Raw genomic sequence first — 286,008 nt, forward strand, 5'->3', positions numbered from 1 at the left:
AACTGCACTGGGACCCCTTTTTATACCGGGAGTGGCCTGTTATTCACTATGTGTTTTTCCCTGTACACATGGTCAGGGTTGCCTTTTAAAGCTGCCCAGGCTGAGTGCTACTCTTGCTAATACTCTCCACTATACGTTCTTCCTTATCCGCGAGGGTTTCAAGACTTGTCACACGAAGCCGGTTTATAAAAGGGCGGATCTAGGAACCCTGGCTAATACTCAAGGTTGAGCATACACGACTTGGTCTTCGGGACTAGAACGAACTACATGGAGTTTTGCCCACGAAGGCCTAATATCTAAAACAAACACCGTGAGAATCGCACGTGTAACTGACAATTTTTTAAAAATTTTACTTATATAAAAAGCGATATTCTTGTGATTTTCTCTTAAAAAAGAAAGACATGCCTTTATGGCCCCGACTCCATGTAGTTCGTCACCAGTCCCTGAGGGATGCCGTCATGTTTTGTGTTTTCAGATTTTCTTAGTATTTCTAAAGGAAAATATACGAGCATAGAGGCTACTTACATCCGTCTACTCAAACTTTAACATTTTTTGGTCCCATGATACGACAATCCTCGAAACAAACAATTTGTGTAGCATGCATTTATTCCATAACTTGCTGATTCTCTGGTCTATAAATATATTTACACAATATATAACATTGATACATCAAACTTAGTTAGATCATCTCCATGTTATTACAAATATAAAACTACCATAAACTACCAAATACCAAATAAATACTAGATTTCAATTGGCATGATAGGGCACCAATCATAATTCCCGAGTGGGAATACATAATAAAACAACTTTCGCGCCATGTGCCTATGGTACGTTTTGATGTACAAAGACGAAGGTTTCTACGCACTGGCATTTTATGGCATCTTAAATGATGTGTAAAATATAAAAGATTGTTTTCTAGCAAAAGTGATTCTACTAACATAGATGTTTTATTTGATAAATAAATGTTTTTTTTATGATATTGCTATTGATATTACTTGAAAGAAGAGCTTTAAAAGAAACGTTTAAGTTTAAATCTAAGGTGTAATAAAGTGTATTATACTAAAGTCTGTTTGATGGGTTTATGAAAACCACTCTATCAAATTAAATTTAGTAGCGTGATACCCTAATTCAATTTATTATGCGACCTTGCTATATGCTTACTACCCCCATCCTCATGTTAGTTCACCCACGATGATAATAGCACATACATATGTCCAATACACCAACAAAACCAGTGATTTTGAAGAATTCTCCAGTGGTACAAGTGGTGGAACAATGGCTCACCACTTGTACCAGTGGTGTTGTGGAGTTGGACACACTTTGGGTACCCTGTGTTAAGATGGGTTGGCTGCTTTGGGCATCCTGTGATAGAGGAAGAGAAACACTCTACCAGAGATACAAGCAGGCGTATACGTATAACCCGTGTAATGAAAGCTTCAATAATTTCCTTTGCGAAATAGAAATAAGTGACAGATCAATGCTAACTTGTCATCAGGGAACACCGCATTAAATGGAACACTTCCATGGGTGTGCATTCCATTATTCGCTCTACACAAATAGATACCGTCTACAAATAAGTATCCAAAAATTCCTTAGAGTCACATGACCGCGCGGTGTCAGGAGCATCATGGGATAGCGCGACATTATCTAAGGATCCCGGCGAATCTTGGGATATCTGTTCGAGCTTACGCCACGTTCGCGGTGTATCTCGGGATAGGTCGTCTACGGTGCAAAGACTACTAGCCTCGATTGCAGCCAGATCGCGGGGGTCTGGTGCTGAGAATGTGCGGTTTCTCTTGTGTTGTATCGCAGCAAGTTCGCGTTCGATATGGAGTCCAAGGGCTTCGAGTGCATCGAGCTCCTTCAAACAGTCCGGGCTGACTGGAGTAATCACTTCCTCACAGGGCTGAATGAATAAGCACAGTCAGTCGAGCAACAGTTAAATACCTCAGAAAATGCCACTTACACAGATTTACGATCTAACGATTGATTTTGAAATTCAGTGACCATATTTTATGGTTGTGCTTTACCTGGTAGATTTGGTCCGTTTTTCAGTATAAGGTTCAGGGACCATATCCTTATGGTAGATTGGATTTTCAAAGGTCCATTCCTCTGGATAAGGTTCAGGAACCATATTCTCATGGATGTTTTATTACCTGATAGATTTGGTTCTCAAAGGTCCGTTCTTCTGGATAAGGTCCAGGAACCATATCCTTATGGTGTTATTTACCTGGTAGATTGGGTTCTCAAAGGTCCGTTCGTCCGGATAAGGTTCAGGGACCATATCCTCGTGGTTCTCTGTCAACTTCATGCGGTTGTTGGTCAGATGGAAGAGGTCGCATTTGAGAGCCAAGATGATAACTAGACCCAGAACCACAAGACAGCTCAGAGTAATGGAAACAGGGATCCAGTAGCTTTTAGAGTCCGCTAGAAGCAAAAGAAAAACGAAGTGATCACCCGCAACACAAGGAACGTCAAAGGGATGGAGAATGAAGGGGTAAGAAAGAGCAGGGGAGGATGAAAAAGGGGGAGGGATGTATAAGGTGTACAAGGAAAGGTAATGCAAAGGAATGAAGGGGTATGGGAGGGTGAGAAGGGAGGAAAATGAGAAGAAGTAGGGTGTAGAGAAGAGGTGATGTGGAAGATAAGGAGAGCGAATGTAAAGGCTAAAGAAAGAGGAAGAGAGCATAGAGGAGGGGAAGGATAGAGAGAAGGGAAGGGGGAGGGATAGAGAGGGTGTGGGAGGTTGAGGGCAAGGAGGTAGGGTCGTTATGGATAAGGGGAAGATAAAGAGAAGGCAAGAGGAGGGGGGAATGGATTAGTAGGGTGTGAGAGAAAAGGGCAGGGGGAGGAGAGGGGGAGGAAGATAGAAGCATTGCGAACCAAACGTTGTTTGGCTGTAACGAGGTCTGTAAACTTACCATCTCTTTGGCGTTTGGCTGAGGTGGTGGATTTAGATGATTGGCATGTAAAAGTGTCAATGCCGTCGACGCACGTGACGTTTATCCCAACACATGGATCAGAGCTACAATCGTCAATGTCTGCAAAATAACGCATACACCTAGCTTAATTTATGAGCATTATACTGTTGTAATATAATTTCGTATAATTGAAACTTACGAGCCGGATTTGCATTAAAAGAAAACAGAAATAATTCAAATAAAAAACTATTTAATTCCAGAAAATAAGAAGGATATGTTTGTCCCACCATTTTTTTTTGTTTGATACTCCCTAACAGCCTAAATAAAAGGGGAGATGTTATTGTTTTGATTTGCCGAGGTGGTCCAACCGGTGAATTAAACATTAGTTTATCATGACCACAACAGAAATAAGCCTTAGCCTATTTGATATGTCTACCTGTTTGACACAGCAAACCAGTAAATCCCGGCTGACAAACACACAGGAAGCCCGTGGGCTTGCTGACGCATGTGCCATGGTCGCCACAGATGCGTGATGGGAAGGTAAGGTTTGTGTCTGCGACCCGCACTATGCAGTGGTTGAACTCTACAACAACAAGAAATAAATCAAGAAGAATTCCAATGGGGAGGAGAGAAAGTTCATAGTTTCTGGATAAGAGTAACTATCCATGGAGGCTGCTGGTGCTGGTTTCTAACTTTGATTTTTTTTTTACTTTTAATCCTCGGCAAAATGATGCTGTCGTGCATGTTACGGATGGAAAAGAGCGGTCATCTTGCTACTGAAGTGTATTTGTTATTTCCCTTGAGTTCTTTGGAGAAACTAGAAAAAAACGCGTGAATCAGACTGACCTTTTTCACAATGGGTTCCAGTAAAGCCCATTGCGCATTTACAGAACACGACGCCATCATCATCCACGCACGTGGCGCCATTCTGACACGGCTGTGAGTGACATCTGTCAATCAATTCACAGTGCTTTCCATAGTATCCCTCAAGGCAGCTACACTTGTAGGCGTTGTCCGAGTCTACACATGTTGCGCCGTTGAGACAATGCGCATGCTCACAGTCGTCGATACTCCGCTGACACTGAGGGCTTGTAAAACTGCTAGCGCATAAACACTGGTAGCCTGATTGAGTCAAAACACACGATCCGTTGTTTCTAGAGAAAACAATGAGTGTAAACAAAACGTTACACGCGTGTGACAACCGTGATGATTCACGGTGAAGATGTAAACATGAAAGACGTCAACAAACTGGAAGACAACTTTTAAAAACAGACGCAACAATAAGGCCTCTAAAGACAGCGAATGAATTACATTTATTTCATGGGTAGCATGTAAGCTTCATTTGTAATAAAACAACCAAGGTATATGTTCCTCCTCACCTACAGGGCTTGGAATCACAAATACTGACGTCACAATGCCTTCCAGTGACTCCTGTCGGGCAGGAACAGCTGTAGCCTTTCAAGGGGTCCATGCGACACGTGGCGTTGTTTTGGCAGGGATGTGCCTCGCATAGGTCGATGGGCGTGGCACATGTCTCGCCTGTGAAGCCGGGGTAGCAGTGACATGTGAAATCTGCAACAAGGTCTTGACACGTGCCGTAGTTTTGACAGGGGGCGGGGTCACAGTCGTCAATATTCACCTCGCAAAACTGACCTTGGGAGGTAGGGGAGGTAGAAAAATATTTATACATGTAGTCAATCCGTCAAAAAAAGTAAGGCATGTTCAAACGCTGAATTCCACGTGAATAGAAATAGAAAGAAGTGTTAATGGGATTTTAAAGTTCTAACCTGTGTTAAGCTCCTATTGCATAAGTGGAGCATGCTGGGAATCGACAGAATATGAGAACGCCATACTGTATCGCATACTGTATGTAATTGTATTATCATCATCATCATCATCATCATCATCATCAACAAACATCGTCATCATTTTATTATTATTACTATCACTTTATCAAGAGGGCTTAAGGAAAAAAAAATTTGCTTCGACAGTCAATTTCCAAATAAACATCCATGCATTCTATAGTCATATGTATGCTTATATTGCATTGTAGATAATATACTATTTTGTTAAACTTGCTTGTAAAAAAGGTTTGGTCTATTTGCTGTTATTAATTTACCTGTGAATCCAACTGCGCATGTGCACGTGACACGGTTGCGCCCATCCACGCATGTGCCATTATTCAAGCACGGGTAACTACCACACTCATCCATTTCAATGGAGCAGTTTATTCCCGTAAAGCCAGGCATGCACAGACAGGTATAACCGCTGACAGCATCAACACACGTACCACCCTGCTTACAAGGCTGCGGGGTGCAATCGTCGACGTTTATTGCGCATGTCTGTCCCTGATAGCCCGCTGGACATGCACAGTGGAAGTCATTTATAAGGTCAGTACAGATAGCGTTGTTGAGACAGGGCGATGTTGCGCAGTCGTCAATGTTGGCTTCGCATCTTGTTCCAGTAAAACCTACCAAAACGAGAAAATATATGTATATATATAAACCCTATAAGCTAATCTAGGTTAATCTGCACCAAACATGGTACTCCGTAAGATTTGAAACGGCCCACTGGTTGGCTCTTTTAAGAGCTAATCAGAACTATCAAAATAATTCCTTGTGCAACATGGTCTTAGCCGAATCCTGCTACCTAGGGCGATAGGAATTAACTTTATGTTGGCAAACGAATATTAATTAAATTAATGGCAATCGTGGGAAGGAATAATAGTGTGGCTTTTATTTTCTTATAATAAGGGAAATGCGGTAACCTCTGTTATACGTACCTGGTTTACAGACGCAATCGTAACTCGCCACACGGTCCACACACGTCCCGTTGTTATCACATGGGTTAGTTGCACACTCATCAATATCTGTTTCACATTTACTTCCTTTGAATCCTGCAGGGCAGTGACACAGGTAGCCATTAACTAGATCTTGGCAACTTCCCCCGTGTCTACAGGGGGACGGGGAGCAATCATCAATGTTTACCTAGAGTCATAATGAAATAAAAGATTATGCCTTTTTGTAAAGTAAATGAAGTGAAATGTATTATACGGTAAAAACCCGCGACTATTTGTTGTACGATTTCGGTTTCAGTTTAGGTGTTTTGATTAATCCTGGGAGGGCAAATAACAAGAGAAAACAAATTATACTTACTTCGCAAGTGCGTCCAGTATACCCTACAGCGCAAGCACACGTGAAGTAATTCACATAATCAGTGCAGTTTCCATTGTGTAGACACGGCTTGTTGGCGCAGTCATCGATATTAATCTCGCAGCGATCACCGCCATATCCAGGGTGGCAAAGGCACTCAAAGTAATTTGTGTAATCCACGCACAATCCTCCGTTCACACACGGTGAAGAACTGCACTCATCAATGTCGCGTTCACATCTCGTGCCTGTGTAGCCCGAACGGCAAGTGCATCGGTAACCACTGACAACGTCCGTGCACTTGGCTTCGTTTAGACAAGGCGACGTAGCACACTCGTTTATGTCTACGGCGCATGTGCGGCCTTGGAAGCCCGCTGGGCAGTGGCAGCGGAAATCGTTGATAAGGTCCTCACAAGAAGCACCATTCGCACAAGGTGAATCCTCACATTCGTCCACGTTTACATCACACAGGGTACCCGTAAACCCTCTAGGGCAAATACATGTGTAGTTATTGGCACCATCCAGGCAGGTTGCATTGCCATAGCAACTGCTTGATTTACAGTAGTTAATTTTGCTCTCGCAGTCGTGTCCTGTGTAGCCCTTAGGGCATTCGCACGTGTAATATGTACTATTGTTAGAGAAACATGACCCGCCATTTCGACACAAATATGTGTCGCACACGGAACTATTACCTGCACAAGTTCTTTCTTGGCGATTATCTGGACAAACACATTTATAGTTATTTACTAAGTCCTCACACGTACCATTGTGGCATGGGTTAAAAAGACAATCGTCAATGTCTTTCTCACAGTTTAGGCCGGTGTATCCATCTATGCATAGACATGCATACCCATTTAAAAGGTTAAGACAAGTTCCACCGTACTGACATGGGTTGCTGGAACATTCATTAATATCAATATGACAATCTTTTCCCGTGTACCCCTGGAGACAGGAGCACTTGTAGTCATTAACCAAGTCTATACACGTTGACCCATGCTGGCACGGAGCATCAGCACAGTCATCAATATTTACGCTACAGTCTTTGCCAGAAAATCCTGTAGGGCAAGTGCAGTGAAAATCACTCACCAGATCAAGACACATTCCATTATTCAAGCATGGCCTTGAAAGACACTCATCAATATCAATATGACAATATTGACCGGTATACCCGGGTTGACAGATGCACTGGTATGAACTAACACCGTCCATGCATGCTGAACCATGCTGGCATGGGTTTGATTGGCACTCGTCAATGTCAACATCGCAGTGCCTCCCAGTAAACCCTGGCAGGCATGTGCATTGGTATGCATTGACCAGATCAATGCAAGTGCTGCCGTTTGCACAAGCTGCACCAATGCACTCATTTATATTTGTTTCACAGTTTTGGCCTTTAAAACCAGGTTGGCACTGACAACGGAATTCGTCCACCAAGTCTTCACAGGTTGCTTTGAAAAAAAGAGAGTAAGATTGATATAAAAAGTCTATTGCCTTAGATCATCGACATCAATACACTTTCTTTTTGTTTGAAGTGATTGCCCATAAAATACCATATTGTAAATTATATTTCATCCCATATATTGTAAAGCGCATTCCTATAATCTTGTCATGCTAGAAGGAGCTATAGAAATCTATAAATTACAGTGCCGTAGCAGGCCTCGAAATATTGAGAGGGCACAATACAGAAACATTAAGAAAATGTTTGGGAGCACAGTCATTTCCTTAAAATTTTTGAAAATATTGAGGGGGGAGGCACGTGCTCTCAGTGCTCCAACCACTGCTTTGGCCCTGAATTATTATTATTATTATTATTATTATTATTATTATTATTATTATTATTATTATTATTATTATTATTATTATTATTATTATTATTATTATTATTATTATCATCATCATTATTATTATAACATAACAGCATTACCTTTATGAAAAACAACTCCGTTTTCATACATACCTCCATTTTTGCAAGGGCTGGACGCACATTCATCAATGTTGACTTGGCAATTCTCTCCAGAGAACCCAGATGGGCAGATACATTTGTATTCTCCCAGGCCATCAGCACACACTCCGCCATTAACACACGGGCTGCTGCTGCACTCATTGACATCAACCTCACATGTAATCCCCGAGTAACCATGGCGACACAGACAGTTGAACCCACCCAAATAGTTTTGACAAGTGCCTTGATGCTTGCAGGGGGATGATTGACATTCATCAATGTCAGTATTACATGTTTGCCCAGTAATGCCTTGCGGGCATTGGCAACTGAAGTCATTAATAAGGTCTTGACAGGTTGCATTGTTTTGACATGGGTTGCTATGGCAATCATTGTAGTTTGTTTCACAAAGGATCCCATGAAAGCCTACCGGGCAAATGCACTTGAAGGAGTTTACCTAAAAGACAAGATATTATAATAGGTTTATATTTGTAAAAAAAATCACTTTATTTCAACAACATAATATAATGAAAATTATGAAAAGCAAAATCAGGTTAACAAAATTAATATTCTGATAAGTTTTAATTGGGTATTTTCTTTTATAAGAAGAAAAGGCAGGTAGGGGTCTCAAGATTTTGGACTCCTCCTTCTCTCCTGCAGATCTCCCGTTTTTAGAGATTTTTATCGCCAAAAATTCGGATCAGTTCACCGTCCTGAGCCATCGTAAACGATTTCTGCTATTAATCCCGTTTAGACATCGGCGATCTCTTCTCGCCCTCCCACACACAGAATGAAAAATAAATAGAAGTTTGAGTAAAAAGGGGGGACCATAAAAACATGTGTAAGAACAAAACACTATAAGTTCTTGAACAGATGCCTCAGTCTTAAATTTTGTAAAAACGTAATCAGTATAATAGATTATTAATAATGTTGTGCGCGGGTTCGTTTATCAATACTTCTACACAAAAGTACTTCACAATTGATTGAAAAAAGGAGAGATGGTGCTTTTCGTAGTATTACACTAAGACTGTGAACATAAGGTGGGAATCCGAAACAATTACGTGCGAGCTCCATTTTTATTTCCATAACATCGCAAGAAGAAGAACTAATCTAAAAACACCGTAAATCACATTAGCAGCGTACAGTATCCAATAAGCTACACGCACCCTATAGAATAGAAGAAGGCCCAAAGAAAAAGGCTGTCACACTAACACTGTTTTATTATCAAATAAGTATACATAATGAAATAATCTTTAATAATCAGATCCTTATCATGGCGTAATGTCTCGTGATTGAGGTCTGCCGTCCGAGGCAATCGAGTGAGTCGACGAGGTCCTCTTCGGCTCTCTCTTCGAGCTTCCGCTTTCGCACTATTTCCTCTAATTATATATTTTCAGATAATAATTGTGGATTAAGAAAAAAGAAAAATAATTTTTGAAGTTTTAGAGTCATCAAATTATACTGCCTGGATATGATAAAAAATATTTTAAGATTTTCAGATACATTTCAAATGCCATATCATAGCAGTACTTTGGCCAAGAGTGCAATAAGTGCGAACTTTCCAGGTCAGGGGAGGGGAAGGGTACTCTCCATGAAGGTGGTCAGGGGTGGTTGTCCTACAGTTAAGACCTGTGTGTAAGAACCTATAATTTTCCGAGTCTAGCAAAGCAGGTTCTTATCAGGTTTCTCTTGCATAATCAACGATCCATTATTACAATGGTGAGACTAAACACACAACCACTTTGCTACAGAGATATACTACTTCTACTGTATGTATGAATAATTGTGGAGCTATTATTAAAAAAGAGCAAAAATAAAGCTGAATATAAGGGTTCCCATCCAAGATGAGAATCAATGAAAATGTCGAGGTATTTAATATTATTTTTCTTCTATTTTACTGTTGGTTATGTTTACTTTGACTTTTTTCCTTGGGGATGAAACGATAATACAATTTTTTTCTTAAAATTAATAAATAGTTTGTTTACATTACTTTAATAAGTTCAGCCTTAACAGTTGATTCTAAGTCATTTTGGTCTTTGTTGATGATATCGTTTATATAAAGGAGGGAGTGTAAAACAGCCAGTGTTGAGCTTTGGGTTCAGTATGTAAGACTTAGTGCTGCCTATTTTAACAAACTACTTTCTTCTATCTAAATAACTTGTGAAACCATTCGAGTGGGCGCACTCGCCGCATTCCACCGTGCACTGGTGGCTAAGCGAACGGGAACGCCGTCAGGTACTTTCTCCGGATCCCTTTCTCCTTTCTCTTAGCTAAATCCGCTATAACAATTTCACACAAATTCGAAAGTCGTGAAGCCGGATTAATACAAAATCGTGAACGATTTCGAAATCGTGAAGGATTTTAAAAATCGTGAAGGATTTTAGAAATCGTGAACGATTTTTGAAATCGTTCACGATGTCCCAGGACGGTGAACTGATCCAAAAATTCTTCTTTAGAAAATCAAAATTTTGCCTTATTTCTATTAAAATAATTAAACAATTATTCCCTCGCATAGTGCAATTTGTGCATGACGGCTTTTTGTAAGACAAACTCCTGCGAGGGTATACCCACCCTTTTGGAAAAAATGAGTATTATGTTAATTATTGAATTCCCACTTGTTATACTGGTGCTGAAGGCATAAAATAGCTAGGCTCCAAATCAAGTACCCCCTTGAGTGTATTGTCAGTAAGCATTGTAAGCACTGTCACTGGGGGTGGTCACTGCCAGAGGGTTTACTTCGTCCCCAGTGGTTCTTTTACGTCCCTTCGGTTCAGGATAGTGCAGGCTTGGAGAGACAGGACCTCTGGTTTAGTGTCCTTATCCGAGAAGACTGGGAACACCGGAGAATAACTTGTGACATAAATTTTAATCAAGTCAGGAACCCTGTAAAATCCCCAGTTTGAGTCAGAAACCTGGGTCACAACCTGAGAGGCAGACGCGCTTACATACTAGGCCACCTGTGCTACCCACTGCTCCCCCCCAAAAACAAATTCTCAAACATTAAGATTTCCTGGGGTTGACAGGTTTGTAACCTGGTCAATATATACATGACTTGTGCATACCTGGTCAATACAGGTGGCTCCATTATGGCACTGCACAAGTTTACATTCATCTACATCGGTCTCACATGACTGACCAGTAAATCCAGGCAGACAGGAACACAGGAGGGAATTTGATCCCTCACTACATGTGCCACCTGAAGGAAAAAATGATCAAACATAAAGAGAAGGCTTAGGCAGGTAGTGGTTCATACCTCTATTAAGCTGCCACCCTTTAGATCAAGACAAATGGCCACTTTATGGAGGTTTGTTGCTTATAGCCTTTAAAATATGAATCAATACAAAAGGCCAAAATAGTCTCTGCCCTGAAGAAGTTTTATTAAAGATGAAAATTTGGCCAAGTTTTTGGTGTATTGCCAATATAGCCTTTAAGTATTCTTTTTGTATATTTGTATATGTAGTGGCAGCTTAACAAATGTTCCCTGTACTGTTTAATTAGCTAAAGAAATGTTCATCATCATTCAAATTTGCATAGACAGCGTAGCCCCACACCACCCTAGACCTCTCTTTGTCCCTTCTCCATCCCTCTTCTAGATCGACGGATCGCAAACGTCAACAGTCTGCATGTACTCCCGCTGTACAAGTTACGTTTAAAACAACAACTCACAATTTAGAAGTGAGGAAACTATAACAAAAACAAGTCGGGTCTCGGGTGGTGTGGGGCTAAGCTGTCTATGCAAATTACATTCCAAGGATGCCATTTGACCAGTTTCTAAGTCCCAATCATCGATGGAAAGCTAAAATTGACATTCAAAGAATTATTTCTCACAGGTTTTTATGATTGCTTAAAAACTCGATTCAGGGATAGTTACATCCCTCTCCCATCCTGTACGGGTGTCAGTGATTTCGTACTGCTTAAAATCTGGCAGAAAATCCTGCTGAAGCTGAGGTAGTCAGAATTAAGTTGCAAACCTTGTCTCATTAACATACTTAGTATCGACTCAAAATCTTAGACAAACTTATATCAATCTAAACTCGAAAAATTGAGCTTCTTGGGAAGAAAAAAACACCACAAACAGATACATTCACATCCCAACTAAGTTTATTTTATGAATAAGAGCATGAAGAAATGATTCATAGATGTTTATTTGCGTGAATTCGTATGTCCTTAGAAATGCTTTACTGTCGCAGATAGGAAGCCTGTGTTCAAATGGTCTAAGAAATATGCAATATAATAAGACCTCCTTTTTGCTTATAAGTGAAAGTACTCATCTCAATAAATTAAAAAAAAACATTATATGTGGCAGAATAAAATATATAATCACATCTTATTTCGTATCTGAGTAATAAGAAGCATAACAAAACTAGATAAAAAAAGTGTTACAAAAATTAAGGTACCTAAGACACTTACCATTCAGGCAAGAGTCATGTTGACAAAACCTTCCACTAGCCTGAAAAGCAACAACAAAGACATGAATATTATTAATGATTGCTTCTTTAAGACACTAATAAAAACCTTCAAGTTATTAAAGTATGCATTCAATCCTTGAAGATGACTGAAGATGGAGTACTCCTTAAAAGATAAAAAAAGTCAGCATATGGGGCTCACCTATGCTAAAATGGGTCAGATTCTCGTTCAAGACATGGATAGTCGGTTTCTCGACCCTGAATTTGACTTGTTGAATGTATGTGTACATACAAGAAGCTTGGGTTCTTCAGTGCCAAGATGATGGGACATACTTTAATACTACGTAACAGTATATTAAATTTGAAGCGCTTAGAAAATGGTTTTAACTGCATAAGTGCTATATAATGCTATCTTTTTTTGTAACTATAAGATTAAGACACATTCTCACACACAATAGAGACCAAACCCGGGGGGGGGGGGGTTTACTCTCTTATATGGGCTATACGGGGACATGCCGCTGGACAGGGTATGGTTTTTTGCCTCTCTGTTCTAAACAGGGTATCACTTCAGGCCTCTCTGTCCTGAACATGGTATATATTTCAGGCCTCTCTGTCCTGAACAGGGTACATAATTTTAAGTAAGGCTGTCCTAAACAGGGTATCTATTTGGGATTTGGTTGCCTTGCTAAAACTCGTAACAGCTGATCCTGCTGCCGATCTGATTGCCTTGCTTGCTCTCACATGCTAACCAGGTGCTTGGTTCTGCGATCAATTTTGTGAGTTTTGGAGTTTAATGCTTGGTGAAACGTGTCTTATGGATGTGTTTTTACCCAATAAAAATGTTATAAATCAATGAAGTGTGTCATTTTTATTTGTCCTAAACAGCGTCCATAAATTGAGGGTGTTGTCCTAAACAGGGTCCTAAAATCAAGATGTTGTCCTAAACAGTGTATGGTTTTTCAGAATTTTTGTCCTAAACAGGGTAAGGTTTCAAAACCCGCAGCAGCACCCCTATACCCAAACATAGGTTGAGTACCCCCCCTGGGACCAAACATATTGATTTAGATGTCACTATTGATGGATTAATTCCCTTTTGAGACTTGAGCAGAATTTTCAGGTCACCATTAACTCAAATACATGATCAAATTTAAAATACAAAGTAAAATATCAAGTTGCTACCCCTTCCAATTGAATTGTCCTGGTTAAACCAGGTTCTTTCAAGTACCCCAATATTCATTACAGGGAGGTTGTTATTTTTCATGTTGTATATAACAAAAATATGCAATGTCATTGTGAAATTTCTACATTATTATTTTAATACTTTTTTTAAAAAAAGGCAGGTATTCTTGTATAGAACTCAGGATCAAGTATCTTTGCGGTGCTTAGTTTGTATTCTTGGTATTTTAATGGTAACTATAACAATTTGGGAAGTGTCAGACCCTTGGCTATCCTTTTGGCAAAGTACTTACAGAACAGTACCCTGCAGAACCTCTCAAATTATCAAGAATCATACTGTCAGATTCGCAAAAAAGCAAGGGAGGATAGAGGCTCTGGTATCCAGGGTACCTGAATTAGTGTCTCCTGGCTCTATACATACATACATATTTATTTATTTATTTATTATTATTATTATTATTATTATTATTATTATTATTATTATTATTATTATTATTATTATTATTACTATTATTATTACTATTATTATTATTATTATTATTATTATTATTATTATTATTATTATTATTATTATTATTATTATTATTATTATTTTATTTTTACTAGGGGGGTGATTATAAGCTTAGTGTGATTCAGTTTCAAAAATGATGGCTGTTATGTGTAATTATCCTGTAGCCCCCCATCCTACTTTTTCAAAGGGTTAGGATTTTTCCAGTTGTCCAGATAAAGAATCCTATTCTTGAAAAGCAGTGTGGAACAGCACCATACAAAATAACGTGGGTTTGTTAAGCGATAAGCGTGTGCATTCTACCATAGATGTCAAGGCACACCAAATCAGAATGCTGTGGAAAGGAATTAGCTTTTTCGTCCGATCCATCACAATTTATCATCTGCCAGCCATCGGACCATCTTCTACTTCGATTCGGGACGTTTCGCTAAATTATGACAAAAACAATAATCTATTAAAAGAAACCAGGGTAATAAATTTACCTTTCGATATTTAAAAAGTTTGGAACGTGTCAAAATTTCAAATAAACCGCCAAGAATAAGTAACTTAACTTTTGTACACCGTGATTGCTTGCTTTATTCGTTGTTTTGAAAAATCTCGTACTACATAGTTAACATCAAGAAATACAAAAAAGCCAATAACTTATCCGTACTGTTTATCTCGAGAGTAAATATAAGTAAGTAAGTATAAGTTAGTTATAAACTATAAGTGATGTTCAAAGTAAACACGTTCGTTCGAAATCACGGAATTTGTTCCAATAAATCACTTATTCAATGCGTGATTACTAGTAAATTCAAGCACAACCCACCTTGAAAGTGGCCACAATTAGTAATCTCAAATATTATATCGTTCAGACGAAGGAATTCAAGAACTAGCAAAAAAACTGATACGATGTTAGAAAACTTTCCCAATTTTGACAACTGAGGGACGCGGTGCTCTTAACAACGAACGGACGGGGGTCTAAGTTCTAGGGGGAGAGGACATAGCAAAAAATGGCAAGTTTTCCCAAAATAAGGTCTGGTTAACTTCGGTAAGCTTGAATTTTTGCATAGAGGTTCCTAATGTTATGTTAACCAACCTATCAAAAAGTGTTTTTTTTACAAATGGATTTGTCTTCGAGATATGAGGCTTAAAGTGCAATTTTCAAATGTTCAAATTATGAATTCTCCTCGTTTTTAGGGAGAAGTCGGGCTCTGATCAGAAATTAAGCCACCTTTGCTCGCTAATATGTAAATTTCATATCTTCTAAATTTCGTTAAAATTTGGAATTAAGCTTTTGGCCAGAGGAACTCCTTGTATGAGGAATCTTAAGCTTATATATTGAAAATTCAGCAATTAATTAAAACAGCAATGTAAAATGCTTTGCAGCTCAACGCTATTTTTCGTAGGTTTCGTCACGGTGTAGTTCGTGACAGAATTCAGACGTTGCGTGACGGTTCATGTGACACAAAAGCTAGTTCCTGCACAGAACGTATTTCAATAACGATTGCTACATCCTTTTATTGCTACCAAGTAAATCATGGAGCGGAAACCTTTACTAGAAGAGGACAGGCATAGCAACACTAGCCGAGGTTAGTAGAGCGGAAGATTCTATTTTAGCGAGCATTATTGCGTGAAATGCCTTGTTTTTATTACGAAATGCCATGTTGCAAAATCGCCACAGATATACGAAATAAGTATTTATTGCACGATGAAAGCTGAATAATGCGAGCAACTTTGATTCCCCATCGTTGCCTTCGAGATACTAGTTCAAGAAGATAAAAATAGTGTATTACGTCCTGTAGTTGGGCTTAAAAAGGACGTGATTCGAAGCCCACAAAGTTCTTTCAGTCACACACTCTCATCATCACGAATCACCGATTAACACACTTCCTACTCTAAACTCTAGAACTTATTTTTCACGTTTCATACGAATAACGGCATACAACTCTTAATTAGCATTTTCAGCTGATTTTCTTAATTTGCATTATAAAGCGCTAGGTAGATGAATTCCAGAGATGAGTTTGAAATCATGACCTTGAGACTCTTGACCATAGCACCCCAGTCGTACCTCTATCTTAAGTTTGTCACGTATCGCCAAAACCGCACGGTTATAAAACGCACGTATCAAGCATTTTCACTTTAATTACAAGCACCTTCGTGACTGGGGGATTAACGACAGCGGTAGTTTTTTGTTTAGGAATAAATTATGTCCTTCCTGAGGACCTTAACAGAGAGTCTACGACGGCGCACACGCAAGATTTCAGCGCCCACTACCACATTTTTAAGTGCGTGGAGAAATACGGGTGCGCCGCGTCGACTCTCGCCGTATGAATTTTAAGTCCGCTTTTAAATGTGTTTTAAACGGTGCAGATAACGCTTGGTAGCCGTGTCCGTTTTCTTTAAAGACATGTTGATTTTGGGACATATGCAAAATAATTAATTAAATAATAAAATGTGAAGACTCATTGGCAGAGGTAAAATTTATTGAGACCTCATTTGTATTTAGCCTCGTACGCGCCGCTCTTAAGGACCGCGCTTCCCTGGGCCCCACGAGCGCCTGCTTCACAGAGCGGCAAAACGAATTAGCTATTGTCTTTACATGGCCAATCACGATCGAGCGATTGTTTGCGAACAACCAATCAAAACCCATGTTAGAATGCCGCACCCTGGGTTCCCGCTTTACCCTTAGTGAACTCCTCAATAGCCTCCTTTTCATGGCTATTCGAGGCCGCAATTCTGAATATTTATTGAGCACAAGACGAAACACAGAGCTGTAATCGTCCGCCATCTTGAATTTTTTCCCTCAAACAGCCAAGGTCAACTTTCCAGGATTTGGAAAGCATTGTTAACTATGTTGGAAAGTGAACGCTGATTGGCTAATTCGTTTTGCCGCTCTGTGGAGCAGGCACTCGTGGGGTCTATTTGTATTTTTCTATGTCTGTTTCTGGCTTGTCGTCTCGTCTTGTCTTGTTCTTCCGCTGTCCTGCCTGCCTATCTACCCGACCGCCTCTTGTTTGTCCACACAAGTACGCCACCCGACCAAGGGAGGGGGGAGGAAGGGCGTAACTGTGCCCCCCTTCCCTGTATATGCGCCTGCCAGTCTGTGTTACCATCTGTCTTTCTGTGTGTCGTTCTGTGTGTCTGTCCATCTGTCTGCCCGCCTTCTGTTTGTCTGTCCATCTACTTCTTATCCCTCAATTGCCCTCAAGACGTCTAAAGGATATCTACCTGTTTGATGGAATTTATTCAGCCACACAAATTTCATTTCTATTTCAGGATCCAACCGCCCAGGATTCTCCCACAAGCAAAGCTATGACCAGCTACCATGCCCGACCAGTTACTATGGTGACAATTACCAGTCAATAATTGCAAACCAACGCAGATCTAGCTCTGACGGCTCTCAAAGCTGCTCCACCTCAGAAGAGACCATAGAAATTCCTTCGGACATCGCACACCCAAAGAAACACAAGCCTTACTTTATTTATTCCGTTACTATAGTAAACATTGCTCTTTTGATATGGACCATTGTCCTTGGAGGAATTGAAAGCATTGGGGCCAGTAAAGAAATTCACAAGGGAACTTTTCCAAAGTTCGGGTACACATTCAATTCTTCAAAGTTTGCAGAGAACGAAACACGTTCATTTTACTCCGGCATAAATTTCTTTATTGGACCAAATGCCAGCTATTTTGTTAAGTTTGGCGCTATGTACTCACCGGTAAGTAAACCTATGTGGGCAATCGTGTGTTGCAATATAGTGACCAATAATGTGCAGCCATTTAGTTATCATTCATGTGCAACACAATGTCATTGACCAATCACGTGCAGCCATAATATCATTTTACTAACCCTGGGCAGCCATATAGTAACCAATCATGTGCGACCAAAATATCATGTGCCCAATCATGCTCAGCCATCTTCTGACCAATCCCGTTCTGCCATATAATCACCTAAACAATCATGTGCTTATCACATGTGATAGGCTCGAAGCAATGATCAGTACATAGGCTCGAAGCAATGATCAGTACATAGGCTCGAAGCAATGATCAGTACATAGGCTCGAAGCAATGATCAGTACATAGGCTCGGAGCAATGATCAGTACTACCGGCAACATCATAAATTGACATATGACAATCATTCTTCCGCCATCAGGGCCATTGAAGGATTAGAAAAACTTGGAAAGAGGACAGGGGGATATAGTGATTATGTATACGATGTGACTTTTTGGGCCACACTCCTACTTATTTGATAAGTTTTTGGCGTGGTATGGAATCTGTAGTTGTTATCATATTAGAACTGCCTTTTATTCCTTTGTAGAGCGCTATTACTCTTAAGTATTGCTATGTGGGCGCGTTATACTTTTAAGCGTAAATGTACCACAAGAAAATGTTATGTCTCATTTTCCCTAATACCACCAATCCATTGCTATTATGCCCTCATTAGTGCATACGACCGGACACCGCAATGAGAAAGAGAGATGCAAAACAAGCAGAAGAAGAGGAGAGTTATACGTGCTGCTCGTTGAATGGAGAGTGTGGGATGATGAAGAGGTAATGGTTTTATACTACCCAGAATATCAAGCTTAGTTGGGGGGGGGGGGGGGGGGGTAGGGCGTACCCAGTGTTGCCTGAGGGAGGGGGGTTACGCAGTCATAATTATCATATGGGAAAACGATAGTATTTGACGACCCTTCAATATAGTAATGGCCCACTTTTTTGGTGGTAAGGGAGAGGGTGCATCTCCATGTTGTTGTGATTAATTCATGATTTCTGAGGAACTTATAATGCATAAATGTAATTAGCGCACGCACGCACACTTGTAAAAACTCTCTCAGTAATGCACGGTGAAAATAGTAAGTCGAAATAATATATCCTGCGTACATCGTTTTGGTATTACGACAATGGTCCTTCAAGCTACACAAAGAACAGCATAAAAATGGAAAAAGCTAAGCAGTGTGCGAGCACATAGGTCACAATACTCGTGACATTAAGAAAGCCGAAGACATAATGGCTTCGAAAGAAGATCCAAATGTCGAAGAATTAAAAGCCATCAATGACAGACTCACTCGGCGACTACAGGAGTTAAAGACATTGGACGAAAAAATACGGAATACGGAGCACACTAGCATACACATATTAGCACCAGTCGCGCTAAGCTTAGCTTTAGATCCCACATGGATAAGCTGTGGTTTAAAGCACTTTGTCCGAGTCGAATTCGCCCTGCAGTTTATTGCCGATAAAGTTTATCTAAGGCAAACCGCTATGCCATGTTGATGAGTCCCAATAATAACAAAACAGCTGTCCATGGTCGCCGAACTGCAAGGGTAATAATCCTTTACTATCGTCCCGTCTTGGCCGGCTGGTGCCAATGTGTGTATGCTAGTGTGCTTTTAAAGTTCACCTTTTATAAGAAAACGTTTTTAGCGTCCACGCCTGCTCTTTATTGACATAATGAATTGTGCCCTTATAGCTGCATTGGCAGATCAATTGGACGGAGTACTAATTGTTCAGGGTCGCGGCCCCAGTGCCCGCGTGGGATAACTGTGCGCCCGTGTTGTATGGGTATGCATGGGAAGTGTGTTATCTTGCCGAGACGACAATGCGACTTCTTGCGTGGTTACTGGAATGAGGATAAGGTCAGTCCACAGTAGCTAATACAGTGGAACCTGGATTTTACGATATGGCTCGGGAGAAAAAAAAACTGAATAGTAAAATCGGGGTATCGTTAAAAAGAGGTCCTCGATTTTACGATATAAAGGAAAATCCTTTGTAAATATTGTTGTAGCGAGGTAGGGTTAATTGTAGCTGTACTCTGTGTAAGACTGTACAGTTACTCTCTGTAAACTGTAATCTGCATTTCACAAGATCTGTCATGTCAAAAAAATCGATAAACTGTACTCTACGTGTGTAGTGTTTTGAGTTTTTCCTCTGTTTGTTAATAGAAATAATCAGTAACATCGTTGTATCGAGGTCCAAATTACGCTTGGGAGAACAAATTTGTATCGTAAAATCGAGAATATCGTTGTATCCAATATCGTAAGATCGAGGTAATTTCTCATACATTTCACTGTATTTACGCCGGAGAAAAGAATGCCATCGTAAAATCGAGGTTATCGTAAAATCCAGGTTCCACTGTACATCTTTTATCCGCGGGATTGGTACTACCCTATTTTTATATATTCATGTCTGGGATGGGCACTTTCCTATATTCACTATTCAATTTTTAAGATTTAGTTGCTGTATTTTATTATCGACAAAGGAAATCAAAGAATGATGTTCTCAGAATCGCGAAACTATCAGAGGCGGATCCAGAAGCTCCAGTGGGTCGGTGCCCTAATCTCTCCCCTTTTTTTAAGAGAATTGTATGGGAGATAAAATTCAAACTTTTTCTTTCCACCATACGCCCCCTTCCCTCCCCCACTTTTTCAGGAAATCCTGGATCCTCCCCTCTCAGACCGTAATGTGCCCGATTTCCACATCAAATCGTATGCTCTGATTGGCTCGCCCACGTGTCTGTATCCTGTATCCCGTCCATGTTTCCTACCACCCTGGCCAATCTTGACCTCTATACAGGAACACACAAGCACACCACCTACGAAACATTTTCTTGCTTAGTCCTTTTTTACCTGTGTAGGGAAGGGTGGGGAGCGTAGTTTTTGCAGGCTAAGCGTCTTGTTCTGCTTGGCTCATTGAATGTGTAGTTCCAAAAAATATCCATACCCCCCTATTGAGTGGGTCGGAGGTATGCCTCCCCCCCCCCCCCCCCCCCCCCCTCTGGAATTTCCAACCCACTGGAAAAAATAAATACAGTAACTGTGAAGGAAAAAGGGGATTTTACACCCCCTCCCCTCTGGAAATTCCTCCCCCCCCCCAACCCCCGGAATTTCCAATCCCCTCAATGGGGGGGGGAGGGGGGTTATGGATATTTTCTGGAACTACACAATTACCTATTGTTAGATATCCCAGTCTCATTTTTCCATTACCTTATTTTCTTGTTTTCATTTTCAATATTTGTTTATCTGCAGCTGCTGTGTAGTGAGGTCAAATGTATTAACAGCGTATGCGGTGGTGACGACACCTCGGGGCCGGGGCAGGGGTACCGCTTGATGTCAGCAGTTTTCTTACATCTAGGTAACTATGGGAACTGTCTCCATGGTAATGATAATGGTTATAGAGTGAAGTGACTTGTCGCTCCACTTGTGTCTTCCAGGTATTATACACTTGCTTCTTAACCTTATCTTTCAAGTCATCATTGGCCGAATGATCGAGATCGAAATCGGGTGAGTTCTTAAAGCTGCAATCGCACCACTTTTCTTCCGGAGGGCCGACTGAAACCTCAACGATAAAAGACTAAAGAATCTATTAGAATCCGCGCTATCCAACAAGCCATCCGCTCTAAATTATCAGTCACATCCTCAAAGAAACTTCCAATAGACACACTGCTTGATTTTGCAACTTTGAAATATGTTTAGCGTTTTCCGTTGAAAATCACTAGAGATTGATGGGTATTCGAGCGGGACTAACATGTTGACATTGCCACTTTAAACGTGATAACACAAGCCTGATCTCTATGTAATGGCTTGATTTATTTACCCCATTTTACGCGTTTCAACCCTTTTATCATATCGAAATCCCAGTGTTAAGTTTGCTATTAAATTGCAACATACTTTATTCTGCTTAATAAGCGCATGTTTTTAAATTCGCGATTTAAAAAAAAATTGTTGACAGAGATTGAAAGTTCTTTAGAGATCTTCCAGTATAAGGACATGTAACCAAATAGCTCTATGAAATATTCTATTCCTTATTTACCGTAATTTATTATACATTTATGTGCATGTTTATGAACTTTTGTTGTTTTCATTATATTTTAACTCACTTCTTTCTCCACAAGCGTGTACACCTTACCCCTTATCAGCCTTTTTGTTTTCCGGTCTATACCTCCCTACCCACTACCTCCTCCTTAATCTTCCCATTCACCCTATACGCCATGATAACAACAATTGCATCACTATCCCGTACACTCCTTATAGTCCAACTCCACTCAACGTAGCATTATCCCCACAATTACCCTCCCGCCCTCACCCCTGCCACCTACCTCTACCCGTATCACAACCATTATTCCCATTTTATTTCCCCCTTCTCCCCAGGTGCCATGGTACGAATACCCGCTTATAACAAAAAAGTTAGTAGAGTCGAGTCTCCTCTAGTAACTATGATGTAGCGAAGCTTTTCGATAATGGCTCAGGATCAAGAACACTTTTCCATTACTATAAGATGACTTCTAAAAGGGACAACGTGTTGGTTTTGTTTTAATTATATTGGTCCGGTTTCAATTGTTGCGTCACATTTTTGGAAAAACGAGAAAATAATGTCACTTGAACTTCAAATTCGCGAAATAAAATCCCCTGCAAGAACAATTTTTCTCCGCGATCGCGAAATTCAAGATGCGCGAAAATAAAGCAGAATACGGTACCTACATCATCCCGATATTTTTGTACTGAAGACCGCACAAAGATTGACATTTTGATGGCGATTGTTTTCTTCGGTTACTAAAATACTTAAAAAAACTCTTCTGGGCGATGGATGGCACCTCAAATTTGCTGCCTGCCAGCAAGAAAACACCTATCTGTTCCATCGTGAGTTCTGGCATGATGAAGCTGAAAGCGTTACGGTAGCATAAAAAAATCACCTACTTTGGTTGCCATCCTTCTACCAAAATTGAATATGGGCGGTGCTTAAGTTCCCTAATCTCTTTGGTTAAATTCCCCATTGACCTTGAAACTAAACCCCCACATTTTTCAGGACTATCCGAACGGCGTGTATCTATCTGGTGAGTGGACTTGGCGGGAGTCTGGTCAGTGGGGTATTCACTCCCTTGACGCCACAGGTTAGTACACTGGTGCCTGTACTTCAAAGTCTGAAAATGTCACTCTGTATCTTTCAATTTTATTAAGCAGCTACCTCCACTAAGGTTGGTATATGTGTTATTCTTCTTTAAAAAGCAGCCAAAAAATCATAGTTATTGGATATTTGTTAACTAAAAAAGTGAATTGCGCGCACACCCCTGTGCCCCACACTAGCTATGCGCCTTTCGTAGGTGAGACATATCAGTTTTATTAGAGAGCGAAGTTAAAAAATCTTTTAGACGATGGTAACAAATAACAGCACATTAACAGTATGATGACGACGACGCTGAGATGACGATGACGGTGATGACGACATTGATGATGATGATGACGACGACGACGATGATGATGATGACGACCGACGACGATATGACGATGATGATGATTGATTATAATGATAACTATGACGACTCTAATTAAATGATGATGATGATATTCAGGTTGGTTCGTCCGGAGCCCTGTTTGGTTTAATCGCCTTGATGCTCGCCCATTATTGCTACTATTATCCAAGTCTCCGAAGGCCTTACTGGAACCTTCCTATTCTGCTTTCAATTATTATTCTCTGTTTTGGTGAGTAGTTTTATAATGTGTGTGTACTTGTACTTGTGTACTTGAAAGCTCCCTACACGGCGTCGATATCTAAATTACACAAAGATGCTTTATATACTGCATATACATCAGTGTATGATGGATTAGGATGATGGTTGGGTTCCTGTCAGCAGTCAAATCTCAAACACCAGAAATATTATGCCAAGAAAGTTTCCACTGCAAGGTATTGAAAGTTTGAGCTGTTTAGCCAAGACCCGCGACCTTTGGAATGGCCAATGTAGTCCCGTTGACAGATTAATGAATGTGGTATGTGTGTGTGTATGTGTGTGGAGGGGGAACCCAGGAGACGAAAGCTTCGAGAAAGATGAATAGCATATGATAATAATAATGGTTTTTACCAGCGTATCCACTTATACAAGCCTTTCAAAAGAAACTCACAAGTTTTATTCTTGTTAATTTACCATTTCTTCTCATTTAATTTCTTTTTATTCATTCCCATTTTTCAGCATTAGGTACCCTTCCCTACGTAGGTAACTTCGTCCATATTGGCGGCTTTGTCTTCGGGCTGCTGACCACAGTAGTGCTGACTCGGCGCGGGACTGTAGGCTGGGCTCGGCGCACGTCGTGTCGGTATTGGAGCATCAAGCTAATATCCCTAGCTCTACTAATCACGCTTACCATCGTGTGCTTTTTGCTGCTTTATACCGTTGAAAATACAGAATTCTGTAAGAACTGCCACCTGATAGACTGCATTCCTTGGACTTCTAACTTTTGCCCGAATATCACCAACGATGGAGTCCTTGGTTAGATTTTATTAATGAAGGCATACAAATAGCCACCGAGTGCAAGTTAGTAGACAGGAGACGGGATGCGTCACCATGTTGACTGTATTCCTCCTCAGACTTCAAGCTTTACATATAGATGTACGAAAGCTGCGCTTCGCATGTAGTATCAACGGACTTTTTCCTCGGCTATGACGCTATGCGGTTACAATAGGGACCTTATGCAACGACGACGGCAACTCGGACGCCGACGGCAGGAACAATGGGATTTGATTCAGAATTCAATAGCAGCACGTGGAAATGCGTTCTGTTTGATTCATTTCAGCCGTTTTCCGTAAAACCACGACGTGAAAACTACAAGTTTAAAGGTGAATTGAGGTCGCGGACGTTTTCACTGTAAACTCCACTAATCTACGTTCGCTGCTTAAGAAATAATATCCTTAGTTTATTTTTATCTATCTCTGACTATAATGTTTTGCTTATTCCATTGCAATTAAAGTATTATTGATCGCCACGTGCGAAAACATATTTTCGATCGCGTTGTCCTAGCCGTCGTCGTCGTCCTTGCGTGAGAAAGCACTGTTTGGCTAAAGATCCCATTGTTATTGTTTCCATTCAATGTGGAAGACAATTTATGTGAAAAAAATCTCAAAATAATCATGATTTGATTACTAAAATTATTTAAGACTATCGATTTATTATGGCTGTTTTCTCAAACTTGGTGTTTGCTAACTTTGACAGAGACCCCTCTTAAGCATAAATAAATGAAGTGGCGAACCACCGCCTTGAAATGTTATCGCTTACATTTCTTCTTGTAAAACATTGTTGTTGTTACTGGGAGAGAGGAATTCCCCGTTAAAACTAGACTTCCCGGATGTTAGGTAAGGCGAAGCATGATAGAGAGTGAGGCTAGCCTACCTGTATCAAGGGCACCCAACGACCATTTTCGGTCAAATATCTGTTCGGAAGCAAGGTCACCTACCGATTTCCGGGTCGGCCTAGAAATGTCTACTTTTTTCGGAATTTGTATTTCTAGATCACCTATGTTTCTCGGGAAAAGAGCTGGATCACCTAGATTTTGAGTTGCTTTTGTTACCACCATCACCCTTTTCGGGAGATTTTTACGTCCGACATGCTTAAAAAAAGGAACCCTAGTATTTTCGGGAGCGAGTATACAAGGGACATTACCTAAAAATTTCGCTTAAGGATCTTAGAATCGCTAGGAATTTCGGATGCCTCGGGATGAGTAACAAGATTTTTCGGATGGCTGTAATTTTGCCTAGCAAATCCGAACGGATAAAAAATATCTAGGAAAGCTCTATATTGTATAAAAATGACTGCAAAAGAATAAAATCGGTATCTTAACTCATTTTAGGCCGGTTATGAAATTTTCGTCGTTGGGTGCCCTTGCTGTAGGCTTTGATAGTTTTTTCGACACGAAAACCCCGAAAACACGGAGTTCGCACCCCCTGCGGACCTCCCCTTGCGGAGCGCATTATCCAAGATGGCGGCCGTGGTATGCGAACTCCGTGTTTTCGGGGTTTTCGTGCCGGAAAAACTATCAAAGCCTACAGGTAGGCTGAGTGAGGCATTTTTGTTGTACACTCTTATTTTAATATAGCCCCCCCCCACACACACACACACATGGCAAATACCTTCTCAAATGTGTAATTGAACAACCTTTACTTTTGCTTTCTACTAGATAAAGGCTGGTTTCCATATAATAGAACTAGATCGCAGGCTATAAAATACGATTATATGGAAACTCCCCCTGCCATCGTGTGCGATCAACGGAAAACAACAACGGAAACGACTTTGCGATCGGTTGCGATCGTACGGTCAAATTTGCGGCGATCGTGTGCGATCATATGGAAACCACTCTGCGATCGGTTGCGGTCGCACGGTAAAATTTGCGGCGATCGTGAGGGATCATATGTAACCACGCTGCGATCGGATTCGATCGTAAGTTAAAATTTGCGGCGATTGTGTGCGATCACACGGAAACGACTTTGCGATCGCACGGTCAAATGTGCGGCGATCGTGTGCGATCATATGAAAACCTCTCTGCGATCGGTTGCGATCGTACGGTCAAATTTGCGACGAGCGTGTGCGAGATAATATGGAAAACAGCCTTAAGCATATGTCTTTGGAAATTTAAAATTAAAAGACAAAATATCAAATATTTAGAAGTCTACCCAGAATTAGTAGCAATGAGTAAATTTTTCATCTAAACCAATGCAATAATAATATAATTGCTGACTGAGCAACTAAATCCAGTTTGTGATTGATTAAATCTTTATTTTTGCAAAAGTCTTTGCTTTTTATTAACCCGATAGTAGCTTGCCCCCCTAGTTCCATAACATCCGCTCTCTCAGTGCCGTAGCAGGCCTCAAAATATTGGGGGGGGGCACAAACATTAAGAACATATTGAGGAGCACAGCCACGTCCCTACGCCCACGCCCCTGGTCATTTCCTTATAATTTTTTAATAGATTTATTATTATTATTATTATTATTATTATTATTATTATTATTATTATTATTATTATTATTATTTTTTTTTTTTGGGGGGGGGGGGGGGGGGCATCCAAAAAAGATAAATCCAGTTTGACCCACTAGAAAGCTGGCTACATATCAAGAAATTGTCGTTTTATCCAAACGCGGTCACTTCCACATGAAACTAATAAATTCCTTATTTGGAAAAACTGCATAGTTCTTGTAATTTTTAAGGTTGTCGTACCGCAGGTGCTCCGTAAACTTTATGATTTGTAATCAGAAAAGAAAAACAGTGACTGTGACCATTTTAGTCTGTTGAGAAAGTCTTTAAAAAGAAACTAGGTTCCTCGGTAGATTTAGGCACTGCCTAAAAGCGGAGCCAGCATGCAATCAATTTAAAGCCATATTATAATACCTATATATGTATGTATATATGTTATGTGTGAAGCCGTTCATAGAAAAGTGCTCGATGCACAGGTGTAGAGTGGAATATGTTTGTATGTATATTTTTATTGTTTTTTAACCTGGAAAAACTTGTTGGGTGTATATGGAGGTATCATCCAATAGGGAACATTGAAGAATTGATAATGAATTTTAGTTTTTTACAGTAAAATGGGTGCTTTTTTTTATTCTCTTTAACATTTAAAACCACATCAACACACAACGCGTTTCTATACATTAGCATATCGTTTTTTCCAGTAAATGTGCTCCATACTTGCCCACACTGTCCAAATTCCCTTCCTTTCACATTGCACTACTACTAGATTTTCTTGATTTTTATAATTTTCTCTCAGTTGAAGGGTAATAAAAATTATTTGGTAGAAATTACAAATATTGGATAAACAGTTTTATCAACCTTCTTTACTGTTTTTTTTTGCCTAATACTCTTTGAATTAACACTTTGTCTTGGGTGGATCGTACAAAACACTGACACTAGACCCCCATATTGAAGCATCATGGTTTCAAGGGTATGTACACCTGGTATTTTTGTGTTAAAACATAAAATAGGGCTTGGTGTGGCATTACAAAAAGATGCAGTTTGTTAAAAAAAAGGTAGCTATATTTTCATTTCACATCACTTCCATGTACAGTGCTAAATTATCTTTGAAATAATTTCATGAAAGGTCTAATGGTACATTGCTGTTGATTTTTGCAAATATCATCTCAGATTCCTAAGAATTGAGCTGTATTCATATCAGCTATTTGAAAAGTAGATTGCTCACAAAACCCTGTGCAGTTAATTAGTTCAAATTGAAACTATATTTTTTTTACTAGAAAACCCATTTAGTCCATTTGCAATAAGGGCCAATGTTGGTCAGTGTTTTGTACCAGCCACTTTGTCAAAGGGTGAATGAAATAAACCACTCTAACTTGTTTTCAAAGTTTCTGACTACTTTTAGTTTATTTTATCAGCCTGGTTCATTTTTTTTTATAACAAGTTTTCATTTGTAACTTCATTTTGTTACTTAGCTGTGTTAATGAATACATCCTGCCCTAGCATCATGCCTTTAAAGCTGTCAGCTTGCTTGAGTTGGGATTCGCCTGAAAAAAATTGGAGAACAGTGACAAAACGCTACGGAAGAATACTAAAGATATAAATGTTATGCTGCACAAAACCTAATTGATAAACCTAAAATTAAAAATAATTCCAAGTAACCTTTAAAATAGAACGTTGAACAAAAAAATTAATATGTTAAGTCTGTTTTTTAGGGGCTAATGAGCCAGAGGTTGAATTGCCTTTTGACCTTTTTCTTAGGAAAAGCTGCAGAGAAAAACTATAGGTATCGAACTAAATGCTCCCAACAAAAAGCTGTCTTTAGTTTTCTATGAAAATTGAAGAGATGGGAGTTTTGAGATGTTGTATGAAAACGTTGAGCTGGGGTATTCAAGATATCTTTTTGTGAAAAAGAATCATGCATAAAGGGAACTGTGTAGGTAAATCATATCTTTTTAGAACCTATTACCCCTCATCAACCTTTTTTTTCTAAAATTTAAACCAAAAATCATTTTCAATTTTAATGTTCTTCGAACTCACAAAATATAAACTAAAACCGTTCCTCGCTCGATATCTTTCATAAAAGAGCTGACAGAACTTAAATGTGATGAAAAATCTCCAGATAAGAAATTTCCAGTTAAAAAGTTATCCCATAAAAAGCTTAAGATTAGTTCACTTTTTGAATGAATTAAAAGCAAAGAAATAACAACATTTTCTAAAACAAACGCGACGTTTGTTTACGAACAATCAATCGCACAATTTCTAGCCTTTTAATGGGATAATGTATGAAAAAACTAGCTGAATTACTAATTAGGAACTAGGAATAATAAAACATCAACATCCCATCATGGCTTTAACTGTTTGAGTGCTAGAAATATATCAACACAAGAGTTTTTCATAGCTCCGACGAAGTTTATAAAATTACTTACCTTTTTTTTTCCAAACCTATCCTTTGTCCTTCCATCCATCATTTGTACGTCTTTTTATTATAAAAGTGTTAATATGTGTCGAATTTCTTTCTTATTGGCTTTAGCCACAACGAAAATAATGCAAAAACTTTATAAATTCACGGTGTCGGCCGCGAGTTAGAAGAGCAAAACGCGGGAAATAGTAGACGCAGGGTTCCCGTGAGTGTAAATACAAAAACACTAAAAAACTAAGTAATTGTAAGTTTTGATGCAACTTTCGGGGTTTTATTAAGTATGTAGCATTATCGGATAGTGCTAAAATATATCCTTGTATAATTATTTCACTGAGGTGGCGTTTAGCTAAGTTATTGCAAATTGTGCTGGCTCCACGGGCAGGCGGGCGGGCGACACCACAGGGTACCCGCGCAATGACTAAAAAACTGAGTCGCATAGTTATATACCATATCTCTATACCTATGGAGCTTCGCGCGTGGCCTGCTGCCGCGCTAGCTCCGCTATCACGACCCTTGGTGTCAGAGTAGGCGCGTACACAGGATTGGCTAAAGGGGGGAGGGGCGCAGGTATCATGACCGCTTTTGGCCACCAAGGGGGAGGGGGGTGCGCGCCTGTTAGAGAGAGATGTTCGAGGCCCTGGGACCAAGATTTGTATACTTAATCCTGTCTAACCTTTCAGAAATCCCCTTTTGCAAGGAACCTCTGACAGTAAATCTCAAAATTCTCTGCAAAAAATATACAAAGGCGGCGGAGTGGCCCAAAAAGTACCGGGGGGGGGGGGGGGGGAGGATGTAGGGTAGAAATAGTACGTGCCCCTCGCCATAAGCCGCCTTTGGCGTCTTTTTCCATTCGATTTTATATCCTTACGTTATTCTTTCGGGCTGCCTGTGGTGATGTGCGATGACGTCACTCTCTGAGCGGGATTTTCGAGTCAAAACATGGCGGACGCGACCAGCATTGCACAGCGCATATTGTACTTTCTGCCGACGTTCTCCGAAGATTTTAGCACAAGAAATGTAGGTTTGATTTTATGTAATCCTCAATGTTTCTTGCGACATCAGCCCTCTTGGCATCGATTGATTCCCTTGAGTTCGCAAGTCCCTGAGAGTACTTACAACAGAGTAATTGGTGCTCTTCTAATCAAAGCTGCAAATGAAATCGACGATGGATGGCTTTGTGTACATCATGGCAAGCGGACACAGAGGAGCAGAGATATTTATCGTAAGATCTTATGTCGGGACCGGGACTCAGAATTGGCACCGGGTGCTCAATCGATAAAAATCGGAGATCAATCGATAAATCGATATATGTGTCAATTTATCGATATAGGTGGGTAAATATCTTCAATCGCAAGCAAAAACTAATCAACGAACGAATCAATAATTGATAAATTACGCCAATCTATCACAATAAACAATTGATCAAAGCTCACAGATTTTTGTGGCATTAATAAACTATTTATTAAGTGATATCGATTGTCAAAAGGCCATCCCAGCTATAAGCTTGCATGCACATTACAATAGAAACCTACCTCAACAACCAGAATGCATCATGTACCTTTGAAAGGTTGCACCAAATGAAGGGCACACTGCACAATGGTAGTCGAGGAAGGTCTCCAAGTGAGCATGCATGCTTATAGCTGGAATGGCCTATCAATCTTCATCTACTATTTTATTTTTCGATCCAGCACACAAATGCCTATACAATGGCTATGATATAGAAATTGTCTCCCTCCACCCATTCCCCTCCCCGCTTCATTTGTTTTATATGACCAGCCCCACTAACTTGAACGAAATTTTAGAGTCCACAGATTAATAGGTAAAATTTTCCATGTAAAAATTCTTGCGGGCAATATAACGGTATGTGAGAGCCTCAATGCCCAGGGTAAGACATCATTTCTTTGTCAAAAGGACAATAATCAACAGGCACGTAGCTAGGAATATATGCACACCCCTCTCCAGTCTTTGGCTACTAGGAGAGAATAGCCAAATAGAATAGCCCCCCCCCCCCACACACACACACACCCCTTTACTAGTACTACCATGTTTAGGCACAATAAGGTTAATCTTGCTAGTACACCTAGTTCATAATCACTGGTACTAAGCGATGAATGACAAGTGTTATGTATATAACCAAATACAATGGAAATACCTCAACAATCTAGGTTTTTATGGGCTTTTAAACTTTTTCCAGCTTAGCTTGAGTCACTTGCCTTTGTCCTAATCAAACAATTTGCATGGAAGCAAATCCCCCACCAAAGCAGGCATGTTGTAAAGGGTTAATACTGGGTTTTGATATTATGTGGATGATTTTCAACAGCTAAACCTCATTCTGCCTTCCAACATTCAAAATCCTTGAAGCATTTTCAATTGCTAGCACTGAATTGGCCAACTCTGCACAAGGTGCTGAGGTATAAAAAATACCAAATGTAATTCTGATAGTTCTGAAAATGGTTAAGCAATTTGAAATTTTTGGCAATAATTTTGCAGTAAGATTCCTTTTCACCTGCTTTTTGGCACCAGTTCATTGGGACACCAAAATGATAAGGCTGTTCTGCTATGGAGTTTCCATATATTTTCTTAACTTCCTTAATTCCATTTTTAGCCATCTTGGGTCAATTGGACACCTCCTCGTGTATCAGAATGGCAACCTCAGAGAAGAGAGAAAAAGTACCATCATACTATTCTTCTGAGCAAGAGAGAAGCAAAAAAATGAAAAAACTCCATAACCTTGAAACAGGTAAGTTTAAAAAGGCATTAATTAATAAGGTTAATAGGTTAATAGTTCACTACAACATACACCGAAACTAAACAACCCATGATGCACTGCTACACGGTGTTAATTTTCTTTACAAAATGTAAAAGCCAAATAACCACGTGTTTTTGTCCATACGCCTATTTCAAATAAGGTTGCACTCGAGAATCTATGTATCGTAACCCGCACTGACTCATGGGCGACGTATGAATGGACGAAACTTGGGCCGGGTTCCTAGAAAGCTAACCCAGAGTTAAATAAGGTTGTTATCCAATCAAATGTCTCGATAACCATTTATTCGTGGATAAGCGCTAACCGACAGTGCTGAATAACGTATGCGCATGCGCGTGTTCTGGCGAAAACAAACAAAATCTCAGTGTTGAATCGTTCGAGTAAAGGTACGAAAGGCTGACTTCGGTCGCTGTTTTGACTTACTGTACAGCATTAAAACCATACTGTACAAAAGATGACAGATTTGTTTGATAATGAGGGAGTCATAAAGAAAATTTTAGCCTTAGGTTTGATCTAGGTTTCTTAGCATTCGCCAAAATGTGACAGTTCGCCGGTAAAAAGCCGCCATTTCAAAACAAATAGTCTGGTTCAACCACGCGGTACTGGAACTAGTCTTGTGCGTTTTTCAGCACTGTCGCGCTAACCTGCTTTCTACGAACCGGGCCAACCTTGTCTCTAAAAGCCATGTCAACTTTAAGAGGAACATAAAAAAGGATTGTAGAGCTTTTCAAACCTGAATAAGTTTTTATTTACGCTCGTGTGTTTATTTATTTGATATCCATAAAGCACGCCAGGTTACGACACATGAATTCTCAGAGTGCAACCTTTGAAAAAGGTTAATACACATGACTGTATGCGAAAAGTGGAACACTTTCTATCGTTGTGATTATGTATTAGAACAAAAACAAAAGAACATTTTTTCTTGAAGATCACAATGGATAATTCAAAAAGGAGAAATCCATCTTTCAAAAAGCTCGCTTGAACTTTTTTTTGGAGTTTTAGTATTCTGCGGACTATGAAGACGCAAAATCTATGCGTGAAAAATGGGTATTTGCTTTCTGTCAGCTGGTCAGTCAAAATCAACAGGTCGGATTGTCTTTGCAAGGGGATAAAAACACGATTTGACCGTCCGTCGCAAAACACTAAAAAATTGTACAAAAATGTGTGTTATTTTTTCTTCACACGAATGGCTTCTTATAAATTATAAGTAATTATTTCGGAACGCCAATGACGTATTCGCGAATCATGCCACATGTAATTCATTTGATTCTCGCCTTACCTAAGTTCCTTTGTAGTGAACAATTCAGCCATTTACGGGTAATCACAGTGTAGCCGGCAAACTGAATTCTGTGGTTTTAAGTTCGAGTGCTCAATACCCCCTGCACTAAGTGGCACGCTTCGTTGCTACAAAAATTAAGCGAAGAAACCTGATCTATAAAAATTGTGATTACTAAATTGACACTGATTAAAACAAAGTTATTGAGCATGATTAAAAGAAGAAAACATTTGTCGTGCTCCTTATTTCAAATGACAATAAGCCATTATGAAAACCCTTTTGGGTGTTTCCTTTAAGCTTTTAAATGGACACATGGCTAATTTGCACAAAGCAATTCCATGAAGACACCTACAATTTCGGGATATTATTCTTCTCTTTTAATCGGATGTACAGCTTTGAGTGAGACTCCAGAAATACAGATATCCGATTTCCAGAAAATAAATGTGACGACACATTGATGCCTTATGATGGCTTCACAAAGTTGTCGCTTTTTTCGTAAACAAAAAGAAAAGAAAAAAAGAACGAATAGATTCAATGATAGCGGTCCGAAAGTGATTGATATTTGTTCGCTTTCGGTTATCTGTGAGTCCTGCTTTATGTAGTCATTGTAGGGATTAGTTTATTAATCTATGTGAAAGTGATATCATTGCGCAAGATTGAAAAAGGTATTTAATTGAAGTAATAGTGCCATTTTGGAGTTTTTCGTAACATGCCATGAAAAGTAAAAAAAATCCTTTATACTTCTTCTATTAGTTGTATTATTAATTCATTCGATAGATTGTTTACTACGTCCTTAAACGAACTAAAACAAAGTGATATGTTCCCCCATAATTTTCATTTCCTTTAAAAATGTGAGGTTACTAAATTGAAGAACATAAAGGTTTTCACCAAACCACCCGTAAAAAAGGCAAACAAAACTAGGCACACGTGCATAACAAAAAGAGGACAATCGTTGAATGGGCTGGCAAAAGCGCGAACAATATGCCATTCGTGTGTCAGGAGTGTGACTTGTGACGTATTGTTTGGTCAGTGAAAAAGATTTCCACCAGTCGAAATAGCTCGGCGCTGCAAGGCTGCGATAATTCAAAGCAATCAATTAACCAAGGTTGATAAAGTCAATTGAAACAAGTGATCATACTGAGTTGGACTCGCGCCAAACAAGCTCGTATTTCACTCTGATTATGAACTTTTGGAGTTTTTTTTTCCAAATTCAAGAGGAGTTTTTGGTAGCCTAGCTGTGAATATACTTCAGGTGAGTTAAAAATATGTTTTTATTTTATTTTATATTTTTTTAAAGAAAAAAAAACGTCCAACATGTCTATGCTCTCGAACATAAAAGTTGAAAAAGGAGGCTTGATTCCTCGAATTTAAAACTCGTTTTATCAATCTTAACAAACTTAAACATGAAGAAAATATCATAGGAAAACTTCATTCACTTGATATCATTATTTCAAGCGTTTGTAGTTTAATGAAACGTCCCACTATTCAACTCAAAAGACAATTTTATTTAATTCTATCTTTAGCTATCTGTAGTAAAATAGAATACAATATAATTGTCAAACAAAGAGACATTTATTTGTAGGAGCATTTTTATCGAAGCAATTATAAATTACATAAAATGAATACATAAAATGGAAATAAAAAATAGAGAATACACAAAAAAGGAGTGATATAAAATTGGCAATTAGTTACATCTTTCACATTTCTGGTTTAATAGGGTTCCGTAACTGAGCACCTAATATTTAATCGACATTTTTCGAAATGATTGATCTTCGGCATTACTTTGTAGGGTATTTCTCCGTTGCACTTAATAGGTATGACGTCCAAAAACGGTTAGACATTTGAGTCAATAAACAACAGACATCACAAGAGACGAACAACACAACTATGCTCGCAATTATTAATTTATAAGCAGTACAATAGAAAGGAAGTAAGTAAGAGAGGTTGACTAGGCTGGATTGTGTTTTTGTCTGGAGATTGTTAACACAGAGTTTGAAATAAAAGCTAATAAAAACAATCCTTATAGGAGCTTTGATTAACTTCCAGCTTTATACTATAAACACAAAATTCTTACGTTTTTTCTTGATTGTAGACCTAACCAATTTTTAAGCGTTATCATAATATGTCGTGTAGAAGGCCGATTTTTGAAATGGTTTAATATATCAAAAGTGACCCTTAAAAACACACCCTCAAAACGGTGTTATTTAGGGTTTTGACAATTGAAACAGAAACCTAGAAACTTCTCTAAAATGTATATTAGAAACAAACAAATAACTAAATATGTACAGCAATTATTTCTGTAAAAAATGAGTAACATGTTTTTAGAATGTTTTATACATATCCAACTGGTTGGGGTCATTATAAGGAACCTTTTTACGTTTTGTTTAGCAAAAAAATAATAATGGAAAAATTGCTATTTTAAATCGCCTGTTTTCACTGTTTCGGTTAAAGATTGTAACACCATAAAAACACACAAATATAAGATACTTGTGGATTTACTATACGCCTAAAGCAATACAACTGCAATATTCGCTAGCCATTCATTATACAAGAACAGAAATGCGACAAAGACCAAACAAAAATTTGAAAGTCCACTTTTCTTTGACTGAAATTCAATTAATAAGGATCTCGCTAATATCTTTTGTGAATTTAGTTTCTTCAGGATATCACGCCCGGAATTAAATCTTGCAGCCCGGAATATTTTCGGGGGATAAGTATTACAAGAATATATATACATAGTCTAGAAAATCTAATATTGTTACAATAAGAAAATATAACTATTACATCTTTTTATATGTAGAGCACAACTTTTTGCCTCTTTTTATTTTCAACTATTTTCCATAAAAACTGGAATTATTAAAGCCCCTTTGGCATTGTAATTACAAAATTAATGTTCTGTTAGGAAATTCCCTGGTTCTATATATTAAATTTTCTTTGAATATTAGACTTAACAAGCAAATTCCCCCAGATTAACTACAGAACGAATACAAGGCACAGAATCTGTGACAAGCAGACTTGTAAGAAGTTAGCAAATATGTGTGATGATCTTATGCAACTAGTCTTTCCTCGCAGACATGTGTGCCCATTGTGTTAATATACCGAATTTTCAAACAATTCTCCTATCTTTTTGTCGGTCTTTTGCTTTCATTCTTATCTGATCTTGATGAAAAACAACAGAAAATAATGGCGTTTTTTTCTTTACTACCAGTACAGATAAAATTTAATAGGTGCGAATCACACTTCTAACTGTTTTTAGGAGATAATTTTCACTCAGTTGAACTTTAAAAACATGTAGACAAAAAAAAACTTCTGGTAGTACATTAGGAACACATCTTTCTGTTTAATTGAATACAAAAATGTAATAATAACAAATAAGAAAAGAAATCATAATGTTCGCAATTTCGTTCTCTGGTCACATGGTCATATAATATCAACACTATTAATTTAGACATTTTTACTATTTATCGTTTATACGAAAGACCAGAAAAATGTCCATTTTCATATATCTGAACCGGACGCATTAGGGAACTCTTATTATAATTTAGTTGCGATAAGCGTTTTCAATGAGCTAGACCTGAGGTACGCAGCTAACGCGAAAGTTTGTTATCGATATCAGAATCTTTCTCTTGATGCAAAAGTGGGCATTTCTGTAAGAAAAGTCATGCGCGCGCATTTTTCGGCACTGTATATTACATACGTTTAGCGGATGTTCGACCGCAAATCTATCTTTTCTCGGACCTAATAGTGAACCTTGGACGATATGCGGGCACGCGTCTCTATTGTGGCCGGCTTATCTGTCGCGGGTCACTGTTAATGATACTTTGCAACAATAAGAACTGTGTTATAGGTAATGCTGCCATAACGCAAGAAGAAGAAAAAATCACACAAATTCAAAGCCAACAGAGGTTTGCATCAATGAAGGAGTGAAAATTAAAGTATAGTATATATTGCTTTGAACGTTGATTTCTGCCTGTTTTTTCCATACAACTATTTGTAATGATGAAATAAAGGATTTGAATGAAATTCTGCCTACAAAACCACCTGTGTATAAACGGAATTGTTTTTTTTTTCAGTCCCTCCTTTTCTTTCACTTTATTAACAAAACTTCCAGTCTTATCCGCTAGATAAATTGGCTTCTTTTTTATTGCCCGTGCTATTTAAGAAAACCCTTGTTAAGTACGACGACTCGCTCGTAGTTTTTACTTGAAAGCCGCACGTTAAAAAGCCTCTAAAAGTAAACAGTGTACTTGAATGTTAATGGCAGTTATTGGCCAAATCAGTTTGATACACATGAACCAAGGCTAACAAAAAATTTTCTCATCCGTGTTCAATTCACACTATGTTCTGTCGAGGCGTCTAGGGAAAAACGAATTAGACTAATTTTCCGAATCAAAGAAAAGCTGTGATCTATTCTTGACAGTGGCTTGCGAACACGATTGTGTTGGCGATCTTAGCTAATAAACACTCTCATTTAGTTGATTGAAATGATTATAAGTGTCATTTATCTGCACAGAAAAGCCATTGCTGCTTACAATCCCTTCGTTACACCTGCGAGCACAAGTTGATTTGCAAGTGAAATCGCGCGTAACAATAGCGCCCTTGAATGAAATCTCCACTGGATTGCCCTATCACAGACCACTTGCCCCGCTAGTGCTGGATCAGTAGGGACTGCTTTAGCTTTGGATGTGATGTAAACGGGTCCCGGGTCTCCGCAGTGAAGTGCAATTCCGTGTTTTTTTTGCGTGGGGACATCTTTGGATAAGGACGAAGGCTTTGGAGTTTTGTTGTCTCGATTGTTGTAGAAACGTAGAAGGTAAGCCTTTTTCGTGGAGAAAGAGATGGTTGTGTGAGGTGCTTTGATAAGTCCTGATAGTACCTTTAAGAGTTTGAGGCATTTTAGGGCTCTAAACATGATGGCTTATTGTAAACTTAACGAGGGTCTTTAAGTCTATGTCGCCATGGGTTATAGTGTGAGATTCTCAAATTTTTTGGAGACAATCTGTAAACAAACCTAGATTTTATTATTTTTCTCTAGAAGTTGAGTCTAAGCTCGGTCCAATTCGTTCAGAATGCGTAATTCTTGAAACTAAATTAGCTATGTGTACTTATGCGATGATATTTTGTGATTTGGTAAAAGAAGGAACTACCTTAAAGAAACATTGTCATGAGTACGGCCATCCATATAAAAATTCTTTCCAAATAACGTTCTTACTGGGTACGCTTAAACCCATCCATATCGCCTTTTTAAGAGGTTATACGAGAACCAAGATCTTAAAAATTAGAGGTTTAAGTGTTAGGAGATTGTAATAGATTCAGCTGTCATCTTCACCGGAGATTATCCGATGCCAGCCACATTCACCAACCTCAAACCATTGCGGTCCTCTAACATTTTAGAGCCCCAACAGACTGCGGCTTGTGCGTTTTAACTGTACAAAATATTGTGGATAAATAAAGGAATTAGAAACAGCTGATACAGTTGGGAATTACCTCTGAAACTTTAGTTTACTTAGTAAAAAAATCGTCAAATTTCCGCTTGTTTGACAACCAAGGGCTGAGAGGTTTGTATGAATTTCTGATCTCCTTTCTTAAACAGCCGAGGCTTGTTGAACGTTTTGGACATTGAACATTTTGCGTCTGTGAGCAATAGTTAATCAACTTTAATTTGCCCCCTCTAGAGAAATAGTTACACAATAGAAAAATATGAAAGTGTGTGATATATCTGAGTTAACTAAATATTAAAATTACAGAATTGTAAAGCTGCGATAAAAAAACTTTCAAAAAGTTTTGCGGAATTTGTGAGCGTTGTATTTTCAGTTTTTATTTTTTTCTGATTTCCCTCTGAGCATGCGGTCATGTATCAATCTGTGTTTATCTCAAACATAAAAATTTCATTTTTTCCACTGATTTAGAGACGTCTCAAATAATTATCAACAAAATTAGAAAATGCTTGGATAATAAGCTCTCCCCTATTTCAATCGCAAAATTTGAGACAATACCTCGATTGAAGTTTTTGTTATTTTGCATGTGAATTGATAACTTATAATGGTACCTAGAACCTTTTCAATTACTACAAGAAGTACAAGAAAAGTCTCGTTTTTATGCTTTTGTTCATGGCTTGGACGTATAAAGAAATACCTGCCCTTTCGCACATTATCCACAAGAGATATACCTCTGAATAACGTATACCTCTGAATAACTGAAGAATTTTACCATTCACTTGAGCTAAGACCAGCACAAAAATAGACTAACTGCAGTGTTGATCACTATTTATTTTGACTATTGTTTCGTTTTGTTTTTGTCATTTCCAATTTTAAAGATTTTTTTCTGTCACTAACTTTACACTAATTTAGCAGATGTTTTGCCAATCGACCGTTGACCATTTCTATTTGCTAATCCATTGGATTCGTTTTAAGGCATTTGCCATTTATATGCTGTGGAAAATAGATTACCAATGACGATAGCTTTTTACTTGAGGAAATTGTGTGAATTTTAAGTTTAGTTCTTTGAAATTCATGTCTTTCTTGTGGATACAATTAAGTTGTTTAAACATAGAAAAAACGGTTTTTGGACAGAAGGAATTTCGAAAAAAATAGGAATTGTCCGCTTTTTCCCCTTTTGTCCGAGTACTATTTTGTAGACTATTTAATATTTTTTATGTTATATCTTGAAAGTTAAAGAATTATTTCTACCTATCGTAACGTATAAATATATTTTATGAGCTACTATTTAGTTTATTTGTCTGAGGCCAAATTTGATTAACCATCCAAAAAAAAGAGTTCGCCTATTCATTTATTTTTTTTGTTAAAAAGTAAAAACAATCGACGCATTTTGCGTACACAAAAGCCTTCAGTGTATCAAAAATAGAATTATTCAAAATATAAATACAACAGTCTGACTTTCTTATCATGTTTTTTCTTAAAAAAAGGTCCAGTTTGTTAACCAATGTTCTAGAATGCTCCATGCAAACAGAAATTAGTTTTCTGGCTTAGTGTGAATGTAAATTTTAATCGAGTGGGGTTTGACTACTCTCCTCCATGCAACCCATTGTAAATTACTGCTGTTTAAGGTTTAGTATACATGACGCTTTTAGATTGTTTTGCGCAATTCTCCGGAGATAATTTTCTGAAGTTTTACGACAACTATGTATTTATGACAAAAAGTATGTATTTGAATCTGTTGTAGCTCCTTTACTATTGTATTGACCCATTCTCTTGGTAACAAAAAATAACTGTTCTTCGTTTTCTAAGGGAGATAGAATAGTCAATCCAAAGTGGTTTTCACATGTAAAAGGAAAATATTCTGTTGCAGGGTTTTGTTTATAAACAAGCCATTAAGTAACATTCAATATTAGTAGACCACTACACAAAACATGCTAGTCCTAGCCATACAATCTTTTTTTATAAGAACGCCCAGCCTGAGATTTCACTAAATTGGAAGAACATGCTAAAAACATGCCGAGGTTCAAATAGCAGAAATTTTTGCCCTTTCTTGTCCTGATGCGTTCTAAACTGCAGAATCAAATTGTGCTCATAGTAACAACCTTGTTATTGCTATTGATCATAAGTGTAATTCTCTTCCTAATAATTCATTGGGTATTGAATTCGTATATACACTAAAATTTACGAACATCGTTAAGAACATATTCAGCCTTAAAATGTCCAAAAATAAGGTCCCAGCCTCAACTGAAAACTAGACGTTCTTATATAAAAAAAGAGTGTACTCGGCTATGTAGCTTGGCTATTTTATAGCGTAAGCTTCATGTAAGCCATGCAAACAAGCTGTACCTAGGGACCACCTACACAGCGAGCCATGTACCAAAACACTGTACCACACAAGCTGTACCTAGGGACCATCTCCACAGTGAGCCATGTACCAACACACTGCATCACACAAGCTGTACCTAGGGATTACCTGCACAGCGAGCCATGCACCAACACACTGTACCACACAAGTGGTACCTAGGGACACATGCATAGTGAGCCATGCACCAACACACTGCACCACACAAGCTGTATCTAGGGACCACCTACACAGTGAACCATGCCCCAACACACTGCACCACACAAGTGGTACCTAGGGACACATGCATAGTGAGCCATGCACCAACACACTGCACCACACAAGCTGTATCTAGGGACCACCTACACAGTGAACCATGCCCCAACACACTGCACCACACAAGCTGTATCTAGGGACCACCTACACAGTGAGCCATTCACTAACACACTGCACCACACAAGCTGTACCTATGGACCCCTGTACAGTGAGCCGTGCACCAACACACTGCACCACACAAGCTGTTACTAGGGACCAGCTAGGAGGCAGTTGTTTTGACGCGTTGCCCTACCATGATGACTTTAAGGAGAGCGCCCTTCCCCTTTCTGCCGTCACCATTGCGAAAAAATTTAATGAGCTTGAAGAACGATTTTTATGAAATTAGTAAAGGGTAATTTGCTAGTTTTGGACCACGAGAAATGCACTTGTTACCAGCATGTTGAGACTACAACACGACACAAAAACAATAGCTAGAAACCCGGCAACATGACGGTGGCATGTCTAGACCGGGAATTGGAGATGGCCACCGGACTTTCCTGTGTGTAGACTTTACACAAACACGCTTAGGGATTTCCTTGTCAAGGCCAGGGTGTACGTAGTATTCGAAGTACTTCAGGCCGGCCCTAGTCCCGCCTTGTCTAGAATTAATCACTCCTCATGTCGTAGTACAGGTGCCTTTTGATTGGGGCATCATCAAATATTCACGAGTCTAGTGCCAAATACCACGGAGCATTAACTAGACTGGAGGCGTAAGCTCCTCGCAGATACCATATTAGTGGCTCACTTATCGGATAGTCTCCTTAGCAAGAGTGAGAGTCGTTGGTAGAGCGCGGGGAAGGGCCGATCAGGTGTGTGGGTGCTTTCGTATCCCCTGCGTAAGGACAGCGAGGTGTGTAATGATCACGGAAACAGTTTATGCCAAAATATCCTACGAGTTACATGTGCTAGTAGCTATAAGCAATTATGAGAATTTGGATCAAGCTTGCCTGAAATCGACTAGACGTTCGAATGGTTAGGTGTTCCCCCTGAACCAGTAATTCTAAATGACACAACTTGAGCCTTTTGGGCTCTACGTAACCAATTTTAAGACTGTCCAATTTGAACGCACACGTTTATTTATGTTATCTAAATACATGTTATGTTATCTACATACATTTCCATTATATCATTTCTGACATGCATTATAAGGAAAGTTTTTTTTACTGTTGATTATGCAATGAGTCTAGTCTTTTGTATTTTTTAATATTTTTTTTCTGGAAAATTCTGACTCTGTGAATTTCTTTCAGGTTCTGGAAGCGCGCCAAACAGCAATGGTCCCTTCTCCTTTATTACCTCCCATAAACACAGCTATTCTACTTCTTTTTATTACAGGTTTGTTTAATTGTCACATAAAAATAACTATGTTGTGAAAGCAGTATTAACTTCATTGAATTTGGCTGCTATGATTTCATGTTTTTTCTCTCGCAGTGCACTTCATGTTGAAGTGCCGCGTTTGAAGTATTTCGTTACGCTTGTTTACATGTTTCCTTTAAAGCTGTTGCAGTTTTAATGGACTTGGTAGGACAATCCATGTTTATTTTACATCAAAGGAAAGTCTAAGAAAAGCGATCTATCCTTTATTATGAGAAATTATTCGCTGTTTGTTTACGTTGCATTATCGTATGATAAAACGCGAGCAAAACCTCATGCAAAAGTCAAATTGCAGATATTTTCTTCTTTACCATGCTAGAACAGATATTGATCCTACAATTTCCCAAACTTGCTTCCACAAAGGATTATGGCTTTATACTGAGCAGGGCCTTTCTATGGCTTTATACTAAGCAGGGCCTTTCTTTAAGTGATACTAAAACAGATAAAGTTAAACTTTAACAATATTTTGTAGGACTTTAAGTGAAACACGCCTTGTTATTGTTCTTTAAACCGTTATTTTAAACTACCTCTTACTTCTATTCTTTATTTTTGAAATCACGTGTAACTAGCTGAAAAAGCCTTTAATAGTGTGATATCTTTGTCGTCAATTTAACCGGTAAGCATAAAAAAAACGCTTCACTAACATTCGTCAATGTTTTGTTCGTTATTTTTATTAATGAATTTATTTTCTATATTTTATTTTGTGCTAGACATAACATGAAGATGTTGTTTTAAGTATCGATGATCGATGAAATTTTTGTTTTGTTTTGATGTTTCGTGCAATGGACTTTTTAGTGGCTCTTCAGCCACCCGTTTTTCAGATAAACATACCTCGTTTGCATCCGAGTTCGTAGTCTTGCGACCGCCGTGAATAAAGAATCTTTGCTCGCCTGTAAATGACTTCTCGACGCAAAGTTTGATTTACTACTCTTTTTTTTTCCGAGACGAGTAAAAAATGGAATTCTTTGCGGTCTCGAAACTGCGAATTCGGCTGTGAACTAGTTTTACGGCTGCGACAACAATCATATGCCTGGTGGTAGCATTCATATTTTTCAAAACAACTCCGTTGCTTAGCCTTGGAAGCTTTTGAATTCCGTAGCATACCCGCAACTTGCACAATACCTCAGGAAACATAATGGCATTTTCTTTAAAGCACGTGTGCCTAAACAAACTTTAACATTCATTTGCCAGAGGGCTTGCAACTCTAACCAACAAAAGGTGTGCGCCAATCTCTCCTCGCTATTGGTTTTCTTTGTTGTTTATTAACTGCGAAAAGGGCAATAAAACCTCTTTGTTTAGAATATGAGTGTTTAACTTTAATGCTGATTAAGACAGCACGATTAAGTCGTACACGACCCGCCTACAACAATATGTCTTAGCACACTTCGACGTTCGTAGTCGGGCATCGTAGCCGAGTCGTAGGCCGATTTACACTCTACGACTCGAGTCTTAGATGTGTTGCGGGCAACTCGCATACGACTAAATCACGGCTAAAACAGCCTTTGCGAGCCTTGGCATAGGAAGGGAATCTAAGCTCGTAAATATTTTTAGGTAAAGTAATTTCTAGATTTTCTTTGATAGTTTAAGTAGTTTCTATGTCTTAACTAATTAACTTGTACCAAATTAACTTAAACTGCCTAGCATTCATGACAACTATATTTCAACTGACATCGAATTCTTGTTTTATTGTATTAACCTGCGGAGACACCAATGAGAAAATTTATATTTTCAAATAAGACTGACCAAGTTTTTTAATTAGCAATTTGTCGGTTGATTTTACAAAGATAAATCAAATGTGGGGTTACGAATTTTACTTTCGGTGATGGTTTGATACATGTTTTGATTCCCCTCGTGTAATGAGTAACACGCGACTGCGAAGAAAAAAACATTCGCCAAAAACAATATTTTCCTATCTGAATCCCTACCTTCGTCAATTTCTTCTTTACTACCCGTTTCCATTTTTGTTCGTCCGTTCATCTCTGTCTGTCTGTCTCTGTCTCTCTGTCTTTGTATCTCTCTCTCTCTCTGTCTCTATCTGTCTCTCTGCCTCTCTCTCTCAAGCAATTTTATGTTATTTTCCTTCCTTTTTAATAATGCGTTCCTGTCAAAACACCACCATAAATACCATGCTCGCTTTGAAAGAATTTACTCACCTAAAATACCAAACTCCCCCCCCCCTTCCCCCTTCGATTATTTCTCTGCCTAGCCTTTATTTAAATAATTTTCTTCTCAAGCTCTTTAGTAACTCGCCTCCGTGACGTTCTCTTCTCTTTACATCATTTGATTCTACATATTAATTCAGTTCCTATCTAAACTGACCTTGGTTTCCAAGTTCGTTTCCAATGGGACAATAAAAAATACAAATATATATTTTAATTATATAACCTTATCGTAAACAAGGTCTGTTATTTTATTCAGACTTTCCTATACTAACAGTTGTAGATCATTCAGTTGTAGAAATACTTTCATTTATTTTTAGTTTTCTATGATATTCCGAAATATTGCACTTGCTTTTCTTGTTAACAGTTTTGAAATTAAAAATTTGAGTTCAAATAGAAGGATTGGTTGTGTGCGTTTGTCTTGTTTAATCTATCCGCCTTCAATAAGTGGTAATATGCCAAACACCTAGCAAAATGTCAAGGCCATTCATGTCTTGCGAAGTAAGCTATTTTTAAAACAGTTTTAAACGTTTTACTAAATGGATCATTGAAAAAGATAAATGACTCGTTCAAAGTCTGAAAGGAGGGGAAACATTAAAAACTTATATTAAATGACTGCATTAAAAACTTTACACTGCTAAATAGGACCACCACATCCCTCTACCTCTATAAAACGGCCACTTTACGCAGTGGCCATCATTTTATAACGACCACCTCCAGATAATCGCCTTTTCTACACAACAGCTACCTCAATATAACGGCCACTTAACGCAGTGACCATCATTATATAACGACAATCTGTAGACAATGGCCTTTTCTACACAACAGCTACCTCAACAAAACGACCACAACGCAGTGAACATCATTAATCTCTTCATAACAGCCATTTTTAGATAAATAACGGCCACCTTAACATAACGACCACATCTACGTCGATCGCCTCTAAATAACAGCCACTCTAGATAAAGGCCACTACTTCACAACGGCCACTTCTAAATAATGATCACCCCTACATAACGACCACCTCTACATAACGAGCACCTTTTATAAAATAGTCATCTTGAAAAATTGTCACTTCTGATGTGGTGACCAACACAGATCTTTATGAAATATTCGATAGTATTTTTACAAAATGATGTTGCAAAGTTATGTGGTTATGTTTTTTTTTTACTAAAATGCCTCAAACTGACCCCTTTACTTGTTTACAGCTGGTTTGTGCGCCGATCCAGAACATAAAGGAGCAATCAAGGTGAGTCTCCAACACCATTAGTGAAATCACGATAGAAGAAGTGGACGGGAGATGGCAAAGGTACAAAAACTCCACGGTGAGGTGGGCGATGGAGGGTTTCTAAAACTAGTACAAATAGCTGCATTTATGGCTCCGATATGTCCCCGCTTATCTTATCTCCCCAAGTTGGGGAAGAGGGGAGGGGTCGACAGCGAGCATTCGAGTAGCGAATTCTAACACCCAGAAGAAACATAAATGTTTAATCAGCTGGCCCTCTTTTTCCGTATTCGGAGCATTTTGTGAGCTTTTTTGTGTTGCTTTGTTCGGTTGCACGAATTTTTCTAAAACAAAATCGACCAAAAAACCAAAGCCAACAACAACAAAAAAAAAACAAGAAACAAACAGGTCTTAAAGTTGATAATGGGAGAGGACGAGCACTCTTATTATCCTGAAGATATCGAAGAGGAAAATTTTGACAAAAAGAAAACAATAAGATCACGAGCCGCCACCGATAGCCAAGAAATACAAAGCTTAAATTATTTATATCGGATAAACAAACAAATGAATAAATAACAAGGGGTGTAAAGACCCAGAAAAGTCTCTTTAAGATAAATACTACCTGTTATTTGTAAATGCAATATTTCCATCAAATCAAAAAAAGCACAAAGCGATTGGCCTTTTCATTTTACTCGAAAACTCCACATACCGTGGAGTTTTCGAACTAAACATTCCATCCATGCCGTGAAGACTGACAACTCACCTTTCTTTGTTATTGTTTGGATCAACTTCATGTATGATAAAACCTGTAGCTTCCAAAAGTCGTCCAATTACTTGTTGTTGAATCTTTTCACTCATTTACATTTTTGATTTGGCAGCGCGCGAGTGTTTCTTGTTTTCCCGCCTTTTTGAAATCGATCGATAAACTAGTCGATATTCGCGCGAAAGCGAAAGTTGATTTGTTTTCTTGTCATTTATATTTTAAAAAGCCATATAATATCACCTCGACCTCGAGTAATATCAAACCTCGGAAATATCAAACTGAGGCTTTGGCGTATCGACATTGCAAGTAGTTAATATTTCCGCGTGATCTAAAAGTCCCTGGGAAAGAGCCTCTGCTGCTTAAACGCGTTTAATGTTTTTTTTATGGACCATTTATTAATTTTTTTATACTTATCTTGCGTTTCTCAATTTCCGGTACTGAAATGGCTCATATGACCATTTTTTTAATGAACGAATTTTCGATGTGCCGTGTCACAATCTCAGCCTTAACAACCATTTCACTCTTAAAATACTTAAAAAAGCAATTTATCCAGTTTCATGAATACAGAACCTCCCAAATACGTACGGATATAAGTTTTGAGATCCATTTAAAAAATATCGTTTTATTTATCTTTATTTATATATATCGGTTTTATTACCAGATCTTTTTATTTTCCATTTATACACTGTAAAGAAATTCCAGGATGACAACATTTGAGAGGGTATACACCGCAGCTAACGACTAATAACTTTCTGTTGCTTGCTAGAGTGCTATTCTAAATGCCACTTTCTTTAATCACTTTGTGAGCATTTAAAAGCTTATAAGATAGAAGCGTTTTAGACGTCCGAGGGATATAAAGGGGGGACAAAATGTTTCGTTTAAGTGCTGTTAAGGACGCTTTGCGTTTATTGGCTTTTACATCAGGAATAGCATAAGCTCTGTTCACACTAGGGAAAACGTAAGCTCTGTTCACACGTGACACACACTAGGCAGCAAATACTCCATTCACAGTACATCTAAAAAAATTCAGCGAACTCTTCGTTGGAGACTCTAGAACCTTCGGTTAGTGCATTTATTTGGTTACCTTTGTTGTTGGTGTAGGGTTACCTGTGTTATTGGTGCTGGGTTACCTGTTATTGGTGTTGGGTTACCTGTATTTCAAGAGTGGGAGTCTTTTTTGGCCCCTGCATTAAACGCTAAATTGGGCACCCAGGGGCTGTCCACTTTATACAAGCTTTACTAAATAATGTTCTTTATAAGGTTTTTAGTGTGCCCGATGTATACAGGGTTGTGTGTCTCTAGGTCACTAACACCTCTCCTTTGTAGGGTCGTCCACGCATGACCTAACAAAAGTTCATATTTTCCAGGGCCTAAAAACAAATAAGAACACAACGAAAGACGAATTTAACGCGGTAAGTCTCACGGGATTGCAAGACATCTTATTAACCTTCTCCCCCCCCCTTCCCCCTTCCAACAATATTAATCCAATTGGGAATATGACGTTTGCGTGACACTGAACGTATTGAATTACACGTTCATTGTGTGAGGCACTCTATACACGCGTGACACTGTTCTGTTGCGTGACACTGTTTAGGGTCACTTTATTAGAATATAGTCCCCTTACACTTAGGGGCCACACTACCACACTAACACGGATTCGTTTGAGTATACTTTTTGATACGTTTAGGCCTTCCGTCCACACTAACACGGATTCGTTTGAGTATACTTTTTGATACGTTTAGGCCTTCCGTCCACACTAACACGGATTCGTTTGAGTATACTTTTTGATACGTTTAGGCCTTCCGTCCACACTAACACGGATTCGTTTGAGTATACTTTTTGATCCGTTTAGGCCTTCCATCCACACTAACACGCGCGCTGGATCCCGCGAATCCGGATACTTTTGAAAACGCCGTCGAAAGTGAAACAAAATGAATCCGTATACTTTAGCCCGTAGTGCCGTATACTTTAGCCCGTAGTGTAGACGGTCGAATCAGTATCAAAATGAAAACGATGGCGTCATATCGCAGGCGCGCGCTGCTTTGAGCATGCGCATTTCATAACAATGACGTCACCCTGTACTTTTCAGCGTTTTCAAACGTTTGAATCCGTGTTAGTGTGGACGTCTGGATCCTGGCGAACACGATGCGAAAACGATAGTGTGGACGCGGATCAAGTGATGCGTTTCGGCGAAACGAATCCGGATACTTTTGAATCCGTGTTAGAGGGACGACCCCTGAGTTGTGTGACGTCACGCTTAAACTGTGTGACACTGACTATGTGATTGCGAAGGTCTCTCTTTGATATCGTTAGCTGAGAAGAAATTGTCAACGCTGCTTAGGGAATTTATCTTTGCAAGAGCACGTGGCGACCAATGGTCGCTAGTTGAGATGTTATCGGACGCGTGAAAGAACACTTTGTTATTTTGGACTAAGTCAAGCTCGAAATATCTGGCTTCGACTAGCCTAATTATCTGCAAACTTTAATTGTTCCCAAATATCACATGAACCACATGTTATCTGTACAATTCTTTCATTCTGAGTCTAAGCACATCACGACCGCCTTCAAGGCTCTATTCCTCTTTATATCATGTTATAGATTTGCTAACGGGACATATCGATAAAAATGTTTCGTTATTTTGCTTATGCATTTGCCCTTATAGCAAATTGTACTTTCTATTATTTTTATTAGCGTATCTTTCATTTTTTACATTCGCTTTTACGTTCGCTGTCATATCTATCACCTGCAATTAAAGTGTATGTAAACTCACTCTCAAAAAAGGCTTATTGTTATTTAAAGGTACTTTTATAACATTTTAAGGCCCTGCAAATAACCAGCCGGAGGGAACACTTTCACTGTTCAAAACACAGTTACAGTTCGAAGTATGTTTTCGTTCGTATCAAGAGAAACCTTATTGGCTAGAGCAATTGTTGACCCGGCTTCTATAATATTATTTAGCATTAGTAAAAAAATCGTTTGAGAAAGTAATTTCCTGTTTTGTATAGAATAAAGTGTATTGATTTAAGCACGTGTTTTAACAGAAACGTAGGAAGAAACCACCGGACAGCCTCTATCTGCTGGTGTGCGTCGGACCTTGTGGTCTGCGTCGACAGTTGATTAATTAATAAAACCTTTAAAAGAAAAAGTCGACAACAACGCAGATTTATGTTTTTTAGAACGATATTTCGGCAGGCCAATACCTGCCTTCTTCAGGTTATAAATGAGTTACAATGGCATGTTATAGCTAGTATATGTACAAAGTTCATTGATGATTAACTAACAAAAGGTAAAAATAGTAATTGAGTGACAAAGTACAAAGTTCATTGATGATTAACTAACAAAAGGTAAAAATAGTAATTTAGTGACTTATGGAAGATGGTAAATAGGGTGGTGTGGATTACTAAGTAGCTAAACGGTTTCTTCACGCCGGTTGAGGCCACCGGGTTCAAGAGTGCCAGCGCGAGCTATCAATGTGGCTTCTCTTGCTTTGCGGATGGAGTCGCGGTTATTTCTTATTTTTTCAATAGGTATTAGCTCTATGTCAGAAGCTGAGTGGTTGGGTTTTAGGAAGTGTTCAGCGGCGTGGGTTGGTATGGATCGAGATTGAGAGTCTACAGTTCTGCGGTGGTCATTAAAGCGTTCTTTTAATTTGCGTTTAGTTTCCCCAATATATTGAAGGTTACAGCGGTTACATTGAATCATATAAATCACGTTTTTAGTATTGCAGGTTATGTGGGAGGTTATAGGTCGTGTTTCACCTGTTGAGAAAAATGTGTAGCTTGTAAGGCCATCGGTTCTAATATAGGGGCAGGTTAGGCAGTTTTTTTCGCAACGGAAAGCACCGGGAGGTTGGTTGGTGGGAGAGCGGTCGGAAGGTAGCTTGGCTTTAACGAGGATGTCGCGGAGGTTAGGTGAGCGGCGAAAGGCGACAAGAGGGGGCTCAGTGAAAACCTTATGGCATCGCTTAGACGAGAGTAGAAGGTTGTAGTTTCTACGGATTATGTTGTTGATGTTAGGTAGTGTAGGGTTATAGGTAGTGACAAAGGGGATGCGACGGGAGTTTTTGTGGTTGTTATTATTAGGGCGTAGGGCGTCAATGCGGGAAATGTTAGCAACGCGTAGGATTTGTCTCTTGAGAAAAGCGGGTTTATAGCCACGCTTGAGGAGGTAGTTGGTGAGTTCATTGCAGCGGTTATTAAAGCTTTCTTCTGTAGAACAAATGCGGCGAATACGGAGGGCGAGGCTATAGGGGATGGCCTTTTTGGTGTGATGAGGATGGCAAGATGAAAAAAGAAGGTGTTGGTGTTTGTCAGTAGGTTTGGAGTAGAGGTCAGTTTCGATTTTACTATTAACAAGGGAGACATTAACGTCAAGAAAAGGTACATTGTTATAGGAGTGGGAGCTTGTAAATTTAATGGTGGGGTGTAGATTGTTAAGATAATCTACAAAAGCGTTCAATTTGTCTAGGCCCTCAGTCCATACAACAAAAATATCGTCGATGTATCTTAACCACGTATGGGGTTTGTAGGGGGCGTCACGCAAAGCGTTGGTTTCAAATAGACCAAGAAAGAGACAGGCGAAAGAGGGTGCCATGCGTGTGCCCATTGCGGTGCCATGCTTCTGGAGGTAGTGTTTGTCATTAAAGGAGAAGTTGTTCATTTGGAGGATCATGCGGATTAAATCACAAATAGTGCCAGCAGGGATGGGGTTAGTGTTACATGTGCGAAGGAAGTGGTGACAAGCGTTGATGCCATCATTATGTGGAATATTAGTATAGAGGCTAGAGACGTCGAGTGTGACCAGGAGAGAGTCTGTTGGTAGGTTGCTGAGTGTTAATAAAATGTTTAAGAAGTGGTTAGTGTCTTTAACGTATGATGGAAGTTTACTTACTAATGGCTGGAGGTAGTAGTCTACAAATTCTGAGATGCGTTCGGTGGGGTGGGAGTTAGAGGAAATAATGGGGCGTCCAGGATTACCATGTTTATGTATTTTAGGGAGTATGTAAAACCGTCCAGGTTTAGAGTCTTTGGGTGTGAGGTAGGATTTAGTGTCCTGATTAATTATTCCGTCCGTGTGCATTCGGTTGATGTAAGTTGTGACTCGTTTTTGTATGTCATTAGTAATGTCGGCATCTAATTGTGTGTAGAATTTAGTGTCATTAAGTTGTCTATTACATTCATTAATATACCAGTCTTTGTCCATTACGACTGTGCCGGATCCTTTGTCTGCGGGTTTGATTATGATGTCTTGTCTTTGGTTGAGTTGTGTTAAAGCGTTACGTTCACCAGGTGTGATGTTAGAGCGAGTCTTGTTAAGTGTAGAGTTTTGTATCTGTAGTTTGACAGAATTAAGGAAGGTGTCGAGTGAGTTATCCCTGCCTGAGGAGGGAGTCCAAGTGCTTTTGTTACGGAAAGGGTTAAATGAACTGTCAAAAGAGAGAGTATCATTATCATTGGGTTTGTCTTCATTAAAGAAATATTCAGCTAGTCGCATCCTACGATTGAAATCATATATATCAGCGTTGACTTGAGACCAGTCGATTTTGCGTGGTGTAGGGCAAAAGGTAAGGCCGCGAGCAAGAACAGAAGTTTCGTCGGGCGATAGAGAAGTGCTGGAGATGTTTATTACCGATGTGCTGTCAAGAGTAACAACGGAGTTGTTTTTACGTCGTCTTCGTCTACGGCGGCGTCGGCGCTGAGGGGCTGGTGTCGCAACCGGTGGTGGGTTAGTATTAGGAGCGGCTTGGGGAGTAATAGTAGACGTATTATCGTTGTCGGGATTAGGGAGATTACGGCGAGAATATTTGTTATTGCGGCGGTTTTCTAAGAGCGATTTGAGCGAGAGAGCCATGGAATCTAGTTTGCGACAGTAAAATATGTAAGCGTTGTTAGTACATGACCTTTCTAATAATGTTCTGTGATGGAGGAGTTCCTGAGATGATGCGGCGATCTTTCTATTGCACTCTCTTGTTAACAATTTTAGGTGCTTGGTAGCGGCGTTGCGTGAGATGAAGTACCATTGTCTGTTGAAGTTCCTATCGTGAGATCTTATTGGTGGTCGGGGCAGAATGGGTTGAGGTAGAAGGTTGTGCACTCTATAGAAGGTGAAGTTGATGAGGTGGTGCTGGAAGCGGACAAGTTTCAGCTGGATTTTTTTGGTCTTGTTGAATAGCGGAGTTAATGGGTAAATCAAGTTATCAGTTAAAGGTTGAGGGTCACTTGAGTCCATGAACATGTTTGTGACAGGTCCAGGGTTGGTTTCTATATCCATCGATTTTGCGATAAGGATTGGTAACACGAACAGCATGAAAATGGCGGGACGATTGTCCCGCCAATTTCAATCGTCCCGCCATTTTCATGCTGTTCGTGTTACCAATCCTTATCGCAAAATCGATGGATATAGAAACCAACCCTGGACCTGTCACAAACATGTTCATGGACTCAAGTGACCCTCAACCTTTAACTGATAACTTGATTTACCCATTAACTCCGCTATTCAACAAGACCAAAAAAATCCAGCTGAAACTTGTCCGCTTCCAGCACCACCTCATCAACTTCACCTTCTATAGAGTGCACAACCTTCTACCTCAACCCATTCTGCCCCGACCACCAATAAGATCTCACGATAGGAACTTCAACAGACAATGGTACTTCATCTCACGCAACGCCGCTACCAAGCACCTAAAATTGTTAACAAGAGAGTGCAATAGAAAGATCGCCGCATCATCTCAGGAACTCCTCCATCACAGAACATTATTAGAAAGGTCATGTACTAACAACGCTTACATATTTTACTGTCGCAAACTAGATTCCATGGCTCTCTCGCTCAAATCGCTCTTAGAAAACCGCCGCAATAACAAATATTCTCGCCGTAATCTCCCTAATCCCGACAACGATAATACGTCTACTATTACTCCCCAAGCCGCTCCTAATACTAACCCACCACCGGTTGCGACACCAGCCCCTCAGCGCCGACGCCGCCGTAGACGAAGACGACGTAAAAACAACTCCGTTGTTACTCTTGACAGCACATCGGTAATAAACATCTCCAGCACTTCTCTATCGCCCGACGAAACTTCTGTTCTTGCTCGCGGCCTTACCTTTTGCCCTACACCACGCAAAATCGACTGGTCTCAAGTCAACGCTGATATATATGATTTCAATCGTAGGATGCGACTAGCTGAATATTTCTTTAATGAAGACAAACCCAATGATAATGATACTCTCTCTTTTGACAGTTCATTTAACCCTTTCCGTAACAAAAGCACTTGGACTCCCTCCTCAGGCAGGGATAACTCACTCGACACCTTCCTTAATTCTGTCAAACTACAGATACAAAACTCTACACTTAACAAGACTCGCTCTAACATCACACCTGGTGAACGTAACGCTTTAACACAACTCAACCAAAGACAAGACATCATAATCAAACCCGCAGACAAAGGATCCGGCACAGTCGTAATGGACAAAGACTGGTATATTAATGAATGTAATAGACAACTTAATGACACTAAATTCTACACACAATTAGATGCCGACATTACTAATGACATACAAAAACGAGTCACAACTTACATCAACCGAATGCACACGGACGGAATAATTAATCAGGACACTAAATCCTACCTCACACCCAAAGACTCTAAACCTGGACGGTTTTACATACTCCCTAAAATACATAAACATGGTAATCCTGGACGCCCCATTATTTCCTCTAACTCCCACCCCACCGAACGCATCTCAGAATTTGTAGACTACTACCTCCAGCCATTAGTAAGTAAACTTCCATCATACGTTAAAGACACTAACCACTTCTTAAACATTTTATTAACACTCAGCAACCTACCAACAGACTCTCTCCTGGTCACACTCGACGTCTCTAGCCTCTATACTAATATTCCACATAATGATGGCATCAACGCTTGTCACCACTTCCTTCGCACATGTAACACTAACCCCATCCCTGCTGGCACTATTTGTGATTTAATCCGCATGATCCTCCAAATGAACAACTTCTCCTTTAATGACAAACACTACCTCCAGAAGCATGGCACCGCAATGGGCACACGCATGGCACCCTCTTTCGCCTGTCTCTTTCTTGGTCTATTTGAAACCAACGCTTTGCGTGACGCCCCCTACAAACCCCATACGTGGTTAAGATACATCGACGATATTTTTGTTGTATGGACTGAGGGCCTAGACAAATTGAACGCTTTTGTAGATTATCTTAACAATCTACACCCCACCATTAAATTTACAAGCTCCCACTCCTATAACAATGTACCTTTTCTTGACGTTAATGTCTCCCTTGTTAATAGTAAAATCGAAACTGACCTCTACTCCAAACCTACTGACAAACACCAACACCTTCTTTTTTCATCTTGCCATCCTCATCACACCAAAAAGGCCATCCCCTATAGCCTCGCCCTCCGTATTCGCCGCATTTGTTCTACAGAAGAAAGCTTTAATAACCGCTGCAATGAACTCACCAACTACCTCCTCAAGCGTGGCTATAAACCCGCTTTTCTCAAGAGACAAATCCTACGCGTTGCTAACATTTCCCGCATTGACGCCCTACGCCCTAATAATAACAACCACAAAAACTCCCGTCGCATCCCCTTTGTCACTACCTATAACCCTACACTACCTAACATCAACAACATAATCCGTAGAAACTACAACCTTCTACTCTCGTCTAAGCGATGCCATAAGGTTTTCACTGAGCCCCCTCTTGTCGCCTTTCGCCGCTCACCTAACCTCCGCGACATCCTCGTTAAAGCCAAGCTACCTTCCGACCGCTCTCCCACCAACCAACCTCCCGGTGCTTTCCGTTGCGAAAAAAACTGCCTAACCTGCCCCTATATTAGAACCGATGGCCTTACAAGCTACACATTTTTCTCAACAGGTGAAACACGACCTATAACCTCCCACATAACCTGCAATACTAAAAACGTGATTTATATGATTCAATGTAACCGCTGTAACCTTCAATATATTGGGGAAACTAAACGCAAATTAAAAGAACGCTTTAATGACCACCGCAGAACTGTAGACTCTCAATCTCGATCCATACCAACCCACGCCGCTGAACACTTCCTAAAACCCAACCACTCAGCTTCTGACATAGAGCTAATACCTATTGAAAAAATAAGAAATAACCGCGACTCCATCCGCAAAGCAAGAGAAGCCACATTGATAGCTCGCGCTGGCACTCTTGAACCCGGTGGCCTCAACCGGCGTGAAGAAACCGTTTAGCTACTTAGTAATCCACACCACCCTATTTACCATCTTCCATAAGTCACTAAATTACTATTTTTACCTTTTGTTAGTTAATCATCAATGAACTTTGTACTTTGTCACTCAATTACTATTTTTACCTTTTGTTAGTTAATCATCAATGAACTTTGTACATATACTAGCTATAACATGCCATTGTAACTCATTTATAACCTGAAGAAGGCAGGTATTGGCCTGCCGAAATATCGTTCTAAAAAACATAAATCTGCGTTGTTGTCGACTTTTTCTTTTAAAGGTTTTAACAGAGACAGTCAGGAAATCAAAGATGCCTGGAAATTTAAAAAAAAAACGTCAAATGTTCAACGAGCATCACGTATCACGCCTGAGGGCTTTGTGAACCACGTGAATGAAGGACGGCTTGTGTCCACCTCCTAAAGCATTCCAAATCCCCCCGGGATAACCTCATTGTCTCTAAATCAGTGAGCTTAAACACGACAAGCTGTACCATCGCGTTGTTTAGACTTTGTTCTAGTATACCAAGAGTCCGAGTCTTTTTTAAGAAGTTCGTTTATGTTTTTGAGTGTGTTACGGAATTTCACTTATTGTTAGTTAACACAGGTGGTGATTCATAGCTAGTGTTTTCGGCTCGAGCCTTAGTTTATTCGTTTTTGTTCGGCTAAGACCCGAATACACAGAACTTTACACACCAGGTAATTAGAGCGACAATTCAAAACCAGCAAGAGATTTCATTCAAATTAAAAAGATTCCAATATTCTCATTTCTATCGGCTAATTTATCATTTCATGATTCTTTAAACCAATGTCATAAGTGTTTTGATTGTAGAATATAATAATCATCAGTTGACTTCGTGATACGACCCCAAAATACGCCTTTTTTACAGGTGTGCTTTAATTTGAATACCAATTGTTAAGGCACGCGACCTTACTTGGTTCGATAACTTAAACACACGTGGTGCTATTGAATGCTTTTTTCTCCTCTAATGCGTCGCTTTGTTTTAAATGTAAACTACTCTTCGTGTGAATTAACTTCTAGACAGACTACTTGTCTTTGGCCTGAAGTCAACCACAACCCTCAAATTTATTCCGAGTTTGCATTTTGGAGACCATATTTTCAGCCACCAAATCTCTAATTTTTTGACCCCCAAGTTCGGCGGCGCGCTTTCCACTTGTAAACTTAATGTATATTCACTCGAGTGGAACTTTGTAATAAGTGAAATTCGCATAAAATTTGCGCGTCTGAAACACACGGTAATCAAAGTGTTTTAGTTTTCAATAACTATTCTGTATTTATATTTTAGATTTTTTGGCGCTGAATTCATTGGTGATATAATTCTGTTTCGTGTTTCAACTGTCCTGGAGCCATGTGGTCGCTTTTGTTGTTTTGAAGAGATAGCTCGTTATCAAATCGTTTCATGGCAACCGACCGAAAAAAGTTATATGAACTTTCGTATGCAAATTACAATGTCGTTAAACCGTTATTTATCTGCGCTTAAAACATTAACTATTAAAGCTTATCACTTTTACTGCGAACTTTATTCATTAATACTATGCGTCTTCGATCTTTCTTTCGGACTTTTAAATGTGTTTACATAATTATAAGGCTATGAACTTTACCTACATCAAATTAAAACTCGATATATCTGCTATTGAGAAAACTGCCTTTTTCTCTGACAAGAAATAAATCCAACGAACACTTTAAATAGTTCTAAATGTTGGACTGGCGCCGTATAATCCCCTCTCTCCCTTGACTATGGTTAACTAGATGTCTGAGGCACAAGCTTCAAACCATTGTTATCGTCTATTGTAATTTTGAATTGTAACGAGCTCTTATCAATTACAAGGGGTTTCTTTGGGTGTCGTGTCAGCTCAAATTAGAGCAACGGGGTCCTTTGGCCTACACATTAGGCGAGCGAGCTGCTAAAGGCAAGCATCACTATGCAAGCACCTCTTCACTAGCTCTACACACTTGCTAACATACCCTGCATTGCACTGCGGAGTGGTACAGAAAGATTAGATTCACAAGTTGGAGAAATTGGGAAGATTTGTCAGAGAGACCGCATATTGCGAGCGAATGATTCAAGCATGAATGTCGATCTTTGGCTTTCAATAACATTTTTCCTGGTTTTGAACCTCTTCCATAAGGTAGGTAAATACAGCTATCCCGCGCTATTTCGTTTCAAATTCACGTGAATAAGAATCAGTCAATTAATGCCAGCGCCTACCAGAACTAATAAAACCCAATACATCTGGGCGGATTTTTGGTAGTTCTCGTATTAATTCTTCTTACTTTTCTGGATCGTGTTAATTTGTATTTATCAATTGAGGCTTCTTATAACTGGTGGCTGAATTGTTGTACCACGCCATGAGACTCATATACATATCGACCTTCACCTTCTACGAGAAAACCCTGATAAAGTCGATCTCTTAACAGCAACTTTAAATTACTTCTACTAATGGACTACGGAGCTTTGACAACTTTTTGTTTCAACGCCAGACAGTATTTTCCCGCCTTTTTATCGAATTTCCAATCAAACCAATAGATAATCCAAGCTTTTACTAGCTTATAATACACCATGTATAATAAAAATGTCACTTAGCATGAGTATGTAACTCTGTTATGCTCTAACGTTGCGCAATTTTACAATCTCGCTAGTTTTATCAAAACTTCCCTTAATTAGAAGCCATATTTTGCAGCTTCTTCTATTTGTTTTCTTCCTTGTTTAGTCTTCGTCTTGTATATAAGTTATTTCCCAAGTGAAGGAAGCATCATTTAGAGGTGACAGATATTGATCTAGTTGCCCTACGGTGTTGTCAATAATCAAAAATAACCCGAGACGAAAAAGCCTATCTTTACTTTACTTATTTCTTTCAGACCTCAATCACGCAATATACAAACATGTAAGCCGACGCCCCCTTTATTTTATCTCTAGTTTTTCGATCCCCATAAGGTGAATACGCGAAAAAGAAGACGCTTTTCTGAATTATAAACCACGTAAACAAGCTAAAACACATATTTTCGCGCCCCTTTCACTTAAAGTCGTCAAATCATCGAAACAAGAAGTCTCGTTAGCTGTATTCTGACTTGTAAAAAACTATTTTTAAGTTGCAATGTGTCGTATAAAAGCTAGCTTCAATCGGCAGGGGGGCTTATCTAGAGACAGGTGTTCGTAACTGGTTTTTCCCGCCTAATTTCCCGAATCAATACTGGACCAGTTAAAGCTATAACGACCTTTTCACTTCTGCTTGTATATTTTTAACGCCGTACGCTTAACACCAGTGTTTGAGTTTATAAATCATTACACTTTTTATTTGGAATAAAGTTTGATTGTAGCACGGATTTCGCAGGGTCTTTTTCATGCATGCTTTTCATTTATAAACCTTTATATCAAAGATAGCCGCTACCGATCTCATGATCTTTGAAAGAAAAGCGCTAAACATTTAGTCTTTCAGTCTTAAAAGACGGCAACGAAAGACGTCTCACTATTTATAATCTGTTATAACGTGCACTTCCTTCTTTGTGGCAAGCCAATTAGAATGATATTCCAAATGTATTAAAATTTTCAGTCGCTTGTAAAGCGAACACGATGCAAATTTTTGGGCAGTTTTCTGCATAAAATCTTATTTAATGTATCCCAGTAAAGTCCTCGTGAAAAGCGCTTTAGTTTTAAGTAGTCCTAGAAGTCTAATAGAAGTCTAAGGAGCCAATCAGTGAGAAGCTATAACGTTAGTATGCCGAATAATGTTGCGTCATTAATGAGAAGCGCCATTGCGCATGTTCAATGCTCAATTTTACCGCACCCCCCTCAAATCTGAACTTCCATCTGGCGCGATCTCTCATTATTCAATCCAAATCGTCAACAGAGCGAGAACTGAGAATTATTTAGGAGCACTTGCAAAGCGATAATACATGTTGCATCTAGCGAAATTTGCGCTGGTCCTCCTGCGAAGGTCTATCACGTAGTGCGTTGTTGCACTGGATATGGGTTTAGGTTGGCTACTGAAAGAAGTTTTTTTCGGAGCGCTTTTGCAGTTTTGTATTCTGCAGGTCGGTTGGAAATTTTTCCTACTGTCAGGTGCATGATTTTACTCTAAATTCACAAACTTTTCTAATTTCCTTTTCAGACTGCTCTAGGGGCTGGGAACTTTGAGGTCCAGTTTGTTTCCATTCAAAATGTCGCCGGTGAACTGAGAAATGGTAAATGCTGCGATGGAAGTCGTACAATATACGGAAGTCGTAGCCATTGCCTCGACGCCTGTGAAACCTTCTTTACGATTTGTCTCAAACCTTCGGACGGACAGGCGGGCTCCAATTCTGGAACTTGTACTTTTGGACAATACACCACCAAAGTTCTTGGAGGAAATTCATTCACCGTAACCGATTCATCCGAGCAAATAGTATCTCTGCGCTTCACGTTTTCTTGGTTGGTAAGTGAAGGAGATTTTCTTTTTGTGTCTATGTTGTTCTAGTACTGATGAGTATTATTTCGTCCCTCATGCGTAATTGTAATAACATTAAATCCCCTAGAAAGCCAAGTGGCTTTCTTTTTTTGAACCGCCGTTACTATATCTTGCTACAATGACTCTAAAACCTCAAATAATCAATCCGAAATACATGCGGTCAGATCGGTCCTTAGCGGTCAGATTAGAAAAATTAAACGCATTCGTATCGTGCCGCCGGAAAGACAGTCAAACATTTATCCCAGATAAAAGCAGGTCGAATTATTTCCACTAAAGTCTTAACAATTTCGCCCAAAAGTCTTCAAAGACCTTTCGTATTTTTTATGCAAAACAAGACTTATGACTGTTGCGTATTTTGCAGTCGAGACTTAGCACGTTCGCTTCTAGTTTTTCGCGACGATAAGATATACATTCAAACCCCTGTATTTTACAATAAATACAGCTGCAGATATTTAGACAGGGTCGATTTTCGGGAAAGTTTTTTTCCTCAAGGGTTTATTTTTCCATTCGATTGGATGAACGTTTTGAAAGTTGTTTACCGTGGCCTAATCACCAGGCCACGTGTCTTTTCTGACAAGTCTTTTGTTCTGTTTCATGTAAATCAATTGAAATTGACGGGATTTGTAATACAATGTGAAATCATTCCGTAGTGCCTTCAAACAATCCAGCGTCCAAAATATACAAATTTAAAGAATCCATACCAGTCTTCTACCTTTTATAGCTAATAAAAACTGAGCCTCCATAGAAACCCGGAATCGTGTTCAAACAATACTTCCGAGCGAAATCTAAGCTGGAAAAATTCAAAGTATCTACACAAACAGTACAGTAGTTACTGACTTTCTATTCAGAAAAATATATTAGCTTGGACATGCCGGGCTGCAATTCCCCGTTGCCGTGGAACTTGTTGACTTTATTTGCTAGCGTTTTTCTATTAATAGTCGGGTCCATACCAAAAGACTGGATTTGCAATTTTATTGTACACTTTATTGGCTTTTCTAGCTCTAGGGCCGATATAGTCAAATGGCGCGAAAAAATCTGCCGGTGGTACGATCAAAAAGTCGTTTAGCATCATAATAAGAAAATAATGTTTTCCCGCTGTTTAGCTAAAAAAACACCCACCGGGTACAAATAATCAACTTTGTCATTTCAAGATTTGTACAATTTTTGTATCTATCCCATTTTGGGCGCGCGCTCTATTTTTCTTTCCGTAGTTTTCTTTTCACGTAATGCATTTTCGCACTGAAGTTATCAGCATTTGTAAGTGAAGTTTAGAGTTTTTACAAACAATAGAATGTCAGAGTCTAAATACCTTTAAAAATGTTTTGGCTACAAAGTTCTGAAAAAAGGCTTTCAAACATTTATTCAAGTTTTATCAAGTCTTTGCATCAAATTTGTTCTCTTAGATTAGCCCAAGTTCACTTAATGACATATGTTTTAAGATGTAGTGAGATTGATTACTATTTAATTTTTTCATGCATAATGATCATATATATAGCATGATATTGTTTTCATATCCAACATCTGTTTTCAAAAGTTATATTTGAAGGCTTGCTAAAAGGCTTGTGTCATTCATTACAATTTCTTCCAAATAGAACCATTATCTTTCCCATTTCTGTCCTATATACAAGAATCAATGACACACACACATACTTCCATCAAAAGGTGTCTATTACTTCAATAATGGTAGTCCATTTACACTGCTCTCCGCAATTCACATATCAAGTTACAAAATACACTATATTGGTCCAAATTGTCACAAATGTACTGCCCTTAATTCAATATCTAACACGTAGAGCATAATTTCAAGAGGATTTTCTTTTTTTCAACTTCCATTTTGCATTTTCTTTAGCTTCCTTTGTTTGACTACTAACAACCCAAGAATTATTTCTTACATTGTTTATTCAGATTAGTTTTCACACAAAGGAATGGTCACAGCATACACTTTATAACTACAACCAAGATAGAATGATTCACCCCCTAGTGTGCTTATTAACAGAAGCAATTCTCAACACCACTTGAGCCACAAACCACAATAATTGCATGTATTAAGTTTCTGATTTTGTCTTGTACTGGTTAAAAGGAATATTGTTTATGACAATATTATAATAAAGTGGTCTGATCTTTCCAACACATGGCTTGAAACCGCAGTACCATCTTTTCTATGAAATGCCTTGAATGAGCATTGATAATAGATGAAAACTGGAGTAATTCCATCATACTGCTTCTACTTGCAGTTAAAAAATATTTCAAAATTATATATCTACATAAAGTGATTGCATTTTACTACAAAAAGAGATTTTGTCAAATGTTTGATTTTTTGGATAACTATTTCCTATTTTCAAAATTAACATTAGTTTGAAATTTACACTTCACAAACTTGCAACTTTTTTCTGTGATGAGTTTTACTTTTTTGAAACTACTTCTGTCTTACCAATACAAATATTATTAAACCTTACTTGTCACATACTAAAAGACAGGTACCTGTTTTCCCTTTGTTTGGATGCTCAGCTTTAGTTAATTGTTTTTCCATTATTAGTTTCTCATTATGTAAATGTTTGGTGGTTCTTTAGAATTTGTCCCTTAACCAAATTTTTTTATAGTCCTAGTGGCAAGGGTGTACCCAGTAGGTGAGCAAGATACCAGCTGCTCTCCAAGTAGAGTCCAAATTTTACAAAGTACATTATGAAAAAAATGGCCTGCCGCCCTTAAAAAAGATCACTGTAGGTTGCCCCCCTCTCCAATTGTCTAGCTATGAACTTGTTAATACTCTGGTTATAGAGTGGATGTAACAATTGAACAAGTTCCAAAGCTGCAAACTTGCAGATCATAAAGTTGGTGTCTTTTATAACAGGTTCAGGTTAGAGTTATTTGAGTTATGCAAAAATGCCTGATTTTCATTGTTTTTCAATGTAGACAACATATCTCCTGGTGCTAGAGGCAAGAGACAGTGATAACACAAGTGAGTAAAGGGGACAGTATTTTTTATTTCATGGCTCTCACATGGAAACATTTCTGCCATTATTTGTCATAATCCTGAATACTTGTTGTGATGATGGTTTGCATGTGTAACAATTACTGGTGATTGTAGAGAAACTCTTTCCTGGGATTTACATTTGATAGTTTAATTTACACATAAATTTGCCTTGCAATTATATTTGTCCCTCTCTTCTGCAGCAAGCCAACTAATTGATGAAACATCCCTACGGGGCATCCTCTTTCCCAACAAGACATGGGAAAGTCACTCATACAATGGCCCAACAGCATCCATCAAGTACAATGTTAGGGTTGTGTGTGATGAACACTACTATGGACGAACTTGCACTATTCTATGCAAGCCAAGAGATGATATATTTGGGCACTACACGTGTGACGAGCAGGGCCACAAGATATGTCTGCCTGGATGGAGAGGAGATCATTGTGATATTGGTAAGGTGTCTGCAGAATGTTTAAAGGTGGGATGGGCATGACAAGGGGGGCCTTAGATGCATGAGAACTCATAAGGATTATAACATGAACAATGAACACAAGTGAGTAAAGGACATAGTATACTTGAATACTTCTCTGTTATAATATGCATTTATATGGGTAGTGACTAGATGTACAAGCCATGATATTATTGCATGATTGGACCCTCTCTCTTGCTTACCCATGCTCTAAAGTGTCACTGATTATTTTTTCTTCCTTCAGCCATCTGTAAGACTGGATGTGATCCCGAACATGGAAGGTGCACAACACCAGGACAATGTCTGTAAGTACAGTATCAGGTCAAGGTTTTTATTGCACAAAAAAATTTATCGAGATGCCATGCTGTGTTGATGCATGAAACTGTAAGGTTTATGCAGGCCTATGCCCATGATTGTTCTTTGGGGTGTGCAAAGTTTGAAAAAAGGGACCTAATTTTTTCGGAAGTTCTCTGATAAAAATCTGAACACCCCCGAAAAAAAACAAAAAAAAGAATTTTTTTTATGCCTTTGCAGTATTGCCAAGGGATGTTTATTGTCGGATTTGGCTACATAACAGACTGATCTAACTTATGCTTTATAGTTTTGTCTACAAATACTCCACATATGTCCAATAGAACCGAAAGTGGACCTTTGGCCGTTGTGTGTGTGTGTGTGTGGGGGGGTGCGTTCGCAACCCCTGCATCCCCCCCCCCTGGGTACAGGCCTGTTATGGTCATAAGTATTGGAAAGTGTCCTTAGCCCTCACTTTGGCTTTCAGGTGTGACCCCGGCTGGACAGGAGAGCTTTGTAACAAGTGCAAGCGGTATCCGGGGTGTGTGCACGGTACGTGCTCCACACCGTGGAAGTGTGATTGCATGCTCAACTGGGGAGGGCTGCTGTGTGACAGAGGTAACTGTGAGCTGTACACACACATTTGTTGCTGTTTTCTGGTGTCTCTGTGGGTTTCTAACTTGGAATCTCGTGCCGATCATAGATTTGAACTACTGTCGTCATCTTCCTTGCCAAAACGGAGGCACTTGTTTCAATGTTGGGCCGGACCAGCACCGCTGCCAGTGCCACCCTGGCTATACTGGAATCAATTGTGAAACACGTAAGTCAATTTTCCTTGAAGTGCAAGAAAAAAGAGTGGGCTTAACCATGCAATCTTTTCTCTGTGATAGGTGTTGATAGCTGTGCATCGAACCCCTGTCTCCATAATGGAAGCTGCACCAATACCATTGAAGGTTTTCAATGTCAGTGTACGTCAGATTGGGAGGGAAAGACGTGCCAACTCAGTAAGTCAGCTTTCTTTACCAGTTTCTGAAAATTGAAATTGCAAAATGGAATTGTGTAATTGCAATTGCACATGGGTGTTAAACCACGCTAGAAGCAGAAAAAAAACGAAACTTGAAACAATAAAGCAGGCAAGACCAATACTCGAACTCTTTACAGACCTCTTAGCTACGACTCTACCTCTTCAAGTACTTTATTTTTAACTTTCTGAGCTGCACTTATGACCCCAATTACTACAAATCCCTTGGTATGTGGTATCTCCTGGCGTCTGTCTGACAGATCCTTCTCTTTGTAGGTAAGGATTGCCACAGCCAACCCTGCCAGAATGCCGGGACGTGCATTAACACTGAGACTGGGTTCCAGTGCCGATGTGCTCACGGATGGGAGGGGCCAACATGCGACCAAAGTACGGCATTGTTACCCTATCATACTAATTACTTTGACGGCCATCTTTTATTCTGAAAAATTTTAAGTTTCATCTGAAGCCCCACCTGTTTGTCTAAATTTACATTGTGATGTGAACATAGAGGAAGGATTCAATAACAATGCAATGTGCTATTTCTGGGTGACGGGACGCTTTGAAGCGCTCTCAATAAGTTAACGGAAGCTTTTTAGTTTGAAAATACTGTTTATTATCGAGTGCCTCCTGTTTTTTCGTTCCCCAAGTGCATCTTGTCGTCTTAAAGTAGTCCCTAAGTGGTTATTATGCCTCCACTTATTCTCTGACGTTACTATCTCCACCTAGATACAAACGAATGTGCCGCTAGGCCCTGTATCAACGGTCGCAAATGCATCGACCTGATTGGCGACTATGCATGTGAGTGTTTGGAAGGATGGCAAGGCAAAAACTGCGACCAGAGTAAGTAGACGTGAGATGACATTTCTCCTGTTTGCTTCAATGATAATACTGGTATTCGACGTCTTGGAATAGGCCAAGCGGAGAAGTCTCTTAGTTGTTTATACTACACGCTGAGCTAACAAACCGGCTCATGACGCGCGCAATATTCCGTTCAAAAGAGTCAGCTGTTCCTAGCAGCAAGGGATGGTGTGTTTTCGTGGACGTACATACAGCCATAAAGGACTTATCGCATTCGAATTTTAATTGTTCTTTTGAAATGTTAATTCTTCCCCTTAGGGCAAATTGGCCAACAGTCTCGAAGGATAAACAATTCTTCGTTGTTCGTCTATAATGCGCACTTGTCATCGTTTTTGTGTAAGGAGTGGATATTAACAAAGCGATGGTTCATCCTATTGCATTACTAACATAAGAAGAATTTTTAACAATTTCCATATTCTTCTGTCAATTCTCTGCTTGTTTTGAAAACATCGTGAATAAACTGTCAAAACACAAACATATTATAAGAACCTATCCAAGGCGCTTGCGGTTGATTTATTTTGCCTTCTGCTTATTTCATTATTCTACATAGCAGGGACGCTGTTACTGTATTGCACCAATTACTGCGGGATCTTAGCTACTTACATCGCGCCGGTTCAAACACAAAATTAATTTTCTTCCGTTTTTTTACTTCTGTTTCTATTTATGTTTTAATGTGAACCGGCCCTTACAAAAGCTTGAAGTCGCGAACACAACTTTCGCAAGTGAAATAAAACGCTGTAAACAAGCCTCTTAAGTAGCACATGGCGATGCTAGGTGCCCTTGTAAATTGAAAAGCCACCGGTGCCGCTGTGTCTCCAGTCGATACGGTGACTGACGCACCGCCTAACGAGCAATGAGATGTGTAAATAGTTGTAATGGTCGAGGAAGCGATTTGGTCATGGATGTATTTCGGCGGTTAAAAGTTTATTTTTTAAACTAACATGTTCGTTAAAAATTTATCTTTTAATTTAATAGGCTGCTCTTTTCAACCTTTTTTTTTCTGGGGTTGTGGGAATTTGTTATATTAGGACCAATTTGTGTGTGTTTTTTTTTTAACTTACGTTTGTCTTTTTGATCAGTAGGAATTGACCATTAGCAAATTTTCTCGAGGATGATTTAAGAAAATTGTTCAAATTGTTCACACTATGCAAATTGTGTGTGGACGCTCTTTCAAGCTGACAGCTCTTTTCATGGACAAATTTCCAAAGCCTGCTCTGCGCTTTCAAGCATAGTGCTCATTGAACATAGAGTTTAACTGTTGGTACCTCAAATTTAATTTTGAGAGTTTGCCCTCTTACGTAAGAGGAATATAAGACGTATAAGACGTATGATTTATCTGCAATTTGCCGATTTCAGACATTAACGACTGTGCCGGTCAGTGTAAGCATAACGGAACATGCATAGACCAACTCAACGACTACACCTGTCATTGCCCGCTTGGGTACACCGGAAAGAACTGTGGCCTCTTGGTCGACCACTGCCTTAGCAACCCATGCCTGAACAAAGGAATCTGCACCGCCGTCGTCAATGGTTACCAGTGCGTGTGCCCTATCGGTTTCCATGGTAACAACTGCCAGTATAAGGACAACGAGTGCTACCCTAACCCTTGCGTGCACGGCTCGTGCCGGGACCTGATCGGTGATTACAAGTGCGTCTGTAGTGATGGGTACTCGGGCCGGAACTGCTCCGTCCCGTCTGTGGATGGCAACAACGCGTGCAACCCGGACCCGTGTCTCCACGGTGCCGCATGCAACTTTTTGTCCGATGGAGGCAGCCAGTGCCAGTGCTTGCCTGGGTACACCGGTGCCTTCTGCGAGACCAACATCAACGAGTGCCTCTCCTCGCCTTGCAAGAACGGCGCCACGTGTGTTGATCGGGTGGATGGCTTCAAGTGCGTCTGTGACGCAGGATATCAGGGCTCCCTGTGCCAAGTTGATAGGGATGACTGCGCTTCCTCGCCGTGTGAAAACTCTGCCACTTGTATTGACAGAGTGGATGATTACGAGTGCAGGTGCGCACCGGGGTACACGGGCGTGAACTGTGACCATAATATAAACGACTGTGGACGGTTGAACCCTTGCCAAAACGGAGGGAGTTGCATTGACAAGTTGAATGGATACGTTTGTAGCTGTAGGTGAGTAAAAAAAAACCTTTTTCCTTCACCCCCTCCTTTTCATCTTTCTTTCCTCTTCCTTCTCATCATTTTCTTGTGCTTATTGTCTAGATTTATTCCATTTTAGGCTTTTCTATTTTCATTCCCTTCTCCTTCTACCCTATTATTCTCACCTGTTCACATTCCTTTTTCCCACAGACCCGAGTTCACAGGAGTAGAATGCGAGTCTCCTGTTAACAAATGCTCTTCCAACCCTTGCACCAACAACGGCACGTGCATCCAAGGCCTTGGTATCTTCATGTGCAGCTGTCCCGCGGGTTTCACGGGACCACGATGCGAGGCAGACATCAATGAGTGCGAATCGGACCCGTGTCTGAACTCTGGGACGTGCGTGGATGGCGTCGCAAGCTTTCAATGCAAATGTCCAGTCGGATTCACAGGAAAACGCTGCGAGACGAAGCTAAATCACTGCATCGGGCACGTCTGCGCGAACGGCGCCACCTGCATGAACGGCAAGGACAAGGCCGTGTGCATCTGCGAGTCAGGCTTCGTCGGTACCCACTGCGATGTTAACGTGAACGAGTGCAACTCTATGCCTTGTCAGCACGGGGGCACGTGCATTGATGAGGTCAACAACTTTCGCTGTCTGTGTCCGACTGGAACCAGGGGGCATTTCTGTGAACAAGGTATTCAGCTACGGCTCTTTTTTGAGTAACCACAAACTACCGGTTTTTCGGTCGAGTATAGTAGGAGAATCTTAGTTGGGATTTTTGGCTATGTAGAGTTTCCCGTCTAGATCCTTTTGTTGTTCTCTTTCGAGAGGAAATAGGTAGTGTATGCCAAACTTTGCCTTTGCCTTTCACTTATATCCTCTCCGCATTGTAACTGAGCTTAATGTCCTGTTACCTCCCCAGTGATTGACTCGTGTAAGATTGCCGTGTCGTTCAATGGGACATCCGCCACTAAGATCGTGGACACGGGCGTCTGTGGTGCACATGGCACGTGCATCAACATCCAGGGCGGGGACTTCAGGTGTGCCTGTGATGAGGGCTATACCGGAAACCACTGCCATATTGGTAAGGCAAAACTTAAGAGTCAATTAATAATCCTATCTTCTGTTCGGTCAGCGAAGCCGTCTGTTTTGGCTTTGAATGTCTCCACATGCGAGGTATCCATTTTTCTTCGCTTTCTTTTATTGCCAGTTATTATATTTCTCTACTTGACAAGCGAGCAATACATTGCAACAACATGCCGTAACAACAATGATACAGATTCGTTTAAACACGAGGTTCCGCTATAAAAGGGATAGCTCCTCCCATCCCCGGGCTCAAGAACAATCAGTTATCAATCAGCCGTCAATGAGTCACCATGTCAGGACAATTCCTCTGAGGGCTAAATTTAAATTTCATATTCTAAACCAAAATAAATATCATTCCTTGATTTTTCTATATAAAAAAGTGTCTATCTATTGTAAAAAAAAATGCTATACCAAGCTGTGTGCGCTCTAAAATACAAGCATTTTATCACAGCGCGAGGATAATTTATGCAGATGCGTTAGATTATGGATAGCGCGAAATTTGAAATTGGACCTGTGCAAAAATAGTTTTATTCCAGCCGACTTAGGCTCAGAGATAAGCAATTTTACAGGAGACTTATGATTTTCGACCGCTAGCGTGGCAGTGTTCTGATTATAATTGCATATTTGAGCCCGGGTGTGGAAGGAGCTTTCCCTTTATAGCGGAACCCCGGGTTTAAGTCATGTCGACCTCGAAAACCGGAAACCACACCTTAATCGAAGCCCGTATTTAATGTTTAGTTTTTGAAAGGCCAGTGATTAGTGGCACTGGGAATAGACGTTATTGAAATGAGTTCTCCTTGTGCTTTAGATATCGATGACTGCATTGGGCACGAGTGTGGTAACGGGGCTACCTGTGTAGACGGAATTAGCTCGTACCAGTGCATCTGCCGAGACGGCTGGGAAGGACCTTTCTGCAAAACCAGTAAGTTTTAAATAGAAATTTTCCATTCTTCTATATCGCACTCCTCTTCATTATGGTAGAGAGAATTTGGTATAAGGATCAGTCCATTTGTACAAAGTCTAGTCGACATAAAGGTCGTCAGCAGTTTGCAATATATTATAAGTCGTTTTGTTTTTGTATTATTTTTTTTGTTGCCCAGTCGCATTTTTTTAATTAAAGTCGGCTTGTTTTGCGGTAATGTTTCTAAAGCTACTTCGATTGTATGATAATATTTTGGCTATTTTCAGTTTGAATTTGAGTTATGTAACATTTATGTTTACTAACGTTGCCGTTGCCAGCCAACCTTTATGAAAATTGAATGTTAAGTAAGAGTAACATGCTTGCGCCTTTTAGCCTCTTAAGCTTCTGCTCCTTTTTTTCCCCCTCGCCCCATATAATATCTTGACTGTTAGTTATTCAAACGCAATATGCCTTGATATCAGATCATTTATTGTTTTCTTTAGTCTTTATCGTTTTGCGTTATTCGTGTCAAAAATTAGCCCATAAACTCTTGACAAGGTTTATTATCCCGCTCTAGACATCAACGAATGCAAGAGTAGTCCATGTAATAATGGCGGGAACTGCACCGACCTTGTGAATGACTTCGTATGCACCTGTGTACCGCCATGGAAGGGAAAGGCCTGCACCTCTGGTAAATGGAGCCAACGATAAACGAATCCAAGACTAAATACTTATTTTATCCAGTCACAACACTATTGCAAAGTTTACAAATTAATTTTAATTCTTACAAGAAAAGAGTGTTTACCTTGTTACACAATACGTTGCTTATAACAAGTTTGAATAATTTAGTTTGTTCTATGAGTTTTGATATGAAGTTTACGCTGAATTCAAGTTTCTTTTCCAAGTGCTTTTCCTTCTAGAAAGGCTGTATCTATTAATTTTAATATCAAGCTGAGTTTTCAAGCAGGTTTAGAGATATTTCTAGCAACTCCACACGAGTGTTTGAATTCATTCAAAGCCAACTGAGCTGACCTTGCTCGATGCATGTTGGTCAGTTGGAGTGCCTTGCTGTGATCCTAACAGTGCGCTATAATTAAAACCTTTGTTCAATTTTACAACTGGAAACATTGTTATCTTATCACTTTAATAGGTCCATTATAAATCGCCCCATTTTCTAAAACCAAGCCGATGAATTTTTTATTTCGTTTGACCAACTCGATGGCTTCTATTTATCACTTTTCGCTTTATTTTTAGTCGGAGGGCGGGAAGTTCACGTAGACCAACTCAGAGCTGTTGTATTCATCGTTGTCAATACCTATTTGTATTGTTCCCATTTCAGTGGCATCTCAATGTGAGAGGAATCCCTGCCAAAATGGCGGCACCTGTCAGGACCTTGACGACACTTTTGAATGTGTGTGTCCTAAAGGCTACAGTGGGAGAACCTGCCAACTCGGTAAGGTTCAAAAACAATCAAATAAATATTCATTATCCTTAGAATGTTAAAAGATAGATTTAAATATATATATTTTTTGCCTCTTTAAAAATCAGGATGTCACATTTTATTTGACATGTAATATTTTTAGCGTCGTGAAACCTCAATAAATACGACTCGTTTTCAACTCTCTCAATGCACACTTTTGAATGTGTGTGTCCTGAAGGCTACAGTGGGAGAACCTGCCAACTCGGTTAGGTTCAAAAACAATAAAATAAACATTCATTATCCTTAGAATGTTAAAAGATAGATTAAATAAATATTTTTTTTGCCTCTTTCAAAGTCAGGATGTCACATTTTATGTGACATGTAATATTTTTAGCGTCGTGAAACCTCAATAAATACGACTTTTTCAACTCTCTCAATGCAAACGTTACGACGTTATCCTCGACATAAAGTTTCAATGGTACTTAATTATGACATGGGTGCATGGATGATTATTTTTGTATATCTCTATTTATACAGTATTTTTATTTATTTTTGGAACTTATAAGCTATAGGCCGTGATCCTGAATATTTAGGTATTAAATTTCATCTAATATTGTGACATTAAGGCCTTTTTCACAACTACTTGATGACATTAAGGTTTTTTCATTCGATCATGGATTAAATCTAAAACTTGTTGACAAAGAACAATGCCTCTTAGTAAGAAGTAATGTTACTAACGATTTGTAACTACTTTTTCCCTTAAATAAGTGTAAATTTTGATGTACATTCACAAAAAAAAACATTAGTGAACCCTGGAACAAAACAACAGCAGTTCTCAAAAAATCTTTACCAACACTATTATTACGTTATGTCATTCAGTTTATTAGATATATTCTTAGGCGCTGTTCTTGGTTATGCCTATTGTGAGTCCGGGCTCTTTTCAAAGTTTCTTGAGTCTTTTTGTCCTTAATTTACCTGTATTTGATTATCATACTTTGAAAAGTATAATTGGGAAAAATTAAATAATAGCTCTTAAGGTACCGCGCCCCATGTTAAGAAATAACTGACAGAATGGAAAAGGAAAAGGAAAAGGAAAAGAAAAAAAACATTTTGTTCTGTTTACAATAAAAATGCGTGGTGTTCTACATAAATTAAAAAAACTTTTGCGTAAAGAAGTATGCATGGATAACGAAACAAAGAAAGATGATTTCATACTAGACTCGTTTCTGCGAGAAAATTAGGCAAAGAGAATTTAAATCAAGTCAATTGCACTGTTTTACTGAATGAAGGCACTCAGTTAAGATAATGATGAAAATAAGTTAAGCAGCGGATTTTGGACTAGAAAACATTTTGTTTATTTTACGTCATCAAAACACGCCAACGTTGTGATAATGGACAAGCGGTTGTTTACATTATCCCAAGGCCAACTAAGCTTATACATTTGAGAAGGGAACAAACTTCACAGCGCCCAATTTAATTTGGAGATTTGAATGATATTTGCTTAGAGAACGACAAGATGCTTAGACTTTTGTCCCTTCTGGTCGCGACAACGTGCAAATGAATATTTAAGTTTTGAGAGCGTCACTTTTGGTATCCAAAAACACAGTGTGAAATGCGCCATCTGTGATGCTGTAAACAGTTTATCCCAATTGATATGTCACGAAATTGCAGTTACATTGAATATGTGATTGAATATGTTATTATCGCTCAAACGTGAACTCAACTTTAGGCGAACCTCGGTTTTCTATTTCCTGCTCGTGGATGTCTCCTCTCTAAACACGGAATGTTTTCTCCGCCATACTGTCTGTATAAGGGGATGTTAGTCATTTCATTGTTTGCCTTGGCAATAAGCCCATGCCATTATCGGTGTGATATATACTTAACCTGGGAAACATGTCAAAATGAGTAAACTCTGCACGAAAAATTTGATAAGACGGGTTTTCCTTTATTCTTCTTGCGTCTGTAGATTTTAGGGTAAACTGGCGTTGAATAGAATTGATTGTGAAATTCATGTCTGATTTTGTATGAACACGTCCAATCTTTGCCGAACGTAAAAACAGAAATGTACAGGTTTATGTGTGTGTACATTTTTAATCATATTTTGTACCTCAGATCAAAGAACAGGATAATATTTAATAATTTTTGATATTTCTATATACAAAAGTCTCAAATTAAACCTTGTACCTAAAATTGTTTGTTCTTTTATACGAGTTTTTAATAGCTGCTACTTTAAAAATAGATTTTGGTCAGTGCTACTCCAAACCATGCAAGAACAATGCTACGTGCGTGGACCAGGTCGGAGAGCAGTTCGTCTGCCTGTGTCGGAACGGATGGGAAGGATTCTACTGTGACAAGAGTAAGTACACGTCAATAGTACACAGGAAACCCGTCAGGCAATAGTACACATATTTTACACCTTTAAGCTTGGGTTAAGTAAAAGCTATCAGAAGATTTCATTACATTGGATTGATGCACCACAAAACAATGGGAAACAAAACAATAGAATGGGACTCATACAATAGAACGATGAGGTAATCCAGCCAATCCTGTTAGGCCTTACGAGCGGGCTCCTACACTACTGTTAAACTTCAGTTAACAATCTCTAAAAATCTCCCCCACCCCAACAGATATCGACGACTGCGCAAACAACCCGTGCTACAATGGAGCCACGTGCGTGGATGGCGTCGGATTTCGACTCTGCGCATGCGCTAAAGGATTCTCTGGCCCAGACTGTAGGATTGACATCGATGAGTGCGCCTCGTCTCCGTGTCAGGCCGGGGCTCATTGCTTGGACCTAATCGGGGACTACACGTGCGTGTGCCCACCTGGGAAGATCGGCAAAAATTGCGAAGGTACCTTTGCTTTAAAAAATGTCCATCTACCACTCCTTTGTTATTGTTTATCATTGGTGTTTGTCTCTTTTTAGGGCTCGAGTTAACGTGTTTCTGTACTTATTTGTCTTGAAAAAAAGTCCTTTGTTATTGTTTATCATTGGTGTTTGTCTCTTTTTAGGGCACGAGTTAACGTGCTTCTGTACTTATTTGTCGTAAAGGTTGAGTGTGATCTATGGTTTTAAATCTCGGCAACGTCTTTTTTAAATGTCCTAGTGGGGAGCAATGTGGCTGGTTTTACGATCGATCATTATTGATGTCAAAATCTAACTTACAAATAACTTCTCTCCAGTAAACGACCCGAATCTGTGCCGATACGGCGATAACCAACTCCAGTCCCACAACACCACCGTCAAAGAAGACTGCAACACCTGCAGCTGTGTCCACGGTACCCGGACATGCACCAAGGTGGTCTGTGGCCCGGACAACTGTCTAAACAGCTCCACCGTCAGCAACGACATTTGCTCCATGGGTAGCGTGTGTGTTCCGAAAAAGGGCACTTGCCTGAAGCCTCCCTGCCCCGCATATGGAGAGTGCCAGGGATGGTCCGTGGCCCAACCACATGGCGACAGTGATATCAGTGACGATGTCTGCTTGCCGCGCAGTAATGACCTGACCCAGGACTGCGCTAAAATAAACATTCTTCTGGATTGGGACAAGCTACCAAATGTAAGTATTTCTTTATGGATTCACTTTAATGCTTCTTTTTCCCTGGAGTTTGGGTATACGATACACTAAGCACGTGGAGAAAAGATTTTCAGGACAAAAAGTTTTGCATATTTCAGTATTGAGAATAATGAATCTGTTTTGCAGGTTAGAACAATGCTTTTTGAAATATCCTTAGCAGTTGTTGGCTGAAATAAAGAGTTTTGTTTTAAGTATTAATAGGAAGTTACTTATACGTGTTTCTAATGCCGCAATGCTTTTATCACATTTCTTTGGAAGTCCAATATTTGATTCACTATACTAATTTATGTTGTTATATTTCCAGGGAACGCTTATTGAAGAGTTTTGCCGCCAGCTGAGGTACCTCCCTTTTTTGAAAAAACACGCGCGTAAGGCGCAAATCCGCTTACTATGCGACGGCTCGTGGGCGCCTAAACCAGGCAAGCAGAAGAGAGATACAGGGATCATCATTTCAGTGGTAAGTAGCAAGGCACGATCTCGTGTCTAAATGAGTTTGGTGCCCTGGTCTAAGGCACTGGAACAAGGGCGAAAGAGAACTTAAACCGCCCCTGCCAGCCGCCATTTTGTCATCCTAGCAAAGTACCAAGTGTAAGAAAGCATTTATTTCCATCGGCTTATTTGGGGAAACAAATGCGATGTTGTTTATTGAATTTGGTAAATAAAGTATAAAACTTTGTTTTTAGATAGTTATTTCGAGATTTTAGCACATTGTATGCCTTAATATTAAATGAAAACAAAAACAAATGTGTGGCTGACAAGGGCTCTTTAAGCAACGACGACGATTACGGCAGCAAAATGTTAAAAAATGCAAAGAACCAGACATGAAACGCACTCGTTCTCACCATTAAAGTGACTAACCTGGGTCTGTTTCCTTAGGCGAGTAGCCCAAATTCTGGTGTAGCCGAGGTCGCTGCCATGGACATTGCGGTTTTTATCCGTACCAACCACACCCGTCGATCAGACATAAATGTGATGCTGTACAAGGTGCTGGTGGCGGTCAAGGAAGTGACGGTAGAGAGATCTGTCACCCTCTCCTATCACCAGGAGCCAAGTGAGTAGTCTTGCTCTTCATAGAATCGCGTACTGTATCCATGTTAGTGTGTTGTGTCAAGTAACAACACACAAGATCTCCATCCAAAATAGCATTCGACTTTCAGAAACTCCGTATTTACTAAGACAATAGCGCAGACCAAAAAAAAGTCCCCTAAAGACGAAAAATGGCGATCGAATATCAGTGTTCGTGTGTTAGGTGTGCTAATATACTTATAGTACAGGATAAGTAAATACATATGTCCAGTGTCTTAAAGCCGCATTGTCACCAGTTTACTTCCGGTCGATTACCTAACAATATCCGATGATTTTAACGGAAAACACAAAAAATATTTCAAAATATAGAAAGCAGTGTGTCTATTGGAAGTTTCTTTGAAGATGTGTCTGCTAATTTAGAGCGGATGGCCAGTTAAATATTTCGGATTCGAATAGATTCTTTTGTCTTTTAACGGCTGAGGTTTCCGTCGGACCTCCGGAAGTAAACTGGTGACAATGCGGCTTTAAATGTTACTAGAAAGGGCATATCGAGAAAGTCTGCAGGCTGGTTTAAACACCACGGCGTATTTCTTCCTTTGAAGTTTGTGAGATCCTTGTTTATTATGATTAAAAGCCCAAGTCCACTTGGATAGTATAAAGAAGGTATACTTCAGTGTGACAGGGTTAACCTTGGGCAAATATATAACCTCTGTTTAGTTCCCAGGTTTAACTAACCAGTAGTAGATAGTGTTGCATAAAACCTGGAAAACCTCTAGAAAATTTGCTTTGAAGTATTACAGAGGCTTTGTCTAGGGCATAATATTATATAACTCGGGCTACCGCGAAAAACCGTTTTCTTTCCATTTTTCAGCGGCTACCCAAGAATTCCTTATCCCAGTGATCGCCTCCTTAGTCGTCCTTGCCGCTATCTTGCTTCTCATCCTATGCATTCGCGGCAAGTGGCGGGACCGCAAGCGCAACCTGCGGCAGACCCGCTTAGACATGCGCACACCGCTCAAGAAAACCCGCAACGCACCGCTGGAAAGAGTGACCAGCGACGGACGCAAGTATTACAACCAAACGTCGTCGGACTCATCGTCTTCGGCGAACTCCTCTTCGACACAGTCATCTGACTTGAGGGGCTTCGAGTACAACAGAGCGAGTTTGCTCGAATCGTCGTGCTCGTCTCCTCAAGTACTGACACCTCCCATGTCTCCCAAAGAGGAGGGTGCGAAGGACGAATGGCGGAGATTCAGGGTTCACCGCAACAGTACGCAAATTGAGATCATTGTGTAGTCCAGAGTAAATAAATATTATATATATATTATTTAGATCTATGAAAATACACATATACTGTTTAAAAATTGTAGAAGATTATTCAACTCCAGGCAGATGCCTATTACACGGTTCATGGCGTCATACTGGTTGTTATGATATTCGAATGCCAATGTAGGAGGCTTCCGTTTGGAGGCATTGTTGTTAGAACACTCACCGTTTAGAATATTTTATAGTACCTCATGTTATAAACGTTAGGTCTTGATAGGTCTAGAGGTATCAGTGTTTTAAGGAAGATGTAAATATGTATATGAACGTTATTATTTAATATTTAAATACTGTGTAGTTCAAGTTGGACCAACAGAACGTTTCCGTGCGGATCTGCGCGGCTTCCATGCACATCAATTTGCACTCCTTAAATCTTGGAAAATATTTTTCGAGAACCGCTCTTGGAAAATACTTTTAGAAGAACTGCCCTCTAGACTTCTACTAGACTTAGAAGATCCCATAAAGAAAACAATTTCCTAGAGAAGCTCTCCCACTGAAGGGTATAATTTTCTTTGAATTATGTATACTGAAATGTTACTATCCCTGAAAGTTTTACTTTTTGTAAGTGAATAGTTGATCCTTTAGGCCATCGGTATTGTTGATAATACTTCGTTGCTATAGAAATTATTATTTACGTTTAATCGTCAAAGTACTGGTTTATAGTACTAGGTTGCCTTCTGTCGTGTTTCCTACCAGTATATAGCGTGTTCGCTGGTTTGTAAGATACCGATTTATAGTAATATTAGATTTGTAAAAAGATTTTTTTTTATAAAACTAGGGTTTCTTGTTCTAAAATTTTCTAAATGCGTGGATTAAATCTTTGTTAAGAGTGTGAAATATCTTAGAGTATTTTTGTATTATTCAGAAAAAGTCAAATTCGTAGGTCAAGAATCTGATTCTTGTTTTGTAAGCTCCATGCAAGCTGCTCAATATCCATCGCTGCATAATCGCGAAGCTATCGCTTTCAAGCTTTTAGGATGCGCGAGAGCTTAAGAAAAATGCTTTCTGTTATGTTATGTTCCCTGTAAACCCCAAACCTAGCTTGTCTAGATTTACGTTTCATTGTAAAAGAAGTTATGGGATAAAGACCTAGTGTTATTGTAGGGTAATACGCAACAATAAGATTACAATGAACGGTTTCTTCATGTCTTCAAATTCTACAAAATAAGAGGCCCTTGTATTGACCGAGAGGTACTCCAACCAGATCACGTGTCATTCATGCTGTTAACCGTCGACTATTTTATTGCAAAGTACGAACGATTAAGAACAAAATAGGTAACAGAAAAGGATTGTAGCAGGAGAGGTTAAGGTAAAATAAGTAAAAATCTCATTGTACAGACTATTTAAAATATATAGTGTAAATTAAAATGCACTTATTAAGGAAGGCCTTAGATTGGTACGAACTTTTCAAGAAACAGTTTTCGACTTAAGCCTTTCTTGGAAAGTTCGTGCTGAGTTTGGCATATAGTGAGGCCAATTAGTTCGGAAATAATTCATTGTGAAATCTCTCACAATTGATTGGTAGAAATGCTCTTCGTGTCAGGAGACTAAAAAACAACAACTCTGAGATGCCCCGGTACATCTCTGATTCTAGAAAGGAAATATACTTGATAATATTTTAGATTTATGCTAGACTATTCCTGAAATAACTATCCTAGAACGTCTAGAGAATTTCTTTGCTCTTTCCTTTTATTAAAAAACTTCTAGAACGCTTCTGTCATTAAGAGCATTTCAATCACTTTGGAAGGTCCTAGAACTTCTAGGAGTCATCGTAAAAAGTTTTTAGTGCATGCGTAAACTCCTGGCACTGGGTATAGTAAGACAGGGCGATTATATGCTTGCCTTTGGTCGTTTGTCGTTGAATTGTAGTATATCGTCCGGTGGGAAGCCGTTCGATTTTGCGTTTTGGGTTGTATTAATGCAGACCTTATCAATAACTTAAAAGCGCAGCCCAGGTACGACCTTCGCGTTCGTCATTAAGCTAGCTGCTGGCCATCTGCAACGTTAGTTAGTTGCGTCTACTGCATAACGCCTTGTATTGACACAAATAAAATACTGAAATGAAAGTCATGTGTATTGGTGAACTGCGCTAGATTAGACAAATGGGGGAACTAAATACCCCTTTTTGTGAGACAGATGTTTGGGGGAACTAAATACCCCTTTTTGTGAGACAGATGTTATCATCTTTTTCACCGGTCTGAGAGGGAGAAGGGTAAAACATGAAGTTCCCGGATCTCTCTCCCTAGTTCTATCCTTAGTCCTTAGTGTCTAGCGACTGCCCTTTCTCCCTCGAGAACCAAAGCGATTTTCAGTGAAAGCTGACACATACAAAAAATAACAAAGCATAATATATTCGTACGAGGTTGCACCACTGGAAATTATTGCCCAAGAAACTTTTAAATCTCTAGAAACATGTTCAGCCGTATCATTGTTATATGGACAATACTCCAATTCGCAGGCTTCAGACATCAAATGACCCGGATACCCTGTCTTTTTACTGAATTTACGGTCAGTTTTGTAGAACATTCGTTTTTCTGTGGATGATATTAGCTATGAATTATCGTACACATATCCAACACTGAATAAACTTTAAAAAAGCCAATCATACGCATCAAATCAGTGCGTGGTCAACAGCCGCTTCGCTCTCAAACGAGAGAGTGGGTTACTCTTCAAAATGGCGCTGGGAAATATGAATTAAAGTATTGATAAGCGAAAATCACACCACTAAGCTATCGCGGTTCTTTAAACCGTGATGGGGTCTTCAAAAACATGTCTTGTGTGTCACCTAAGACTTGCACTATTTCAAGCTTCTCAAAGTGAAGTTCTAGATAACGAGGCCATCACTGCCGCTGTGCTTGGAGATGATGCCACTTGGAAAACTTCAGATGCAGCTCTCCTTCCGGTCTCTATAGCAGCCTGGACAGTAGCGGGGTTTGTCACGTGAGTTGCCTCTCCCGCGAAAAACAAGCGACCGCTGACAGGTTTGGCAAGATCGCTGCGCATTCCGTACGCATGCGCGCTGGATGCACTGTAGCCACCTCTGACGTAAGGATGTTTGGACCAATGGTAGTACACGCAACTCATAAAGCATTGGGAGGCTGGGCGAGGGTTTTCATGGGAACTGAAAGGAACGGACAAAAGGTTTGGTTAGGCGTATCATCTAGCCGCTACTTAGATCACTGACACTCCACCAATCATCAAGGGACACGGGGACGTCAAGAGCCGTGTACGGGGAAAAGTGAATCCGAACTGGATAATTGAGCCGGTCAACTGTAATCAATCGAGATATAACTAAATAACTTAGGTTTGGTTGTTTACATTTTTCTTACAGTTATCAGTATCGGTTGGCAATAATAAACAAACGTATTTATTCAGGCCCAGAACGGAACAATTCTGATTCAAAATCAGGAAGCCTTACAAAATATGCTTATAGCTAAGCAATCGCCGTCTGTGTCCCAGTGTTCAGCGTTTTCTGGTATCGTATGCGAATGATTTCCCAACAAAAAGTGTTCTGCGAGTGTCTTCACAGTAGAGTCAGATCTTCACTAAACGCTTTCATGGATTGAGCGGCTGGAACATGTCGAGAGTTGTTTAGCAATATACTTTATGTAGTTTGATGTAAGGAACCGGATTAACAGATCGTCTCAAATTTGAGAATGATTATGACATCCACGAAGTACTAGCCTTGTCGAACGACACAATTGGAAACCCGGGATTCCGCATACATTCCGCATACACCTTCAAAAAAGGTGTAAGGACGACAAACCTAAAAAAATACTGAGTCTAAGGATTCTACGGACAGAGCAACCTGCTAACTTCGATAAATTTCAAACATACCCAAAAATTTGATCAAGCTGCTCCAGGAAACGATCCCTGACGACCTCCTTCTCTAGGTGAACCTTCTGGGCTGCATGCTCGGCAGACTGGAAACCCACAAGCACGTGGCATTCCTCGCCGTCCACGTGCTGGTCACGTGTATAAGTCCATATTTGGCTTATGAATCCATGTGCCACATCAACAATCTTAGACTGACCCCAAAAGGGTTTTTTTAAAGCGACAAACAATTTTTAAAGCCGTACTCATGTGTAGTCTTTCTATGGCCAATTCCTTTTCCCTTGGGAGTGGTGGTGAGAAAATGATATCGCCATCCTTGAGGATTGTCAAAGGGACTGTGATGACGACATAGTTTGCAGATATTATTTCGCCACTGTTACTTTTCAAAGTCACTTGCATATCCTGGTCATGTGACGAGCTAGTTTGACCTAAGTATAACAAAGAAATTATATTTCTTGTAGAAATCGTTGATATTAATTTTTAAAGCAACTTGCATATCCTGGTGATATGACGTGCTATTTTGACCTGAGTAAAACAAAGAAATTACAATTTACGAGGTGCTCTTAATATCACTAGACGTAGCCTACAACAAGAAAAAAGAAGGAATTAAATAATAATTAAATAATTAAATAATCACCCATACCAACCTGACCAGGTAATCTGCCTGACTGGCCAGTTGGTCCTAATATCAGTCATAGGGCATTTTTTCAGGAAATGAGAAACAAGCACTTCATAGGATCCTTCAAATCTGTGAAGAGAATACATAGTTTTTAATGATGAATATATTATTTCAGAATTACACTGTTATTATAGATATGTAGAGTATGGGTGGTACAGCTATGCTATGTTAAGCTCCTGGGTCTTTCGCGTCTGGGTTCGTATTTGATTCCTGGTTTGATGTGACTTTAATATATTGGCTCTCATCTTCACTCTGAGGGTTTTTCCAGGGTTCTCCTATTTTCCTCCTTCTAAAAAATACAACATTTCTTCCCTAATGCCGTGCTCAGCAATCATGCAAGTCGTTTTACGGCTGAATAATGAGCCTCTATATACCTTCCACTTGGTTACATTGCATCTGTCCTTAGGAATCCATCATCAAAGCTGCAAAGGTGTTAAAAACTAAATGACTTATATTTTTATTTAAGAAATGATGATCTGCTAAACCTGTAGTTACCAGGACCATAACCCCAACATCCCTTTTCTTCGGCAACACCAAGAAGCCCAAGCTTAGAGAGGGGTGCTCCATAATTTTGCCCAACCGTACACTCCATGAGATCCCACGTTGACCGGGTCGCGCCCAGTTTAGTTAGCCATGTTGCTAGACTGATATCAAGATTACGCATGGCAGCTCTGTTAAGAAGCAAAAAAAATGTGTTCACTATCAAGAAGAAGACAAACTAGATAACAAAACGGAAAGAAAAATGCATATCTTTTTCGTGCATCAAGAGACTATCTGCTCCTCACTTTATCTGAGCACTGGGTAACTTCTGGCACTTCACGCAATTCAAAAACAAAACTTTTTCAAATAATACAAAACGAAAGCCGGCTAACCAATGAAGTGTACGAACCAATCAAGTGTACGAAATACAAAAATAAAAAGCAAAAAAATAGCCTCTTGGCACAATTTCGGGCTGTTTTAATAAAGCGGATTTGGTGATTTTGAAGAATCCCCTTTTCAGCCCCATTTCAAGGACCCCACGTGGACTAGCAGGCTCAGAAGGGATAACATGGGTAGCTTTCCTTTGTTGGTAGAGCTTGGGAAATAAGCGTTACCTTACCAAAATGTCCGGGGGTCTCCCCCCTCCTTCTTAGGTGTGAAAAACAGGTAGGTAGTGTAGATAACTATTTTTAGGGCTGTAGCAGGGGGTGGAGCACAGGGGCCACGTGCCCCCCCCCCAATATTTCTAAAAATTAAACAGGAAGTGACAACTAGGGGCGTGGCCCCACCAATATTTTCTTAATGTTTCTGTATTGTGCCCCCCCCCCCCATCAATCTTACGTGGTCAGCTACGGCTCTGATTTAAATTGAATATTGAGTGTTTGAGGTTTTGACCAGTGGCCTATTAAATACCTTAATTCATCACCATCTTTGCATTTCTGTTTTAGTTCTTTTATTTTCTTGTATAGGTGTATCCTATCGAATGTGTATGTTTCCATGTCTTGTGCATTCCAAGATGTGCAGCGCATTCCACATTGTCTCGTTTGACAGCAAGAAATTTCTTTCGTATCAGCATTGTTGTCACATCGGTCAACACTTTCATGACCATTCGTGCTCTCCAGGTTTAATTGTTCTCCAATTTTTGTTATCTGTTCCTCAGCCTCGAGCATTTTTCTGATATCTGGGTCAGTTCCATGAAGGAGACGCTGTCCGCCGTTGTGGTAAAGTGTAGACTCAAACGGGTCGCTAGATACGTCGTAGCCCTGGGGAGGAAAAAGATGCTAGTGTATGTGTCACATTCATGGGCAGGCCAAAAATGGAGGCTAATGACATTAATAATGAAACCTGTGATTTATAGACCGTTTTTACAATGTTGCGCGCGCATAAATGCCACAGACTGGCAGGCTTTAGTTGATCTAAAATGGCGTACGAAGATTGAAATGCGTGCTTCTTTTTCGGGGTTTTGTTGAAAAAGAGTGCTTCTCTTTGGAGTTTTGGATTCAAATTCCCCGTCGTCTGCATTTTTATGCAATACCAAACGTCTTCAAATGTTCCTCCAAATTACTAACCTCATTTATTTTCCAGTTGTTTTCATGTGCTAAATCATGAATGACATTTTCCGAGCCATGGATAAAATCTGCACCAAGATCAACAGGGGGGAATCCCTTAAAAGGCTTGACTGTCCTGACTCGACCACCTGAAATATCAAAGATAGTGATATTACAACATTGACATTAAAACAACATTGACCCTTCCAGCCATCTACCCTGAGCCGTGAGAATTACCACAAGAGCACAACGAGATCAACATACTCAATATACTCAATATCACTTGTCTATCTATGTTTAAGAGTGGAATACACCAAAAACTGCAATTCGACTCTTTAGGGCAGAAGAAGAAGAAGAAGAAGAAGAAGAAGAAGAAGAAGAAGAAGAAGAAGAAGAAGAAGAAGAAGATAAAGAAGAAGAAGAAGAAGAAGTCTTATTAAAGACGAAAATTTGGCAGAGTCGAATTCCAGTTTTTGGTGTATTGTATTCATTGTTCTGGTACGAGATCACGACAGTTTGGGCTTTTTGATTCTATATGTTTAAGAGTGGAATACCAACCAAGGTAGTCTGATGCCTCAAGAAGAACTACATCAAACCCCTTCTCCTCCAGAGCAACTGTGACAGCAAATCCAGCCATCCCCGCACCCACGACAGCAACTCTCTTGGGAGGAGCTTGACTTGTTTTGACGGCTGCATATCGATGGATAAAAGTATCAAGTGAAAGTGAGTAAAAATAATTATAAAAAAAACGATACGCACCTGATTGCAAGACAGGGTCTTTGTTCACATTATTTAATTCGACATGCGCACAGGTATCCTGACATGTCAATAGGCCCAAGCTCAGTGGTGATGATCGTAACATCTTTATTTCGATTCTTAGCTGCAAATCAGGTGATAAAGGAAAAAGTTAATTCAATCAATTTTTTGATAAAAGGATTATAAAAACAGTATTTTTTCTTGATTATTAGCATTTAGAGTGTTTGGGCGTGATAATGTATGAGGCCCTGGTGACGCCGAACGTGAGAATAGGTTTCCGTCCCGTAACACCAGGGGAGGCCCCCTCCCCTCCCCCCATTCCTCCACAATTTTTTTCTATTGTAAGAAAATGACCAGTAGGGGCGTGGCTGTGCCCCCCCCCCCCCCCCCATTTTTCTTAATGTCCCTTGAATCGTGCGGGCATTTTTATGACCCTCCTTTACGTACCGGGCTATATGGCGACAACAAGGCTTTGTATATGTTAGGGTAAAAGGACGATGTAAATTCTTATTCTATTCTCGGTATGCATAAATTATAATAAATAAATAGCGTCTCACAATAGTAATATATTCATAATGTCTCAACCTCGATGAGGTGAGCTTGGACGGGTTGGCCAAGGCGCACCCACCCCCCACCCTCCCTCGGGAAAAAAACTACACCCGTCTAGTTTTCTTGGCCTCAGAGCTCATGCTTCGCCATTACTCACAGCTTTGATGTCATTGTTTCATTTATTCATACTGAGAATATAATTATGTCTATAAAGGGATCACTCTTGTTGACGGGGGCGAGTGAGATGACCCTGTGGGACTGCTCCACAGTTATTGACATTTTTCCAGTTTTTTTTTTATAAATTGTGTAATATTATATTTCATGGTATTGTCATTGTAAACTCGACATAAATTGTATCTGTACAATAAATGCAGGAAATCAACTATATTAATCAATATAAAGCTAAAAAGAGGGAGGGGGGACCATTTTTGTTTTGGACACCCCCCCCCCCCCCCCAATTTGGATGGTTAAAAAAATTACCTATTATCACAGCGATATGCGGCGGGTTTTCATTTTTGGTTATGTTAACTTTAGATATTAGATATTTGATCACATCTTTTTGCTAGAGTTATGGATGTGCGTAAGCAGAGCGCAAAAATCGTATTAAAGAAATAAGATTCAATCCCTAAAATGATCTATATGAGTCCTCAAGACGCGCCAAATATTTAGAATACTTGCGTAGTTTAGAATGAGGTGGCGTGAAAGATCGCGAGGGGTCATGGACGGAGTGCCTTAGGCATATCCCTAAAGCCTGGTTTCCATATGGTTGCGTCTGTCGTTTCGGTCGTTTCTGTCGTGTGAAAGAAATTCTATACGACAGATACGACCATATGGAAACTTCAGACGCAACAGCCTGATGCGACAGACGCGACCCGACACGACAGATACGACTTTTCGCTTGAGATTTGGTTCTATCCCATACGACGACAGATACGACAGGAAATAGGCGTGATGCAACCGCATTTTGTAAATCGAAACCATTGCAATCGACAAATACGGCAAATACAACATAAACATATACCACAATGCACTTCGTTTCCAACATGGCGGCGAAGGTAGAAACACATGCGTTCTCTGTGTCGCTGTTCATGGAAGCTCTGCAGCGATTCGAATGCCTCTATCACAAATTTTTCAAAGACAACATAGAGAAAATTGCTGGAAGAAGTTGACCGATTAATTCCACATATCTGCCGACGAGGCGGAACGAAAATACAAGGACATTAACAGCCTAAGCTCCTCTCTTCTTCTCTCTTCCCGAAATCTGCGTGTTCTGCGTTCTCCTCTGTCCCTTTTCCTTTGTTGAACAGCCCGTTAAAGTAGATAACAAGCCAAAACGCCTTTCTCGTTCATTTATTGCCGCCATGTTTCTCCGTAAACAGATAAAGTAGGAGCGACTGATACGACATATGGAAACCAGTAGTTGTATGAGTTGCATTGAGTTGTGTCTGCGCAGTCGGTGGGCAAATTGATACGACAAATACGACAGAAGCGGCAGCAACCAAAAGCATGTGCTCTCGTGTCAAATTAAAAAACAAACTCCTCCATATAGATAAATCCTACAAAATTGTATCCACCTCCAGGCGCCTAGACTTTACCTCTAATTTGTTTTGGAGCTTGGATTTTCGTAGTCTCCTTTGCAGCCGCCCGTCGGAGTCACGCAGAGCGTAGGAGACTAGGATTTTCGGTGATATGTGAGCTACGCTATCACGCTCTTCCGGCGAAGTATCATAAATTGCGCTCGCTTCTTTATTAAGTTTTGTCGCATATGTTAAATCCTCAACTAGGCAATGCTTATCATACTTACCAGACTCAAAGATACAAGTGTTTTGTTTACCAACGCCTATGGTGCCAATATCAAACCGCAAATCCAGTACGATGACAGCAATATGACGTCACTCCGTAGCAATCACAGAGGCAGCAGTATTTTTGAACTACCGGTTTGCATGCGACTCGTTATGTTTATCCTTGTATTTAGCCATAAAAATGTAATAAATTCAATCCAACGTGATAGAGTACTTGTAGCCGACTATTATTTCCACGTTTAAGAGATTTAGAACGCATTTGGGGCCGTTTAAGCGATGTTCGGTGAAATTTAGAACCACTAAGTGATATAGGGAATTCTAAATTTCACCGTACGCTAAAACGGCTGTTAATAGTTACCGTAAGGTGATAATATGTAATTACGACCAAATAAGGTACAAGCCTATGTAGCTAGTGGAGTGACAGCGTCGGTTGGAGTCATTTTACCTGCTGGACAGTTGACCGACTCGGTCATTTACAAGACCTTATAAAATCACATCTTTTCTACGTTTTTACCCTCCAAGCCACGTACAAGAATTGGATAAATACGCTACCGGCGCAGTTCTATTTAATAGTCGGAAGAAACCCGTTAAATCCGGAAAATCCCGCATCTCAAGCATTCAATACACGCACTCTCGGCAACGAAGCCAATCTTCGCGTGGTCTATACAAGTGGTCTATACAAGTCGGTAAAGCCCGTTCAATCCGGAAAATCCCGCTTCGCATCAGCTATGATTGCGTTACCTATCAAACTGCAAGTTGTCTTGAAAGATGATCGAAATCTTGATCCGGCGTTGTTCTTTGGTGTCAAATGAGTTCGAATGGAGGTGTTTTGGTTGGCGTGTAGGTTAGCGATGATGGCTGCAGTGAATGATGCTGTTTCTTAGGGTTGTTATTTTAAAAACTTTATTCTGAGCTTTCCGCGTGTATTCGCACTCTAGGAGTTGCGCGCCGGATTGGTTCTATAAATTGCTCAATTTCGTCGCTTAGGTTTAACTGTTTGAGGACAATTTAGTTACGTGGCACGCATTTTTAAATTTTTAATTCGATACGCTACATCGGATTTTATATTAACTTTAATTTAAATAATTGACACTAACAAGCTAATCCAGCGCTGTTATTATTCATATTAGAAGTTATATCTCTATCAATTTCGTGCATCTATTTCTAGATATGCACCCATATTTGGATTTCAAACTTATTGCGAATTGCTTTATAACTGATGCGAAAGCCGTTTAAAATTAGCCAATAATGAGACAAAGTTATTGGTTACAAAGTATTTTTCATGCAGCTTGCAGAACCTCGCCATCACTGCATCAGACCATATCCAGGCCCATACCCAGGGGGGGTGGACCCCCCCCGTTCGCTCTTGTTGGCAGGGCAACTGACTAGTATTTGTTACAGGCAGTCTCATTGTATCTTGTCGGTACATCCATGCCATTTAGCTCTTTTATTGAAAGGGCGACCACTAGCATTTGTCATCATCACAATCTCATTGTTTGTTGTCAGCACATCCGCACTATTCAGCCCACTTTTGTCAGCGCAACGAGCTCTCATTCGTAGATATCCATTTCAACCGTTTTGTTGTTGCCAGGCCGCAGCCACTGTCTCATTTTATGTTGTAAGTTCATCTGCACCATTTTGCCCGCCTTTTGCAGGGTATCTCGCTTTTATTTGTCTCAGCCACTGTCTCATTTTATGTTGTAAGTTCATCTGCACCATTTTGTCCGCCTTTTGCAGGGTATATCGCTTTTCTTTGTCTCATCGTATGTTTTCAGCAAATCAATGTCACTTGGCCCCTTTTGCTGTGAGGGCAACTTACCGTCTCATTGTCAGCACATCCGCAACATTAAACACACTTTTTGTCAAGGCAACACGCTCTTATTTGTTGATATCCACTCCTTTTTCGTCCCAGCCAGTCTCATTGTGTATTGTCAGCAAATCAACGTCAGTTAGCCCCTTTGTTGTTAAGGCAACTCTACGCTCAGTAGCGGATCTAGGGGGAGGGTTTAGGGGGTTTAAACCTCTCTTTGGGCTGTCAGAAAGCCATATGTAACAAAAAATTACCCTTCCCCTATTGTCACTGAGCCACCCCTCCTTTAGGGAAAATCTAGATCCGCCACTGACGCTATTATTTGTCAATATCACAGCCTCCGTGTATATTGTCAGCACATCCACAATATTCAGCCTATTATTGTATTATCACAGCCGCAGCTCATTGTATTTTGTTTACCCTGGGTACCAGAGCTTCGCGGCGACAACGATTTGAGCGAAGCGAAAGAGCCTCTGGTGCAACGGATAGCAAGCCTCACTATGGTGCTAGCGATCATGGCATCAGTGTTGCAAGAATTACCTGTCAAGTCCTACATGCCCGTACAAGTTTCGCACCGATATGGCCATAACTTTAGGATACAGTGAACTCCGCAAAAACGGTATTTAATCAAAATAATTTTAGTCGAGTGTGCAGCAACAATACATCGAAGCGTGTTCTAGGTCAGTCTTATTTGTTTTCTGAAACAAAAGCTAAAAAGGGTAGTTTGTAGAGCGTTTATCGAGCTGAGCGTTCGCTCGGATACAATAAAATCCTGTCTGTTATTTGCATAAACTGCGTTCGACAACTAGAGAGGATAGCGAAGGCAAGCTCACTCGTCCACCGAGCATTACCGGAATGAAAGTCAAGGTTCACAGAAACACTAGAGGCAAAAAGGAGATAGCCTTCATTTCCAGGCCCGGGAAACTACTAAAAGATTCGCCGCTTATTCACTGATCATCGGCTTAGCGGGAATTATTTTGTTTGTATACGTTTTCCAAATAAAAACCGGTTTGATTGGAATGGAGACGATCCTCCAAATATGGAATACTACTACAATAGCAACTTTTATTGGCCAATCAACGGCGTAGAACAAATCTTGTATGTATATATTAGCACCATAGTGAGGCTGGCTATCCGTTGCAGAGGCTCTTTCGCATCGCTCAAATCGTTGTCGCCGTGAAGATCGGAGCCTCTGGTACCCAGGGTAAATTTTGTTAGCATACCCAGGCCAATTATCACAGCCACAGCCTCCTTGCATTTTATTAGCATACCCACGCCTATAAGCCCACTTGCCAGCTTGGTAACAAGTATGGCGACCCCTGGTTCCCATGGCAACTCGCATTCATTTATCCACATCCACAGTCTTAGTTATCGCATCCTGTCACCACACACAGATTGGCACACAGCAAACCCACACAGCAAATTAAATCACAGCTATTTGCATCCACAAGTCAGAGCAGTGCAATCAATCATTCATTTTTGCATAAGGTACCTGCGTAACATGAGCATATTAAGCAATCGACCATTGAATAATAAAATATACATACATATGATAAAATACGGACGCCTTACCAGAAGCCGTCACGCATAAATTCACGACACTTCTTTTACAGAACAAAATTATACGTTCAAAAATTCTTTTTTTTAATGTCATTATATCCTTGATATATTAGTTTTCACATCTTACTCCCTCTTCATCAACCATCATTCTACCTCTGTTTGGGGGTATCTTTGGGCTTTTTACGTTAATTGACAGCTTTGTAATGTTTCACTCTAGTTCTGTGGTCAATAAACTTAATTACCCCCGACATTGCTAGTCTATGGTTGATGGGAGTAATTTGTTAATAATTAACATAAGGTGATAATATGTACGTAATTACGACCAAATAAGGCACAAGCCCATGTAGCTAGTCAAGTGACAGGCATATCAGCGTCAGTTGGAGTCATGTTCTGTTACCTGCTTGACAGATCAACGACTCGACCCGCCCTCCAATGTGGGCTTTTCTTGTTTATTGACAGCTTTGTAATGTTTTACTCTATGTTCTGTGGTCAATCAACTATTACCCCAAACAATGCTAGTCTGTGGTTGATGGAAGGGAGTAATGGGCTCTAAATCTCTTAGGCTAAGTTCAAACGTCGTATTATCCATGAGCCGTATTCAATGAAATGAATCGAGTCGATTGTTTCATCTTCATTTGCATGCATTTGCATTGAACGGCTCATGGATAATACGACGTTTGAACTTAGCCTTAAACGTGGAAATAACAGACGGCTACAAGTACTTTATCACGTTGGATTGAATTTTTACATTTTTTTGGAAGAATACTAGCATATAGTAACAACTCCATTTATGTTCTCTCTATGTTCTCTCTAACGTTCAATGAGCCGGTCGGTTCAAATTATTTATTGACAGAGCTTGGGCTACCTGTGATCTCAAGTAGGTTCAGTGAAACGTAGCAACTCGCGAACACGACGAAATCACAAAATATTACCACCAGTATTTAACCAGTTAACCGCTTTTTCAGGGTGGATTTTGAATAGGTTATTTTTTTATAATCTTTGGAACATCATGGGTCATGAAATGGACTGAAATAACTATATGACTATATAACTATATGATATAATGGCAAAACGAAGAAGAACAAAGACATAAGAAATGAGGTTGATCGAAGGAGAAAAATATAACATCAGCAATCACGTACCTCTGTCCTCGAAGAAAGTTCCTCCTAGTGTTTGTTGTGCAGCAAGATGAGATAGAGTCGATCATGTTTTCATTCTGTCACGGTAGTACCAGATAGTGAGTGTGCATAAAACGAGGACCGGACGCGGACTGCCGGATAGCGGACGCGAACTACTACTACTCACTTACTTACTTTACTACTTAAAATACTTTCTTCAAAATTTATAACTTAGGGGAAGTTCACTTAATATCCCGAGAAGGAGGTGGGGGGCGTGAGAATTTTGATAAAGTAAGGGATAAAATTAGTTTATCCCCCCTCAGGAGTTTTTCATGCCCCCCCCCCCCCCCATACGCTTCCCCCATATTTTCGGTGCCGCCCCTCCCGAAAACCGAAGAAAGAAGTAGCAAACGAAGGAACGGCAAAATGACAATGTAAAAGGAACGCGAGCAAGAGATTGGCTGCAAGCTGGACAACAGATAGTGGAGGGGAAGGAATTGAATGAAAACATTAAAAAAAAAAAACAATTAAAAAATCGGAGGCACTCAATTTCTCAAAGATGCGACTCCAGGTTGCAACCTGATAATGTTTGATGCTCTAGATGACGTTAAAGAAGCAAAAAGGCTTTTCCATCTTCTCCTTGCAAGAAGAGCGCAGCACGAGAAGAGAGAAAAAACGAGAGCAAGAAAGACAGGGAATCAGATATGAGCGATGATTTTGATGATGGAGAATAAGTGCTTATAGCATTAAAACGTTTTGTTTTTTTTAGATATGGAACATAAGCACTTTATAATATTATATAGCGGAAACCATAAAAAAGATGTATTTAGGGTGTATACAGGTTTGCATTGCATAGATAAAACGTATTAAAATACGTATTAAAATACGTATTAAAATACGTATCCTGGACTCCTGGATTGTGCATGCCAAATAACTGCCCCCAAACCGAGACAAGTTACCAAAAAGTCTGATTTGAAATTTGTCAAATTATATAGTAAAGACAACACCGAAAGGAATCAGTGACCCCCCTTTTAAGATCCAAACACTTTCGACGCCCCCCCTTTAGACCTAGGAAATTTTGACCCCCCCACAGTATCCTCACGCACAACCCCCCCCCCCCCCCCCCCCCCCCCACTCTCGGGATAACGGTGTACGTTCCCTTATCAAGTATTAAGCAAATTAAAATATATTTTTCAGGGGCCCATAACTTGCTATTCTCGAAAGGACTTTTTCGTCGTTTTATATGTTAATGCAGATGTATTCAGCCCTGTTATCAATCACACAAACATTTTGTTTACGTTCTAATTCGTTCCTCAAACGAACGTAAAATATTTTGCACTTAAATGCAAAAAATGCCTGATACTCAGGCATCCAGAATGACCGTGTTTATTTATTATTATTATTTTATTCATATAACCGTCCAATGTTCTAATCACAACCCCAGCCTTGCTGATACATCTAGTCTGTTCTCGACGCTTTCCAGCATATACATGTCTTTTGTCACGTCCGTCTTCCATCTTCCGTTTCATTACTCTAATTGAGATTTAGCCATCGTGTTCACTATTTGTAACTGTTGTTGCGTCTCCTGCTCGCAGACTGTAAACCATAGCATTTTGGATCAAACCCTATAGAAGCTATACATTCCAGACAGCGTGTATACGACATGGACTTGCCTCTTAAATTATATGCGTTTGACAGCTTACTAAACGTTACCAACCTAAATATAGCAAGAGTATTATTTGCTTGTAGATCTGCGGCGCGCATATATATCTCCAAGAGTGTAACAGGGCAGTATCTAGATGTACACACACTTTCCATCCCGTTAATATCTGTCTTAGATTTAGAAACCAAATTCTAACATACTCTTGGTAATGCGCAGGAGCTATTCTGCTGAGTTTATCGAAACGGAAGTAACTCTGCAAAATCTTTCGCACATATACATGCTAGTCTTAAATTCTTTAGATTGCATCCGCACCGGCGTACGTATTTACGATTCTACGAATCATCTACGTAGTGACTGGTACCTTCTTTTGTATGAGGCTTTTTCAAACGCTTCGCTGCTTCTATAATAACATGGCATAACGGACTGTCAAGCGGATTTTTCTGCACCTCAGGTGCAAACGTGTTAAACCATTTAATCGCTGCATGCGCCATCACCACTTGAGCGTACGCTTTGATTTGTCAAAATTCCAGTGATAAGCAATTAAAAGAGCTATTGGTACCGGCAATGGAATATTCATTTCTAACTACCTATACCAAGTGATAAACTTTTTTTTATCTCTTTTACATATCTCCTTAATGTAGACTCAGCCCTTGCTTTCATTCCTAGTTCTAATATTCTCTTCCGGATATCCCTCAGACTTTGGGGAAGCGTATGCCAGCCCTGGCAGAGTTCATGATCTGAAAGACACTTACCAGGAAACAAACATATTTGAGCACCTTATGCGAATAACACTAGTCTTCCATTAAACAACAGTATATCTTTAATGATCTTTAAACCCCTAGTTCACTAAGCCAGCGCTCATCCGCTTGTTAGGACACGTGTCCTTTTTCTGTTCTAAGCCAGCGCCCTTCAGCCTCAATGTAATAGCGTCCTGGCTACTACGAGTACGTGACCCTTAAGTATGCAAATGCCTAAATAACAAAATTATCACCTACGGAAATCCATTCTGATGGCGATTATGTCGCCATAAAATCTATCAGAACCGAAAATAGAATTGGTATTACGCCCATGCCTCCGCACACCGAGACCCGCCACTTGTATATGATGTACTACATAATTCTTAAAAGTTCTTGACAATAATAGCCAAAAGTGCGAGGACGGCCAATCTGGAATTAACAAAGTAGCTTTTGCCTTGCAGGTGTATAAACAATTGGCAAAGCAGTCTATTTTACGATGGCCCCAGACGTTATTAAGCGTATCAAAAAAAACTCGTGAATCTGCCAATCATCTATGTCAATGAAATGACTAATGAAATCAGCTCTTTCAATTCCTCTACTGCGTATCCAGTTTCTATCAAGTTCTATTCTTCCCCCCCCCCCCCATGTACTAAAAATGTTTATCGCTTAACAATGTAAATCCCTTTAAACAAAGAATTTGCTGTCCAAGTCTTGCGCAGCCGCAACCGACATGGCACAATGTCTGGTCATAATTCTTGCTATGTTACCAAATAGCGGTCCAGCAGAAATAACATTCCAACAAAGGAAGCCAATTGTCTAGCAGATACAAGCTCTCCGTTACAAATCATATTCAAATGCTCTTCAATAGCATCGATTCTTTTATCAGAATACTAATTGTAGCATCTACCGAATTCCAAATGACTCCCATCCACTTTTTAACTTGGCACGGTTACCAGGCAGACTTTATCTTCGTTAGTAACGAAACCTGCCTTGTGTAAAATCAGGTCTTATCATATCTGACACTTTAGCACACTCAGATAAAGTGTACTCTAAGACCCAACCATCTTCTAGGGATATAGCGATTTTAGTGCCTTAATTACGCCAAAACTTCTCTATAGCTCTATAGCCACATATTATAGTAAAAATAATATGTGGCGCGGTTGCCAAGCCCAACGGCAAAATAGTGAAAACAAAATATCTGGGATTGTTTTCTCCATTCCAATGCCAGGAAAATCCAAGAAACTTTTGCGAATTTTCATGTATATTGATATAATGATATCCGCTTTTTAAGGTCAAAGGGAATCATAAGCATCTTTCAGAAAATAGGAAACGCGCAACTTTCCAAACTTCATATTTTAACTCTGTATTTCTTCAGATGTCAGAGATGAGATAGATAGTGGACTAACACCGTATGGTATAGAATTAACTTCTGTGATGCCACCTGATTTCAAATGATTTTTCAACCGATTCGACGACAAAATCACTCTTCTCCCAAGCCGATCTGTTATTCCGGCTAATGTTTCTTTCCGTAGTAGAATCAATGTCATCTCGTATCCGTGTTCTATAATCTTTAGTATGAATTCAGCACTACCGATATCATGCCAAAACTGGCTATTCCTTTTGAGTTTGCCTTTTACTTGATTTTCCTCCCCTTCACTTAATATATCAGGCTCGTACGATACCTCTAGTAATTCCTGATCACAATCATCACTTAGCCAGTTAACAGATTTATCGATTCCTCGCCCTCCTTCGTTAGGGTAAGCACCTCCGGGTGCGCTTGAATAAGGGAAGCCGCTGCGGTTCTGGAATACGTAACCCGCATAGGACTGGTAGCCTGGCCATGCCGATCTGCACTCCTTTGCCCAGTGGCCAACTCTGAAACACTTCAAAGCACCTGATGCCTGTACTAGCGTCTGTGCGGCCTGATAAAACACAGTGTTTATTAGGAATTAATAATCTTAAACTACTGACAGGGTGGGTGGGTGGGCGGGAAAAATAGCAACTTCACGGTCACTCTAGGAGTGCAAGAGAGAGAGGCCGAACGATAATCTGAGAGTAGATTATATAGATATGATAACCAATGAGGAGCTGAATACCTATAAAACAACCAACTTGTTCATTACCTGCATATACCAACGAAAAATACATAATCTCTCGGTTGGCTAAAAAACAGTGATTCGCTTGGTTTGTCGAATCTTCATGCAGCACCCGACGAACCGAAGGAGAAGTGAGTCCAGAAAACAAATTCGAGTACTCGAATGAAAGCTTCTCGGCCAAATAAAATTTAGAGTAAAGAACTCAATAATAGGCTCACTCTTGGGGGGAAATGCTTGACATTTTTTGACCACGGGCTATAGGATAATTTGACTCCAAAATGATGTCTAATATCTTGAACTTTAACAGCACACAAACATTTGCACCAGTCGGGCCAAGACAGAACGCAAGCACATATCTTGTTAGTGTTGCATAAAGCACCTAACTTGGTATATTTTCGCTCTTCCGGCGAGCTTTGTCCCTATGTCCCTTTGTCCGAGCTTTTACTATTTCACCAAGTTCATCGACATCTGGTGGTGTAGCGAGCGACAGGCAATTTCGATCGGTGGCAATCGTGTCGGCGGCCATTTTGAATCTACCAACACATCAATTCCAAAGAGACTTGTCTACGGCAGCTCCTACTTGAAATCAATAGGCAAGACTCAGCCGAAACAGGTCCTTCCCAGGGAACTATGGCAAGATCTTGGATCACTTGGTATTAGGAAACGTTCTAGATCAAAACGTAAGCGGCAGTCCACAGCGACCGGTCCACCTGTGGTGGAACGCACAGGTTCCCCACCTGACGTCATTGAGCGCCCACCTATCACTATCACTCGTGTTCCTGTTTTCTTCTTGAGCAATGTGCGCTCGCTGTGCCCCAAAGTTGACGAACTTGAGTGCGTTCTTATACACAACCAAGTGGATATAGCCTGTATTACCTTAAACCTGGCTCTCTAGCTCTTCCCTGGACTCTGCGGTCACCATGAAGGATTACACCATCTTCAGAAGAGATCGGCCAACTCTCTTTGGCGGAGTGTGTGTTTATGTAAACTGCGCCATTCCAAGCAGGAGACTTGACCACCTTGAGCCGACTGGTTTGTTATCTGAGGTATTGTGGCTACAGCTACTGCCCATACGACTACCGAGATCCGTCTCTTCTATCGTTCTTGGAGTTATCTATCACCCTCCACATGCCAAAGCCGATGGCAACCAAAAGCTCTATGACCATGTGCAATATGTGGTTGACCAGTACCTTGACAAGCACCCCGACTGCTTGGTGTGTGTAGTTGGCGACTTAAACCCTACGTCGACCAAGGTTTCTGCAGATGTCTTCCGGCGAGCATGCGGACTCTCCCAGGTGGTAAAAGTGCTTACACGAGATTCTGGAATACTCGATTGGTTTTTAACCAATGCCCCCAAGTTGTTCTCAAGTCCCATCCAGCTGCCTAAGATAGGGACGAGTGACCATTGTAGTGTCCTTGCCAGGCAGGAGCCAAGGGGTGATGGCGCGAAATCAACCCATAAGACAATAACTAAGCGTTACACGCGTGACAGTCGGATTCGCGAGTTTGGACAATGGTTAACTTCGTTCACATGGCATGATTCGTTTATGGCCTCTTCTTACTCAGAAAGGTTTGCGATCTTCAGAGAAACACTCGTTGCTGCTATTGACAAGGGCTCTCCCCAACATCTTGGACCGCCTCGACAGAAACCAATTTGCTGTTGCGGGGAAATCTACAGAGCAAGCTCTCGCCTTCCTTTTACACCACGCTCTCGAGGGTCTTGATCGGGGCAACTGTTGGGTGCGGTTCTTCTTTGCTGATTTCAAGAAGGGGTTTGATTTGATAGACCATCAAGTGCTGATTGAAAAACTCAAGATGTTTGGCCTTCATTCGTCATTAGTTCGCTGGATTGCGTCCTTTCTACAAGGCAGAACTCAGGCTGTTAGGATTTCATCCTTTATGTCGGAAGCTGTATTCTCTACACGTCGCCCGTGATGGGACGGTTGTCTCCAGGATTGCGTACAGGCTGGCTGTATTCTCTACAAGTCGCCCGTGATGGGACGGGTGTCTCAAGGATTGCGTACAGGCTGGCTGTATTCTCTACAAGTCGCCCGTGATGGGACGGGTGTCTCAAGGATTGCGTACAGGCTGGCTGTATTCTCTACAAGTCGCCCGTGATGGGACGGTTGTCTCAAGGATTGCGTACAGGCTGGTTATATTCTCTACACGTCGCCCGTGATGGGACGGTTGTCTCCAGGATTGCGTATAGGCTGGCTGTATTCTCTACAAGTCGCCCGTGATGGGACGGTTGTCTCAAGGATTGCGTACAGGCTGGTTGTATTCTCTACAAGTCGCCCGTGATGGGACGGGTGTCTCAAGGATTGCGTACAGGCTGGCTGTATTCTCTACAAGTCGCCCGTGATGGGACGGTTGTCTCCAGGATTGCGTACAGGCCGGTTGTATTCTCTACAAGTCGCCCGTGATGGGACGGGTGTCTCAAGGATTGCGTACAGGCTGGTTGTATTCTCTACAAGTCGCCCGTGATGGGACGGGTGTCTCAAGGATTGCGTACAGGCTGGTTGTATTCTCTACACGTCGCCCGTGATGGGACGGGTGTCTCAAGGATTGCGTACAGGCTGGTTGTATTCTCTACACGTCGCCCGTGATGGGACGGGTATCTCCAGGATTGCGTACAGGCTGGTTGTATTCCCTTCTTGTGCCTGGCGGCGCTTGTTTTGGCCCCGCCCTTCCCTTTCAGTATTCTTTCGCAACATTTTTAGCTCCGCCAGGTCTTCTCCCATAACTTAACATAGAGCACAATGAGATCAATGAAAAAAGGTTACTATATAGCGACAACATTTGTCTGTCTCGAAGGAGGAGAAAGAAAAACTCGAGGAGCGATATTTCAAATGGGTATACAGGTATAAAAAGATTGCCATACTTTGTGCATTGTAGGTTAACGAGAGGATAAAGAAAACTTCTTTAATGAACGTGAATGTTTCACTGGTGCCTACTAACTAGTAATTTGGATGTACATTTGGATTCGTACCTAACTAAGGCATAGTACTGTAGCTGTGAATCATTCCTATGTCCTGAAAAAATTCTTTAAGTCTGGTTTATCCATTTGATCTTTTCTTTTACACCGATTCGGATGAATGCATCCTCAATCGCGGCAACCGCAAGATATTCATTCCATCACCCAAACAAATCAAAAATAGAAAATAGAGAGAATATCCGAGACAAGGATGCATGACAAGGAAGATTGACTTGCTCGGTTCTGTAAATGTTATAAATGCAATTGCGTGGAAGCAATCAACACTTTCGAGAGATTTAGTGTAAAATACAAATAGGTCAAACTGTAATACATATTTGCTTTCACTTTTTAATATATTGTTAACCCTTATAGCGTTTATCCCATACCTTGTGTACTAGTATTTTACCCCGTTATATCGAGTATTATTGTATCAAGGTTCTAACTGTATTGTATAGCTTCTGCTAGAGGGTTTCTTTTCTTTACGTAGGCGGAAATATCATATTTGCACTGAGAGGGCTTCACGAAGTCTGGCTTTTCATTGCTGTACTATATCAAGACCTGGGGTTAACCATGACTCCTGGATGTACCAATAAACTTTGCTAGAAGAACCAATCCTTTTTCTGTTTTTTTTTTTTTTCGCAAACTGATTGATTTCACAGGATCTTTTTTTACAGCTTGTACAGAAATTCAATGTAATTTGCCAGATTTCTTCGCTTGATTGGCCTGATCATTCTCACAGGAGCCGACATCGCTTGAAGCTGATAGTTCACAACCTCCAAGTAAAGAGTCCGATATGTGACCCCTCCCTCACCGCGAACCCAATCCATATTGCCACGAAAAATACAATACCTATATTAACCGAGCGCGAGGTCCGTACTGAGAAATCTCAGCCCGCGGGCTTTTTGTACAGACCGAGGCAGCAGGCCGAAAAACACCAAGGACTGAGATTTCTCAGTACGGACCGAGCAAGCGAGGTTAATAAGTTATTTATTATATGGCTTTTTTAAATATTTGTACGAGAAGGACAACTTATGCTGCTGAAGTGAAAAAAGGAACCCTTTCTGGATTTACAAGCCACGAGTGCTCAACTCCAAAGCTCGAAATAACGAGTCGATTTGTAAAATGACCCGAAAATTGCTTATTACGCCGATTTTACCGACCTTCACATCAAACCATCATTACTTTTATGTTAATTCATTTAGATTAGTTGGGTCTACGGAAAAACGTCTTCAAACTCCTTGCGTTATGACAATTTCCCGCCATAATGATTGCAACGCGCGCGACAATTTCAAGTTTTGCTGAAACTTTATTTGCGATAAAAAAGGTAGCAAATCGGGGAATAAAGACAAATCACTCAAGGAATTTACCTGATTAATGTATCTTCATTCAAGAGAAGTATTTTAGTCAATATGTCTTACTGTCTGTGGAGAATTCAAGTAAAAGAAAACATCTCTACGATCAATCGTCAAGTGGAAAGCGACGATCAATTGGGACTATACTTTATTTCACAAAATTGTTGGTAAAAATTCAAAGGATGTCTTAATTAGAAGTTCTGCATTTGTGGATGATTAAAAGCATTGTATGGAAATACGAACTGGATTTCACTTAATGGTCATTGCGAACAAAATCTTCACAAACATCAGCGAAACTCTCAGAAGCAACTGTAACTAAAGGAAGTTGGAAATTATATTGAGGAAAAAAAAATCATTTGAAGAAAACGTTGTCGTTTTAAGGTCGACTGGTACCGAGGAAGCTTAGTTTCCTTTCAGATACTTTCTCCATTGACCAAAGATGGTCACAGTAACTGTTTTTCTCTTCTGATTACAAGTCATGAAGGTTATGAAGCACCTGCGGTACGTCAACCTTAATCAAAAAGCAAGGCCCTTGCCAAGTCGTGGATAATAAAATGGTAATTTGGGACAAAAGCTTGGTTTTGGTGCATTTATTTTTAACACACTTTAGGGAAAAATGGTATGTAGAGTATGGACCAAACTAATAAATTTCTTGGCTTTATGTGGTTTTATTTATACATAGGGTATTTTGTCTCAGACAAGTGTAAATAATGGTACTACTATGATGTTGGAATAACTGCTTCAAGTACAGGCCCGTAGCCAGGGGGGGGGGGGGGGGGAAATTCAGACGAGCCCCCCCACCCACACCCAGCTTGAAGGTCCGCTCAGAGCAAACAAAAATTTATAACGTTTGGCTGAAGATATACCGTGCACATCAATATGTCTTTAAAACGACTATAAAAATCTTAATTATCTTTATTATTATCGCTATATGTTAAAAAGTACCCTATTAATAACATGCCTAATGTAATAAGGCGAGGAGAGGGGTATACCGGGAATTTGGTCCGCTAAAATGGAAAAAACGAAACACCCCGCTCAATATCCTGGCTACGGGCCTGAGGTAAGTCAATGCCCATCTGATTGATTCCCTGGGGACAACCAGTCGACCCAGATACCATTGATAGAAAGGGGCCCTCTAGCCCTCATTGGGTGATTTTGCTTACAGACATTTAAAAAAACTGATTCCTGCTCTTGGCAAACGAAGTTCAGTCTAGAAATGTTATTCATGGAGACATTGGAAACAACGCTATTCGTAGCGAAGTACGGATAAATTCCGAAGCTTAAATTATAATAACAAGAATGTGTTGGAGCTGATTCAGCAAGCAGGCATGCAAGAAATAAACAAAGAATTTGGTGCACGGCCAGCAGTAGTAGAGGGGAAGTGGAAATGGCTTACCAGTGGCGTTTCGTGAGTGTGTTGACAACGTGATATATCGCTGAACTGATAACGAACCTTGCATTCAGATAGCTAGTTATCGAATGTGGCTCGATTTATAATTGGCAAAAAAGGCAGGAATGACGTTAAATCATAGTCTTAACCTTCAAAAAGTTTTTTTTTTACATGGTTTGGGAAACCGCTGACAATTCGCGGGCTTTTTCGCTAAAACGTTTGACTTGATTGGCCAAGTGTTGTGATATTAGAAGAGTCATGATTGGCTATGGGTTACACTTGATGCGACGATTAGTAAGCTATTAGCGATTAGCGAGTGACACAACCCCGCTACCGCAAAAAGTCCTGAATAGCTTCGCTATCCACGACTTAAAAATGACAAGAATCATGCAGTTTTTCCCACGGGCATTAGGATACTTTGTCAGCGATTTCTTTATAAAATAACCAAAAATGCATTCCCAATTTGTATTGAATATTGTATTCAGCGAATAAAATATCTCTAACCTTTGTGCGAAATGTCTCCTGCCTCCCGATTCAGCGAAATCCTTTCCTGTTATGTATCTATTTCTCTTGTACTGAGGAACCATAGCCTCTTGAGTGTTCGTGACTAGCCCGAACGCTCTCCGAACCTAGCTTCGTATTTAGGTTCTAGGTTCTATATAAAATAGGAAGGGAGTGAAACAACGCTCGATTCCATTGTACGAAAACCTGCCTAGTTACGGCCAATGTTGTGATGTTGGTATGAGACATGATTGATGAGTGACAGCTCACTTTCTCTTTGAACTTATCGCGCCGCCGACACACGCCCGGGCAAGCGACAAGTGCACTTGGAATATCGCATTCGTCCGTTGCTAAATGTTTACTTTTCGTCGTTATTTAAGCTTCACTTTTTGATGTTCACTTTTTGGCATTTGTAGGTGGTTTACTTTAATAAAAAACATATAGCAGGCAACTCGACAGTACAGCAGGTAACTAGTTATGCACTTTGAATATCGTATTCATCGTTGTTAAATGTTCACTTTCTGGTATTTGTACGTGATTTACTTTAATAAAAACATATAGCAGGCAACTCGACAGTACAGCAGGTAACTCATTATGTACTGGGAATATCGCATTCGTCGTTGTTTAATGTCCACTTTCTGGTACTTATACGTGATTTACTTAAATAAAAACATATATAGCAGGCGATTCGACAGTACAGCAGGTAACTCGTTATGCACTGGGAATATCGTATTCGTCGTTGTTAAAGTTCATAATTGTAAAATTCCATGTGCTATTTGTCATATTTCGAAAGTTTCGTAATGTTTTCTCAATAGGAACTCGAGAAAATATTTTTTCCCACGGTCACGTGATTGATGACATCATGAGAATAACTAATATGGCGTTGTCTTACATTACATTTATACACTTAGGTTAAAGTTTGAAGGAGACTTAATGTTGTATTAGGGCACTCTCCCAATATGTTAATGACTGTACGATGTTTACTATACAGGTGTAATGGATGGATGTCCATCCATCCATCCATCCATCCATCCATTTATTTATTCTTTTTTTTTTGTTTATTTATTATTTATTTTATTTATTTATTTTATTTATTTATTTATTTATTTATTTATTTATTTATTTATTTATTTATTTATTTATTTATTTATTTGTTTATTTATTTATTTGTTTATTTATTTATTTATTTATTTATTTATTTATTTATTTATTTATTTATTTATTTATTTATTTATTTATTTATTTATTTATTTATTTATTTATTTATTTATTTATTTATTTATTTATTTATTTATTTATTTATTTATTTATTTATTTATTTATTTATTTATTTATTTGTTTGTTTGTTTGTTTGTTCAGTACAGGGTTCTACAAAAACACCGCTGATCAGCATAAAATCAAATGCAAATGCAAATCGGCCGACTTGAAAGCCTGTGGTGTGGACACGAAAAATTGCATCCTCCCAAAATCTCGCGCATGCGCTAAAAAACATAGATCAGCATGAAATCAAAATACAAATCAGCCGACTGGGAGGCCTGTGGTGTGGACACGAAAAATCGCATCTACTATATGAAACTCGTAGACAAGGGCGTACTTGTGATCCAATCTGGGGTCAGTGATCCGACTTGCAGTCTGATCCGGGTTTTGACGACATCGACGAAGAACGCACTCATTTTGATATTGCTTCGTCAACACTTATTACGCGTAGGATTGATCAGAACATGTGCAAACGTGCTTTGAATAATATAATAATACTGGTTTTGCATTTGACGCGCTAAGGTTTGAAACATGCTGGGACAAGTTCTTTGCTCATCAAGAGCGCGAGAACGCAGACCCTTCACTTGACGTCATTCTGTACTGACTTCTTTTCAAAGTCCTCGCGCAATATGCTATTTAATATTAACAAACTGCTTTACTGTAAAATATTTTAATCTTACAAGGCAATGTGAGTGTTTGTAAGCTGTTATAAGATGCTAACAGGAAACGATTACAGTTATGTGATCACTTGAAGGAACTTCGCTCTTCTGTTCGCACCATTTACCCTAGACAATAGAAACTTTATCTTCTTATAGACAATACCAACGAGGTTTATATAAGCCCAACAAAGCGCAACAAAACCGCGTGTGCGTCTATGCCAGGGAGCTATAAACATAGCCAACAGCGAGGTTGATAGAAAACAGCCTTATACAAAGTACAAAGTCCCTGAGAAAATGACGACCCAGAGAATGCTTAACACGCCTTCTGGCCAATGTACAGGTATCCTGTGGTGCTTTGTTGGGTTCACGACGCTGGTGGCGGTGACGGCACTGTTGCTGGAAGTTCTTATTATCTTCGGTATTTTAAGTATTTTAAAAATGACCAAGTTTAGACCCTTATAATATAAATTGTTTTTTTTTTTGCCATTTTGATTTACCTGGTTTAGACCCTTACTTTTTGACAACATTTTTTTGTTTTTATTAATTAAAAAGCACAAAGCACTGTTTAGACAAATAGAAAATGGCAATTTCATTTGACCTTTTATTGAAACAAAAAGGCAAAACTCATAACCATAACCTTGATATAGTCTGATGTTTCATCCCGCGTAATACATGCATTAGCCCCCGTTGCAGGCGTTTGTAGGCAGGCGCCGTTCGCAAGCGACCTCATACAGGCTGAAATGAACGACGTATCTGTATTAGACGCGTGGAAAAACCATAGTATTTGAACGTTCCTTAATAAGAAATCGAATCAAGTCTAAACAAATCCAGTGCGTTTTAGGGAAAGCTTCTGATTGGCTAAGGGATTTTGGATCGACAGTTTTGACAGCTTTTCCCTGCTAGCAGAGGCCTCTTTTCTCTGTATTTCGCTGCTCAAGTGTATTAAGGCTTGGATCTTAAGCTAAAACAGTTGAAATTTTGAAAGTTGCCCTAAAGTGAGTTAACATTGCCTTAAATACACCAGTTTTGACCAAAACATCAAACTCGGCAATGTTAGCTGATTGGTAATATTTCATTTTGAGTGATGACGTCATCCAGCCGGTCACGTGACTTTTGCAAATCAATATTTCAAAAAATTCTCCGCTGGTGGATACGCTATGCAAAAGAAAACATCGCATGTTTTTATGTTCCTTTGAAACACATCTGCACACTGATGTCTTTACCGTCAAGAAAAGTATAACCTTTCGGTCACAAATCAACATTTTAATTCGCAGCAGGTCACGTGACTTAACAAAATAATTAAATCTTGTTAACGGCAGAGAAAATTTTGGATGCTAAAACGCTATTATATGACACACATAAAGTCAACACTTATTTAGTAAACATCTTTGTCCAAGCTGTTTTCCCCACCGGCGGAAAGGCAAAAAACTATTTTGTCACGTGATCTATTATGTGACGTCATCACCAGCAAGAAAACATTACGAAAATATTAAGGCCGTCGACTTTAATCATCTTGCCAAAAAGAACGAATTTAAGGCGATGTTAACAAAGTTTATGGCAAAAAGTTATATCCGATGCTAAAAGCAATCTACCCAGGCCTTAATATACTTGAGTGGGCTGGAGCGAACTCCAGCCCAGCGAAATACAGAGAAAAGAGGCCTCTGCTAGCAGGGAATGACAGCTTCGAAGCACTTGGACAAATGTTTGCTATTCGAAATTTGTGATTTTTAAACGCAGTGTTCTGATATTTTCGAATTCTATGTTTTGTAGAACGTCTTAACCCAAGCTTATACCAAAGTAGCATAATACAGAAAGGCATTTTAGACGAGTCACGCGTCATATCATACTCGTTAAAATTCACTGTGTCAGCAAAATCTAAAAAATAATATTCGCACTTGAGGCGAATATTCTCGTCTGATTTTTATTTAAAAACCATCCATATATTATGATTATATTAGAACACCTATAACACAAATTAATACAAAGCCTTTCTTTCCCTGTTTTTGCTTATTTTCACAACAAATACTGAACACATTTCGTTTACAACTGCTTAACATTTGATAGAAAAGTTCAAGAAAACAGCCAGGGTTTTTCTTTTAGTTTTTATGGGAATATTATTTATAATTTCTTAATGAAAAAAATTAGGAGGCATCCGGGCATCATTGTATCCAAAGGCTCTGGAAAAGAGTTTTTCTACGCTAAATAAAATTATTACTTACCAGTTCAAACCCACAAACTTTTGTCGTCTGGGGGTTACTGGTACCGAAAAAACTTTCTTTTTAAGAACCTTCCAAATGGTGTCGAGATGGTCACTATTATTTTGTCTTGTGGTTTCAGGACCTCTGAAGCCGCTCCACTTTGCCACAGAGAACTTACAACGACAAATAGACACTATTAACGCAAACTCTGAGGTGAGGCATTTTTTCGCAAACTAGCGTTTCTTGTTGAATTGACTTTTTTCTGGGGGGGTGGGTGGGGTGGGGGAGTGACCTGCCGATAGTAACCCACACCTTGCTACGGCCCTGTAGTGTAGCTTTTAAAAAATGGTAACACTTGATTAATGGAACGCTTTAAGAGTAAGTAGAGGTAATGAGATCTGGAAAGGCACGATGAAAAACACGAAAAAAGATTGAGAGAGCTAATGAAAACATGTTGCAAGAGAATACAACTCGTCATACATATCTGACATAGCTATGAAAAAAAATCAAGGATCGTGAATTTAACATTAACAGATTTATTTCCTATTATGTCCAGGCACTGAAAGCCAGTTTCATCAAGGATAAGATGGAGCATGACCAAGATGTAAAAAGATTGATAGTTACCATTAAAAACACGAAAAACGATGTCCAGTCACACATTCTAAAGCACGATAAGGATGTATTGGAGCTTTGGACTGAGACCAACAATACCAAGAGAGATGTCCAGGCACACATTCTAAAGCACGATAAGGATGTATTGGAGCTTTGGACTGAGACCAACAATACCAAGACAGATGTCCAGGCACAAATTGGCAAGCACGAAAAGGACATAGCAGAACTGCGGGCTGCCATTGCTACCACGCCATAAGTAAAGTTTGAAAATTGCCGGCGAGTTTTCTATGGGATTTACGGCACAAATTGATAAAAACCTGCGAGTGCGCTAGCACGAGAAATTTGAAATGCATTTATACCAGATCTCACTGGCAAATCAATACCTTTAATGTAAAACAAGTAGTTGTAGAGGGTCATTGTATAACTGTCATCAGCTTATCAACATCAAAAGGCAACATTGAGAGGTTGACTGTGTGCGAATAAAACTAGGCTTCTTGCTTTGTTGAAATTCTAGTCATTTCTGCCAGCCAAAAATATGAACCTATTCAGTTAAAGGAAAAGGTTAGGGAAAGGTCATTATTTGTCGGGGGTGGGGGGTTGCTAAGCTGATATTTTTTTTGATTAAAAAATTTCGAGCCACCCCCCAATCTAAAGCCAAAAATGATGACTGTAATGTCGTTACCATAGTAACGCATCATTTAGTTTTGGATCAAACATGTAACTAGGAAGTTAGTTGACAGCTGACCGTTGGACGGCACTGAAGAAAAACTACTTGTCTAAGTCATCGACTCAGTCCTTATTCAAGACAACATCTTTACATTGGCAACGAGGATGGAATCAAGATCACAAGAAACTCGTCCTTCATCAAGAGTGTACCTGTACCTGCTGAAATCCAAGATGATGCCCCCGATCAAGAGCCACCTAACCCGGTAGATGTTACCCCTCCGCGGCGTTTCCCGCAACGCGCACGATCACACCCGCACAAGTTAGATGACTACGTTTGCGACAAGTAATCTCCCTAACAAACTTTCTTAGAACTGTTTACGTCTTTTAACTTTATTTGTTCTTAGAGCTAATGATAGATTAAAGGACTATCATCCCAGGTCATTTTGGTTTTATTTAAGATATAGTTTGTTAAACACTGTTGACCCATTTATGGTGTAAAGGACAGTTGGAATGGGGTAACGCCTACGTGTGTTGGCATTGTTTGCTAGACGCTTATCAATTGTTTTTCAGGAACGATAACCCCTTGGCTCACCCATTGGGCTGGGCCCTTCACCGGTTCGATGATGTTCCACAAGTTCTGAGATCTTTTCGTCTACTCTATGTAGCGCACGCCCGCGCGAGCCCGCGAGATTATTGATTAGATTATCGAATGGGAGTGAGAGGCGTGTTGTGGCGTGTTTGGAGGAGCCACAGAGTTGTTTTTGTTAATCAGCGAGTTGTTCGTAGGATATTGAGGACAAATGAATTCGTAAGTACCGTGTATTGATTTATTTGTAAACTTAGATGCTGTTTGTTTATTGTTTGTAGTCTAAGCGATGTATTTTGTGTTTAGGAACCGCTTTGCTTTCGCTTTCGCCTTTCGCTGCACGTATCTCGACTCGGTGAAATGTTGAATGATTGAACATTGTGAAGAGAATAAACGTTAATCAGGTGAATGCGCGTTTGAACTTGTCCTAATAGTGCCGTCGTGGTGTCATTTGGGAATGGCAGCCACACTCTATCTCTCAAATTAAAGGAAACTCTCTGATGGGGTTGATGCACTGGTGTAACACTGGTTTCTCTATCTACGGAGATTTGCTTCGTCTTGATTTTCCCCACCCCTGAAAACTTCTGGATGTTTCTGTTTTAAGATTCCAGCTTTGTTTGTCACCATGGAGACATCAGGGCCAATTTTCAGTACTCCTAATCTCATGGTAGTGTTCTTGCCCAGCAATGGATCCCCCTTTTAGTGAGTTCACTCATTAAAATGCTCCTTTGACATCCAAAGATTTCTCGGAACCATAAGCATAGAGGGTTATGTCTATTGGGCCTGCTCTTGACTCACATTTTCTTTGTTTTCCTTTCCAATTGTCCCCAAGTTTGTTCGTCTACAATGTTGCTGTTTGCCTGAGTCTACGAGCACATGTAAACACCTATTACACATTTGGATCCCGCTTGGTGTGCTCAACCTTGCCACACTGATAACATACGCTATCCTTCTTATCTGGTCTTTCCCTTACCTGTCTAGATTGGTTTCTGAGGTTCCCATGCTTAGGGTGTGTGTCAGTAATTGCATTGACTGACTTTAAGATGTTTTGTCAAGCCATTTGCAACTCAATATTTTTGCATTGTTCAGCAATTTCTAGCGTTTTTTACAGTGTCAAGGCCTGGCGTTCTTCTAGTTATTTTCATTTGAAATTAGTGGACGTGCATTATTCTAAGACAGAGTTTCTTATTTGGATTTCTGCATCTGCCCCGAATTCTCAGTCTTAAGCCGTTTTGCGCTGTCTCGTGACGAAAGGCTGTGTCGTTTCATTTTGCCTATAGGATAGGGTCTTAATTGCTTTTCTTGCATAGGCTTTGGAATGAAGTATTCATTCAGGGCAGCCATTGCTTTATCATACTCAAAGGCGGTTCCCGTTTCCCACAGGGTGACGAAAATTTCTCGAATATCAGGTCCAGCTTAGATGTAACAACAAAGCTCCTTGGCGTTGCTTGGTCACCTCGGCGTGTCGATAATAAGGCCTTTGCCGTCTGCATAGAGCTGGAATGAGGTTAGCCATCGAGTTCAACGTGGTCCTTGAGTTGACGGATCGAATAAGAAACAGTCGAATTTCTGTTGCTTGCTCGTCGCCAGTGTTGTATCCGTTTCGAACTATGGATATCTTGACCGGACTAAACCGTGTTTAACCGAGATTTAACTCACACAAGATTGAACTTAATAACAACAATTTAATTCCAAGATTGATGCTCCACGATCTCTACATACTAGCTCGGCCACAGGCCTTTAAAAACACAAAACCCCTCTTTTCTATAGAGGCTAAATAATTATGATATGAGAACTGTGTAAAGACTTAATTTTAACACTGAAGAACTATGACTCACTGTTTACTGACCCAACACATGACTATATCAATTATATGATTCTAACTACTTACTAACCGAGAGTGAGGTCATGCCGGGAAATATCAAACTGAGGCTTTGGCGTATCGATCGAGGCTTTGCGTCGCTCATTTTGCAGTGTAAAGGTGAAAAAAAAAAACTAAAAAAACCGAAGATTGTGGGAGTTTTTTCGTAGGGCAATACGGAATTCCGTAATGCCCTCAGAGACGGGCAATATGGGAATGTCACGACTGCCAATTGGCCAATCACAGCGCGCGTACTATCGTAGCCATATAATAAATAACAAGGCACACAGCTCTGAAAACAAATTGCACGCTTGTTCAAAAGCTTGTTCAAAAAGAGCCACCCTAGAATAGGAAAGAATCATACTTTCGTTGAGGGGTATACTTTGTCATTATGATCATACGGGTACGCCGAATCTTGAGGTCAAGCTTTCGCTGGACACAGCACCTTCAGCCGGAGTGACGAATTCAGCCAACGAAAACATCGAGAATGGTAGCTGACATCATTATGAAGACCGCGATAGACTGACTAAAAATATGACACTGTACATGGTACCAAGACAAAGAACAAGCCAAGTCAATGAGCCATCTTCAGGGATCGGTGCAAAAGAGAAAGCAAGCGACCGACCACGAGTGCTAGGCTAACAGTGGCGCACGGTGGTTCTCTGTGAAGCTCTTTCCCTTTTTAATGGAGTCTCTAGTTTAGATGATTTTAATCGTATTTGGAAAGCTTGGGCCGAGATGTTTGTGTAACAGTAACGGCGAGTCTCTCTGTATGATTATTACTTTCAGCTTTGTTACAGCTGTAAGAGTGCCATTAAAACAGACAAAGCATGGCAACTGATCTCCCATTTATCCCAGTATTTATCTTCCTTTCAGTGTCTCTCCTCGTGGACATCAAGGCATTTAAAGCAACTGTACAGTATTACGAAATGCAAGTAAACATAACGTGTAAATACATAACATAATGTGATACCAAGGCAAACAAATTATACTAACCATATCCTCCTTATCTTCCTGCCCTCCCCTTTTTTACGCCCTGTCTTTACTGCGCTCTGCTCGCCCTAAAGCGTAAAATGTAAAACAAACGTCACAACTGTTTTGGGGCGTTTTGCTGACTTTCGGTGCCTTCTTTGTATGTGGGTCGCACTAAGGTGAAGCTTGTAGGGACACATTTTATCAGTCTATCGCGTGCAACACTATTCAACCAGATCCCTCTATTAAAATTTGGAATGTAAACTCGTCACTTGACTACCCACTTTCAAAATCCTCGCGCCATTTGCCCTAAACAATACACACATCCAGTTGTTCTACTCAGCTTAACAAAATTGCAATGCAGCATTAATTACTCGGGGTGCATTCAAAACAGATCTAAACGCGAAGACAGGGGGCTTAAATTTTTTAAAGGAAAAAAAGTCAACATGAGCAGCTTTGGGGTTGTCAAGAATCCGGCATATACCCCGAACTCAATGTACGAGGACCCTCTAAGCGCAGCGGCCGAAAATGTGTTAAAGGAAAGTAGGCTTAAGGGTAACTCTCTCAGCGGCGAGTCCGTGTCGTCGGGGCTTCCTGATAATAGGAGCCTTCTGTGGTGCTTTGTGGGGTTCGCGACGCTGGTAGCGGTGACGGCACTCGTGCTGGAAGTTCTTATGATATTCGGTATTTTAGGACCAGGATGTACATGCACAGAGCAAGGTAAGACGAGCTCGAATTATGAGATTCCTTTTGATAGTTGTGAAGTCATTGTGCGACTTAATACGGTGTTTACTAGCATATATCCCTTCTATAAAGTATTTTGATGGAAAATTATATTTTTTGTTTACTTGAAAAGTGAACAGCATTGTTTAGACATAGTTTGGTAATGTAAAAAGTTTTATTTAGCTATTAATAATGTTACTCATGGTTGTACAGCTCGCCACAACCTGCAATCAGTATGGTGTTCAATCAAGAGAAAATAAATTAACAAACAACAAAAACAAAGAAATGAATGTGTAGTATTTTAAAACGTATCAAGGGCTTTTCAAGAGGGTGTTACATTATGACCATCACACTTGAAAGTTTAAAAAAGAGTATTCATTCCCATTATCGTCATTTCTTTAGCCCTGTTGTTTTTGTGCGCTCGTTTCAGAATGGATCAAAATTTATTGAAAGGCTAAGGTTTCATGTTAAACTAAAAAAAAATGCTGTTCGACGTATGGAGTATAATCTGATAGTAAAAGAGTGGGGTTTATAAGGTGACCACGACGCCTTACAGTTCTCCACATTTATATAGGGATTGAAAGTAAAAACACTGCATATATTTACGTAACACTGTATGGCTCGTGGCATGATTTAAGGCTGAATAGTTCAATCGAGAACCCAAAATATCAACACAAAAATCACCAGATGCTTACCAAGCTCAGATAGAACACCCGACGGTTTATTTTACCCGCCAAAGATGATGTTTTAGTTTTGGCAGCCGCACGAATTGAACGATACACATCAATCAATGACACGGACTAAAATACTTAGAGCATAATAGCGGGATTTGGCAGCTACCCCTAATCAAGAATTCGGGGATACGAGCACTTGAAAAAGGAACGTGCAAGAATTGTTCATTTTGCGACAAAATCAAAATTTATAAGAATTCGGGGACACTCACGCAATTTAATAAGTATATAGGACGTGGACCGTGGAAACAAGCGAACAAAACAAGTCTATACATACCCCTTATTGGTTGAACGGTTCGCCGCTGGCACAAGGCCTTTCTAGAATCGTACTTAAACAATGATTTCAATATCTGGTAGATAATATTAGAGATTTTTTAATTTTTTTTAAAGTGAATTTATTGGGAATATATGACGGGTCGTTGAATTCTGTTCCAAGGCGCCCTTTACGGCGGCGCGCTCCAATTTGTATCTCAGATGAGCAACACTGTTATGGAATCCTTGTGTAATCATGACAGTTGTAAAAGGACTGTGTTCTCGCTACTCGCAGCAGTATGGGTGTCACGTATAACAAACACACTGGGCAGAGTGCATTGGCATAAAGTCGTGATCACAGCCTCACAGCGTATCGTAACCATGCCATCAGCAGGACTGATAATACCGGTCTCAGTTCAAAGGTTATGAGAAATTGTTTTTTTTTAAATAACGGTTTTTATTATTGCTTTCTATTTATCCTCTCTCATTCGGAAGTGTACTAATTTTAAAATTGAGAAGAATAGGATAATCCTTCAACATCGTATAATTAAGAAGACTAAACGCTACCTATGGAAAAGATGTCTGCTTAGGTGATATATAAAAGACCAGGGAATTAAATCGAAACGCATGCTTGAAGTTCTTATGCTGAACAGCGCCGATAAAAGCTGAACAGTGTCGATGAAGTTTCGAGTGCTAGATTTTTTTCAATTTTGTCATTGCTGTTCCTTCCTTTTCTCCTTCTTTCATCGATTTTCGGGAGGGGGGCACCAAAAATATGGGGGAAGCGTAAGGGGGGCATGGAAAATTTTGTTCGTCCTAAAGGGGGGGTCAACTTATTTTATCCATTACTTTTATCAAAATCCTCACGCCCCCCCTCGGGATAATAAAAGAACTTTCCCTTATCATAGCAAAAAAAAAATGCTAAAATCCCGGATGTGTAGGCAAAACAAAACTGACAGGAAGAAAGGATAATCATTCGAAATCATGCAGCTAAAAAGAGTTAAATTTAGCTATAGAAATGATGTCAAATTCCACACGCATTCTTGAAGTTTTTATGTTGAAAACGTCTGGTTTCGTTGACGATTCTAGGGTAAGCCCTTTCTTGCATTTGTCCAAGTACCTTATATGATTTCCCGATAACTGTAACCACTGGTCAGCTGGTGGCTAGGTTTCCCTTGGAGTTTTCTTGAGGGATGTCCTCCCATTTTTTTAAGCCATTACAGAATATGTAGCAAGTCTGTGAACTTTTTTTGGTTTCTGTTTCTTTCTTTGATGAATGGCTCCGATCTTTATCGAAAAATCAGTTACGGAGACACTTTCGATTCTGTGTGTAATCGACTTTCATGTCATGCTAAACACTGTTGGCCTCATTGGTGAGTATGTTAAGAGCAATGAATTGATCACGTGTCCACACAATCTTGCATGACGAGATTAATCACCCTTGCTCGATATAGCGTGAATCACAACAGAGAAATGCCAGCTATCGCAAAGAGCAAACCAGCTCAATGAGTACGTTTGGGGTTGTCAAAAACCCGGCGTACAGCCCAAGTCCGAACACAGTCCGCAGGGACCCTTTGGTAAGAGCGGCCGAGAAGGTCCTGGAGGAGAATCGGCATGGACACAGGAATCCTACAGAGTCCCTAAGCAGCCTACCGGGTCAGGCTTCTGGCCGGGGCCTTCTGTGGTGCTTTGTGGGGTTCGCGACGTTAGCAGCGGTGACGACACTTGTGCTGGAACTTCTTATGATTTTTAGTATTTTAGGACCCGGATGTACATGTACAGAGCAAGGTGAATTATCTATTGCTTTTCGCATTCACTTGTCATTCTAAAACATCACCATGGCAGTACACCACTACGTAGTGGCTTGACTTAAAAATTTTAAAAATGTTTTGATTGGGAGTATGTAACAAAATATGTATGAAGTTGTATGCTTTAGTTAATATAACAGTTAATAAAAGAAATAATCAACGGTCTAAAAATTACATCCAGTCCAACATATTTTAACAGTTTGCTTAAAGTAAAAAACCTCAAAATTGAATGGGTTTGCGAGTGTTTGAGCGTCTTAATTTATGCTGATATAGAAAATAATACGTATAAATAAAAAACACGTTCAAACATTACAAAATACAAATAACCATTCTCTCCTCCTAAGCAAGATCTTCAATCAGCTTTCTTGCAGAAACAGAGAAAAGGTTCACTTTCGATGTGTCGGATAGTAAAACTCGCGTTTTGTTCAGATCCATTGTGTCTCTGAGTACTCTACATATGGCGTGATGTCACTAGATGCGCTTCAGTAGAAATTGCCCAAATAACAAACACTAATACTAGAAAATATAACCAAATTGCAGTAAGCCTCGGCACAAATCTAAACAAGCCGCCACCTGACACATCATAGGAATCGCTCGTTTAAAAATTTAAGCCGAAAAAAACCCAAAACCTATCTTTCGTCTTAATCGTAGGCAGTAGGCGTGACTACAAAAACATTTGCTTCTTGAGTAGTCGTTTCCTTAGCTAGAAAAAGCTACTTTAGCTAGAAAAAAAAAAACAATAATTCATCAGTGTTGCTTAGTTCCATAACACAACGGTATCCCGATAAATGCAATTACTGTAATAGGAAAAGATGAATAATGTTGGAGTTTGCATGCGTTTTTTTATACACTATAAGGAATGTTATAATTGATAACCGTTTCAACGGTTGGTCAAGCTTTTGAATTGAATTAAGGTGTATAAAAACAAATACCATTTCCTGTGATTTAAACATTTGCAAATAAGGATTACAAAGTGTACGACACCAAATAAAGTCAAGACAATTAGTAATAGGAGAAATTAGGGATGCAACAGATCAGATTAATTTAATAGTAATTATTAGAACAGCAAATTTGTAATGTTTGCGAGTTTATTTTGCCGGGAGGTGACTCCTACCCCTGAATGAAAAGAATCAACTTTAGCTTTTAAAAATCTCAAAATTGAGAAGTGACGCAAAAATAATGCTTTGCAATCTAGTCCATCCAAAAACCAAGCCTTTCCGTTATCTTGGATATTAATCTCGCCTTATTGCTTTCAGTACCTCAAGAACAGTTCCAGTATTCCCAGAGGAGTCTACAACAGCAGATATATGACCTCAACAAAACCTTGACGGTGAGCGCAGCGTCTAAGTGGCTTTCAGTAGCAGAATCCTGAAATTTAGCAATAGAAAATTGTGGCAGCGTGTAAAATAATAGTGAAATTTTATAAAATAAGGGAAAAAAATTGAGCTGGCGGCACATTGAAATACCGTTCCCTTTTAAGGGCTGTAGCATCTTCTTTAAAAGAAAGTAGTTCTCTTTGAGCTAATCTACTTAGCTACAATTATAGACGTTTCACTATAAGAGTCACAAGAATACCTCTTATTAACTCTTTTTTTAGATTGTGTAGTTCCAGAAAATATGAGTACCCCATCCCCCCATTGAGGGGATGGAGGTATGACCCCCCAACCCCCTGAAAAAAATATTGTTATTGTTAAGGAAAAAGGGCATTTTACCCCCTCTCCTCTAGAAATTCCTGGGCATTCGAACCCTCCAACCCCCCGGAATTTCCAATTCCCTCAATGAAAGGGGGGGGGAGGTAGAGATTTTTTTTAACTACACATTCTACGGGAAAGTCATTTAATACCCTGAAGGGGGAGGGGAGGGGAAGATTTTAATCAGGTCCCCCCCCCAACTTGCAACATTTTTCAGAATCCATCTATATGGCCGGTGCCAGAAAGTTTAACCTGCTCACTGATGTCACCTCTAGGCAAAGGAAGCGAACCTCCAAGGAGTGCTGGACAATACGATCAAGAAATTGTATGAGGCTCAAAACGAATTTAAGGCTGCAGATAAGAACATCAGTGAAGAAATCCAAGCATTGAGAAACAAGGACAACGAAACGAAAGAAGCAATCGATAGTCTACAAGCGAGTTTTACACGAGCCATCCAAGAAACAAGGGCAGGCTACGAAGCAAACGACACTACGATAACTAAAAGCTTGAATGAGCTGGGAACAAAACAACAAAATGATGTGACAGAACTTCAAAGCGCTTTAAATGATACAAAGACAGATGTTCAGATCAATAGCGTAAAACACGAAAAAGATGTACTAGAACTTTGGAAGGAAACTAACAACACAAAGACAGATGTCCAGGCACACAAGGTCAAACAAAACAAGGATGTGCTAGACCTGTGGACTGCGACTAACAACACAAAGACAGATGTCCAGGCACACAAGGTCAAGCACGACAAGGATGTACTAGACCTGTGGAAAGCGACTAACAACACAAAGACAGATGTCCAGGAACACAAGGTCAAGCACGACAAGGATGTACTAGACCTGTGGACTGCGACTAACAACACAAAGACGGATTTCCAGGCACACAAGGTCAAGCACGACGAGGATGTACTAGACCTGTGGACTGCGACTAACAACACAAAGACAGATGTCCAGGCATACAAGGTCAAGCACGACCAGGATGTACTAGACCTGTGGACTGCGACTAACAACACAAAGACAGATGTCCAGGCACACAAGGTCAAGCACGACAAGGATGTACTAGACCTGTGGACAGCAACTAACAACACAAAGACAGATGTTCAGGCACACAAGGTCAAGCACGACCAGGATGTACTAGACCTGTGGACTGCGACTAACAACACAAAGACAGATGTCCAGGCACACAAGGTCAAGCACGACCAGGATGTACTAGACCTGTGGACAGCAACTAACAACACAAAGATAGATGTCCAGGCACACAAGGTCAAGCACGACCAGGATGTACTAGACCTGTGGACAGCAACTAACAACACAAAGACAGATGTCCAGGCACACAAGGTCAAGCACGACCAGGATGTACTAGACCTGTGGACAGCAACTAACAACACAAAGACAGATGTCCAGGCACACAAGGTCAAGCACGACCAGGATGTACTAGACCTGTGGACTGCGACTAACAACACAAAGACAGATGTCCAGGCACACAAGGTCAAGCACGACAAGGATGTACTAGACCTGTGGACAGCAACTAACAACACAAAGACAGATGTCCAGGCACACAAAGTCAAACACGACCAGGATGTGCTAGACCTGTGGACCGCGACTAACAACACAAAGATAGATCTCCAGGCACACAAAGTCAAACACGACCAGGATGTACTAGACCTGTGGACTGCGACTAACAACACAAAGACAGATGTCCAGGCACACAAGGTCAAACACGACCAGGATGTGCTAGACCTGTGGACTGCGACTAACAACACAAAGTCAGATGTCCAGGCACACAAAGTCAAACACGACCAGGATGTACTAGACCTGTGGACTGCCACTAACAACACAAAGACAGATGTCCAGGCACACAAGGTCAAACACGACCAGGATGTACTAGACCTGTGGACTGCGACTAACAACACAAAGACAGATGTCCAGGCACACAAGATGAGACACGACCAGGATGTACTAGACCTTTGGACTGCGACTAACAACACAAAGACAGATGTCCAGGCACACAAGGTCAAACACGACCAAGATGTAACAGATTTGTGGGCTGCCATCAATAACACAAAGACAGATGTCCAGGCGCAAGTCGTCAAGCATGACCAAGATGTATCAAACTTGTGGATTACGACAAATTCCACCAAGTCAGATGTTGCAGAGTGCAAGTCGGAGGTGGGCTCCCTGTGGAGTACTCTGAACACGACGCGAGATGAGCTGAGTTCAGAGGTCACGAGGGCAATACTACTCGACACAAAGGTACTTCAAACCATTTAATAAGTTTGTTTGAGTTTGTGTTTGTGACTGGCCTTTTCCCGGCTCAAGGTTTTTTTTTCTTTGCAAGCATCCTTTATACCTTTTTTTGTTTGCAATTTTCTAACATTATTTTTGTTTAAGATGATTATGCTTTGTTGCGTTTTTCAAGATGTTCATATTGCAAAAATCACAGTTCTTGAAAATTTAAGGTCGACGTAGATGAAAAAATCTTTAAAAAAGTGCGAGTAAAAATTAAAAGTTCAAAGTGTCGCGACAATCTTCACCTTGTTTATAAAGTAATAAACCTTGGTATCAGATGCCTTGGCGGTTCCAGCGCACTTTCGCGAAAATGCGCTCGAACCAAGCCAAGTCTATACCACTCACCAGCGAACGGATTCCATAATATGGTAACAGTATATGTTGTTTTCATATTTTTGAATAAACTAGTGGATTCCATAATATGGTAACAGTATATGTTGTTTTCATATTTTTGAATAAACTAGTGGATTCCATAATATGGTAACAGTATATGTTGTTTTCATATTTTTTAATAAACTAGTGGATTCCATAATTTGGTAACAGTATATGTTGTTTTCATATTTTTGAATAAACTAGTGGATTCCATAATATGGTAACAGTATATGTTGTTTTCATATTTTTGAATAAACTAGTGGATTCCATAATATGGTAACAGTATATGTTGTTTTCATATTTTTGAATAAACTAGTGGATTCCATAATATGGTAACAGTATATGTTGTTTTCATATTTTTGAATAAACTAGTGGATTCCATAATATGGTAACAGTATATGTTGTTTTCATATTTTTGAATAATAACTTAAAGCAAAGAAATCTTTGAAAGAGGCTCTTAAAAATAAACTAGTTGGTGTCTGGCTTAGATGGGGCTTCAAAGCAAGTTGCACAGATTGCAAGGTGTAGCGAACCGCCTATCCGGGAGATCCCTTTTTATGGCTTTTATCGTTGTCTTTCTAACGAATGTCGATAAACCACTCCTTTGTTATTGGTTATAATTGAAAATACAACAGCTTTTTCGCAAAATGACTTCAACATAACAATCTAGGAATGATATCTGATACGTTATTGACGATATTTAATTCAAAATACATTGGTCATTTGCATGAATTAACCGAGGGAAATGGATTATTTGCGCGACACGGCATTTAGCGGAAGCATAAATGGCAGCGTGATTGGTCTTCTGTCATGCTAGATTTGTATAAAGCGATCATATCATGGACTAAACTAACTTTCTACCCTTGTTTACTGTTTTCAGTTGAGTACAACTGATGCGGCCATACGTGGTAATCTATCACAAATCAACAGTTCATTATCAGAAAAGGTGAGAAGACCGTATCAAGAATCCAGCCGAAATCAGGTCTGCCTAGCAAGCGCAAGAGATTTGGAGAAATTAGTGAAAACAGACCGCGCGCGCCTGGGGAGGACAATCCAGCCCACTCTACCCATTACGCTAACTGCGAAGGCCTTTCGCTGACATCAACCGGACAACCTATTGGATATTATTTGAGAACAAAAGCAACATTTATGAAATGACCAAAACAGGCTGACGTAAATAACACAAGTTCCATCCACTTTCAAAAATAATCACCAATAGTCAAACTAGAAAAAAGGAAATATTCTCCATCCCAATTTACGCCAGCCAAGGCCCTTAGAAACTCCAACTATATCGCCACAGCGGCGACTGCTTCGAGTCTATGTCGCTAAGTGGTCAAATATTGTATAGTTAAGTATCTGAAACCACTCTATTTTTACAAAAATATCAGTTGAAAAACACTGCTTGGCGGGCCGAACTTACATGGCTTTAAAATATATTGGTGGGTGGGCTTAATCTCCCCAGTGTCTATCTTATTAGATCTTAGAAACATCCACCTTCTCTTTCCCAAGGTAGCGGCTATCGCCAAGATGGAAGGCCCACAAGGACCGCGAGGGTTTAATGGTAGCGAAGGCCCAGTAGGTCCAAAAGGGCTCAAGGGCGACCCAGGACTTAAAGGCGACAAAGGTGACACCGGTGCTAATGGTACGGCAGGTGCTCCAGGGGTGAAAGGTGATAAAGGTGACACTGGCGCCAGCGGAGCTAAGGGAGAGGCGGGTGTCAAGGGTGACAAGGGTGATCAAGGCGTCATGGGCGCTAAAGGTGATCAAGGGATACAAGGTTTTAATGGAACAAAAGGAGAAAAAGGAGTCGGCGACCTGTCGAAGTGCGAGTTCAAGATTGCAACCAGCATCCCAGGATCTCCCGGAGTATCCGGGCAATCTTCCATAAAAGTAACAGAAGCATCGGTATGTATATATATTTATTTCATGATTGACATGGTTTCCATTGTTTTCTGTGGGGCTTTATTTCATGTACAAACCTCATTAATAGCCAAGTAGCTAAGAGCCCGGGGAGGGTTTCGATATTCAGCAGGGAAGAGCGGGGCTGATGAATTTAATTGAATTACTCATTATAAATGCAAGGGATGTATATAGTAGATACATCCCGGGGAAGCTCGTATACATCCCTTGCATTTATAATGAGCAATTCAATCAATTCACTACCTGCACTCTTCCATGCTGAATATCAAAACCCAACCATATGGCTGGCACTTAACTTTACACTTTTCTATCTATTGGACCATAAACATAACAAACTTCAAATTTTCAAAATTCTTATTTTTTTTTACATCTGCAGGTCTTTTTAGGGATTTATTGCCACTTTCGCCCTCGCTCTTTATGACTTTATCAACCTTACAAACATCCTCTCTCATTACTTCATCAACCCTACAATCGAACACCTTTGATACTATCGAAACTTACGAAACTATCCGAACCTGCAACCGCTCTGGTTCTAATTACTCTCTTCTGCCCACTCTGGCCAGATAGGAAAAGCCAACACCGTGTTGGTTTTCGTGTTATCCGGAATCCTGTCGGCCTTTCTCTTCTCAACTTCTTCACTTAGAATCGTCCTCGTAATATTATGGCTTGTTGTTCCAGGGATCTTCCGACAAGACCGAAATCCGGAAGAAACTAATCGGCTTGCGAAAACGTATTCTCTGTCAGTTCGGACATGTCTTCCTCGCTCCCCATCTCAGAAAAATCGAGCGTTATGCAAACAAAAGGGTGCAACAAATCCCATTCAAACGCTCCTTAACCTATTTCAATATATGTTGTCAGCCAATATGACAAATGGCAAATGACAATTCTGCTATCGAAAAATAACCATACCAATTCCCACTTTCAGGAAAATTTGCGATTAGTAACTACTTACTAACCGAGAGTGAGGTCATGCCGGGAAATATCAAACTGGAGAAAACAAATCAACTTTCGCTTCTGCGCGAATATCGACTAGTTTATCGATCGATTTCAAAAAGGCGGGAAAACAAGAAACACTCGCGCGCTGCCAAATTAAAAATGTTAATAAGGGAAAAGATTTAACAACATTATAACTAAGACAACAACATACTTAACAGACCTTGGAGTGAAAAGATAGAAATATGTTGTTTTAGTAGCCCTTCAGATGTAAAAGAAGAATGGACATCGGAGCACCGTTCATCGTTGATTTCGACTTTGTATCACCCGTGATTTGGTAATTGAACGACTTTTTTCTTCCTATTTGCACCTTTTGGAAGCAACAGGTTTTATATATAGGTGAAGTTGATCCAAATAATAACACAGAAAGCTCAGATGTTTGTCTTCAATGCATGAATGGACTGTTTAGTTCGAAAACTCCACGGTATGTACAGAACAAACTTCTGTCAGAAGTTTGAAAAGAAAGGCCAATCGCTTTGTGCTGCTTTATGACTTGTTGAAAATATTGAATTTAAAAATGAAAAAATTAAAAAAACATGTGGTATTTATCTTAAAGAGCCTTTTTGGGTCTTTACACCCCTTGTTATTTATTTGTTTGTTTGTTTGTCCGCTATAAACTTTGTATTTCTTGGCTATCGGTGGCGCTCGCCGGCTTGTCATTTGTTTTTCTTCTTGTCAAAATTTTCCTCTTCAATCTCTTCAGGATAATATAACCCCGACTCACTCCAAGTGCTTGTCCTCTCCCATTATCAACTTTTAGACCAGTTTGTTTCTTGTTTTTTTGGTGGCTTTGATTTTTTGGTCGATTTTGTTTCAGCGAAATTCTTGCAACCGAACAAAACAGCACAAAAAAACTCACAAACTTGAAGGTGGAAAAAATTGCAAAAAACAGAAGATTGTGAAAAATTTTCGTAGGGCAATACGAAAATTCGTAATGCCCTCAGAGACGGGCAATACGGGAATGTCACGACTACCAATTAGCCAATCACATCGCGCGCACTATCGTAGCCATATAATAATTAGTTCTTACAAATAATTATACCCAAAACAGCAATTCTTAGAAATTCGATCCTTAGAACTTAAAAGTCTTAGAACTGACATTTCATTTGCCTTTCGCCATTTGCAATGACATCGTTTATTGAAATAAGTGTATTTAGGGACCGATCATTGTATAACAGGGAGGAAGAGCTGGTAAAAGATCTTGTGGTTTTAATACCATGTTTTGTTCCCCACTTTTGTTATTCCATCATATTTCTCTTTTTGTGAGCTTTGACAGAAGAGATCACCCCATCGCCTAAATTCCATGCATTTTCCTATGTATAATGAGTACATCGTATCAACCTCCAGCCTTCCATTATTTGATGTCTGTCACAGCGGCGTAGCCAGGTTTTTTAATAGAAGGGGGCCCAAAAGGCTCTTTCAGGGCATTTTCTCCTGTATTTTCGTATTTTATTTACTGTATTATTGGCTGCTAAAACGGGGGGGGGGGCCCTGGGCCACCCCCCTGGCTACGCCCCTGCGTCATATGATCATAGTCTCATCGGAAGTGATTGTGCCTCTGTCTATGGCTTTGACTCAAAGTGTAATTATAGAAATAATATCGTTTTTGATTTCTCTCTAATCAATACAGGACAAGAAGATCTTTGTTGCTGGCTGCAGCAGTAACAGGGCTGATGTCGTCCAACAGGGTCCAATGCAAACATCTGGTGGATTGAATGTCTTCATGTGCGAGTGTTATGGAGATGCTGAAGGATACTCTAGCAGAACTGGAAGTCTCTTATGCCACATCGCCTACACAGAGTGCCCACGAACAACGCCATAAGGATGACACAGACATTTGTTATGCATCCACTAAGTGCTGTTGGTAGCCCCACCTATTTTATTGATTAAATTCAGCTGACATACTTCCATTGAATATGCCATTCCAGCTATAAGTTTGCGCGCGCATAACCATAGAAACCTACCTCAACTACCAGAATGCAGCGCGCGCTTTTTTAAGCTTACATCAAACGAAGCGCGCGCTGCATGCCGGTAGTTGAGGTACGTTCCCATGATGAGTGCGCGCGCATGCTTTAAAAGCGCGTAACCAGGATCGGCTGAGGGGGCCTGCGCCGTCAAAGGTATTATAAGGAAAAAGCACAGTATGTGAATATTCCTTTATAAGGAATGACCCTTTTTTGGTCGCATAGGGGGGATACGCGAGAAACCCACCCTGTATATGTGCCTGAATTATTTTACGTTAAAAAAACAAACTCATTTCTACTTCGTTCCCCGTCCGCTGCTGGGCGCCCCTTTGTCGGTAGGAACTAGCGTTACGCGGTCCACCCGAAATACTAATGGGAAAATAAAAATATTTTATAGCAATACTGTCTTGGGACTGGGTTAAAATAATTTGCAGAAAAACTTCAAGAAAAGCAAAATTTTAAAATGTGAGTGATTGCTCTACCGAGTTACGCGGGCCGAAACTCATGTCGGTAAATTACCGGCGTTACGCAAACCAGAGCTTCAATTTACAATTTGCGTCATATCGACGTTTTACGCATAGAAACGACTTGTCAGATGTGTGTCAGAACAATGTTACATCAATTTCTCTCCGAGTTCGTGTTATGCAAATCACTAGCGCCTCACTCTGAGGTGGGAACACGTGTTTCGTCGACCTGGTGATCAACTAAAAAATAATAATTCTCGCGGTAATTTGCTCGCGAGATTAAGAGTAACCCCCGTGTTTTTATTCTCTTACTCTATCCTGCTGATTTATAGTTTGCCACTTCCTATTCGTGGATGTCTAGTGTTCGCGTGTATATACTCAAAGTGCAGGATTGTAGTGATAAGTTGGTGTATACCCAAGATATGCGGACCAGGAGCTCACTCGAATTTGGTGTCAACCCGAGTTATGCGGACCAGGAGCTCACTCGAATTTGGTGTCAACCCGAGTTATGCGGACCAGGAGCTCACTCGAATTTGGTGTCAACCCGAGTTATGCGGACCATGAGCTCACTCGAATTTGGTGTCAACCCGAGTTATGCGGACCAGGAGCTCACTCGAATTTGGTGTCAACCCGAGTTATGCGGACCAGGAGCTCACTCGAATTTGGTGTCAACCCGAGTTATGCGGACCAGGAGCTCACCCGAATTTGGTGTCAACCCGAGTTATGCGGACCAGGAGCTCACTCGAATTTGGTGTTAACCCGAGTTATGCGGACCAGGAGCTCACCCGATGTTGGTGTTTACCCGAGTTACGAGGACCGGGAGCTCACTCGACGTTGGTGTTTACCCGAGTTACGAGGACCAGGAGCTGAGAAAATAGAGTACGTATTAACTTATAGCACTGATTAGCCCCCAAAAAAGAAGTGTCGTTACCTGCCGATTTCAGTGGTGTGTCGCTAGCGCCCATCTTTCTAACCTCTGACCCTTGCCTCTAAACTTGTTTGTTAGTTTGTTTCTTCTGTTGTCATAGTGATATGTTGATCAAACTAATGATTGGCCGAGATATTTAAATGATTGTCTTTTTGCGCGGGAAACACATTTTCGTGATGTCTATGGGTTAAGCTACCATTTACCATTCACTTATGGAAGTTGTTGGTATTAGATGACCCCACGAAACATTGACGTCGCGAATTAACGTCCGATTTCAAATTATAATCTGCGCGCGCTAAACGATGTAAGATTCTTAGCTAGAGTATCTAGAGTACAGTAGTCAATGCTATGCATGGTTCATAATGTTGGGGCATGGTGGACAAAGTTATTTAAAGAGGTAGGTAAATGAATCACTTAATGACATAATTTTTCGCATTGGCTTGGTATTACGAGATATGTGATAGAGAATAAAAGAGTCCATCCTAAAGAGATAGTTTCATCGTGACTATATTCACCACACAAAGCTTTGGATCTGAAAAATGGCACTGATCCCCAGTGGCGTGCACTTTGGGTTAATCCATTCTTTTGAAATGCCCAAAGCTCGCACGGCACACGGCTTACAGCAACACTTAACTTTGTTTCCCCCGTTTCACACGATTTTCAGCATTAGATTGTACACTATGTGTACAAGCATGTCAGTGCCTAAATCATTACTATTTTGACATACCATAGCTGTATAATCTTGAAGATGGTCACAGTGAGGGAGACAAGTTCTTATTTTACCAGCATTAGGTGGACCAGGGTGCGTTGATAAACTTTAGGGGTGAAATCATTACTATTTTGATATACATTAGCTTTATAATCTTGAGGATGGTCACAGTGAGGGAGGGAAAGTTCTCGTTTTACCAGTGTTATGTGGACCAGGGTGCGTTGATACACTTTATGGGCTAAATCATTACTATTTGGCAATCCATATGTAGCTGTATAAGCTTGATGATAGTCACAGTGAGAGAGGGAAAGTTCTTATTTCACCAGCGTTAGGTGGACCAGGGTGCATTTATACACTTTAGGGGCTAAAACACTACTATTTGACAAGCAATAGCTGTATAATCTTTATGATGGTCACAGTGAGGGAGGAAAAGTTCTTATTTTACCAGCGTTAGGTGGGCCAGGGTGCATTGATACACTTTATGGGCTAAATCATTACTATTTGACATGCATATTAGCTGTATAATCTTGGAGATGGTCTAGTGAGGGAGGGAAAGTTCTTATTTTACAAATGTTAGGTGGACCAGGGTGCGTTGATACACTTTAAGGCTGAATCATTACTATTTGACAAGCCATAGCTGTATAATCATGATCATTGCCACAGGGAGGGAGGAAAAGTTCCCATTTTACCAGCATTAGATTGTACACTATGTGTACAAGCACGTCAGTGCCAAAATCATTACTATTTTGACATACCATAGCTGTATAATCTTGAAGATGGTAACAGTGAGGGAGGGAAAGTTCTTATTTTACCAGCGTTAGGTGGACCAGGGTGCGTTGATACACTTTAGGGGCTAAACCATTACTATTTTGACATACCTTAGCTGTATAATCTTAAGGATGGTCTAGAGAGGGAGGGAAAGTTTTTATTTCACCACCGTTAGGTGGACCAGGGTTCGTTGATACACTATAATGGCTGAATCATTACTATTTGACAAGCCATAGCTGTATAATCATGATGATTGCCACAGTGAGGGAGGAAAAGTTCCCATTTTACCAGCATTAGATTGTACACTATGTGTACAAGCACACCAGTGCCTAAATCATTACTATTTTGACATACCATAGCTGTATAATCTTGAAGATGGTCACAGTGAGGGAAACAAGTTCTTTTTTTACCAGCGTTAGGTGGACCAGGGTGCGTTGATAAACTTTAGGGGTGAAATCATCACTATTTGGCAATCCATATGTAGCTGTATAAGCCTGATGATAGTCACAGTGAGAGAGGGAAAGTTCTTATTTTACCAGCGTTACGTGGACCAGGGTGCATTTATACACTTTAGGGGCTAAAACACTACTATTTGACAAGCAATAGCTGTATAATCTTGATGATGGTCACAGTGAGGGAGGGAAAGTTCTTATTTTACCAGCGTTAGGTGGACCAGGGTGCGTTGATACACTTTATGGGCTAAACCATTACTATTTGACAAGCCATATTAGCTGTATAATCTTAAGGATGGTCTAGAGAGGGAGGGAAAGTTCTTATTTTACCAGCGTTAGGTGGACCAGGGTGCGTTGATACACTGGCTGAATCATTACTATTTGACAAGCCATAGCTGTATAATCATGATGATTGCCACAGTGAGGGAGGAAAAGTTCCCATTTTACCAGCATTAGATTGTACACTGTGTGTACAAGCACGTCAGTGCCAAAATCATTACTATTTTGACATACCATAGCTGTATAATCTTGAAGATGGTCACAGTGAGGGAGGGAAAGTTCTTATTTTACCAGCGTTAGGTGGACCAGGGTGCGTTGATACACTTTAGGGGCTAAACCATTACTATTTTGACATACCTTAGCTGTATAATCTTAAGGATGGTCTAGAGAGGTAGGGAAAGTTCTTATTTTACCAGCGTTAGGTGGACCAGGGTTCGTTGATACACTTTGATGGCTGAATCATTACTATTTGACAAGCCATAGCTGTATAATCATGATGAGTGCCACAGTGATGGAGAAAAAGTACCCATTTTACCAGCATTAGATTGTACACTATGTGTACAAGCATGTCAGTGCCTAAATCATTACTATTTTGACATACCATAGCTGTATAATCTTGAAGATGGTCACAGTGAGGGAGACAAGTTCTTATTTTACCAGCGTTAGGTGGACCAGGGTGCGTTGATAAACTTTAGGGGTGAAATCATTACTATTTTGATATACATTAGCTTTATAATCTTGAGGATGGTCACAGTGAGGGAGGGAAAGTTCTCATTTTACCAGTGTTAGGTGGACCAGGGTGCGTTGATACACTTTATGGGCTAAATCATTACTATTTGGCAATCCATATGTAGTTGTATAAGCTTGATGATAGTCACTGAGAGAGGGAAAGTTCTTATTTCACCAGCGTTAGGTGGACCAGGGTGCATTTATACACTTTAGGGGCTAAAACACTACTATTTGACAAGCAATAGCTGTATAATCTTAATGATGGTCACAGTGAGGGAGGAAAAGATCTTATTTTACCAGCGTTAGGTGGGCGAGGGTGCGTTGATACACTTTATGGGCTAAACCATTACTATTTGACAAGCCATATTAGCTGTATAATCTTGGGGATGGTCTAGTGAGGGAGGGAAAGTTCTTATTTTAACCAGCGTTAGGTGGACCAGGGTGCATTGATACACTTTAATGGCTGAATTATTACTATTTGACAAGCCATAGCTGTATAATCATGATGATTGCCACAGTGAGGGAGGAAAAGTTCCCATTTTACCAGAATTAGATTGTACACTATGTGTTCAAGCACGTCAGTGCCTAAATCATTACTATTTTGACATACCATAGCTGTATAATCTTGAAGATGGTCACAGTGAGGGAGGGAAAGTTCTTATTTTACCAGCGTTAGGTGGACCAGGGTGCGTTGATACACTTTAGGGGCTAAACCATTACTATTTTGACATACTTTAGCTGTATAATCTTGGGGATGGTCTAGTGAGGGAGGAAAAGTTCTTATTTTACAAGTGTTACGTGGACCAGGGTGCGTTGATACACTTTAATGGCTGAATCATTACTATTTGACAAGCCATAGCTGTATAATCATGATGATTGCCACAGTGAGGGAGGAAAAGTTCCCATTTTACCAGCATTAGATTGTACACTATGTGTACAAGCACGCCAGTGCCTAAATCATTACTATTTTGACATACCATAGCTGTATAATCTTGAAGATGGTCACAGTGAGGGAGGGAAGTTCTTATTTTACCAGCGTTAGGTGGACCAGGGTGCGTTGATACACTTTATGGGCTAAATCATTACTATTTGGCAATCCATATGTAGCTGTATAAGCTTGATGATAGTCACAGTGAGAGAGGGAAAGTTTTTATTTTACCAGCGTTTTGTGGACCAGGGTGCGTTTATACACTTTAGGGACTAAAGCACTACTATTTGACAAGCAATAGCTATATAATCTTGATAATTGTCACAGTAAGGGAGGGAAATTTTTTATTTTACCAGCGTTAGGTGGGCCAGGGTGCTTTGATACACTTTATGGGCTAAACCATTACTATTTGACAAGCCATAATTAGCTGTATAATCTTGATGATAATCACAGTGATGGAGGGAAAGTTCCCATACCTTAGCTGTATAATCTTGATGATGGTCACAGTGAGGGAGGGAAAGTTCCGATTTTACCAGCGTTAGGTGGACCAGAGTATGTTGATACACTTTAGGGGCTAAATCATTACTATTTGGCAATCCATATGTAGCTGTATAAGCTTGATGATAGTCACAGTGAGAGAGGGAAAGTTCTTATTTCACCAGCTTTACGTGGACCAGGGTGCATTTATACACTTTAGGGGCTAAACCATTACTATTTTGACATACTTTAGCTGTATAATCTTGGGGATGGTCTAGTGAGGGAGGAAAAGTTCTTATTTTACAAGTGTTAGGTGGACCAGGGTGCGTTGATACACTATAATGGCTGAATCATTACTATTTGACAAGCCATAGCTGTATAATCATGATGATTGCCACAGTGAGGGAGGAAAAGTTCCCATTTTACCATCATTAGATTGTACACTATGTGTACAAGCACGTCAGTGCCTAAATCATTACTATTTTGACATACCATAGCTGTATAATCTTGATGATGGTCACAGTGAGGGAGGGAAGTTTTTATTTTACCAGCGTTAGGTGGACCAGGGTGCGTTGATAAACTTAAGGGTTGAAATCATTACTATTTTGACATACATTAGCTTTATAATCTTGAGGATGGTCACAGTGAGGGAGGGAAAGTTCTCATTTTACCAGTGTTAGGTGGACCAGGGTGCGTTGATACACTTTGATGGCTGAATCATTACTATTTGACAAGCCATAGCTGTATAATCATGATGATTGCCACAGTGAGGGAGGAAAAGTTCCCATTTTACCAGCATTAGATTGTACACTATGTGTACAAGCACGCCAGTGCCTAAATCATTACTATTTTGACATACCATAGCTGTATAATCTTGAAGATGGTTACAGTGAGGGAGGGAAAGTTCTCATTTTACCAGCGTTAGGTGGACCAGGGTGCGTTGATACACTTTATGGGCTAAATCATTACTATTTGGCAATCCATATGTAGCTGTATAAGCTTGATGATAGTCACAGTGAGAGAGGGAAAGTTCTTATTTTACCAGCGTAACGTGGACCAGGGTGCGTTTATACACTTTAGGGGTTAAAGCACTACTATTTGACAAGCAATAGCTATATAATCTTGATAATTGTCACAGTAAGGGAGGGAAAGTTTTTATTTTACCAGCGTTAGGTGGGCCAGGGTGCGTTGATACACATTATGGGCTAAACCATTACTATTTGACAAGCCATATTAGCTGTACAATCTTGGGGATGGTCTAGTGAGGGAGGGAAAGTTCTTATTTTACCAGCGTTAGGTGGACCAGGGTGCGTTGATACACTTTAGGGGCTAAAACACTACTATTTGACAAGCAATAGCTGTATAATCTTGATGATGGTCACAGTGAGGGAGGAAAAGTTCTTATTTTACCAGCGTTAGGTGGGCCAGGGTGCGTTGATACACTTTATGGGCTAAACCATTACTATTTGACAAGCCATATTAGCTGTATAATCTTGGGGATGGTCTAGTGAGGTAGGGAAAGTTCTTATTTTACAAGTGTTACGTGGACCAGGGTGCGTTGATACACTTTGATGGCTGAATCATTACTATTTGACAAGCCATAGCTGTATAATCATGATGATTGCCACAGTGAGGGAGGAAAAGTTCCCATTTTACCAGCATTAGATTGTACACTATGTGTACAAGCACGCCAGTGCCTAAATCATTACTATTTTGACATACCATAGCTGTATAATCTTGAAGATGTTTACAGTGAGGGAGGGAAAGTTCTCATTTTACCAGCGTTAGGTGGACCAGGGTGCGTTGATACACTTTATGGGCTAAATCATTACTATTTGGCAATCCATATGTAGCTGTATAAGCTTGATGATGGTCACAGTGAGAGAGGGAAAGTTCTTATTTTACCAGCGTTACGTGGACCAGGGTGCGTTTATACACTTTAAGGAGTTAAAGCACTACTATTTGACAAGCAATAGCTATATAATCTTGATAATTGTCACAGTAAGGGAGGGAAAGTTTTTATTTTACCAGCGTTAGGTGGGCCAGGGTGCGTTGATACACTTTATGGGCTAAACCATTACTATTTGACAAGCCATATTAGCTGTATAATCTTGGGGATGGTCTAGTGAGGGAGGAAAAGTTCTTATTTTACAAGTGTTACGTGGACCAGGGTGCGTTGATACACTTTAATGGCTGAATCATTACTATTTGACAAGCCATAGCTGTATAATCATGATGATTGCCACAGTGAGGGAGGAAAAGTTCTCATTTTACCAGCATTAGATTGTACACTATGTGTACAAGCACGCCAGTGCCTAAATCATTACTATTTTGACATACCATAGCTGTATAATCTTGAAGATGTTTACAGTGAGGGAGGGAAAGTTCTCATTTTACCAGCGTTAGGTGGACCAGGGTGCGTTGATACACTTTATGGGCTAAATCATTACTATTTGGCAATCCATATGTAGCTGTATAAGCTTGATGATAGTCACAGTGAGAGAGGGAAAGTTCTTATTTTACCAGCGTTACGTGGACCAGGGTGCGTTTATACACTTTAGGGGTTAAAGCACTACTATTTGACAAGCAATAGCTATATAATCTTGATAATTGTCACAGTAAGGGAGGGAAAGTTTTTATTTTACCAGCGTTAGGTGGGCCAGGGTGCGTTGATACACTTTATGGGCTAAACCATTACTATTTGACAAGCCATATTAGCTGTATAATCTTGGGGATGGTCTAGTGAGGGAGGGAAAGTTCTTATTTTACCAGCGTTAGGTGGACCAGGGTGCGTTGATACACTTTAGGGGCTAAAACACTACTATTTGACAAGCAATAGCTGTATAATCTTGATGATGGTCACAGTGAGGGAGGAAAAGTTCTTATTTTACCAGCGTTAGGTGGGCCAGGGTGCGTTGATACACTTTATGGGCTAAACCATTACTATTTGACAAGCCATATTAGCTGTATAATCTTGGGGATGGTCTAGTGAGGGAGGGAAAGTTCTTATTTTACCACCGTTAGGTGGACCAGGGTGCGTTGATACACTTAAATGGCTGAATCATTACTATTTGACAAGCCATAGCTGTATAATCTTGAAGATGGTCACAGTGAGGGAGGGAAAGTTCTTATTTTACCAGCGTTAGGTGGACCAGGGTGCGTTGATACACTTTATGGGCTAAATCATTACTATTTGGCAATTCATATGTAGCTGTATAAGCTTGATGATAGTCACAGTGAGAGAGGGAAAGTTCTTATTTTACCAGCGTTACGTGGACCAGGGTTCTTTTATACACTTAAGGGGCTAAAGCACTACTATTTGACAAGCAATAGCTATATAATCTTGATGATTGTCACAGTAAGGGAGGGAAAGTTTTTATTTTACCAGCGTTAGGTGGGCCAGGGTGCGTTGATAAACTTTAGGGGTGAAATCATTACTATTTTGATATACATTAGCTTTATAATCTTGAGGATGGTCACAGTGAGAGAGGGAAAGTTCTCATTTTACCAGTGTTAGGTGGACCAGGGTGCGTTGATACACTTTATGGGCTAAATCATTACTGTTTGGCAATCCATATGTAGCTGTATAAGCTTGATGATAGTCACAGTAAGAGAGGGAAAGTTATTATCTTACCAGCGTTACGTGGACCAGGGTGCGTTTATACACTTAAGGGGCTAAAGCACTACTATTTGACAAGCAATAGCTGTATAATCTTAATGATGGTCACAGTGAGGGAGGAAAAGTTCTTATTTTACCAGCGTTAGGTGGGCCAGGGTGCGTTGATACACTTTATGGGCTAAACCATTACTATTTGACAAGCCATATTAGCTGTATAATCTTGGGGATGGTCTAGTGAGGGAGGGAAAGTTCTTATTTTACAAGTGTTAGGTGGACCAGGGTGCGTTGATACACTTTAATGGCTGAATCATTAGTATTTGACAAGCCATAGCTGTATAATCATGATGATTGCCACAGTGAGGGAGGAAAAGTTCCCATTTTACCAGCATTAGATTGTACACTATGTGTACAAGCACGTCAGTGCCTAAATCATTACTATTTTGACATACCATAGCTGTATAATCTTGAAGATGGTCACAGTGAGGGAGGGAAAGTTCTTATTTTACCAGCGTTAGGTGGACCAGGGTGCGTTGATACACTTTATGGGCTAAACCATTACTATTTGACAAGCCATATTAGCTGTATAATCTTGGGGATGGTCTAGTGAAGGAGGGAAAGTTCTTATTTTACAAGTGTTACGTGGACCAGGGTGCGTTGATACACTTTAATGGCTAAATCATTAGTATTTGTCAATCCATAGCTGTATAATCTTGATGATAGCCACAATGAGGGAGGGAAAGTCCCCATTCTACCAGCGTTAGGTGGACCAGTGTGCGTAATGCTCTTTGGGGGCTAAATGATTACTATTTGACATGCTATAGCTGTATAATCTTGAGGATGGTCACAGTGAGGGAGGGAAAGTCCCCATTCTACCAGCGTTAGGTGGACCAGTGTGCGTAATGCTCTTTGGGGGCTAAATGATTACTATTTGACAATCCATAGCTGTATAATCTTGATGATGGTCACAGTGAGAGGGGGAAAGTTTACTTTACCAATGTTAGGTGGACCAGGGTGTGTTGATGCACTTTAGGGGTTAAATCATTACTATTTGGCAATCCATAGCCGTATAATCTTGGTGATGGTGCCAATAAGGAAGGGGTATTATAACAATATAGTTGATGTTCGCGGGCGTAAATATATTTTGGGCCCGACTCGAGCTCATTTTAGCCCGAGCGCAGCGAGCAACATTACTATTATTATAACTTTGGCGAGCATTAAGCGCAAAAACAAAAACAAAAATATATACGGAAAACGAGTATGACTCGCGTGATATTTATTCATTGAAAGATGTTATACAATAATTAATAAATACAGCTTCAATTCACTTTACAAACGTTGCTAAATATACACGTGTTTAAGGTTATTTTTGTAAACGAAACAACTGTTTCAAAATATAGAAAGTTTAATGGGTTGCCACTTGTAGGAATTAAAATTTATTGTGCAATTGGAAAAGTGACAATTTGGCATGACAGCCTGTGCAGAAGTATAATTCGGTCGAGGATGAAAAACTTACATTCACTTCCCCGCCTGCCCTAGATAAACTGCCTTGTTTGCAATCATTACTGTTTTCCATCTCAATGGTTTCACTAGAAGCAAAAGGCACTCGGCGAGAGGTCCTTCTTCTCTTTTGTTTTGACTTCAGCATAGAAACGTAAAGAAGCGTAAAATGACTCCAAGATCCGAGAAGCTGATACTGTGAAAATCACATTCAACACTTCGCTTCGTGCACCACTCGGTGAACTTTTTCATCGCCCAGGATGTTTGTTTTTTAGTATTTTTGGGGACAGAATCTTCTTCCATTTTTTTAAGCTCCATTTTTTTAAATCGTGTTCAGCCATGTTTTCCTGTTTGTTTTTTGGTAGTTGTCAACACAACCAAACACGGCAAGCGATGCGACGAGCGGTTTGAATGAAACGCGGGAATTCCTGCTTCCTTCTGATTGGCTCGCTGCAATTTCCTCGCCCTCTCATTGGCTTAGAGCAGCGGGCTTAAATATATTAGAGCCCGCCAAAACGTTCATTAGAGCCCGTATAATACGCCACAATGCTCGCCAAAGTTATAATTCTCATTTTACCAGCGTTCTTGATAATGGTCACAGCAAAGAAGGGGAATTTCCCATTTTACCAGGGTTAGGTGGACTGGGATGTTTTGATTCTCCTTAAAGGCTAAATCACTTTAGGGGTTAAATCAATAGTTGTATAATCATTTTCATTAACATAACATTGCTTTGATTGTGGACTGCGATGTTTCGAGTCTTAAGTTTTTTGTCAGGTTCACTGCTATTTCAAATATAGATTTATTTATATAAAAGTAAATAGCATTTGTCAAACTATTTGTAAACATCTTTGATCGCAATGGCCGTAGATAAAAAGTTCCTGTTTTGAAATGTTAGTAATCTATGCTATGAGAATTGAGATAGACGTAATGTCGATTCATGACTTGTGTTATTTTTTGTTTTTTCCACAGCAATTATCGTCCCCAAGAAAGTGGAAGTGTTAGGAGTCTTATTCTACAGTCATTAGTGCAAGTGTCGAAGATTGTTATGAGTCTGAAATAGATATCATTTGCCAATAGTTTAGCATATTTTGATATTCATTAGAGATAATATTTTTTAATAATATCTCAGCCACAGTGGAATCCCTTCTTTTACTTCAGACTTCAATAAAAACAAATCGAGCTGGCAGATTTGCGTGCAATTTCACAAATAATGTTAAATTTAGTTGCTTTCGATATTTGGAAAGTTTTAGCGAATTCGGCGGAACCAAAATTAAAAAGCAACAAAGAGAAATGTTTACAGAGAAATGTTTACAGTACCTCAGTTTTGGTTCCGACGAATTAGCTATGACTTCCCAAATATCTTGGGCTACTTAATCAGACAGTAATTCTGAAGTTTCGCGCAAAACTTACAGCTGGATATTTTGTTAGGGAAGTAACTAAAACACTGGTCTGATAACGATGCATATGCATTAATTCTCACTTTTTCCCCAGTTAGTCGAAAGTAATCGAAATGTAGTTTTGATAGCTTTTTGCATTTTGAGGCTACAAAGACAATTGAAATAAAGAATCTGACTAGCGTCAATGCATGAAAATGTTGCTCCAGTTTGCGCGATGTGTTTATGCGTGACTGTTGATAAGTATTTATTAATTAAACGCTTTAAAACTGTAAATATACGCATTATTATTTATATTATATGTACAATAAAGGTGGAACAAAGGTGAAAAACCACGACAGATGACGGCCAGTTGTTAAATATATATAAATATATTACACATATATTAAAACGCTTTTATTTCTGTGCGTTTTGGACTTACCCCCACAATGGGTTGTTTCAGTCGCTCCCCCGTCTGTTCTAATAGCGAAGTAATAGATTGCACTCTTATTAGTTTTAACCCGAGTTACACGGACCAAAAAGCTGCAAAAAGGCAAAAATTTTACGCGTGGAAAACAAAATCCCAGTCCCAGCCTTCAAAACTGCCTAAAATCCGTCGAACAAAGGTTTCTCACGGCCTGAATTCTCAAAGAAATAGATTGCTCTCTTATTGGATTAAAACCGAGTTGCGCGGACCAAAAAGCTTTTAGAGGCAAAAATAAAACACGAGTGCAAATAAAATCCCAGTTACCAACCTGAACGACTGTCAAATAACTGTCTGAAATCCGTCGAAAAGAGGTTGCTCACACTTAATTGTCAAAGAAATAGATTGCACTCTTATTGGTTTAAAACCGAGTTACGCGGACCAGAAAGCTCCTTAATAGCAAAAATAAAACACGAGTGAAAATAAAATTCCAGCCGATAGCCTGAACGATTGTCCAATAACTGTTTGAAATCCGTCGTAAAAAAGGCTGCTCACCCTTAGGTTGGAGAAATATTCATAAAAATATACAAAGTTGCAGAAACCGGCATTAGGCGGACCAGCCTCCTCCCCCTCACTCCACAGGTTTAGACCGAGTTACAAGGACCACCTTAAAAACACTTAATAATAGCAGTTAAGTGTGTTTTGCGATGTTTGCAGCAAAAAACATTAGGCGGACCGAATTTTGGTCCGCGTAACTCGGTGGCCCGTGTAACGCGGTATAAAAACAGGTTTCGGTCCGCGCAACTCGGTGTTTTTGCCCCCCCCCCCCCCCCCCCCCCCCCCCCCCCTCTCTCTCTCTCTCTCTCTCTCTCTCTCTCTCTCTCTCTCTCTCTCTCTCTCTCTCTCTCTCTCTCTCTCTCTCTCTCTCTCTTTTTTCTTTTTTCTCATGCTGCCCTTTTTTTGCAAGGAGAAGATCGAAAAGCCTTTTTGATTCTTTTACGCATTTTTAAGCATCAACCATTATCCCTTGATCGCGTCCCTTTCACATTGTCATTGCTGTTCCTTCCTTTTCTCCTTCTTTCATCGATTTTCGGGAGGGGGGGGGGGGCACCGAAAATAGGAGGGAAGCGTAAGGGGGGGGCATGGAAAATTTTGTTCGTCCTGAAGGGGGGGGGGGTCAACTTATTTTATCCATTACTTTTATCAAAATCCTCACGCCCCCCCTCGGGATAATAAATGAACTTTCCCTTATCATAGCAAAAAAAATGCTAAAATCCCGGATGTGTAGGCAAAACAAAACTGACAGAAAGAAAGGATAATCATTCGAAATCATGCAGCTAAAAAGAGTTAAATTAAGCTATAGAAATGATGTCAAATTACACCTGCATTATTGAAGTTTTTTATGTTGAAAAAGTCTGGTTTCGTTGACGATTCCAGGGTAAGCCCTTTCTTGCATTTGTCCAAGTACCTTATATGATTTCCCGATAACTGTAACCACTGGTCAGCTGGTGGCTAGGTTTACCTTGGAGTTTTCTTGAGGGATGTCCTCCCATTTTTTAGCCATTACAGAATATGTAGCAAGTATGTGAACGTTTTTTGGTTTCTGTTTCTTTCTTTGATGAATGGCTCCGATCTTTATCGAAAAATCAGTTACGGAGACACTTTCGATTCTGTGTGTAATCGACTTTCATGTCATGCTAAACACTGTTGGCCTCATTGGTGAGTATGTTAAGAGCAATGAATTGATCACGTGTCCACACAATCTTGCATGACGAGATTAATCACCCTTGTTCGATATAGCGTGAACCACAACAGAGAAATGTCAGCTCTCGCAAAGAGCAAACCAGCGCAATGAGTACGTTTGGGGTTGTCAAAAACCCGGCGTACAGTCCAAGTCCGAGCACAGTCCGCAGGGACCCTTTGGTAAGAGCGGCCGAGAAGGTCCTGGAGGAGAATCGGCATGGACACAGGAATCCTACGGAGTCCCAAAGCAGCCTACTGGGTCAGGCTTCTGGCCGGGGCCTTCTGTGGTGCTTTGTGGGGTTCGCGACGTTAGCAGCGGTGACGGCACTTGTGCTGGAACTTCTTATGATTTTTAGTATTTTAGGACCCGGATGTACATGTACAGAGCAAGGTAAATTATCTATTACTCTTCGCATTCACTTGTCATTCTATAACATCACCATGGCAGTACACCACTACGTAGTAGCATGACTTTATCAATTTAAAAAATGTTTTGATTGGGAGTATGTAACAAAATATGTATGAAGTTGTATGCTTTAGTAAATATAACAGTTAATAAAAGAAATAATCAACGGTCTAAAAATTACATCCAGTCCAACATATTTTAACAGTTTGCTTAAAGTAAAAAACCGCAAAATCGAATGGGTTTGCGAGTGTTTGAGCGTCTTAATTTATGCTGATATAGAAAATAATACGTATAAATAAAAAACACGTTCAAACATTACAAAATACAAATAACCATTCTCTCCTCCTAAGCAAGATCTTCAATCAGCTTTCTTGCAGAAACAGAGAAAAGGTTCACTTTCGATGTGTCGGAACGTAAAACTTGCGTTTTGTTCGGTTCCATTGTGTCTCTGAGTACTCTACATATGGCGTGACGTCACTAGATGCGCTTAAGTAGAAATTGCCCGAATAACAAACACTAATACTAGAAAATATAACCAAATTGCAGTAAGCCTCGGCACAAATCTAAACAAGCCATCACCTGACACATCATAGGAATCGCTTGTTTAAAAATTTAAGCCGAAAAAACCCCAAAACCTATCTTTCGTCTTAATCGTAGGCAGTAGGCGTGACTACAAAAACATTTGCTTTTTGAGTAGTCTTTTCCTTAGCTAGAAAAAGCTACTTTAGCTAGAAAAAAAAAACAATAATTCATCAGTGTTGCTTAGTTCCATAACACAACGGTATCCTGATAAATGCAATTACTGTAATAGGAAAAGATGAATAATGTTGGAGTTTGCATGCGTTTTTTATACACTATAAGGAATGTTATAATTGATAACCGTTTCAACGGTTGGTCAAGCTTTTGAATTGAACTAAGGTGTATAAAAACAAATATCATTTCCTGTGATTTAAACATTTGCAAATAAGGATTACAAAGTGTACGACACCAAATAAAGTCAAGACAATTAGTAATAGGAGAAATTAGGGATGCAACAGATCAGGTTAATTTAGTAATTATTAGAACAGCAAATTTGTAATGTTTGCGAGTAAAGCGTTTAACTGTTCTAAGCTTCCAAACTTTAAAAAAATATTTGCCGGGAGGTGAATACCCCTGAATGAAAATAATCAACTTTAGCTTTTAAAAATCTCAAAATTGAGAAGTGACGCAAAAATAATGCTTTGCAATCTAGTCCATCCAAAAACCAAGCCTTTCCCGTTATCACGGACATTAATCTCGCCTTATTGCTTTCAGTACCTCAAGAACAGTTTCAGTATTCCCAGAGGAGTCTACAACAGCAGATATATGACCTCAACAAAACCTTGACGGTGAGCGCAGCGTCTTAGTGGCTTTCAGTAGCAGAATCCTGAAATTTAGCAATAGAAAATTGTGGCAGCGTGGAAAATAATTGTGAAATTTTATAAAATAAGGGAAAAAAATTGAGCTGGCGGCACATTTTAAGGGCTGTAGCATCTTCTTTGAAAGAAAGTAGTTCTCTTTGAGCTAATCTACTTAGCTACAATTCGATACAATTATAGACGTTTCACTATAAGAGTCACAAGAATACCTCTTATTAACTCTTTTTTTAGATTGTGCAGTTCCAGAAAATATCAGTACCCCATCCCCCCAATGAGGGGATGGAGGTATGACCCCCCAACCCCCTGAAAAAAAATATTGTTATTGTTAAGGAAAAAGCGCATTTTACCCCCTCCCCTCTATAAATTCCTGGGCATTCGAACCCTCCAACCCCCCGGAATTTCCAATTCCCTCAATAAAAAGGGGGGGGGGAGATAAAGATTTTTTTAAACTACACATTCTACGGGAAAGTCATTTAATACCCTGAAGGGGGAGGGGAGGGGAAGATTTTAATCAGGTCCCCCCCCAACTTGCAACATTTTTCGGAATCCATCTATATGGCCGGTGCCAGAAAGTTTAACCTGCTAACTGATGTCACCTCTAGGCAAAGGAAGCGAACCTCCAAGGAGTGCTGGACAATACGATCAAGAAATTGTATGAGGCTCAAAACGAATTTAGGGCTGCAGATAAGAACATCAGTGAAGAAATCCAAGCATTGAGAAACAAGGACAACGAAACGAACGAAGCAATCGTTAGTCTACAAGCGAGTTTTACACGAGCCATCCAAGAAACAAGGGCAGGCTACGAAGCAAACGACACTACGATAACTAAAAGCTTGAATGAGCTGGGAACAAAACAACAAAATGATGTGACAGAACTTCAAAGCGCTTTAAATGATACAAAGACAGATGTTCAGGTCAATAGCGTAAAACACGAAAAAGATGTACTAGAACTTTGGAAGGAAACTAACAACACAAAGACAGATGTCCAGGCACACAAGGTCAAACACGATAAGGATGTACTAGACCTGTGGACTGCGACTAACAACACAAAGACGGATGTCCAGGCACACAAGGTCAAGCACGACAAGGATGTACTAGAACTTTGGAAGGAAACTAACAACACAAAGACAGATGTCCAGGCACACAAGGTCAAACAGAACAAGGATGTGCTAGACCTGTGGACTGCGACTAACAACACAAAGGCAGATGTCCAGGCACAAAAAGTCAAACACGATAAGGATGTACTAGACCTGTGGACTGCGACTAACAATACAAAGACAGATGTCCAGGCACACAAAGTCAAACACGAGAAGGATGTACTAGACCTGTGGACTGCGACTAACAATACAAAGACGGATGTCCAGGAACACAAGGTCAAGCACGACAAGGATGTACTAGACTTGTGGACTGCGACTAACAATACAAAGACAGATGTCCAGGCACACAAGGTCAAACACGACAAGGATGTACTAGACCTGTGGACTGCGACTAATAACACAAAGACGGATGTCCAGGCACACAAGGTCAAGCACGACAAGGATGTACTAGACCTGTGGACTGCAACAAACAACACAAAGATAGATGTCCAGGCACACAAGGTCAAACAGAACAAGGATGTGCTAGACCTGTGGACTGCGACTAACAACACAAAGACAGATGTCCAGGCACAAAAAGTCAAACACGATAAGGATGTACTAGACCTGTGGACTGCGACTAACAATACAAAGACAGATGTCCAGGCACACAAAGTCAAACACGAGAAGGATGTACTAGACCTGTGGACTGCGACTAACAATACAAAGACGGATGTCCAGGAACACAAGGTCAAGCACGACAAGGATGTACTAGACTTGTGGACTGCGACTAACAATACAAAGACAGATGTCCAGGCACACAAGGTCAAACACGACAAGAATGTACTAGACCTGTGGACTGCGACTAATAACACAAAGACGGATGTCCAGGCACACAAGGTCAAGCACGACAAGGATGTACTAGACCTGTGGACTGCAACAAACAACACAAAGATAGATGTCCAGGCACACAAGGTCAAGCACGACCAGGATGTACTAGACCTGTGGACAGCAACAAACAACACAAAGATAGATGTCCAGGCACACAAGGTCAAGCACGACCAGGATGTACTAGACCTGTGGACTGCGACTAACAATACAAAGACAGATGTCCAGGCACACAAAGTCAAACACGATAAGGATGTACTAGACCTGTGGACTGCGACTAACAATACAAAGACGGATGTCCAGGAACACAAGGTCAAGCACGACAAGGATGTACTAGACTTGTGGACTGCGACTAACAATACAAAGACAGATGTCCAGGCACACAAGGTCAAACACGACAAGAATGTACTAGACCTGTGGACTGCGACTAATAACACAAAGACGGATGTCCAGGCACACAAGGTCAAGCACGACAAGGATGTACTAGACCTGTGGACTGCAACAAACAACACAAAGATAGATGTCCAGGCACACAAGGTCAAGCACGACCAGGATGTACTAGACCTGTGGACAGCAACAAACAACACAAAGATAGATGTCCAGGCACACAAGGTCAAGCACGACCAGGATGTACTAGACCTGTGGACTGCGACTAACAATACAAAGACAGATGTCCAGGCACACAAAGTCAAACACGATAAGGATGTACTAGACCTGTGGACTGCGACTAACAACACAAAGACGGATGTCCAGGCACACAAGGTCAAGCACGACAAGGATGTACTAGACCTGTGGACTGCGACTAACAATACAATGACAGATGTCCAGGCACACACGGTCAAACACGACAAGGATGTACTAGACCTGTGGACTGCGACTAATAACACAAAGACAGATGTCCAGGCACACAAGGTCAAACACGACAAGGATGTACTAGACATGTGGACTGCGACTAACAACACAAAGACGGATGTCCAGGCACATAAGGTCAAGCACGACAAGGATGTACTAGAACTTTGGAAGGAAACTAACAACACAAAGACGGATGTCCAGGCACAAAAAGTCAAACACGATAAGGATGTACTAGACCTGTGGACTGCGACTAACAAGACAAAGACAGATGTCCAGGCACACAAAGTCAAGCACGACAAGGACGTACTAGACCTGTGGACTGCGACTAACAATACAAAGACAGATGTCCAGGCACACAAGGTCAAACACGACAAGGATGTACTAGACCTGTGGACTGCGACTAATAACACAAAGACAGATGTCCAGGCACACAAGATGAAACACGACCAGGATGTACTAGACCTGTGGACTGCGACTAATAACACAAAGACAGATGTCCAGGCACACAAGGTCAAGCACGACCAGGATGTACTAGACCTGTGGACTGCAACAAACAACACAAAGATAGATGTCCAGGCACACAAGGTCAAGCACGACCAGGATGTACTAGACCTGTGGACAGCAACAAACAACACAAAGATAGATGTCCAGGCACACAAGGTCAAGCACAACCAGGATGTACTAGACCTGTGGACTGCGACTAACAATACAAAGACAGATGTCCAGGCACACAAAGTCAAACACGATAAGGATGTACTAGACCTGTGGACTGCGACTAACAACACAAAGACGGATGTCCAGGCACACAAGGTCAAGCACGACAAGGATGTACTAGACCTGTGGACTGCGACTAACAATACAATGACAGATGTCCAGGCACACAAGGTCAAACACGACAAGGATGTACTAGACCTGTGGACTGCGACTAATAACACAAAGACAGATGTCCAGGCACACAAGATGAAACACGACCAGGATGTACTAGACCTGTGGACTGCGACTAACAACACAAAGACGGATGTCCAGGCACATAAGGTCAAGCACGACAAGGATGTACTAGAACTTTGGAAGGAAACTAACAACACAAAGACGGATGTCCAGGCACAAAAAGTCAAACACGATAAGGATGTACTAGACCTGTGGACTGCGACTAACAACACAAAGACAGATGTCCAAGCACACAAAGTCAAGCACGACAAGGATGTACTAGACCTGTGGACTGCGACTAACAATACAAAGACAGATGTCCAGGCACACAAGGTCAAACACGACAAGGATGTACTAGACCTGTGGACTGCGACTAATAACACAAAGACAGATGTCCAGGCACACAAGATGAAACACGACCAGGATGTACTAGACCTGTGGACTGCGACTAATAACACAAAGACAGATGTCCAGGCACACAAGGTCAAGCACGACCAGGATGTACTAGACCTGTGGACTGCAACAAACAACACAAAGATAGATGTCCAGGCACACAAGGTCAAGCACGACCAGGATGTACTAGACCTGTGGACAGCAACAAACAACACAAAGATAGATGTCCAGGCACACAAGGTCAAGCACGACCAGGATGTACTAGACCTGTGGACTGCGACTAACAATACAAAGACAGATGTCCAGGCACACAAAGTCAAACACGATAAGGATGTACTAGACCTGTGGACTGCGACTAACAACACAAAGACGGATGTCCAGGCACACAAGGTCAAGCACGACAAGGATGTACTAGACCTGTGGACTGCGACTAACAATACAATGACAGATGTCAAGGCACACAAGGTCAAACACGACAAGGATGTACTAGACCTGTGGACTGCGACTAATAACACAAAGACAGATGTCCAGGCACACAAGGTCAAGCACGACCAGGATGTATTATACCTGTGGACTGCAACTAATAACACAAAGACAGATGTCCAGGCACACAAGGTCAAACACGACAAGGATGTACTAGACCTGTGGACTGCGACTAACAACACAAAGACAGATGTCCAGGCACACAAGGTCAAACACGACAAGGATGTACTAGACCTGTGGACTGCGACTAACAACACAAAGACAGATGTCCAGGCACACAAGGTCAAACACGACAAGGATGTACTAGACCTGTGGACTGCGACTAACAATACAAAGACAGCTGTCCAGGCACACAAAGTCAAACACTATGAGGATGTACTAGACCTGTGGACTGCGACTAACAACACAAAGACGGATGTCCAGGCACATAAGGTCAAGCACGACAAGGATGTACTAGAACTTTGGAAGGAAACTAACAACACAAAGACGGATGTCCAGGCACAAAAAGTCAAACACGATAAGGATGTACTAGACCTGTGGACTGCGACTAACAACACAAAGACAGATGTCCAGGCACACAAGGTCAAGCACGACAAGGATGTACTAGACCTGTGGACTGCGACTAACAACACAAAGACCGATGTCCAGGCACACAAAGTCAAGCACGACAAGGATGTACTAGACCTATGGACTGCGACTAACAACACAAAGACAGATGTCCAGGCACACAAGATGAAACACGACCAGGATGTACTAGACCTGTGGACTGCGACTAACAACACAAAGACAGATGTCCAGGCACACAAGGTCAAACACGACAAGGATGTACTAGACCTATGGACTGCGACTAACAACACAAAGACAGATGTCCAGGCACACAAGGTCAAGCACGACCAGGATGTATTATACCTGTGGACTGCGACTAACAACACAAAGACAGATGTCCAGGCACACAAGGTCAAGCACGACCAGGATGTATTATACCTGTGGACTGCGACTAATAACACAAAGACAGATGTCCAGGCACACAAGGTCAAACACGACAAGGATGTACTAGACCTGTGGACTGCGACTAACAACACAAAGACAGATGTCCAGGCACACAAGGTCAAACACGACAAGGATGTACTAGACCTGTGGACAGCAACTAACAACACAAAGACAGATGTCCAGGCACACAAAGCCAAGCACGACCAGGATGTACTTGACCTGTGGACTGCGACTAACAACACAAAGACAGATGTCCAGGCACACAAGGTCAAGCACGACAAGGATGTACTTGACCTGTGGACTGCGACTAACAACACAAAGACAGATGTCCAGGCACACAAGGTCAAGCACGACCAGGATGTAACAGATTTGTGGGCTGCCATCAATAACACAAAGACAGATGTCCAGGCGCAAGTCGTCAAGCATGACCAAGATGTATCAAACTTGTGGATTACGACAAATTCCACCAAGTCAGATGTTGCAGAGTGCAAGTCGGAGGTGGGCTCCCTGTGGAGTACTCTGAACACGACGCGAGATGAGCTCAGTTCAGAGGTTGCGAGGGCAATACTACTCGACACGAAGGTACTTCAGACCATTTAAAAAGTTGGATTGAGTTTGTGTTTGTGACTTGCTCTTTCTCGGTTAAAGGTTTTTTGTATATTATTAGTAAGCATCAGCGATACTTTTTTTGTCTGCACTTTTCTAACAAATGGTTTTGGCACTTAGATGATTATGCTTTGTTGCGTTTTTCCAGATGTCCATATTGCTAAAATTACAGCTCTTGAAAATCGAAGATCGACGTAGATAAAAAGTTCTGTATTGTCTCTGAAAATATGCGAGTAAAAATGAGAATGTCATAGTGTCCCGACGATTTTCATCTTCTTCATAAAGTAATAAGCCTTGTTATCAGATGCCATGTGTATCATTGTTGATGATATAGCTTTTTTTAGATTGGTAATTGCATTTACGTCCATTGCTTTCGCAGTTGAACCAGACATCTTCTGAGTTACGTCTTGCTGATAACACGATAGAGGTGACAGTCTTAAACATCAACAGCACTTTGTCCGCAAAGGTGAAAATTGTGTACAAGTATCCTATATATTATTTAATCTTTTGCATCAAGTGGTTGGATGCATACGTCTGGCTGATTGTCTTATTCATGTCGACCGCTGCCTACGTTTTTACCTTTTTTTCTTTTCTAAAAGATTGACGCGGTGTCCAAGATGGAGGGACCTATGGGACCTCGGGGGTACAACGGGTCACAAGGCCCCAAAGGAGACCAGGGCGTACAAGGTCCTGTTGGACCTCAAGGGTACAATGGAACTCAAGGGTCTAAAGGTGACCAAGGTGTTGGCGACCTGTCAGCCTGTGTTTTTAAAATTGCCACGGGTATTGGTTCAATCGGAGTTGGCGCAAGTGCTTCTGTGTCAATAATGGAGGCTGCGGTATGTAAGAAATTTGCTTGTGTTCTGACTTCTTGAGTTTTGAATGGTGAAAGCTTGACCATATCTGATGATTTTGTTTCAGGATAAAAGAATTTTTGTCGGCGGTTGCAGCACCAACTATGGTGATGTTGTCAGACAGACATATTCAGTTTCAGGTGGCATTAATAATTACGCATGCACGTGTATCGGGGACGCAAACCAAGGATTGGGCCCACCCCACGAGTGCTACCTCGCGTACACCGAATGCCCGAGGACGACACCTTGAGATGAAGATTTAGCCAAATTACAGCTTCCTTTCCAATATAGAATGACACGCTTTTTTTCAATTGCCTGAAGTCTTTATTCTCTGTGACAAGATGCTACACATATATTCGTAAGCCTCAAGAGGACTATAATTATACATAGCAACAATTGTCATTCTTTGTGCCAGTGGAACCTGCCATGTAACACCATGAAATGTTAAACATCAAAAGTAAGTAACCTTTTAAGTAATCATCCAAGCAAGAACTAGGCACTTTCCCCATTGGATTTTTAATACTAAGCATAAAGACAGAATATATAGAATATTGTAAGAAATAATTACGTAAAGCTTTATTTGTATTGCTATTGGTTGCCTCTCTTTGACACCTTTATCACTTTAAGTAATTGTGGTTGTCTGGCGGCACAATAGTCTTGACGACATAGGAAACAAGCTTTGTTATATTCATATGTCCATACCTTTCTCCTGAGAAACAAGATAAGAAATCGACAGTCGGAAAACAAGATAGAATAACAATAATAAAATCCAATTATTTAGAATTTGCAAACTGTACATTTGTTTTATCATGTTCAAAATAGTACAAAATAAAGATGTTAAATTAATAATGAAGAACACTGATTTCATTATGATATTGTCACACTGGTTTTGCATACCATTACTTGATTGGATGCTCTTGAATAAAGGGATTTTGATAAAAGTAAGGGATAAAATTAGTTGATCCCTCCCCTTTAGGAGTAACAAAACTGTTCATGCCCCCCCTTACGCTTCCCCCATAGTTTCGGTCCCCCCCTCTCCTCCCTAAAACCGAAGAAAGAAGGAGCAAAGTAAGGAACGGCAATGACGTGAGCAAGAGATTAGCTGAAAGCTGGACTAAAAGGGGAGGGGAAGGCATTGGATGAAAACATAAATTCAGAGAAAGTGAAGGCACTCATTTTCTCAAAGATGCGACTAACACCAGGTTGCAACCTGATAATGGTTGATGCTATAGATGACGTAAATGAAGCAAAAAAGGCTTTAAGATCTTCTCCTTGCAAGAAAAGCGCAGCACGAGAAAAGAGAAAAGAAAGAGAGCAAGGAAGACAGCGAATCAGATATGATCGAGGATTTTAATTACGGAGAATGAGCGCTTATAGCAACATTAAAACGTTTTGTTAATAAGCACTTCATAGATATAATATAGCGGAAACCATTAAAAATGTATATATACAGATAAAACGTGGCTCAATACGTATCCTGGACTCCGGAATTTTGCCAAATAACTGCCCCCAAAACAAGATAAGAAGTCTAATTTGACACTTTGTCAAATTATATAGTAGAGACAACACCCAAAGGAATCAGTGACCCCCCTTTTAAGATCAAAACACTTCGACGCCCCCCCCCCCCCCCCGTCCCCTTTAGACCTCAAAAATTTCTCGAGGCCCCCCACAGTATCCCCACGCCCCCTCGGGATAATAGAGAGCTTAAAGTCCATATAACCTTTCAGAGTTGATAGACTTTGTCAATTCTTTATATTTTTATCTCCCAAATGGTATGTGGTTCGTATGGACCCTATAAAACACGCGTTCGCGTGAATAACTCAAATCTGTAATATTGAGGTATTTTGGTCAACCTTCGGAAAAAAGGCCGTGAACTGAAAGGCCCGGGTCCATTCATTTGTGACGTAGAACGAGATGTCAACCAAATTACATGAGAAAACATGGTTCCCGTCTCCATGTCTTCTTAGTTATTGCTGAAGAACGTTGCGTGGTTACAATTTTTACCGTCATCTTTATATCTCAACCTGGTAGTCAAATGATTATTTAACTTCAGTTTTTGAATTGTTTTTACATTGAGCGCGCGCGCTGCATTCGCAATCAAGAATGACGACATTCTCACGAGCGCGCGCTGTTTTTGAAACCTACAACAAAACGATATTTTCTTTTTTCGCATACAATTCTCGACTTTAAACTATTCTTCGCTTCATTTTGGGTAGCATTGCAATAGAAAACACTTCGCCAATATTTTGTGGTATTGCCGTCTCTGAATTTTAACGGATTTAAGGCAAATACGTTGTTTCAGATTTTCCCGCCAAAACTTGGAATTATTCACTCGATTCAATCTCATTTCGCGCGGCCAGGAAAATTTTCAAAGATCTGTAGAAAATCCAAATTTCAATCAAATTCAATTCCCTTTTCAGAATTTTAAATTTTATATATGCTTTGTTTTGGCTAGATTGATATAACTGAAAGGTTTTAAAAACTTTAACCAGCTTTAACCAATCCTGTTCTACCATTCGCTCATTCTGCCAATATTAGACTATGGTGCTATCGTCTGGGGCTCGACCAAAAAGCAACACATCGACGATATGGTCAAGTTCCAGAAACGATGTGCGCGGGTTATCCTCGGTAAGAAATGGGATGCACCTTCAAAACCACTTTTTGAAGAACTAAATATTGTCCCCTTCGGCAAAAGAATAATCTACCTACAACTTGTTTTGCTCTTTAAGGCAATGAACAATATGACCCCATGCTATATCAGAGATATGTTCGTTAAGTGTAGTGATGTACATAACAAGAACACTAAAAATGCAGCAAACCATAACTTAGTATTTCCAAAGGCTCGGACTACATTAGCAAAAAACAGCTTCAAGTTTGTAGCAGCTAAAAGGTGGAATGCATTGCCACTAGAAATCAAAGAAGCCAAGTCAATCACCGCCTTCTCCGCAAAACTAAGAGAATACATCACAACTCTGTAAAAAAGTTTATAAATCAGCAAAGGATTGTTATTGTAAATAGTTTCGTCAAAGATTTTGCTGTAAATAGATTTGTAAATAGCTTTTATTAATTTTGTTTCTGTTGAGGGCCATGCGTACATTATCATTGTGATATTAAGTGAATCCCTCATTAAAAAAGGCATCTCTCTCTCTCTCTCTCTCTCTCTCTCTCTCTCTCTCTCTCGCTCTCTCTCTCTCTCTCTCTCTCTCTCGCTCTCTCTCTCTCTCTCTCTCTCTCTCTCTCGCTCTCTCTCTCTCTCGCTCTCTCTCGCTCTCTCTCTCTCTCTCTCTCGCTCTCTCTCGCTCGCTCTCGCTCGCTCTCCCTCTCGCTCTCCCTCTCGCTCTCCCTCTCCCTCTCGCTCTCCCTCTCGCTCTCCCTCTCGCTCTCCCTCTCGCTCTCCCTCTCGCTCTCACTCTCGCTCTCACTCTCGCTCTCCCTCTCGCTCTCGCTCTCGCTCTCGCTCTCGCTCTCCCTCTCCCTCTCCCTCTCCCTCTCCCTCTCTCCCTCTCCCTCTCCCTCTCCCTCTCTCTCTCTCTCTCTCTCTCTCTCTCTCTCTCTCTCTCTCTCTCTCTCTCTCTCTCTCTCTCTCTCTCTCTCTCTCTCTCTCTCAACACGAACGGCATCACAAACGGCGCTCTCACGAATTGCTGACGGCGTTGACGTCCGTGACACAGGAAATCTCGGACGGCATTTTCCCTATTTTTACGTTCTACGCGCGCGGTCACGGGCGTCAATGATGCGCGCGCCGTTTTTGATGCCGTTCGTGTTGACTTGCTTAAGCTCTCTAATAAATGAAATTTTCTTAAGCAGGATTCTTTTGCGTAAAACTTGCACCTACTTCAAATAGGCTCGGAGAAGCCATCTGTTGTTAACCGCAGTGGTTCATGGGTATAAAATAAATGGAAAAATAGGCGTAAATGAAAACATTGTCATGTTGTAGCGTTTTTTTTATGTTCCTGTTAATAATCACATGAAGTTTCCCGTACCAATTCTCTGTTTGGAATTCCACAGAAAAACCCAACTGGGTATTGGATCGTCCTGGCCCTATGCGCGCTATGTTGTTGAAATGCGTTTCCTCGTTCAATCAATTCCTTCGATACAAGTTTTGCGTTTTGCGTTTACCTCAACAACCCATGCTACATGTGATACTTGCGTTCAGTACAATCACATTCAACAGCAATCAACTATCAATCTTCAATCAATCATAATACTAAGCTATAACCAATGACCTTCTAATTTATACCCTAACTTTCATGCCCTTATAATAAATGCATAATACAGCGCTTTCTTTTATCTACCCAAAAACGGATAAATAGTCTCCTGCTACAATTTGGAGGCGTTCTTTAGGTAGGGAGCGTTATTACATCATTTGTGACCCTCCATGGGAAAACGTACACTATAGTTTTCCGTGCAAAGGCCCAAAATACACGCCTAACGCACGGAATTTCTTTCCGTGCCCACGTATTTTTTTTCCGTGCTTACGGAATTTCTTTCCGTGCCCACGGAATTTCTTTCCGTGCCCACGGAATTTCATTCCGTGCGCACATCTTTAGTACTTTAAGCTCACACCTGCATTTGATTATCTTCGCACACCTTTAAAGCGTAGCGCACGGCTGTCGATCTGTTATAACGATCTATCGACTGTTTTGTATAAGAATTTTACCCAAACTGAATTTTTTGATCATCTAAAAAGCCATTATTAGTGTCCAATGACGCCGTGAATTATTCGGTAGAAAATTTAAAGATGATAAAATCTTAGAAATGGATTGCCTTTGTCGTCTAAATTTCTCGTTAAGACGTTCAAAACACGAAATTATTTCTTTTTATCTGTCACTATACAAGAAATACTTTGCTTTATTGCCATTTCGATCTTGCATTCCCTATTTTGATGTTTCGAAGCAAGAATGCTCTTACTCAAAAAGTAAAGGCTGTATATTTCAGGTATATCGCAATGTCGATTTTCGTGTCGCTGTGCAAACAATAAGACCTAGCGATCTATTTTATGTTTCCATGGCAACAAGTTTCATTCCATCAATAACATGAGACCCAGATTAAATTTTTTTGTATACAATCCTTTGGGCACACAACCCAAATCAAAATGGATACCTACGACCAAGACTCCCAAGACAAAATCTACGAGAGATGTAAACAATATATAGATTTAGACACTGCCTAAAAGCGGAGCCGGCATTGAACACCTTCTGTGTTGACTGATTGAGGTATTTTTGGGGGATCTAGGATTCTGCTCTTTACTGAGATTTATTTATTGTACCAACCAAATGGATCCAGGTCTTACTCAATAATTTAAATTATGCAGTACATCAAAGTTAACAAACACAATTCCTGGTGTGAATATGGCTGTCAAAGTGTCAAGAGTCTAATGGTAAATTCTTATGTCCCATCATAGAAGTTCCATTATGAATATTTTTTTAAAATCAATACAATACTCCGACAAGCTTTTCCCTTGTGCAGAATATGTCATGGATGTAACAGCATTCCAAAGATTTGAAATAATATATTTAGACTGTTTAGATGCCATACTGTAATTTATATGTATTGATTTAGTGGCGATTCTCTCCTTCATTGGACCGAATATTCAGAAAAATGTCTGGAAATTAAAATCCAAAAATATATCTCCTTTCATGCATTACATATTGGTGCACCCACCCTTTACCATTTAGTGGCCTTTTTGTTGGTGGCCTACACCAAAATGAATGCAATGAAGAAAAAACAGATTGATTTTGGAAGCAAATCCTAAAAAAATTCCTCAACCCAACATAAACCACTGACACTGTTTTGTGTTTGGCATAAGAGAAGTTTATTATAAAATCACTACAAACTGATAAATGAAAAACTAAAATAATAATAATAAACCTCTCTGCCACCCTTCACACAAAGCCCAGGGTGGGAGGGCGGGAAAAATATGAGCTTGATATATAAACGTTGAAAAGAACAAAGAATTATAGCGTGAAGCTGTGAACGTGTGCTAGCAATCAAGACTAGAGATAACTGAAATACAATATGCTGGCTTGAGCAATTAATCCCTTTAAGCTAGGTGCCCAAAGGGGGGTAAATTCCTCAACCCAACATAAACCACTGACACTGTTTTGTGTTTGGCATAAGAGAAGTTTATTATAAAATCACTACAAACTGTTAAATGAAAAACTAAAATAATAATAATAAACCTCTCTGCCACCAAACCACCGGCCAAACAACAAAACAGTGCAGAAGGCCTAACTACTGGCCTGAATGGAAGCACGTAGCTGGGAAGCAAGCGCCAATTTTGATTGATTACTAAATTCTAAATACAATTTGTAAGAGTCACTAGCCCAATCACCATACAACTGTATCAATTCCCCTGGTACTCCGTGGTTAAACGCCCAAGAGGCACAGCCGCGTCGAAATGAGTGACCCCGATATGAGTCAGCATGAGCAACCCCCACTGAGCAAAGCGCCAGACGAAATTCGGTAACAAAACGGGACTTCGTCAAAGCAAACGGGCCTGAATGACCAAGCAATAAAAACAGCGGTTTGCGTGCAGAAGCGGGTACCAGGCGAATCATGTTGTTATAGGCAGCGACCGGACATAATAACGAGCCTGGAATACGTAACAGAGGAATGTGTAATCGACGCTGACCGAACTGAATAGTTTTTGTATGCTTAAACGTGACGATAAGCCCGTGTTCGTTACACAAAACATCACCCCGTGTGAGATTGCGGGTAGGATAAAATGCCTTAATAGAAAGCGGTACGATATTAGCTATACGCGCCATAAGAAAAAATGCAAAGAAAAATGCGCAATACAATGTAGAAGAGTTAGCATCATGTTGAAAATCTACTGTTCGCGCAACTAGCAATAAAAGGCTAGGAGTTACCGGTGGAGCCCTCTGAGGTACATGTGGTATCCTACGGGAAACTCCCCGCAGGGCTAGGGATAAACTAAAATCCTTAGTAAATGCATAGTCATAACCGGCGAAAAGATGACCCCACTTGACCCCACTTAAATAATTACGAATCGAAGGTGGTGCAATCGAACGACTTAAAAACTGTACATAAAGACAGACCGTATCTATGTCTGCTGGTAATGGAGTCAAGTCAAAATATAAGCAAAATAGAAAAAAGGCCTTAAATTGAGTCTTTAAATTACTATATGTCCCTGTGCTATAAGCAGCTTGTAATGTCTGTCGTAGATCCTTTTGCAGAGAGGCCAAAGCCGAGGAATCTGCAAGAAAGAGCGAGCGAATAAGTTACGACTGGAAGGCGAATTACCAAGGAGTCGTGAATGTGAAATGGTCCGATGAGATTGTAACACCCCTACGATTGGCGCAACGAGCGCTCTCCAGGAATCGTTCCTTAACAGTGGAGGCAACGGAGCCCCATCTTGAAAGCAAATCTGAATCACAATTCAACACAGACGGTAGGTGAACCGCTCTGATCTCAAAATCATAACTCGCTGACAAATAACAAATCTCGCGAAGACAGGAATTCAGGAAGGGATGGCGAGTTCTACCAGAATTCAATACCGTGACAGCAACCTGATTGTCACAGCGCACGGTTAAACGGAGTCCCGTCCACCGTTGACCCCACAACTTAAGCGCCACCACAATAGTGAGAAGTTCCAAACAATTTATATCGAGGAACTGAGCAACAACCACATCCGGAAATGAAGCGTGGAAATATTCATTGTCACAAACGCCTCCACAACCAACCAGGCAAGCGTCTGTAGAAAAAACTTCCCCCGGAGAACTCCAAGAGGTAGTTTTAATCATAGATACTCCGTTGTATTCCCGCAGGAAATGACACCACCAAATAATATCCTTGCGAAATTCCGCGGTTAAATTAACGTGAAGATGATTGTATTGAACTGTTCGTAGCAGACTTAATAAGCGCGAGATAAACACCCGACTCCGACGAACACACTTTGAAACAAACACAAGTTTGCCAACTAGGGATTGTAACTCCCGTTTGCGAGCAGTTTTGCGGTTCCTCCAATCATGTAAGAGAAGCTCTAACTCCGCTAGCCGCTCAGGACTAACTGACAACGTAAATGAATTCGTGTCTACCATCACTCCCAAACACAGCATGAGCGATGAAGGCGGACAAGCTTTGGAAACAGATTCGATCAGTCCCAGAGAGGAGAGAAGAGTCCCCAACTGCTCAAAATCGGAAGTCGCAGAGCTAGCCTCAGAAACCCCAATGAAATCATCCAAATAATTAAATAAAACTTTTCCTTGCTGTCGATGAATCCAAGCTACCGCTGAGGTGGCGCGCTGACATGCCTGAGCAGCAGAGCGTAACCCCATAGTTAAAACAGTGTCAAAGTAATAATGTCCATTCCAAATATACCCAAGTAAACGGTAATCGCCGGGATCCACAGGAAACTGCCTATACGCCTGCCGCAGATCCCTCTTATAGAGAAAACAACCCGGGCCAAACTGCACGATCGCTTCCACAATGTCATCTATAGTGGGATAACAAGTCACGAACGGATCTCCCAGAAAACTATCACACGGAATACCATCATTTACTGAACCGCCCTTAGGCCAGCTCAAGTCCACAATTACCCTACGTTCTTCAGAATCTCGCTTGGGAACCGTGTTCAACGGTGAAGTAACAAATCCACCCCCGAAGGGAGGATCCGTAAACGGCCCAGCGACACGACCAAGCGAGACTTCACGTTGTAAATGCTCTGAAACTTGAGTCGCAAAATTGAGCGCACCCCGGTGAGTGCGAGCATCAAAAATAGGAACAGTATCGCCAGTGAAACCCACCGGCCAACCAAACTCCAGGAAATCACAAATCATTTGGTCGTCATAATCATACAACAAAGTCCTCCAAGTATTGATCTTTAGGGAACTTGGAACGGGCAGGCGAGAAACCACAAAGTTCGGGCGACCAGAACGAAAAACTAACTCATGTGCGTACAAATAAAAATCATTCGCCTGCTGAGAGTCACGAGGAAAGGCCGTGGAAAAACCACGACAGTCTAAAACACCAGCCTCCACCGGCTGAGGAAAACACACATCATGAATATAATCAGCGCCCGTGGAAAAGCCACGACAGTCAGGAACTGCAGCCTTTAGCGGCTGGGAGCAAGCATCAGCATTCAAAGCACAAAACGACATATCCGGAAATGAAGCAACAGTAACGGAAGGAACGCCCCCAATGTCTTGACCAAGGGCGAAGTTTATCAGTTTTTTGATTCCCCTGAAAGCGGACAATCAGATGAATCCTCTCTATGCGATTCCTGTTTTCTCGATTGTACCCAACAAGCCGCACAAATATGTTTTACCCATTTACGTTCGCCTCGGACGTAACCATAATGATCCTTGGTATGAATGCACTTCTCGCGTTGATAATCTCTACAAAACAATGTCGGCCCTGAACTGTAAGACTGCTTTTTCGGCGGTGAAAGTAGCTGACCATGGAGGGTTCTGCTTTCGAGGTGGGAAAAGGAATCACCCCACTTCAATAAGCCACGTTCGATTTCAAGCAAAACCGCTCCATGGAAGGCAAGCACCGCCTCCCATTCGTATAGCTGTGCGTGGTACATCAGCGTTACCAAATGTTTGTGTCGTTCGGCGCGCTCGAACGAACTGATCTCTCGTAATTGTAGAATCTGTGCATACCCCGCCACGAATTCTGCCATGGTAAGACGTTCGTAAGTTATCTCCTGACTAGCACGAGTCAAGGAAAGAAAACGTTGCGGCCACAACTGTTTAACTACAACTTCTGAAGTTGGACGGTCTTCCTTGCCAGACTTCAACTTACCAGCTTTATTTGGCTTCCGTAACGGAGAGGAAGCCAGCGCACCCATATCAGCTTCCTCATCGGACTCACTGGATGCAATGGGCAGAACATGAGCCACACGTCGATCCGCCGCGTCGGCCAAGTCATCCATGGCTCTAAGCTCGGGCAAAGTAACCGTCGTCGCACGGCGCGGCGATACATCTTTAGAAGATCGCGACGACGAAGCAACGTCGGAGGGCGGCAAGGAATGGGACTGACGACTGCTAGCATGATCGGCCTTCAAACTTTGAACCTCGGCCGTGAGAGTTTGAACAGCGGCGGCGAGCGAATTCAACAGTTCGTCGTTCCGTGTAGTAGAATTGCCCCGAATTTCGGGAACGCCCCCAGGACCGTCACAATGTTTCCCTGGCACGCCAAAATCATGATCATTTACTGGCTTCTTGCAGCCTGGACATTTCTTTTCTCGCGGCATCGTAACAGTGGAAAAAACAATATGAGCTTGATATATAAACGTTGAAAAGAACAAAGAATTATAGCGTGAAGCTGTGAACGTGTGCTAGCAATCAAGACTAGAGATAACTGAAATACAATATGCTGGCTTGAGCAATTAATCCCTTTAAGCTAGGTGCCCAAAGGGGGGTAAAACATCTAAAGGCATCACTGACAGTGCTAAAACGCTAACTTCTAATTTCAAACCAAACCCTTTCATTGATCTATGTTTGGGGTAGAGAGGAAGCAAAGAATATCAATTGACTAAAAAATAGTCGAAGGGAGAGGAGATATAAAGGGAATTGACTCAACTTGAAAAGTTTGTTGAAAAAAATATAACAGTAATGAAAATAATTTTAGCATTTCTTGACATTTCCCCTTTTCCATTATCTTAACCCTTTCACCACCACAGGCCTCTAAAGGACCATGTCTATGCTATCCAAGCTATGTGAACAGAATTCGATTATTGAAAAAGAACAGGTTGTTGCTAGTGTTATAAAGTTTAAGTATCTTGCCCTAAAACACCCTTCCCCTTAATAAAAGTTCCATTAATGTACATTTGTAAAGCTACATTCTGACAAGCTTTGTCTTTGTGAAGAACAAGTAATGGATGAAACAGGATTTTAAAGATAGAATATAGTGTCAGACACAATTTTAGATAAGATGCAATACTGAAGTTTTAATGTACCATTTTAAGTGGTGATTTTCCATCCCCATGGGAATTAATATCTACAAATATACATCCAGTAATGCATTATATTTTTGGTGTTTTTAGAAACCCTGGATCCAACCATTCCAATGAAATAAATCTAAACCTTTAAAATAAATGTAATGGAAAAGAGACTTGGAAAGAAAATCCTAAAAAGAAGATATAATTAAGTGAAAGTACTAAATGAAAATTTCTAATTTAAAAATCAAATCTGTTCATTAATTTATTTTTGGTGAAGAGGGAAATAGCAAAGAGCGTCAATTGCATAAAAATAGTCAACAGGGAAAAGGAAAAGAAAGAAATATGACTCTTCTTTAAATGTTTGAAAAGAAAATATAATAACAATAATGTGATAATTATATTCAGTACTTTCCTAAAATATCCCCATTCCCATTATCTTTAGGTTAATAGAAAACTGTTTTCGTTTCAGATTTATTATGATGAAGGCCGGCATCAGATCTTTAAAGGACAGAAGAGCCGAACTCTGCAAAGAGTTTATGAGAAGCTTACGTAGGGACAATCCATTACATCAGATTGCCTCGCCGAGAACCACAAAGCCACTACACCAATATAATTTAAGAGCAGATAGAAAGATCGTACCCACCCTTTGCAACACTAACAGGCTGGCGGACTTTGTCACTGTTAAATTTGTGGAATTTCTCAAAGTCATGTAATTATTTGTATTTTATGTAAGTTAGTATTTATATTCCGTGTGCACAGACACAGGGTATTTCAGATTAATCTGCAAGTGGTACAATAAACTATCTATCATAAAAAAAATATCTATCTATCTATCCATCCATCCATCCATCCATCCATCCATCCATCCATCCATCCATCCATCCATCCATCCATCCATCCATCCATCCATCCATCCATCCATCCATCCATCCATCCATCCATCCATCCATCCATCCATCCATCCATCCATCCATCCATCCATCCATCCATCCATCCATCCATCCATCCATCCATCCATCCATCCATCCATCCATCCATCCATCCATCCATCCATCCATCCATCCATCCATCCATCCATCCATCCATCCATCCATCCATCCATCCATCCATCCATCCATCCATCCATCCATCCATCCATCCATCCATCCATCCATCCATCCATCCATCCATCCATCCATCCATCCATCCATCCATCCATCCATCCATCCATCCATCCATCCATCCATCCATCCATCCATCCATCCATCCATCCATCCATCCATCCATCCATCCATCCATCCATCCATCCATCCATCCATCCATCCATCCATCCATCCATCCATCCATCCATCCATCCATCCATCCATCCATCCATCCATCCATCCATCCATCCATCCATCCATCCATCCATCCATCCATCCATCCATCCATCCATCCATCCATCCATCCATCCATCCATCCATCCATCCATCCATCCATCCATCCATCCATCCATCCATCCATCCATCCATCCATCCATCCATCCATCCATCCATCCATCCATCCATCCATCCATCCATCCATCCATCCATCCATCCATCCATCCATCCATCCATCCATCCATCCATCCATCCATCCATCCATCCATCCATCCATCCATCCATCCATCCATCCATCCATCCATCCATCCATCCATCCATCCATCCATCCATCCATCCATCCATCCATCCATCCATCCATCCATCCATCCATCCATCCATCCATCCATCCATCCATCCATCCATCCATCCATCCATCCATCCATCCATCCATCCATCTATCTAAAAAGCAAAGTTATGTTTTGAGGTTTATATAATATAAGTATCTTATTCTAAAAAAACCTATTGAGTCTGTACTGCTGAATCACATAGTAATGCCCTACTCATTTGAGCCCCCTCCCTTATGGTCCTGGGGAAGTCAGGGGTTAATGTGGGTTTTTTTAACCAGAATATATCAAGAGGGGTGGTGCTATTGACTGTTTTTGACTCTTAACTTGGAAACAAAATTTTTAAAAAGTCTAATCCAACACCCTTTCCTGGGACCATGTGTGTGGGGGTATCAAATGAATAAGAACTCCCTACTGTTATCTTTCAAGACATGGTTTTCAATTCTCATGTCTTCCAGTCTTTAGCATTCATCTTGGCCCTCAGGTAGTCCCTGGTTCATAAAAGAGTGACAGTTCTTTCAAAACAATCTTTTCATCAAGACATTTATAATCTGACTAATTTCCACAAATATTTGAAAAAAAAATTAATAAACACATGAGATGTAAGATGCAGACAATAACAATACATATTGGCAATAGGGGTTGAATTTTGTTTCATCATCATCCTCGGTAAGGAAAATCTCTCTTGTAAGCTTAAGTTGAAAAAGTTGCTGTATCTTCTAAGGATATGTACTTCCTTGGATTAAGAGCCCAGGATATAAAGACAAGAGCGGTCTTTTTTACCAGTATATGACAAATGCAACATGATATTGGTTAGCCTTTATGAAATATTTCAACAAAATCAAATACATAGATAGAACAATGAATGTCAAAACAAAAGGTGTTATGCTCAAATAATTTGATTACTAACTTAAGTACTCGCATTCTCAAAGCAAACAAAAAGGACAACAAAAAGCCCAATAACTGTCATATCCTCAATAGACAATACAAATCGTCGTCCGAAACTCACCTTGCATTGTTTTTGTCGCTTTCTTGTGGCTGTGTTCGCTTTTTAATGTGAACTATTACTTACTTAAATTTACTAGCTAAAACCAGACATATCCTTAATAAATCTTGGCGTGAATGAATGTTAGTAGATCTCCTCTAGTTGACTTTATCCTTAAGTCACAAAATTTGAGGCAAAAAGAAATGACAAGAACTTTAGCTCCGTGCTTGTATTTAGCCGCCATTACGGGGCCGAGTGAGGCCTGGGAGTTGCGCGGATGACTGACTGGCGAGTGACACCACCGGGTACCCGCGCAATGACCACAAAACCAAGTCGCGTAGTTATACCATATTTCTATACCTATGGAGCTCCGCGCTGGCTCCGCTAATATATTTCTATACGACTTGACTTGTTACGCGTACGTTTGCTAAGTAGTCAATAAAGCCTAGCTTACAGGTTCTTCGCCTTGAGAGCCCCAAGGAAGTGTGGAGTGTCCGTAGAGGACATTATGCTGTTCTTCGTGAGATTTGTCTTAGAATACACTGCCCCAGTTTTCGATAGCCTGCCATCCTATATATATTTCATAGAGCATGTTCAGCAACGGGCATTGCGCATTATAATCCCTAGTGCAGGACCTTAGACAGGGGGGGGGGGGATTCTGTAATTCGAAACACACCTACACTCGACTTGATAGTCCGCTCTAATTAAGAAACAATTGAGTACCACTACGAGCTAGGACCAGCTACCTAATAGTGAATGGTCCATTAAATACGTAAACGAACAAACCTCAACAGCCCCGCCCCCCTTCCCCGCTCTAAATTTTGGCTATACGGTTTTGTAGGTGTCACTTATGATGTCGCACTAGCCAGGCTAAATATCGAGACGCTTTCGTTACGCCAATGTCCCTAATTCCCTCTATCCTTCCCCATTCACATCCCAATTAAAAAATCATTATCATCGCCATCATAATCCCTCCTCCATCCTTCCTGGTAGATACAAAAAATCTACCAGAAAAAAATAACAAAACATGATGATAACGTGATGGGTTTATGAAGGTTTCTGTTGGTGTCGGAAGGTTTTTTTTCGTGGGTGTGTTTGTGCAGGATACTTATTTCGTGACCGGCCATGTTGATTTTTCTTTGCTTTCCCACTGCACGATTTTTTTTTCTTAAATTATGGGTAAGCTCGTTTATTTGTTTTTCTAGTAATCCTGCTCCTCCCTAAAAAGAATGGTCAGTCATTTAATAAAAGTAAAAAGGTAATAGTAATAGATAAAAGTATTGTGTGTGGAGAAGAAAAAGTAGGTGGAGCAATCTACTTACGGGGCCTTTTCAATCCTTAAATTGGCTTCTTGTATAAAAGAATGCAAAATCCTAAAATCATTTGATATTAGATGAGGTACATCTCTCAAATTGGAATAAAAACTATTAGCGAGACTATAAACAAAATCGAAAGATAATTAAATTGGCGGCAAAATGGTGATGGATAATGATCAGCTTGGTCAGTTTTGTCTGATTTTGTCTGCACCATATTTCATCTCATAATAGCAAATACAACCAGTCAACAGGAAAGCACAAACTGAGCACTGCACCGCTCATTGAAATATTCGTGTTAATAACAGTGCAAACATTCTACCCCTCAAGCGCCTTACAACTTGATTGCGACTAATGGCCCATGACGACAAAATAAGGCCTAGAAAATACGAGACATGGAACCATAATACGTACCACACCAACAGTCTCCTTTCATAGGTTGAGTACATAGATACCGTGGCATGGGAAACGGCACTATGAAGGTCGAAAATTTGAATAAAAGAATGAAAATTGATATATAAAACCCAAGGTACATTTATGATATGCAGGAATCTAACTAAGCGCATTCCCCGATGAAATGATAATTGGGCTCTAGACGTTTTTTAAAAACAACTTCAAGGACAAAGTCGAATCAAATTAGAAAAAAAGAAAACACGATATTTAGTATGGGATGCAATGTCCATTTTTTATTGTTTTATTGTTTATTATTTTGTTATTTATATTTTGGTTGTTGTTTTGAATGTTTAACAGCCTGGGGTTCGTAATTTATTGTGACGCATTAACACTTTCTTGTGTTCAATGAACCAGGCAAAAAAACATCGAACCACGTAAAACAAAATTCCTCCAAAGAGCCTCAAAACTCACGGCGTCAGAGACATGCTTCGGAAATAGTCTTAGTGCCTCTGTAAAGCGCCAAACATAGTAAAGTATTTAGGCGTTGGCATTATTCCAAAATGTACAATCGCACAAATTCCATTCAGCAAGTGCCGAATCGGGCATTCAGTCCATACGCTATTGATGGAATCTCAGATGAAGGACCTCCAACTCCATCTCGTGGAGTGACAAACCCGGCGTACGAGAACACCGAAGCAGACTTTACACATCATTATGAAGACCCTGGGAAACTGGCGAAGGAGTTGGCAAGGCGGACTGGCCCAAGGCAGAGAACAAACCAAGTTTACGAGCCTTCTTCGATCAAGAGGCCATTAGACAAAGCTGATGACGATGAGTATACGATCAATAGTGAATGGTGTCCCGGAAAGATCATTCTGGTTCTGATCTTAGGGGTGTCTTTGGTAGCCCTCGTGTTGGTGGTTATGATCGTGTTAGGAAAGCTTGGACCGAGCTGTTTGTGTGAGAATAACGGTAAGTCTGCTCTCAAGATTTCCGCATCGAAAGATTAACATCACTTATGACTCGCGTTATTAGTTGTATTAGGTTAAATGTTTTTCCAAATAAACAGGAAAAGTTGTCATAACTCTAATCATAGTATCTAGGGCCTCGAAAAATCCATTTTCCTTGTCAAGAAGTGCTTTAAATATATCGCTTGCATATCGTGAAGTATATAAAAGGTTCTTACTTTGACGCCGCGAAAGAATAAGATCATTTGAGCGAATTATCATTAACATTCAACTAACTGTTTTTAAATTCCACGAAAAAGGAGAACGGGACAAAAATCAACTTTCATGATATCATAAACGATTTAGTAGGGAGTGATAATTTTAGTAGGGAGTGACAATTTCCTTGTTGCTGGCATCTTGTTACGTAACACGTTTTTGTTTGTCGCTTCTTGCTATCAGGCTCCCTAGGCAAAACAGCTAAACTCTAAATGTTATTCGAAATTCAATGATACACAAAAATAAGAACGCAGGTTCATTTACTTTCAAAAAATTTAAAGAATGTCGATCAACCAATCCTAGCTGTTATTGCTTACAGTTGAAAATACAGAAGTTCATTTGCAAGAAAACTATAAAAATAACCATCCACGATTAGGTTAGATCCTTTATTGATATTTGATTGAAAGTTTTTCAGTTACTGCTTGAACTAGCCGATGGAAATACATTTGAGACGGAATTATGCGAGAGCATAAAATGTCGGCGTGATTGGCCTTCTTTAACTAAATTTTCGACTTTAAATATAATTGACGCGATTTCGTGTGTAGTTTCCATTGGTTGCTTGTTGCTAAAAAAAGTTAGACATTCAACCCTTATTACAGTTATTCTTGTCATTGATCCACACTTATTGCGTGGAGCAGTCCGTCTTAATACAGACGAAAAAAGTCAGTCGGAAAGAAAATTCTTGAACAATAATACTTTTACGTAGGCGTATTCAGTGTAGCAGTGCATTTCGAAATACAAAAAAGAATGTACATAAGCTTATATATGACAGATAAGCTTATATATTACAGATGCGCAGTATTTTGCGGGTCATAACTTTTTCGTTGCTATTTGCGAGATGTGTTTACTTTCGTTTTTTTTCGCCAGAGATGGGTGGATTTGCAAGGGAGTTTTACCCCAAATGGCCAAAATGCAGTGTGTGTGTTAAAAAGGGGCTTTTTTTACTTCTTGGAAATCTGGAGAACGTCTCTTATGGAAACTAGACCCTGCGCGCAGGGTTGACTAGGATACCTGAGGGATTAAATGTGCATCTGCAATTTGTTTGGGCCCCTGTGTTGTGACCTTTGAATATGATAAAAATGTATGTATAAACTTGAGTTTTATTGTAAATGCCATATCACAACACTGATTCGGGCAAGAAAGGTAAGAAGCATCATCTCTCCAGGTTGAGGGAGGGGGGTATCCATGAAAGTAGACAGGGTTATTGTCCTATTGTGTAAAATTCTACCATATACCATCCCTTAGGTATGTAGAGGGCACACACCAGCATAGAGAGAGAGAGAGAGAGAGAGAGAGAGAGAGAGAGAGAGAGAGAGAGAGAGAGAGAGAGAGAGAGAGAGAGAGAGAGAGAGAGAGAGAGAGAGAGAGAGAGAGAGAGAGAGAGAGAAAGGAAATCCACAGCGGAGTTAGCACTGAAATAAAATTTAGGAAAACTGGAAATGTGTTTGGAAATTGCTAAATCTTAAAAATTGCTTTGACCACCCACAATGTGCTATCACTTAGGTGTACATTTGCTGTTACACCCTATAATTGTTTCCTTTGTTAATGACATTGATCATTTCATTTATATATGTGCAAAGTAAACAACAATTTCTATTTATGCTTTCATATTGTTTAAACAAACAAATTTTGAAGTCAAATGAGAAAGCAATATAATTGTCAGACATGATTAATACACTCTTTTTTTTATAAGAACCTTTTTTATAAGAACGTCAAGCATGAGATTTCACAAAATTTTAAGAACATGCCGAGGCTCAGATATCAGAAAAATATTACTTTTTTAGTCCTGATGCGCATGCAGACGTTCTTTAAAAAAAGAATGTACATAAGCTTATATATTTTTTCAAGGATCAATATCAACAACACTAGAAAGACAACACAATTCTCTAGTTGTTTATTGAAATTGTTCCATAAAAATTTAATGACATTCAATGAGGGATAAAGTTATTTTGGGAAGTAAACAAAACTTATCTAAAGGAAGCATAAAAGCTCTAGCGGCCAAGTAGCTTATTCATAACACCATAGCGTTTTAAAATCAAAATTAAAACTAGTTTTCATAATTGACTCAGATAACTTTATTTAAATACCTTTGGTTCATTCTTTTATATTCAGATCACACAAGGTTAGGTATTGAAGCTGTCTGTAACTGACTTAAAGTAGTCAGCAAATGTTTCTTCTAGAGCTACGGTTCTATACGCGTTGCAAATGTAAAAACATAACGAAATATGGCGTAATCAATCCAATTGAGCACGACTTTCCACAATAACTTGATAGAAAGTAAAGCTATGGAGCAATAAAATCGCCAATTGGGGCTTGATTCAACACAAAAACATAAATCGTTGTGAAATTCTAAATTCCAAGATGGTGACTACTTAAGCTTGCCTTTTAGTGAATTGCGATGACGTCATAGGCAGATATACTTCGTGTAAGGGGTCTCGGTAAAATCATAGTGTGTACACTAAAGAACATATACACTCAGTGGCGAATGGGCTTTCAGGGCATTGCGCAACATTGCAGATTTCTCGGGACCACGAAAAAAAAAATACAGTTGCATTTTATGACTGGGCTACCACAGGTATCCCAGTAATTATTAACAATATCCACATTATTTTTCAGGGGACACAAACTCACAACTCGTTAGAACAGGTGAATCGATTTCCTTGGAACCTCTGGTCAGAGATATCGAGACGCTGAAAAAGAACTTGACACAGACTGAGGCTATGTTGGTACGCGCAGGCGCGTTAGTAACCATTGATACCGTTCTTACTTGAATAAACGCCGCGGCGCTAGCAATTGCGTTAAGCGGTGATCTGTTTTTAGACTATTTAAATGTCTATATGACAGGACATGGCCTGTTCGAGATTCTAGCGCTAGCGGCTAAGATTTGTTACAAGTATCGGAACAAATGAAACAGCACACTTTTTAGATAAGGGTATAGTTTTGTAAAAGCTATATGTGGACGAAAAGACGCCAGTTGTGGTTGAACTGGGTGTGAACGAACAGCCACAAGGGACTATGTTTGCAAAAGCATTTATCAAAAGAAAAGGAAAAACAGCAATGCAACAACAAGGACAACAACAGCCTCTATAATACCATCCATGAAGATACGATAATTTTCATTAAGTGTACCCCAAACCCCTTCGACTTTTATCGAGTGAAAAACACAAAAGGCGATGTCTAAGCTATTTTTTTAAACAGCTTAAAAAACAACATAATAACAATAATATATAATAATAACAACATCAATGAAGATACGATAATTTTTCATTTAGTGTACCCCTAAGACTTTTATCGAGTGAACTTCACTTCATTACAAGGAGTTGATCTAGAAATTCACCTGACTACATCCTAGCGAAAGAAAGCTTTTTAAACTTAATGCCTTGCTCGCCACAGGTTTCAATGGTGGAACAGAACACGGCGTCTTTGAGGGACGAATTAAGGAAGCTTCAGGGCAATATGAGCGATGACGGGCTAAATACACTCCAGGCTGCACTCGATTCCTTGGCAGTGAGAGTGAACGTCACTACAAATACAACCAACGTCCTCTTTATTCAGGTGAGACTTACAAGATCAAGATCGAATGATGCGGTTAAAGAGTCTCTGATAGCCGCCATTGCATCCTCAGCAAACTACCAAGTACTGAAGAAAAAAAAACGAGGAAGAGGGAAAAAAAAAACAAACAAAATACAATAAAAAAACGAAGAAGAGGGAAAAAATACAAACAATAAAAAAACGAAGGAAAGGGGAAAATAAGAAGAAAAAAATCTCTATCTCTATCGGATAACTTTAGAAAGCTTATGCGATAATTTTTATTGCGTTTGGTAACTGAAATATAGAAATCTTTGTTCTAGATGATCATTTAGATGTTGAAAGTCATGTTGAATAACTTAAAGCAAAGAAATCTTTGAAAGAGGCTCTTAAAAATAAACTAGTTGGTGTCTGGCTTAGATGGGGCTTCAAAGCAAGTTTCACAGATTGCAAGGTGTAGCGAACCGCCTATCCGGGAGATCCCTTTTTATGGCTTTTATCGTTGTCTTTCTAACGAATGTCGATAAACCACTCCTTTGTTATTGGTTATAATTGAAAATACAACAGCTTTTTCGCAAAATGACTTCAACATAACAATCTAGGAATGATATCTGATACGTTATTGACGATATTTAATTCAAAATACATTGGTCATTTGCATGAATTAACCGAGGGAAATTGATTCTTTGCGCGAAACGGCATTCAGCGGAAGCATAAATGGCAGCGTGATTGGTCTTCTGTCATGCTAGATTTGTATAAAGCGATCATATCATGGACTAAACTAACTTTCTACCCTTGTTTACTGTTTTCAGTTGAGTACAACTGATGCGGCCATACGTGGTACCCTATCACAAATCAACAGTTCATTATCAGAAAAGGTGAGAAGACCGTATCAAGAATCCAGCCGAAATCAGGTCTGCCTAGCAAGCGCAAGAGATTTGGAGAAATTAGTGAAAACAGACCGCGCGCGCCTGGGGAGGACAATCCAGCCCACTCTACCCATTACGCTAACTGCGAAGGCCTTTCGCTGACATCAACCGGACAACCTATTGGATATTATTTGAGAACAAAAGTGTTGTCGCAACATTTATGTCATGAAATGACCAAAACAGGCTGACGTAAATAACACAAGTTCCATCCACTTTCAAAAAAAAAAAAACACCAATAGTCAAACTAAAAAAAAGGAAATATTCTCCATCCCAATTTACGCCAGCCAAGGCCCTTAGAAACTCTAACTATATCGCCACAGCGGCGACTGCTTCGAGTCTATGTCGCTAAGTGGTCAAATATTGTATAGTTAAGTATCTGAAACCACTCTATTTTTACAAAAATATCAGTTGAAAAACACTGCTTGGCGGGTCGAACTTATATGGCTTTAAAATATATTGGTGGATGGGCTTAATCTCCCCAGTGCCTATCTTATTTGATCTTAGAAACATCCACCTTCTCTTTTCCAAGGTAGCGGCTATCGCCAAGATGGAAGGTCCACAAGGACCGCGAGGGTTTAATGGTAGCGAAGGCCCAGTAGGTCCAAAAGGGCTCAAGGGCGACCCAGGACTTAAAGGCGACAAAGGTGACACCGGTGCTAATGGTACGGCAGGTGCTCCAGGGGTGAAAGGTGATAAAGGTGACACTGGCGCCAGCGGAGCTAAGGGAGAAGCGGGTGTCAAGGGTGACAAGGGTGATCAAGGCGTCATGGGCGCTAAAGGTGATCAAGGGATACAAGGTTTTAATGGAACAAAAGGAGAAAAAGGAGTCGGCGACCTGTCGGCGTGCGAGTTCAAGATTGCAACCATCTCATCATCTCCCGGGGTATCCGGGCAATCCTCCGTAACAGTAAAAGAAGAATCGGTATGTATATATATTTATTTCATGATTGACATGGTTTCCATTGTTTTCTGTGGGGCTTTATTTCACGTACAAACCTCATTAATAGCCAAGTAGCTAAGAGCCCGGGGAGGGTTTTGATATTCAGCAGGGAAGAGCGGGGCTGATGAATTCAATTGACTTACTCATTATAAATGCAAGGGATGTGTATAGTAGATACATCCCGGGGAAGCTTGTATACATCCCGTGCATTTATAATGAGCAATCAAATCAATTCACTACCTGCACTCTTCCATGCTGAATATCAAAACCCAACCATATGGCTGGCACTTAACTTTACACTTTTCTATCTATTGGACCATAAATATAACAAACTTCAAATTTTCAAAATTCTTATTTTAGGGGTTTATTGCCACTTTCGCCCTCGCTCTTTATGACTTTATCAACCTTACAAACATCCTCTCTCATTACTTCATCAACCCTACAATCGAACACCTTTGATACTATCGAAACTTACGAAACTATCCGAACCTGCCACCGCTCTGGTTCTAATTACTCTCTTCTGCCCACTCTGGCCAGATAGGAAAAGCCAGCACCGTGTTGGTTTTCGTGTTATCCGGAATCCTGTCGGCCTTTCTCTTCTCAACTTCTTCACTTAGAATCGTCCTCGTAATATTATGGCTTGTTGTTCCAGGGATCTTTCGACAAGACCGAAATCCGTAGGAAACTAATCGGCTTGCGAAAACGTATTCTCTGTCAGTTCGGACATGTCTTCCTCGCTCCCCATCTCAGAAAAATCGAGCGTTATGCAAACTAAAGGGTGCAACAAATCCCATTCAAACGCTCCTTAACCTATTTCAATATATGTTGTCAGCCAATATGACAAATGGCAAATGACAATTCTGCTATCGAAAAATAACCATACCAATTCCCACTTTCAGCAAAATTTGCGATTAGTAACTACTTACTAACCGAGAGTGAGGTCATGCCGGGAAATATCAAACTGGAGAAAACAAATCAACTTTCGCTTCTGCGCGAATATCGACTAGTTTATCGATCGATTTCAAAAAGGCGGGAAAACAAGAAACACTCGCGCGCTGCCAAATTAAAAATGTAAATAAGGGAAAAGATTTAACAACATTATAACTAAGACAACAACATACTTAACAGACCATGGAGTGAAAAGATAGAAATATGTTGTTTTAGTAGCCCTTCAGATGTAAAAAGAAGAATGGACATCGGAGCACCGTTCATCGTTGATTTCGACTCTGTATCACCCGTGATTTGGTAATTGGACGACTTATCGGGCTATTTTCTTCCTATTTGCACCTTTTGGAAGCAACAGGTTTTATATATAGGTGAAGTTGATCCAAATAATAACACAGAAAGCTCAGATGTTTGTCTTCAATGCATGAATGGACTGTTTAGTTCGAAAACTCCACGGTATGTAGAGAACAAACTTCTGTCAGAAGTTTGAAAAGAAAGGCCAATCGCTTTGTGCTGCTTTATGACTTGTTGAAAATATTGAATTTAAAAATGAAAAAATTAAAAAAAACATGTGGTATTTATCTTAAAGAGCCTTTTTGGGTCTTTACACCCCTTGTTATTTATTCATTTGCTTGTTTGTCCGCTATAAACTTTGTATTTCTTGGCTATCGGTGGCGCTCGCCGGCTCGTCATTTGTTTTTCTTCTTGTCAAAATTTTCCTCTTCAGTCTCTTCAGGATAATAAAACCCCGACTCACTCCAAGTGCTTGTCCTCTCCCATTATCAACTTTTAGACCAGTTTGTTTCTTGTTTTTTTGGTGGCTTTGATTTTTTGGTCGATTTTGTTTCAGCGAAATTCTTGCAACCGAACAAAACAGCACATAAAAGCTCACAAAATTGAAGGTGGAAAAAAATTGCAAAAAACAGAAGATTGTTAAAAATTTTCGTAGGGCAATACGAAAATTCGTAATGCCCTCAGAGACGGGCAATACGGTAATGTCACGACTACCAATTAGCCAATCACATCGCGCGCACTATCGTAGCCATATAATAATTAGTTCTTACAAATAATTATACCCAAAGCAGCGATTCTTAGAAATTCGATCCTTAGAACTTAAAAGTCTTAGAACTGACATTTCATTTGCCTTTCGCCATTTGCAATGACATCGTTTATTGAAATAAGTGTATTTAGGGACCGATCATTGTATAACAGGGAGGAAGAGCTGGTAAAAGAGGTTTTAATACCATGTTTTGTTCCCCACTTTTGTTATTCCATCATATTTCTCTTTTTGGGAGCTTTGACAGAAGAGATCACCCCATCGCCTAAATTCCATGCATTTTCCTATGTATAATGAGTACATCGTATCAACCTCCAGCCTTCCATTATTTGTCTGTCACAGCGGCGTAGCCAGGATTTTTAATAGAAGGGGGCCCAAAAGGCTCTTTCAAGGCATTTTCTCCTGTATTTTAGATAATGTCTCATACATTTACTGTATTTTTGGCTGCTAAAACGGGGGGGGCCTGGGCCACCCCCCTGGCTACGCCCCTGCGTCATATGATCATAGTCTCATCGGAAGTGATTGTACCTCTGTCTATGGCTTTGACTCAAAGTTTAATTATAGAAAAAATCGTTTTTGGTTTCTCTTTAATCAATACAGGACAAGAGGATCTTTGTTGCTGGCTGCAGCAGTAACAGGGCTGATGTCGTCCAACAGGGTCCAAAGCAAACATCTGATGGGTTGAATGTCTTCGTGTGCGTGTGTTATGGAGATGCTGAAGGATACTCTAGCAGAACTGGAAATCTCGAATGCCACATCGCCTACACAGAATGCCCACGAACAACGCCATAAGGATGACACAGACATTTGTTATGCATCCACTAAGTGCTGTTGGTAGCCCCACTTATTTTATTGATTAAATTCAGCTGACATACTTCCATTGAATATGCCATTCCAGCTATAAGTTTGCGCGCGCATAACCATAGAAACCTACCTCAACTACCAGAATGCAGCGCGCGCTTTTTTAAGCTTACATCAAACGAAGCGCGCGCTGCATGCCGGTAGTTGAGGTACGTTCCCATGGTGAGTTCGCGCGCATGCTTTAAACTGGAATGGCCTATTTTAAGGCCCTTCGACAATTGCAGGCGCGAAACCAGGATCGGCTGAGGAGACCTGCGCCGTCAAAGGTATTATAAGGAAAAAGCACAGTATGTGAATATACCTTTATAAGGAATGACCCTTTTTGGTCGCATAGGGGGGATACGCGAGAAACCCACCCTGTATATGTGCCTGAATTATTTTACGTTTTTTGTGACATGAAAGTATACGATCACTAACTTTGCACAACACTATCACATACCATCATAATAAGTGTAGCTTCTTTATAAAAGTGCGTAAATGTATAGTCAATGTTAGTCAATACTCAAGAATATAAAATAATAATCAAGAATATAAAATAATAAATAAAATTGTTTATAAGTTTTTATTGATTCTCAAATGAAAAAACTCCTACCAGACGATAGAATTTTTGAGTGATACCGAACTATACCCGCTGCTACGGAACTACTACCACTATCTGCAAACAAAAAACAGCATATAAATCAATAAAATTTGAAAATGTGTAGTCTTTTCTGTGCATATCATATGCATAAGTGAATTTGTAGTCGTCTGAGAAAAAAACAACATGAGCATTGGGCCCCCCTCAAAAAAAGAAAATACAATAATACAATCTTAATATGAAGTGATACGGACCCGCTTATCGTAATGTACCTACCTATATAAAGTAAATTCTTTCTTGTTTTCACAACACAAGATTTATTCCACACGAGTTTACCCGGCTATTATTTCACTGCAAAAATGGTCATACAACACAATTTAAGGGATTCACAGTAAATACATATATGTATAAATAAACAAGTATACTTACATTCAGGGTGCCAAATCCAAAGGAATTACAGCAATTCAACGACAAATAATTCTATAATTTTAAAAAAATACTCCGACTTCTAAAAACAAACTCATTTCTCGTTCCCCGTCCGCTGCTGGGCGCCCCTAGGTAGAGAAGGGGCCACAGGCATACCGCGCAGGAAAACGTCACAACATCCCGCCCCCAATGAACGACCCGGGGGCGCGTTCATAACCATGCTCGAAGATCCAGCGTACTTTGCGGGCGCTCTCAAGGGTCACTGCCGCAGAAGAGCCACTGAAAAAATTTCCTAGTAAGACTAGTTCTGTGGGCGTGACTCGTAGGAAGCTTAACCCTATTCAGACTGGGCTATTGGGCTGTCTGTGACTGGGGGGCGTATTTCATAATCCGCTTAAGCGATGACCATCAAACTTACAGACAATGATCACCAGCATGCAAAGAATCGTCACGCCCTATTTTGGGTGTGGTCGAGTCAATAATGGCGTCAGAATGACGTCATAAATACGATGTCTAGATATTCTTTCGAATATTACCTAAATTATTAGATATCGGGTTGAAATCATTTAATATGTAGAAATCAATCTTTTAACGGCCTTACAATGCAAAAAGGCCATGAAAACGTTTATAATCATTTTTTTTGGAATAATTACCGCCTTCTTGGGTCCGCCATCTTGGATCCTTTTTTTTATTTGCAAAAGAAAAAAAAATATGTAATTATTACAAAAAAGTATTTGCATGCTTGTATTACTGCTCATAGTAATGATAAATGCACAATATTAGCGTTTAAAGTGTCATCTAGAAAATCTAGTGACATTTTTAGGCCTGGATCAGTATTTTCATGTTACGGACCCCCCCCAGCTGGTAAAAAAAATTTGAGAGAGCAAATTTACCCACCCCTCCCCCCCAAATATCCAAAGTAAAAAAAATTCTACGCTGTTGTGAAAAATATATGAAAAAAAAAAAACACTACTTTTCGGTTTTTGGGAAACCTATGTGTGAAAAAACGGTTGCTATGGTAATATGGAGCGTCACCTCGACATGTCAATGGCATCAAAACGTCCGCAGATAGATTTTAGGAAAAGTCACCAAGTTTTAGCCTCTTAGCTGCTATGGTTCAGAAGTTATAGCAATTTTCCCTGAGGGGGCTTAAAGAGCCCCCCCCCCCCTCCCAGTCTGAATAGGGTTAAGCCAATTTTAAAACTGACAACCGATGAAATCAAAATTATTCTGACGGAATTAAGTACAGTTAATTTTTTCGAGATACCAAAATGAAATGTCAGAAATATGCTCCTTTTCGGTCTTAGCAACAGAGAAGGCGTCGAGTAAGTCGTTTGACAAGGTTATCAGGTCAGTTAAGGGTCGACCAGCAATGGCGTCGTCTTACGGGGCCAGAAGCTACGAGCATCTTGGAATGAGGCGCGCGAGAACTTTGTAGGCCCCTATGAATGATTTCAAAGTGCTTTCTGAGGTGGAGAGCATTGGGAAAGTGCTGCGACGCGATGTGGGCATGCGGTTAGGGTTCCTGGGACCACACCCAGTCCAAGATGGTTGTGGACTTGGGGTTAACGCTTGTCTTGGACGCTGAGAGGAAGGCCGTTTTTCTGTAAGGACTGTTTGCCAGTTGTGGAGCTTGGAGAGTTTCCGCCGCAGTATAAGTCGTCAGAAAGCTTAGCAACCACGCCATCAAGCAGGAGATCACAAATAACTCGGGCCGGTCTCGGATCCGGGCATCCCGATTACTGAACGGGTGTAAACTCGGGTGCCACGGAAGGCCGTAGCTACTCCTCAAAGCAAATATATCTCCCCCCGCCCTACACCGGACCTATCAAAACCACTTAATAAAATCTTACGCAACCGCGCCCTAATGGGAGCCGTCAAGTCGGCTAATCACGAAGCGACCTCAGGTAAACAAGAAATGGGAAAATCCGTGACGGCTCCCTTTAGGGCCACGCTATGAATCTGCCTTTTAGAACGCATTACATCAACAAAACAATATTTTGCGGCTATCTGAGCCTCGGTATGTTTTTATTACTAAAATATCAGGCAGGGCGTTCTAATGATTTTTGTTATATAAAAAAGAGTATGCAAGAGTTATATATACATGAGCTACTCTGGTTATGCTTAATCGAAGACGAGTCCATCAGTTATTTTTTGCTCTAACTGATGTAAACTCTGACTGGGTTCAGTCTCCGGTCGCGTGTCATGCCGGTTCAGTAAGCGTGGAATGCACTTCTAGAATCTCCCGCCTGAATGAGCTTGTTTTGAACAGCAAATGCTATTCATACACAAATCGCATGGATAGAAGAAGAGAGCTATACACACATGCGTTCACGTTTAAGGCTCTCGCGTTATCAATACAAAACAGCAGCGATTATACAAAATTATCGGAATGGAAGATGGAAAAGCGAAAACGAATCCAGCTTATCAGGAGGAGGATTTCATTGATATGAACGACCTTGAGAAAGTGCTGTCGGACTACACTCGGTCGTACTACGATGCCGATCCGATTCATGCAAGTTTTCAAAGAAAGTCACCCACTAAAGTCGCATCTTCGCCTGAAAAGGAAGAAAATAATGATTTGAGTGAAAATAAGTCTTTGAGTGATCACCAAGAAACACAAGAGCAAAAGTGGCATCGAAATGCCAGTCATAACAGCACGTCATGGCAGAACATAAACATCCACGAGTCATTAGCAAAGGAATTAGCGCGGGATGAGATGCAATCGAATGAGAGGAGGAGGGCGCAAGCGAACAGTGAACAGAAGACGGATCCGGTAACCATGTCACGCCAAGATAGGACGCACCAAGTCCACACAAAGCATGTTCTAATAACAGCTAGTGGTTTGGTTATCATAGTGTTAGCAATGTTGTTGACTGTTATTGTGCTTATTCTAGAGGGTGTACTGAGGCCTTAGTACATAGCAATGGTGCTGGATACCGTGTCAGTATGCGGTCACATGGGTACAAATGCCACACTCTACAGGCCCGTAGCCAGGGGGGGGGGGGGGGTGGAGTTTCGGAAGAAATTCCCCCCCCCCCCCCCACCCACACACACTCGACTGAAAAATACGCTCTAACAACTGCGATCTAGGACGAGCTACCCAAGAAAAAATGGTCCGCCAAATGGATAAACGAAACATTCACAGGTAGCTCTATAACCCAAACCCAACCTCACTATTAAAAAGAAACCTCGATATTGTGGCCATACAGGAACAAACCCAACCTCACTATTAAAAAGAAACCTCGATATTGTGCCCCCCCCCCTTTCTGCTATCCCTTAGGGGTGTTCAAAATTTTCTATCTTCTGCTGTCCCTTAGGAGGTGTTTAAAATTTTCCCTCTTCTGTTATATCTTAAAAGGTGTTTAGAATTTGCCTCTTCTGCTATACCTCACGCGGGGCCTCACCCGCCTGGACTATCACATCATGATAGCAACTGGATATAAATGCAATCAGAACATAGTCTCCTTCGCAGCCCCCAGCGGTCGGAGTCACACAACGCTCCCCGCCCTTAGGGGCTGCTCAGATTCGAACAACATTCCTTTCCCATTGTCTGTACATCAAGATGATTTTCAAACGGCTAATCCAATAAAATGCCTCTCCATTGTACAATTAAGCCAATAAAAAATACAATTGAACTGTCATTTTGTTTTAGCGGGTAATCATACTCAGCTGAGAAACAAAATATATATATTCGGAAAATCTTCCCTTAACCTGGGCAAAATGATCCAACTGTGTCTCGTTGACTTTGAAAGTTTAGAGAATCGAAAAGACTTGTTCAAGACCAGCGGTCGGAGTCACACAACGCTCCCCGCCCGTAGGGGCTGCTCAGATTCGAACTTGAAAAGTTTGTTTGTAAACCATGCTATCGTACTCGGCAAAGTTTCAAAGAGCAAAAGATAATTTTCAGTCTGTACAAAAAGCAATCAAAAGTGCATTCAAACGAGAAAAACCGAGAATCAAGCGTCTGCTTAGCGCTGCAGGCGATGGGAAAACACCAAAAGCTTCGAAAGTGTTGCAATTTCCCGTCGCAACGCCATGTACTACTTGCGCTTCTTTCTCCCATGATGACTTCGAGAATGATTTAGGATGCTGGACCCAACAAGGCTCCCTATAAAGGGTTTCTTTCCCCCAATTTAACAGAATCTTATCAACAAGTGCAAAAGTTTGGTCTTGTGTTTCGTACATTCCCGCATCTCACAGGGTTTACTAGCACTAAACAAACAAGTGTTGGTTCTCACGCTTCTTCTTTGAATGATAATACACGGATCGTGATTGGTTTGCTTGCCATGGCGAGAACGGTTCTCGAAATATGGTGCCCAAAATTTGATTGGCTAAAAGCGGCGAAGGAATGTAGTTCAAATCTGAGCAGCCCCTACGGGCAGGGAGCGCTGTGTGAGACTCCGACCGCTGGGGGCTGCGAAGGAGACTAATCAGAACACAGATGTGCTCAATAATGCAGTCTCTTCTCTTCTCAAGTAAAGTAGTGCCATCAAAGATCCCAGTATCACTTTGTACCTCTCGTTACACTTGTTCTTGCTTTTTTATGTTTCTGGAGTTTGCGTCCCTCGGAGTGTCTTGAGAAGTAAGGCCACAGGGGGTTCGAGCGCATCCCCTCTCCTAGCTGCCAAAAAGTGGGCCATTTTTAATTAAGGAATCTTTAGATACTATACTATCCATATGATACCCCCTCCCCCCTCGCACCCCCCTACCCCCCACCGTCCAATCCTTGGTACGCGCCTGGATCTTAATCAAATAAATGCATATCAGCCAATTCGGTTGTCCTATGTTTATTTGCGAACATTTGCATTTGTAACGGTACATGAAAAGAACGTCGTCTGAACTAGGCCTTAAGGTCCGGTCTCTGTCACACTCTCTAGGAATGCGTGACTATTTTCTCTAGCCCTAGCTATTTTCTCTAGCTCGCATACGAAATCCCAAAATCCTAAAAAAAGCTGGTAACCATTCTATCTTGAATCATTGTTTTCACCCCCTATAGTCTCATGCAAATATAATAAAATATAGATGCTGATAGCGAAACTTGTTTTGGAGTGAACTGTGTTTCATATTCATTTTCAAGTCAAGGAAGTCAAGCGAATAGCGTGTAATTTATGAACGAACTAATATCCATCGAGTGTTGCATGCAGCTAAAGACCTTGTGATTCGGAAGCATTTTCCTTTCTTATTGATCTACTAAAGAGAAGTCCTTCAGGGGCATTTTCATTTCTTATCTTGAAGAAAGGGGTTCGATACAAAATACACGCCGGGCACAAAGGGTCCTAAAATCGGCAATGTTCGCCTGTACTTTTCATCAGCGGATGCGCGCGTGAGTCTGGCGGGGTTTTCAAAATGGTCGTGAAGAAGTGCTCGCTCTTGTCCTTGATGACAGTGATCCTGAATATAACGAGGATTATGACAACCCTACGACAACGAAGACTGGCAAAACTTCTCGGCGGTTTTGCTTGTCCATTTTTTTTTATTTCCAAGGACAAGAAGGAAGAAGTTCTGCACTTTTTTTCGATCCGTTAATTTAAGGTGTTTTGCGTTACTTTGTCCGGCTTCACATCAGAAGAGGTGATTGGATTTTTCAAAAGCCAGCTTAAAGGAATGAAGACCGGGCATAAGGTGTCCCTTTTTGTCTCCGAAAACAAGGAGCTGAGACTAGCGTACAATACTCGCCGATCGCAGGTTGTTCTTTCATTATGGAGAATGGAACACTTGTGGAATTCCACAACACAAAAACTGACATTCTCGTTTTTACTGTTTTCTAACCTCTTTCCAAGGAACACTTCTATTCAAGGAACACCTCTATTCAAATGACACCTCTATTCAAGGGACACCTCTATTAAAGGGACACCTCTATTCAAGGGACACCTCTATACAAGGGACACCTCTATTCAAGAGACACCTCTATACAAGGAACACCTCTATTCAAATGACACCTCTATTCAAGGGACACCTCTATTCAAGGGAAACCTCTATTCAAAGGAAGCCTCTATTCAAGGGACACCTCTATTCAAGGGACACCTCTATTCAAGGGACACCTCTATTCAAAGGAAACCTCTATTCAAGGGACACCTTTATTCAAGGAACACCTGTATACAAGGGACACCTCTATTCAAGGGACACCTCTATTCAAGAGACACCTCTATTCAAAGTAAACCTCTATGCAATTGACACCTCTATTCAAAGAATACATCTATTCAATGGCATATCTCTCCTTAACTCAAGGAATACTTTTGTTTTATGGACAACTTTATTCAATGAACATCTCTATTCAAGTTACACCTCTATTCGAAGGGCACCTCTATCCAGGCAGACAATGCATTATTTTTAGTAAGATGAGATTCCTGACGAAAAATTCAAGATAGAACCTCTATGATGGACAACTTTATTCAATGGACATCTCTATTCAAGGGACACTTCTATTCAAAGGGCACCTCTATTTTATGGACATTCTATTCTTAGTGACACCTCTATCAAGGGACACATCTACCAACAAGAGACACCTCTATTCAAGGGACAACTCTAGTGAGGGACTCCTACTTTAAGTATATCTATATTAATAGAAAATATCTGGCAGAAGTATGAAATTGCAAGATTTATTTCAGAAATATAGGTTACAAAATATATAACAATTCAATAAATATTGTAAATATATATATATATATATATATTTATAAATTGATATGATAATCTTATATTATTTATTATCTTATGAATAAAGAATTTATTAAATGGTCTCTATTACCATAAAAGGCATGAGCACTTCTAAATATGAAGTAAGATTATATAAATATTTTTCAAATAAATTTGTACTTTTTTGCTAAATCCTTAATTGCTTTAAGCAATGAATGTCAAAAAACTGTTGTGTGGCAGAATAAATATTGGCAAGAATTAATAGTTATGGATATATCAGAATGTATATAAATATATCAGCATTACAGTATTATGCCTCAGAATTCAAATATTACATAACTATTTTTTCAGATAGTATAGATCACTTTGTACAGTATATACAAAAAAATATGTGTGAACATTTGCAACATTTTGTTGCATGGGATTTTGAAAACCTCAATAAAGAATAATTTACCAATATATTAAAGTATTTTAATTTTAGTACCATAGACGAATGTTGTTTATTTCTTCCCTGATTCTAGTATATACATTACATATTTACTAAGGGATATACAATTCCAGTTTCCTTAAATTTCTTATGAACCTGCATTAGGTAGCCACTTTATTTTATGCTGAAAGCAGATCAATCACACTTTTTATGTAAGAACACAATACAGTAAATGCTCTGCCAACATGCACTCTTGTGAGTGGACAGCTTTACTTCCGAACAACTTTTCTAAACCCAGATTTTGCATCATTGAAATACTGTGTTCAAGTTTATCATAGACCTCACTGCATCACAATAACAATGTTCTTATTCATAAAAAAAGAGTTGCTGATGATTTGAAATAATATATTGATCAAATGTATTCCAAAATTAACATACAAATATGTCTTTTTTTTTATTTGCTGTAATTTGTAATTGCATAACATAAGAGATCTGCATTTAGCATTTGTAAAGATAATGGGATAAGTAGAAAGTATACCAACTCTGTCATAAGATAATTTACAAAAACAAGTTCAATAAAGATAATAGAAAAATCAAACATTTTATTTAAAAAAAATATTTCATCACCTATCAAAGTCTATCATTCATAAAAAAAAATCATTTAACCATTGGATGCTTACAAATAGATTTTTTTTCTATCAAATTAGCCTCTTACATCTTTTTACTCACCTTTTTAAGGAGACAATCCACCTCAGAGTACATCAAACATGCTATTTTTTACAGGATTACATACCTTTATTATTTGACTCTTAGAGCCATGGCAATCAGCCACCAAGAAATGTTTGGATGCAACATTTATATCATGCACACAAAGTGTGTGTACATCAAACATGTTCTGGATGTATGTCAAGGCAAGATAAAAAACAACAGAGAAATAATGGAAACATGTAAACGTTAGTAGTGTAACCCTAAGTGACAGCACTTTGGGTGTAGTCAACAGTAATTCTTACCCCTAAGATATCTTAAAGCTTGCACACCACTATAGCATCACTATAGCAGGTAGCATGACCCCTCCCTCAGTGAAGCATGTCAGATTCTTCCTCCTCATAGACACTGCATTTCCATTTAAAAACCCCTTCTGACTGCCTCCTTCCTGACTGTTACCTTCCATACGACTGTCTGAATCTACCTACCTATTTTTAACTGCTATGCAGAGTAAGGTTATTGATTACATTTAAATATAATAGCCTAAAAATATAATAACCTAATTACTGCTATCTATTTTCTATTGAGGATATCACTAATCTAAAGAGAATATCCATGTAGCCATCAAATATGAAACAAACAAACAAAGATAATAATTAGACCAAGATGAAACTACAAGTCATCTGTTTGGAAAAACTCAGAATTTAGAATCCAATTTAATTTACTTAAAAGTACTAAGTCTTACTTAACTATTTTGATTTGACTAAGTTTTCTGATGTAACTTAAATGATTATCATATTTGGTTTCACTTGAGTTTCGTTAAGAACAAGTTTATCCAAGAATACAATAAACTGAAGCGCTGTTGAAACTGAAAATACTTTCACAACAAAGAATAATTATTGTTTATAAGTTACCATAGCAACGCGCGCGCCGAGTTTTTTTAGTTCTATTCCATGTGTTATTTCTTTGACGAAACGATCTTTCGATCTAAAAGAACCAACAATTCGACTATAATTTATAACTCAATAAATCACCCCTCTCAAATAACACGATAGCGTAAAATAATGCGCAAGTCTGGCTAAAACAAATATGTCCTTTCCTTTCGATTCCTTTTCTATAAGCACTGCATTTCTACAAAATGAGTATTATGTGTAAACACATTCTATTTGGTTCTTTATAAATACCTTTCTGCTAAGCCTCAGCTTTTCTCGCTTCGCTTTCAAGTTTCTTCTCAGTGATGCTTTGCTAAAGGGAAGAAAACTCATCCTCCAGGTCCTGCAGTTCTCACGAAGAGTCCATCACATTCTGTCACTTTAATTTAGCCTCTCGCATTTACTCTCCGAGACTGGACCTCTTTGGCATATTTACAATTAAACTTGAAAATTAGAGTGAGAACAGAGGAGAAATCTACAAAACCAAAATCATAGCGACATTCAGGGGTTCAAGAATCGGACTACCCTGCTGATTTTCAATAAATTCTTTCGACGTAAAAATAAAATCGGGACTCAAAATAACTGCATTCAAGACATTTTGGGAAAAGTCGCGGAAAGACCGTATCCGTTTGAAGAATAGGCGCAGGAACCACGCGAAATTCTGGCCGTGTTTGATACCAAATCAAACCTTGTTCTTCCGTCTGTGCTTTCCCGCCATCCGATCTTATTTTCCGAAGCTAGCGAAAATCCTACGAGCTTTCGAACATAGGGCCCGAGCAGATTCGTAAATTTGGCACCAGTCCTCTGAAAACGTGCCCCGTCCAAGATGGCGATTTGACACGGAAAACCCTGCCGCTTTTGGAGTGTTTTGTGCTCGGCGTGAATGGCTCAACGAGATCAGTCATCAAGCTACTACGAAGTCGAACCCGCAGAACCATACGTGATGCCAATCGATTCAGACAAGCCAAGAGAACCTGCATTAAACAAACAAGCAGCTCAAACGCAAATTCAAGACAAAGCAGACTCTCAATACGAACCTCTACATAACGACCACCAGTATCACTCACTTGCGCTTCAAGACCGAACAAATACAAACAATAAAAGCAAAGTATTAAGTCGGGAAAATCTCGGATTTGCTCCGGCTTTTGCCGAGCAACCATCGGCGATCAGTCGTCAAAGCCTCGGGAAGGAAACGCATGGTAAGAACATAAGAAAAGTGGAAGGCTCGGGAAATCGATTTGAATCGGTCAGGATACCTGTCAGATGTCTTATTATTACGACATTAGTAATTAGTGTCGTATCTATGCTGGTTGCGCTTTTGGTCGCTACAGGCACTGTATCGGGGAGACAGTGTTCGTGTGAAGTCACAGGTGAGTTCAGCTTCCTTACTCAATTTTCAATGTTTAGTGAATCGTGCCTTTTGATATCACTGTGCTTTATTCGTGAGGTTGCGTATTAGTGTTTTTTCTTCCTGTTTTATTCAATTTTGGAGTATGTAAGGTATTGATCAATGTCGTTGAATATTTGCGACTATTTAGAAGCGTGCTTTTAGAGGGGTTCCTTGCTGCGCAGTAGAAGCAGCGATGGCAAGACATTTTTAGGGCACGTTTCAAGCAAGGCTGTTCATTGCTTGATTATTTGTTGAAAAACAAATAAATAGCTAATCGATAAAGTTGCTTAGAGGGACAATATACATGCAAGTGAATCAAGTCGATTGTTTCATCTTCTTATTTGCATGCAATGGCATTGAATACGGCTCATGTTTAATATATGACGTTTGAACTTAGCCTAATACGATTTATTCCCAGAGTCCAAGGTTCAAGAAATGCAAGCCAACACCCTCAAACTACAAAGAGATTTTGAAGAACTTCAAAGAAATTTCACGAGTCTGGTTTTATCTGGCTTGAAAGGCGACAAGGGCCCACAAGGGCCTAAAGGCGATACGGGTATCACAGGCCCAGAAGGGCCTAAAGGCGATACGGGTATCACAGGCCCACAAGGGCCTAAAGGCGATACGGGTATCACAGGCCCACAAGGGCCTAAAGGCGACACGGGTATCACAGGCCCACAAGGGCCTAAAGGCGACACGGGTAACAAAGGTGACCAAGGGGTGCAAGGATTAAGAGGATACAATGGTACACAGGGAGCCAAAGGAGAAGCAGGGACTTCCAACCTCAACGCGTGCGAATTCAAGATAGCGACATATTCCTCAAGTCCCGGAGTGTCTGGTCAGACGAGTATCACAGTAACGGAGGCAGCGGTAAGCGAGGCAGCGTTCAATGCGGTGTATTTCATAGAGGAGACACTTCTTTCCAAATATCACAGGTTATTGTGTTTTCGACTAGGCACATAAGAGTTTCCTATTTGCCGTATGCTGTACTGTGCTGTGCTTTTGTGAAGATCTATAACATCGGGAGTATAAATTAATTTTTCGATGGTCATTTTACAAATCAACTCACTATTTCGAGTTTTGGAGGTGAGCGGTCCGGTATCGCGGGGTCCGGATAGTAGGATACCGGACCTCACGATAGCCAGTCAGAGCGCGCGATTTGATGGATACATGATAAATGACAGTTTCTTGAAAAGTGTTGCCCTACCAGTCCCCCCCCCCACCGCGGTGCCTGAAAACACCCCAGGTATTTTTATTTGATACCCTCACTCTCAGGGGCGTACGCAGCCTATAGGCCTGCAGTCACTGGACTGCAAAAAAAAAATCGGCTAATTTGCATAACAGGGATAAAAATCAAATATTTACTCATTCATTTTTATGTACGTAGTTTTATATATACGGTGAGGTAAAAAACTTTAATTTTCTTAATCATTTAGTCCACAGATGATTTCCAAACATACTGTTATGTCGTTCAGTGCCATGCGACGACTGATTTCCTATCTCAGATCGAGGATGAAAGAGGATCATGTAATAAAGTCTGACGTATTGCCGCCAATTTCTAACCCAAAAGCGGGAGCTATGAAATCTTCACGGGGATGCGGGCCACGCCCTCATCCAGCTTTTGAATGCTTTGACTGCAACTTTGTAAAATCCTGCGTACGCCCCTGACTCTAGAAGATGCCCTAAGACCACAAAAACAGTGTGTGACAGAGTAGAATAAATCAGTTCGGCGGATGGCTCGAAAGTTTACGGAGACAAACAAATTTGCAGCTTCACGACGCGAGCGCTGCGACAGAACTAAATTTATTCCAAAACAAGCAGAAATCACACACGTGTGGACACTTTACAAATAAGGTCATGACATCTATATAAGGAAATTAAACAAAGGCTACCCAAAATAAGAGGAATAAAAACACGCACACACTCTTTACAACATACACACGCACAAGATAAAGTCAAGTCCATTTCACACTGTCACAAGTGAATACTCAACAACGCACGTATTCGGTGACAAAATTTACAGCAGCGGGCGGTTACTTTGGCGGTGTTACAAAGAATACAGCGAGCTACGATGTGAGAATTTTTTTATAGGACTTATATTTCATCTATGGCATATAGAAAAAAATTCACTCTGCACCAAATGCTCTGATGCATCAGATAGAATAACAGCTCCCATGGTGCCCTGATCTAGACAAAATTGAACCAATATGAGACCAGATATCTATTATCTATGATTACAAGACAAAGGACTGGATTGCTGTGACTGGCCATAGTCTTTGATGAGGCTACTAGAATATAATGCCCTAGGCCTTAGTATCAAGCTTGTTGCATGTTAACTAAAAAAGGCCAATTATGCCGCCATTTTATGCTCCCGCTCCACACAAAGCATCCATTTCCATCGGCTAATTCAATCAAGAAACGAAGATATTTTCAATAAAATATAGTCAATTAAATATCAGAGTTCATTCGTAGATTATTATTTTGATGTTTCCTTGCAAATAAACCGCTGTATTTTCGATGATAAACAATAACAAAGGAGTGGGTGATTAAGATTCTTTAATGATCAATTTTCAGTGCCATGGCAAGCCTTGAAATATTGGGGGGGTGGTCGATACTAAGAAATTAAGAAAATTTGGGGGCACAGCCACGCCCCTACTGGTCATTTCTTATACTAAATAAAATGCAGTGCACTTGTTTGATTGTTCGACTTATGTTAGGGATGGCACTTCCAGCTTGCACGAATTGTTTACCAACCAATGACCAAAGATATGCGGGCTCTGGGAACGAGATTGCCATCAATGTTGCATTCTTATCGGCTAAGCTCCATACAAATAGGAAATAATTGCGTCAATTTCTAGAAAGTTTCCTCTCTTGTACTGTAGCCCACACCTATTATTTTCTACCTACAGCTCTGGCTAAAGGTGTAATTAAAATAAGTCATGTTTGGTTTTTATACAGGACAAGAGGATCTTTGTTGCTGGCTGCAGCAGTAACAGAGCTGATGTCGTCCAACAGGGTCCAAAGCAAATATCTGGTGGGTTGAATGTCTTCGTGTGCGTGTGTTATGGAGATGCTGAAGGATACTCTAGCAGAACTGGAAATCTCGAATGCCACATCGCCTACACAGAGTGCCCACGAACAACGCCATAAGGATGACTCAGACATTTGTTATGCATCCACGAAGTGCTGTTGGTAGCCCCACTTATTTTATTGATTAAATTCAGCTGACATACTCCCATTGAATATGCCATTCCAGGTATAAGTTTGCGCGCGCATAACCATAGAAACCTACCTCAACTACCAGAATGCAGCGCGCGCTTTTTAAAGCTTACATCAAACGAAGCACGCGCTGCATGCCGGTAGTTGAGGTACGTTCCCATGGTGAGTGCGCGCGCATGCTTTAAAGGCGCGTAACCAGGATCGGCTCAGGGGGCCTGCGCCGTCAAAGGTATTATAAGGAAAAAGCACAGTATGTGAATATTCCTTTATAAGAATGACCCTTTTTTGGTCGCATAGGGGGGATACGCGAGAAACCCACCCTGTGTATGTGCCTGAATTATTTTACGTTTTTTGTGATATGAAAGTAACACGAACTTTGCACAACACTATCACATACCATCATAATAAGTGTAGCTTCTTTATAAAAGTGCGTAAATGTATAGTCAATGTTAGTCAATACTCAAGTATATAAAATAATAATCAAGAATATAAAATAATAAATAAAACTGAAACTGTTTTAATTTTCAAATTGATTCTCAAATGAAAAAAACTCCTGCCAGACGACAGAATTTTTGAGTGATACGGAACTATACCCGCTGCTACGGAACTACTACCACTATGTGCAAACAGAAAACAACATATAAATCAATAAAATTTGAAAATGTGTAGTATTTTCTGTGCATATCATATGCATAAGTAAATTTGTAGTCGTCTGAGAAAAAAAAACATGAGCATTGGGACCCCCTAAAAAAAGAAAATACAAAACGTAACTTTCACCAATGGTAAAGCACTAAAGCCGTAATCGACTGGTTCACATCAACAAAAAACAAGACAGCATCCAACTTTATATGTTTCGACATAGTGGAATTCTACCCATTCATCAGCCAAGAACTCCTAAACAAACCCCTCGACTTCGCCGCTGACTACGACTGCATCACCGCTGAAGAAAAAAACATCATAACCCACGCCAAGAGCTCTATCCTAGTTTACAACCAAACACCCTGGCACAAAAAAGGCAACTCGACATTCGACGTGACAATGGGAAGCTACGACGGCGCTGAAACATGCGAACTTGTAGGCAACTTCCTCCTCTCCCAACTCCAAGACCTTAACATCAACGTAGGACTCTACCGCGACGACGGACTAGCCATCACAAGCGGCACACCTAAAAACACAGAAAATATCAAGAAAGAACTATGCCGCATCTTCAACAACAACGGACTGCGAATCACCATAGAAGCCAACAAGCGAGTAGTCATCTTCCTAGACGTCACATTCGACCTAAACCGCAACACTTACCAGCCTTTCACCAAACCGAACGCCCCACTACAGTACGTCCACCGCGAGAGCAACCACCCACCTACCATCACAAAGAATATCCCTGCCAGTATCAACAAACGCTTATCTACACTATCATCAGACAAAGAAACCTTCGACCAAGCCGCCCCGCCATACCAGAAAGCACTCGACGAAAGTGGATATAACTACACACTGCACTACGAACCAAACACCACAAGCAAACGCAAGAACCGCCAGCGCAACAACATCATCTGGTACAACCCCCCTTTTAGCAAGAACAAAAGCACCAACATCGGCCACAGATTCCTCTCACTCATAGACAAGCACTTCCCTAAAGACCACAAACTCAGAAAAATCTTCAACCGGAACACAATCAAAATCAGTTATAGCTGCATGAGCAACACCAAGCAGATAATTGACAGCCACAACAAACGCATAATCGCCTCATCAATAACAACCGAAGACGCCCCTACCTCCCTCGCCACCGCCAATGACAAAACATGCAACTGCAGACAAAAGAACGCGTGCCCCCTTGACGGAAACTGCCTCCAATCATCTGTTATCTACCAAGCTACTGTAACAAGAAAGGACAACAACACCTCCGAAACCTACGTAGGACTAACCGAGAACGAATTCAAGACAAGATATAGAAACCACACCGCCTCATTCCGACACGCTAAACACAGAAACTCGACCGAACTAAGCAAGTACATATGGAGCCTTAAAGACAACGACATAGACCACTTTATTTCTTGGAAAATCCTGTCATCTCACTCCGCCTACAACAGCTCTAGCAAAAGATGTAATCTCTGCCTCAAAGAAAAACTTATCATTATCCGCCAACTCAAGCTATCAACTTTAAACAATCGTAACGAGCTAGTGTCTTGGTCCCTCCACAGGAACAAAGCCTTGTTATGCAACAGCTGAACTATTCAATTTCATCATAACAGCCATTCAAATTTCGCGCCCTATTTTTATGTTAATTTTATACATAGATAGTATATAAGTGATGGTAGTAATATATTCTTAATAAATCTCCTGATGAGTGGGCAACCACGAAACAGGCTTGTAGAGATGAAACGGTGTTCGCGTGTTTTTTTCCTACAAACCAAGATATATCCCGCTCTACACCTATGTATTGAGCACTGTTATATGAACGCCTGCACTCAGACATTATATATATAGATATATAGATATATTAAAACTGAAACAAGAAAAAGATAAAGTCTACAAATCATAAGGGGAAAGTATAAGAATTCGGCAAAGTCCTAAAAAACCTAAAAAACTCCCCAGAAAAATATGACCAGATCTGCTTCATTTTACAAAATTCAATCATATCCCCTATACAAGATCCTATTATATCCCCTATACAAAATCCTATTATATCCCCTATACAAGATCCTTTTATAATCCCCATACGAGAGTTATAGGAACGTTTCACATGAGCTACTCTGGTTATGCTTAATCGCAGACGAGTCCATCAGTTATTTTTGGCTCTAACTGATGTAAACTCTGACTGGGTTCAGTCTCCGGTCGCGTGTCATGCCGGTTCAGTAAGCGTGGAATGCACTTCTAGAATCTCCCGCCTGAATGAGCTTGTTTTGAACAGCAAATGCTATTCATACACAAATCGCATGGATAGAAGAAGAGAGCTATACACACATGCGTTCACGTTTAAGGCTCTCGCGTTATCAATACAAAACAGCAGCGATTATACAAAATTATCGGAATGGAAGATGGAAAAGCGAAAACGAATCCAGCTTATCAGGAGGAGGATTTCATTGATATGAACGACCTTGAGAAAGTGCTGTCGGACTACACTCGGTCGTACTACGATGCCGATCCGATTCATGCAAGTTTTCAAAGAAAGTCACCCACTAAAGTCGCATCTTCGCCTGAAAAGGAAGAAAATAATGATTTGAGTGAAAATAAGTCTTTGAGTGATCACCAAGAAACACAAGAGCAAAAGTGGCATCGAAATGCCAGTCATAACAGCACGTCATGGCAGAACATAAACATCCACGAGTCATTAGCAAAGGAATTAGCGCGGGATGAGACGCAATCGAATGAGAGGAGGAGGGCGCAAGCGAACAGTGAACAGAAGACGGATCCGGTAACCATGTCACGCCAAGATAGGACGCACCAAGTCCACACAAAGCATGTCCTAATGACAGCTAGTGGTTTGGTTATCATAGTGTTAGCAATGTTGTTGACTGTTATTGTGCTTATTCTAGAGGGTGTACTGAGGCCTTAGTTCATAGCAATGGTGCTGGATACCGTGTCAGTATGCGGTCACATGGGTACAAATGCGACATTCTACAGGCCAGTAGCCACGGGGGGGGGGGGGGGGCTACGACTGAAAAATCCGCTCTAACAACTGCGATCTAAGACGAGCTACCCAAGAAAAAATGGTCCGCCAAATGGATAAACGACATATTCACAGGTAGCTCTATAACCCAAACCCAACCTCACTATTAAAAAGAAACCTCGATATTGTGGCCATACAGGAACAAACCCAACCTCACTATTAAAAAGAAACCTCGATATTTTGGCCATACAGGAACAAACCCAACCTCACTATTAAAAAGAAACCTCGATATTGTGGCCATACAGGAACAAACCCAACCTCACTATTAAAAAGAAACCTCGATATTGTGCCCCCCCCTTTCTGCTATCCCTTAGGGGTGTTCAAAATTTTCCCGCTTTTGCTATCCCTTAGGGGTGTTCAAAATTTTCTCTCTTCTGCTGTCCCTTAGGAGGTGTTTAAAATTTTCCCTCTTCTGTTATATCTTAAAAGGTGTTTAGAATTTGCCTCTTCTGCTATACCTCACGCGGGGCCTCACCCGTCTGGACTATCACATCATGATAACAACTGGATATAAATGCAATCAGAACATAGTCTCCTTCGCAGCCCCCAGCGGTCGGAGTCACACAACGCTTCCCGCCCGTAGGGGCTGCTCAGATTCGAACAACATTCCTTTCCCATTGTCTGTACATCAAGATGATTTTCAAACGGCTAATCCAATAAAATGCCTCTCCATTGTACAATTAAGCCAATAAAAAATACAATTGAACTGTCATTTTGTTTTAGCGGGTAATCATACTCAGCTGAGAAACAAAATATATATATTCGGAAAATCTTCCCCTAACTTCGGCAAAATGATCCAACTGTGTCTCGTTGACTTTGAAAGTTTAGAGAATCGAAAAGACTTGTTCAAGACCAGCGGTCGGAGTCACACAACACACAAGTTTCAAAGAGCAAAAGATAATTTTCAGTCTATACAAAAAGCAATCAAAAGTGCATTCAAACGAGAAAAACCGAGAATCAAGCGTCTGCTTAGCGCTGCAGGCGATGGGAAAACACCAAAAGCTTCGAAAGTGTTGCAATTTCCCGTCGCAACGCCATGTACTACTTGCGCTTCTTTCTCCCATGATGACTTCGAGAATGATTTAGGATGCTGGACCCAACAAGGCTCCCTATAAAGGTTTCTTTCCCCCAATTTACCAGAATCTTATCAACAAGTGCAACAGTTTGGTCTTGTGTTTCGTACATTCTCGCATCTCACAGGGTTTACTAGCACTAAACAAACAAGTGTTGGTTCTCACGCTTCTTCTTTGAATGATAATACACGGATCGTGATTGGTTTGCTTGCCATGGCGAGAACGGTTCTCGAAATATGGTGCCCAAAATTTGATTGGCTAAAAGCGGCGAAGGAATGTAGTTCAAATCTGAGCAGCCCCTACGGGCGGGGAGCGCTGTGTGAGACTCCGACCGCTGGGGGCTGCGAAGGAGACTAATCAGAACACAGATGTGCTCAATAATGCAGTCTCTTCTCTTCTCAAGTAAAGTAGTGCCGTCAAAGATCCCAGTATCACTTGGTACCTCTCGTTACACTTGTTCTTGCTTTTTTTATGTTTCTGGAGTTTGCGTCCCTCGGAGTGTCTTGAGAAGTAAGGCCACAGGGGGTTCGCGCGCATCCCCTCCCCTGGCTGCCAAAAAGTGGGCCATTTTTAATTAAGGAATCTTTAGATACTATACTATCCATATCATACCCCCTCCCCCCTCGCACCCCCCTACCCCCCACCGTCCAATCCTTGGTACGCGCCTGGATCTTAATCAAATAAATGCATATCAGCCAATTCGATTGTCCTATGTTTATTTGCGAACATTTGCATTTGTAACGGTACATGAAAAGAACGGCGTCTGAACTAGGCCTTAAGGTCCGGTCTCTGTCACACTCTCTAGGAATGCGTGACTATTTTCTCTAGCCCTAGCTATTTTCTCTAGCTCGCATACGAAATCCCAAAATCCTAAAAAAAGCTGGTAACCATTCTATCTTGAATCATTGTTTTCACCCCCTATAGTCTCATGCAAAAATAATAAAATATAGATGCTGATAGCGAAACTTGTTTTGGAGTGAACTGTGTTTCATATTCATTTTCAAGTCAAGGAAGTCAAGCGAATAGCGTGTAATTTATGAACGAACTAATATCCATCGAGTGTTGCATGCAGCTAAAGACCTTGTGATTCGGAAGCTTTTTCCTTTCTTATTGATCTACTAAAGAGAAGTCCTTCAGGGGCATTTTCATTTCTTATCTTGAAGAAAGGGGTTCGATACAAAATAATGGCTCGACGAGATCAGTCATCAAGCTACTACGAAGTCGAACCCGCAGAACCATACGAGATGCCAATCGATTCAGACAAGCCAAGAAAACCTGCATTAAACAAACAAGCAGCTCAAACGCAAATTCAAGACAAAGCAGACTCTCAATACGAACCTCTACATAACGACCACCAGTATCACTCACTTGCGCTTCAAGACCGAACAAATACAAACAATAAAAGCAAAGTATTAAGTCGGGAAAATCTCGGATTTGCTCCGGCTTTTGCCGAGCAACCATCGGCGATCAGTCGTCAAAGCCTCGAGAAGGAAACGCATGGTAAGAACATAAGAAAAGTGGAAGGCTCGGGAAGTCGATTTGAATCGGTCAGGAAACCTGTCAGATGTCTTATTATTACGACATTAGTAATCAGTGTCGTATCTATGCTGGTTGCGCTTTTGGTCGCTACAGGCACTGTATCGGGGAGACAGTGTTCGTGTGAAGTCACAGGTGAGTTCAGCTTCCTTACTCAATTTTCAATGTTTAGTGAATCGTGCCTTTTGATATCACTGTGCTTTATTCGTGAGGTTGCGTATTAGTGTTTTTTCTTCCTGTTTTATTCAATTTTGGAGTATGTAAGGTATTGATCAATGTCGTTGAATATTTGCGACTATTTAGAAGCGTGCTTTTAGAGGGGTTCCTTGCTGCGCAGTAGAAGCAGCGATGGCAAGACATTTCAGGGCACGTTTCCAGCAAGGCTGTTCATTGCTTGATTATTTGTTGAAAAACAAATAAATAGCTAATCGATAAAGTTTCTTAGAGGGACAATATACATGCAAGTGAATCAAGTCGATTGTTTCATCTTCTTATTTGCATGCAATGGCCTTGAATACGGCTCATGTTTAATATATGACGTTTGAACTTAGCCTAATACGATTTATTCCCAGAGTCCAAGGTTCAAGAAATGCAAGCCAACACCCTCAAACTACAAAGAGATTTTGAAGAACTTCAAAGAAATTTCACGAGTCTGGTTTTATCTGGCTTGAAAGGCGACAAGGGCCCACAAGGGCCTAAAGGCGATACGGGTATCACAGGCCCACAAGGGCCTAAAGGCGATACGGGTATCACAGGCCCAGAAGGGCCTAAAGGCGATACGGGTATCACAGGCCCAGAAGGGCCTAAAGGCGATACGGGTATCACAGGCCCACAAGGGCCTAAAGGCGATACGGGTATCACAGGCCCACAAGGGCCTAAAGGCGACACGGGTATCACAGGCCCACAAGGGCCTAAAGGCGATACGGGTATCACAGGCCCAGAAGGGCCTAAAGGCGATACGGGTATCACAGGCCCAGAAGGGCCTAAAGGCGATACGGGTATCACAGGCCCACAAGGGCCTAAAGGCGATACGGGTATCACAGGCCCACAAGGGCCTAAAGGCGACACGGGTATCACAGGCCCACAAGGGCCTAAAGGCGACACGGGTAACAAAGGTGACCAAGGGGTGCAAGGATTAAGAGGATACAATGGTACACAGGGAGCCAAAGGAGAAGCAGGGACTTCCAACCTCAACGCGTGCGAATTCAAGATAGCGACATATTCCTCAAGTCCCGGAGTGTCTGGTCAGACGAGTATCACAGTAACGGAGGCAGCGGTAAGCGAGGCAGCGTTCAATGCGGTGTATTTCATAGAGGAGACACTTCTTTCCAAATATCACAGGTTATTGTGTTTTCGACTAGGCACATAAGAGTTTCCTATTTGCCGTATGCTGTACTGTGCTGTGCTTTTGTGAAGATCTTTAACATCGGGAGTATAAATTAATTTTTCGATGGTCATTTTACAAATCAACTCACTATTTCGAGTTTTGGAGGTGAGCGGTCCGGTATCGCGGGGTCCGGATAGTAGGATACCGGACCTCACGATAGCCAGTCAGAGCGCGCGATTTGATGGATACATGATAAATGACAGTTTCTTGAAAAGTGTTGCCCTACCAGTCCCCCCCCCCCCCCCCCCACCGCGGTGCCTGAAAACACCCCAGGTATTTTTATTTGATACCCTCACTCTCAGGGGCGTACGCAGCCTATAGGCCTGCAGTCACTGGACTGCAAAAAAAAATCGGCTAATTTGCATAACAGGGATAAAAATCAAATATTTACTCATTCATTTTTATGTACGTAGTTTTATATATACGGTGAGGAAAAAAACTTTAATTTTCTTAATCATTTAGTCCACAGATGATTTCCAAACATACTGTTATGTCGTTCAGTGCCATGCGACGACTGATTTCCTATCTCAGATCAAGGATGAAAGAGGATCATGTAATAAAGTCTGACGTATTGCCGCCAATTTCTAACCCAAAAGCGGGAGCTAAAAACCTTCACGGGGATGCGGGCCACGCCCTCATCCAGCTTTTGAATGCTTTGACTGCAACTTTGTAAAATCCTGCGTACGCCCCTGACTCTAGAAGATGCCCTAAGACCACAAAAACAGTGTGTGACAGAGTAGAATAAGTCAGTTCGGCGGATGGCTCGAAAGTTTACGGAGACAAACAAATTTGCAGCTTCACGACGCGAGCGCTGGGACAGAACTAAATTTATTCCAAAACATGCAGAAATCACACACGTCTGGACACTTTACAAATAAGGTCATGACATCTATATAAGGAAATTAAACAAAGGCTACCCAAAATAAGAGGAATAAAAACACGCACACACTCTTTACAACATACACACGCACAAGATAAAGTCAAGTCCATTTCACACTGTCACAAGTGAATACTCAACAACGCACGTATTCTGTGACAAAATTTACAGCAGCGGGCGGTTACTTTTGCGGTGTTACAAAGAATACAGAGAGCTACGATGTGAGATTTTGTTTATAGGACTTATATTTCATCTATGGCATATAGAAAAAAATTAACTCTGCACCAAATGCTCTGATGCATCAGATAGAATAACAGCTCCCATGGTGCCCTGATCTAGACAAAATTGAACCAATATTATCTATGATTACAAGACAAAGGACTGGATTGCTGTGACTGGCCATAGTCTTTGATGAGGCTACTAGAATATAATGCCCTAGGCCTTAGTGTCAAGCTTGTTGTTGCATGTTAATTAAAGGAGAGTCATGCCGCCATTTTATGCTCCCGCTCAATGGCGAGTCACACAAAGCATCCATTTCCATCGGCTAATTCAATCAAGAAACCAAGATATTTTCAATAAAATATAGTCAATAAAATATCAGAGCTCATTCGTAGATTATTATTTTGATGTTTCCTTGCAAAAAAAAGCGCTGTATTTTCAATGATAAACAATAACAAAGGAGTGGATGATTAACATTCTTTAATGATCAATTTTCAGTGCCATGGCAAGCCTTGAAATATTGGGGGGGTGGTCGATACTAAGAAATTAAGAAAATTTGGGGGCACAGCCACGCCCCTACTGGTCATTTCTTATACTAAATAAAATGCAGTGCACTTGTTTGATTGTTCGACTTATGTTAGGGATGGCACTTTTCCAGCTTGCACGAATTGTTTACCAACCAATGACCAAAGATATGCGGGCTCTGGGAACGAGATTGCCATCAATGTTGCATTCTTATCGGCTAAGCTCCATACAAATAGGAAATAATTGCGTCAATTTCTAGAAAGTTTCCTCTCTTGTACTGTAGCCCACACCTATTATTTTCTACCTACAGCTCTGGCTAAAGGTGTAATTAAAATAAGTCATGTTTGGTTTTTATACAGGACAAGAGGATCTTTGTTGCTGGCTGCAGCAGTAACAGAGCTGATGTCGTCCAACAGGGTCCAAAGCAAATATCTGGTGGGTTGAATGTCTTCGTGTGCGTGTGTTATGGAGATGCTGAAGGATACTCTAGCAGAACTGGAAATCTCGAATGCCACATCGCCTACACAGAGTGCCCACGAACAACGCCATAAGGATGACAAAGACATTTGTTATGCATCCACTAAGTGCTGTTGGTAGCCCCACTTACTTTATTGATTAAATTCAGCTGACATACTTCCATTGAATATGCCATTCCAGGTATAAGTTTGCGCGCGCATAACCATAGAAACCTACCTCAACTACCAGAATGCAGCGCGCGCTTTTTTAAGCTTACATCAAACGAAGCACGCGCTGCATGCCGGTAGTTGAGGTACGTTCCCATGGTGAGTGCGCGCGCATGCTTTAAAGGCGCGTAACCAGGATCGGCTGAGGGGGCCTGCGCCGTCAAAGGTATTATAAGGAAAAAGCACAGTATGTGAATATTCCTTTATAAGGAATGACCCTTTTTTGGTCGCATAGGGGGGATACGCGAGAAACCCACCCTGTGTATGGGCCTGAATTATTTTACGTTTTTTGAGACATGAAAGTAACACGAACTTTGCACAACACTATCACATACCATCATAAGAAGTGTAGCTTCTTTATAAAAGTGCGTAAATGTATAGTCAATGTTAGTCAATACTCAAGAATATAAAATAATAATCTAGAATATAAAATAATAAATAAAACTGTTTATAATTTTTTATTGATTCTCAAATGAAAAAAACTCCTACCAGACGACAAAATTTTTGAGTGATACGGAACTATACCCGCTGCTACGGAACTACTCCCACTATGTGCAAACAGAAAACAACATATAAATCAATAAAATTTTAAAATGTGTAGTCTTTTCTGTGCATATCATATGCATAAGTAAATTTGTAGTCGTCTGAGAAAAAAAAACATTAGCATTGGGCCCCCTCAAAAAAAAAAATTACAATAATACAATCTTAATATGAAGTGATACGGAACCGCTTATCGTAATGTACCTACCTATATAAAGTAAATTCTTTCTTGTTTTCACAACACAAGATTTATTCCACACAAGTTTACCCGGCTATTATTTCACTGCAAAAATGGTCATACAATACAATTTAAGGGATTACAGTAAATACATATATGTACAAATAAACAAGTATACTTACATTCAGGGTGCCAAATCCAGGGGAATTACAGCAATTCAACGACAAATAATTCTATAATTTAAAAAAAATACTCCGACTTCTAAAAACAAACTCATTTCTACTTCGTCCCCCGTCCGCTGCTGGGCGCCCCTAGGTAGAGAAGGGGCCACAGGCATTCCGCGCAGGAAAACGTCACAACATCCCGCCCCCAATGAACGACCCGGGGGCGCGTTCATAACCATGCTCGAAGATCCAGCGTACTTTGCGGGCGCTCTCAAGGGTCACTGCCGCAGAAGAGCCACTGAAAAAATTTCCTAGTAAGACTAGTTCTGTGGGCGTGACTCGTAGGAAGCTTAACCCTATTCAGACTGGGCTATTTTGAGCTGTCTGTGACAGGGGGCGTACTTTATGAACCGCTAAAGCTATGAACATCAAACTTACAGACAATGATCACCAGCATGCGAAGAATCGTCACGCTCTATTTTGGGTGTGGTCGAGTCAATAATGGCGTCATAATGACGTCATAAATACGATGTCTAGATATTCTTTCGAATATTGCCTAAATTATTAGATATCGGGTTGAAATCATTTAATATGTAAAAATCAATCTTTTAACGGCCTTACAATGCAAAAAGTCCATGAAAACGTTTATAATCATTTTTTTGGAATAATTACCGCCTTCTTGGGTCCGCCATCTTGGATCCTTTTTTTTATTTGCAAAAGAAAAAAAAATATGTAATTATTTCAAAAAAGTATTTGCATGCTTGTATTACTGCTCATAGAAATGATAAATGCACAATAATAGCTTTGTGTCATCTAGAAAATCTAGTGACATTTTTAGGCCTGGATCAGTATTTTCAGGACCTTGGTCACGGTATTTCATGTTACGGACCTCCCAGCCTGAAAAAAAAACTTTGAGAGAGCAAATTTACCCACCCCTTCCCCCCAAATATCCCAGGTAAAAAAATTCTACGCTGTTGTGAAAAAAATATGAAAAAAAAAAACACTACCGATGAAATCAAAATTATTCTGACGGAATTAAGTACAGTTTATTTTTTCGAGATACCAAAATGGAATGTCAGAAATATGCTCCTTTTCGGTCTTAGCAACAGAGAAGGCGTCGAGTAAGTCGTTTGACAAGGTTATCACGTCAGTTAAGGGTCGACCAGCAATGGCGTCGTCTTATGGGGCCAGGAGCTACGAGCATCTTGGAATGAGGCGCGCGAGAACTTTGTAGGCCCCTATGATTTCAAAGTGCTTTCTGAGGTGGAGAGCATTGGGAAAGGATTGATAAAATTTCGCTCCACAGCTTCACCATAGTTTCCTTCAGGCGACAGCACTCGTAGGAGATTATTATACTTGCTCCCCATGACGAGATTGCCCTCGGACATGTTCGAGTACACGTACATGTCTTGAAAGGGATGTAGTTCTTCGATGGCCATATCAGTCTCCTTGGAGGCAATACGAATGGTAGTGGTAATACGAAATCCTCGAAGCCTGCGAATTGGCTCAGGTCGTCGTAGCTCAAGGGTACCCAATTCTCTAGAGCTTTATTTATTTCGGCTTGGCCAAACTGATAGTCGGGCGGGAGAATACCATCATCAGGATGCAATTGCATGGCCCATTCCCCCGAAACCCATTGCTTGAATCCTAAAACCTTGGCTACTCGTGGACGTAGGAGGAGTTGAACGTCCTCCCCGATCTTGATGGTGGTCTTTTTCGATGTAGTAGCTATCGTCATGTCCACATCCTTGTGCCTTTGACCAAGTTGCTGTATCACAGTTGCTCGATCCTTGTTGAATTGATCGATAGCCTTCTTGAGATTGAAAGCAACTTCGTGCCATTTCGGGACTTTGAAGTCGTCCAGTTTGATATACGTCCATTTGTGATTAATTTTTTCGTCGTGGACGCGTGCTCGAGGGTTATCTTTGTTAGCCTGGAGCCAACTGGCTTCGGGCACTTCATGGTTGATCCAGATATCATGATCTCGTGGTAGGAATTTTTTCCACGTGTGAGGGTAAATCAACGGCACCAAGGCCACTTCCCACTGCCCCTCACGCAAATCCAGTGTCTTTGGCTTGCGTATGGAAAAATCGTTAATGGTATTGCCGGGTAAGGCGCCTTGAATGGCATCGCTGGGTAACGTCACGTGGAAATGATGTTGGTCTGTCATGGTGCACGAAACAAATGGGTGTAGGCCACGTGGATCATAAGATTTTATGCACTTGTTGGGCAGACACGCAACTGTTGTACTTGTCAGGCCATTCACGCCATTGCACGAAATACTCTTCGTTCCGTCCCTTCCCTCGCGTCCTGATCACCCGTTCGATGCGAAACAGATCCCGTTGCTCGTCGAGACTGACGTGTTGCAGTTCGGGTTCGTAAAACCGTCCCTCTAACCACGTTCCATCGTACTCGCGAAGTCTGTACGCGTAGTTCTTCTGATTCGTGTTGTTGTACCGCTGACCCACCGTAAACACTTCTTCGGTCCAATTGGGAATGTACCCTTTGGCAAAGACGTGTTTGACTTTATTGATCCGCACCCTATCCCCCACGTTAAATTTGGGTGGAGCTCTCTTCTTCTTCTTTGGGAGCCCCAGTCTTTTCTTCCCGTACAAGATAGCCCACACTTCCTGAGCATCGTCGTACGTGGCCACGTCCGCAGGAGCACGTCGGATGCTACGATGGTACGAGTGATTGTAATTGTGCACCAATAGTCCAGTTTCGAGTTCCGTTGTGCCTGCTGGTCATAGGCACAGAGGACGCTTAAATACAGTGCAAGCCTCGGTTTCAATTGAATCGATTGCAAATACCAGCGGAATAATGAAATATTCACAGGTTTTTGCTTTGTTTTATTCCAAGTCCCAGAGGATTCTCGCTGGTATGCCAATGAAATTTGCCTCAAGTCGAGGCTCACACTGTATTTATGCATCCTTAGTCTGTAAGTCCAGCGGTCATAGTGGAACTAGAAATTAGGCTATTGCGGTAACATGTCCACGTAACGGTCTTGTGCGTAAACCAACGCCACATCCAGGTCTTGAGAGTGCGATTGAATCGTTCGACCACAGAAGCTTTCAATTCACTTCGCGTGGAAAAGTGTTGGATCCCTTTGGATTTGAGAAACGCCTGAAAATTCGATTCTTGAACTCGGTCCCATCGTCCATTTGAAGTTTTTCTGGCTGGCGTCCACCCTTGAAAATCAACTCAAACGCCTCGACGAGCCGTTTGCCCGTCTTGTCCTTGAGAGGGACCACCCATGCGTACTTGCTCAACACGTCAATCACGGTGAGTAAGTAGTTGTACCCGTCATTGTACGAGCGTAGCGCCTGCATGTCACACATATCCGCTTGCCATTGTTCGTCCATACCATTCACCACCACCCGTTGGCGTGGGTAGCGACGACGGTACGGTTTATGGAGCGTGTAGATGAACTGGCTCCGAAGCCACGAATTCACTTTGGCACTCCTTTGGAACGTACCACTCGGACTAATTTGTCCACTCCCCCCAAGGCTGCTAGATGATTCGGATCGTAATAAATTGGGCGAAGAAGACGATCGATCGTCTTCTGAGTCATCGTCTTCTTCTTCTTCATACTCTTCTTTTTTTCGCGCACGAACGATGGTGGGCGTAGGAGGGGGTGGGGCTGGGGGGCCATCGAGTTGCGACGAATGAATTTCGATTCGTCCCCCGCAACACGCAAAGAGACATCGTAAACGTTTCCACACCGTACGACAATCAAAACGCGGTTGAAGAGGAACCGCACCAAAGCAACCCATGCTACAAGTGATTCCTTCCCTACCAACCCTTACCTTAACATCCTACTACCACAGAAAAGAAGGCTTTTATTAATCTACATCTCTCTCTTTAATTTTTACAACTTAAAATAACCATAAGGGTAAGTGCGCATGCCCCGTCGCACGCGTTTGTTGTACATGACACGAAATGTGTTGTGCGCTGGCACCTTGTGTAGAGTTCTGTCGTGCACATTGCGCTGGATGGTGTAAGGGAGAGTAACGTGACGCTCCTCCGCCACCGCGCCTTCAACGTGCAAGAGTTCCAACATGCTGGTCAGGTTCACGATATCAGCCGTGCGAAGGTTGATGTGAAGTCCCTTCACTTTACACGTGAAATGGCCCTGTTGCGTGGTGTACCCGTAACTCTTGGGTCTTGTGGACGAATAACGATCGATAAAGTCTCCTGGCTCCAACTCGCTCGTCAGGTCTCCCAGATAGTCCCGGAGGGGTGGTTTTCACTCTCCAGGGCGGTGTAAGAAAATGACGCTATCCGTGTCATGATACAGACAGCGTTCCCCTAACCCGTCCAGCACGTCGTACAACTTGAGGCGTGCGTACGCCGTGGTGAAGGCAGCAATCACCACGTTGGTGTGAGGTTCCAATCCTTGAAACTTTTCTTTTTTGAAACTTGAAACCTGTAGTGAACTTGGATAAGGTCGCCGTTCACGATGAGCACATCATTCACCTCGATACTGTCGTTGTTCAGCAGAGCAAAGCAGGCTATGGGGTCGTCCACGTACTCGGTACGTTGGGGGTTGGGCTGCTCACCAAACTTTCCCCACATACAATTCAAACCATCTTTGCTACGGAGCGGAGGCCTGGGTTCTTCTCGATCTTGCTGGGATCCATACGGACGCCTTGGTGGCGTTCGTAATCGTCGACGTACTGCATCTTGTCGGCGTCGGTGGTGCACCAACTGGGCCACCCCGACGCTTCTTGTTTGTACTTCAAGAAGGTCTTGATGTACTCTTCAAACAACCGTGCCCAGCGTTCCCAATGCCACACATCATACACACGGATCACGCGATAGCCTTTCTCTAGAGCTTTGTAAATCTCGGGGTGGGCCCACGTTCCCGTGAACGCCCGCTCCTCGTCCGAATGCGTGCACGAGCCTTGCTCCTCCTCTTGGGCACACCGGTGACACAGAGGGAACATCAACTTGTCGTTGACGCGGACAGGGAGGACGGGGAAGAATAGGTCGCGAGGCGGTAAAACACGTAGCTTAATAAGTCCCTTGTACGCGTGAAGATCTTCCTCGAAATTCTCGGTAAGGATCGCGTCGGGGTGCCCCACGGGGTACTCGCACATGGCATTGACCCACGGGTACAACGACGTAAAGTCATAGTAGTGAATCTCTTCGCCCTGCTCCACGTTGGCTTTGCAATGCAGTCGAATCGCGTTGGTCCTTCCTCCGAAAAAAGCATCACGAGACTCAAGAGGTTTTCCGTCCTCGACATCCCCCACGAGAGCTCGCAGTTCGGGGTGAGTGTTGAGTTGCGCGTCAAACTGGCACTCCCACACATCCTCGTAGTTGTAGCCTTGGGCTTTGAGACGCAACTCCACCGCGCGCGTATGCTTGCGTAGCTCTTGCATCGTGGTGTTCGTCAAAGGGTTTACGGTGTGAGGCTGGAAACACGTGGTGCAACCGTGGTAGAAACACCCGTGGTACTGGTACACCGTGTTGGTAGACTCGGCGTACCCGTCCACCTTGATCCGACCTGCCAAACGCACTTCGCCACGGTTCCCGGTATGCTGAATAAACACTCCTTCTCCCTCGCGATGTTCGATGTACTTCAGCCACTGCAACGCTTTCAGAGATTGCACGTCGTGCCCACGGTACCCGCGCGTGGGTATCAGTCCAATAGTCTTCTCCTCCAGAAACTTGGTGCGCAGTATACGGCTAGACAAGGAAGCAATGGTGATGGCCACCTGAAACGGGTGAAGACCTGCAGCGGCCGTGATGAGCTCGTCGAAAGCGAGTACCGCTCTCTTGAGCACCTCAACGTCCTGATGACAGTAGGAAGCGAGATCCTCTTGCAAGTTAAACACGGCACCACGAGCCACTTCGGCTTGGTGCCAGGCACGTAGGGCGCGGGCATCGTCTTCTTTTATCCCTTGAAGGTCGTAATAGCCCAAGTCGGGCATGGCCCCCACGTAGTCTTGGTGCTCGGGGGTGTTGAGAAAATGAGGAAACGTTCCCTTTTGGGTCAAGTGATCAAACAGGTTCAGTTACATCACCTTCCCTCCTGTGAAAATCACTTCGGGTTTAAAGCCATTCGTAAAAATGTATTCGAGGATGAAATAGGAGTCGTAGCCTTTAAAATTGTTAGCCAAACACGTGTAGCCAGCATTACTCCCATCGAACAGCCAGTCGCAAAACGCTTGTACCTTGGTAAAACTGCGTTTGCGAAGTCCACACGTCTCGCACTCCAGGCGATCCATAGACCACCCCTTGCAGGTTTCACACAGTTTTTGCACCCCGACAAAATTCACAGTGTGCTTGGCTTCCAGAGGCATGGCCTCAAAATCAAAGATGATCAAGCGCATCGAATCGTCATCATCATCATCGTCATCGTCAGTGCTGTTCTTCTTCTTCGGGAGAGCATCGTCACCCATCGTCACGTAACACAAATGATCGGGGGGAACCACTTCCTTGCACACGGAGCACTTGTACTCTCCACACACATGATCACCTTCCTTTCGATCCATCATATCGACGCGTTTACCACACGTCTCGCACTTGTGGTACCGTTGGCAATACGACCAAGAGTCCTGGGGTTCACCACCACCACCACGCTTCCTGGCTCCTCGAGGCTTGACAAGTCGGTGGTTCTCGAAACACGCGTGCGAAAGTACCTGTGACACTCGTAACAATACTGCCACTCCCAACGATGGTCTTGTTCGGCGGGTGGCACCAAGGGGGAACACTCTTGCTCACCACACCCATAGCACAGGTTGTTACACTTGTGATTTCTTTGATCGTACCCCTTTTGACAGCTCGTACAATAATAACAGCGACCAAGCATCCCCGGCATGCTATTGATATAATCGAAATGTCCCTTGGCGTGGTAGAGGTAGAGCCTGTACTCGGGAGCAGGTAAGTTTCCGGAATAGAAAAAGGCATGTGCGTGCGTACCACATGAAGATGGAAATTACCTTGCAACACAAACTGTTCGTTCGATTGCACCACGGTCTCAACGACACCCATAATGCGTTGAGGGGTAAGTTGATTACGGCGCATTAAACGGCAAAGCAATGGGGTTCTTGAGAGCAGGGGCATCGAGAGTAATGCGCGCGTAATCGTGCTTTTGCACCCCGCGTAGCGTGTCGTCGAGAACACGATCTAACACCCGCTCCACATCCTCCAAATGTTCCTTGATAGTACCACGAGTAGGTAGATCGACCGACAGTTCGTAATCGGTACAGTCAGTACGCATTTTGGTAGAATGCCGAGTAGTCACTTGACGTAAATCATACGTAACATCATCCTTCTCCTCCTCCTCCTCTTCCTCCTCATCATCATCACTATCAACGGGGCGTTTCTTCAGACGACCTTCTTGTCGTTGTTGTTGCAACCCAGAAGGCCCAGGTTCGTTCAAAAAAGGATCTTCAAACGAAAACTTCTCACCCTACCCCTCTGGGGTGCTATAATAGTCAAACAATTCGTTTGAACAACAGTTCAAAGGAACTAAATTGAGGTAAGTCCGACTCAGCGAGATCATCGTAAAAAAAATCAGGAGGAATCGTTCACTCTCTTCTTCTTCTCCTTCTTCGGGGTCAGGTAGCACGTCTAACAGTTTGTTTAGCCACTCATCATTACCATCATATAAGCCATGGCGAAGCTCGCCAAGAACAAACTGAAATGCGAGTGAAAATGCCACCTCTTTCATAGAATTCTTATCCAATAAAAAAAATTCTAGTAAGCTAAAAATACTTTTTTCTAAAAATAAACCAATCATTTTCCATTTTCAACCTTTTTTCTACCCTCTAATTGGACAAATAAAAATACTTAACCCAATCAGGGGCGTTCCCGATGATCTCATCGATACACAGGGTTCCCGTGACCATTATTTTTATTTTTAAAAACACTCTATACTGTATATAATAACATTTATGACAAAAAAGCAAAAAAGAGAGGGGAGGGGTGGGTAAAACAATAAGCCATGACATCATCGGTATGACGTCTTTCGATACACAGGGTTACCGTGACCATTATTTTTATTTTTAAAAACACTTTTAACCCTTAATAACAAAAAAAAAAGCATAAAGAGAGGGGGAGGGGAGGGTATAAAAAAGCCATGACATCATCAGTATGACGTCTTCCGTTTTCCAAGCCTCTGATTGGCCAATACATCCCTTAGACAATCAGAAGCGTTCCCGATACACGTAACCTACTTGAATGTCTATAAAAGACGACGAAGAGCCGGGACCACTTCACAGCCAAAAAAATTCAAAATAATAATGATAACAGCAACAATAAAAATGGTTGAACCAATTGAATGCCTAATTTGTAAAGAAGAAGAAGAAGATGTCATAGAAATAATAACATGCTGTAAGCAAACTATCCACAACCAATTGGGATTGGTATAGGGCACAAGAATACCGAGGAATACAACCCACGTGCCCTCATTGCAGAAGAAGAAGAGCGCAACAACAACAACAAACTAGAGCACAGCCTACCCCTGTGATTGTAATTAGCGACGATGAAGATGATGTTGGCTATGTAATAAACTACAGAGATGGGTGGGGGGTAGAGGACTGGATGGTGGCACCCCCACACAGGGACACAGGAACCATAGACTTTGCCACGGATCAAAGAAGAAGGGACACTTTTTTAAAGAACATTTTTATTTAAAATTGTTATTTAATACAAATGGTTTTTAATAAAACGTTTATAACCAGGCAAATGTCTCTTTTCTCTTTAAGAAAGAGGGGTGACTGGTGAAGGGGTTTCCCCTGCAATTTGACGCGCAATGTCTCTGGTCACACCCCAAACTTGTTCCTCTCTTCCCCGCAACAAGCCATACAACTCCCCCTTCCGGAGCATCTTTAAAATATCTACGGGGGATAGACAGTCCAACAAATCTTGAATGTAAGATTTCCAATGCCCTTGCCTAGCAAGCCCAAGTCTATCACTCAGGTTTTTCATCCCCTCCCATATCAATTCCATACAGTCCCTCAGGGTGGCTCTGGCCTTATAAAAGCCTTTTTCCACAGCTCATGGTCACGGTGCACCAAGGGATCCCACTCGGCCATCAGGTCTAGAATCAACGCCTCCACATAATGACCCACATGCATGCATGATATTTTACGTATCAATAACATCGTAAGTCGCCTGAGGCTCGTCAAGCGCGTCAATCATCATCCGCGGAATTTTCCTCATCGCTAGTGTCACTCTCGACGACAACTACTTTCTCGGCTTCTTCGCCATCGGTATCATTTCCACTTCATCCGGCATCTCCTCCTCCTCCTTCTGCTCCACTTCTTCTTCTTTGGGTGGGGGGACGGGAACGCTTTCGTTTACGCAAGTTGTAGGGAGCTTCTTGCCCTTCACCTTCTTCTTCTTGATAGTGGCACTGCCTTTGTCTTCTTTGCTTCCTTCGGCGGCTCCGCCCACACGAACCGGTCGCATTTCTTGTTTGGAGGTCTCACGTCACACTCGCGGCTCACTCCGACACGGCAAATGAGGGTATGTTCACACACTGGAAAATCGGTGACGTTAACTCCCTCCTCGACAGCCTCTCTCACCGCCTCAGCCTCGTCTTGATTGAAATAAAAGCCACACCCTATCTGACCTTTTGAGAAATCCACAGGAGTACCGCACTTTAAGGCAGACCCTACTTTTTTGACATCTACGTCACAAAAACACTTTATCATCAACAAACAATGCAGCAATGTTCTTCGCTTCAAAATTTCCATCTTATATATTCTTTTTAGGGTATCCCATAATAATACCCTCACCTATGCCGTCACTTCCGCCCGATATATTCCCACCAATTACAACCCTCCCCCTCCCCCCTAAAGTCCAAAGGTCAAAGTCCCAAGTCCAAAGTCCATCCGTGACGTCACTTCCGCCCGATATATTCGGACCAATCACAGCGCGCCATTTCCAACAACCAATCAGAACGCGCCACGACCGCGCGGCCGGGGGTCTGGGATCTACCCGTTATATAGACTTACTTTACTACTATCGTCCCTATCAATGAGTCCAGTCATGTACAAGTAAAAAAAATTCTATTTTCTAGGTTAAAGATAATCACTTGCTAGAAATGGCATATATGTGATCCAGTCCCCTGGTGTATCTCACAGCACAAGTCTAAAAAGGCCTAGTTATTTTGATTAAAATCTAGGGGTGGTAAGCCATTGACTCCTGGCTATTTTTGAGCTGAATTTACAAAAAACAGACTGAAAACAGATACCTCCCCCCCCCCCCCTATCATGAGTTTTATACAGCCCGTCAAAGTCAAACACAGCTGCACCTAGTCAGCGGTATCCAAGCTTTCCAACAGTGCTTTGCGGTCCCCACTTTTAATCCCTCGTCGTTGTGCTGAAGCCAGCACAAGCGAAACTTGTTTGAAGGTATTACTGTGTTTCATATTCATTTTCAAAATCAAGCGGATAGCGTGTAATTTATAAAGGAAGCAGTTCCCATCGTTTGTTGCATTCAGCTAAAGACCTTGTGGTTCAGAAGCCATTCTGTTTCTTATCGATCTACTTAAAAGAAGTCCTTCAGAAGCATTTTTATTTCTCATCTTGAAGTAAGAGCTGCGATACGATAATGTCTTGACGAGATCAGTCATCTGGCTACTACCAAGTCAAACCCGCAGGACCATACGAGATGCCAATCGATTCACAAGCCAAGAGAACCTGCATTAAACAAACAAGCGGCTCAAACGCAACTTCATGACAAAGCAGACCCTCAGTACGAACCTCTATATAACGACCACCAGTATCACACACTTGCGCTTCAAGACCGAACAAATACAAAAAATAAAAGCAATGTATCAAGTCGGGAAAATCTCGGATTTGCTCAGGCTTTTGCCGCACAACCATCGGCGATCAGTCGTCAAAGCCTCGAGAAGGAAAAGCATGGTAATGAAATAAAAAAGTGGAAGGCTCGGGAAGTCGATTTGAATCGGTCAGGATACCTGTCAGATGTGTTATTATTACGACATTAGTCATCAGTGTCGTATCTATGCTGGTTGCGCTTTTGGTCGCTACAGGCACTGTATCAGGGAGACAGTGTTCGTGTGAAGTCACAGGTGAGTTCAGCTTCCTTACGCGATTTTCAATGTTTAGTGAATTATGCCTTTTGATATTACTGTGCTTTATTCGTAAGGTTGTGTATTTTCTTCCTGTTTTACTCAATTTTGGAGTATGTAAGATATTGATCAATGTCGTTGATTATTTCCACTATTTAGGAGGTGATTTGAAGACCCTATCTCCCAAAAGGCGACAGTGTTCGGCGATTTTTTTTTTTTTAAACAGGTCAGAGGGTGTGTCTTTTAAGGCTCCCTGAATTGAAAGTCCGAATTTTCATACTATCGCGTTTCCAATATGAATATCTTCGGGTACAAGTGCTGTAGATACTGATACCAGGCCCAAAAGGTGACAGTGTTTAGTGCTTTTTTCGTGAACACGTCAGAGGGTGTGTCTTTTCAGGCTCCCTGAATTGAAAGTTCAAATTGTTTTACTGTCGCGTTTCCACTTAGCCGCGAAGGATTTTCCTTTAGATGCACTCGCCTTGGCTTACGGTCGTGGTTTGGGCTCCGCAGTCTTGTATTGGTGACTTCAGGCTCTTTGAAGGGGCCAAGCACCGCGCAACCCGTCTTATCCTACTGCGACCCAGACCCGCGCACAAGGCCTAGTTATAAACCCAGCCTCATGACACTACCAGTACCCTACTGGCTTGAAGTAAAGGACCTGCACGCTTTTTCTACAAGGCGCATAAAAGGTGTATAGAATTTTCCAATTTAAAATTTTGTAACTTTTGATACTGGTCGCACTAGGAATGCCGAACACAATTTGAACTTAATTTTTTCGGGACGTATGCTTATCGCATTTTACTGCTGTGGAACAACCCGCCTGTAACTATGAAAAAACTCTCCCTCTTTTTCTACCTTTTCAAAGATAAACTGATCACTTACACTATGTACAGCAAATGCTTTTGACACTGACCGGAAACGGTCCTGGATATCCATATTTGCCTCCCCTCATCACGTTCCTTTTTTTCTCTCATTTTGTAGCGTGATGAAAGCAACTTAATGTAATAAAATAAAAATAAATAGATTTTATTTGTCTAGAAAGTTTTTGGATTAGGAAAGTATCCGTGCTATTCAGTTGGACTACCTTTAACCTAAGTCCTCGCTTACTCGACCTTCCGCTCGAGTTTCTGTTTCCTTCAAGTAATGTTAACATGTTTCCACCCTCGATAACACGAATCACTCGCACCCTAGCTATTCTATCGCGTTTGCATCTTTTTATGAGTTAATTTGGCGGGAAAGCGTCCATCCGAGTTCCGCTCCGAATCAATATCCTAAATTGTTTAGCGAAGATTATGCTAAGTTCGCTGTTATCATAAAACCCGCTAATTACGCAAATTGGGCTAACATTGTTTGCACTCACTAATGTGTGAAATTAATAAATGAACTCAGCAGAAGATAAACTACATTTTAAAAATATTCAAGCATTCACTGGAGAGGGAGAGAAAGAATATGAAGTCATGGCAACAAGAGGAATAGATATGTATTCCGTGGACGACCTATCGTTCAGCCACATCAACCCCGCGTATGAGAACTCAGATGATGTCCCGCAAATGCTTCTTGGACACCTTTACGAGGACCCCACAAAATTGAGCGAGTACTACGCGCGAATTCAGCGCTATCCTACATCGACCCCGCGAGGTCCGCGCAAAAAGACCAGCGAGATATACGAACCAACAGGTCCCCTAGGGTTACGCACTGCTAGGATACTCGGTAACACGGGCAGCGACACCACCACAGAGACTTCCTCGAGTATAACTCCGCATACTGAACCCTGTTTAAACCGACTGGTGCTGTTTTTGATACTTGTGGTATCAATAACTGCGCTAGTTCTTGTAGTTTTGCTTATTTTTGGGAAGATTGGAGCAAGTTGTGGATCATGTTCACAAAAAGGTTTGTAGTACTTGCTAGCCTTATAAGCGGCCATTGCAAATACCGCCAAGCCCCGTAGTGTTTAATGTAAACTCTGAAAGTTGTTTGGCTTGTCATGGAATAACCCTTAGAAAAGTACCAAAGTTGTAGTTGTTCGGGGATTCCAAGCGCATTATTAACATAGCTAAACATCTAACGATAACCTGTTTTGCTCAATGAGTTAGTTCCCCCAAGAGTGTTTTGTGTAAGTTCCGAATGTTTTCGGGCTGCCATGGATTTACCCTTAAAAAAGTATCAAAGTTTGGCGTTTTGACGGTAACTCATTCTCAATGATTTAATTTCCAAAACAGTATCTTAATGAATGAAGCTATTGTGTGACCGCTCCAGTGTATGCAGGCAAATCAAGAATATCAACTTCTTTTCAACTTCAAAGAACTTAGTAACTTAGATTTAGTTATGAAAATACGTTTGAAAGAAACGGCTCTGCCTTTCACTCGAATTATTGACTCTTTTTTCTATGTGGTCAACTTAATCCAAAGGTTTGATTTTGGTTGTAATCACTGGTGCATGTTGTTTACTCACAAAAGCTGGATGGCCCATTCAAACCGCAATAAAAACCCAGCTACCGTTTCCAGCAATAAATTTCTCTTCAACCTGGAAATACCTTCTCGTCCTTTTAAAACATTTTTCAGATACAATCTGATAAGTAACCCATTTTGGGGTCCCTGGGTTTAGTTTTAGAGCATGCAAAATGCATTTTTAATTAACTCTTAAACGACTTCTTATGCTACAAAACTTGGTAGGAAAGGAGCAAATGACCACGTTTCTGTGCCTAAAAGCCCGGAACACTGTGTATGTACGGATTTAGCCAGGGCAAACAAGTCTTGTTTGTAATAACATCACTTTGTCATGTAAAGTGAGCAACCTGAGCACAAGTACAACATGGGCCGATTAATTACATCAAGGATTTCAACGTAGTGATTCAGGCGCGAAGGAAATGAAAAATCTTATAGGGATTAATTCGTGTATAACGCAAACAGGACCTTATCTGAAGTTGTTGCTCAACATCTTTTCACGCGCTTTGGAGAGAGCGACCTTTCCACCTGTAATCGAGAATTTGATCAGATTTGCTTACAAAAAACCCTTTGCATCTTGATAACCTCAAGCTATCAAAGTAATTTCCGAGCCATTTTTACTTTCAATCATAACGCGTTTCTCTCTAAGCTAGCTAGAATATAATCCTATGTTCCTGTAGTTTTCGGGAATCGCCGCTGAGTATAAGCGGCTTTCGCATCCGCTGTCTTAGGTCATATCTTGCGGTTAATAACCGGTTTATTTGCTCATTCGAGCATTTAGCGGATAATTTCAAGTGAAATGGATTAACAAGTAAACAGAGGTTATCAGACGAAGTAGTTCTTTCTAATCCTTTGATGGTGATGTGGAGCCATTTGCGATGGGGAATTTTATGGAATCTACGCGTTTTAGTCGCAAAGATAAATAATAATTATTTCTTTTTATTTCTAGAGTTGCAAAAATCATCAGGAAGTGCTTCACAAGAAGGAATGCCGTCAGTTTCACTCGAGCCTTTACAACGCGATATGGCGAGGATGAATAATTCGATTTTTTCGCTACAGCAGCAACTGGTAAGATAAGATGAAAAGGGGGGAGGGAGGGTGCTTTCGATATTTTGGTATCAGAATGTCTAAAATGAAGAAGTGGCCTTAAAAGAACGTTTCACGGCTTCAGTTTACAACTTTAAAAAATACGAGATTAAACGGTGTATAGAGAATAACGAATAAAATAAAAAGCAAAATTGCACCCAGAAAGATTTTTGAAAAGATTATTTATAGTTTTTAGCAATTTTAAGCAACTCAAAATAACATGGGGAATACCCCCTCCTTCCAAATCACAACTTCATGAAGCATCGGGTGTAAAGCAAAGCGACAACATCTGTCAACATTGGTGACTCCGACTTACAAGGGCGATCTAGGGGGGGGGGGGTGGCTGGCTCAGTGACAAAGGGATAGGGGGTAATTTTTTTTGGTTACATATGGCTTTTGGCAGGCCAAAGGGAGGCGGTTAACCCCCTAAACCCTCCCCCTAGATCCGCTACTAACTTGCTCAGTTGACAAAAAGACAAAGGAGATATTAGAGAACTCGTCCACAGCACCTCCTTACATAGTGTTCAAGCATGGTGTATGCAAACGCTCGCTAGACGCGGGCGCCAGCAAAATACTCGCGCTATTTGCACGCCAGTATTTCTTTGGTCTTGTGGTTAATCGAGCGAGACTTCACCAGCAATGTAGCCCGATGTTGGGTCTGTTTGAGGAACATATGGCCAGCCTTGAGAAAGGGAGGTAGGGAGGGGGGGGGGGGTGGAGGGAGGGGGGAAGGGAGGTAAGCTATGCATGAAAGCAATAGGACGATGTTGTTTGTTTGCCATTCAATCCGAAATTCAGGAATGGGATCCCGATTTTCCGGAATGCCATAATGGTAAAAAAAAAAAAGTTTCCTATATTCAAGAATTTCCGAGGTGACTTATGTACTATTTGCTTCTTTATCCAGAAAATTTTACTTTTGGAGTCCCGGGGAATACTTGCCGATGGGGGCCTCGGTCAAATATTCTATTGAAAACTGCAAATGGTACACGATCCGGAATTTCTGGTATCCCCGGTGAACGTGGACTACTTTTCAAACAATTCCACATATTCAGGAAATTGTGCAGTGGGAGGAATCTGTACAATTTACAAAATAACCAGAAGTACCGGAATTTCCAATTAAATGGTAAACAACCGTTGTCACTGTTTATACGGGCTCTACAAGTGCTATAGGCGACTTGCTGAAAGAACCACGAGACTTTTTGTTTGGCAAACTCGCGCGCGCTCCGGCTTTTGACAGCAAAACAACTAATTCAGCTCATAGGAATAAGCCAGACAGTTTCTTTGTCCGGAAAGGATTTATTTTTATTGAAATATTTTATTTTTCTAGTCGCTCTCAGGCGTAACGGACGCGGCCATTTTCTATTTATTTTGGTTTGAGTTTTTCACTAAAAAGTCACGTGAAGTGCAAGTCGCTAATTAAAAAGGACACAAGAATGAGGTATATAAAATCATTATGTTTTCCAGGCTGCTAAGGAAAGCAACATTTCGTTACTGACACGAGAGTTGGCTTCTCTTCGAAAAGAACTGCACACCACTCGCCAGTTTATTAATAGCACGAATTCCAAGACTCTGGAAGAACATCAGAAGACACGGGCAGACTTAGCGAGATTATGGGCTCATTCCCAGGAATTGTGGAATCAGGCAAATGAGACAGTGTCTTCTATAAGTACAGTAAAGGAAAAAATAACACAATTAGACGAAAAGGTAAGTAGAAACATGTTAAAGTTAAAAACACGTCGACAACAAGCTGTGTTTTACAGGGGCAAAACAAAAAAGTGATTATATATAAGCACCAACAACGGTTTTTGTTATTTGTCAGTGCCAGATTAACGGTAACAAGAACGATCTACCAAAAAACAACTACAAAAAACGACATAAGTGCAAGCAGACTTATGGTACAAGCAATCACAGTATAACAGCAACAGGAACAAGAAAAGAAAAAGGACAAAAAGGATTCTAGAAGACATGTACCTTAATGCGCTTACTTTTTTTATTTTAGTTATCTGAATATACAAACAGGACAATGGAAAGAATTGACCAGATAAAAGCAGATATGACAGCCGGTCACTCTCAGGTAATTACTGTTATTAGGTATAATGAAATATTTTCACAGGACCGACAAGTGTAGATGCGTCGACGATTATTTTCTTTTATTAGGGCTTTAAACAAAAGAATTAAGCCAAAGGGTTTTTTTTCGCAGATAGGGCAAGATTTGATTGATATCCGGTCTGAGTTAAACCAAACAATGGAACACATTCACGTGGTCTCTGTTCAGGTGAGATATCTTAACTCCTTGGATATTACGGCCAAGGCAATACCGCACATGAACGAGGCGATACCGCACATATCCGAGGGAATACTGCACATGACCGGAGCAATACCGCACATGGCCCAGGCAATACCGTATATGGCCATGGCACTACCCCACATGAACGAGGAAATGCCGCACAAGACGGAGGCCATACCGCACATGACCGAAAAAATACCGCACATGACCGAGGCAATATCAGGCTCCGGCTCGTAAACGCCCCTAAACACACACAAAAAACATTATTTTCTTTAAAATTGTCAAAGACTTGTCTGTGGTATCCCCCCACCTGAGCAAATCCTATCAAAATGCGTCAAAACCAAGTTTCACGGAATACCCATGTTTTTTTTTTCAGCTGAACAGAACAGCAAATATTCTGGAAACAGCTGATGAATCGTTGAGTAGTTTACTGCTAAAAGTAAATGCCTCACTTTCTCAAAAGGTAGGTAGGCTATGTCTTTACTGTGCCATCATGGTAAGGGGAAAGGAGGGGGGGGGGGGGGGGTTGCTGACCTGATATCGATGCACGATAAAGGAGGGAAGGGGTGAGTTATCTAATACCGGATGTATGGTAAGGGGAGGGGGGGAGGGGGGTGCGTGATCTAATACCGATGCAGGAGAAGGTGGTGCGGGAAGGTGTATCCTGTGTGCAACTTGAAATCACTTAATACCATAAATAGTAGAAACATATATGCTTGTATGTTGAGCAAATCAAAGTAATTACTTGTTATTATTTTTTTTTTATGCTCTCAAAGCAACCATATTTTTTCTTTAGCTCGATTATGTTTCTAAAATGGAGGGCCCAATGGGGCCCCGAGGATACAATGGCTCAATAGGGCCACAGGGGCTCGCAGGAGCCGAGGGACACAACGGCACCCAGGGTATTCAAGGCCCAATGGGCGTCAACGGGTCAGCCGGTGTCCCTGGCCCTCCCGGGGCGGGTAACCTGGCCCTCTGCCAGTACAGTATGGACGAAGGGACCAAGGTCACCTCGGGGGCGTCGGCACACGCTGTGGTGTCTAGAGTGGAGGGGTCGGTGAGTTCATTTTGCGTCATAGTATCACCGTTTCTGCGAAAACAACATCCTCATCATCACAGAGACTTAACACACGGAACATTTCCTATTTTACGGAGGTAGAGGCTAATCTCCCCCCCAAAAAAGTCGAGGAAGACTCAGGCCCTTAAAAAAATATCGAGCACGCAATAAATGGCAGAAAAAAAAAGCGAAATGACTGGCAGAAAAAAATGCCAAATCGAGCAGCAAAACTATCCGGGAAAAATATCGGGCAAAATCAATAGCCATCACTCCTCCCGTAAAATATCAAATGTTCCGTCTCTAAATCACTAACATCATGCTGTAACAAGTAGTGTTATTGACAAATTTGCGGTCAGTGCCAACAGATGCAAACACACCCCAGGCGGTCCTTCACACCTGTATTTCCAGCACTGTGTGCCTCCATGCGGGCGAACTACACACAGACATGTGTTGTTTTTGTTTGGGCAGGGGTTTCAAATATGATTTAGGCATCAATACCAGCACGTCATCACCTGTATTTCCACTGTCCAACACGGAGAAACGTCCATCTATATCCTCGCTCAGACGCACAGACTAGACTTCATACTCGACTGCACTTCATTATCGAGCAATATAATGAAAAAGAAGTCATCTAGTCTAACAGATGACTGTCTGTCTGTTCTTTTAGAATGAAAGATTTATGGGCGTTTACTGCAGCACCGACCGAGCGGCCCTGGTTCGGCTCGAGACTACTTTAAACAATGGACTTCGGGTATTCGTGTGTCAGTGTTACGGGGACTCGACATACAGCTCACTCTCTAGTACTACCAAGTGCTTTATACACTACTGGCACTGCCCGAGGACATCGTGACGTCACATCCTGTCATCATCATGGCGTCACATCCTGTCATCATCATCACGTGACCTCCTGTCATACTACTCACTACTATGTAATACTACCTGAGTGCTTCATACACCAATGGCCTAGAATGGCACTGTATCACATGCCGTCATGATGACGTCACATCCTGTCATTATTATGACGTCGCATCCTGTCATTATTATGATGTCGCATCCTGTCATCATTATGACGTCGCATCCTGTCATCATTATGACGTCCATCCTGTCATCATTATGACGTCGCATCTTGTCATCATTTTGACGTCGCATCCTGTCATCATTATGACGTCGCATCCTGTCATCATTATGACGTCGCATCCTGTCATCATTATGACGTCGCATCCTGTCATCATTATGATGTTAAATCATGTCATCATTATGACGTCGCATCCTTTTATCAATATGACGTCACATCCAGACATCATTATGACGTCACATCCTTTCATCATTATGAAGTCGCATCCTGTCATCATTATGATGTTAAATCATGTCCTCCTCCTAGGTGGCGTCATATGTGCAATTTCTACTCATTGCATCCTTGGATCTATAAGAGATGGAGATTTCTGCAATAAAGAGCCGGCCGTTTCTCGTTTATTTCTTTTCTCTCATAACTAAAATTTTTTTTAATTTTTTAAACATATTAAATTGTTTTGTAACGAAACCGGAAAAAGGAGAAAGGCAAACGTTATGATAAGATTCCTAAGGGGACAGGAAAAAAAGCCAAGGAAAAGCAATATTTTTGTTCTTAATTCTCAGAAACGCTTCCAGTAAATTATCGAGAAATAGAACTGACATATACTATTTGTATAACAAATGAATGACGCATGTATAACTAGATGTATTTATTTTGTAAACCACTAAAATTCCGCATTAAGACCGGGAAGTTTTTAGATGACGCCGTTATGATACAAGGGTAATTTAAAGTTGAATTCCCAGAAATGTAAATCACTTTCATAATTAAAACGTTATGATTACGTTGCTGTTTATAGGGAAAGCTCTCAAGCAATTCCAATATCTAACATTTTAGTTCACAGACGTCGCCTGGAAAGTGGAAATCGGAAGGCTCTCTTATCTGGCACCATCAAGTCAGAAATAACCTCCACCACAACTCCTCGGGCAGTATCAACATTCTCAGAGGGGAGTCTCTCCAGGCTCAATAAATACAGCAGATTCATTCTCTACGAAAACCTGCGTTTTTATTAGAAAAACGATATAAAATAATAAGCGAAACAAATGAAAATGATATATAACACCATACATTTTCAGTGATGCCTGGTGCACAATAGTAAAATAAAGACATAAAGATATAGGCGCGCTCACTGTTATGTTCGTATGCTCAAGTGTGGATGCCTCGACATAAAGACATGAGCCCGACATAACGATATGGACATAACGAAACAAGAGAAAAACATGTTTTTTTTAGTTTATGTCATTATATCCATGTCGTTATGTCGGGCTTACCAACATAACAGTGCGCGCGCCTATGTCATTATGTCGTTATGTCACTAGTGTGCACCAGGCATAAACTAAAAACAATCCCGCAAGCCATCGAATGGTTGTTATACATAGTTTTCAACAGACTTGTCATAAACTCTAGCACCCCCGTGCGCTATCGTGTACGGGCAGAACCTCTTATGCTAGCTATGCTTACAGAAATAACAGAAAAACGAGCCTTATGCGTCTCTGGTAACAAGTGCGTCACATTACCTGAGTGCCGTACGTGTAAAGATGGAAAACACCTCTTCAAATGCTCACACTCGTTAGTCTCTTAACATGGAGAATATTTGCCTGGATGAGAAGCACACGCCGCCCAGACTTAATTATTTAGCGCCTTCCGAATTTGCAAAGGTGACAAGAGAAGTGAAGTCGTTACGCAAGCGCTCGTCGTTCCTTGTGGCAGTGCTATGGGTTATGCTGTTGTTGATTGCTGTGACGTTGGTTTTAGCTGTTATGAATGCGCATTACTTTAGAGAACCCTGCGCTTGTGATGGCTCGTTGAGAACGGATGGCCCGGGTAAGTGCGAAAGTGCTTCCTCGTTCGTAGTTAGTTGTTCTTTGTGAGCCGTGTCATACACTTTGCGTTTATTCGACTGTTTGATGAGCTCTAATGCCAAGAGGGAATTTTCCCCCGGGAAGGAAGGGGGGGGGGGGGGGGTGTCGTCGATGTCGACCTGGGATAGGGATTCTGCGTCGTATATTTTAGGCGTCAAAAGGGCCTCAGGTATTCTTTAGGGGGTAACAGAGAAAAATAGGCTTTTATCTTAGAATTGGTATTTTTAAGGGCTTATGGGGTATTTTTTAGGGGTAATTTTCGGGGTTTTTTTATCATCATCATCGTCATTATCACCACCATCATTATTATATTTTTCATCATCATCATCGTCATTATCACCACCACCATCATTATCATCATCTTTTTCATCATCATCGCCGCCGTCGTCATCATCATCATCAACAACATCAGCCAGCAGCAGCATCATCCCGCTACAAACATATTATCTCCACCAAAGGTTATATATTATACAATAGATCATGATCATCTGTATCATAATCATCACTTATATAGTCACTGTTTATCATATAATGATTCAGTTGCTCGCAGTCGCTTTTTTTTTCTCTCTCCGTCTAACCCCGTCCCTCTCCCTTGAGCCGCTACGCACGCTACTTGGAGGTTGCATGTAAAAACGCATCCAGGGCCTCCACTGATTTGAGCTAATGACAGTCGTTTTGTATGGCGTCAGAAACCGTTCAAAATTCCCTGGGGTAAAAGCGTCGCCGGTAATTGGTTTTCACGGCACCGGGTTTTATTTGACGGTGCCGGGTTTTCTAAAAGCCCTGATATGGTAAAAGCGTCGCCGGTAATTGGTTTTCACGGCACCGGGTTTTATTTTGACGGTGCCGGGTTTTCTAAAAGCCCTGACAAAATTACCCGGGGAAAAAGCGTCGCCGGCAATTGGTTATCACGGCAACGGGTTTTATATGACGGTGGCGGAAATTTGCCGAGGTAAAAGCGTCGCCTGTACCTTTTTCTATGGCACCGGGTTTTATTTGACGGTGCCGGTTTTTCCGAAAGTTTCTTTGATTTGCGGGGGTCTGATTTTAAGTTCCGTATGCGTGGTCTGAAATTACATCCGAGGCCTGGTTTATTTCCGTGGCCAGGATTTATTTTCGCAATAACGATTATTCGATAGACTATTTTTAATAATAAATTCATTTATCATTATTTCTTTATAAATCCAAAGAAATGTTGTTTAATATTAGTTGCTGCGCGCAAAAAGATTAGGGGAACGATGCAGAAAATAACAAATCATAGACGGTAAGCAGGGGTTACCGGTTTTTATTCCCACATTTGTGAATTTTTTTTTTTACAATTGATACTGATGTATATGTACGCAAGAATGGCCCGTCACTTTTTCCAGAGAATGTCTATTCTGTAATGTCGGACTAAGCTCAAAGCGTAAGGTGGCGAGAAACAAGAATTTGCCAGCTGATGCTAGACAGGAGGGGAGAAGAGGGACTGTAGATCACGTGATCAACTCAACCAATCAGGGTAAACCAAAAAAGGTAATAAAATTATTCCGTTATATCAGTTAGAATGCGACAAAAATAATTATACAAACAAATGGAGATCAACACAATAATCAGAAGATCACGTACGCTGAACATCTGCTCAGCGTACGTGCCTCGCGATGATCGCCTTAGCCTGGATGAAGGATGGAATGCCATGATTATGGTCTTGCTGAAGAGGGTCAACAGACTGGAGCTCATTCCAACAAGCCTCCCCAACCTGTAGACTCACGGCTGGTACAACCACCCTTTCGATCTCGTCATCCTGCATCTCCTCCGCCACCCCCGGGTCCGGTTCGTATATTCCATAAGTGTCTTCATCTATTGTGTTGTCTTCGAAAAAATCTTTAACAGCAGTATAGTCTGAGCCAAATAATCTAAGCATACCTAATAAATATAATTGGTTTGGAGTCTTCTGATTTTCTGTAGATAATTTATGGTTGTTCCATGAATTCTTAAATTTTTCGAGATTAAAGTTGATTCTTGGTAAAAAAATGTAATGTAGGGCAAATAGATCAATATCATTGTCAGGACATAAAATATCTTCGTCCTCTAAGAAAAAGAATAATTTTCTGAAATACTCGGTCACCATGTCCCTCATATCCCTCCAAAGTCTTTCAATCCTCTGGTTATGGACTGAACTACCCTGGATGATGCTTCCTCTCCCTTCTCCCCTCCTGTCTAGCATCAGTCTGGCAACTTCCTGGTTCTCGCCACCTTTATCTGTCCTCACTCTCGATGGCCAGCAAAATTCCTCAGTTGCTCCCAGAAAAAGGTGTGCTACCGTCTTCGCCCTGTTATTTATAGAGCATTTTAGAAAAACCACCAACCTCGAAAACCCATCTATACCTCCATGAATCACAAGTCTCCACCTGTAAAGAAAAAAACACGTACAGATCAGCAGATTATTCATAGAACGAGCGGAGCGAGCTCACATAAAATGTATTTTGTCTCGTCGTATAGTATCTTAGGAGGGGTTTCACACCCTGTCCATGAGCACTCGGCGCAATTTTCGAAATACGCTGAAAAAAACGCACGGAATTTGCGGGGGAAATGTGTCAAAATGCATGGGGGAAAATGCCTAATTATCATTATTTAATGTGTAAAACAAGTAAAATGGATCCTTAGGAATTAAAGCTGGGATCACAAGGTAGCTAGTTTGTGTCTTTTTATGTAAATACATTGTCGCTGTGGAATTTAGCGATGCAAACACTGCGATGCAAACATTGCAAGAACATTGCCTTCTCGTCTTGTTTGTTTACATTTTTTAGCCAAATATTTCATATCTAAAAGCAGGGGCGATGGAAGAGGAAGGGCAGTAATCCAAGCAATCATTTCCAAACGTTAGTAAAGCTGTAAGCCTTGTAAGCCTAATAAAAAAAACGACTAAAAAGGGCACGTACGCCCTCCCCTGACATTGCTTTTTGTCGGTATGACTAGAAGTACAACTGTAACTATAGAGATTTAAAGACGAGTAGGCCATAGTTTACCGTATAAGCTTGTGATTGCCATCAAGATGCCACAAACTATTAGGCCCTGTGAAAAAGAGCATCCGTTAAACACGAACGCGCGAACTATAAAAGGGATAGCTCCGCTCCCGTTTTCGCAAGCTCTCGCGCAAGTCGTCGTCATTTATAACTTGACTTCGTTGAGTCACAGGTAGCCCAAGCTCTTTATTTGTTCCTATTGATATTTAAATCCATATATCCATAACTGTCATAACAAATGAAGTCCACGAAAAAAAAGAGGTTTACAAATTATCAAGGTAAACTGATTTTACCTTATCAGGTAGAACAGTGTATGCTTACAGTAAAACCACGTAGTATTTGAGGGGGCGATGAATCTACAAAATATTGACTACTGCAGGCCCAATGCATTCATCGGGTAAATCAAAGGTCTAATACTAGAAGTTTCTAATAGAAAGTCAATGCTCGGAGGACGGGACGAACATGTTTCAGTAGAGGGGTTCTCGAAAAAGATTGCGCTCCCTCCGAGCAAATATTTGAAAATAAACTTGATAATTGACAATAGTATAAGAGCCTGCAAGCCAGCCTGTATGATTTGTTAAAACAAGCGTGTACCTGGTACGTGGTATTTCGTTCTGGGATTCTGTCTGCTCCATTGCAGCACCCGTCCTACGGGGTCCATCTCCACCAGCTTGTTAGCTATGTTAGATCTAGCAGCGTAGAGTCCTCGTGATATGATTTCCCCCTCTATCATCCTTATTCCAATGTTTGGAGAAGTTTGTTGCAATTCAAGGATAATCCCCTCCAGCTCCTGCTCGGACACTGTTCTAGCTTTCCTTTTCTTGCCAATGTCAATGTCGTATTTTTTACGAAGCCTCCAAAGAGTTGATATCGAAACACCTTTTGCATTAAAATATAGAGATTAAAATGTATGATGTATTGATTAGGAATCAGGGCTGTAGCACGGGGTGGGACATGGGGCAAGTGCTCCCCACTCCCTCCCCCCCCCCCCCAATATTAGAAACAATTGAAATTATAAAGAGACTGCATCGTGACCCTTTCCTCAGTATTAGTTTAAAATATCTTCCTTTCTCTTATATGTACTCACCTAGAGCTCTAGCAATGTCCATCCATGACAGCCTGTATCCTCTCATCACCTCCAGCTGCTCTTTTGGTATGATGAACTGCGGTCGTCCCACCTGTCCAGTCCTGGACATTGGCGCACGATACATCACTTCCTCCGTTATCAGAGGGATAATAGCACTCAAACGAGCAGCCGCTTCGCTCACCTTTGCCTCCAATGCTGATAAGTTTTTGATGATTGACAGTAGCAGACTGTCTTGCAATGGACACACAGACTTACATCATTGCTCTATCGGCTGGTGTATACTGGCGAGGTCTTGCAATGGACACACAGACATACATACATCATTGCTCTATCGGCTGGTGTATACTGGCGAGGTCTTGCAATGGACACACAGACATACATACATCATTGCTCTATCGGCTGGTGTATACTGGCGAGGTCTTGCAATGGACACACAGACTTACATCATTGCTCTATCGGCTGGTGTATACTGGCGAGGTCTTGCAATGGACACACAGACATACATACATCATTGCTCTATCGGCTGGTGTATACTGGCGAGGTCTTGCAATGGACACACAGACTTACATCATTGCTCTATCGGCTGGTGTATACTGGCGAGGTCTTGCAATGGACACACAGACATACATACATCATTGCTCTATCGGCTGGTGTATACTGGCGAGGTCTTGCAATGGACACACAGACATACATACATCATTGCTCTATCGGCTGGTGTATACTGGCGAGGTCTTGCAATGGACACACAGACATACATACATCATTGCTCTATCGGCTGGTGTATACTGGCGAGGTCTTGCAATGGACACACAGACATACATACATCATTGCTCTATCGGCTGGTGTATACTGGCGAGGTCTTGCAATGGACACACAGACATACATACATCATTGCTCTATCGGCTGGTGTATACTGGCGAGGTCTTGCAATGGACACACAGACATACATACATCATTGCTCTATCGGCTGGTGTATACTGGCGAGGTCTTGCAATGGACACACAGACATACATCATTGCTCTATCGGCTGGTGTATACTGGCGAGGTCTTGCAATGGACACACAGACATACATACATCATTGCTCTATCGGCTGGTGTATACTGGCGAGGTCTTGCAATGGACACACAGACTTACATCATTGCTCTATCGGCTGGTGTATACTGGCGAGGTCTTGCAATGGACACACAGACATACATACATCATTGCTCTATCGGCTGGTGTATACTGGCGAGGTCTTGCAATGGACACACAGACTTACATCATTGCTCTATCGGCTGGTGTATACTGGCGAGGTCTTGCAATGGACACACAGACATACATACATCATTGCTCTATCGGCTGGTGTATACTGGCGAGGTATTGCAATGGACACACAGACTTACATCATTGCTCTATCGGCTGGTGTATACTGGCGAGGTATTGCAATGGACACACAGACATACATACATCATTGCTCTATCGGCTGGTGTATACTGGCGAGGTCTTGCAATGGACACACAGACTTACATCATTGCTCTATCGGCTGGTGTATACTGGCGAGGTCTTGCAATGGACACACAGACACACATACATCATTGCTCTATCGGCTGGTGCTATTAGTTTGATCTTGCAATGGACCCGAATTTCAAAGTCTCTGGCTGAGAAGATGGGACATGATGCAATTGAAACAACATATACCTTATATAACTCTATCTCTTTGTGCTTATTCTATAATATTGCTGTAGTTCTGACATCGGCTCCTTACAAGAGATGTCTTATGATGATAACAATGTCTTGTAGCCCTAAGTACTTTTATGGATGTAATGGCTGGCAGATTCTGACAAAGTCATGGAAAGGGAGATCTGTCACCCTTAATGTAGCAGTATTGTTCTGTCTCACCTAATTACAGCCCACAGTGCTGGTCACCCTTGTACCCAATGTTGTTGGGTATAATGGTGACCAGTCCTTCCTGTTTTATCTTTCAGCAAAAACAAGGCGAGCAAGCAAAGAGAAAGAGAAAGAGGGGCAAGGAGAGCAAAAAAAGGAAGAACCACACAAAAAAATGTTTAGAAAAGAATAGTACTTGTAATAAAAGCATTATTAAAAGCATTAAGCTTAATTCTGTTCCTCATTAAGTAAGTGTGTGGGGTGTTTCAGTTTTACTCCAATTTTAATCTAGTAAATAATATTTAAGTTACCTCTTATATCAGTCAACTCCTTCCCTGTTTAGTCGCACGTGCTCTCACTTGGTAAACTAATCTCAGAGAAGGACCCACAAATTTCCTTAAAGTCCCAAAAACCACACACGTTCTTGCAAGCTTACCACCATTTTAGAGACTGGGAACGATCTCTTTTTCACACGGGTAACCCGGATGAAAAAATGCTGCATCGTGAGCAGTTCGTAGTTCATGTTCATCGCAAAAATTGTCATTTTTGACAAAATTGGTAACTTCCATATAAGGAAATTAACAAATTCCTTATTTGGAAAAACTGCATGATTCTTGTCATTTTTTAGGCTGCCGTACCGCAGGTGCTTCGTAAACTTTATGAATTGTAATCAGAAGAGAAAAACAGTGCCTGTCACCATCTTTGGTAAATGGAGAAAGTATCTGAAAAAAAAACTAAGATTCCTCGGTACCAGTTCCTCAAAACGAAAACGTTTTCTTCATAAAAAGGAATGGACATATTCTGGAAAAAGTGACGGGCCATTCTCGCGTACATAAACATCAGTATCAATTGTAAAAAAAAAAAAAAATTCACAAATGTGAGAATAAAAACCGGCAACCACTGCTAACCGTCTATGATTTGTTATTTTCTGCATCGTTCCCCTTATCTTTTTGCGCGCAGCAACTAATATTAAACAACATTTCTTTGGATTTATAAAGAAATAATGATAAATGAATTTATTATTAAAAATAGTCTATCGAATAATCGTTATTGCGAAAATAAATCCTGGCCACGGAAATAAACCAGGCCTCGGATGTAATTTGAGACCACGCATACGGAACTTAAAATCAGACCCCCGCAAATCAAAGAAACTTTCGAAAAAACCGGCACCGTCAAATAAAACCCGGTGCCATAGAAAAAGGTACAGGCGACGCTTTTACCTCGGCAAATTTCCGCCACCGTCATATAAAACCCGTTGCCGTGATAACCAATTGCCGGCGACGCTTTTTCCCCGGGTAATTTTGTCAGGGCTTTTAGAAAACCCGGCACCGTCAAAATAAAACCCGGTGCCGTGAAAACCAATTACCGGCGACGCTTTTACCATGTCAGGGCTTTTAGAAAACCCGGCACCGCCAAATAAAACCCGGTGCCGTGAAAACCAATTACCGGCGACGCTTTTACCCCAGGGAATTTTGAACGGTTTCTGACGCCATAGTCAGGGCTTTTAGAAAACCCGGCACCGCCAAATAAAACCCGGTGCCGTGAAAACCAATTACCGGCGACGCTTTTACCCCAGGGAATTTTGAACGGTTTCTGACGCCATACTTAAGACACTTTGGGAACAACTAAGTTGGTTTGTTTTATTCGCCATAAGCAACATATTCATGTGGACTGAAAGAAAGGATTTCTTCAAGTTGAAATTATGACTTTTTTACGACGCAGAGCCTGTAATAAATATTGGTGTTCATTTGCAGAAAACGCGTAGGAAGAAAGAATATGTCGACAAAAGTTCGGAGCTTTTGTGAGGATGATAGGCAAAGAGCCAAAAGCTCGTTAGGATTTTCTCTTCGTCCCTGCTCAGACTTTACACCACGCCACCACGAACACAGGCAAAGCTACCACGAACACAGCAAAGAAACTACTATTTTCAATCCGTATTTTACAAACGATGATGATACAAAGACAAAATCAGTGAGTCGCTCTCACAGAAACTCTTCCGCCAGCTCTACGAAGGAGTTATTTATCCGATGTCCATCTCCTTCAGATGTTGCATCTATCAAAACAGAGGTGGAATCATCTCGAAGGCAGTCCTTAGTTGTACTAGGTACTCTGATCGCTTTATTTATTCTAACAATGGTTACATTAACCTTGACAATTCTAAACACTCTGAGGAGTTCCTGCGATTGTTCTGGTTTCTCAAGCAGACGAGGTGAGTTTTGCTTTTGTGCAACGTTTATAAATTCTCATGTATATTTTCCGGAGGATTTGCTATGGGATTTTCGGTAAATTTGTGAGACGATTGTAGACGACGTGACATTAGACTGGGATAAATTGACCAGGATATTTTAAGCAGATAAAACAATATGGGCATTAAACGCTCTGCAATCCCATACTTCCAGCATAGCAAGGTGGCAAGGGTCAAATCATAACATGGCATTCGTACGAGCACGTTGGAATCACGCAACTCAATCCCTAGGCACCACGCGTAGTAAATGCTGGCTTTTGTCCATGCTTGGAAGACTCAACGTTCATATGCAGGCGCCCTTAAATGACCTTTCGCGACCGAAAAAGAAAGCGCTGGATCATCGAGCATGGATTTCGTCTAGTAGTTTTACAACAGGAATCTTGCCTTTATTACTACCTCTCTCTAGAGAACTGCGGAATTACTTTTTCAGTCGCTACAAGCAAAATTATCGAGTTATGCCGATAAAAGCACTTTAAAGATTAAAATTGTTGGGTGAGGGTTATATCTCTACGTATAACGCACGAAGTGTGATGAAAACGATTGATTATGATAGTAATGAGGTCTATGGGGAGAGGGGTGTGATGATTGTGATGAAACGCACTCCTGAAAAGAAAGGCGGGGATTTGGATAAATGTCAAATGAATACTACCACAACAGTTTAGGGGCTGTTTACATGATACCGGATCGAGTTTCGTTCCGGGTTGACTTTGAGTTTCGTTCCACGTTTACATGGCGGATGGAATGCCTGACTGCGAGCCTGCATTGCTTCAGGACAGCACTTGGATATTTGGAGATCAATGCGCGTGCGCAACTCGTTCCAGGCAGCTCGACCGGCAATCTCGCCCCGGATTGAGCTTTCGATCCGCGTTTACAAGATACCGCGAGTAAATGTGAGTAAATTCTCGCACCAGAACGAAATTTCGATCCGGAGCGAGAACCGGTGCGACTTCGTTCCGGAACGACTTCAGTTTTGTCGCGGAATCATGTAAACGCGGAGTTACAAAATACGGGTGTACATGAGGGGGACTAAAAAAAAGGTGTGAGTTCACCCCGGATCGAAAGTCGATCCTGCGTCATGTAAACACACCCTTACTTTAGTATAGATTGAGTGAGTGAGTTCTTCTATATCACCCATTCCATCGTGTAGCCTCGTCCCCAGGCTCCTTTTCGCTGCGCGGCTTCTTTTTTGTGACGTCAAATGTGATTTGCCAATCCGCCATTTTGAAAATAAATATGACCGCGTTGCATCATGGGGCCTGAGCTGACAAAGGAGAAGCCTGGGCACGAGGCTACCCATCGTGGACGATAGCTAAAAGTTACGGAAAACTGAGACCATGATGTATCGGTCTCTTGGAATGGACCATTAGAAAAGTGAAGGGGGGGGGGGGGGGGGGAGGTTTCAGTCGCAAATTCAGTGCATGTTTTTTTTTTCATGTCTTCAAGACGTGCATGAAGTTTTTGTTATCGTTGTATGCATTTCTTCTGTCTGGTTTAGGCTGCATGTATTTTTTTTCATTGTGTATGAATTTTGTTTGCCCCTTACCCACCCCTCTACTTTATATATTTGAAATGTGTAAGTTCACGTCAGTCGTTATTCTGTTCTTTAAATTTGTTAAAATAATAATATATTCAAATTGATATATAAAAAAAAACTATTGAATTCTTCTCATCAGTGCTTTAAAGCTTTTTCTCTTTGTTGGCAGCACACCTTACAGATTTGAATGTCAGAATTTATAATACCCTCGTTGGAACGATCTAATTAGCTTCTTTTCTACTCGATATAGACATAGAAATATAGTTATTTTCAAAGTGATTTATCGAGTTGACGTTTAATCGCACATAATCCCCTTTCAAGACCAAGATGTCAAAATTTGATCTACCCTATTTATTTTTACCTGAAACAAGAAATTTTGATTTAAAGGCCAGTTTTTAATTTCATTTCCTGGCCATAGTATTGAACTTGTCTTTCATTTTTTTTTTAATCAGGCATGAATTCATCAAGTGATGACATCGATGTCAAAAGGAATATCCTGGACCTTCAAAGCAAGCTGGAACGCTTGAGCCAGCAATATAAGGTCAGTGGAGTAGTTCTATGGGAAAAGGATCATGGGTAGCACCCAGTACTAAGTGACATCATGTGCAAGGAAGCCGGAAATTTTCGTTTTTGTCTAATCCGTTGTATCCCGACGCCGCATTTTCAAAACATCGATTTGTTTTTGTCTTTTGGTATTTTCTGTTCCGCCAGTCAATTATTCTAAGCCAATCAGACTCTTGCCATCTCTCGCCTAGTGCAGTTGCCTGGCTTTTTGTCGCGACACTGTCTGGTCCTCGTCCAGAGGGAAGCCAGGGAAGTGCACAAAGCGAGACTCTGATTCTGATTGGCTCAGAATGATTTTACTGACGGAACGGAAAACCAAAACAAATCGTGTTTTGAAAACGCGGGTCGCGATACAATAGCCTGCGTGCAGCCGGAAATATGGAACTATTTCCGGCTGCACGCAGGATACGATACAACGGATTCGACAGTAACCAGGCGCGGATCCATTAAAAATTCTGACCGTTTACAGACGTGCAGCTCATATTTAACATTTTCACCTGTTTAACCTAACAGGTGTAAATTGGTCTGAATCCACGCCTGTTACGGTATATACCTACTTAAGGAAACACAAAGGGAGAAGTGAGTCAAAGTAAAAAAAAAACTTGTCATTAGTTATGCTGGAATCTAGCCCTTGTTTTTAAGCAGTTCTAGTCACGGAAGAGCCAAACGCATGAATGGTTCTTTTTGTTGTACAAAGCCCACGATTTATAAAGGGTTTGCGCCCGAATATCACGCATATATCATAACGTGGAAAATATTCACGAAGTGCGTAAAGTATTATCTCAACAAGTTATTGCTTCTTCTACGGTCTTGATTCAACAAATAGATGGATTATCAAAATATCGACGATGTCGAGTACCGCAAGTCTGTCACAAGCCAGCTAATGCAGTATCAAGAGTCGGAAAGCATGTGCGATATTACTTTGAAGACCACATCAGAAGACATCTTCCCTGCGCACAAAATCGTCCTTGCTGCAAAAAGCGACTACTTTAAAGCACTTTTCACGACTGAAATGGCAGAGAAGAATTGCCAGGAAATATCTCTTGATATTTCCACAAGGACTTTAAAGGCCATTCTGAAATACGTGTATTGTGGGGATGTGTCGCTAAACGTTTCTAACGCAAGGAGTGTCTTCGTGGCAGCAGACTATCTCATGATGGATCATTTGAAGAAGCGAGCGGCCGCCATCTTGAAAAGAACTATCACAAATGACTTATACTTTGAAATTCGAAACCTCGCGGAAACCTACAACTCGTCAATTTTAGACAGGTCTACCATGCGTTACATTTGCAGACATTTCAGTTTGCTATCACAGAGGGGTGGATTCAATAATTTGAATTTCGAGACGGTCGAGAGAGTTATAAGGAGCGACGAGGTTATCGTGAAGCAAGAGGAAGAAGTGTTTGAGGCTGTTCAGCGGTGGGTTGGTGCTGACATGCGCAGAAGGGAGCATTACTTTGAGCAGCTATTCCGCCATGTTCGCCTGTGCTCAATATCTGAAGATTACCTACGCCTTATGATAGATGATATGTTAGTCAGAAACAGCTTGGCATGCATGAAGCAAATCTTGAAATCTCTTCAAAGACGAGTTACCAAAGAAGACAATGAAGATATAGACGAGCCAAGGACTTGCTTGCGAAAGCATTCCCGAGCTGTTATATTATTTGGCGGAATGTCCGGCGGACGGACAATCACGGACACCGTATCCTGGATACCGGGCGCTAATACCTGGTCCAAGTTATCAGACATGCGAACGCCACGTGAGCGCCACGCCGTAGTCACGTGCCAGGGTTACGTGTATGTTATTGGCGGATATAACAACTCTTGCGCGGTAGACAGGTACGATCCTCGTACGAACACGTGGTGTAGCGTGGCCCAAGTACCGGACAAGACGATTGCCTCGGCCGCTGTTGCGTTTGAGGGAAAGATCTACGTTCTTGGAGGATCTGACGGCTTCAACGCGATGTCTACCGTCCAGCGTTATAATCCACACACCAACACGTGGCAACTACTAGCACCGCTGACACAGAAACGTAAGGCTCACTGCGCGGTGGTTTTGCATGGAAATCTCTACGCTATTAGCGGATGCACCTATGATAACGATTCCCTGGCCTCGGTCGAGAGACTGGATCCTAATGTTGATCATCAGCCATGGCAACGCGTCGCATCACTGAGACATCACCGCAAATACGCATGTGCAGTAGCCTCTACCAATAGGATAATAGTAGCGGGTGGATACCAGGATACCAGCTCGACCGCACTGCGCAGCTGTGAAGCATATGACGTCATGACTGATGAGTGGCAGGGGATGGCTCCGCTGCTCCTCCCTCGCGCTGCGGCTGGCATGGTGCGCATGCGCGGTCACGTGTTCGTTCTTGGCGGGCGTAGTGATCTGCAAAGTGTGCGTTCTGTTGAGCGGTACTATGAGGGTGAGGGGGAGTGGCGAATGGACAAGGGTGTGCTACCCAAGCCGGGGGCGTGGTTTCAGTGTGCTGTGGTTACAGTGCCTCTGTCAGGGAACCACCGCGTGTCTGTAGAATGAGTTTAACAAACAAATGAGATATATGGACACAAATATAACAGAACTGTTGTCCCAAAGGACGCAAATATGGTCTTCCTAAATTCCGATGTGCTTGTGCGCTGGCTATCGTAAAAAAATAAAATGCTCTTAGCTGGTTCTCACTAGGAAGCAGGCGTATCGCCAGACGTAATCTTAAATTCACACTAAAGTGCAAGGGCAAGAACAGTATTTGTCCAATGTTCAATTGTATTGCGCTTTCCTTTGCACTTGCATCCTTCTTGGGTTCTCGCCCGCTTTCATTTTGTTAAGGGTGCAGCATAGCTATGCATCGATCAAAAGGCAAAATGCTCAACTCCTCACATAAAATAATCGGAGTGCTTGGCACATATTTGCAATTGATCAACAAAGACCATTCTGTGATCCTGATAAAACTACATTTAATAAATAAAGAAATCGTCGTTAGAAGGGTTCATGTTTTTTTTTTAAAATTGCCGTACAAAACAGCATGTAGTTATTTGTACTTTAGTACAAGAATGTTAGTCATATCATCGAAGCCAGGGAAATCGAGTCAGTGATGAATATAAGTATGCTTAAAAATTGTTTGTTATGTACCACGGGCACCTCTTCACAGTACCCTTATGGTGTACCTTTGGGGATTTGAAAACACCCTCCCCCTATTTATCTTCGGGCTAAGGGCCTGGGGCGAGGGAATAATAAGAAAAGGTAGGTGTAGGTCGACACTTATGTTCTCTAGAATTCGTATTTTTAGTTGATTTCTCTCATCTCACCTTCCCCCAAAAAAACCTACATTTTTTGACGAAGCTGGCACGAAGATGTTTTTCTAGCTTCAATACTCTATGTACAGTTAATCATCTACACTATGATATATTTGTAAACTACATGGTTAAAAAGTTATTGTATTTTTGACAATCCTTTACTTTATTGTTAAACAAAGAGAACTGTTTCTAGACAAAAGGGGACAAGAGCGCTAAGAGATCACGTGACCTTTCTGGGTGGCAAATTCAAAACAAAATAATAAAACAAAAAATCAGAAATGACTGCGGCTGTCACATCAGGGAACGACGAAAAAATAAAATCTTCAAGTAAAACTAAACCCTTTCTGAAAAAGAATTCTGGCCTTTTTCGTCAGCGCTGAATACGTTGCTTTATGTTGCTGATATTTTGCCGATAAAACGGAGCGCGCGGTAGTTTGCACCCGAAACAGTCACGTGATCTCTTAGTGCAAGTCCCTTATTGATTCCGTCCTGTTTTGTTACCCAAGGAGCTGAATGACACCCTCACTCCAGTCCTCCGCAGCCCGACAAGTCTGATAGGCCCACCGGGTCCTCCAGGGCTTTGTAATGTCGACGTGTGTAAAGGAACGCCTGGGATCCAAGGACCACAAGGGCTCCCCGGAAAACAAGGACCTGCAGGTCCTCAAGGTCGGCAAGGAGCATCAGGACCTCCAGGGATACCGGGCCTTAATGGGACCGTAGGGCCAAGAGGGCCCCAGGGGTTTTCTGGACCAAGAGGCTTACAAGGTATGTCGGGTAACTATAATTCGATTTGAAACCTCTGGTAATTTGAAAAAGTGGTTTAAGCAACCGCCCTTTGGATTATGCCAAGTAATTTACTTATGGCTTGTCGCCTAAAGGAGGCTCACATGATTGAAGATACGCTGTAACATAAGTATGTAGTAACGAATGCACAAACATAGTTATATGTCAACATAGTTATCTGTCAATAATCGAATAATACACTGTAGTATTATGCTATAATTTAGTGATGTATGGTTACCCTGTGTACATCCGGGACTTGGTAGAAAGTCCACTATTATGGATTAAAACATTGTTGATGTTCAACGGTGTGCTGGAGCTAATATATCTTAATATTACATACAATGTTTGACGACCAATGGGAGTGCGAGCACACCTTGCGCTCCCCCAGTATTCGAACATTGCTTAATATTATGACACAAATGACAACAGTGAATAACACATTTAAACGCATTAACCCACTCAAACATGGCCCTCTCATTGTAGGGACTCCCGGTCAAAATGGACTCCAGGGACCCCCAGGGCCGCAAGGACCTATGGGTGTGAACAACTCGATTGGTCCGCCCGGTCCTCCCGGCCCACAGGGTCCCCAAGGTACGGGCAACTTGAGTCGGTGCGAATACATGGTCGTCACTGATGCACGGCAGACGGCAGGGAGCACGGCTGATCGTTTAGCGCTGTTAAGAGCAGACCATCACCCGGTAAATGGCTTTAACAGATTGACCGTTTCAGTCACTTTATTTTTACGCTGAAAAATGATCTTTGGGTATATAACGTAGCCTGGGCGCCTCGGCTTCAACGCCCAGGTCACACGGTCTTTTGGGTAGTTTTCAATATGGCGTCTTTCTTCGTCAGCTGCCATTTTATTATCTTTTACCCTTTATATTGAGTGTGCATGTGTTAAGAAAGACCTGTATTAGCGGCTTTGTAACCAGTTTACTTCCGAAGGGCCGTGGGAAATCTCAACCGACAAGAGACAAAAGAATCTGTTATAATCACAGGTAGCCCAGGCAATGGTTACTTGTTCGTAGCTCGGAAAACGGCTGTTCTGAGAAGTAACGAGAAAAGCGATTTTTTGTGTGTGAAATATTGCCTTAAAACTTAGTACATGCCGTGTTTTTTTTTTCAAATTTATGTGTAATACACGGGTTTTTTTTTTGGGGGGGGGGGGTGGGGGGGTTCTCTTTCTTTAGTATGGGAAGAGAAGTAATAAATTTCGTTAAGAACACCCCCCCCCCCCCCCCCAAATCATGTATTACACATAGATTTGACAACAACAAGGCATGTTTTAAGGTAATTTTATTGAAATTTTACAAAAATCGCTTTACTCATTACCTCTCAGAACAGCCGAATTCCGGGCTACGAACAAGCAACCATTGCCTGGGCTACCTGTGTTATAATCCGGGCTGCTTTTACAATTTTTGATTGTTTTTCGCTTCCGTAAAAATAATCGGAAGTAAACTTGTGAGATTCTTATCGTATCGTCTCTTTCCCCAGGGCTATGTCATAACAGGAACTTTGTGCACCACAGTGAATGGTGCAGAGGCCCAATTCACAGCGCTGTATGATTCCAGGGTGAATGTCTGGGTGTACAGGTGTCACTGCATGGGCTCCTCACCTTACTTCAACCCTGGGAATGCTGAGGCTGTCTCCTGCAGTATTCATTACTGGATATGCCCTATTATTATGTGATTTGATTTGTTGGCGTTGATTTTGTTTAAGCCACTAAAGGCCTGGCTAAACGCGTAACATGTCGCCCGTATATCTCCTAGTAGTCCTAGTTTAGCCACCACAGGAATCCTGAAGCGGAGACCCGACCTCTGAAACCGCATCCTGACCATCATGCACCGTGCGCTCCTTCAACATTCCCAAAAATGCATCGCGCGTCGTCTGGGTACGGGACTGGCGTACTACATGTTTTTGGTAGTGGCTAAACTGGGAAACATTTAGGAGATATGTCGCATAGTCAAGCCAGGCCTTGACACCCGTCGCTCATTCAACGATAATGTTATGTAATATACGTGGTTTTGATGATAATCGAGATTTCCATTAAACTTCCATACACGTTAAAAGTTTTGCATGAACAGATGGCGGGGAGCCACATATAAGAATAAGACATACATTAGCCTTCCTGAAGAATTTGATAGTTTTTCCGGCACGAACCCCGAAAACACGGAGTTCGCATAACCCGGCCGCCATCTTGAATAATGAGCTCCGCAGGGGGATGGGGAGGGGGAGGAGAAAGCTCCGTGTTTACGGGGTTTTCGTGCCGGAAAAACTTTCAAAGCCTACAGGTAGGCTAGACATACACCGAAATAAGCGTGGAAAATACCCAGCGACATTTTTTGACCCACTCCCTTAACAAGAATATGGGCTGTTTTCAAGATGATTTTATTTTAACGCGAAAGCAAGGCATTGGTAGGTTAGAGTTTATTAACAGCCCCTTGCAAATATTTGCAGCATTTTTTTACCAATCTATCTAATTTTAGCTTTAAGATTTATTGTAAACGAACAAAACACGATTTCATTCCCTTGAGGGAGGGTCAGAAACCCAACCCTACCCCCCACAGGGGTCCCGCCTGCCACGCTATGTAACATGTACAGCTCATTTTGTTTTATTATTTGTTAATAGTAATCATATTATAACAATATTATGCACTTTATAATGCACTATATATTGAATGATTTTATTTAAATGAAAATTATATATCATGCAATCTACCCGGATTGCTGGTAGTTTGTCACATCTTTTTATTGTTTACCTATATCAATAAAGATTGTGAGCTGTAACCCTCGTCCCTAGTTAGTAAGCAAATAAATGAAGGCTAAAAAACTGATATATTCTGATAGTTCATAAGCTGCTGCTTCACATGCAAGCATGTTTACAAAATAATCAAATCTGCCGAACGGCAGAAGCCAGATTCGGATTTCTCAGTATTATACCATTGCTGGAATTTGCTGAATAATAAATAATTGCCCGTATAACCAGTCGGAACGAGTTTTTTTCCCAAGCATCCTCTACAGCGCCCCCCAAAAATATTGACCCAGCACAACTATTTCGACTCCACAAAATTTGCCAGCAGAACCATTCGGGACAATTGTTTTCCTAGCAACTCGAGGGGTCTAACATCTGCGGAACAGATATTTGCAAATTCGTGTCTAGAAGATCTTACCAAAGGGGAGTAGGTGGTTTCAGCTCCCTTCCCCCCTCCCTCTCCGTGGAAGTCATCCTTTTTACGCTATGTGCATTCTCTCTGCCGTTACCGAATTAATTATGTTATTTAAATTAATTATAATTTTGTGCAACGAAAACGCATACCCAAACATTCCGTCGGAAACTTCCGGATAAACATCTTCGGCAACCCTACTTACCATTATCCGAGGAGCGCTTTTTGCCCTTAACCCTTTACTTGGAATTGTGCTCTAAAGCCCCGTGCAAACATGCGCCAGCACCTCACGCAGCACATTGACTTGCAAATGACATTTTTGGCAATGAAATTGAGGTGATTACAGGCGATGTAGAGGTGATTTTGGGGCTTCTTTATGAATATAAAACCATCAAGGTAAATTTGAGTTGCGCCCTGTGTGAATTTTACTCGTCAAACCAGTTTTTTACCCGCTCAATCCAGGATTAATAAATCGGGGGATTACTTGGCTTTCCAGAAGGGTGAGTTATCCATAGAAATTTAGCGAATTTGCACCTGGGACTGGCGCTGATTTAGGTTCAAGTTATTTGGCCTTTCAGGAACCTGCCCCAGGTTCTTTCCATAAAATAGTAATCTTCTTGCTTGATTTTTGTGGTGAAGTTTTCAACATCTTTCTCTCGTCGAATAATATCGCTTTGGTCTCTCGAAATGCGTCCGTCATTATTAGGGTTCTAAAGAGAAGTGGGGAAGGTGCCGGGTTTTCTTGTCCTGTCCAGTTCTCAATCTGGAAAGAAAAGAACGCTGGCGCGTTTGTTTTCCTTTTCCCTCACCCAACACCAATCTCAGTTGTTTCCTAAGGGGAAACAGAACAACGTATACAAATACACTTTTTTTAGAAAAACGTCTAATTTTCAGTTGACGTTGGGCCGTTCTTATTCTTGGGACATTTTAAGCCTGAATATTCCGATATTCTTAAATTTTAGTGTATATCAGAATAATATATAGATTTAGGCACTGCCTTTACTGCAATGATAACTACACTATTGATCAATAGGAAAAATAAGGTTGTTACTATGAGCAAAATTTAAATTTTAGAACGCATCAGGACTAAAAATAAAACTTTTTTCTGCTATATTACCTTGGCATGTTCTTAGCATTTTCTTGAAATTTGGTGAAATCTCAGGCTGGACGTTATTATAAAAAAGGTCCTTATAAAAAATATCAGAATATTTTTGAGAGTTATACGAGGAACGGCTTATATCGATCCCATATGTTTACTGTAAACCATGAGACACACGGTAGCGTAAACCACTATGTAATAATCTATTCATACGTACACAGTGAGCTTGTGTTGCCTAGCACGGGTATGGATTCTGGAATTTGACAAAAGTCTTGGGCTCGGATTCCGAAACGCGGGTCTCGGATTTACTCATCATTACCCCTATTGGAAAATTTCGAAGACATTCATTTTGCTACCATAGGTAGCGAAAGCTCTGTCAATTTATGAAACATGAGCCGGCGAGTAGACCGCTGAATTGTGGGCATGCGCAGGAGTACTTTTGTTTTTCACTTGGCGCGGAAATTTGATTTCAACGGCTTCGCGTCTTCCGAATTGCTCCCTTGTTTTTATCTGTAGACTACCTAAACGAGCGAATATCGGGAAATATTGTAATGAAGAAGAATATTTAGTGCCCTTATTACTGATCTGGTGAATCCATCATGGAAGTGGGCGAAATTCCGAGTATGGATGTCGAAAATAGGTGAGTGTACGACCAGCCAAACAAACAACGCAGAGCAGTTCACACCATCTCAAGCCAACAATTTCTTACTACTTATAATAAGATGAAACGCTTCTAGACCTTAATTTTTTCTTCGTGTGATAGGATCGTAACCGGTGGAAAGAAGAAATCCAGTCGGCGTTCGTCGGTAAGTACAGTAAACTAACTGACCGACTACAATAGGAAAGCCTCCGTTTTGTCTGTTGATTTGAGAGATGAAAAGGTTTTGTCGTTGGCGTTTTTATTCTGTTACCTAGCAGAACGGAATAACAGTGAAAGGACGCTATCTTCTATATTCGAAGTTGATTGCAATTTCTAATGCTATTTGCCCTTTTACACCTTTTAAAAATCTAGAAAGAGAGTCCCCTCTAAGACCAGCGTTCGTTCACTGGTTGATAAAGTTGAATTGAGGTTGATCATTCCCTAAAAAAATGCTTGTCAAATGCAAGAATCAGTAGCTGGAAATTATTATCCTTGGAATTTGACATGATATCCTGTCAAATTTAAACAGATACCTCAATTCAGTTGCAGTTTTAAAATCTTAGCTGTATTTCCAAATCTCTAGGTGTATAACAATGAGGCCCCTTGTATGTGGGCTCCTTGTACAGTAATATGGACCTTATGCAACAAAATTGGATTTAAAAACGACATGCATATTCCATAAAGACCATTGATGTCTGTGACAGCATAAAGATAGGGAAAGCCTGTTCTGGTTTTGCTGTAGTCGATGAAAAAAAATCTTTTGAACAATTTGTGAGTGCACACACCTTTCTCAATGTTGTTGACATTTCATTAGGTCCCTAGCATTTTACTGGAGCAACCTTCGCTGAAAAATACAGTATGGCTTAATTAACCCTCTGGTGTAATATGGAAAATTAAAGAATTAGTTTTTATGTTCAAGCATATTGTATACTGTAGTTTCTTCCCTTGACCAAACTTTAACCATTTGTTTACAATATTGCTTTTCCCATGTTATTAATCTAAGATTTAACCAATCCAGATCTTGAAGACTTCTCAATCACCTATAAAGGGAGTTCTTGAGGATATTGATCTCAATGCAGTATCAGAAAAGGGGTAAGCTTGGAACTGTGCATTTGTTTTGGAACTGCTTGATGTGATAGGCGGATATTGAAGTGGAGGGGAGGGTGTAACCCTTTATTTGATAATCTTGAGATCTTTTGAACACTCAAAGATGTGCTGTACTGCCTGTATAATATTCTTATTTTTCTCTTAGTGACAGGAAGTCCAAGAGATCGTCTGGAAGAAGAGTCAGTTTTGCCCCCAAAAATGAAGTCAAGTAAGTAAGGGTTAGATAATGGACCCGAGTGTTCTATGGGATGTTGGAATTCTAGTCATCGCTGCATGACTTAAAGCAAGAGCACTTGATTTTCTGTCCCAGGAAAAAAAGGGTGCGGTTTTAACCATTAGGCTAAAAAATGTAAGCAAGGGGAAAGCGGGGACGAATCCCCCATCAAAAACATGAAGAAGTAAGGTCTGCAGACATGAGAAGAAAAGGATAAACCGAGGTCTTCAGGTGCTATGTCTTTGCTTCCTTTGCTAAGCTACGTTGATATATTTGTGACTAACTTTGATATTAGTAAACACAATTGACCCATTGACTCCTGGCTATTTTTGAGCTGAATTTACAAAAAACAGACTGAAAACAGATACCTCCCCCCTATTCTGAGTTTTATACAGCCCATCAAAGTCAAACACAGCTGCACCTAGTCAGCGGTATCCAAGCTTTCCAACAGTGCTTTGCGGTCCCCACTTTTAATCCCTCGTCGTTGTGCTGAAGCCAGCACAAGTTGATGGTTGCTTGTATTTTTCATCAAAAATACAGCTATGAGCATATTAGGAGAGTGTCTCAGGACATCATGAAGTCTTTTGGGGCATAATTGAGTGCTTTGCTTATGGATATTTGCAAGCAAAGGTGGATTCATGATAATTTTTTCTTGTTTGGCTTTGCCTGGATGAGAAAATAATTTTCTAATGAATCACCACAACTCTCCTAAATGCTGTCTTTTCTGAAACCAAATTGATTCCAAAATTGTTTACACTGCTATTCTGGGTCTGTATGACCTGGAATTGATTTGTTTGGCTTCGGGGTAAAAAGACCATCTGACTTTGGGAAGAGGAGTGTTGACTGGCCCTCCCCTCGTGGATTTGCCCCTGGATCTCCCAGAATGCTTTGCAATATGTAAAGACATCTTCGTGGTTTTACAAGCCTTCAAGGAGTGTTCATTGTGTTTTGAGGCCATGGAAATTAACTGGAGGATCAGAATAAAGGTATCTATTTGTGTCTTGAGCTGTGTTTGCTGATCTCTCTCCCTTGTGTTGTATTTTGAGGGTTTTATTGAGAGGGGTGATTCTGCTTTTCTTTCCTTGTTCGATTTGAAATTTGTCAAAGAACCTGTGCTATTATTTGGCTTAAGAGTAGTTGCCTTGGTTGGATGCATATCTTCAAGACCATTTATCCCTTAGACTGATGCCTGGGTATCTTTATCTTGTTGTGTTTAGTTTGCATTTATGAATTTTTTGTGTTGTCGGTACTTCCCAAAGCCGGTTGAGGGGTCAATGTGTTTACATTCTTTTTGCTTTCTTTTTTTCTCTATGATGTGAAGCAGTTGAGAATTTTGAATAACAGGGACATTTTATTGAGGTTTGTAGTTAGTAATATATTAGTAGTCATCTTCTTAGTGATTAGTATTCCCTAAGTTGCAACCTTGTTTTCATTGTTTTACTCAAGGAAAACAATTAAAACAAGGTTGCAACTTAGGGAATACTAATCAGATACTAAGTAGATAACCACTAATTACTAACTACATTTCCCACTAATTCCCTATTGTTCAATGCCCTCGCTTCTTGGCACCTTAATTACTATGAGATTTAGGGGGTTGAAATGGAGGGCACTGATTGGTTGAGTGGCAGTGATCATTTTCTAAGTGTTAGTTAGTGAATCCCCTGAAACACAAAACTGCCTCTATATTGCTTTAAATCACTTAAATATAACCAAAAATTCCATGGATGTCTTAAACAGTACAGGGAATGCTGTATGAAAGCTGTGATGATGTTGCAGGCTTGTCTCTAATCTTTGTTATAGCATGGCTTTGTTTTTAACTCTGATAACTTCCACTTACTCAAACTGTTTTTATTTCCTTCATGGATGCAATGAACAGGGTTTCCCATATTTACCACAGTATTCAATAGACTAACTGTAGACTGTTCTCATGTTGGCTGTTAAATTTCCATTGATCTAAAGCTGTACTTTTGTGGTTATCAGGGAGTTCTGTAAGGACTATGATGACCATCACTTCATGCCAATGCTTCACAGGTGAGCATATCACATGTAAAACCTACTTACAGACACTCTCTCTTATTCTTTTAATGGCCAAATTATGTACAGTCAATTCCAGTTTTGGCACAGCAATTCATTGTCTGTATTAATTGGAGCCTGCAATTGCAGGAAATATACTCCAGCAACTTCTTTGTATTTCTGGTCTTGTCTGGGGTTTTAATTTGATGCCTTAGGCAAATTATTTGCTTTTTTTAATTTGTGTTCAAACTGTTGCCACTATTAATAAAACAGTGCCAAATGTGTCATAATCGGTATGCAACTTTTTATTTCAGTGAATACAGGCCACCAACTACTGATATAAAAGGTATTTTGTGAATGCAGCTGAAACAAAATTACTGTGGTCAACCAGTTTCAACTATAAGCAACTTTGTATCATAGAAGGCTGGTTACATATAGAAATCCAAGCTAAGAATCAAGAAAATATTTATAAGTAGAAATAAGAAAAGCAACTCATTTTTTAAAACTGCCATAAAAATTATGTACAGTCCATGTAGTAGGGTATGTTTTGCCAAGTATATAATCAATGGTCTGACCTCTGTTTGCTGTAAAATCAACCCTCAGGGGACCAAGGTAAAATCCAAACCCTTTAGTCATCTTCATTAGAAACACAATGTGATGTTAGTAAAAACAGTGTTGCAATGCACCATATATACTTTTAAATCTTCAGGTCTAGAATCTTTGCTTAGTGGGAATATCCAGTCCAGGGAGCAGCAATTTGCAAACCAGGTTTGTGTCTATTATCAATAATTGTCACAATATTTGTGTCAAGTTAGTAAGGTAGGGACTGGTGGATATAAGAGGGGGGGGGGGGGGGGATATTTGCACCCATTTGAAAGAAAAATCACTACTGGGAATGTAGAAATATGGGTCCCTGAAAGAGCAAAATCGAAAGTTTTACTTTTGAGGGAGGATGCCTTCTAACCCCCCTTAGTAAGATGGTACCTAGGTTTGATCAATACCCCCAGGGTTGCATGAATCATAGTGCCTATAATGAGAACGAATTCCATATTCTTCTTCTTGTGATAGCACCCCATCCCTCCTGGGTTTGAGTTACAGTTCTGAAGAAAAAAACAAAATCCAAAATATATAATAAATAACCTGTACTGTATTTTTGTTGTCAAACTTAAAATCAATCCAGATATTGTATCAACCTTTCTGGTAAAGTGTGAAACCTTTTCTCTTATTTACGTAATTTTACTGCACTAACAAAGGCATACTGATTTTCTTTGAATGTTTCTCCAGAATACTACACTGAATGAGCCAGACGGATGCATGGAATTCACCCTATGCCAACCTTTCAGTGATGGCGGGCAACTCTCAGCTACGAAACACCAATTCGATGGTCCCCCCAACCCACTCAGCCAAACTGTTATTGATGCAGACACCATTGATCTAACATGCCATGGCAAAGGATTTGTCAGCGTCAACCCTGCAAGCTTCTTGAAGTCCCTATCCAGCAATCAGGAAAATGTAGCTCAGAAGTCCTTCACTGGAAGTCAATGGAATGAAACAGACAACGAGGAGGGTTGTGTTGAAATGACTGAATGCCATGGGAACTTACTGACAATAGCAGTGCAAAAGAAGCGTAGAAGTATCGTGCAACCGTCTGATCTGGATGTGACACAATGCTTTAGTGCACCAATAATCACTAGGGAGAGCCATCATCCTCATTCCATAGAGCGAGAAGATGAGGGGGGAAGCATTGAGATGACTGAATGCCATGGCAAACTGATGACAACAGCAGTGCAAAAGAAACGCAGAAGTATCGTGCAGCCGTCTGATCTGGATGTGACACAATGCTTTAGTGCACCAATAATCACAGAGCAGAATTACCATTCACACTCTTCACAGTCAACAGAAGACCCTGTCGTGGGAAAGGCGCAGGCATGGGGCAATCAGAGTTGCTATAATGGGGTGTCACCAAGTCCATGTAAAGATGACAATAGGGGTATTGAAATGACAGAATGTCATGGGGGAATTAACCTCACTGTCCCCGAAAAAAAGAAAGCAAGGAAAAGCATTCTGGTGCCAGCAGATGTTGATGTGACTCAGTGCTATAATGGCCCAATTGCAACAGAGACTATCAATCCAACCTCCTTTCAAAATTCAATCTACAATACACAACCTACTAGCAATCAGCATCAAGCACGGAAAGATGTTTCCTATAATACACAGAAAAACATCTTTAAAGGTGACAAGCTCAGCTGGGAAGAGCAGGAGCAGTCCGTGCTAGATGTGGACCTGACTGTGTGTGCAGGGAAAGGGTTGCTTGTTGGTGATGGTGAAGAAGGTGAGATGGTGCAATCAGAGGATGTGGACTTGACCATTTGCACTGGCAAAGGCCTGCTTCCACTCGATGCTGAAGATGAGTCTTCGCCAAGTCTGAATAATCCTTCTCATTTTGACCTGACCGTCTGCGAGGGAGCATTTCTCAAAGGAAGTGACGACGAGAGGGGTGAAGATGGTAAGGCAGAGAGCCCAATGACAGTTGGAGAACTGGAAAGTGGGCCACGCTTCAATTACTCAAATGCAACTGACCTTGGCATCAATAGAAGCAGAACCATGATGGCTTCAAATTATGACGGTGATACTTCCTTCACTGACTTGGAGCCTAAAAGTAGAGAATGGCTGAGTCAGACAGCACCTCTTCCGGGTCAGACAACGTCTCTGCCACCTGAACGCTTCTCAAAAACCCAGTTTATGAAAAATGACTTGGATGCATCTTTCAACCCCTCAAGCCAGAGGGCACTCTTACCTAATTCAAGCTTATCAAAGTCACACTACATGGAAAGAGAGCTGAATAGTACCTTTGATGCATCAAGCCAAATGACAACCAAGGCTGCACAAAACTTATCAAAGGCACACTACATGGAAAGAGAGCTGGACAGCACATTTGATGATTCAAGCCAAATGACATCCAAGGCTGCATCAAGCTTATCAAAGTCACACTACATGGAAAGAGAGCTGAACAGTACATTTGATGCTTTAAACCAAATGACATCCAAGGCTACCCCAAGATTATCAATGTCGCATTATCAAAGCCAGACAGCTTCCCAACCCTCTGTAAGTCTGCCAACAACCCAGAACATGCAGAATGATTCGGATTCAGCACCTGGTTCTCCGGTCCCCCTTCCTTCAAGAAAAAGAACACTAGAGGACACAGAGATCCCTAGTCAAGAGAGAAACATCGATGATAAACCACCAGAAGCTATAAAGAATAGGGATACAAAGAGCAGTCAGATTCAGCAATGGCTGTGTCAAACAGCACTTGCTCCTGCCCCTTCTTCTATGACTGGAAAGTTCCTACAGAAGGCTCCAATCACTTGCACCAGCTTCGCTACAAGTTCTGCCTTCAATCTTCTTGGTACGTTCTCATCAAAGAAACAAAAACTTGCAGAAGTCAATGACGATATAACTAAAGCTGAGGAAACCCAGGTAGATCTTGAACCTGCACAGTCAACTGTCGAGCCACAGTCGTTGGAGTTTACCGATAACACCAATCATATCAGGAATGACACATATGATTTGAATAAAGAGGAATTTCCTCAAGAATGCTTGCTATCTGAGGGCGATGATGACCTGACTCCAGCCAAGCCTGTTGCAGAGACCACTGCCGTATCCCCCGGCTCTGTGATTGAACCAGGTGTTAATGTTGCTCCCTCTTCAAGCCCTGTGAATGAGTCTGATCCTCTTCCCATCACTGCGCCTCCTGATGCAGCTGCTGCAACTGGCAGTGGAATTTCCCCAGCCGTTTCCATTATACAAGGTAGGAGCTCTTCGTGAATGTCTATCTATTTCTTACTAATAATCACTGAAGACCCAATTACTATATAACGATAACCCCATAAATCCGAAAGTTCTTAGAAAAGGCGATGGAGTGGGACTTAAAAGCATTAGAAGCAACACAATGATACGTACGATGTTTTTATTTAATTTGTCATCTTGATTTGTCATATCAAGATCCATTGTATTAGAAAATAAAGTCATTTAGGTTTTCTGAATCAACTGCAAAAATATATGTGGTTGTAAAGATAATTTGGAAGCTTTCGTTATGTCAGATTCTCCTGTTGGACCTTCACGAAGTTCTTGTCTGAAACGCAATCTATCTACCATATGTGAGGAGAGTCCAGGGCGCACACCATCAAGCAAAAAGTAAGTATTTATGGAGTCACCCAAAGGGGATGTATATACGGTATAGTCTTGAAACGATTTAGTTTCAATACACTTCATCTTTTTACTTCCAACGGAGTATCTATTTGTTTTACATCAAATTGGTTTAAACAAATTTGCGCCAGGGGGAGAAAGCCAAAAATTATTTTGAATTCTCTAATGCACATTTTCTTGAAGGTTTTCCATTGTTCAAATTTCTACTCTATATGCATACCCGTCTTATTTTTTTTAAATTGGCAAATTATAGTTATACTTATTTGCTATAGTGTATCTTTTTATTTTTTCTCAGAAACTTTTCAAAATCATTGAGATTATTTAGATCGTTTCTCGATTTTTTTCTTGATTCTTTTCCAGGAAGCAGATCAAGGTAGCTGAACTGCTATCCATGTCTGGGATTTTCTTTGACACCAGAGTGACATCCAGACGAAGCACCGTGGCCTTCCTTGAAAAGGTACAGTAAACAACAAGTAGAATAGCAACATTCTGTGGTAAAGGCACATCTTTACCACGTTCTTTTTTCTCATATCTTTTTTAGTTAACCTTTCTTGTAACACATACTTTACATACTCACACAGTATTCACTTCACTTCGTACTGATTTTTATGGATCTCGGAGTTTCTCACGAAATTCCGATGCGAGGGTTTTGACATTACTGTTTTACGGATGAAGTAAGATTTTTACTTTCTGTTAGATCCCTATCCAACGAATGTAAACACAACAGTCAAATGTCCTTTCATATGCTTTTCGGGTACTTTAGAGGGGCAACAAATGCAATGAAAAGTTGAAAGAGAACAGAATCGGTTAAGATACTGTACTTGTGGCAAGTCTGCATTCTTTCGGGGTACCAACACAGGTTGTATAATGAGAAAACCTTAAAAATCGAAGCAGAAACAGGAACAATAGCAACATCGCTGGAACAACGTACAGCAATAGCTGCACTACTCATTTTTTCTCAACCCCAGATGGAGAAACCCAAGACCATTAGTGAAGCCATTTGTATGTCATACATCATAAAGCCCAAAGCTGAGCAATACCTTACTGTGTGTGACGAAGTGGAGAAGGAATTAACAGAGTAAGTAGAGCAGTACTTTAATGTGTGTGACGAAGGAATTAGCAAAATAAGTATAGCAACACGTTACTGTGTGTGACGAGGGGGAGAACGAATTGACAGGGTAAGTAGAGAAAAGGCTTACTATGTGTGACGAGGGAATTGACAGAGAAAGTAAAGCAATACGTTAATGTTTGTGACAAGGGAATTGACAGGGTGAGTAGAGCAGAGCCTTATTTTATGTGACAAGGGAAATCACAGAGTAAGGAGAACAACACGTTAATGTATATGAGTTGGGAATCAATGGAAAGAGCTTGACAAAATCTGAAATTTGCTGTTGGCCATGCCAGGATTCGATTCTAATATGATTTCTAAATTACCGGAGTTTATATGAAGATAACAGACTATTAAAATGAAAAAGCTTTTTTTTTTATCTGGGAAAGCTATAAATTTTTCTCCATTTGCTAGGTTACGCGACACGAATTGAGAGGTTACCATTGGTATGTCTTTAACTGCGCAAATCGTACTCTGCAACTGAACGCTGGCTATGCGCCGTGCTGAGCTACCTGTGTTATTGTATTCTAGGTTAAGAGCAGCATCAGAGTTCGTAGTACAGCAGCTTGATGCATCTGACTCTGGCATCTTACAGATCGCAGGAGCTGCTGGTGACTTTGAGGTACTGTGCGTAAATATAGGAATGGTTTCACACATTTAGCGTGAACAATATTTAGTGTAAACAATATTAGCGTAACCTTTTTTTAGCATCCTTCATATAATCATATTACTCTGCATATAGCTCTTGGTACCGTAATTGCTGTTTTATCGCCCCTGGCACTAATCTAATCCCTATGTTCGCAATGGGGGTAGGCTCGGTTTCGTCGCGCTTTGCTCCTCCACTGACGGCTGGGCGCACGGTCGAGGCACCATGTTCGTGACGTCACATCGTAACTGAGATAATTATGCGTGATGTGCGGACCGTTTTTTTTTTTCTGCCTGAAAATAGCTCTTTCACGGCAAGCTTTTGCTGGGGCCTACAGTCTTCTTAACCGAACTTTTCTAACGCTGAGTTAAACATTTTCTCGAACCCTCCCGCCGCCGTTTTAAACTCTTGTTGTGATAATTATGGTAACGTATTTACCGACGGACTTTCAAGAGGTAAGTGGAATGGGAAAGGATCGCGGGCGCACCGAAACCACCGAGCCTACGATGGGGGGGAGCTTATTTAAAGCAGGGCGCTAGATTTAAAATTCAGACCTTAGCTTAAGTCTGAAATATATTGTTTTAAAGCTCAATATTAGAACAGTGAGGAATTAAAAACAACTTAATGCTCAGTATGTTCTCACAATCTCGCGTTCTGCTATTCTTACCTTTTTGATTGGAGGGGGCGCTTTTTTAAAGCTGAGTGCAAAAATATCATTTACGATATACTGTATGTTTTATAAATCTAAACAATCTGATCTGTTAAATGATCTACATGTCGCATATAAAATGCCTAACAATACTCCGTGTTATATCCTTGTAGCAATCTGATCTGGCCGATCAGCTAAATGACCTGCACATCGCATGTAAAAAACTTGCCAAGAAAAAATGGTCCGAGAAGAAAAAAACTCTGAAAAGACGAGTTGCGCACAGCCTTAAGGTTAGCATTTTACCCCTCAATAGTTGAATTATCTTACTCTTGGGCTCTTCAGCCACGACGGCCAAACGGAAAAAAAAACATTGTCGCGTTTCCGAACTAAACCAGAAACTTGCATGCTTAAGATCCGTGTCTTTAACGTGGTATGAAGATCTATTGGCTGGAAGCTGATTCTGGACAACTGCAGGGCGTATCCATAGAAAAAGATACCTTAGTAATTCACTGGTCTCTAAACCGTGATGAAAATGCCAGAATTTTGTCTGTGTGTGTTAAAAGGCTATCCCCGAGCCAAGGTCAATAGGTCAGTAGACCCATTTTTTCAATATCCAATACATTCCGTAACTCAGCCATCTTCCTTGTACTTCAATCTGAGTCGTAGTAATCTCGACTTTACCACTTTATTTTTCATCTCTACACATGAGCAGGATGAGACTTGGACCCCCTCTGGACACACCCTGTAGTTGAAGGTGACTGTCATGGTATACCCCGCTGCAATATAAAGAACACTATTTTATTATTTTTTATAGGAATATCATAATATGCTAAGTAGTGATCTGGGAACCCTGTCGGAGACTCTCTCAGTGGCGAATGACTGCGCTAAGCTGCTCTGTGACGGTAAGAGCCTTGCTTAACCCTGATGGCGGTAATCTGGAGACGTATATATTTTATCCCCCTAAAACACAAAATTGCGCGCTAGCACCACTTTTCTTCACAATGGTGTTTTTTGTTAATTGTCGCGTTTTGTCGAATATATATATGCCCACTAACTATGTTTCCTTGTTTCCACAACCTAGATAAGTCATTCTGCAGCTTGGCTGTAGTCTTTCTAGTTATTCTCTTTTTTATTGACATGTTCCTATTGCAGCTAGCTGACATACCAAGACGTTCCCTGCTAGCAGAGGCCTCTTTTCTCTGTATTTCGCTGGGCTGGCGTTCGCGAGGGAAAGAGACCTCTGCCATGGGTCGAAACTGTTTTCGTTGCGCATGCGTGAGCGTTAATAAGCGATCGACGTGCCAAAACCCGTACCATCGCGCGAAAGCGGTCAATATGCTAATATGCTTTGCATGGGTTTAGTCGGAAATCATGAATCTAACTCCGGTTAGTTCTCCTCTTCGAAAAAAGAAAACAACTGTCCAATTTCAATCACCTAAAACGTCACTAAAAAGATTGAACAGCAAAGATGAGTTTTGTCTTGTTTGTGGGATTAATTGCAAGACATCTGGGCAGGCGAGTTTCTTCAATGTAAATATCGCACAGTTGGACTCGAAGAAAATGTTACAAAACTTTTTGGTAAACTTAGATCAGCTATTTCCAGAAGAATATGCAAAACCTGTAAACGGAAGATTGACTCGTTAGTCAAAAGAGAGAAAATTCTGAATGAAGATAAAGCATCGAATGGCTTCTTTTATAATTCGTCGAGTGACATTTCTACGGAGGACGCCGTTTCGAATGCGGGCTTATTATCCCGCAGCGGATATACGTTTCATGCATGCGCTAGTTTGTGGGCTCAAATAGTGGCCAGTAATTAATGAACGGAGCATGCGCTCTGGATCTCCCGTCCACGATCGTGGACGGCGGTTTGATCAAACGAACTTGCGACCCATGGCAGAGGTATCTTTTCCTCGCGAACTCCAGCCCAGCGAAATACAGAGAAAAGAGGCATCTGCTAGCAGGGAAACCAAGATGAAACTTGTGGCTATTTATTTTTCTTATGTGTGATCTCTTCACTTCCAGTTGAGGCAGAACTTGATGCTGGACTTGCAAGGATTCATGCGGAAAACACCAGTGAAGAAAATGTAAGATTAATTTTTATTTTACGCCGCCAACTTTAGGAATCAGTTATTTGCTTTTAAAGCTGCAAATGCCTAAAGCTTGTAGAAGCATATTGTCAACACCATCATCATCATCAACAACAACATCAACAAGAACATCATCATCACCATCATAACCAATATCATCCTCATCACACTTCTTGCTAAAATACCAAACACGCCCTTAACATGCATACCGCTCGGTTCTGTATTGTGGTGTATCAAAGGTTTAAGCGCTTTTCGACTAAAAATGTGTTTGTTTGGTTGCTTCTTTTTTTCTAGAAAAATATATGTAGCTTGCCACCTTTACAAAGCATTTCATAATGGGGCAAATAGTACGAAGCCTGTAATGGTTTTTTTTTCGCTATGATGCCTGTTTTAACCCTTCTTTGGGGGTCTTTGGGAATTGATCTGATTTCTTTTTCCACAAGGTGGATCCATCTTCTGCAGATTCCAACGACCTTGGAAAAGAATCGCCTGAACTGTTAGCTCTTGAAGAAGGTCAGTCTAAATGGATAAGCTCAGTGCAAGTATTTAAGTTAGATTGCTGTAGTTCAGGCATCAGTGTGCACAACAGGTTACTTCTCACAACGTAACCTCATTTGTAAGAGGTATAGCACACTGAGCGAATGTGAGGGAAATTGTTGTTCTTTCTGTGTATTAAGTCAAGCTCCTATTCCTGTAGAATTGAGCAAGAGAGAAGCTTACCGCCAAGAACTAACAAGGTAACCCGCGACCTCAACAGCTAGTAGAGCAAAATGCTACTCACAACATCTTCAACATGTTGTCACTCATGTAAATATCTCGATTCCTATACGTCGTCTTTCGTTCTACCTTACATGCTTTATCTTGTAGTGAAAAAGAAGCCCTTACCCGTGAAAAGAATGGTCTCGAGAGGGAAGAGATAGAGTGCGAAGAGCTCGTGTTAAGACTGGGGGGAAATGTGAGTAGCCAGAAAGCATCATCCTTTTACGCACTCAAAAGAACAAACGTAATACCTTTCTTGTCAATGACAGGGTATTATAGAAACAAGAGCAGCAGCTGTCATGGTAGAAGTTGCTATTTTCAGTGATGTTTTTTTATGGGTTGAACACAATATAGTCTATCCAGCCAAATGACGACAAAGAACAAACGCAATACTTTTCTTATCAATGACAGGGTATTATAAATGTTATTGTTATAGTTGGTATTTTGAGTAATATTCTCTGGGTTAAACACAATAGTCAAGTCAAGATAAACGAGGCAAAACGATATTGTGACTAGTTGATGCTGGCTAATTGCAAGGTATTTCATATTTCAGGCGCCGTTTGGAGACAATACAGACGAACTTGAACACAAATACAAACTACTAAATGAGTATGTCAATGATTATTTGTTCTTTCCCCTTTTGGTTTCCATTTGCTATCAGCCTTCGCCTAGTGAATTCAGTGAAACTGATTCCCATAGAGACTTGTCCAGGGATTCCCGTAACGATTCTAATTCATTTGTTTTAATTGATTATACTTGATTATTATTGGTTGCTTATAACTTGTACCTAGTGAACTCACGGATTGTTGTCCAGCCATTGTCCGTTGCGATCTATTGGCATTTGTATGACCTTAATTGATCGCTTTTACGTGTGCCAAGTGAACTCACTAAACGTTTTGCCCACATAACTATTGTGATAACTATTCCCTTCATTTTCTTTGTCCTTTGTGTGACGTTGTGTAATTGTCCATGGCGGCCTCGTTTTTTTTACCATTGGTATGGCCTTGATTGATTGCTTATTTCTTGCGCCAAGTGTCAAGTAAAAGTTCTACCCATGAAACTGCAGTGATTTTCGGTCCCTGGTTACCTGAATCATCATCTGCGTTACTTTTTTTGACTGACTTCTTGCAGGCTGTCGGAGTGGACGTTGGAGGAGTGGGAACCAGCCCGACTTGCGCGCTTTACCTTCCTAAACTCGACCCTCGACCTCAACGTAACATTTGGTGACACTCTACCAGGTAATTTTAGCGTTCTAGAGTCTATTTGCTTTGTAAGGCTATATTGTACATCAACAGTTCTAGTTTCTTACCGAAATCCTGTGTTTTAGACGGTAGTCGACATGTCCAGAGTATTTCACTGATATCAGCTTTGTCAGGTTAGTTAAGTCCTACGAACTCCCGCCGCCGTTAAGCTATCTGTAAAACTGAGTTCCTTCTTATAAAAAAATATTTCCAAATTGTGTATAGTTCCTCAAGTTGAAGGTTTATTGGGTAATGAATGATGAATGAATAGATTGACCCTGGAAAGCTTGACCTTTTATTGCAGCGTTCCCAACCCATTATTTCCATTAATCCCCCCCCCCCCCCCCATTATTTCGGGGCACTAAATCTCAACACTTTCTTTACTCCCCCATCCCCCCACCTACCTTAAACCCTACCTCTATGCAAACATCCAAATGTTTTTGTGTCACTTTTTGTGTATACAGAGTCAAGTAAATCAGGTCCACGTCTTGCACACGCACTTATCCAGGACAGTATCGCAGACACCACACTTCAGAAGATGTGCCCAACCTCGTCTTCTCTGGAAAAGGTAAGACGCATTGAACACATTACTCTACTGGAAAACAAATGTGTTCCTCGATTCAGGACTTATTTTCCCCTGTTTAGAGCCCTGATACGGAAACGAATAAATGCATCCCCCGAAATATTGCCTTTTGCATTTTTTATTTGTATTTTTTCACCCTGTCATTTTCGCGTCATCTATACAAACAACCATCAGCATCATCATTACCACTACAATCACCACTACCCTCATCACCACCGCCACCACCACCACCACCATCTGCACAATCGGCATTAACACTTCATCATCACCATTTCAACAATCATATCATCAACATCATAGCAGCTATTGGATTATCACTCCGTATGGCAGCTTCATTGTTTTTTCCTTTAAAATAAGGACTCACTCTTAGTGATAATGACCACGTCGAATACAACCCTGTACCAAGTAGTGTCCGTTTTTGTTGCAGGTCTTGCACCATGTTTCTGGTCCGGTGATAACTGCCAGGAAGCTTGCTGACGAAGTGTTCCTTCTGCCCTTCACACACATCGTCCATGTCCAAGGCACAAGGTATTTCTTTTCTACTATCTATCTCTCATGAGCCTTATCTCGCCTTCCAAATTACAGAAGGCTTGTATAATAGAGGTGTATAGACTTGGTTGCTCCCCAATTCAAATATATTCAATGGAGCAAGATGCAGCTGTAAGATTGAGCTATGAGCCTTTTTACTTTCCATTTGGTTTTTGTTTGGTTTTTGGCCTAGTTCTTTTTTCTCTTGCTGAATTCAATTCAATTAAAGGAAGAGCGTCACGCCTTCTCTAGCCTTCCGAAACGGATAGCACGGATCGATCTCTGAGAAGGGGGAAAAGTACCGTTGATAAATCTTCAAAATTATTTTTATTTTACTGCCTATCCGAAAGCTAAATCCAAGTTTCTGTTACGAACAATGTCTTTTTCTTACTAGCTAGCGTTTTATTTTCAAGGATATTCGTTTTCTGATTTAAAAATCAGTGAGATGAAATTTGGAGTCGTTCGTGAGTTTAGCAAGCGAGCGGAGGTCCAGCGATCACTATTGGAAGTCAAATCAGGCCCGAATTTGGATCGAAGCGAGTAATCAGTATCTTTGTTAGAAGGGTAATCGGACATTCAATGCTGACATAAATAATATAATTGGTAGGACTTTTAGTGCAAGGTTTATTTTTTGCAAAGGTAAACAACTTGACGTCATTCTCTCCGTTCGAGTATTGCGTTTTCTTTCTCCCTTATATCCTCTTTATCTCGGATATTTTTGCTATTGGTGCACTATGCTTATTCCTATACAGTTACAGTCGCCACCTTGGAAAAATAGCCAGCAAAGTTAGACATATTTTGTTAGTTTGAGGGAAGTGTAATTTATTTGTTCAGCCACGCAAATCTCCGAAGCGTAACTCCGGAATTTACATCGAAATAAACATCGAATACGAAGCACGACATTGCCCCCAGAGTCTTGGATATGCCTTCCAGGGACCTACCCAAGCCTTGAAAACATATAGACGCTTATTTAAACGAGAAATAAGAGGTTTTTCAGAGGGTTTGAGTCATAACAAACAGTACGATTAGCTAGCGCGATTCTCTTGCAATCTCCGTATAATGGACGTCTCTGATTGGCTATTTTGAGAAATAGTACACAGGCTTCCCGTCTTGCGAGTTAACGTGACGATCCTCCTTTAAGATAAGGTTTACACATAACGCAGGCTATAAAACCCTACGTAAACAATAATAGCTAGTAGTGACAAAATGAAATGATTGAATAAGTGTAACTATTTACACTGTAACAACGCAATAAAAATCAATATACAAATCTTCATTTGCACAAAGTACAGATAATCTGTTATTTAAATAATGATAACTCAGTTTAGAACTGGCGGGAAGCTAATCTAGCTTTATTTGATGCCAATTTATGCCCATCCTTTATATACCCCACAGTTTGTTCGTAGAGTTCTTCAGTGTGCAGAAGCTCATGGAGTTATGAGCTTATGATTGTTATCTTATCTTTACCCACAGTTTGTTCGTAGAGTTCTTCAGCGTGCAGAAGCTCATGGAGTTATGAGCTTATGATTGTTATCTTATCTTTACCCACAGTTTGTTCGTAGAGTTCTTCAGTCTTCAAAAGCTCATGAGGTTTATTGTACAGTTCACGTTTGACATCAACTCCTATCCAGATCTTGTCGTCTTCAACGTCACTAAAAAAATCGGGAAATTCGAGTAAGTCTCTTTACATATACTATTTCTACCTCAAACCTTCATGGGTGTTTGGGGGGCTACCATGCATATTCTCGTTACAACCAAGAAATCTTTCCATGTCTTCCTAGAAAAAAAAAAAGATTCAGTAAATGAAACGTCGAGATATTATAAAAGAGTCATAATATTTGACCCCTAATTCAATAGGTCTTATCCGGGCCAAATAACAGGCCCCCAAACGTACATAACTAAAAAACCTTTTACATTGTGGACACAGAAACTTTTTTTTAATAATTACGGTGTTCAAGCCGAATTCGATTGGTCAAAGTTGTTCAGCATGGCCCGCTTTCTGTGTCCTCAATGTAAGTCATAACTACAAACTGAATGATTTTATTACCTCTGAGATAATTTCCCTTCTTCTCATCGTCAAAACATTTTCGTTAATCTGACGCTATCACCTGTGCTCTACCAAACAGTCCACAAGAGGTTCACAATTCTCTAGAAGCAGTCTCTTCCGGAGGCCACTACCTGACCCGACTCGTGGACGCAGCAGACGCCTTCCTTAGCGGAAAGGCTGCCTCTTAACTTCATTGGTGTATTCACGGCCTCCACACCATCTCCGGTAGGTGGGTAGTTAACCTTGCAACCATCTGCTCTGGAGGAACCTGCCTTGCCCGAATAGTTGAAGTAGAAGACACAAGAGACGATTGTGCCAATTGTCCTACCGTCTCCACGACGTTGCTGATTAGCAAGCCGTTGCTGGACCTGATAGCTGCCTCTAATACTGGTATACCTGCTTCTTGATAGTCATGTTGAAGACTTTCTCCTCTACTGAAGTGTATCAGACATTGTCCATCTCGCGGTAGATTTTGACGTTTTTTATAGACAGCTTGCATCCTTCAGGGACATTTCTACTGAGTAAATCATTTCTCTCCCGTCCTAAAAAGTTTCTGACTTCTTAGTAACCCCATTCAAGTGGCAGAGGATGCTGTCGATTTTTAACGCTTTAATGCGTCTTAGCGTGACTTTGCTCGTGATGGAAGGTCATTGTCACAATGCGCCGTTCGTCAAAAGTTGGCGGATGTACAAGGTTTTGTCAACTGTGGACCGTAGACTTTGGGACTCTTAATGGATCTTAGAGGACCCTCGTTTTACCTGGTCACTAGTTCCAAACCTATCCCGAGCCTGGACGTATTGTCATGGTCATACCCTGGCATATCTGGGAAATATAAATGAGCTTGGAGGATATAAAATATATGTTTTCGCAAATGTATGTAGTTTGGTACGATGGTGTGTGACAGCAATGTGGAACCATTTTTCAGTGAATAGTTTAAATTACCCTGGTCCTTTTTGCGTGAGGTTTGGTTTCGATGTAAATGAGATATTAATTTCAAGATCGAACTAATTCCGCTTGAATCACGGAGAAATTTAATCCATCCTACAAATAAAATCGGCTCAAAAAAATGTTATCGCCAGTATCGGCCGGATAAATAACTATATATTGGCGGATTCGCCACCGTGGCAGCAGCCAGACTTTCAGTGATTTTCAGCCGGCGTACGGCATACAAGCGTACTAAATCGCCTAGTAGGCTTAAGCAATTCCAGCATTGCTTGGCAAAACACATTGTATATTAGTCAACCTAGTTATCGTGTTTTGCCGTACGCACATCGTGAATGCTGCAAGCAACGTGTTCGCAAATATGGTCTAGCGGTCAACTTAGTAAGGCTGTACTAGACATGTTGAATGAACAGTGCTGCGCAGGGGACAGTGCGCAGTGGTTTGCTTGTAAAATTTTATGTATTTGTATATATTCATAAAGAAATAAAATAACATTATTGTATGTTCTGATTTCATATTTTTTGTGCCTACTACCAATCAATAAATTATTGTATTTCCTCCTCTAGTTTCTTGAATGCGGTGGACCCTCGAGCACGGTGTAGCGAAAATTCGTTTCCACTTTTATTTAGAAGAAAAATATACCAATAGTGCGGTACTATTACTTGGTCCGTACTGAGAAATCTCAGCCCTTGGCCCTTTTGTACAGATCGAGGCCGTTTATTATATGGTTTTTTTAATATTTATGAGGAGAAAGAAAAAGTCATTTGCATCTGGAATGGGGTCGTGATGTCGGGACTTGTTTTATCGAACAACGGAACAATTTTTTTCAAATCTTCTCTTAATACGAAAGGAACAAAATACCTTCATTATCCACACCCAAGAGAATTATTTTAGTAAAATATATCTTACCGCATGTGGAGAATTCAAGTGAAAGAAATAATCCCTACGATTAATTTGAGTAGAAAATGGCGTATCAATTAAGACTAAATTTTTCACAAAATTGTTGGTAAAAAATGTCTTGATTCGAAGTTCTGTACAGTACGATAACCAGTTCCGTAGCAGTCCTAGTACCGTATCACTCAGCATTTGTTTTTATCTTTTTGCCTCGAATATTGTAGATTTGGACAATCCAAAACTGCATAAATGATACAAAATTATTAACTTTTAAGATATAAATCCAGCTTATTTCATCCAAGCGAAGCGATTTTAATGATTGTTTCTAAAATGAGCGGCGTTTACTGCACAGTGAACTGATCCGCGTCACAAAAGTCAGATGAAAACAATAACTCCTTTAACAAAAATGTCCTTATTTTTATACGACTTCCTATAAGAAAGAATGTCTGTTAATGTGTAAGATTTTTTTCTGACTAGATGCGCGTTTTTTTCGTTTTATATTGATTTTAGTTTTTCGTGCTTCCCGGAGGACGTGGGATTAGTTCCGTATCCCTTCGCCCATAGTGTGTTTTTGGTTTGATTGCAGATATAAAGCCGCGAAAAGGATTGATTTGGTTATCCCGTTCTCAATTAATGATCTTTATCCCAGTAATTTTAATTTTATACGGTTAATTTTTATTATGTGGGCCTTTTATTTCAGTCATTCGGCTGACTAAATAACTTCATTTTAAAGACAACCTCCTTGGTATTAGTTAGCGCTCAATAAAATATTATTCTATATTAAAATAGTTACTGTACCTGTGAATGATATATCAATATGCTAGGATGATTAAATAAAACGGCCAAGATTAACCATAGTTAAATCGTTAGGTCATCATTAACTCGCAATTCCTCTAACAATAAGAAGGAAACAAGTTTATCTGTCCATCCTTTCGTGGTGGCCGCCATGTTGGATGCGCAAATGGTGGAAACTGGGGTCTGCTAAATTCGAAATATTTGCAACATTTTATGTGGTGTCTCGTCCACACGGACAAATTGCGATATTTGGCAAACGTGTTGGCTTTTCGACAAATGCATTTGCCACATAAAAATTCTATCAGACCGTTTTTTTTTTCTTGCAATATGGATTTGTTAGCGACACGCGAGCGAAAGCCTATTGACGATTGTTGGTTTGTTAACCTGCTGCATTGCGAAGTTAAAATCATTTTTATACATTAATTTTAAGCAAAAAGGAAGGGATGTGATATGTTATTCAGTAAATATGTTTTTATTGATTCTCAAATGAAAAAAACTCGTACCAGACGACAGAATTTTTTAGTGATACGGAACTATGCCCGCTGCTACGGAACTACTCCCACTATGTGCAAACAGAAAGTACCATATAAATCAATAAAATTTGAAAATGTGTAGTCTTTTCTGTGCATATTATATGCATTAGTAAATTTGTAGTCGTCTTAGAAATAATCATAGAGCAATTTTAATATGAAGTGATACGGAACTGGTCATCGTACTGTATTTGTGGATGATAAAAATCCTCATGTGGGGTTACGAAATGGATTTTACTGAATCCTCACGGACATCAGCGAAACTGTCAGAAGTATTCCTGTCGCGACCGTAGCGTATTTTAATAGTAAACAAACTTCTTTTGAGGAAAAAAATTGATATGTAATTAAACTCACTGTCAAATATAAAAATTGAAATTCATCGCTACAGAAAAGCGGTAACAAATTGCTATTACACAGGGTCCGTACAAGTCCTTGAAAACCTTGAAAATGCTTGAATGCTTGAATTTTAAAATTTGAAATTCAAGGTTTGGAAAGTGCTTGAATTCTTATTATCAGTCCTTGAAAAATATCTGATTTTAAAGAAACAAAAGTAAAGCTTATGGAATGTGGATTAATCGCAAATTGTAGCCAAATATATCGTTTGCGAGCTATCGCTTTATATAATTTTGGCCGCAGTTCTGTAATTTAGGCTACCTGTATTTTTTACGGGAGAACCATTGGTAGCAGGTGTTTGGCCTTGTTAATGATGTCAAGTCTTGGTGAGAGCAGAAATATACTGAGGTGAAATGTAGACTTTGAATAAAGACATTCAATATCCAGAGCATGGGCATTTCGGCATAAGATACGGATACGGATGTACAAGATAAAGTATGTATAGTTCAAGCCCAAAAACAAGATCAGCATAGATCATTAGCAGATTGTACAGTGAAAGGAAGTATGCTTCGCCAAGTTCAAGCTCTTTGCTGATGGTAATGGTGGGCTTACAAGAAAGATGAGAGATTGTGATCTCCTGGTGCTCCCGTACACAGAATTTGTGGAGACGATCTTCTTGGATTTTAACTACAAGAGAGGTGGCGAATAATGGTCCCTAGATATATTGATTTTCTCTCCAAATTTCAAGGAATCTCGATTTCTCGGATTTTAGAGATTTGACTTCTCGATCTGGTTCTCGAGATATGCAAGATCTCGTTTTCTCTGATTTAAAAAAAGCCTACTTGTCATCTCGGAACTATTTCTCAGATTGACCATTCGCCACAAGCTAAACAGGCTGGGTGCGTCCTTCTTACAGCATCTAGCCTGGAAGAGTTGTGCTCTGGAAGTTTAAGATGCTGTTGATACTTTTTCATGGTCAGGCAAGAGTCGAAAGAGACTTCTCTGTAAATTTCAGTTGAAAACGTGCGTTTGCTAACTGCTAGGTGCGGCAAGTCAAGGGAGGAAACATTACACCCAATGTCATGAAGACTAGAGGATGGCCAAGGAGGAGATTGTTTGAAGCCGTAAGCGAAAATGGCAAGAAGAGCTAGAGAACAAGTGGAAGTGAAACTGTATTCCAAAATTAACGTCACCACTAGGGACGGTAATTTCAGTTAATGGAGCCGGAGCCAGGCTCAATGGTCACTCATAAATCATATCGTACGGGTACGCGTATCATGCTACAATAGCACAGGTATGACTCAATATGTTTCACGTTAGATACCTCACTATAAACGCTCTTAATTCTTATTGGTCGCTATCTACCCATATAAAGTGCCACACCTAAAGTAAAGTAATTCGCTCTTTCGCTTAATAAGCTAGGAGTACTGTAAAGAAACATTTGAAAATCGGTTAAATATGCCTAAACGTTGCGTTTGTCTAGAGGAGACGAGTTCTCTCTACCGATGTGCTTGGTCTTCAACTACAATCCCTCAACCGCCCCTCCGGTGGAATGCGGCAGCAACAAATAGATCGCCTTAGGCAAGCCACTCAAGGCGGTGAGGAGGCTTCACCCTCAGCCCTGATGTGTGCTTGTGCGTTGGTGGACCAGTCAATACTCTCGTCCGATCCTTCACGCGGAGTGTAGGGTAGATGAGTGAGGCCTTAAGGTCATATGCTTACACTGCAGTTGCTAAGGAGATGCAAAAGGCTTTGAAAGAAGAAAGTTTTGAACGTTTGAGAATCTCACAAAAAGTTGAAAATCTGTAGGCGAACGTTTGCTTGAAATCACCGTTTAATAACAGTTGCTCACCATGCTTGTGTATGTTTCAAAGAGTCCAATCGTCGTCTATTTTCGTATTGAAAATAGACCATGTTCAATTGATAAAAGCTCTGGTAAAACTTGGAAAAGTACTTTGCCCTATATTGAATTTTCCTTGAATTTCTACAAAAAGTCCTTGAAAAAGTCCTTAAAAGTCCTTGAATTTGATTGGTGGAAAATTGTACGAACCCTGTTACAGTGTACAGTGTTTTTTGTAACGCCCGCGTTCGTTTATCAGGATTGCCTCATATTTAGAAGTCCGCTTTTGGGCAAGAAACTCTGTCTCGGTTGCGAGATTCCATGCAAACTTGCAGAGAATCTTTTTTTATTGTCTTTCTTGGCAGCTGTTTTGAATAGGTCCCAGGAACCCTCGATATCCACTGCCACAGGCATGCACGCGTGTCTTTCATAGATCATTCAGAGAAAGGCAACGTATGCTTTAGATTTTGTGAGGTTCGGGGGAGTGACTTTTATGTGTTGCAAACTCACGCCAAAATAATCGCAGAAATGGCTGCGTCACACTAGAGAGCGATGAAAAAAAAATTTCTGAAAAATCTATGGAAAGAGCATTTTCTAAAACAGAAAATTTCTTTTTTTTTTTTTTTTTTGCCGCCAAAAGCCGAGAAGCGTGGAGCTTGACACAAGGAAGTCTTCTATTTGGAACCTGTTTCTGCTGATAGACAGCAGGTTAAATAAAAAACAGTTTAAAATTAGTGGATGAGTAATAGAGTGTATGAGCGTCCCGTTAACTAGCACGTAATTGATTAAATAAATCCCCCAAACGTGCACTCAGACTTTTAGGCGTTATAATATTGTCAGTTTAAAATTTTATGGTAAGCAGACATAACAGAAGTCGAAAGGACTTTAATTTTAGTCCTTCATCAGGGAGGGCACTAAAAAAACGTTTTTAGGACTGAAATTAAAGTCCAAAACGTTGGGATCTTTCGACTTCTGTTTTATCTGCTTTCCCTATACTGTTATGCACATTTTCCAGACATTGCATCCAATCGGATCCAGTGACTTCGCTGTAGAAGGCTTTCACTTTTCCTTCCAATAGATTATCAAATTATTAACGTGGTTCTTCATCTGTAGGCGTTATCAGATTATTTACGTGGTTTAAAATCATGTTAATGTACTGGTCAATCAAGATGCAACGTTCCGCCTACCTTTGTCCTTTGTCCTATAACTATCTTTATCCGTTTAAAAAATACGCACTACCTAATACTAGTGATTTTCCCATATCCTTTTCCAAAATTATAGGAAAATGACCGGTAGAACAGTAGGCCTGCTTCGGCACTGGCAGCTATTATAGAATGTCCGGCTATTTTATAAACAGGCTTTATATGGGACATTTCAAGGGATCCTATAGGAATATGCATCTGAGGTCCATGTGACGAAAATGTATTGATTATGATAATACAATAAGGACATCAATACCCTAGGTACCAGTCTCGTTTTCCAGACAATAGCTGTCCGTGGAATTATGACGCGAAAGCAGGGCTTTGGATTGAAGTTTTTTTTTCCTTGCCAAATCAACACTCCCTTAACTAACTCTGTCAGGAAAACGGCCCATTGAGCGAAACTTGACTGGTATCTAGCTCAAAGGATCAAAGGAAAGTCAGGATAAGAATGCATTGCTGATAAACCAGAGACAGAGATTCGATTAAATTCCTCTAAAAGGTCCGTACTAAAATTATATATGTAAATATTTATATTTAAAAATTCAGAATAATCCGACGTACAAGGAACAGACCTTCGCTAATCAAGGGAGAAGTAACTCATTAGTGTTATAGCTATTTTACACACAATTCCTTTTGTCTTACAAATATAAGTGCTTTAGTTTTCACAGGCCCGAAATTATTTTGATACTTCATGTAAATAAAGAACATGATTTTCTATTTCTATTTCCCCCTGCCCTTACCGTATTTCCGGTAAACGAACTTGCATGAGATTTCCCCCCATTCTTCAAAAAGCTCAATATTTTTACTTTGAAAGGTAAGCAGGGGTCTTATTATGATTTAAGTGCGCCAAGAACGCGCAAATGCTCAGAATAATATCCGCCTTTCTCCAAACACTTAAGCGCAGCTAAAATAGCGCGTTTTTACGGCGACCAGCAAAAGACATTTGGCGTGCGGTTGCTTTGACGTTCTTTTCAAAAGCCGGTGTTTTCTTCGATTTTGGGCGGTACTGAGCGGCCTTGGGTTTGTTAAGCAGCTGCCATTACAAGCAAAAGGCTATCTAAATGAACATCGGCTATAATATAGAATACCCATCAGGAAAAGGAGAATAAAGGATTTGACGAAGATACTAATTTCCATTCAGGATCTTACAGGACGTTTTGTGCGGCTAAACTTCAACTGAGAATTCAACGCTTTTGCGAGGGGTAAGTTTTCTCTTTTTTATATCTTTAGAATTCCATTTTGTTTTTTCTACTGTGCTAGTATTTTATGTTCTGTTTATAGTTGGGAAATACGTGCAATGCATTTTCTTGATATTGAGCTAATGTGTTAGGAATGGGCTTACGCCGAGTGACGAGTACAGGAGTGGACTCGAATTAACGTTTATGCTTCTTCATGTAATCTAATGATCGGATCCAAATGACAATGATACGTAAACCTCGAATAAGAAGCACAATAGAAATATTGCTTTACAACTCCGCTAGATATGGGCAACAATAACCACTCAGCTTTTTACCAAGTAAGCCTAGAAAAACAAGGACTCTCACAGCTAAAAGCTGAAGTTTCAAGGCGGTACTTTCATTCAGAAGAGAGTTATATCTTTACTGTTCTTCGCCCCATCAAGAAAAAATTGAAAACCCCTTAACTTATTGTAGTGAAGAGTTCCGAAAGGGCTCATCTATCGCCTTGCATCGTGCATTTTGCATTTTTTTGGGAAATGGGCGTAGAAATGAAGTGCTCGTAGAATAAGTTCATCGAAGGTCCAAAATGCTATAGCTCGCAATACTTTTTTTTTTTGAAGTATGTGAAATCATAACGAAAAAGTGAGCCAGGATATTTTTCGTTGATCGTTCTGAGAGTTTATGCGTTGTAAAGGTTGTATTACTAAACTGGAAGAACACGTACGAAAGGTAGTGTAATAAACAATTCCAAAATATTTTCATTATTATTTCATTTAAACTTAACAAAAAGGAATGATTTTTTTTAAAATACAGATAAATTATTTCATGTAACAACATTTCTCTTAATGAAAACAGTTCAAGTCGCAGTGTTTCCTTATTATATTATTGTTTTCGTTTTCATTATTGCGCAAAGGAAGTATATATATATAATTAAATAAAGGTAAAAGTACCTCTGGGGCTTTTATCAGCTTAGAAGCAAGTACATCTGACCATAATACAGACAAAACAATGTTTTTTTTCTTCCTTAAAGTTTAGCACATATCCCTAAGGATTACCCTTGATCACTTGCATTTGCATGATACATTTAAAAGAATAATCCTACATAAATACTAACGTTGTATAAACCGATTACATATAATTTAGCTATACTGTATACTAATCTCACATATAGCTCCACCCTAAAGTGTGCTTTTTTGTCCTTTAAAGAGCTCTCTTAGGCGACCTGCCCTAAGAGAAATCACGTGACCTTTTTGGTGGCAAATTTGCGCGCACTCCGGCTTTTGGCGGCAAATGTCAACATCAAAAAGCAACTTATAGCGCATACGAATCATCCTTAAAGTCAGAAAGGGCTCATTTTCATTGAAAGTTTTTCTTCGTCTCTCTTTCATTGAAAGTTTTTTCGTTCGTCTCTCTTTTTGTGTATATTTTGGCGTGAGTCTTTCCAAATAAAAAGTCAAATGATTTTAGAAGTTGCCTATTGTCATTTTTTAAGACAAATGTTACAAAAACTTTGCCCAAGTACCAGGGGCGGATACAGCGGTGGTGGTGGATTGGGTGGATATCCACCCCCCCCCCCCCCCCCTTTTGAGTAAAAATGATCGAAAAGTCACTTTGTTTGAAGAAAATAAATGTCTGAGGGACGGGAGGTACCGCCCATTTTCCTTCGCCTGCTTGACTTGGCTGACGCGACAAATCCAATTCAGCGTGAAGTATTGAAAGGCCCACTGGATCAGTTCAAGAGAGCATAAGATAATAGAGGGACACTTTGGCATTACCTGCGCGCCATGTCGATTCCGCTATTTTAGTAACCACCACCCCACCACTGCGCGTGAGGATTTGCTCCTTTTATTTTGTCCTACCCACCCCTCGCGCGGGTTGCATGTTGTTGCTTTGCCAACTCGATAGGAATGAAAAGAGATCATGTAAAATAACAAGCTAAATCTCTGAATAGTTTGACTGTTTTGTTTGTCTGAGCGGCGAATGTTGAAAAACCACGAAGAAGCAGCAAGTTAGAGCGAAAATGGTGTTTGAAGCACTAGGTTTTCCGCTTTTGATTTTGAATGGAGTCTCGTTTTCGAAATCTTGCAATCCTCGAAGTACTACATCCCCTTAATAAACCGCAACTGCCCGTATCCTTGATGCTAGAATGAAATTTTCGATGGTATTTGTGCAAATAAGGTGTTTTTTTTTTCGGTTTCAAGTCACAAAACAGCGGCAAACAACAAGATGTAAATGTCAAAGCGCGGGGGTAGGGTGAGTAAAAATCCTCACACGCAGTGGTGGGGTGGTGGTTACTAAAAATAGCCAGATTCGGAATCGACATGGCGCGCGGGTAATACCAAAGTGTCCCTCTCTTATCTTATGCTCTCTTGATCAGTTATAAGCCGTCAATCCTACCTTTATCCACCCCCCTCCCCCGAGTACATTTTAAGAAAAAAAAGCAGTTTTCAGAGCCAGTAGCCAGTATGGGGTAATTACATTTTTTTGCGTGGGCCTCATTATCATGATCGCCCTGGGTGTTATCGTTCCAATCTCATTCAAACCAAGAACAAGAATCTATTTGTATATTTTTGGATGTCTTACATTTCTGTCAATGTTTTATTGTTTAATTTTTGTTACAATTCTTAAATAATACAAACAGATTTTTTTAGTCACAAATGCAAGAAAGAAAAATTAAAAATATTTTTCCTTTAGAACTCATAACTTTTGCTGTAATCTTAATGATCAACAGTTAAGGAAAATAAAGAAGAGTGCCAAGATTATCGGCGATGCAAGCAAGGAAATTCACAATAAAACATGAAATGCTTCATTTCTTTTGCGGTGTAAACCGAATTATATTTTTTCTGCTTAGAATTATGAAACAGACGATTTTATCACAAAGAGTTCACGAAGCATTTTTTGTTCATGTTCCCCTTGACGGCGGCGTCGTCGCTGCTTACTGCAGTTTTAAATGCTCTGCGAACTATCGCCGATAATTTGTACAGCTTAATTTAATCGCCAGACTTCCTCATTCATAATCCTTGTTTTCATTGGCCAGCACTGAAATGGCTCTTCGCACCAAGGAGCGGACTAATAAAAAATCACCAAATCTAATTCCGGAAGAAAGTGGCTGATTGATGAGAGTTCGAAAAATAATGAAAATTGCTGTAAAGTCACGTGACCTTTCTGGAAACAAATTCATATCAAACATATTCCCCACGGATAGTGTCTTTCGTATGCATTACCTTATATGGGCATTGATGCCCATATTTAGAAGAGCTAAAGTTTTCCCGCTCCCTGATATCCAGAAAACATGGTGAAAAATGCTGATTCCTGTGAATTTGAGACTCGAGGCAAAAATGTGTCAAAAAAAACTTTATCGCTTGGTCAAATCTTTATCACACAAGCCTTGAAAAGCCCTTAGACCCAGGCCTCCAAGTGATTGGCCGAGCGAGTTTTAAGGTCACCCAAATATTGATATGTCAAAACAAAACAATCACAGAATTGACTGCGCACGTCACATCAGAGAACGACGAAAAAATAACATCTTTAAATAAAACTAAACCATTTCTGAAAAAAGAAATTCTGGCTTTTTTTCGTAAGTGCTGAACAAATTGCTTTTTGTTGCCGTTATTTTGCCGCTAAAAGCCTGAGCGCCCGCTAGTTTGCCACCCTAAAGTCACGTGATCTCTTCGCGCAAGACTCACGTATGCCCGTGGGGCAGAACCCCCGACGCGCGTGCAGGCATTGGTTATAGGACACACGCTGGTCCGCGCGTGGCCACTTCGATGAGTATGGTAACGACTGAAAATAATGACAAATTTAAGGGCAAAGAAGTTAAATAATACATGATTAGCACAGTGTCTCGATTTTAGGTGTTGTCAAATGAATTCTTTTTTTTCTTTAATTTTTCTTTTTTTTATAATAGGGCTGATATATTTTCTGAGTATAGATTGGGATTTACAGTACAAATTAGACTTGATTTCCTTTTTTAATGACAACATATAAACACTTGTTCCCTTATAAACGAGAATGGTATTGATAGCTTTTTTTTTTATTTCTTTGCCAATTAACTCAATTTTATCCCTTAATAAACAGATAAGCCAATGAAATGCCAGATATTTCAGCATTACCCAATCATGAGCTCGTTAACAATACCGTAGCCAATCAAAAGTGAGATAGCAACAAGACGCCCTGCTGTTTGAAAAATAATGTTCTCAGTCCCGTGCGACTGGTCTGCAGTGCCGTAGCCAGCATGAGGCAAGTGAGGCCTCGCTTCGGTAAAATTTTGATGTTTAGTGTTTCACAATTGAAAAGTAAGGGATAAAACACCTGTTTTTGTAGGATTTTATCATCCAGTGGCTAGCTTTGCCTCGGTAAAATTTTGATTCTGGCTACAGGCCTGCTCTGCGAATCTTTACCGTGATAAAGTCACCAGCCCGTAATGTTGCTCTTAGAGGCTTTCCTGGGGTCATAGCTTACTTGCTCTTAACGTTATTTTTGGTTGTGAATTTGGAACTAAACGTCGCGGGCTGACTGGATTCGCAGTCAATTTTAAACTTGATACCCACCCTGGATTGCAAGTTTTCAAAACACTCGAACGAAAAACTGGCGCTAGAATGGATCTCTTGACAAACACCGCACGTCTTAGGTGAGTAACGATTTTCGTTTATTTCAGTGGAGCAATTTCTTCTCTCACGGCAAACTAATATGCAAACCCTCCAACGATGTTTTGAAGCAGGGTTACACGTCCTGAAACTAAAGTGAATTTCACTTATTTGATTTAATACCAAAACAAAAACCTAGTCAATATTGTTGTTTCTTTATTATATTTTTAACAGTGGCTTTATTCTTATTATTCTTCAATAATTGTAAACGAATTTCATATGTTGCCTGTCTCATGACTTTTGAAACTCTCACTCCATTTACATAGTCCAGGAGATAAGTATAGCACAATTATCGAACTTACTCTAGAATGAGTAAATTCCCACTAAAGATAACAAGGCGCACAGACCTCTATTTCGGCGGCGTTTGTTTCTTATCCTTTCTACTAAGCCGAAAAGAAAGAAATTCGTTTTATCTATATCCCTTACTGACAAAAGACAACTTAAGCGGTTTTCTCGCTTACTTCCGAGTTCCGTTTTTTTTACTTATCGTATCATGATTAAAGTTGTTTTCCTTTTTTCAAGAAGCATACTACTGATTTTGATTAACCCTTCAGGATTTGTTAGCGTTTCCTCGCTTCAAGTGTGGTTAGAAAATGAAACAATTGAATACGGGGACTTATAAGAAAAGAGGTTTTGAATTTCTCAGCTTGCTTTTGAACTCCCGTGGGGTTTGACAGTATGCTTGTGTGCTGGATTTTTCCGCAAATACGAAACACGGTCAGTAAGTCTAACAGATTTATTATAAAATCCAAAACGACAACATGTGTTGTGTCAAAAATTGGCTTTTAGCCATGGGATAAACAATTAACCTTTAAACACACAAATTTTTTTTTCAAATAATGAATATTATTTCACTGGTTTTATATAATATTTACAAGTTATTTGATCAAAAATGCTTAATTTAGAAGTGTCTTAATACAATTGCAATGTTTTCCTAAATGTGCCCGGTACAGCGGAAAAACTCAAATACTCCCATAATGTTTTTGCTCAAATGCGTTTTTTCCGTATAAAATTCGGTCAAATTATTTATTTTTCCCTCCTCACAGCCGCAGCTTTTACCCTGAGATTTCCATAAATTAAATTCACCCTATAATGTTCCAGTCGTTTTCTGAAAATCGTTGAAATTACAAGGGTGTATTTAGCAAACAGAAGGGTAATATCTTAGTGATCTCGCGGAAATGATTTATCATCGCCACCAAAGCAATTAGACTATTTGATCTAGCTATTTATTATCTGCAGTCTTTCTTCTGTTAAATAAATAGAGATTCTAGAAGGCAAAAAGCTCCCTCATACTTGAGTTGCATTTTCTGCGTGAGAAATCCTCAGCGATCTATGTCAACAAAGCACTTTGCCAGTGGCAACTTTCCAAACTCCTTCCAAACGTTCGTTTCCTAAGCGACGGAAAAAGAACTGGGAACGAGGACGGTATCGGTACTTCCTTTCGCAGCCTGGGGATGAGCGCGGGAAACATGTGGCAATTGTTTTATTAGTATTTCTTTCATAGCAGGTATACACATTTTACAAACGACTACATTGAATTGGCCATTGAGAATAATGCCCTATTCTGTTAATTCAGAAAAAAGCACTCTGGAGCCGAATTGTATAATAAACTGCAAGGCGAATCTTTTACTGTCGCGAGAAAATAAATGCAAATTAGATGGACATTTCAGTTGCAAACTAAATCCAATTGAATCACTGTAAAATTAAACCCATCCTACAATAAAAACGAGTAAATTCTCATGTTAAAGCATGAAATAGTCATAGAATAATTATATTTTCCTAGGATAATTTTCCGGTATTCAAATAAAATAACAAAACAGCCCAAGGATCGTATTCAAGGATTGTATCCAATAATTGGAAAATATTCTAGCGAAAAGCTGATGGTTCGACTTTTAAACAAACAAACAAACAAAAAAACTTACACACAAAAATTAGTTCCAGACCATGGCCATTTGTCACTGTCAAAAAATGTAAACAATAACAAAGTAATTAAAAGGGATTCTCTTATACATTAAGGTTAACATTGCATTACACCACTGATATATTTTTTAGTTTCTAAACTTTTTCGTAATATTCCTACAGATTCCATTTTGTCATTTCGAGAAATAGTAACAAAGCAGGAGAAAGGAATTGTTTCTCCTAGCACATTGTATCCACCGCCACTGCTACCGCTTACATATATTGTTTTTATTGTTTTGATTTTTCTTGTGAACTTCCTATAAAATTCGTTTCTACATTTCGAGAAATAATAGCTTAAGATCAGCCCACTTAAACCGCAAACTAAAACGACCGTATGATATGATATCCATCCGTCAATATAATGCAGTACCTCCATTATCCTTAATCCCCCGCCCTTTCTTCTCCCATAAAAAAAAACAAATAGCTTCCGCCCCTAGATGGTTCATGGCATGATTATGGTGTGATTATGCACAATGCAGGCGGATGGGGTAAAAAAGTTCCACTCATGATATCAATATAAATAGTTAACATAAACTGTCAATAAAAACAACTAAGTTTTTTTACTAGTCTTCGAAAAAGCGGGAGGACTAATATACTCGATGCTACTGTAAAATATCGCACTACACACGTGTACGCATACTATTTGCATTGCTCAAAAATGAAATCCCTGTGAAAATTAAAACAAGGAAATGCTGAAACGTTAAATTGTTAAGTGTGCGGCAATAAAAAGCGCGCCAAAACTGTGCGAAATATGTTTGTAAATTACATCGACAAATTAAGCTTATTCCACAAACAGTATGGATGTTCCTATTGAATTACATTTTGTTAACGATATAAAGTTACAATTGTTATGGAGGTAAATCCCTTTTCGAGGGGAGCTTTCTGAAATTTTTTTCTAGACTTGATTCTCTTAACCTATCCTTTAAAGTAGCGGATTCGCTAAGGGTCGAATGAGCAAAGTTATTCAAGCGGCGTGCAGTTCGTTCTACGAGTGAGTGAAGTAGTCAGGCCTTTCCTTTTATCTTCAGATATCTTCCTCTTCAGACTTTTTGACCAACGCGGATCTCTTGTAAATATTCTTAATTAGTATTTCAGAAATCCAGATCAAGGTTTTTGCAGCTGGGTTTATCTCGATTTGCCAATCGCGCCCGTATGCTTAATATTGTCAAACTTTCGCATTCCTCTTAGACGGCGAGTAAGCTAATATGATGTATAGGTGATATATCTTTACTTTTACGCCCATATCATAAAATGTCTAACGCTCCTTAAAAAAAAAGTATATCTTGTGTCCACCTACGCGGTTTCCCTCCCTTGGCTTAATGACATAATGTGTTTGCTTTTTTTCTTACTTTGTTCATTTTGAAAAATCAGCTCTTGTCATCACATCCTTCTTTTAACAATCAAATCTCACTTTTTAACGAAACAACCTGACTATTTTAAATCTGAATCAGACCATTTAAAAATATTGATTAGTTTGGAACCAAGCATATTTTCTACTTTCAAAACTGTCAATAGTCTTTAAAAACTGCTTTGACTTTGTATAAAGGTAAGATGGATGCATCAACGACTAGAGGTCAAACCAAGGGAAAGATAAAAGCGCTGACTGCTTGGCAAACCCGTCACAATAAGGCATTAGCAAAGTAACTCTAGGATATTTCGTATTCAGTCATATGAAAATCTACAGATTTGAGGGGATTTTTATCTATTTGAGTGGCCTTTAAAAGACAACTCTACCTACGGGAAGCTTTTAATGATATGTTGGGCTTGTATATACTTTGGGTGTTCTTATTCCCCACCACTTACTAAAAGCTTTAATTTCGTTATTTAAAAAGAATGTCAAATCGCTTTGTAGCTTTTTATTGACAAAGATAGCTATCATTTTATGCTTTGGTATTACACATAGTGCATGCCGGGAAACCCTGTGATTGACAGTAGTTAGTTGTCAGTTTCATGGTAAAGGTCCTTACCAGTTTCTGCCAATCCGCATCTAGAGATGAATTTAAAATCTTAAGGATAAACAAAGACTGTCATTTATAAAGACAGTCTTTGTAGTATGCGTCGGTTATTGGTAAACCCTGCCTGTTTCTGAGGGAAAAAAGTATTTACTTCAGTGCAAAGCCATTTAACGTTTTATGGATAATTATAACAAAGGTCATCATTTAAGACATTGTTTTATAGAAGAATTGATATCTTCTTTCCTGGAGTGAGCGACGAAAATACGTGACACACTTTGAGAGAAAAAACGAACGAATTCGTAAATTGATCCACAGAATATGGTGAAGACACATTTATTTTAATGAAACTGAGTAAAATGGGTCTGGAAACACATCCGAGACCATTAAGTTTATTACAGGTAAGTCAATTAACAAGCTGTTCTTTCTTTTTTACAAAAAAAATAAATAAGAAAATATGAAATTTTTAGTGTAAAACAATTTTATAGTCGTAAAATTTGTGAATTGAAAGCAAGCACCTATAAAGGATATTTCATTTTCTAGAATAACTATTCAAGTTGGGGAGTTCTTCTTTAGATTCTTAGCGCGTATAACAATCCTATAGCTGTTACACGATTTATCGTTTCATGTGTATTTTTCTATTAAGTATGAATATTTTGTGTCTCCAAAATTCTGTTTATCTTCTTGGAAAGCTCGTATTGCACTCTAGCTCTCCCTAATTCATGCTTCCCTTACAACCCAATCAAGAGCCCCTAGATCTAAAGTGCTATATTTTTACGTAGTTCTGAATACAACAAAAACTGGTATTCGACTCTGCCAAATTTTCTTCTTTAATAAGACTTCTTCAGGACTGTGTATTGTATTTATTCTTTTGGTTCACGACACGACTATTTAGGCTTTTTTATTTACGTAGTTCTGATATATTTTTAGTCAGGCGCCTTATAACATGTGCTCTAAAGTATTCATCTCGTGAGGTCTCCTAAGTAAGTTAAAGTTAATTTTTCCCCAGGAACACATTTTTGTTAATTGAAAAATATATTTGTTATGACTGCGTTACATTGTGGCTAATTTTTCGCAAGAATTAATATTAAAGAAGTTATATCATACCATTTTGATAGAATAACGTTTTTTTCGATAAGAAGTGTGACTTTCTTTGCATTTTTCTAATTATATCTGAAATAAATTGAATGATAGGTGATAAATAATAAGAACAACTTAACTTAGAAAAACTAATGTTCATTTATTCAGTAGTTTTATTAGCTTATAATCATATTGTAAATACAACGTATTCTAACAAGATAACTGCAATGTTATAAACGTACATAAAAAATCTTATCTGTGTTCTTCTAAATTTCCATTTTAATCTTAGTTTAAGAGATATAAGAATAAAGAGAAATGATGGGTAAGTTTAAAGAGGCCTCTCATCTACCATTTTGATATCCTAGCAAATACCAAGTGCGAGTAAGCATTAATTTTGCTACTTTAGGAAAGCTTATTGCGATAATATCCTAATTTAGTATATAAAATACAATTTTCTTGCTTGATGGTTATTACAAGATTGTTCTACATAATTTGTTTTTCAATATTAGACAAAAACAATAACGAATGTACGGCTGACTAGCTCTCCTCAATACGAACAATTACTGTCTTTGCATAAAACCAGAAGTGTTTAAATAACAGTTTAGGACCCTTTCGGTTTTTGCTCTGCGAACACATACACGCAATGGTCTCTATATTAAAGTGTACTCTCTTTGTACGTTTTATGTTTCGGCTGCACAGTGTTTGTGGTCTGATATTGCCACTTAGCGCACGCATTTCGTCATGTCGCAAATAGGTTGTTATCGCAAGGAAAATATTCTTTTGGCAGCTCAAATACAGATCTGAACGATCGCCCAGCAGAAAATCGAGTCTCAAGTGAATAATGCCTATAAAAAAAGCCTTCCATATACTGACCTATTTAAATAGAGAAAAGCCCTGTTTGACAAACATACCCAGAGACTGGATATTTGTATCTGTTTATCTGTATGTTTTTTTTCACCGTGCAGGGCGCGCAGGGGGTATCGGGAAGGGTATTAAAAAATCTCCACAATTCTCATTTTTGGGGCCTGGATGGCGCAATAAGCAGGTAGTATAACTAATTTATTTAGTTGTTTATCTATTCCTTAGTTTATCATAAACAATAGCATGATTGCGTATTTGAATAAAAGTTTTTACACAAATGTGATTGCGTGGCCTCGTGAAATCAAGATACAATAAGATTTATTTTCATTTCACCGAGTTTTCTGTATATCACTTAGCCTCCATCGCAGGCGTTTTAAGGCAGGCGTCGCTCGCTCCCCCTCCAAAAACGCCTGCTTCACATCCTCGGGGACCCAGTCCCCCCTGGGTCCCCAAGGGTGCCTGATTCACCGAGCAGGGTATTGTGTTCCCAGCAATTGACCAATCAGGAGGAGCCTTCCAATTTCTGGAAGGCTGGACTTTGTACCCTGACTTACTTCGCGCGTAAACATGGCCGAGCGTTTGCTTCAGTGTGCTTTACTGTACCAAAATTAAATCCCTTCCAGGCCTAATCAATATCGCAGTTTGTAAGGATAAAGTGCAATGTATTCTGCAACCTTCCCACAGGCTCTCCGAAGTCGAATTAGCAACGAATAGCTGAGTAGTAAACGCTCAACGCTGGCGCATGGCAAATTCGACATTCGATGGTAAAAAGGCTAAAAACTATAAAATTCTTAAATCATTGAGATAAGACTCGTTTCAATTGAAAACTAAGGTATGCTTTAAAAACGTTTTGGTGCAGGTTTAGCGACTCGTTGGTTTTTGTAAGTTTTGTTGTATAGCTGTGTGTTCGAAGTTTTTAATAACGATCAAGTTGTCATAAACACAATTCGTAGCGGGCTTCGTACAAACTAACTCTACTGACATTCTTAATGCAAAATTGAAATAAAAGAAGATTCAAAAACAATATCATATGGTCTATCTTTTTTATTTTTCACGTAACAGCAGTAGTCCTTTGGTTTAGTTCTTTCCTTGGTGTTGAAATTGGAGTCGATGTTAACATAAAGCGCAAATTGCATGCCTGTTGCACTATCTTATCTCTAGAATATTGGTCTTATTGAGCGCTTACGAATCAGCCAAAAAAATTTCAAAGTGAGAAAGGGCTTATTTTCATTGATTTTTTTTGTTGCTTTAAGTTTGATAGGCAGTCATTTTCTCTGTGCATTTTGACCTGATTTTGCTACTCAAAAAGTCACGTGATTTTTTAATGCAAGTCGCCTAGTCCAGCTGGTCTTCGAGAAAAACATGCCTCAATTTTGATAAATCCTTTTGGCCCGCGTCAAAAAGCTTTATCATAGCTTTCCCCATATTTACATTCAGTAATAAGAATGCAGGCAAAAGATCGTAAAATTTTGAATTTTGAATGTCTTACAAATCTGATTTGTGATTATCCCAACAAAAAAAATCATCTGAAAAGCTATATGGTACATAAAAAAAACTAAAATCTAAAAATCTTCTGTAAATGGTCTTGGCCAGTCAATTTTCTAGTATTAACACAGACATTTTTGACATGCCAACACGTACTACCCGTTTGTTACAAGAAGCATTACTCAAAAAAATGTTATTTATCTGTTACCTTTCCTCTAGATTGCGGTCGATCAATGTTCAAATGTTCGTTCTCAAAGTGCAGCCATTACCCTTCTCTTTTTACCCGGGTACCAGATGCTCCGAGTATCGCGGCAAGAACGATTTGAAGGAGCGGATCTAACGGTTGAATCGGAGGATATTCCGAGTACAAAAATAAAATATCTGGGGCCTGGGGAAAAGACTTACCAATCAATAATACTTGTCGCTTTGTTTTAATATCCTGGCGCGGGAAACCTTTGGTGTTCTAAAAACTTAGGGACTGGGCCTTTTTATGACGTCATGTAATAAAATCGTAGAAAAAAAACAAATTCCTGCAATTTTTTTACGATGGCATTCTAGGGCGATTAATAGCGAAAATATGATTGAAAGGGCTCACACAAACATTGTATGTAATGTTTTATAATAATATAAGGAATTCACCGAGCAAGTTAGAAAAACGTTAGTTTACCAAAAAGGATTGATTTTATTTTCAATAGAGTATTCTCTTGATATTATGTAATGCCTAGTGCACACTAGCGACATATCGACACAACGACATGGCCGCGCGCACCCTTACCTCCGACATAACGACATGGACATAACGACATAAGAGAAAAAAATGTTTTTTCTTTTATGTCATTATGTCCATGTCGTTATGTCGGGCTTATGTTGTTATGTTGCTAGTGTGCACTAGGCATAAGATTTTGCAATCTTATGGAAATGACCTACTTCTTGGCGAAGGCATATGCGCACGCACCCTGGGCAGGCTACGCACAGCAATTTGATCATTAACATATCGATTCGAAGGCTTTACAGCAAAACCTTGGAATCAAATGTTTATTCCCTTTGAAAGTCAAATGAATTCTCGAGGTGTCCCTTAAAAAAGGTGTCGGGCTTTTGGGAAGAATTGATTAGATTTGGAAGGAAAATCTGAGAATATTATACTACTGACTAAACTGACTTGCAAATATAAAAACCATTAAACAAATCACAATCCCCTAAAAATCCCAGCCCAATTTTTATAAAGAACTAGCCACTCACGAAAAAACACAAACACGGATGCGCCAGAAAGCGATGGAATACAAACTCATATACAATGTCAATGTCATTTCTGACAGAGATTTTCTGACTGATTCTTGAGCGATGTATAATTTGCTTTTTGTTGTTTATTTTGCCGCCAAATGTCGGAGCATGCGCGAGTTTGTCACACAAGAAGTCATTTGATTTCTTAGTGCAACGCGCTTAGGGAGTGTTCATTAATTACACCGAGGAGGGGAAGGGAACATTTTTACTCAAGACACCTTAAAATTTTAGAGCCCCCTTTCATTGTTAACATTTTTTTCGGTGCCCCTCCCCCCCCCCTTATAGAACCCCAAAATTTTCTTTCTTTTTTCCCTTAGAGGACCTTTTTTTAGGAGCCCCCCCTTTTGTTGGTTAACAATTTTCGGAGCCGTTGCTCAATATCTTCTCTCCCCTTCCCCCCTCGTATTTAATCAACACTCCCTTAGGGTGTTTTGAATGAAACTGCGTATCACATTGAGCACTTTAGGCTGGAAGGGTTCGTGGGTTCAATGTTCAAAATTTTGTTAGTATTTAATCTGAACACCTATAACAAACATCGCAAAAAACGGATGTATAAAGTGTTTGAAGAACAGGGAGCATAGAGTCGCCTCGAGCCATAAAATCAAATGCGCATACGAAACGAAACTGTGTGCAAACATTCCATATATAACAAAAGTAGCGCCATTTTGTCTGCATCCAATAATCACTTTGTTCCGGGAAGGATGACAATTGAACGATTTCAAATCAGCCAAACAAGAACATTTTTAAAATGGATATTCGGTGGTTTCAATAAATTTATGACTTCTTTAAAAAATAAAATAAAATTCGGATCAGAAAGCTGCAGAGATGATACTGATTGGATCAAGCGAATTTATGTTATATAATTGGACACATTTCTTATTAAGTCGTTAGAATAAGTCGCCCCCTCAATTCACAAGATAGTTAACAGAGAATAGAAACTTTACGACACGGGTGGTAATTACACAAGCTCACCTAATGGATAAAAAAATTATGCGTGGTAATCACGTTTGTATATTTAAAGAAAAATATCAATATGTATATATGAGAAGACGAAAACTAGGATGGCCTAAAATGTTTTTAAACAGGAAACAAGCGACTATTTTTGACGGCCCCGAGTTAGCGGGACAGAGAAGTAGTAAATAGGGTACCATTTTAGCCCAATTTTGAACGCATCTTGTTTTCACAGGGCTCTCGTCCCACGCTTCACGCGTGTTTCTGTGATGGAGCTATTAACAAGCTAATGACTTTTAAGTGATATGCTTTCGGCGAAATGATGGTTGAATCGTATACCATAAAATAATTGTTTCTCGTCTGTTAATTTTACCAAGAAAAAAAAACCGCACAGACAGTGTAGCAAGAAAAGACGCATAAAAGTTGACCTGGAATCAAAATCGGTTTTTAGTTAGTTTGAATTCGGTTACCTTAAATAATCCTTTCCTAGTTGACTCAAAGTTCCCTTAATTCTGATATTTATCGTCATGTTTTTGTAATCTGGCGCAAAATGACACGATGTTTATGATACTGTCTATGGGGCCTTAACTCTGCGCAAAGTAGACATAGTGGACTCACAAGGTGAAGCAGCGACGTGAGACCCGAGTTCTTTTAAAACCAACGCTAAATGTTTTTATAACCATTTCTCCCAAAAAGGACACTTCTCTCCGTGACCACTATACACGAGTATTAAAAGGATCTTCCAGAGCTTGTGCTTCAGGGGCGTTCCCAGGATTTGCTTGGGTTAGGGGGGAGGGGAGGGGGTGTAAGCGCAGTCATAGGTATCATATGGAAAAGCTATAGTACGGCCCCCGAATGGTCCCCCGAAATTTCGATGTGCTCGCAGTTTTCGGCTAATGCTCACATTCTCGCGCAATTTTTTCCGCCTAAAAAAGCTCGGTCTCGCATAAAAAACGGGGTGCTCGCAAGTGCTCGCAAAAGACCATTCCGGGGCCCTCATAGTATAAGAAATTACCCACTTTTTGGCCGCCAAGGGTGTACGCGCATGTGCTTTCTTGGTTAAAATGTTTTGCCTTGCTTCATGGTATTAAACCCCAAAAAGTTTAAAACTCTTCGTCTGTCATGCAAGTGTTGACGTCATTCACGCGTATGTGTGTATAAGCGAACTTTGCGGCTGTTTACAAGTATCGCTCTTTTTTTAATAGAGAATGGGTTATTCAACTCGTGATGACTCGGTTTTCAAGGAAATAGCGGATATTCTTCGTAAATTTTCAATGCCCGTTTGTTTGATTTGAAAATTAATTGTGAGTCAACAATTTGCTGTAGTCAAGCGTATTTGCTGTTTAAATGTGGAGCAATTAAGGCGATGTGAACGGCGGTAAGGTAGTAACATGCGCGAGACACTCAGGCGCGATGTTCGTATCTATGTAAAATTATCCAACAGGGAACAGGAAAAACAAATTTTCGATGTCAACGAATACCACGTAGATGGCAGACTCAAGTTTTGCGCTAGATTGTGTTAAAATACATTTGAAAATTTCCACCGTAAACAATGGCCTCGTTTATCACGTTCTAAACATGTTATCAGTTAACATTTACGCGCTCTGATTGGCTACTCCGCCACAGAAAATAAAATGGCGCTGATGTCACCAGTCTGTCTCTTTACCGTCAATGACGTCATGAGCGATTAGCGACGTTTTATTTACAAGTGGAAAACTTAATGCACGACATCTTTGATTGGCTGATTTGATTCTGAAGGAAACAAATCCTGGCTGCCGCCATATATGGTGTTCTTGAGTATGACGTCATCAGGATGATATCATCATACGTGCCTAGGTAAAGGGCACCACGGCATTAGCGACCAAGTCTTCGTGATAAGCCACTTGCAGTAACGATGTTTTTGTATCTCCGTTGGGAATTACGCGTAAATTTACGTGTTGCATTCGTTAGTGAAAGTAAATCAATTTGTCTTACGCGGAAGAATCGGCGGTAAAACGCGGGAAATTGGCTCAATTAGTCGCATCTGTTCGCTTTTGTGATTCTTTGTAGACTAGGTATAAATAGGAGCATTATTTCGGATCAACAGTCCGAACGAATAAAAACACGAGTATCATACATACAAGCCATCGCCGTTTATATAATCGCCACACCTGCTAGGCATAGATCAATCTGCGGAAAGAGTAGAAAGTGAGCAGGTTTACCAGCCCCTGATTGAATCCAGGGAATGATGTATTCGTGCGGTCTATAAATGTAAGTAGACCCTTATTTCAGAGGATTCGTTTTTTTAGGTAGTGTAAGAGATATCTTTTTAGCGGCAAGCGTATCGAGCAATATATGGATTAGTTTAATTCTTAGTGATAAAGATACTTTTATTATCGTATCATAGCAATTTTCGTTTCCCGAAGAGATTGCTCAATAGCTTCTTGATTTTGCGAGAAATCCATTCTATGCATATTTGACAGTTTTTAGAATTTATGTGAAAATCTTTTAAAACTATTTTCATATTTTCTTTTCAAGCCAACGCTTAGGTGTAAGATTCCAGCGTTAAATCTAAAAAATCGTCACAAGACCGCAATGAAAAATATCTGGTGATACAAAGATAGCTTTGATGTTTTTATTAAACGCCACAACCTCCAGGATATCGATACATTTGGGAAAATAAATATTCACTTCGTTCTAGAACGAAATATTTTAAGAATTTCACTAAAAATGCAGTCTTGAAATATTCCTATTATTGACAACAATGCTGCAAATTCTTTAAAAGTCTCGAATGCTGGGTTTTGGAAGGTTTAGAAGAAAAAAGATATAGCTATCCTGGTGTTCCACTAATGTAGTATCCATTTTTTTTTTACTACCAGGCTGTAAAACTAGTTAGACAAAAATTGAAAAATAAATGTTAGTTCCTGCTTTTGAAACGCTTACAGGATGGTTCTCAGTCAAGCTAAAAGGCAAACGCAAATAAAAGCGAAACACAAAGAAAAATTGCCCATAACAACAAGGGAAAAATAACAGGAAACAGCGACTAGTTGTGTTCTTTCTAGATGGGGTCGTATATTGTTTCCTAGTATAGGTAAATCAAGAAAGAATGTCAGGGGAACAGAAGACGCCTGAAAGAGGGTTAATCGCAGACCCTCTGTCCGATGTCTTTATTCTAATGAGAAAAGAGGACCCAAAACTGACAACTGATTTTATAGTGTAAAAAAGCACAGATGCCATAATTCATAGGTTCGCAAAGTTTAAAAAATCTCTTTGTGAAAGCTATCGTCCTTACAACTCCGTGTTATGTGGACAACAAGTGTAATGAATATAGCCTTTGATGTGTGTGTTTTTATTTTGTTCTCTATCAGAGATGAACGTCACCGCTAACAAAGACAGGAATAGCACCTTTCCATTTCCCATAATGCCCCGGGCGCTTGATTTGCCGACGCTGCTCCCATGGGCCCTTGCATTCTCCCTAGTGGCAGTGTTCGTCGTCCTTGGCAACAGTCTGGTCATCATCTGCTTCATCAAGAAGAAAGCCCTGCGTACGCATACAAACTACTTCATCGTAAGCCTGAGCGCCGCTGACTTGTTCGTGGGCGTCATCTCCGCACCCTGGTGGATTGTACTTATGTTTGTGAACTACCATTCCGAAGGCTGGTTCAAGCTGCTTCACAATGTGTGGTTGGTGTTCGATATCCTAGGAGGCGTAGGCTCAATTCTTCATCTTATAGCCCTCAGTTGGGACCGCCTGTGTGCCATCGTGTGGCCGCTGAACCATCGCATGTATTCCAGCAGGCGCTATCTTTTCTCGGTTTTTCTCGTCTGGGGTATCTCGATTACAGTGGGAGTACTGTCTGTGGTTGGAAAATATGAGCCTTTGGCTTACAACGTGACAGTCATCGCTTTGTTTTTCTTTCTTCCTCTCATCATAATTTGCATCACGCAGAGCGTTATTGTGTACTTCACTCGAAAGAAACTCTTCAATCAAGGAACTCTCCAAACAAAGCTACGCAAGGATATTAAGGTTGCTAAAACAATTGGCATCATGATCGCGATATTCGTGATCGGATGGCTCCCTTTCTTTGCGCTCTCACTCGTGTCGTACACCAGTACGTCTTCGGACATACCCTGGCACGCGGTTTTCGCTGTTAAGCTCCTGCAGTACGGCAACTCAGCGGCTAACCCCGCATTGTATGCGCACAAGTTTCCACATTTTCGAAAAGCTTACGCAACGATACTTTGTTCGTGCTTTCCCGTACAAAAACTCGTGCGCCCTCTCAGAAGCTTCAGCTCGAGGATAAGTCGTTCCACCATGACGTCATCGATCCATGCTTCCTTTTATGGTAGTGTCTATAAGGGATGTGGAACGAGGGATTTGGAAAAACACAATCATAACCCGGTGATTCCCCATCTTGATCACCTGCAGGGTCTAAGGACGGCCTCGAAACTCCAATGTAACAACATAAAGAAAACAAAGTTAGAGGAAATCGAGGCAATTACAGCAAAAGCGCCGTCTTCGCACGCTTCACCTGTTATGTCGGAGGCTCCGCTTGACGATGATGCAGTATTCCTGTGTGGCTCACCAACACCGATGGCGGAAAAAGCTGTAAATGTTTTGGACACTTCAGACGAGAAGTCTACTCTATTTGTTGATGTACATTTGCAAACTCATAGTTCGTAGACAGTCTATGAAAATCGTCGGATTCAAATAATTATGCCTAGTGCACACTAGGTACATAACAACATAGGCGCGCGCACTCTTTGGGGCCGACATAACGACATGGACTTAATGACATAAAAGTAAAAACATGTTTTTTTCTGTTATGTCGTTATGTTCATGTTGTTATGTTGGGCTTATGTCAAAATGTCGAACCATTCACACTTGAACATATAAACATAAGGGAGCACGCGCCTATGTCATTTTGTCATTATGTCACTAGTGTGCACCAGGCATTACTGTAATTTTCCCATATACTGCGAACTCTCGTCGCTAAACTGCTCTCTGCCAACCGTCACTCAAACTAACGGAGTTCCTTTGGTACTTTATGATTGTTCAAAGGCTTGCAGAGAGTTGGCATAATTGCGATCAATTAAGATGTTGGAAATCGTCAACAAGCGTTCGCACAAAGTTGAAAATCACAGTAATGCGAGGACAGTTCTCTCTATTAGCCTAGTGCAAGAAGCGCCAACATTTTTATCAAGGCTACCCTTTGTTGACCGCAAGACAAAGTAAATGTTAGCGAACTGCCATTTCGTCTCCTAACATGATGCACAAACGAATTTATGTTCTTTTTAAAGATCACAAATGATTAAAATTATTTCTAGAGGCGTTAAATTTGTAGAGAGGTGGAAAGTCTTGCAGGTAATAACTAGAATTTGTAGAGAAATAGTACCTTTGGTAGATAGTGTAGAGTTCCACCGTACACAGATATCTCAGTTTATAAACGAGCTAAACGGTTTAAATATGTTTTAATGTAAATAGGTACAAAGTACGTTTGTAGAGGATGTACTCCTGCTATATAGATAAGAGATCAGTGTTGTTGTCTTCTCATTGGTTCACTTTTAAAGGCCGGTGGGTTGTGCTCCTCACAATATGTGACAAGGGGACCCCCTCTTGAAGAACAAGATTTGTATTATTTTAACAAAATGGATGGCAAGCATATCCACTTTTCCCTTCCCTACCCCTGTGGAATACAACGGCTTGATAGGTCTCTCTAGCGCCATCGCTCTCCCCTCCCTGGTAGGAAACGCGATAGTACTGCTGGTTTCACGACTTTAACACATCCGTTAAGACCTAAACACATCCATTAACACCTTAACACATCCATTAAGATCTTAACACATCCATTCCACAGAAAGCCCGTAGAATATAGGCCCAACTCCAAAACATAAAGAAATGCAAACTAAACACCAGACCCGGATACTCAAGGATTCATCTAAGGCATCAATGACCTTCAAAAGCGCATCCAAGCAATGTAATAGAATTGACTAGAATTGTCAAAATGTCTACCTTGATTTCTGACCAATTCGTAAAAAAATGCTTAAACTCAGAAACATTTCTCACCATAAATACATAAAATACCCAACTGCGAATAAAGACAAGCAATCACTTCTTAAGCCACAAAAACATAATTGCGCCCAAGCCCCATTTATGAATGTTACTATAACTGTTGTTAATGTTGCTCATAACATTGGCGTATCTCTGTGCTGTTGATACACTCTACGTTATTTATTAATGCTAATATTTCCATGCCAAGATGGTCGCCATTTTAGACCCCTTAACTTGCCTGGATGGCATGGGAGTCATTGACAGAGAGGCAGGCAAATTCCTCACCAATTCTCTCCAGTTTTTTATTTGCCCTAAAACCAAACAAGATTTCCAGGTCCAAGGAACCAAGAATAAGTCTTAAAACAATTTTTGAATAAGGTTTGGTGACAAAATCCCTTTTTTACTTGGTGAAGCCAGAACAAGGTTATTTTCCCATATTGAATCAACATGTGCGTGCAAACATCCATAAGCACAGCATTAATGCCCAAACAGACTTTATGATGTCCTAAGGCACTCTCCAGAAGAAAAATGCTGTAGTTTTCAGGCAAATTACAACCAAAGCTATTGTCGGCAACAAGTTGTAGCAGAGTGGCATCGCTAGACTGAAAATAAACCGCAGGCATACCGTCTTGGGTCAACGTTGGCTAAACTGGTAGTGTGGGGCTTGAAATAGGGGAGTAGGTTCCAGTTTTCAGTCTATTCACATTTTTGCTCTAAAAGGCTCAGGCGGAGTCAATGGGGTAACACTCTACTTGTAGCGCATATCTGGGCTGTTAACGAACTCTCTGTTATCTATACCTCCGCCCGAGTCTATTGCAGTACTGCTTCGTGACACTGGCCGACCAGCTTTGAGCGCTAATGAAAGGTCTCCCAAGCTTATCTACGGTTGACCGATTAGGGACGTTACTTTAAGCTTTTGATCCATCAGGTACTCCGCATCGGGGTCAGACGCGTTCCCTGGATTGTATGAGAGGGGGTGAGCAGTCAGTTATCATATAGAAAAACTATAGTATTTGAATATTTCTTAATAAGAAATTACTTACTTTTCTGCCGCCAAGGGGGGGTTCACGCGCACCCTGCCCCCCCCCCCCCCCCAAACCCTGTGTAGGCGCCTGGTGGTCTTTTGCTTTGCTCGGAGTTTGGATCACTTTATAGCTTTTCTCAGCCGAAGTTTCATTCATTTTTGTGAATCGTTGCACAGCAGCAATGCCTATTTCAGCCTCTACTCTCATACTATTTTCTTGATTTCCTCTCTGGTCCCCTTAGAGGTTACCTTATACATGAATAACTTTCGATAGAGTTTATTAGATCTGAAAGATTCTAAAAAAGGACATACTCTTTCGCGGTACAATTTCAACATCACGCGCACGTTCCTCTCCGTCGCTTTCTTTCTTTGCATCACGAATGCTTCTATCACTATCACGAATGCTTTTATCACTGATTGAATTGCTTGGAACTCCTCAAAGTCACATAATAGACTTCTCATTCCACGTTCTTAGCTAAGTTTTTTCCTCGTTTTTACCTATAACTCATTACGTTGTAAGTGCTAAATTCCGGGACGAGAACAAGCCCTTATTCCCGGCAGAGCAGGCGAGTGTTCAGATGTCCAAAGGGCGTGTCACCAGACCCCACCCTTCCGAACCCCACCCTTCTCACGCCGAGATGATAGATTTTGTAGGCAACTTATTATTATAATTATTTTTTACTTAGTCGAATAGTTAGGAAGGTAATTGAGCTATGACTTTTCTGTTTGTCGATAGGATATTTTTAGGTCTAGAATTGATCTAGTGACCTATTTACCAGAGCTCAGGAATGGTTTAATTGACATTTTCAAACCATTACTAGGCCAGTCAATACTTGCTGAACCTCGACCCTTCGTTGTTCTCTGAACACGTCCCGGCAGAAAGTCTGTGAGTGCTAAGAAAGGCAGATGCACTCAAAAGGCTGATAAACGATGACCCCTCGACGATAGGGGTAACAGGAGCAGATTGAGGATTTCAAAATGACACTGGGCACAAAGGGTCCTAAAATCGGCAATGTTCGCCTGTACTTTTGATCAGCGGATGCGCGCGTGAGTCTGGCGGGGTTTTCAAAATGGTCGTGAAGAAGTGCTCGCTCTTGTCCTTGATGACAGTTATCCTGAATATAACGAGGATCATGACAACCCTACGACAACAAAGACCGCAGAAAAGCTTGACGAGTTTCCTGTTCTGAATTCAAGATCAATTTTTTTTGTCAGGAATCTCGTCTTTTGCTAAAAATGATGCATCGTCGGCTTGGGGGACGGAATACGATTCGCCACCCTTTCTTCGTCGAGTTGAGGAGGGATATGCCACATGAAGTTTTTCATGGATTCACGAGACTGGCAAAAACTCTCGGCGGTTTTGCTCGTCCATTTTTTTTTTATTTCCAAGGACAAGAAGGAAGAAGTTCTGAACTTTTTTTCGATCCGTTAATATTTAAGGTGTTTTGCGTTACTTTGTCCGGCTTCACATCAGAAGAGGGGATTTTTCAAACGCCAGCTTAAAGGAATGAATACCGGGCATATGGTGTCCCTTTTTGTCTCCGAAAACAAGGAGCTGAGATTAGCGTACAATATACGCCGTTCGCAGGTTGTTCTTTCTTTTTATTATGGAGAATGGAACACTTGTGAAATTACACAACACAAAAACTGACATTCTCGTTTTTACTATTTTCTAACCTCTTTCCAAGGAACACTTCTATTCAAGTAACACCTCTATTCAAATGACACCTCTATTCAAGGGACACCTCTATTCAAGGGACACCTCTATACAAGGGACACCTCTATTCAAGGGACACCTCTATTCAAGGGACACCTCTATACAAGGGACACCTCTATACAAGGGACACCTCTATTCAAAGGAAACCTCTATTCAAGGGACACCTCTATTCAAGGGACACCTCTATTCAAGAGACACCTCTATACAAGGGACACCTCTATACAAGGGACACCTCTATTCAAAGGAAACCTCTATTCAAGGAACACCTCTATTCAAGGGACACCTCTATACAAGGGACACCTCTATTCAAATGACACCTCTATTCAAGGGACACCTCTATTCAAGGGACACCTTTATACAAGGGACACCTCTATTCAAGGGACAACTCTATTCAAGGGACACCTCTATTCAAGGGACACCTCTATTCAAGGGACACCTCTATTCAAGGGACACCTCTATACAAGGGACACCTCTATTCAAGAGACACCTCTATACAAGGAACACTACTATTCAAGGGACACCTCTATTCAAGGGACACCTCTATTCAAGGGACACCTCTATTTAAGGGACACCTCTATTCAAGGGACACCTCTATTCAAGGGACACCTCTATACAAGGGACACCTCTATTCAAAGGAAACCTCTATTCAAGGAACACCTCTATTCAAGGGACACCTCTATACAAGGGACACCTCTATTCAAGAGACACCTCTATTCAAAGGAAACCTCTATGCAATTGACACCTCTGTTCA

General features: G+C 40.6%; 17 protein-coding genes and 8 long non-coding RNA genes across 53 annotated transcripts; 14 read left to right on the top strand and 11 right to left on the bottom strand.

Moving 5' to 3' along the window:
• Positions 1-588: 588 nt before the first annotated feature.
• On the bottom strand, positions 589-15,024 carry LOC5510766 (fibropellin-1). 3 transcript variants are annotated; one of them, XM_048730559.1, is made up of 14 exons: positions 14,908-15,024; positions 14,422-14,526; positions 12,420-12,459; positions 11,072-11,205; positions 8,028-8,466; positions 6,080-7,518; positions 5,707-5,911; positions 5,044-5,394; positions 4,304-4,577; positions 3,771-4,078; positions 3,361-3,507; positions 2,925-3,044; positions 2,234-2,430; positions 589-1,909 (listed from the first exon to the last, which is right to left on the bottom strand). In XM_048730559.1, the coding sequence occupies exons 2-14, from the start codon at positions 14,479-14,481 to the stop codon at positions 1,571-1,573; spliced, it is 4,053 nt and encodes a 1,350-aa protein (XP_048586516.1). In that variant the 5' UTR covers positions 14,482-14,526; positions 14,908-15,024; the 3' UTR covers positions 589-1,570. The 3 variants fall into 3 exon arrangements, with proteins under 3 accessions (XP_048586516.1, XP_032235843.1, XP_048586517.1); XM_032379952.2 differs by having other exon boundaries at positions 14,403-14,526; XM_048730560.1 differs by having other exon boundaries at positions 4,304-4,463; positions 14,403-14,526; positions 14,908-15,018.
• A 495-nt stretch (positions 15,025-15,519) lies between these two features.
• LOC5510767 (inactive rhomboid protein 1) lies at positions 15,520-25,098 on the top strand. The gene is made up of 9 exons (XM_032379983.2): positions 15,520-15,670; positions 17,358-17,797; positions 18,524-18,630; positions 19,550-19,715; positions 21,105-21,210; positions 21,290-21,359; positions 22,882-22,966; positions 23,426-23,555; positions 24,041-25,098. The coding sequence occupies exons 1-9, from the start codon at positions 15,619-15,621 to the stop codon at positions 24,340-24,342; spliced, it is 1,458 nt and encodes a 485-aa protein (XP_032235874.1). The 5' UTR covers positions 15,520-15,618; the 3' UTR covers positions 24,343-25,098.
• Positions 25,099-27,409: 2,311 nt separating this feature from the next.
• Positions 27,410-30,233, bottom strand: LOC125568237. The gene is made up of 2 exons (XR_007312179.1): positions 30,097-30,233; positions 27,410-28,353 (listed from the first exon to the last, which is right to left on the bottom strand). It is a non-coding gene; the product is annotated as an uncharacterized LOC125568237 (long non-coding RNA).
• LOC5505796 (protein jagged-1b) lies at positions 30,122-79,715 on the top strand. 11 transcript variants are annotated; one of them, XM_048729879.1, is made up of 26 exons: positions 30,155-30,245; positions 30,376-30,558; positions 31,834-31,968; positions 46,104-46,144; positions 48,251-48,295; positions 60,262-60,564; positions 63,511-63,556; positions 63,772-64,023; positions 64,285-64,345; positions 64,819-64,949; positions 65,035-65,151; positions 65,222-65,335; positions 65,629-65,739; positions 66,079-66,192; positions 67,567-68,344; positions 68,522-69,009; positions 69,238-69,399; positions 70,210-70,323; positions 70,880-70,993; positions 71,642-71,755; positions 73,962-74,078; positions 74,350-74,574; positions 74,906-75,282; positions 75,605-75,757; positions 76,177-76,351; positions 77,198-79,715. In XM_048729879.1, the coding sequence occupies exons 2-26, from the start codon at positions 30,537-30,539 to the stop codon at positions 77,620-77,622; spliced, it is 4,734 nt and encodes a 1,577-aa protein (XP_048585836.1). In that variant the 5' UTR covers positions 30,155-30,245; positions 30,376-30,536; the 3' UTR covers positions 77,623-79,715. The 11 variants fall into 11 exon arrangements, with proteins under 11 accessions (XP_048585833.1, XP_048585834.1, XP_048585835.1 ...); XM_048729876.1 differs by having other exon boundaries at positions 30,122-30,558; XM_048729877.1 differs by having other exon boundaries at positions 30,122-30,558; positions 64,819-64,883.
• Positions 79,703-87,968, bottom strand: LOC5505793 (peroxisomal N(1)-acetyl-spermine/spermidine oxidase). Its single transcript, XM_032374127.2, is given in 10 exon segments — positions 79,703-80,770; positions 81,487-81,698; positions 81,700-81,911; positions 82,131-82,231; positions 82,648-82,833; positions 83,555-83,904; positions 84,211-84,338; positions 84,748-84,879; positions 84,949-85,069; positions 86,516-87,968. Coding segments are annotated over 10 exon segments (1,821 nt in total). The 5' UTR covers positions 86,585-87,968; the 3' UTR covers positions 79,703-80,460.
• Positions 87,969-106,744: 18,776 nt separating this feature from the next.
• LOC116613565 lies at positions 106,745-108,325 on the top strand. Its single transcript, XR_007312224.1, has 2 exons — positions 106,745-106,824; positions 107,168-108,325. It is a non-coding gene; the product is annotated as an uncharacterized LOC116613565 (long non-coding RNA).
• Positions 108,326-111,662: 3,337 nt separating this feature from the next.
• Positions 111,663-147,304, top strand: LOC116613568. 7 transcript variants are annotated; one of them, XM_048730721.1, is made up of 6 exons: positions 114,286-114,802; positions 116,079-116,152; positions 116,789-118,600; positions 141,242-146,125; positions 146,201-146,440; positions 146,844-147,304. In XM_048730721.1, exons 1-6 carry the CDS (start codon positions 114,520-114,522, stop codon positions 147,066-147,068), a joined length of 7,518 nt encoding a protein of 2,505 aa, XP_048586678.1. In that variant the 5' UTR covers positions 114,286-114,519; the 3' UTR covers positions 147,069-147,304. The 7 variants fall into 7 exon arrangements, with proteins under 7 accessions (XP_048586676.1, XP_048586678.1, XP_048586677.1 ...); XM_048730720.1 differs by having other exon boundaries at positions 114,287-114,802; positions 141,242-143,125; positions 143,201-146,440; XM_048730719.1 differs by lacking the exon at positions 114,286-114,802 and adding an exon at positions 111,663-112,028 and having other exon boundaries at positions 141,242-146,440.
• Positions 126,119-127,568, top strand: LOC125568423. Of its 2 annotated transcripts, none has more exons than XR_007312353.1 (2): positions 126,119-127,103; positions 127,348-127,568. It is a non-coding gene; the product is annotated as an uncharacterized LOC125568423 (long non-coding RNA). The 2 variants fall into 2 exon arrangements; XR_007312354.1 differs by having other exon boundaries at positions 126,119-126,981.
• LOC5505038 (collectin-10) lies at positions 147,082-148,259 on the top strand. Its single transcript, XM_032373422.2, has 2 exons — positions 147,082-147,303; positions 147,386-148,259. The coding sequence occupies exons 1-2, from the start codon at positions 147,082-147,084 to the stop codon at positions 147,566-147,568; spliced, it is 405 nt and encodes a 134-aa protein (XP_032229313.2). The 3' UTR covers positions 147,569-148,259.
• Positions 148,260-154,323: 6,064 nt separating this feature from the next.
• On the bottom strand, positions 154,324-157,627 carry LOC116621133. 3 transcript variants are annotated; one of them, XR_007312352.1, is made up of 3 exons: positions 157,087-157,625; positions 155,662-156,957; positions 154,324-154,537 (listed from the first exon to the last, which is right to left on the bottom strand). XR_007312352.1 is itself a non-coding variant. In XM_048730724.1 (3 exons), the coding sequence occupies exons 2-3, from the start codon at positions 156,438-156,440 to the stop codon at positions 154,454-154,456; spliced, it is 1,500 nt and encodes a 499-aa protein (XP_048586681.1). In that variant the 5' UTR covers positions 156,441-156,957; positions 157,087-157,627; the 3' UTR covers positions 154,324-154,453. The 3 variants fall into 3 exon arrangements, 2 of the variants coding, with proteins under 2 accessions (XP_048586681.1, XP_032242994.2); XM_048730724.1 differs by having other exon boundaries at positions 155,025-156,957; positions 157,087-157,627; XM_032387103.2 differs by lacking the exon at positions 154,324-154,537 and having other exon boundaries at positions 155,547-156,957.
• Positions 157,628-162,970: 5,343 nt separating this feature from the next.
• On the top strand, positions 162,971-172,624 carry LOC5505039 (collectin-12). 3 transcript variants are annotated; one of them, XM_048730726.1, is made up of 7 exons: positions 162,971-163,550; positions 166,418-166,527; positions 167,195-167,356; positions 168,142-168,207; positions 168,788-169,180; positions 171,801-171,876; positions 172,286-172,624. In XM_048730726.1, exons 1-7 carry the CDS (start codon positions 163,139-163,141, stop codon positions 172,354-172,356), a joined length of 1,290 nt encoding a protein of 429 aa, XP_048586683.1. In that variant the 5' UTR covers positions 162,971-163,138; the 3' UTR covers positions 172,357-172,624. The 3 variants fall into 3 exon arrangements, with proteins under 3 accessions (XP_048586683.1, XP_001625903.3, XP_048586682.1); XM_001625853.3 differs by having other exon boundaries at positions 162,971-163,050; positions 163,082-163,550; positions 171,801-172,624; XM_048730725.1 differs by having other exon boundaries at positions 171,801-172,624.
• A 2,438-nt stretch (positions 172,625-175,062) lies between these two features.
• Positions 175,063-177,736, bottom strand: LOC125568424. The gene is made up of 2 exons (XR_007312355.1): positions 177,583-177,736; positions 175,063-175,622 (listed from the first exon to the last, which is right to left on the bottom strand). It is a non-coding gene; the product is annotated as an uncharacterized LOC125568424 (long non-coding RNA).
• A 4,479-nt stretch (positions 177,737-182,215) lies between these two features.
• On the top strand, positions 182,216-196,943 carry LOC116612823. Its single transcript, XM_048730279.1, has 9 exons — positions 182,216-183,137; positions 183,576-184,027; positions 186,116-186,300; positions 187,261-187,495; positions 187,679-187,946; positions 189,355-189,871; positions 192,195-192,787; positions 193,225-193,928; positions 196,020-196,943. The coding sequence occupies exons 1-9, from the start codon at positions 182,651-182,653 to the stop codon at positions 196,209-196,211; spliced, it is 3,633 nt and encodes a 1,210-aa protein (XP_048586236.1). The 5' UTR covers positions 182,216-182,650; the 3' UTR covers positions 196,212-196,943.
• On the top strand, positions 186,539-188,685 carry LOC125568422. The gene is made up of 2 exons (XM_048730727.1): positions 186,539-188,389; positions 188,429-188,685. Exons 1-2 carry the CDS (start codon positions 187,415-187,417, stop codon positions 188,600-188,602), a joined length of 1,149 nt encoding a protein of 382 aa, XP_048586684.1. The 5' UTR covers positions 186,539-187,414; the 3' UTR covers positions 188,603-188,685.
• Positions 196,944-201,805: 4,862 nt separating the features above from the next.
• Positions 201,806-203,161, bottom strand: LOC116612819. Its single transcript, XM_032373423.2, has one exon. The coding sequence runs from the start codon at positions 203,159-203,161 to the stop codon at positions 201,806-201,808; it is 1,356 nt and encodes a 451-aa protein (XP_032229314.1).
• A 4,550-nt stretch (positions 203,162-207,711) lies between these two features.
• LOC5505053 lies at positions 207,712-217,008 on the top strand. The gene is made up of 9 exons (XM_001625856.3): positions 207,712-208,278; positions 209,674-210,171; positions 211,675-211,793; positions 213,276-213,515; positions 213,811-213,885; positions 214,012-214,086; positions 214,475-214,561; positions 214,895-215,155; positions 215,823-217,008. The coding sequence occupies exons 1-9, from the start codon at positions 208,212-208,214 to the stop codon at positions 216,003-216,005; spliced, it is 1,605 nt and encodes a 534-aa protein (XP_001625906.3). The 5' UTR covers positions 207,712-208,211; the 3' UTR covers positions 216,006-217,008.
• Positions 215,473-217,876, bottom strand: LOC125568231. The gene is made up of 2 exons (XR_007312158.1): positions 217,742-217,876; positions 215,473-216,578 (listed from the first exon to the last, which is right to left on the bottom strand). It is a non-coding gene; the product is annotated as an uncharacterized LOC125568231 (long non-coding RNA).
• Positions 217,808-234,570, top strand: LOC116612822 (cuticle collagen 3A3). Of its 2 annotated transcripts, none has more exons than XM_032373439.2 (5): positions 217,808-218,048; positions 228,274-228,362; positions 232,189-232,447; positions 232,949-233,163; positions 233,960-234,570. In XM_032373439.2, exons 1-5 carry the CDS (start codon positions 217,808-217,810, stop codon positions 234,152-234,154), a joined length of 999 nt encoding a protein of 332 aa, XP_032229330.1. In that variant the 3' UTR covers positions 234,155-234,570. The 2 variants fall into 2 exon arrangements, with proteins under 2 accessions (XP_032229330.1, XP_032229326.1); XM_032373435.2 differs by lacking the exon at positions 217,808-218,048 and adding an exon at positions 225,641-226,251.
• On the bottom strand, positions 219,358-221,339 carry LOC116612821. The gene is made up of 2 exons (XM_032373434.2): positions 221,092-221,339; positions 219,358-220,473 (listed from the first exon to the last, which is right to left on the bottom strand). The coding sequence occupies exons 1-2, from the start codon at positions 221,151-221,153 to the stop codon at positions 219,705-219,707; spliced, it is 831 nt and encodes a 276-aa protein (XP_032229325.2). The 5' UTR covers positions 221,154-221,339; the 3' UTR covers positions 219,358-219,704.
• On the top strand, positions 228,717-231,942 carry LOC5505042 (kelch-like protein 12). The gene has a single exon (XM_001625857.3). It carries the CDS (start codon positions 229,212-229,214, stop codon positions 230,925-230,927), a length of 1,716 nt encoding a protein of 571 aa, XP_001625907.2. The 5' UTR covers positions 228,717-229,211; the 3' UTR covers positions 230,928-231,942.
• A 491-nt stretch (positions 234,571-235,061) lies between the features above and the next one.
• LOC116612830 lies at positions 235,062-237,112 on the bottom strand. The gene is made up of 2 exons (XR_004294001.2): positions 236,946-237,112; positions 235,062-236,392 (listed from the first exon to the last, which is right to left on the bottom strand). It is a non-coding gene; the product is annotated as an uncharacterized LOC116612830 (long non-coding RNA).
• Positions 237,113-237,164: 52 nt separating this feature from the next.
• Positions 237,165-256,000, top strand: LOC5505043. 2 transcript variants are annotated; one of them, XM_001625858.3, is made up of 25 exons: positions 237,165-237,368; positions 237,492-237,534; positions 238,387-238,460; positions 238,621-238,683; positions 240,670-240,720; positions 241,017-241,048; positions 241,412-241,470; positions 241,987-244,510; positions 244,803-244,896; positions 245,269-245,365; positions 245,877-245,986; positions 246,548-246,638; positions 247,485-247,601; positions 248,126-248,213; positions 249,334-249,395; positions 249,842-249,911; positions 250,096-250,135; positions 250,266-250,353; positions 250,711-250,766; positions 251,289-251,395; positions 251,485-251,532; positions 251,863-251,966; positions 252,409-252,509; positions 254,061-254,183; positions 254,636-256,000. In XM_001625858.3, exons 1-25 carry the CDS (start codon positions 237,328-237,330, stop codon positions 254,742-254,744), a joined length of 4,392 nt encoding a protein of 1,463 aa, XP_001625908.2. In that variant the 5' UTR covers positions 237,165-237,327; the 3' UTR covers positions 254,745-256,000. The 2 variants fall into 2 exon arrangements, with proteins under 2 accessions (XP_001625908.2, XP_032229316.2); XM_032373425.2 differs by lacking the exon at positions 254,636-256,000 and having other exon boundaries at positions 253,905-254,121.
• Positions 246,724-251,951, bottom strand: LOC116612833. Its single transcript, XR_004294004.2, has 2 exons — positions 251,815-251,951; positions 246,724-248,087 (listed from the first exon to the last, which is right to left on the bottom strand). It is a non-coding gene; the product is annotated as an uncharacterized LOC116612833 (long non-coding RNA).
• LOC116612832 lies at positions 252,538-254,672 on the bottom strand. Its single transcript, XR_004294003.1, has 2 exons — positions 254,557-254,672; positions 252,538-254,286 (listed from the first exon to the last, which is right to left on the bottom strand). It is a non-coding gene; the product is annotated as an uncharacterized LOC116612832 (long non-coding RNA).
• A 5,932-nt stretch (positions 256,001-261,932) lies between the features above and the next one.
• Positions 261,933-282,002, top strand: LOC116612837 (D(2) dopamine receptor A). Of its 4 annotated transcripts, none has more exons than XM_032373453.2 (2): positions 261,933-262,294; positions 279,833-282,002. In XM_032373453.2, the coding sequence occupies exon 2, from the start codon at positions 279,835-279,837 to the stop codon at positions 281,146-281,148; it is 1,314 nt and encodes a 437-aa protein (XP_032229344.1). In that variant the 5' UTR covers positions 261,933-262,294; positions 279,833-279,834; the 3' UTR covers positions 281,149-282,002. The 4 variants fall into 4 exon arrangements, with proteins under 4 accessions (XP_032229344.1, XP_032229343.1, XP_032229345.1 ...); XM_032373452.2 differs by lacking the exon at positions 261,933-262,294 and adding an exon at positions 266,440-266,900; XM_032373454.2 differs by lacking the exon at positions 261,933-262,294 and adding an exon at positions 270,690-271,228.
• The last annotated feature ends 4,006 nt before the right edge of the window (positions 282,003-286,008 follow it).

Source organism: Nematostella vectensis, chromosome 7, assembly GCF_932526225.1.
Source record: "Nematostella vectensis chromosome 7, jaNemVect1.1, whole genome shotgun sequence".
NCBI lineage: Eukaryota > Metazoa > Cnidaria > Anthozoa > Actiniaria > Edwardsiidae > Nematostella > Nematostella vectensis.

Bases quoted from the DNA above. Each gene is read 5' to 3' on its own strand.
- LOC5510766 (XM_032379952.2), bottom strand. From the start codon at position 14,468: ATGGATCGGACGAAAAAGCTAATTCCTTTCCACAGCATTCTGATTTGG. The intron at 5,912-6,079 runs GTAAGTATAATT...TTATGACTCTAG, and splicing joins ATACTGGACGCACTTGCGAA to GTAAACATTGATGATTGCTC. The intron at 1,910-2,233 runs GTAAATAACACC...TTATTCATTCAG, and splicing joins TTGAGAACCCAATCTACCAG to CCCTGTGAGGAAGTGATTAC.
- LOC5510767 (XM_032379983.2), top strand. From the start codon at position 15,619: ATGGAGCGGAAACCTTTACTAGAAGAGGACAGGCATAGCAACACTAGC. The intron at 15,671-17,357 runs GTTAGTAGAGCG...TTTCTATTTCAG, and splicing joins GCATAGCAACACTAGCCGAG to GATCCAACCGCCCAGGATTC. The intron at 18,631-19,549 runs GTAATGGTTTTA...GTGCCCTTATAG, and splicing joins GAGTGTGGGATGATGAAGAG to CTGCATTGGCAGATCAATTG.
- LOC5505796 (XM_048729876.1), top strand. From the start codon at position 30,168: ATGGCGGACGCGACCAGCATTGCACAGCGCATATTGTACTTTCTGCCG. The intron at 63,557-63,771 runs GTGAGTAAAGGG...TCTCTTCTGCAG, and splicing joins AAGAGACAGTGATAACACAA to CAAGCCAACTAATTGATGAA. The intron at 76,352-77,197 runs GTGAGTAGTCTT...TCCATTTTTCAG, and splicing joins CTCCTATCACCAGGAGCCAA to CGGCTACCCAAGAATTCCTT.
- LOC116613568 (XM_048730717.1), top strand. From the start codon at position 114,520: ATGAGTACGTTTGGGGTTGTCAAAAACCCGGCGTACAGCCCAAGTCCG. The intron at 114,803-116,078 runs GTGAATTATCTA...TATTGCTTTCAG, and splicing joins ATGTACATGTACAGAGCAAG to TACCTCAAGAACAGTTCCAG. The intron at 146,441-146,843 runs GTACTTCAGACC...TTGCTTTCGCAG, and splicing joins CAATACTACTCGACACGAAG to TTGAACCAGACATCTTCTGA.
- LOC5505038 (XM_032373422.2), top strand. From the start codon at position 147,082: ATGGAGGGACCTATGGGACCTCGGGGGTACAACGGGTCACAAGGCCCC. The intron at 147,304-147,385 runs GTATGTAAGAAA...ATTTTGTTTCAG, and splicing joins TGTCAATAATGGAGGCTGCG to GATAAAAGAATTTTTGTCGG.
- LOC116621133 (XM_048730724.1), bottom strand. From the start codon at position 156,440: ATGTCGTTTTGTGCTTTGAATGCTGATGCTTGCTCCCAGCCGCTAAAG. The intron at 154,538-155,024 runs GTTGGTTGTGGA...TCTTTCTTGCAG, and splicing joins TTTCTACAGACGCTTGCCTG to ATTCCTCGGCTTTGGCCTCT.
- LOC5505039 (XM_048730725.1), top strand. From the start codon at position 163,139: ATGTACAATCGCACAAATTCCATTCAGCAAGTGCCGAATCGGGCATTC. The intron at 163,551-166,417 runs GTAAGTCTGCTC...ATTATTTTTCAG, and splicing joins CTGTTTGTGTGAGAATAACG to GGGACACAAACTCACAACTC. The intron at 167,357-168,141 runs GTGAGACTTACA...TACTGTTTTCAG, and splicing joins CCAACGTCCTCTTTATTCAG to TTGAGTACAACTGATGCGGC.
- LOC116612823 (XM_048730279.1), top strand. From the start codon at position 182,651: ATGGCTCAACGAGATCAGTCATCAAGCTACTACGAAGTCGAACCCGCA. The intron at 187,947-189,354 runs GCAAGAACAAAA...TTCACGTTTAAG, and splicing joins CTGGTACAACCCCCCTTTTA to GCTCTCGCGTTATCAATACA. The intron at 193,929-196,019 runs GTAAGCGAGGCA...GTTTTTATACAG, and splicing joins TCACAGTAACGGAGGCAGCG to GACAAGAGGATCTTTGTTGC.
- LOC125568422 (XM_048730727.1), top strand. From the start codon at position 187,415: ATGGGAAGCTACGACGGCGCTGAAACATGCGAACTTGTAGGCAACTTC. The intron at 188,390-188,428 runs TGGAGCCTTAAA...CACTTTATTTCT, and splicing joins CCGAACTAAGCAAGTACATA to TGGAAAATCCTGTCATCTCA.
- LOC116612819 (XM_032373423.2), bottom strand. From the start codon at position 203,161: ATGCCCGACTTGGGCTATTACGACCTTCAAGGGATAAAAGAAGACGAT.
- LOC5505053 (XM_001625856.3), top strand. From the start codon at position 208,212: ATGCTGGTTGCGCTTTTGGTCGCTACAGGCACTGTATCAGGGAGACAG. The intron at 210,172-211,674 runs GTTTGTAGTACT...TTTTATTTCTAG, and splicing joins TGGATCATGTTCACAAAAAG to AGTTGCAAAAATCATCAGGA. The intron at 213,516-213,810 runs GTAAGTAGAAAC...TTTTTATTTTAG, and splicing joins TAACACAATTAGACGAAAAG to TTATCTGAATATACAAACAG.
- LOC116612821 (XM_032373434.2), bottom strand. From the start codon at position 221,153: ATGCTCTTTTTCACAGGGCCTAATAGTTTGTGGCATCTTGATGGCAAT. The intron at 220,474-221,091 runs GTAAACTATGGC...TTTTCTTTACAG, and splicing joins GGCAATCACAAGCTTATACG to GTGGAGACTTGTGATTCATG.
- LOC116612822 (XM_032373435.2), top strand. From the start codon at position 225,819: ATGTCGACAAAAGTTCGGAGCTTTTGTGAGGATGATAGGCAAAGAGCC. The intron at 228,363-232,188 runs GTCAGTGGAGTA...TTGTTACCCAAG, and splicing joins GCTTGAGCCAGCAATATAAG to GAGCTGAATGACACCCTCAC. The intron at 233,164-233,959 runs GTAAATGGCTTT...CTCTTTCCCCAG, and splicing joins TAAGAGCAGACCATCACCCG to GGCTATGTCATAACAGGAAC.
- LOC5505042 (XM_001625857.3), top strand. From the start codon at position 229,212: ATGGATTATCAAAATATCGACGATGTCGAGTACCGCAAGTCTGTCACA.
- LOC5505043 (XM_001625858.3), top strand. From the start codon at position 237,328: ATGGAAGTGGGCGAAATTCCGAGTATGGATGTCGAAAATAG. The intron at 237,535-238,386 runs GTAAGTACAGTA...TAACCAATCCAG, and splicing joins AATCCAGTCGGCGTTCGTCG to ATCTTGAAGACTTCTCAATC. The intron at 251,967-252,408 runs GTAAGACGCATT...TTTTTGTTGCAG, and splicing joins CCTCGTCTTCTCTGGAAAAG to GTCTTGCACCATGTTTCTGG.
- LOC116612837 (XM_032373453.2), top strand. From the start codon at position 279,835: ATGAACGTCACCGCTAACAAAGACAGGAATAGCACCTTTCCATTTCCC.